Raw genomic sequence first — 288,358 nt, 5'->3', positions numbered from 1 at the left:
ATTAAATCTGTATTTGTCTGAAATCTACAGACAAATACATAACAAACACAATGATTTTAAAGGTGTTTAACAGCACCAAGCTTTCCAGAACTGAACTTCTTCGCCCAGGCCCATCTTCTGGTCCTGGCATCGTCCCGACTCGCTCTTCAAGCTGCAGTTGCCTCTATGAGGAGTCAGGGGGATATTAAACCTGTAGCTGGCAGAGGAACAATTTGAAAATTCCTGACAGTACACTCTTTTGCCTCTCAGAGTGCATTTGCACTGCTCAGTTAACGAGCTAGTAACATTTCAAAGCCTAAGGAGAAGAGAGGGTGAAGGTAGAACTATAGCCCTTGCCAACCACAGGTGCAGGAACCAACATCACTTCCATCTTTAACACGGTTTTTTTTTTTCATTACTTGTGTTAGCCTTGAAAAAAAACATGGTTCTTTAACACTCACCCTCAGTTTCCACGGCTTTAAGGCCTGGAGGTGGCCAGGTAGTGGGCAGGTCCATGCTGAGATGGGTCTTCATTGACAAGGGTCTTCATTTTATAGCTGCCATCTCTTAAGAGGATAGCACATGATCCTGCCACTGGTCTCTTAAGTGGGTAGTCATAGTGGTCGTAACACAAAAATGATGTCTCTGATGGAGCTGTGTTTTCTATTAGCACCCCTGTTGTCTGTGGCAGTGAATCTGAAGGGGTATTTCTATTGAGCTCTTCTATGGGCTTGGCAAAACTGTAAGAGAAATGAATGCATCTGGGGCTGTGATCTGCATCTAGAACTGGATTCTCCTTCAGGTCCCATTCCAGCATACAGCAGTCAGGAGGAAATTATATTATCTACTTGATAATTTATTCTAGGAAAATGTTTTGAGTGGAAACAATCAGCAAGAGACTTGTCTTCCTTATTCAGCAGTTACGTATTCTCTGTTCTCTGCAGAACATGGTAATATTTTGGGGTGATTTCCTCACTGTCAGCTTATAAAAATACCACACTAATTTGTTGTAGTTGGAGTGGCTCTGCTGGGAACCCTTCCAAAGCAGTCAAATACCTACATGGACTGACTTGGCTGCCTGGCTTACTACATGCACTCTAAATATGGCAGGGTGAGATGCATTAGAACATACCAGCCTAGTCACCATCTCCCTGCTCTTGTACTCTTCATAGTAAAATCCATGCACATTGTGCTCTCAGGCTGGGGCTATTTTTAGGTGCTATTTTTCCACTCAGTCTGCAGCTGCTTTCAGTCACAAGCTTCTTTAACTAAAACAAATACACAGTCCTTGGCAAAGAAGAGGTTGTAAAGAGGACAGAAGTGTGCACATGAATCTTGTGCCTGCCTCACCAAGTTTTACGTAGGGAGGGTCAGAGGGGAGCAAAGAGGACCCTGATGTCCTGGGAAGCCAGGGCAAACATTCACCATCGTGATTAGCCCTACCTTCAGCCCTCTTCCAGAATGACTGATGAAGGGCAGGCTTCTCAGAACAGAAGAATGTGGGAGGAGGAGAGCTGGAAGGCTACCAGACACGGCATTATCTGCAGTACCTCCCCGAGAGACACACACAGTCACACTCGTTGCTGAGCCTTTTGCCTTCAGTATATGCACAAGCTCCTTCAGCAGAATATGTCATCCCATCAGCCCTGCTGCACTGTTGTTGTTTCCTCCCTCCCTCTCCACCTTGGGGAATGGAGAGAATGGAAAGAATGGGAAGAGTTATCACATGGGATGCCTCAGAAATAGTTGGTCTCTGAGCAGAAGCGCTGACTTTTGGAGCATTTCCTAAGCTCTGCAAAGCATGAGGGCTGAGCTTCCCTTCAATTACAGAAAGGAAATTCTGCTTTATTCTTTCTTCCCCACTGCTTCCAGTTGTCCCCAAGGCAGCGGTGGACATCCATAAGGCCAGAGCTGCAGGTCTGTGTCTTTGCTGTAGGAATAGCTTGCTGAATTTCGTGATAACTAAAGCAGGAGCAAGCAGATTAGTCCAATTCTATCTTGTTCAGTAAGCTGAGGTTAATGTAATATCAGGACATATTTGAAGTCAAAAGGGCATAACAGTAGCCAGCCAACTGCTTTTAGTGTTATGTATAAGACTCAAGTGATAAAGAGAAGTGAAATTGAGTGATTTGTATATTGTTTGAAGCCACTCCCATTCATCTCAGCGGATATTTTCACTGTCCACTGTGTAAACAGATATGGTACTGAGAAGACATAGGTCTTGAGATTTTTCTTAACCTTCAGTTCTGCATATAAGCCATGAACACTGGAAGGCCATATTCCCTCGCAATTTCTCATGTCATAAAATACCATGGTTGTGCTGGTGAACACAAGGAGATGGGCAAGCAATATCTTCATTTCTCCATCATCCCATTCAGTCCATCTGAGAAACTTTACTGACATAATGGCAATACTTTGGTGGATAGTACATGCTATGCTTGATAGCAAATGTTGGAGGGATTGGAAGCTCAGATTATAAAATCTCAGATGACTTCCTTGATCCAGCACAAGACACACTTCTGAATAAGGATGTCTTGCAGATATCACACTATCGTAAAAGCTTTATTCTGTGATACAAGCCCTTGACTCTAAGGCTGATGCGAGTAAAACAAGTATAATTTTAGCTTTCTCTGTTTTCACTACGCAGTGTACTTACTTTATGTAGTGTCACTACATAAAAAGCTAACTAGCTGTGGTGGTAATAAAAAAAAAGCTGCGTCATGACAGTCATTTATGCTCATCTTTTGACTCACATTGTTGAAAAATCAGCTTTTGGTAGAGTTTACTTTTTTGTTGTTTAATATGGAAACTGTCTTACACTATTCTCACACTGTCCATTAGGAGAATGCTGCCAGCCTCCATGTGGACTGCCTAAACCACAGGTGTGAAGTACCTTGTTGTGCCATACTATCAGGTTTCTCACTAGGTATTGTATGAAAAGCAAACAAAGACACTTCTTCATGAAATCAGAAGTGCCCAGATTATATTTCACGTGTGAGTTTCCTTGTTTTTATTAAAATTAAGTTTGCTCATTTGCCATTTGCCAAGCTAGTTTGAAATGAGGATCACCATGTATCCTAGGAAACACTGCGAGAATTTTATATGTGATCACATTTTTATCCATGTTATGAAAAAAGCAGATGGTAATTAGGTGCATTATTCATAGGAAAGCTTGTTGAGCGCAATGTCTGTATGGTTCCAGCTTCGATTAGAACTTGTTTGGAAGAACTACTTCATACCTTTCAATTGCCCCTCATTACCTGTAATCATTACTCTTCTGTGGCCCCAGTGTGCTTTAATTTGTGCAAAAGAGCATACACGATATTATTAAAAAAAAAAAAAGGCAAATTTCTGGGGTGTCTTTCATTCTGCTTGATATCAGTGTGACCTTTCTGTCCATCTGAATTCGTTATTGTCTATTGGAGCTGTGAATGTGCCTTGTAAGAGACCACTCGGCAGGGGAAGAGGTGCAGAGCTCTCAGGTTTCAGGGACTGCACCCGAGCCATTAGAATCAAAGAATCATAGAATAATTTGGTTGGAAGAGACACTCAGGATCATGAAGTCCAACCACTAACCTGACACTGGCCCTAAACCAGGTCCCTAAGAACCTCATCTATGCATCTTTATAATACCTCCATGGACAGTGACTCAATTCACCCACTCAGGTAGTGCGAAGGATGCTGAGGGCACACTTAGAGGCTGGGCCAGTTTGCAGAAGAAAGGCAAGTGTCAGGATTCCTGTATCTCCAAGCCTTCCACCACAGACAGAGTGACAGAGCTGAAAAGGCACAGCCATGCTGCAACAACATTCCTGCACCTGGGTTTATGTTAGCTCGATGTTACCTACCTATCTGCCTGTTTAAGTGAGTTCTAAATCATGCCCAGCAGGGTGACTAGAAATTGCCAGATAGCCACCTGGCTAGCCAGGGATTTCTTCCTCCCCTCCAGTGATCTTCATCTCCTGCTGTAGGAGTCTGAGTCAGGACATCTTCTTGGGACCCAGGGAATCCAGGGCAGTAAAATCCTTTTGTGAAGGCTATAATAGTGTAATTCTCCATTTCTGGGTCTGACTTCCTCACAAACTGGGCAGTCCCTTAAGTGCTAGGACAAAAGCTGTGTTATCCACAGACACTAGTACCTGTGCCTTTGGCTAAGAGAAAGCCTCAGTGCCTCTTTAAACACATTTGCTGCACACCTTACAGCAGGATGCATTCTAGGCCCCATCTGAACAACACGTTGCCCAGTAAACAAGACTTGATGTCCTGCCTTCTAGTTTTCCGTCTCCTACTCCCAAGAAACTGCTTCCCCTTCCACCTTTGACGTTTTCTTGACTTGTTCACAAGTAAGCTTTCTGTTTGGACAGGACACACAGCCAGGTGGTGGCAGCTTCTCTTAACATCTGCGGGAAGGACAGTGGCCTTGCTTGTACTGCCAGATCTCTGAAGCATCCAGCACAGCTGAGGTTCTGCTGTCTCAAAAAGCTTTTGAAACAAATCAGATTGATATAATCCCAGGAGATCACACTGAGGATGTCCAGATCTCTGCTGGCAGTTCTGCTAAAAGCTCACTAGAGTTCCCTCCTTCTCTTGCTTTTGGCTTTTCACATGCCACAAAATGTAGCCATGGACTTTTTGTCTCAACATTCAGAGCTTATTGTATCCTGATGATATTAATGACTCCATATGAATGAGCTGATGTACCACCAGCTAATGAAACACACCACACCACATTTCTTTGGGAATGCACATGCTTCCCAGTCTCTTTCCAAAACATGAATACAATATTCAGTTTTTGCTTCTCAAAAGTTTTCAGCAAGTTATCCCTCTCAAAAAAAAAACTCAAAAAACCCACCCCAAAGGAGGTGTCTCCACCTGTGTAGCTTTGTCACTAAGAAGGTAGAAATGTATACAAGAAAATACAGTTGGATGATCAATAGATCTGTGTTACACCAAGGTGACTGGATGGGACACCCACTTCAAAGCCTGATGGCCATTCTAAAACATCCATCCTGGAGACCCCAGGGCAACCGCATGGCTACATATATTCTTACAGAAGCACAAGATCCATCTGCAGCACAGCATTTCCGGTGAGCCATACAGCCATGACTAAGGAAATTCCCCAAACTGAATGATTGGGAAGTAGGACCCACCACACTCAAGTGCCCTTGTTTCTCACTGAAAAAATCTTGTCAGCCTAACCCAGTCTTGCACTTGGGCTTCCTCCAGAGACTTCTCTGTAAGAGAAACCCAAGAAGTCCTCACAGATGGCACTCAGACTTGGAGATCTCCATATGGAAAATATTTTTGGAAAGACAAATAACTGTAACTGGGTCAGACAAGGAGATTTTTTTTTCATACTGCCCCTGAAAACTGAGAGGGGTAAGGCTATTGTTTGTCTGCTTAGGCTACACAGAGACTTCTGTAACCCTCCACAACATGCTAAAGGGGACAAATCAGTATATTCAAGTGCGTATTACTATTTGTATCATGTAAGAAAGTGCGTGTGCATGTGTTCAAGAGAGAGGCTACTTAATCTTATAAGTACTGTAGCTGTCCATTTAATTTATTTTGTGGTTAGGATATTCGCAACTTCTACTATGTCATCTGTATTTGCTTCTGAAGAAATTAATTTCAGCGTTTTCCTTAATGACAAATTAATGCTCTTAACAACTACTCTCTCCTTTGCAGCAGACAACAGTCTTAGTGCCAACTGTGCCCTGCAGAAATAGATTTCTTTGAAGTAGCCATCAATAAACAGATGTGTGGGTCCAAATAAACCTGGTAAAATATACACTTGACTAAACAATGCAACAACACATTTGAGGCTTCTTCTTTTCTGCATTTGAAATGTTTGCCAAGTCCCTGACTGAAACAGTAAAGATTCAACATAGCCATCTTCAACATTGGTCTCCCAGAAGCAACATAAACCTGCCATAAAATAAAAATAATTCAGATTCAGTGCTTTGCTGTTCATAAAATCCAATAAAAAATTGTTTTTTCTGTTCTTTACTTAGAATTCCTTGTGCTTTGAGTAGGCTATCGATTAAAGTCTCACTGTGATTTCTAGTGTAGATTTTTATCATTCATTTTCAGGCTTTCGCCGTCAGAAAAGCTGCTCTCCTCTCTAGTAATTCAGCTCAGGAATCACCTAAAGGCTTGTGACAAGATTGTTTTTGGCTCACCTTCTGGTACCTCTGCTAATGAGGGTCTGTATTGCAGTGACCTATTGGACAGCTAAAGGCACAGAAAGGCTGAGTTCATTGTGTTCTTCCTCCTATGGCTTCTACCTACACATTAGCTCTGAGTTCCCAGCTCAACAGAAGCACAAGGGAAATAAATTCCTTCCTTCCTTCCTTCCTTCCTTCCTTCCTTCCTTCCTTCCTTCCTTCCTTCCTTCCTTCCTTCCTTCCTTCCTTCCTTCCTTCCTTCCTTCCTTCCTTCCTTCCCTCCCTCCCTCCCTCCCTCCCTCCCTCCCTCCTTCCCTCCTTCCCTCCTTCCCTCCTTCCCTCCTTCCTTCCCTCCTTCCTTCCCTCCTTCCCTCCTTCCTTCCCTCCTTCCCTCCTTCCCTCCCTCCTTCCCTCCCTCCTTCCCTCCCTCCTTCCCTCCTTCCTTCCCTCCTTCCTTCCCTCCTTCCCACCATTTCCCTGACCTCTCCAGCCTCTCCAGGTTCTGGTTCTAGCCAGTACCACATACTGACACCTCACACCAAAGCAGGACAGCACCCCAGACCAGCCTCCATTACTACAGGGTCACTGATGACCAAGTGCACATCTGGGATAAAATATTACATTGTCCTTAATCACGCAGCCAAGCCTGGTATAGGTGTGTGTTGTCTCAAGCATCTAGTGAAGCTAAGTCCACCTCTTCCCCATTTGCCAACAAAACAGAAGGTATAAATAGCCGTTATTTGTGGATGTACCTGTCCCCTTGCACAGGCAGCAGCTTGCTGTCACTACGGAGAGCCTGGATAAGAGAAATCTATAAATGGTGTGAAGGAGAGAACAGCATCCTGTGACCAGGTCTCCTGTCCCGAGGGTGCAGTCCTGTGTAGCTGCTGGCCATGCCTCACAGCACAGCTCTGCTTTTCAAGCACATGTTCTCATTTAGAAAAAAGTCAATTTCTGAGCCCATCTTGCTGTGAAAAAAACAAAAAAATCCAATCTACAACTGATTCTAATCATACTGATGCTGCCTAAGTTAGACAAGTACCTGAAACAGTTGGTCTGGTGAACACACAGGTTGCCATTCATTTGCCCCAGTATCAGTATTCATATCTAAATGCCTAACCTCAGGTGTCTGTCTCAGTATAGGACCTTTTAGCATACTACTAATGGCCTTTTCCTAGGAAAAAAAGCACTAGCCATCCCAATCATCCCATGCTCCACCCACCCAGCTACCAAATCCTCTAGACCTCCTCACTGCTTTTCCAGAACGGGCATGTGTCCCTGCTATAAGTTTTATCAGCCGAGTTGAAAATACGAAGTGAAGCAAAACAGATGGAATTTCATAACCAATTAAATACTACAGAGGAAACTGTAATGCGTAGGCTCCTCGTTTCCATACTGAAGTCAGTCATCTCACTAAGCCTCCTTGAAGCTGTGACAGATCTTCTATGTTCTCTTCTGCAGCCCCAGAGCTCAGGGGGGATCCTGCATGATGGGAGCCTGCTGAGATCCTGCTGGGGGACTAAGACCTTCCTCCAGAGACCTCTAACCAGTGGCTGCACCTTCCCTTGATCTAACTGCTCAACATGTCTTGTCTGCAGTGACTCTCTGTTTATTTTCATATAACTGAGCCATCATGGTCTGATTTTATGCGTGTGCCTGGTAGTGCTCTCTTGCTTCACAGCTCGGTGAAAAAAAACAGAGTATCTATTAGAGAAGGCTCTTGGATCAGCTAGGAGATGTTCGGTTCATGGACAATAAGTGTTACGGGCTTGTACAAGATAAATCCATACCAAATATGAGTGAGGAAATTCTCTGGTAGAAAGGCATAATTAATGGGAAGAGGAACTCCCTTGGTCCAGGCTTTCACTCCTTTCACTGCTGAGCTTGTGGAAATTGAAGTTTATAGTAGTCTTAAGTGAGAGGAGGCCATGGCCCAAGTGAATTACAAGGGAATAAGATCAGCACATACAAAGTGAGAATTAGGCTAAAAGTACTAAGGGCCTGGGTATTTTTTAGTAAAGCATCTGATACCTGGGTCTCACAAAATCTTACCCAGTAAATTAATTCAAATGGGCTTGTGCAGATTGGTCATGTGGATATAAATGTGCTGATGATGCAGAGAACCTGTGAGGACCTGCACAGACCATCACTTTTGACATCATTTATCAGAGAACTGGAGAAGGGCCAGAAAGAAAGCTTGATGCTGTAGAGTGAACACTGCCTGAGGAGACCCACAGGTGCCACCAGCATGGACTACTCAAACACGAACATGAGATCTGCAGCATCAACAGATACTGAATGGGTGAGAAAAAAAGCTATTAATAAATATACTATCTTACCACAGGACTGAAGTATTGGCAGGTGTCTCACTGAGGACTTGAAAAGCAAGTAACTACTGCAGATGAGTGCAAAAGGTTTAAAAGTGAGCTAGGAGGGTCTTTCAAGAGGGATAAGTTCCCCACTGAGGAGCTGATCTTTGGTTCTGTTCACACACTCCACCTGGAGCCGCTGTGCAGCACAAGGGAAAGAAGGGGGGCACTGAAAGATGGTGAGGTTAGAGAGGGATGGATCAACACCATTCATTTCTGAGCTACACCAGCTTCCTATGTGTGTATGTGTGTATTTGTAAGAGAAAGGGAGAGCGAAAACACCACGCTGCTTGTTGTGAAAGGTTACAGAAGCAAAAAGAAACAGAGAGGTAATGTAAGAAAGATGTTTCCAGTTAGTATTGGTACAGCAGTCAATTGAATGTGTGTCAATTCCCCTTCTTCCTCTCTGCGCTCAATATATATATTTAGATGTGAGCAGAGACATTGTTAATCTCAGATCCCAAATGCCACTTTGATAACTGCCAAGATTTTGGGGGGGGTTGCTGTAGCAGCAATAATATGACGTTATGTTTTCTGTCCTGATGGACGAATTGTATGTGAAGTGCTCTTGTCTCCAATATGTACAATATTTCAAACTTTCCTGCCAAACATAAAAATGGAAAAAATCAAGAAAGCCTTGAGGCAACAATAACTTATTTGACATCAAGTTACATGGGTTTTACATGTTTATTTCCTCAAATATTCAATTAAAAGCTTACTTACTGTGGCAGATGTCATATCACATGGTGCATATGCTCCCTCTCCAATACAGAGCAGCTTTTTAGAAATGACTGCCAAAATGTTGTAAGAACTTTTATAATGGTTTCAGGATGAAGCATAAAATGTAATAAGTCACACATTTTTGTGTGTATTTTATTGATCATTTGGTACTAGCTTTCTTTTTGGGGGTGGAGGTTTTTTTGATTGTATTTCGGGGTAAGGAGGAATTGTTTCCATGCAAAGAGGAAGAAAAGGAAACTGTTGGGTATTGGGAAACTGGGCAGAGGCACTTTTTTGTGAAAAGACAGCTGGAGTGACCTGAGTGAGACAGGTTTCTTTTGGTCTGCTCTTGTTCCTGCATATGAAAAGCAAAAGGATGTGTAACTACTAATAAGAGATACTTCAGTAAGCTCAGTTCCACTGAAAGCATTTTACTTCTCTGAAAAGATCTCTGAAAACTCTATTGTTGGCCATTTGGTTAGCTACTATGTGGGTAAAACCAGGCTGTTTTCCAAAATCCTTGTCTGATTTCCATTCATAAATTAGTGCATGTGTTAACCCAACTTAGGTTAAATATTAAATACATGTAATGCACCTGCATTTATCCAAAACTGGTATACCCACCTGGTATATATCACAGTGTAAAGCCAGTCATTAGTGACTTCCAAGAAAGAAGATGTTTTCTGGTTGACACAGTCATTCACACTGGAGATACTCCACGCTTTGCCGTAGTATTTAAAATCAAGCCCTGGTTCACGGATGCTAGACTAGTAAAACAGCTCTGAGCAAACTCCAAAGTGCTTCACAAAAAAAGAGCTGTGAAAAAGAAGACCGAATGTAACAACACCCGTATTTGTTTGCGCCCGCAGAAACCTTGTATAATTCCAAGGAGTAAGGTGCCTGGAAAGATATTACTGTCTTGTTCAGCAAAGGAGCATCAGACCTAGGAAAGAGGGTGAGTTTTTACACCATGACCATAACACATGCCAGCTGACATGCTACACACAGGACAAGAGTGAGGCAGTAATATGGATCTGTCTTCGCTAGCATCAGTGCCTGCTCCAGTCTCTAAAAACAACACATGTCAGCGCTGGATCAATATACTTGAAATGACAGAGCTTTATGGATTTTGAGGAGCTTTTAGAACAACAACAACTAAAACAATTCTAAAGTGTCTTCACTGCAGAGGAGATCCTGTGAACATGGCACTTAGCTCTTTGTGGTTGCCCACAGAGAGTTTTTAACTCTAACTTCACAGTGCTTTCAACGCAGGACAGGTAGCGTTTGAATTTAAGCTTTTGTTTCACTTCAGCGTGGGCTTATGATCCACTTTCTTTGCTGTAAGAAGACAGGCTAATCAAAGTCCATGGCTATGAGGCTCCCAAAACATTTCTTTCCTCTTCTGGAAGTGACTCAGAGTTGAAATTCCATGTTTGACTCCTTTCTGCAAAACTTCATGTATGCAAGCGGAGATGCCATGCACAAAAAAAGCCTGGGCAAAGCCACTTGTTCAAGATGAACAGGACAAACTCTGTTTCAGGGGTTGCCCAAGATCTAGTAGCCCAACAGAGGTGACACTGCTGCAGCTCCATGTCTCCAGATCCTGACAGTAATGAGGCTGAGTATGTATTCCCAAGAGGCCCATACAGACATATACACAATCACAGAACCACAGAATCATTTAGGTGTGAAAAGGACTTTAAGATCATCAAGTCCAACTGTTAACCTAATATTGCCAAATCCACCACTAAACCATGTCCATAAATGCCACATCTATATGTCTTTTAAACACCTCCAGGGATGGTGACTCCACCACTTCTCTGGGCAGCCTCTTCCAGTGTTTCAGAACTCTTTCTGTGAAGAATTTTTTTCTCATATCTGACCAACACCCTCCATGCTACAACCTCCTTTCAGGTAGCTGTAGAAAGTGATAATGTCTCCTCTCAGCCTCTTTTTCTCCAGGCTAAACAGCCCCAGTTCCCTCAGCCACTCCTCATCAGACCTGTTCACTGGATGCTTCACCAGCTTAGTTGCCCTTCTCTGAACTCTCTGCAGGACCTCAATGTCTTTCCTATTGTGAGGGACCCACAACTGAACACAGGATTCGAGGTGCAGCCTGACCAGTGCCGAGTACAGGGGGATGATCACTTCCCTAATCCTGCTGGCCACACTATTCCTGATACAAGCCAGGATGCTGTTGGCCTTTTTGGCCACCTGGGCACACTGCTGGCTCATGTTCAGCCATCTGTCAATCAACACCCCAGATCCCTCTCTGTCAGGCAGCTTTCCAACTGCTCTTCCCGAGCATGTAGCTCTGCCTGGGGTTGTTGTGATCCAAGTGCAGGACCCAGCACTTGGTCTTGTTGAATCTCATACAACTGGCCTCAGCTCAACGATCCAGCTGGTCCAGATCCCTCTGTATGGCATTCCTACCCTCCAGCAGATCAACACTCCCACCCAGTTTCGTGTCATCTGCAAAATTACTAAGGGTGTACTCGATCCCCTTGTCCCAATCATTGATAATGAAATTAAACAGAACTGATGCAAATACTGAGCCCTGAGGAACATCATTTTTGACCAGCTGCCAACTGGATTAACCCCATTCACCACAACTCTTTGGGCCTGGCCATCCAGACAGTTTTTTACCCAGCAAAGAGTACGCCCATCCAGGCCACAAGCAGTCAGTTTCTCCAGAAGAATGCTGTGGGAAATGGTCTCAATGTTCATATATATATACACCACTGGCCACACAGACCAACATACACAGGAAACGCCCACACACACCAAAAAAAAGCGTTAACAAACAGCCTGATCTTGTTTCCTTCTCTGAGTGACCAAGATGAAAGTCCATTAGTAGAAAACATATGCATATATACAGAAATATACAATATAGATCCCTCCTTAGATACTCAATCTGTCATTAGCTGGCACCTACAACCCTGGTCTGCCCAGCTGCCAGCACCTTCACATACAGGCACCTGACACCCACAGCTGGGTCTGTTCAGCCTGGAGAGGAGAAGGCTGAGAGGGGATCTCATCAATGTTTATCAATATCTCAAGGGTGGATGTCAAGAGGATGGGACCAGACTCCTTTCAGTGGTGTCCAACAATAGGATGAGGGGCAACGGGCACAGAATGAAGCACAGGAGGTTCCATCTGAATATGAGGAGAAACCTCGTTACTTTGAGGGTGCCAGAGCATCGGAACAGGCTGCCCAGAGAGGTTGTGGAGTCTCCTTCTCTGGAGACATTCAAGACCTGTCTGGACACATTTCTGTGTGATCTGCTCTAGGTGAACCTGCTTTAGCAGGTAGGTTGGACTAGATGATCTCCAGAGGTCCCTTCCAACCCCAACCATTCTGTGATTCTGTGATTCTGTGAGCTGCCGGTACTCAAACCTCCTCTTTGACAGATACCCATACACACACATATACGCTGACTATAGATCCCCCACAAGCGGCCTTGGACACTCAATATATCCAACACTGGCCCCTGAATCCTCCTACCTCCCTGGTGCCTCATGCACAGGCACACACACAAAAGCAAACAGGTCTCTCTGGTAGCAAGTCCAGATCTATTATCTCTCCAGTGCCTGACTCTCAGACTCCTTGGTCTCTCCAACAGCCGGCTTGCACCTTCCAGTCCCTCCACCAGCCAGCTCTTAGTTCCTCTTGTCTCTCTAGCATCCATCCCACAGCATCCAGCCTCCCTCACACCTGACTCCCATGGTCAGACAAGTGTCCTGACCAGCAACCTCCCTACACGCACGTGAGTCCCTTCCAGCACATAAGGCAGAGGAACACCATGGCAGGCAGGCAGCACTTGCAATTTGGTTAAAACCAGATCAACCACTTAATCTGGGCAAGTGCAAGACTTTTCACTGACCATTCTTTGGAGAGTATGTTCCTGGGATTCCACAACGTGGTATGCATTTTTCACTGCATGCCATAGGCAGGCGCTGCATTGAAAATTACTTTGTAAAGTAAGGATTTGTTTTGTAAAACACACAAGATAGATTCATGCACCTTTCAGAGGAACTGCCTATGCTAGGATCTGGAAAATGTAAATAAAAGCTGAAAAATGGTATCCTGTCATGTAATTTCAAATGGTGGTAGAAATTTCAGAAATGAATGGGAATTCTCATCTTAGATACTGTAGCTTATAACTTGTTTCATTCAGATCTGCTGGTAAAATTCCATAAGGGACTACAACTAGATGAATAAGGACCCTTGCAAGTGCAGGAGTGATGTTCACTTTGTAGAACCCAGCCTGCAAGAACACGTTACTCATCCCAGGTCTGACACAGCAATGAGACAAACTGAACGAAGTATTTAAAGTTGAATGCTACTTTGAGCATAAGGAAATAGACTGGAACAAAAGCATGAACACCACGTTTTACATATATACCAATCCCACTACTACTGATGGTTTTTTAATGCATTCCAAACTTGCAACTACTATTCCTTGGAGACAAATGGTCCTTTGTCATTTTGATAGAGAAACATACAAAAGAAACATGGGAAGCCTTTTCCATCTGCCCACATTTCCCCATTATTGTTGGACTGCTCCCTTCAGCAAGTTTTGAAATACAGTTTCTGGTTCAGCTTCATAAGAGTCCAGCATTTCTAGTTCCGTTTTTGATTTTTACATCATCATCTAAGGTGCTTCAGGGTTTGGAAATTCTTCCCTGACCCTATGCTATGGGGTTTTTTTATATATATTTTTCACAGTCCACTTCTACCACTACTGTATTTGTACGGGCTGCATTGCTCTAACCCACTGATATTAAGCCATACTCAGACGACTGGCTGGTTGTCAAAAGTTATTCCATAGTGACCAGTGCCTTTAATTAAAAAGCTGATGAGATCAATGTCAGCTACCTCACAAGGAACTCTAAGTGCTGATAGCAGTTGCATTAGCACAGTAACTTTGGGAATTGCTCTTCTGGGCCATCCGTATCTCCAGAAGGCTGGGCTGGCATTCAAAACGTGCATTTCTGTCAGACCTTGTGAGGGATAAGAAGGTTACACAGAATATGACCCAGAAAAGTAAAGCCTTTGAAAAAGTGCTGCTCCACAGATGCAGTTACCTAGAGTTACTGCGAAACCTAACTTGCAGAGCAGAGCTGGGAAGGAAAGAAAGTGCTGGAATTTAATTTCTTGCTCAAGACCAAAAAGCAGGACCCCTTTGAAAGGCTTAATCTGACAGCAAAGCTTCCACAAAAATAAACGGTGGTTTAGGGTCTCTGTTGACAGCAAAAAGCATAGACCAAGTATCAACACAGTTGTACTCTAAAATGCGTGCTTACAAGCTTTGTTTGCTGGGGAAACAAGAGCAGCATCTGTAGCAATAGCAATTCCCCCCAGGTCTTTTGGAAAAGAACCCTACCTACATCTCTACTTCCTTTTATCAAGTAATGGCTACTCCAGGCTCTCTCCAAAGACATGCTGGTCAAGGAGAAGAGGCACGAAGGTCCCCCTTGATCTTGATATCTCTAGTCTTAGGGAAACACCGTGGTTGCAGCTACTGAGTAGCTCAGCCCAGCCACAGTAGAAAACTACATTTCAGTCTCACGTGGAAAAATTCTTGCCCACTCACAACTACGGCATGAACTTAATGAATCTGGAAGATAAATAAATAACTAAAATAGAGCTGAAACATTGGCTGGGTTCCTTCAGGCATGAGGAACCTGGATGCCAAGTCTTCTGTTATCACAAGCATTTGTGGAAGCCAAAAGATAGTTTCCATCTTCTGTCCATATTGACACGGAAAGATAGGAGATAGATGTAATGTCAGCACCAGCAATTGCTCAAAATTATTCTGAGGTTGGTGAGAACTAGTCTTGTGAGGTACTGCATGCACCTTTGAACTAAAAAAGCAAGGAGCATGCAGGCAATTTTTCTTTGTACAAATCCCAATCCAGTATCCAAAGAGAAATTCCGATCCACATTAAGACACCTCAACTTAGGTTTCTGCATGTGAGTCAGGTGCCTAAGATACCATTGCAGTCACTGGAAACTGGAGGGCTATTCTAAAACACCTAAAACTCAATTTCTACATCTGATGAGGTGAATAGCTGCAACGCTACATTGAAGTCTAAACCTGCAAGCTAAATCCCACCCCCATGTCACTCTGTGGCAAACAACTGGAACTGTACAGCAAGAAATTATTGCAGCAACGACCAGACTTATTACTGGCTTTACCCTGAACAAAGAATTTGGTCACAAAAAGGCTGAACATGTGCTTATGCACTAATGAAACAGGTGATTCCTGCCAAAAAAGATAAAATTAACAAATAATTCTTCCCTTGATTTGACAGGTCAGGTTTAAGATCATGTTACAAATATACTTTTTGATCGGGTTTATTGCATCATGCTCAGTGTGTGAATAACTATGAAGGTGTTGCTACCAGCCATCCAGAAGTAGGAGACTGAATTACATTAGAGCTTTTTGGGATTTGTTTTTAATCAATCAGTGTCAAGGGATATCACTTTCTGCATATATCTCTTGGAGGGTATGTAGTAGTTCTACTCTTTGAACTTGTGACTTAGTCACTGCTAAGTCCAGCTTATCTGTGGAATATTGGGATGTTCAGGTATGCCCATATTGCAAACAGGATTGATCAGAAGTTTAATTTTTCCAAAACTTGTACACAATCCATTTGAGGGAGAAAACCACAGTATGGTCCCGTGGGCTGGAGGTAGAAAAGCAGACACTGACCAGAAAATATCACTGGTTGGAAACAGTGGAAATTAGGAATAATAATTTTAGTAATTTAAAAATTTGAATTCTAATTAAAATGCCTAAATACATTGTAACAGATTATTGGAAAGGAAAAGTAACTTTCATATATTCTTGTATGTTGTTAAAACACCACAGAGCTAATTCGTTTTACATGTGAAGCAGCTACCTGTTCCTGCTGTTTCAACCAATTTTATTACTAAAGGTTTTTCTGAGGTGAATGTACCTGATAACAAAGACAAAGCCTCTAGGAACTGGGATAGTTAAATGAATTGTTCAGAGCTTTTAGCTGAATTCTATCATATTACGATGGAGAAATTTAGTCATAATATATGACATTGATTTCATTATTGCAAGCAAGCTCTAGGAGACAGCACGTCTGGGCCTGTGATATTGGCCCACAATGGTACACAACCAAAGGGAAAAGATTTTTTTCCTAAAGATGATATTTTTTAGAAAAATTTGCTTGCTTATCTGATCAATAATTGAAGAGGATGTGTTCTGACCTGTCAAAGAATATTAAAAGAGTGACCTGAAACAACCTTGCAAAGTATTTTGAATGTCTGCAGTAACAGAAATTATTTGGCCTGCTCAGATCTTGAAGTCAAATACTCATTTACTGGAGTCCCTAGTGAAAGACAGGTACTTCCAGGCCTTGATTCCTCTCAGCTGTGGGACAGTTAACTGCAAATGGGATGACCTGTCTCCTGCTTCTTGCATTAACTAAAGAGGAAGACGAGATCACTAATATAGACTAAACTCCAGTTTTGGATGGTCACAGCTGGATGAGTTCTTCCCTTACACTTTTCTGATTTGGAAACCAAACATTCTCTTCAGAGGCAAATTTTTCCAGATATATACTGTAGGTACGTGCACCTATATGTGAGACTGCACTGTCCTATTCACTGATGCTGGGTTAGAGTAGCTTTATCACAAGGTATAGGAAACAACTGTGCTTTCTTTTGGTATCTGAGACATCAACTGAGAGTGAAACTGGCCCCATGAGAGCCCTCGCACACAGCACATGGTTGTCACACGTGTGAGTTACCACTATGAGTGCAGGTCTCAGTAGATGGTAAACATGCTCATAACAGAGTTGCGCATGGACACTACTACTGAGACAGTAATGTATCAGGCAGATCCTTTCCTTTTTCCCAGGTTTTGGGCCACATTTGTTATTTTGGAAAAAATAAGTATTTCCAAATACTACCAATATTTATGTTAGTATGAAAATATTCAGAATTAGCGCTGTTTTGATTCAAAGACATTTTCCTTTTAGAAACATTTTACTGTCTAAAAGTTAGAGCTGACATTATTACCACTCTGCCCCCTGGATAAAACTGCTTTTGCAAATGTAAAGGCTGGGCACTTACATCAGGAAGGAAAGAAAAGCCCTTGGAAACACAGCATGGGATCTCAGCTCTATTGAAATCAATGGTAAAACTTTGACCTCAGCAGGGCCAGGATTCCAGGCACTGCTGATGAATTTGTGCAGGCAGCTGCTAAAGCAACTGTGAGCACCTCTGGTGTGATTTCTGAATGTGAGAGAGAGACTTCTACAGGTTAATTGGTACATGCCTTCACTAAATCTGGTGTCTTTGCTTTTGTGCCCCTTTAAAAATATGTTCCTTTTAGAGGAATGTACCACAAAGGAAAATTTGCTGTTCTTTGCAACACTGGACGTGAATTACATGTACTGAGTGGATGATCCACTCTGTAGGAAGCACAAGACAACAGGGAATATTTACCTGTCATTGCAAAGTGAATAGAGCTAAGAATTAAAGACAAAGTGGTCAGAACAGGGAAGTATGCACATTGAAAGAATAACCTGAGCACCAAATCTATTTGCCCCATAACTGTGATTAAAGCTATCTTTAATTTGCCTTGGATTTACATTTACCTTGTTTGATTTCTGCCTGCGTATTTGGGAAATTATAAAACCTGCTGTTTTCAGACTCACCAAAATGTGAAAAAAATAGGCCGGTTAAAACCAGATGAAATATGTGATAATGGAACACAAAGATATATTGGGAAAACACAAATAGTCAAGTACGTGGCACAGATCAGAGGTGTTAAATTGACACACAGTGAATATGCACAGTTATTCTGGAGAAACTAAAAATGATCAGCAGATCCACCCAAATAAATGGAAAAAAAATTGACTCTGACCTGGTGCATCTCTAACAAAAACAGGTGAAAGCCCATCCTTCTCCCTAGGAGAAGATGCTCTAAACTTCCTAGAGACAGACACTATAGAAGTGATTAACAACAGCATCAGTTGATCTTTGTGCAGTGTTTCAGCAACTAAGTCTTCTCACTAAAGAGAGAGGTTAATAGATGCATCCAGATTACTCATTTTCAGCTGTTTCTAGTTTAACTAACATGTAAAATGCTATGTACAACAGCCATGGTTTGGAGGCATTGTTTCTACATTCCTTTTTTAATTTTAGCAGCTATATTTTTTCCTCTTAATCCCTATAATAATACTGTTTCGAGGCATGCTTAATTATTTAACTTTGCCATTCTCTCAGGGAAATTACGGACTCAATCGCATGCATGTTATTAATACAAAGCACCATTTTGTTAGCTAATTTAGAATTTCACACCCACATCAAACAGGCAGATGTCTATAATCTATTATTTGTGATCCCGCTCAACTGCGCCGAGCGGGCAGAGCCCGCGCTCCTCTCCTCCCTCCCCGCTGCGAGGGCAGCATCCCGCCGACAGGTCCCCTCGGAAACCCAGCCCTGCACACACTGCTACACCGCCGCTTCACTCTCCCAATTTCACAGCCTTTCTCACTTAATGCCATGTTCAGTGGACACAGCTGGCTCCTCTTTTTTTTTTTTTTTTTTTTTTTAAATTTATTTTATTTAATTCCTTTACTACTGCTTGATTGCCGTTGGATACACTCTGGCTCGGCATATACTTCTCAGCTTAATCGTTGCCATTTCTAGCGCAGCTTTGGGCCCCACCAAACCAGCTATCAGAATTTCTCCCAGAAAGGGTGAAAAGGCAATTTTAAACTCTCCTCCCAGTTGGTTTTGCTTTTAATTTAGAAATGAAGAGCGTATATTTATTTCAAAAGGTTACATGTCCCTTTTCGTCAATTCTTGGCTCTCACATTCATTTTGTATTGCGGCGACTTCATTTTAAGCCTTGTGCAGCACAATGTTGTTTCTTCTGTAATGCTGTTTAATGTAGCAACACAAACCTGGCAAGTGACCTGAATTTCACAGATCAAGTGCAACCACACGGGAGACGTGGGGACCTGCAACAAGAATGTTTTGTTTCTTCTCTTGATGTTCTAATTGCTGCCCATGATCCAACTGCTCCCCCATCTGACCTTGCATGCAACTGTCGTCGCTTACTCTTTGAAGGGTGTCTAGATGGGCGACATATCTGCAGTTCCTCTTGGTATACTGCATATTCAGCACCTGATCAGCTGCATGTCTCTGGGTGTGAGACAGTCTAAATGGAGTCATATCAATTGAATTATGTGATGTAGAGAGTGTCTCCAAGTATGTCATAAGCATAGTGCATAAGCCAGATTCAAAAGGCAAAGCCCTACCCTCTGTTGAATATTTTGCATGGACCATCTGAGAACTCACATGTCTTAATAGAGGGTTTTTTTAAAGCAAACAAGACTCTTTAAACAGCCTGAGTGGCTGGAATATTGGTACAGGCTTGTAAAACCTGATGATGCTTTGAGTGTGTCATGTGTCTTTCCCGTGATAGTCTTTTATCTAGCACTTTTCTTCAGACAACACCTCAATTCACTCAGAGACATGGAAAGAGTGAAGATGAGTGTAGAGGATGCAACTGAGAAACTGAGATAGTATCAGCTTCTTTTGCCAGTACTTTTACAGTTCTATATTTGTTCATTGTATTCTGCATCCACCAGCCACTTTCTCTCAGGACCAGAGCAGACTGCTACCCACAAAACTTGTGTGCACCCTTGTTCAAATACATGACGTTTCTCCTTTCATTTCCTGTGGTTTTTGTTAGCTAGAGGACTAGATCATTATGGACTAGAGCATTCATTTTTATTAAAAGTTGAAGATCACCCCATGAGTATGGATCAGTCTAGTGGTAAGACTTGAAACTCTTGGTGACAGCTTTATTTACTCATGTTTCATGCACAGTATGTTCCTTATATCCCATACGCCTTCTCCCTTAGAAACAGCAGCCTTACATTCACAAGAAGTCAAGCTTTACCAATATATTTTTAGTACACACGTATACATTACTAAATGTAGGTCTGACCTGGAAACCCTGCTGCACAGTTAACTTCAGAAATGAACAAAGAAATTTAATTTGACTCTTTTGGAGGGGGTCTATTTCTAATTTGTGATGGTGTTCTTTTTTTATAACAGAGGAACACCATAAAGTAACTCGGTCAAGAGGACCTGAGCTGTCTGGGAGTGCTTTCTTCAAGATCACCAAAAGAAAAGTGGGGACCCCTCAGTTGCACTTTCTTGAATTTTGCCCTAAGTCCAGCTAGACAAACCTCCAGGAGGGGTGATACTCTCAGCATCTCAGTGTCTTCTTTCTTTTTACAGCCACCCGACAGAATCCCTGCAGGGAAGATCTCTTCTTTTGTTAACTTCCCCATCTGCTGCTGCTGGCCTGGGGAACCTAGAAAGCCACCTTTGGCTGGTACCCTGCTTGATGGAACCCATGTCCAGTGTGAAGGGGCTGTGAAAGATTTATAGATGCTCCAGAAAAGGGCTGGAGAGATCTAAATGTACTAGATGTCAGGCCATGCTTTTTCAAAGTTAGATGCTCATATTCACTTCCACCAACTGAAAACTGATAGCAGTTAGTTGCTAAAATGTCTTTTCTTACCCCGCCCTGGTATGTGTCACAGACTCAGCTTTAGATATGCCCTCTCTCATTCAAACATGGGAAGACATGCTGAATCAGAGACAACGCTGACCTGAAGGAGTTTTCTGTTGGTTCTATAGCAGGCCATATCTTAACCTTAAATTAGAAAGCCAGAAAGAGGACTGACTTGTCTCTTTCCCCAAAGTCTCCTATTGTAGAACTGCCAATAGACAGACCCAGTATAACCCTAAAATCACATCTCTGTCCGTGGAGCATGCTTTCAAGGCACACACATGTCCCCTGATAGAACCTCAAGCTGAAACATGCAAATGCACCTGCTGTCAGTGGCAAATCCTATTATTATTAATGCTAACACTAGAAGAACTTAACTAATGGAGTAACACATCTGGATTTGCAGCAGAAAAACATCAGGACTAAGGAAGTGAAATTATATTCTCAGGAATGAATTATTCACTGCATGTGTACAACCAGCAGGAAGGGAACCGCAGGCTGAAGAAAATATGTTCAAACTTACTAACAAAAATAAATACATGAAAGTATGATGTGAACATCAGCTACATTTCCTAGGCAAAAGCTCCACATGGGGGCTTGAAATCCTACTATATTTGCATTTTGACATATTATCACCAGAAAAGACACAGCAATGCAGCCCCTGAGGCATGGGAGTTCAACATTGCCAGGCCATCTGGGCTTTCTTCTTATGGGTGGAAAATTCTTCTGCTCCCAAATGTCCTACAGGACTGTACAGAGGGAACTAAAGAGTGTAAATGGGGGATGTCCTGCCTTAGAAGCAACAAAGCTACTGCAAGGAATCATCCAGACAAAAAGCCTGTACTCTTGAAGAAAGTGGAAATGTTTCTGCACTGCCTCCCTGAACCTAAGTCATCTACTTGCTTCTCTTCCCAGCCTTGAAGAGCTCGCTGTTACCTGTTGTGACTCTTCACGAAGGTCTTCCCTTTCCTCTCTTTCTTGTCTTCCCTCTGAGGAGATCCCCTCTCTTTGATCTGCCATTACACCTTATTCCAGGTGCATCACTTGTCCTCACACACACACAGGTCCTGAAGAGAGATTAAAATGATGCACATGAATTTGTCTTCTTGAAGGCTGCAAAGATTGGAAGGGTGTTAAAACTCTGTGGCTCTAGTTTGCTAAAGGAACTGAGGGCTGTACAATGTTTGCCATTAAGGGGGATAAAGGAAAGAGTTACTGTGCTGCTCACAGAAGCCTCAGAATGTGGAAAAAAAAAAGGAAAGTGCTTTGAAATGCTGTCATGGGAGGGCCCACTTTGAAGTTGTGCTAGGAAACCCATCCTGGAGTCTTTATGCTTCTGGGAAAATACAGCCCAGATGTGAAAGAAAAAACTGTGATGCTCAAGCCACAGTTACAAGACCTTGCCATGAGGGAGCACCACATGAGTGGGAATGAATGGAACCAAAGTACATTTCAATCAATGAACCTATGCTGATATGCTTTGAATCAAACAAAGAAACTTGGGTCTCTACTGATGCCTCCAAGGATGGCCCTGGGGCGATGCTGTTCCAGATGAACAGAAGAGACGCGCTTGGATTTCTATGGCATCTGTTACAAGACTGATGGCTGGGCCTGAAAAAAACATGCCTGGCTCTACATAAAGTTTAGGCATGGCCCGCAAATGTATGAAATTTTCCAGGCACGTGTAAGCTCTCTAACTGAACAGAAACTGGCCTTCAGAATTACTTTTTGCTTATATGCATTATAATTTGTATATATGTGTGTATATATACACTCACATGTTAAGGAATCTGAATCATATGTTTGTATAATCAAGCCTAGCGGTGAAACTACAAAGTTAGTTATTTGACTTTCAGACAATGAATGGTAAGTGGTCGGTGAATGCAAAAGTATTTGGCGGATACAAGGGCATTCTCTTATTTTGACTTCATTTCAGAAAAGTGCACGTGATCTTGTGTGTTCATGCAGCTCACCAAAGACACAAGGGAGCTGAAAAGCCTGTGCTCCTCACTAGCTCACTGAAGGTCCTCAGAGAACAGGTAAGGCCAAGTTCAGCCAGGCTTTGAAGAGACCATCATTAAGGTGGTTTCTATTTCCACAAATGAGGGAGCGGCTGTGAGGCAATGGGTGGGCAGGCTAGAAAGAGACATCTTCAGTCAGACATTACCCAAGGTAAATAAGAAGAAACATCACTTCACAGATTTGCCAGCACTCTGAGCTGGTGGTCAGTGAGTTTTATTTCATGCTGTTAAACGGGATTTCCTGAAAGGGAACTATGATGAGTTTCCTTTCCCACTGCAACTCTGCAGTTTAAAGCAGGTCTTCTGACAAGAGCATTCTGCCAGTCGTGAAGCGTGATGGACCACAGACAACCTCAGGCATCTCAAGCCATCTGGCTGTTTTGATTTTAATGCTGCAAAAGATGTTTCTATCACCTCAACAGCATCTAACATAGCCATTTCTATCCTTACCCTATTATTACCTACAAGTACAAGAGTCTACAGTAAAGACCAGATGGCTAAAGAAACCATTTCAAGTTCTAACCACCGTGACTGCCTTAGTTTTACACATCTAGCAGACATAAATTCTTGTCATCTTGTTTTATGCGAATGGCAGGATTTATTAGATCAGACAAGTCATTAAGTAATTTTTTTCTTTAACAGTGCCTTTGATTCAGTGAACTCAAATTTATGCTCTGTTATAGTATGCTAACAGCTATTTTTTGGCTAGGAAAGTCAGCAGTAAATCTGAATTTAATAAACTGACAATAGAGCTCAATGTGAAAGAGATTCAAGGCACTCATTTTTCCAGTTATTTTAAAGCAGTGAATCCTTGCATAACTGCAAGACTAATTCCAAACTAAAAGCATATTCTTGCTAAAAATATCTCATTTGACACGACACACGATTCTGCTTAAAGTGGAGATTATTTTAAAAGTTGTCTAGCAATTGCCCTGGTCACCAGCAGCAGCATGTGCTTTTCTCCTGCCAAAGAGGAAACAGAATTTCGGATTGTTGTTTCGGGAACACAGCTCTGTGTACAAGCTCATACACACCTCTACGTGCACTCCTTCCTTCTCCTGCTGCCTCCATTCTCTGCACATGTGCACCCACGAACACAAGCAGACAGAAAAAAAAGACTTGGAGCTGGAGAAGAATGATGGAACAGGTTGCACAGAGGAATTGTGGAATCTCCATCCGTCAAGATTTTGAAAACCTAAATGGACAATGGCTCTGAGCAACCTCGTCTTGCTCAGAAACCTGCCCAGAAACCTGCCCAGTTTTGAGTAAGGGGTTGGACCTGTGTCTACCAAAAGTCACATACAACCTGAATTATTCAATGATTCCATAAGCTCATCAGCCACTTGCTCTGTTCCTTTCTAATGAAATTTTTCAGGAGCTCCATACACACACTCACAGCTTGTGTACAAAGGGAAAATCACTGGCAAAACTACACAGACATAATTTTATCTACATATATGTCGTGAAATATATATTGTATGTACATATGCAAATGCATGTGTGCATGGACCTTTGTAGTTGTGTCTGTGTGCACATGTGTTTGTGTAAATGTACATATGTATACAAATACATCCTTCGCTAGTGTATTGCTCCACTGGGATACCAGTGCATTGGGTACTGAATAGCTCATCCCAAACTGTCTTGTTTTTAAAGAACTTTAAAAGGCATTATGTGACAGATATTCATGCTGCAATCACTTGCACTTAGGTGTTTTAATGATATTTTTCTAATTTCTGAAATTTCCTCTAGCTACATGCTTATCATGAGTACTTGGGCTTTGTGTTTCCCAGGCCAGCCTTGAGCAGATCTTTTAGGCCATAGACAAATTAAATACTTTATGTGCATCAGAGGACTGCATGTAGCTCCAGAAAGCCTTGGTTGGTAGAATGCCTTTGTAAGCTTATTTTATTAAAGCCTGACACTTCGTTCACCATCTTCTGTGGTATTGCATCTGCCACTTATGTAAGTTTGAAGTGAGGGGGCATATGTTGAGCTCTTCCAGAGCACTATAAAACAGATGCACCATGACAAAAAAACAAGACAGCAATCTTTTCCTGTGTGCCTGGCCTAGATTAGATGCCTGTGCAACAAGGGTGAGGGAGGCAGAAGAACTGCAGTCATGAGGGAATAGTCTTGTACCTACGGTGGAGCAGAAGATGACATATTCATAGCAATGAATGGGACCTACTCTTCTGGAGACAGTCATAAGGACAGGAATATCACCTTTCGATATCTGAGGTCTATACTTGAATTTTCTTTTCATACCTCTCCAGTTTCAAGAAGAACCCCAGTGAATCACGCTGTCTGGCTATAAAAAGGGAAACTGAAAGAAATGTCAAATGTCGCTGTGGCTTTTTCACGTTATCTCTCTGTTGTTCAGACGGGAAGTGGGAGTGCATCCCACTCGCGGTGCAGAGAGGGGAGACAGCTGCCTCCAGAGTCTCTTTATCAGGAGGGACTGCCCCTTTTGGAGAACCACAGGGCTGTTTCTTTTCTTCTCAACACAGTTTTGTCTTCTGACCTCATAACTAACTAACTCCTGCCATCTTAACTCGTCCTCTGGGCCCCTCAGAGATCCCATAGATGAGGGGCAATGTTTCAGGTTGTCCTGTCTATTAAAATATGGTGTCATTTCCATTTTATTTCAGGTTTTGAGGCATATCCATCTACTCTCAAATCATACAAAGCAGTTGAGATGAAAAATATTTCATTTTAAGTTTGAAAGCCTGATTGTCATCTCACTTAATGCAGTAGGTTAGGAACTGGTTGAAATCCATGCCACACCAGGTAAGAGAGCTCAGAATGCATTGATGCTTGAAGAGAAGGAGTAAAACAGCTTCTCTCAAGCTAGGCTCAGACTTCTTCTTAGATAAGGTCAGGTAAAATGTCTTGCAGCCACATTTTCACACCACTCAGAATAAGCATCAGTTGCAGACCCTCCATGAATACTTACTGCCCCAACTACACAACAGGTAGGCATTTTACACATCTCAAAGGGGAGATGGCTTGTCAGTTGCTTTCTGGCTAAATCTCTTCATTCTGTTCACAAATACATTCCATCTTGGTAAGGTTCAAAAGCTGTATGCAGTCCAAAAGCTAAAGTACCTGGCAACTATAGTGCATATGTCATAGTCTACGTGCTAATAAGAGTTGCAACGAGCTGGAGCAGCCCATGTAGATATAATAGTTGCAGGATCATCCTCTCATACGTATGACTGGCATGTAGAAAACTATCAAGTATCCTCAGACAGGCAAAGTTATTTCTTCCCTTCAGGAAGACTGACAGTTGCCACCCAATCCAAATCATCCTCTTCCCAGAGCCTACAATTAATAACATGAGGAGACAAGTCAGGGATTAGACCAATGGTGTCCAGAGCAGATTCCCTCCTTGGTTTTGCCCTTTCTTTAAAGCAGAGGTTGAATTTCTCAGGGCTGTAAATAAGCTCCTACAGATTCGAAAGCAGCGTTTGCAGCCCAATTAGCTTGTGATGGCTCTTCAAGCAGTTGTTGATGATAGTAATCTTGGTTTAAAGTCTTGGCATGTAAGGGATGCGTGTGATCGAAGCTCACGTTGTCTCGCATTGGCTGAAGGCATCTGGAGAGGACAAGGGTCACTTGGTGCTATCACAAACTGAAGCCTCTGACATAAGGCATCCCTCGGATATGTACCCTATTGCCATGTGCTCAGCGTTGTTAGTGACATCATGCCAAAGCTCAGGCTGAAGAATTATCAGGTTTCTGAAAGAACAGCATTATAACACTGCAGACAAAGCACTCTTATGTGCTTTGTGCTACGCAAACTGAGACCAAGTGGTAAATGTGTCAGTTTAGGAGTGGTTTGGACTCAAGAAGCAATGGAATGTCCTTTATATCTTTCGTAATGAGAGTCTGTTTGGATTAAAATGATCTCCATGTAAGCAAAAAAATTACCAGCCTTCCCATTTCAAAGCTGGCAGGGCTTCTTACACAGGCCTCTATTCAAACAGTGTAGGGGAATAGGAATAGGGGACATTTTTGTTTAACTCAAATGACGTGGTGTGTATTTCTAATATAAAACACAAGACAGAAAATGAACTCTGAGGCAAAAGATTTAGAAGAAAAAGGAAAGTATGAATGTAGGAAGCTGCCTGAACACAAAGGAAAGGAAAATGAACACTTTCAGTCATTGACAGAAAATGCATTTTTATGAGCGTTAACAGAATTTTGGTGTGATGATTCCTATAATGGCATTCTAGCCAGTACAGCTGGTCTAAAGGCGGAAAGGGAAGAAGCTGCATGAACACTGGGATCTATGAAAAGTCTCTAGAGCATGTTTTAAGAATGATTTCAAGCATTTTGGGAAGATCTGAGATTGACAACCTAGCAAGGTTAAAAACCATGGATGAAAAAAACGAGGAAATTCCAGCTGAAGAAATGCAAATCTATACATCACCTAAAAATAACTGCAGACAGCTATCGTACCAAAAACAGAGCACAGGAAAGCACTCAGGAATGGCCCACCTAAGCCAGGATCCTTTTCTCCAAAATCTGGAAAAGCACAGTGCTGGAGAAGAGATTGCAGAAAAAGTCATTAAGTACAATTTTGCCACAAAGATGGATGTAAAGAAAACATACGTTTAAGATAAAATGATCAAAACCAGTTTACTACCTCAGGCTTAATTCTCATGTACCCCGCTAAGAAATCTCAACTACCCCTTTTTCTCTATGCAATTTCCATTCTCCTCACAAAGAAAATAACACCTCTGGCTATGTGAGGAGGCACCAGAATAACGTTCACAGAGGCTCCCTTTCCCCTGAGATGGAACTCAGCTTTCTAGTTTTTATATTACTCCCCAAAATCTCTCCCCATGTACTCAACAGCGCTTGCCTACCTGCTCTGCTTAGGCCCTTTTCTTTAGTTTCCATTCCACTCACACTTCTGTCTGCTGCTCTTCCCACCCCTCGCCTCAATCAGTCACACAAACCTCAACACTACCTTGGCCTTTCTCCATCACACCTCTGATGACATTTGACCCAACCTGGCTGCCTGTCCATCTCCACACTCTTCTTTGCTGCCCTCACAAGCTCCTCCTGCGATAACCTCTCACGGCAACACACCCAACCTGAAGGCTTCTCCACTCAGCTTTTCTTTCTTTCCCCTGGTAGTCTTTTGCATGACCATACTATTTCTAAACCTTCTGCAGACAGACAAACTATTTTCACCATCATCTCCCAGCCCTGATGGACCTGTGGTTTTTTCTACTGTCACTGTCACTGAAGCCACTTTTTCACTAAGATGCCTCTTCTCTTATGATCCCTTCCCTTTCTCCTTCTTCTCCTCCTATTTTCTGCTCTTTTGTATAAACCTGTACCACAGCCCTTTCTCTGCTCTCTGACTGCTCTCTGACTGCTCTCAGCCATGACTCTCCTCAGATTGCATCAACTGAGAAATCTGGGAGAGCTCCTCATCCTGTTTCCACCCTCATCCATCCCTGGATGTGAAGACTTGTGTGCCGATGACAAGCTGATCCTATAGGTGTAGGTTTCTTCACACTTGTGTCTCATGCTGTCTTCAGCCAGGCCTCAACTCTCCTTCCCGCCTGAAAGACTCCTCACCAGGCCATGCTCTCTCTTTTTGTTCCTTCCATTGTTAAATTCCCCTTTCTATCGTGGCCAATTATCTTTTATCATTACCCATTGCTCCTGGATACAACCCCTCACCAGGCATTCATGCGTCTTCCAGTCCATCAGCATATGCGTTCACCCTTTTGTCCCTGCTTCTCCCTACTGATAGCTTGGCTGATGCTCTCTCGATGCTGTGATTCTTCCCCCCCTTTTTCCTGCTGCAAGTTTTATACTGGCACTGGCTCAACTTCAACAACTGTTCCTCCAAGAGCAGGCTGACAACTGCCACTACGAGCTTGTTCTCTCCTTTTTTCCATTCATCCATTTCATGCAGCACTTAGCACAGTGGGCTTCTGGCCCACGAGTGAGGCACCTTAAACACTGCACTGAAGGCAAATAAAATCACATGGCTGTGGAAGTTGTTCCCGCCATTCATGTGAACAGTTAACTGCTTTTTGTTAACTAAATTTTTGCCGCCATGAAGTTTTGTAGCAATCTTTATGGCACTCAAGACCGACCCCCTCCTGCAGAAATGGTTGAATAATAGCACCAGCTGGATGCGTCATAATTATCACAGCCTCGGCACTGTGGAAATATAAGACTTCTGGTGGGTGGAAGCCATTGCCTCTTTCTTTTCCTGTGTGCCTGGGCTTATCAGAGGATGTCATTCAAGGTTAAAAAGCTTAGCATCCCTGCTGCTCATGCCTTTCCCCCTGGAAAAAACATGTGATGGATATGATCAAAAAGGGTTGTATTTCAGCTATGCAGTCTGTTCAGGCTTGTCCTTCTTTACCTTACTCATGGTGTCCCAAAAACAACATGTGACCCTGTGCACATGAGGGATTAATAACTCGGATTCCATCTTAGTGACACTGAGAGCTTCGGATCATTATTGTGGGCCGCTTGTTCAGAAAGCTGCAAGCAGACGAGCAGAAACACAGCAATAGTGCTTGCCTCACACCAGACAGAGGGAGGCTGACTGCGGGTTTGCCTCTTCAGTGTTTAAATCATTAGGGAACACTGACTGTAGTCACGTTTGAGAACTCCTTGCCCTTCAGTTGCCCGTGCCCCTTTCTCTTGCCTGTCAGTGACATCTTCACAGTATGTTATAGAAAACAGTGTGTATATATTTCTTCTTCTTAGATGCTAACCCATGGAATTTCCATTCCTGTGTCTTCCTCTCTATTTATAAAAAGACGCCTCTACGCATTTCTGTTTGAATGCTACATTTTCCAACACGAACACAGCTGCCCCTATGTTTATACTTCCTTAACATCCCTTTATATTCTATGTCTGCTGTAAAATTCAGCCAAGACCAGGTAGAGAGAGGAAATGGTTTAAACTTCTAACCCAGATTGTTAATAGCATTAATGTTTTGGGCAAAGATAATGTATTGCAATTCCCATTGACCATCCTATACCAAGTATATGCCTGGAAAGTCTGTCTTGTCCTCTTTCTTGAGGATATGGTTATGCCTCGGTTTAGCCAGATTTGGGATTGAGGCCTCACATAGTACACAGCCAACTCCAATGTAATTGTACCAGCAAAGCTCCTAGATTCTGCAACAATTTGGTGGAGGCAAAAGCCAATTCTGCCACTGCTTCTTTTCTACTGTAACAAAGGGTATGTTTAATCAAATAAATATCAATATTAATAATGAAGACAATGCAATGGTATCTCTGTCACTGCCTCAAATATCACTTTTCCTTTATTTAGTAACCTGGGTTTCAGTACACCACAGTGTTGGGTTTTTTTTTACATTAGCAGATTTGCCTGAGTCTTTGCATTTGTAAGATGGACTCTCCCCCAGGCAAAATCAACAGGATACTTTATAAAAAGGACATTGCTCTTTAAAACAATGATGAAGTGCTTATAACAAAAACTGTTGTAATAATGTGTAGTTATTCCTAGGTTTGATTATGAGATCTCTATGCTGCGTCTTTTCTTACTTAATGAGGATCGTTGTGTCCTCTAATAGAATATGGCAGTGTTCTTGATCATAGAATGTCCTGAGTTGGAAGGGACTCACAAGGATCATCAAATCCAACTCCTGTCCCTGCATATGACAACCCCACAGTTCACACCATGTGTCTGAGGACATTGTCCAAATGCTTCTTGAACACTGTCAGGCTTGGGGCTCTGACACCTCCCTGGGGAGCCTGTTCCAGTGCTCCACCACCCTCTGGGGGAAGAACCTTTTCCTAATGTCCAACCTAAACCTCCCCTGGCACATCTTCCTGATATTCCCTCGGGTTCTGTCATTGGTCACTAAAGAGAAGAGTTTGGTGCCTACCCTTCCTTCTACCTTCTACATTTTACCTTTTACCCTTCTACTTACATATCCCCTATTTACTTCTTCTTTCTTCGCAAATAAAAGCAAAAATAGATTTTTGTTAGATAGCTACAATGCTGTTTTGGTATAAGGTAAAAAAAAAAAATGGCAAATTTTTTTCTGACCTTCTGAATGCAGAGCATAGTCTCAGATTTGCTGATCATTAAAAATGCAGAAAATTTTAATGTAAATTCCTTGGACAAAGTAACTAAATGAACTGCATGATTCCTTTACCTGGACTGACCTTATAACTAAAACACTGCCAAAATTTACATGTTTTCCTGTGGTCTGTTCTCCAGACAATGAGATCCAAGCTGCCAGGTTTTTCATTAATTAGTTCTTCAGTGGATGGTAGAAGAATGTAAGCTCAAATGTGTTTGTTTACTTAAAATCTGTTGGCCCTTAACCTCCAGGTTCCACATTTCTCTACTAAATAACTTTTCCTCCATTGTCTCAAAACTACAGCGTATCTAGCACTTTTCTTTCCTTTCCTTGTATGCTTTTGCCCCTTTGCCTACTCTCTCATTACTGTTCTCCTAGTGTTGACATTAGGACACATGAATCCAGTGACTGACCCCTGCTCCTTTCCTCTGGACTGCCCTTTGGTGGGGTGAGGAGCAGCTGAGGGAACTGGGGCTGTTTAGCCTGGAGAAAAGGAGGCTGAGGGGAGACCTGATCGCTGTCTACAACTACCTGAAAGGAGGTTGTAGCATGGAGGGGATTTGTCTCTTCTCCCAAGAAGCAAGTGATAGGACAAGAGGAAATGGCCTCAAGTTGCACAAGGGGAGGTTTAGACTGGATATTAAGAAAAAATTCTTCACGGAAAGGGTTGTCAGGCATTGGAACAGGCTGACCAGGGAAGTGGTGGAGTCACCATCCCTGGAGGTGTTCAAAAGGCATTTAGACGAGATTCTTAGGGACATGGTTCAGTGCTAGAGTTAGGTTATGGTTGGACTCAATGATTTTGAGGGTGTCTTCCAACCAAAACTATTCTGTGATTCTATGAAAAAAAGCTGACCTTTTGTCAAGACAAAATGTGACTGAAGGTTCCTCTGTTATACGTGTCAGCTCTGGAAAGACAGAAGAGCTTCTGCCAATATGGTAAAGAAAACTGAGCCATTCTGATGACTCTATTAAGAAAAGAAAACTGCCTGAATCTGTCTCCTCTGCCTCATTCTCCTGGCTAACTCCTTAATAGTCACTGCTGCTGTTCATGTCCCTGGGGAAGAAGGAAAGTGAGAGCCGCCAGGACCAGTTTAACAACCAAAAAAAAAAGAAGTGAGGGATGGGAGGAGAACTGTCTGAGGCATAAAGAAGGTACATAGAGAAAGTGGGAAAGTAGGACTTGTACCTCCTTTGGAGAATGTGGTGGGGCATAAAAGCGGCCAGGGGAATGCGTGGGGGCAGAGCAGCAAGGAGGCTCATTGACACCCATGTGAAACCCTTCTCAGCAGGGTAAAAACCTCATTCCTCACACCGCAGCACCCCCCGGCTCGGAGGGCAAAGCTTCTCTCCGTGGCTCTTCTACAGCAGGCCATGTCCTGACCCCCCTCTAACCAAGGGCACTGTCTGGTGTCAAACAGGGTGAGAGCGCAGAGTTCGGACTTGCCTCTGACTTGCTCAGGAAGGATCTTTCATCCCTCTGCCCAGCCACCAGTTCTGCAAAGTGTGTGGAAACTTCACCTCTTCGAAATTTCCACCTCTCTGTCCAGCTTGGTTAGCACTGATCAGTAAGGGCAGACACACATGCATTCATCACCGAGGTGATCACAGGCACCCCCCTTCCTCTAACAAGGCCAGAACAAAATTCAGGACAAAATTCACCAAAGGTTTCTGTGTGTTTTGCCATCTCTGCTGTGGGACCAGCCACTTCATCATCACAAATGCCCTGCATCCAAAAATGCTCTGGCGAGCTGGTCGCACCTTGCACTCAGGGGACCACTTGTGGGTGCTGAAAACAAGTGATAAGGGTAAAGGCAGATCAAGGTGAGAGATGAATCACAGGAAGATTTGCATATCCTGATTTACGCTGTGTACTTATGATTAGGTTTGGTAGGCAGTGCATCACTAAGACAGACCTTATGCATAAGTCAAGAGGAATGAAAATTTGAGCTGCCTGAGTTCATCTGGCTCAAGCCTCTGCACAGATCTTGACCAGCAAAACTGATACTACCGCCCTGCTGTGCTACTAACTACATGTTGCCAACTTTTTCACCTTCCCTGCTGTGTAGTGGTTTTCCTTCTTCCCAAATACCACTCTTCTTCCAGGCTTTGCAGGCCTTCCTTTTTCCTTACACTACTTTTCATTTGTAGGCTTCTTGTCTCATCCTTCCTACTCTGACAAAGGAAGTTTATGGTGGAAGACCAAAGGAGGAGAAAGCAGTTCTCAAGAATCAAATGGAGAACATGCAGAATGAGAAGAGGGGCTAAGAAGATGGTCATCTTGGGAAGGTCAGGTTGAAAGGAAGAATTTCCTACAGTTTGTTTCCTTTAAGCTGTCATGGAAGCTGCAAAATGAGCAATCCAGTTCATGTAAGTCCTTTTTCTGGGCAAAATGTTATGTACTTGGTTAACAGCCCATAAAGTAAACATAAATGCCTAAGCCTAAGAATGTCATTTCACCTAGAAGCATCTGTAGCAACATCACAATAACTTTGCTTGTCTCCTGTTGCTGTGTCCTTGAGGTAAATACATGTATTATTTTTTATTCATCCTCATGAGTTTGGACAAGCACTGTACCCAACCCTCAAAAGTCACCGCAGTTCCAGCTTTACAGCAGGGAAAGTATGTGAGATCAAACAAGGTAAGATCTGAGCTTGTAACAATTAATTTTTTAGCTTTATTCAAAAGTAGAATAAGCAACATTAACCCGGGACAGCTAGTTATCATGCAATAATACCTACAGGGCCCACAACTGTTGAATAATTTAGAGTAAACTTTGCATTGAGTGCCATGAACTATACTCTAAAAAAAAAAAAAAAAAAAAGAACATATTCAAAGCAGTTAGTTCAGCTTGAAATATGTGGGTCCTGATCCAGGATTTATGCCTGTATTCCAATCATACTACCCTCAGCCTACATTTCCACCTCCAGCAAGAAGTGCCCATATGCCTCGATGCACGCAGAGCAAAGTCCAGTAAAGCCTGAGCTGTGCATTCTAGTGAGGGACTCAGGTTTCCTCTGTCATGTGCATGTGTCTCCTCCATACACATCAGTCCTGTCCAAATAATACTGGAACCCTGACTGACCTTTCAATATTAATGACAACATACGCTAGAAAGCAATAGGAGAGAGGTTTTCAAAGCTGCTGAAAGACATACATAGGTATCTTGAGGGATTTTTGAATGTCAATTGGCTGACTCCCACTGCTTTCATGAAGTCAGTAAGAGCTGGGTACCCAGCTTCTTCAGTCAGGTTTGGAAGCCTTTGCACAAGCATCTTTGAATAACTATGAATTTAGGGACATTTGGCCTTACAGGTGGGGTATGCCCAGGCACACAGTAAAACAAACAAAAATACTGGTTAGAGTCTAGCACCTAGTACATGAGAGTGCTCAGAATAGCTGGGTTGCTCCAGACAAGGAATACTGACTTAGCTTTGGTTCCACTCACTTTGTATACCAGAATCAGACCCAGCAGAAACCAGGCGTGCACTACTTGACTGAAGCCTGAGCACCCTCAAGGCGTCTACATACTAACAGCAACAAGAATGTGAAGCAGGAGGGATGAGTGGAGAGCACCTGCAATTGGAACAGCTGCTTCATGTACTTGGTTTCTGAAAGAAAAAGAAAAAAAAGAAAGGCTCTGCATGTCCGCAGCTTGTTCCTCCTCCCTCTTGGAGTATTTCTGGCAAGGACTGTGTGGCAACCTGCAACCTGAAGCTGTGCTCCTCTAACTGGGGAATGCTAACCAGATTTTGGGTTTTTTGGGCCCAAATGCTCACCACCATTTTGCCTGTCACCCCACATGCAACGCAGGAGACCACATTTCATCAACAACCTCTTCAGCAAAGATTTTCACCTCTGCCACAGTAGATAAACAAAGACTTGCAAGAAGTTTTTTGTAAAGTCAGTTCTGGTTTGAGAACACGGTACAGCTGTCTTCATTGGGAAACTTTCATTTATTTTAATTGTTATATTAAAAAAAAAAAAAAAATGGTGTTTCTGAATTTCAGTCTGCTGTAAAAATCACAGTTCACCACTGAACTCATCACTAGCATGTGAAAAATATTTTGGAAAGTCACACTACACAGGTCATCCCCCCAAAAAAATGTATATCATGTATATTGCACATCACTTCTGCACAGATCTGGGTTCTTCAAATCTGAGCTTTGATTCATTTTAGACACATAGTCAAAATGATCCATATGAATCTGCCCAAAATTGTCTGCCTTTCTGTTTCAAGCTCACGCCTGTATTCAGAACCAGACGCAAACACGCACCAGCACTGATATTCATCTTCTGGTCACTCAGAGCCAAGCCCCCACCTCCAGCAGTATTTGCATTCAGGCTGGAACAGGAGGCACCACCCTGTCGGGGAGCTTGATGTGAAGCTCCACGTTTACAGCCCTGTCACCAGACTAAATCAAGCGGTATGTGCTCCATAACACTGTCAGGAAGGTAGGGTATGCTGTTCTGCATCTGATTAAGAGTGATATATTCAGTCAACCCACATAATAATGTTGCTTTAGGACTAAAATGAGAAACTATTGGCAAACGCAATAATCTTTTTCAAATGATGAAGAGGATGTGCAAATACACCCAGAGTATAAAACCCTTGCCATCCTAACGATGCAGGGATATCGGGATCAGGACTGGGATGCTTTACAGCCTATGTGCTCTGCCTTTTGCCTCCTATTTGTTGTTTACGCATCGGAATAGAGCTGTGGGGGCCGGGATATTTAGGAACTGTCACCGCACGAATGACATATGGGTGCTGCCTGGCTCATGGCATCTTTTATGATGGTGTGACTTCTAATCCAGACATATGCAGATTAGCAGCGGGTTCAGTCAGGCTGCAAGCATCCAGGGCTTCCTTTTAAGCACCGATCCCCTTTCTGGTTGGCAGTGATGTGACTGTCAGCTACAGTTCCCTGATGTCTCTCTCACATGACTCCCGAGTGCCGTGATACCCCGCGCTGGGACAGCGATCCGATTTCTAACCAGCGTACCGCGGCAGCAGACAGTAACAGGGGTTTCTGTTCCTGGCCGGGTGCCACAGTGTACTTGGAGACATTTGCTGCTTGCATGTGAGTTTTGGAATCCCCTTTTACAATCAGGAGGTCTATGGAAAAAGAAATCCCTACCACAGCATGAACATAATACTGGCTCTGTGTGGTGCCAGAAGCATTAATCTCCTTCGGCCTTAAGGCCGTGTGCCTATGGGCTTCAAATGTCCCGGTTCACTCAGCACATTTCTCTCGACCTTATGCGTGATTTTTTGATAATTACAATGCCACATGATAGCACACAGCACTTTCTTTGAGTTATGAAACTGAGGCTCCACATGGGTAGAAAAATGCAGGCAATTTTTTTAAATCACATATAGGAGAATGGAGAAGTCGGTGTTGTGGACTGCAAAACTGATGGTACAGTAGCTTCCAGCCTTGGGGATGAGCAGTCTTTTTCTTGCTTAAGTGATGCTGCAGTTTAAATAAAAATTTCTCATTTTAATCGAAAGACCATAGATCTCTATCTGTAAGTCTCACTGGCAATAAAGCACGCAGCCCCACTTAAGCCAGGAAATGTTTTTACAGGAGCAACCGGTGACTAAATGCTATGCACATCGGAAATGCTTTTGACAGATAAAAATTTGGGCTTTGTCTTTTGTATGAAGTGAATAGGTTTTGAACACAAGGAGGTGTTCATAAAAATGAAGATAAAGAAGCCATTGCTCTTACTGTCCCTCACAACTGATCGGTTTTCAGTTTTGAACTCCTCATTCTCACTGTCCAGGGGGAGGGCAGCCCTCCCATAGCAGGGGAGCTTCAGAGCACCCACAAAGACATCTCATCTCCCCACTCATAAACTACCATCAGAAATTTTCCTTTCTTCCACATTACATGGTAAACAACGCGTGTTTGGTGCTTCTGGCTTTACAAAATGTTAGTTAATGTGTACAACCCTTGTCAAGGTGGGGAGTTTGTTCAGCCCTGCCGCTGTTGCTGTCCTCTCTCTCAAATGCTGCTTGGGCTGCTGTAAGAGATGGTGCAGCACACAGCTGGAGGGGATGACCAGTTAGCCCACCAGAAATCATGACCAGTGATGAAGAACGCTGCTGTTGCTGTGCGTGAAGAGCTGCTCACGGCAAAGATGAGGTTCTGCTTCCAGGACAGAATCCCCGTACAGCAGCAGTGCATGCTCCAGGCACTCCCAAAATTAAGACACTCCCTTCCAATGGACAACACATCCACCTACGCATCAGCCTGTCCACCAGTCCATCCTGTGGCCAGCACAACTTTCATACCTATAAGAGGACAGGACTATTGCCAAGGCTCCTTAGACGACAGGAAGGAGGGCGGAAAACAGAGATGCTTCCCAAACTGCTGAAACAATTTTCTTCCCTTTACCATCTCCTACTGGGTTTTTGTTGTTGTTGTTTAATCCTTTTTTATATAAGTCACAGCATGTGAATAGGTCAGTGTCACTGTCCCCTGGTTGTCCATCAGGCACAATTTAGACACACAGATTGCTGCAAGAGGAGTGTGATTTGAGCTGGATGCCATGAAAACATGTTGAAAAAGACCACTAGAAACTGAACCATGATTTGTTGCCTCCTATTTGGGTACAGCAGAATGGCTGAGGCTGTTTGGCAGGTCATGGAGGCCCAGCAAACTTACTTTTATAAGACTTGCGGAATGTAGTAGGGATGAGATCAACATGATCACTAGAGACTTGTGAAAAGTCAGTAGAATTTATTTTTTGATACAGAAAGATCTTCTTGTTGAACTTCCAAATTAATTGGTCTATAACAACATGTGAATTAAATCACAAGGTTTATAAATGCTGCAGGAAAATTACCGTTTGCTGCACGTTCCTGTAGGGCTGACAGAGAGGAAGCCTCAGGTTTCTCACTTTCCTTGGTGTTACCAAGTGGGGACCACGCGCCTAGGTCAGCTGAGTGTGGATCACGAGAGCAGCGACACTGAGGTTCACCACAGATCCTCCTGCCTGCTCCTCCGGTCTGCCAGCCCTCGTCAGTGTGGGCACAGGACCACAGAGACACTTCAGCTGGGAGGGACCTCTCAGGGGGGTCTTCCACTCTGAAGGGTCACCTAGTCCAACCTCCTGCTCAAGCAGAGCAACTTCAAAGTTAGAGCATTTCTAATTAACAACAAAACGAAACTCAACAGAAACACCAGGGGTGTGCATGTATGTTGGATGCACAGCAGCAAATGGAGAGTTCAGAAGAATTTAATGTGTGCTCTCAATTAACCACTACTGTAACTTTACAGGTATGTTTTAATGTGACACTGATTCATCATTAGCTTTCCCAGACAAATGCAACATAGCCAGAAGCCAGTAATTGTAAACTGTTCAAATTTGCTAACAAATTGACCAAAGGAAACTTAATGCTTTAATCCAAAAAACAAGCAGCAGATAAAAGTCCTGATATGATTGTCAAATGTAGCATAATCTTAGCTTTTACTTTATTTCAGATTATTAATTTTTTTTAGGAACTGTAATTTAACCTTGTCAAATAGGAGTTTCTTTGGTTTTGGTGTTTGTTTTTTTTTGGGTGGGGGGGAAGCTCTCTCCAGATCAAAGCAGAGGCATACGAGCAGAGAACTGAGAGCAAGCATGTGCTCTTGCAGTTGGTGACGGACAGCTGAGGGTGACCGTATCTGCGCCTCATTTACTTCTGTACAGTTGGAGATCCCTAACAGTACTCCTGTTTGCTCTGCTCATGTTTCCTTTTTACAGGGGAGAGCCTTTCGTCAGAAAGCTGGAACAAATTGCACCTTTGGTTAAGCCATCATGCATTCTAACCATTGCTTCCTCTTTCCCGGTATCTGACATCAGAGCCATGCTGCTTGAGGAAGTCACAGTCACAGTGATTCTTTCTAACCGCAGCTCCCTTCTATTTTAGTTTGTCCCATCACTTCATAGTCTGCTTCTGGCTAAATACACTCCTATCTGTAGCGTGTACATCCAGAAACATTGCCTGAGAAGAGCAGAGGACAACAGACGTTTCTGTGCAGAACAAAGGAGCAGAAAAGGAAAGCGTGGCTCTATTTATTTATTTATTTATTTTGCATCGATTTTAAATTCTTTAACAACAACAGCACTTTGATTGATGCGAAGTCACAATGAAGTCACAGTAGTCGTGGCGGTGTGATGAATGCTCCTTTGACCTTTAGAGATGGTTGGCCTCATTCCCCCACCGCTGTGCACCTAGGGTTGTAATTTATACCTGTGGCAAAGTGGTTACCAAACCAGCATGGTAGCAGTTTATAGCGACTTGCGCAAATCGCAACACAAGGAACAAGGCAGGGGGAAATCAGGCCCGGTGCCTTCTCCCACAAGGCATCAAAGAGAGGATCTTTTATAATTTACTACAATACTGCCTAAGTACCAACCCAAAGCGAGGCCCTGCCAGGCACCCTTCAAACACAGAATAGCGGACAGCCGCTTGCCACAGCCCGAGGGCTTGTCTACGGGAGGAAGCTACTGCTCATTAAATGAAGGTTTGTGCAGGGAAAGCAGCTCTTTGTGCGCCGGGAGGAGATGGTGCAGTCTGCGAGCCCCCGGCTCATCGTTTTTTATGATGGGGGTGGTGAAACACTGGAATATGTTGCCCAGAGAGGTGTTAGATGCCCCATCCCTGGAAACATTCCAGGCCAGGATGGACAGGGCTCTGAGCAACCTGATCTAGTTGAAGATGTCCCTGCTCATTGCAGGGGGTTGGACTAGATGACCTTTGAAGGTCCCTTCCAATTCAAACTGTTCTATGATTCTATGATCCCAGTGACCGCAGGCGCTGTGTAAGCCTGCAGGGCTCCACAGAAGCAAGGCAGAAGGGCTGGAGCTCCATTAGTACCCTTTCTCAACCTACCCTGCCTCCCAAGCAGACTAACCCTGTGCGGAGAAACCTCTTTAACTCATAGCAAGTTGCAAAAGTCTGGGAAACACACAAAAGAATTATGTGGGGGAAGAGGTTTCCAGAGCTGTGCATATAACCCTGAAAGGACAGTGGTGGCCACATCTACAGGGCCTTGCTAGATCACTCCTAAGACCATCTGACTCAGGGTGCCCCAAAGTGGAGGAACCTACCAGTGTCCAAACTGAAGGCCTTCAGGCATCCCAAATCCCTCCTGCGGCACAAACCAGCTCTGTGCTCTCCGGAATACAGTCATTCTCCAAAGCCTACCAGGAGGGAAGATGTACATCACTGAGGTCCTTTAGTCATCATACTCTCAAGGCAGATGCACTATGGCTGCCCTATAACCTAACTAACCATGAAGCCCTACAAAGGGGTCTTGCCTTACTGAGTACTAGCTAAGATCACCCAAAAGCAGGTCTAGCTGATCACACACAGGTGTGTCAGGGATGGCAGAACTCAATCCATCATCTCTTTGTCACCGGCTGAGGACGAAAATGTTCTTTTTCTGAAAGGAGCATGCAGGCTTAAACAGAAATAAGAGATCTTACACAGCAGCAGTTTTGAACACGTGAGTTCCCGGAATGGCTTTTCAGGTTAGTCAAGGCAGGTTTGCAAATGTGTCCCAGGAAATGTGCCTGCACTAAATACAGCGATCACCCAGTTTCAGGCTCTAGGAAAAAAACAAAAACAAAAACAAAAACAAAAAACAAACAAAGAACAACAAAAACACACACACACACAAACCCCACAAAAAATCAAACAAACACACAAAAAAACCCCAACAAACAAAAACCAAAACCAACCAGTTGCCAACAGAAGAAACACGTGCAGAGGTCCAGGGCACCTCTCAGGACTATGTTATTCCCTTTTCTTTAGAGGCATACATTTGGAGCCAGTGAAATACAGCAGTTTCTGACTCCAAAAGAGCAGCCCAAGCAAGTATCCCAGGACAGGGCAATTTGGGCTGGGAGTCGTGGCCTGTGACACCATAGGAGATGGCTTGTCTTCCATTTTGTGAGAAAAGTAGGAGAAGCTGGACAGCAAGGTCTGACCAGGGCCTACAAAATGAATACACAATTGTGCAGCCCTTTCTCTGTCTTTTAAAAGTCCTTCGATTCCCCCATGCATACCTAACATACTTATTCTGAAAGCGCCCAAGAGGAACTGGGATTTGGCTTACTTACAGTGTTGTGATGGGCAAGTTCGTAGGAAAACTCTGTACAATATTGCTCTGGACACCAGTGGCACTAGGACTAGCCAAGCTGTATATCAGTCCAGGAATGTCTGCACTTCATACATTCCCTTGCAAAAGACGGGGTATGTTAAAATGGCCAATGCACCATCGTTTTGCACATACATATCCACAGCAACACAGAAAATACAGCAGACAGTGGATACGCTGGGGGAACCAGCATCAAAAGTTCACCCTTCTCTGATATGTGTGATAAAATGGCCTCCATGGAGCAGAGAAAATGCCATTCCCTGTCTAAGACTGTGTCTAATGCCACCCCACTCCACTACTCAGTCTGGAGTAACTGCCTGGAGTAACTCCACCAACAATTTCACAGAGTTCCCCGAGACACATATCCACAACTGCACCTCTGTCCCTCAAGTCTTGCCTCTTATGTGGCCGAGGAAACTTCCCCTGGGTCCTTCCCTGGGGAGGTTCCCCATTGCACGGCAACTCCTGGCCAAAGACAGGAGCTGCAGGTAAGGAAATGGAGGGGACAGCTAACCTCTGCTTCCACAGGCTCTGCCTACTTCTGAGATGCCTTCTTGCGTACCCAAGGGACAAGTGTTGTTCATTTAGCAAAAACTCTGGATTTCCTTAACTTAAAGCAAACGGTGTTTTTGAGCCTGTTATGAGATGCCTTCTTGTGTACCCAAGGGACAAGTGGTGTTTATTTAGCAAAAACTCTGGATTTCCTTAACTTAAAGCAAACGGTGTTTTTGAGCCTGTTATTTGTTTGCAGTCCCTATTGAATATCCAGATACGATGAAGCCTTTGAGGAGTTTTGAGTGTAACTCAGTGCAGAGTTTGTCCTGTGTGGTCCTTACAAATGATGGCACATGAGTCAGCTGGCTAACCACTAGAAAGCAAAATCATATTCTTTGTAAGCTTTCAATTAGAAACAGTAAATTTACAAAGACACAATCACTTCTTAAAAGCTCCTTTTTCAAGGCAAGGCTTTTCCACTGTCCTTTCTGATTTCTTTCAGGGTCTCGAGGTGAGGACAAGCTCCATCTCCTGAAAGAACAGAGGGGAGAGAGAAGGACAGGCAGCCAGGTGCAACCTAGATCAGCAATGCAGAACATCAGGAAGATTTCAGCTGGAAGGGGTCTCAGGAGGTCTTCACTTCCACCACCTACTCAAGGCAGGGAGAGCTTCAAGTTGCCTTGCAGGCTTCCAATGTCTCCACAGACAGAGACTGTGCAATGTCAGAGAGATCTGTTCCAGCGTTTGACTAAGTCTCCTGGTGAAGAATTTCTTTCCTACAGCCAGAACTTCACTTGCTGCATTTTATGACCATTGTGTCTTGTCCTTTCACTCAGTAAAACGGACAGGAGTCTGGCTCTGTCTTCTCTGTAACCCTCCTTAGATGACTGAGGACAGCAATGAGATCTCCTCTTACTCTTCCCTTCCCTAGGCCAAACACCCCCAGTTGCCTCACCCCACCCCCGCTATGTTACACACTCCAGCCCACAGCCCAGGAGCATTTTACTCAGAATTAATATCACTATTCCATTACTGCAGATGTCAAAACCAATGACCTCAGGATGTCACCTGTGTATTTTAATGATAAAATGCTGACATTTTCAAATCATTTGAGGATTTTTTTCCTCATTTGATACAGGTTAAATGCTCCTATAAAAACATAATAAATTAAAAATTATATGGGGTTATATTTTATTACAAGTTGCATAAAATACAGCAACAAATCACATCCTAGCAGGTGACCATGCCTCTCTGCTGGGTATTAAGCCTGTCGCTTGGCCAGCTGAGCTACACTAAGCATCAGATAAAACCTGCAGATTGATTAGACCCAACTGGCACCTGCAGAATTAACACCTGCAGTTTTGGTCAGCTAGCTAAACTAATTGAACTGAGCAGCACAATGCTATCAGATTTCACTCCTTCTCTTTTCACACGTAACTCTTGACGTCCTTTGCAAGTGGCTGTGAGAAACTGCATATTTGATTTAGTTTGAAATGGGATCATTTGTGCAGGTGACTGCAGTTTTGTAATGCAAACATGGAGATATGTCTTTATTCTTGCTTTAGAACAGAGCGGGTTTGGTTTTTTGTTCTGCTTTAGGGAACTGCCATTGGATATTCAGTGACAAGCATTTTGAATAGATAGATTTAATTTTTGCTGCAGCCTGGGTTACAATAACAATCCTTACATCTTTTGTAATTACCACCCAGCATTTCACCCACAACTACATAACAGACTCTCAGTATATTTAATCACCCTCTCCTAACCTTCAACTCAACTAGTGGAGCTGCTGATGATTAGCAAACAAATAATCACCTGAATGCCAGACACAGACAGCTGTGTCGTGTGCATGTCACTCACGACCCACCTGCAGAATACAGCAAATGCCAGATGCTGGTCTTGGAGCAAACTTGGCAGCAGGGCGCTGGACACAGAGAGCGGCACAGACATGCACGCCTGTGCCTGTATGGATGCATGCAGGGAAATTAGAGCAAGGAAAGCTCCGAAAATGTTACCGAGAGGAAACATTTTTATCTTCTCTTCTGCCTAATTTATTTCTTGGTGTTTCCTCAGTGTCATGACTACCATACCATCTGCTAAAGAGAAAAGTTTGGTGCAATCCCAGGTAGTCAAAAAATGAGCTGGTTGCTCAGACTGTGCAGTGAGAGTGGATTTCGTAAGCAGTCCTGACTAATGTGGGGTGTGTGTGTCTCACTAGTTTTATAGTTTCTAAACATTACAAGATGGCAAGCAGTTACCACTAATACAATGTTTGGCAAAATCTCCTGACTAAGCCCCAATTTTACATTTGATTCACAAAGTGACTGCGCAGTTCAACAAAAGTTGGGCTCGTAATAATTGTTGGCATTATTCACACAAATATATTATTTTGATATTGCACACGTCACCTTGAAAAGAAGCTAGAGATTCAATGCCAGTGTCAGCATATACACACCAGAAATACTTCTGAAGTACACCTGAGAATTCTGATTTAATGATGTAGCATTGTGTTTTAAAATATACATTCAGGTGTGTGGTGATTATTCAGGACAGATATAAAGTTCGCTCAAATCCATTGCTTCTCTAAGGCTGGATCTCGCTTTATTGTTTTATTTTCTTGACAAAAAATGGCATTAGTACTTGCAAACTGGGACTATGTCCCAGTTTATATTGAGCGCTGCAAAAATAAAAGAGAGACCGAATTTTAGAAAGTAAAGATTTATTTGGCATCCTTTTATTTGGAAGACATGGTGATTAGGTTAGACGTAACCCATCTTTTTTAAGTAATCCTGAACAAAACTCAAACTTGTACCCAGTGGAGATGCACACTAACACCTTATTGACGCATTTACTTAATTTTGTCAATAAAGGCAGAGGGAGGTCCCAGTTTACTGGAAGTTGGCAAATGAGATGCCCATTTATTAATACAAAAAGGGCTAGAAGGAGGATCCAGGGAATACAGACCTGTCAGTCTGACCTCAGTGCCAGGGAAGATCGTGAAAAATATCATCTGGAGTGCTATCACTTGGCACATACAAGACAACCAAGAGATCAGGCCCAGTCAGCATGAGTTTATGAAAGGCAGGTCCTGTGTGACTAACCTGATCTCCTCCTATGACAAGGTGACCCAACTGCTGGATGAGGGAAAGGCTGTGGGTGTTGTGTACTTAGACTTCAGTAAAGCTTTTGACATCATATTCCACAGCATTCTGTTGGAGAAACTGGCTGCTCATGGCTTGGATGGGTGTACTCTGCAATGGATATAGAACTGGCGGGATGGCCAGTCCCGAAAAGTTGTGGTGAACAGAGACAAATCCAGTTGGTGATTGGTCATGAGTGGTGTTCCACAGGGCTCAGTATTGCGGCCAGTTCTGTTTAATCTCTTTACCAACGATCTGGACAAGGGGATTGAGTGCACCCTCAGTAAGTTTGCAGATGACACCAAGTTGGGCGGGAGTGTTGATTTGCTGGAGGGTAGGAAGGCCATACAGAGGGATCTGGGTTGGCTGGATCATTGAGCTGAGGCCAATCGTATAGAGTTCACCAAGGCCAAGTGCCGAGTCCTGCACTTGGGTCACAACAACCCCAGGCAGCGCTACAGGCTCGGGGAAGCGTGGCTGGAAAGCTGCCTGGCACTGGTAAGGCCCCACCCTGAGTCCTGTGTTCAGTTTTGGGCCCCTCACTGCAAGAAAGACATTGAGGTGTTGGAGAGAGTTCAGAGAAGGGCAACGCAACTGGTGAGGGGTCTGGAGCACAAGTCTGATGAGGAGCAGCTGAGGGAACTGGGGCTGTTTAGCCTGGAGAAAATGAGGCTGAGGGGAGATCTTATCGCTGTCTACAACTACCTGAAAGGAGGTTATAGCGTGGAGGCTGTTGGTCTCTTCTCCAAAGTCGCAAGTTGTAGGATGAGAGCAAATGGCCCCAAGTTGCACCAGGGAAGGTTCAGATTGGATATTAGGAAAAATTTCTTCATGGAAAGGTCTGTAAAGCACTGGAACAGGCTGTCCAGGGAAGTGGTGGGGTCACCATCCCTGGAGGTGTTTAAAAGGCATTTAGATGAGGTTCTTCGGGATGTAGTTCAGTGCTGGAGTTAGGTTATGGTTGGACTCAATCATCTTAATGGTGCCTTCCAACCAAAATGATTCTATGATTCTATGATTAGCAAAGACACAAACTGAGCTAAAGAGATATTAAACTTTTCCCTTGCATGGGTGTAACTCTGAATGTAAGACTGGATGTTGCAAGTAGAGAAAATGGGCAAATGGATGGGAGCAGCAATATGAAAGCAGCAATGTTTCCCCTGACATATTAGGGAATGTCTGACTGATTACAATGAAGGAAGGAAAAGAGGAAAGGGAAGGGGAAGGTGATGGGCCCTCTCTTCACTACACTTATCTCTTCCATCCTTCTAAGTCTTTAAATTCCCATCCATTTGTTTATTATACTTTTCCTTCAGAGCAAGCCATCGTCTTTTGCATTTGCCAAAGAAGACACAAACTCCCTTGAAGATCTCCTTGTAGCTGAAATTGCCCACCAGACTAGAGAATCCCCTAGGTGTAAGCCAATGAGAGGAAATGCAAGAATTCTATGCAGAGATCATTTGAATATGTCCCTGGTAGGATAACACCACTGTGCCACCGGCAATCTCTGCTTGTGCAAACAAAACTTGACAGCAAACACAACTGAACCTTCTGAAAGTTCTGATCTTATAAAAAGTACTAAGCTGCTTGATTCACATGATAAGTGCTTCATGGGCTATATCTATACTGCTGGATCAAAACTTCATTCCTTCTACATTTTTCCATCCATTTACTATTAATTTACTTACGTGGAATCAGCCATAATCACATTTGCCATAGGTGAGCTCTTACCAGAACTAGAGGTTATTAATTACTAGGAAGAAACTGAACTAAAACCACACTTGTCTGTGTGTGTTATAATACGTAAGAGAAAGAAGAGAGCGTGAACAGCATCCTGCCCTTCTGCTCTGATGCGTACTGTTGCAACACTGACTCCATGTAGAATTGCATGTGTCTGTGTGCATGTGTATTGATAAATCACAGCAATATTAGTTTTCTCAAAGTAGGGATGGGTGGGCCCACAACCACACCTCTATTGACTGCATACCAGTGCCCACTGGCACCTGTGGAGGGTGAGCTTCTGTTACGTACAATCTGTTAGATGTCACAAAATGAACCCAACCCTTTCCTTCATAAAATAGCACTATATAGAAGCAACATCCAGGAGAACAGTATAGATGGACAGCGAAATGCCAAACTATGTATTTCATCATTTGCACTTAAAAGAGTGGTATGAGAAGTGGTTTGAACAACCCCCTTCCTCTGAGCAAAACATACTCATCTCAGTGCCTGAAGGTCTTAAATGCTCGTATCCCCTTACTGGGTCACAATTTACATCATCTGCGTCTATGTGACAATTATACATTTCCTTCCAAATTGTTGATAAAAGTATTGAGCAATGCTGAACCAAGAATAGCTCCTTATGCAACTTCAGCTCAAAATTTACAGCACTCCTCTGCCAGCTCTTCTAAACCAGGGATTTCCAATCTGTGGTGTGCAAAGCCCACTGACGGTCTGCACGCAACCTCAAAGCAGCAGCCAAACACAATTAAAACCCTGCCCTGCTGCTTTATTCTGGAGGCAATGAGAGACTGCTTGAGTGAATAAAAACTTACTGTCACGTTAGGGCTCAGTCTCACACAGGGAAGAGTGCTACTACCGTGTAGCTGCTGTCTATCAGCCTCTTCTCCTTCCACCACTTAACCTACCACAGGACATAGACGCAGAAACTGCCAGCTCGTTTTCCTCTGAATACACCCGTATGGTTGCTTTCGGTTTCACTGACAGGATTATTTGTTCTGTAGCTGAACTGCAGAAGTCACTAGGGGATCACACTGGTTTGGGATATTAGTGGAAAGTGGAGAAGTAGTATCAAAGTAAAACCAAAATGCACAGCTGAAAATGCTGAATGTGATAGTAACATCTCAAAACATTAACAGAAACTAATTCATGAGAGCAATAATCCAGCTAACAGCCAATCAAAAGCAGGCAAAGTTGGATAAATACATGAAAATAAAAAGACCAGAGAGGACAGAATCAGATAGCAGCTCACAGAGGAGTAGATGCTGAGGTACAAAATAGCACATAACAAAAGAAAAAAAAACAGGAAGATAATGTAACAATGATACAAAGGTATGGAAACCACCCAATATAACAGAAAAAATATAGGTAATAATATATATATTGCCAGCAAACACCCAAGTCAGTCCCAGAAAACTGTATACAACTCTTGGAAGTTGAATTCAAAGGAAGTGTTGTTTATTAACAAAGGCACCCTGGGGAAAGTGGGACAGGTGGAAAGACAGGTGACAAGGTAAAACAACTTTTTCAGCCTTTTATATTCATTTCACCATTGCATCAACACCTTCCTCTTGTCAAGTGCACACATGCACATGTACCATTTCTTTCCTGCTTCAGCCTATTGAATTATATTGCTTATCAGCTGCCTGGGGTCTCCTACAGTCTTTGTTTCTTTCGTGTACAAATAACTAGCCCAAGGAAGCTGCGAGGATTCCTAGTTGTTTGGCTACAGTAAAATGTACTTACAAAGACCTAGATACAGGTAAATTCCAGCAAACTCTAAAAGACGTTTGAGAAGTCAGTGTATCTCAAGAAGCTATCGTCAAATTAAGAGCCAAAGTGCACAATCTTTGGATCTCTTGAAGGGGATGCCCTACATTGCAGTTTCTTAGTTGTCTTCAGAGGTTGATGGGAAATTATCTGCTGAATATTTTTGTTATTGTTAGAAAACACTAACTAGTCAAACACAAACTTTTTGGGAAAACAGAGTGTTATCAACAAGGAGATCCACAAACTTTGGTCAAAGCTAGAAAGAAAGGAATGCCAAGATAGCCAGTAATCTTCTTGTGAGGGAAATTCGCATGGCAAGTGAGAGAACCAGACACAAGTACCAGCTCTGCCTGATTCACAACAAGAATACGAAGGAAGCCAAGTCAGTCTTTCTGTGGTTCAGTGACTATTAATACAAGACAGAACAGACGCAACTGGAAAGCCTGAGAAAGTCCCCACAAACACTCCCTTGCAAAAGGCACTGTCTGGAGACTAAGGAGGCCACAGCCTAGTTTCAGCAGAGCAGGCACTTGCAACTACATTGAACCATCTCAGGTTTATATCGAAATATGGAAGAAGTATTTATAAAATCTCAATGAGTGTGATGGGCTATTCTGCACCTACCTCCATGCTCCTCCTCTTTCACATCCCTCAAAAAGGTACAGTTCTGATGTCTCCACTACACCCTGCTTTCTTCTGGGAGCTCAGAAGACCAACAAGTTGGCTCAAGCAAGTTCTTTTTGCTTAAAAAATCCTGGGACTTTCAGGGATGACCGATATTTCCAAGAGCAGTTATTCAATCTCTGTCACCTCCCATAAGCCTCTGCAGGTGTTGTACGCAGCAAGTGCTTTTTATTTTGTGCTGCAAGGAGCCAAGTATACTACAAATTCTCTGGCTTCTCATTGTTTTAGCCTGCATCTGACCTCTCCTCTCCTCTCCTCTCCTCTCCTCTCCTCTCCTCTCCTCTCCTCTCCTCTTTTTTTGGAGGGACAGGAACTGTGTACTCCCTAATACAAAGGAAACTGAAGCAGAGTAAATGAGAAGACCACAAATTGAACTTTCATAAAGGTTATGCTCATTGCAGTTTTATGATCTAGCATAAAGTTTGTTAAAACCAATAACAGCAACAAACCCCAACCAAAACCAATGAAGACACCTGAGAATAAAAATCAAGAGAAAGTTTCAGGAGTCATGACTCAGTTACCAAATGATTTTTCAAGTGCCCAACAAAGAAAGGTTCAGCAGAAGTGACTTCAAACTCCCTGAAGAAGTATGAAGAACCTGTAGACAGATGAGATACATAGACTAATACTTGGAAACAGAATTAACTCTTTGCACAGTGGCTATCAGGAACAGAGCAGTGTTTCAGGAAACATTTCCTGGAGGCAGAAAAACATGACCATTCCTTTGTCAGGACAGAGGTAAAAGAAAAATGCAACATCATTAAAAGAATTCCTAGAGATTTTTGCTCTTGCCCTGACCCAGAAGGCCATCTTATCTTGGCAATACTTCTTTTTGCATATGTGCAATCACATAGGTATCTCCTATTAATTACAGAAGATGTTTATCAAAGAATCATAGAAAAGTTGTTTGAAAGGAACTTGTGGAGATCATTTAGTCCATGCTCCTACTTCATACTGTGGGTATCAGCCACACCACTTCCCATCAGCTGTGGTTTGTCTGGCCACCTCTTGAGAATTTCCCAGGGCGGAGATTTGCACAGTCTCTCTCAGTAACATGTTCCTCTCATGGGTTTTTCCAGCTGTCCAACCTGAACCTCCCAACTGCAGTTCTTGGCTGTTGCTCCTTGTCATACTGTCTGCTACTAGAGGTTGGCTCCCTTGTTTTTGCTGTTCCCCCTCCAGTTTCTGTTGGCTGTTGCTAAGATGACCCTATAGCTCCTTCTCCACCATACTAGTCCCTCAGCCTTTGCTTGTGCTCTTGGTCCTTCACTGTCCTCTGCTGGACTCCCCTCACCTTCTTTACAGCCTCCTTCGAACTGGGGGGGGGAGCAAAGAGTGTCAGTACTGGACCTGTGATTCCAGGTATGTCCTCACCAGTACCAAGAAAAGGCGGATAAGAACAAGAACTTTGCTTGATCTGCTGGGTATGCTCCTTCTAGCCCAGCGTGTGGTTTACCTTACAACGACTTTTGACTCAGCCACACATGGTTCAAACAGTCCACCATAACCCTGAGGTCCTCTCCAGCCAGGCTGCTGCTTAGCCAGTTACCACTTTGTACCAATGCTGGAGTTAACTCTGCCCTCAGTGCAGAATCTTGTATTTCTTCTTGCTTAATCCCATAGAATTTCTGTTGTCCCAGTCTTCATCTTTATGAAGATTCCTCTGGACTAAAGCTCTGCCATTCTGTGTGTCAATCACTCCCCCCCACTTAACACAGTCTGCAAATTTGCTAACGGTGCCATCTGCCTCCTCATACAGGCCACTGCCTTCTTGTCTTTGCTGTGTTTGAAAATGAATTCCAAGAAGATGTTCTTTTTCAGTGACTGAGGTGACAATAACTGGCATATTGTTTCCTCAATCCTCCTTTTTGCCTTTACGAAAGACAGGGCTTGAGCCTTCTTCCAGTCTTCATAGACCTCTGCAGATCACCCTGATTTTTCACAGATGATAGGCAGCAGGTGCCTCTTTCAGCACTATCAGATGCTTCTCATCAAGCCCTGTGGATCTCAAGCCCTGTGGATCTGAATACATCCAGCTGTAGTTGTCTCTAACTCATTACTCCTTCCCTGTAGTGTGTTCTCCCTAATAATTAGTGCTGGTCCATGTAAAGCTGGGAATATGCTTTGTCTGTAAAAGCTGATGTAAAAATTACAGTGGGGACCCTGTTTTGTAATGTTTGCCACTATGTTGTTCTCTCCTATTCACCGGTAACCCCACATGCTCTTTGAACTTCTTTTGTAACTAGTGTTCATGTATAACAGAATCCATTCTTGTTACCCTTGGTGTCTTCTCCTCATCTTAGCTCCAGCTGAGCTTTCACCTTACTCATTTTTGTCAAAAAGTGCTGAAACACTGGTTTTATAGCAATCCTTTGTTTCACACCAATCTTTTAAATTCTTTCATGCTATTTGGTTGCATTGCTGGTTCACCATGCAGCTCCCTGCTCAGTCATGTGAACCTTCTGCTGAAAGCCCGTCCTGCACAATGAGGGAGCTTGTTTCTAACCTCTCGATCAGATCTTTTTGGCTTGCCCTTTTTTTTTTTAAATCAGCCAGCCCACCTGGGCCCCTTTCCATTTGGCAGTTTCCCCAGGAATATTGCATATAAACTCCCTAAGTAAGCCAAAGTCTGCTCTATAAAGTCCAGGGTCATAATACGGCTGCTTCTTTTCCCAGACTTCCTCTGTACCTCAAACTCAAATCATCTCATGAACACTGCAGTCCAAGTTGCCATTTCTGCCATACTTTCTGCCAGTTCTTCCCACTTTGTGAGCAGCAGGTCAAGTACAACCCCTCTACCATTTGCATCATGAAATTGTCTACAACATAGTCTAGGGACTTTTTGGATTGCTTACATGGTGAAAGCCCAGCAATACCTAGCTGGATAGCTGACATCTCCCATGAAGACAAAGTCTTGCAATTAAGAGACTTCTGTAATTGCCTGTAAAGCGTCACCCTCTACACCTTGTTCGGGGGGTCTTGGTCAGACCCCATCACAGCATCGTCAGTGTCACTTGGCCCTTAGACCTTGATTCTTGACAGACACATCCTTGGATTTCTACCAGATGTCTGCAGAGTCAAGGAGCACCTTTACAGAGAGCACAGCCTGTGCTCGGTCCTGAGAGCGTTCCAGACAGAATCTAACACATAGTTCGTGTATGCTTCAGAAGACCTCCTCATGTCATGCATGCATTTTGCGTAAGACAGTGTTACACAAAATATCAGTGCTCTGTTTTCATTTTTTCTCCATCTTTTCTATATCAACTCTTCCTATCATCCTATTAAGCAGTATTTTAGTCCTTCAGGGCTAAGCTTTCCTTCTACATGTGTATTTCACAGACTTGAGTTCTTATCCTCACTGGCATTAGTGTAACAATCATCTTTTTAGAAGTGTAACATAATACAACTGGGGTGAGTGTTGGGGCTGAGGGTCAGGAAAAAAGGAGTAACAGGTTTCCAGTACTCATTATTGGCAATTCATCAAACTCAAAAAAGATGAACACTCAAAACAATTTAGCATCATTTACAAATGTAAGCAAAACTCTATGATCTAGTTATGGTCATTTATCATTATTACGAATAAGAAAAACAGTTAATTTTGTATCCATTCAAATGAATGGGAGACAGACCTGTAGGTGATCAAGAAGAGTGAATAGACTGTAATTATACTGCTTTTACTCGAAAATTCATTGCAAAATTATGTGCAATAATTATGCCACTGTTGTACTGAAGCCAAAATTGAATTAAAAAATATCCGTTACTTACACTGATTACATTCTACTATGAGACCTAAGAGGCCAAAACCTGATAAAGACACCAAAGTTTCTGTGTTAATCTTCCAACAGAATACCCTAGTAGTTACGAATAGCAATTAATGCCTCCTAAAGAACATTCAAAGGAATTAACAACTCTATGGTCTCCAGACAGTGAAAGAAGATGCCATGTACTGACTTCTCTATCCTGTATCACTTGCAAGGCATGCTTTTCAAGATTTAGGAGGCCAAAGATCATAAGCGTGCCCTCCAGAACCCTGCAGGTTCACAAACTGGTGGCTCTTCTTGAACCCATCCCGCCATGCTCACCTTTGCCTTCTACTTCAAGTCTTTCTCCCTGCCAATAGTGCCTGAGTCACGCACAGGAGAGGGCATTTGCCAGTGTCCAGAAGAGGGCCATATAGCTGGTGAAGGGTTTGGAGGGAAGCCCTATGAGGAGCGGCTAAAGTCCCTTGGTTGTTCAGCCTGGAGAAGAGGAGACTGCGGGGAGACCTTATGGGGCTACAGCTTCTTCACAAGAGGAGGAGGAGGGGCAGGCACTGAGCTCTTCTCTCTGGTGACTGGTGACAGAACCCAAAGGAATGTCAGGAAGATGTGCCAGGGGAGGTTCAGGTTGGACATTAGGAAAAGGTTCTTCCCTCAGAGGGTGGTGGAACACTGGAACAGGCTCCCCAGGGAGGTGTCACGGCCCCAAGCCTGACAGTGTTCAAGAAGAGACTGGACAACACCCTCAGACACATGGTGTGAACTGTGGGGTTGTCACATGCAGGGACAGGAGTTGGACTCCATTATCCTTGTGGGTCTCTCCCAACTCAGGACATTCTATGACTCTATGACCCACCGTGCCCAGAAACAGCCTGTCACGACAGAGTGCCTGCGTTATGGGAGGGTGTATGTGACTCCTGACTGCACGTGTTCTCCAGCCGCTCTACTCACGTATACTGGTGCCTGCTTACGACAGCAGCCACGTCTGCTTGCCCAGCTGTCTGCTGTGCTGGATTCAGGTCGTAAGGAAGGCATTAACCCCATCTAGCTGAACCACCACATCCCGGGTCATTATTTTTATGAAGGGCATTTCTCAGACCCAATAAGCAATAAAACAATAGTGAGATTTTAATTCACTTCTTGCAAGCTTCCGCTGTAAATATGGCACAGTTCAGATTTTATCTCAAGTTGCAACTGGTATCCCCACTGTAAAATATCTATTAAAATGTGGTTCTTCAAGGAGCAACATTAAAGCAAACCTGGTGATTGAATTCACTGCCACACCCATGACTGACTCTTATCTGTCTCTTAAGCTCTCCTTCCTCCCTTTGTTGCCTAAAAGAAACATCTTTTCACCTCAGTTTTTCTCCTTAGTCTTTATCGTGAAGAATAATCATGATGGACACAATTCTGGTAATAAATAGGTGGCTTCTGTGCAGCGCTCTTCTTCATTGCCCCTGCCAAGAAGAACAGTGCTGCCCCACTCTTTCCTGCCCAGCAATTTACAGGTGGGGCACCAGCGGCCCCAAAAGGTTTATTTATTGAGCTGGCAAACGACAGAGCCAAATGCCACATAGATCCTGCTGGTGCCATCCAGCACTCTAGCTAGAAGTTTTGTTCTCTAGTCTAATCTCAACAATCGCTGCCGACGTGAGTCATGTTTCCCACGCTGTCACTGATTCCTCGCCTGTGCGATGCTGCTAAACAGGGGTCTGAAAGGGGATTTTAGACACCAGCTCCTGCCCCAATTACTCACACAGAGCTCACACGGTTATGCAGAGATAGAGACAGTAATTAGACCTATGACACACCTCAGTGTTTAAATATTGTTCCACGCTCCTTATATGCAGGATTTCATCAAACAACCCTGGATTTTCTGAAAGTGCAGCACAACTGTGGCACATTTTGGTTTGATGCACTTGAACACCTTGAGAGCAATTTTTATTTATTTAGGTTTTGGGGTCTTTTCCAAGTAGAGCTTCTTTTTGGCAAGCACACGTAAAAGCAGGAAAGCAACAGACAGTGCCAGCCTGACTCTCAGAGAGAGACAAGATCTTTAAAACAGTATTTCCGCTCCTTTTGAGGCTACAGCCTGTGGTTTCATCTGATGTACCTGTGTGGCAACCTATTCAAATGAGCCCACAGAGAGTCTCATATGTTCAAAGACATGCGAAGGAAAGAGGAATTTCCAGTGGAAAATGTGATTGAATGGAGAAACGTTCACTTGGACAATCTCTTTACCAAAGCACAGCAAACGACTAGAGGTATCTGCCAGTCTTTTTTTTTCCATGCCATGAGGCACTCTCTCTACTACTTACATCAATTAGAACTCATAGTGTAATTACTGGGCACATCAAAGCATCATGTCTCCCTTCAGAATGGCTCACAACCCTGCCCACTCACATTGTGGTCTGCAAGTAACTGAATCCCCCAGCACTTAGTGATGTGTTTCACACCTCAGCTCTGGGCTCTGAGTGATGCTTTTAGGCTCTTCTAGCCCTGACAATTACACGCATTATTCCTCAGGAACCCTCAGGCTTAGTCAAACACCCTCTTTCGTTATATTTCATATCAATAAGAACTACTTTTAGAACACGATGCTCACAATTTAGTGTATAGTTAAGAAAAGAACCCATCTATTAACTGAATATTTCAAAACTGTGGAAATAGTACAGACAGTGTAAGTACATACGTGTTTACAGACTTAGACTGTTCTCAAAATTTGCAAGTGGGGTTTTCATAGTTTTAGGGAATTTGTATGTGCATGTTTATTTGTCAGAATCATAAGGATTTATTTACATATATCAAGCTCTTTTCTGGCTATAGGTACTAATTATATTGATCACTGAATTTGTCAATATGCCTGGGTGATTTTTTGTTGTTGTTTAGGTTTTTTGTTGTTGGTTTGTGTGTGTGTTTGTTTTGTTTTGGTTTGTTGGTTGGTTTTGGTTTGCTTGTGTGGTGGTTTTTTTTGTTGTTGGTTTTGGTTTTTGGTTTGGTTTGGTTTGATTTTTTAACTGGAATGATCTCCAAAGCTGATGCTTAAGGGAAATGTCATGGGAGACAAGGTCAATTTGAAAAGGGCAAAGGGAATGGAAAAGTTATGGTTTGATCGTTTGGGGTTTTTTTTTGTGTTGTTTGGGGTTTTGTTGTTTGGTTGGTTTTCTTCAGAGGAGTGTCATACCATTGCTCTTCATCACAAATAACCCTTTTTGTTTCAGTGACAATAACTACAAATGTGTATGTTCTATAATTACAGTAGTCTGATTTGGAAATGAAAGATTCTCTACCAGAAATAATCCCTGTTGTACCCAAAACCTCCAAAGCAAAGCGAGGTCCTGACCCTGAAAAGAGCTGCCTGAACAGAAGTTAGTAAACAAAATATTCTTGCTGACCTGAGCCTGCTGTTCCGCACCACAGTCCCACCTGGTCTCACTCCAGCTGTACATCCCCATCTCCCCCCTGGCATTAGCAGTCATGCTCCTCTGCGTTACTGGTGACCCAAAAGGGTTCACATCTGCTACGTGGTCAGTTTTCTGACCTACTCACTGAGTAGGGGTGCCAGAGACACCATAAGAGATGTGACATGAATCATAGAATTACATAATAGTTTAGGTTGGAAGGGACCTTCAAAGGTCATCTAGTCCAGCCCCCTGCAATGAGCAGGGACATCTTCAACCACATGAGGTTGCTCAGAACCCCATCCAGCCTGGCACTGAATGTGTAACTGGGGAGACACATTTAGCAGTGGTCCCAACTTAAATGTTGTTTATCTGCAGTTTGTAAAATTACCCAGAAAATGCAGTGAAGGGACAGAATGAGAAGTCAGGGCTCAGTGGCCTTCACATTTCTTGCCTTTGTGGACTAGAGCACCTCTGCATGCTTGCCTTCCAACTTCATGCACAGTAGGGATGCAGCTGCCTTGGCCAGCAGGTTGACAAATGACCACAGCCGACACAGCTGCTCCAAATACACCAGAGCTGCAGAAAGGCAGGTGCTGACACCAACGAGTGTATGGAGACACTTCACCCTCACTCATCCCATTGAACAATAGCAACAAGTTGCACTCCCCAGGCTCTCACCTCTCTCTCTGAGCTACCTCCTTTCACTCCCTTCTCCTCACTCACAACATGGATCCTACCCCAGCATCTCACTTGGGGGTAGCACGCAACTGCACAGCTGCGACCACAACAGCTGTTGGCACTTGGGATTCATACAATGCACAGATCTGCAAAGGCCAGGAGGTAAAGGGATCCTTACCCTACCTTAAATGTTCAGCTAGGACAACCCGCAATTACTTAAATGCCTTTGGAGATATGGGGGTCATCAGCAGTCAGGTCCCTAGAACTATGGCTATCTGCTGCATGTGGCCATGGACGTACTGGTTATTACGGTTCAGCAGCCACAAGGTTATCATGGTTGGTCATCAATCCAAACAGACAAAATGAGAATGTCAGAGAGATGAAGGATGATACTGGTATCCAGCCAAATGAACCTGACGTGATCTACATGACCCTTCCACAGCAAGCAAAGGAAACTGTCACAAGGCCACCATCGTGGAAGAGGCTGCCCATGGAAGTGGTGCAGTCATCATCCCTGGAGGTGTTTAAAAGGTGTTTAGACGAGGTTCTTATGGACATGGTTTAGTGCTAGAGTTAGGTTATGGTTGGACTTGATGATCCTGAGGGTCTCTTGCAACTGAAATGATTCCATGATCGTATGATTCTATCTTCTTAGCAATGGTTTCTGCAGATCTTGAAACAGCTGAATGGCTCCAGATAACACCAGCACAACTCTCTGTGCTGTTCTGCATCTCAGTATTGGGATCATCACAAAGAGCTGCTTGTGGAGCTCATAATAATGGTGTGACAGGAAAGTTTTGTGGGCTTTGTTTAAAGGTCAAAATAGCTGAAAACTGCAAAACCAAATTTGTTTCCAAACGAAGTTTTGCAAAAATGAAGGCAAATGCCGTCCTTTGCCCACTTTAGTACAGAACTGTAGTCTCCTCCCATGTCCTAGCACAGACACATCTGAACTGGTAGCAGGAGTGATCTTAATAAATGGTGTTAAACTGCACATTTTTCATTAAACTGGAGGGGATGGAAGCAAGGAACAGAAAGTTAAGACACCTGTTGCAAGCCTCCTTCAAAAGAAACTATATAATACTAATTGTAGGCTGTCATAAAAAGCTTTATAATGCCTCAAAGGCATTGGGTCAATATGTTAACAATTTGATTCATACACTTAGTGGAAAATAAAGAGAAAAGAACTTCAAGGCATGCTTGTACCCTGCAAACTAAAATCTTCAGCTCTATAGTTTGATGAGTGGCTTTATGTTGGAAATTCCTTTATAGTTATAGAAAGAGTAAAAAAGCCAACATCATTGCAGACCTAATATTGAAATGTAACAGTGAAGGAACAAAAGAAAGAGAAGTTCCCCAGGAATGGAGGAATTATTGCCATGTAATCAAAGGACTATTTTTTCTTCCCTGCTTTCTCAAGACAAAACTTTGGTTCTAGTGTCTCTAACAGGAACATCTTTGCTTTTCAGGTGATGTCTGCTTCACTCACTGAGCAAAGAAATGTGAGGAAAGACAGCGTCTGGGGAGAAACAAAGCCAGGAGCATTTATTGGAAGGTATTAACTATATCAAAAAGAGTACTTCAGACTCTGATTTAATTGAAATCGGAAATGTAGCTGGAGAAAAGAAACATCGACAGCGTACCCTGGAGAGCAGTTCTGAAATCTGTGCTATATTGACCACTGACGATCCATAGAGAGCTGGCAGGTCACACAGTGCTGGCTCTTCTCCTTGTTTCCAGCTGCTAAATTACATTAAAATCAGCTTAAAAGTCATTAAACGCCTTCCTATTATTACTTTTCCATATACACAGTTGTTATAGCTGCTGCAGAGTCATTGTGTGACAGTGACAGTGAAGGGAGAGCCCTGAGTAAATATGAATGGGGAACGAGAGGGGATTTTGACCAGAAAAACGCTTGGGACCCTTTGCTTCAGAATTTAACCGCTCTTCAAAGGATGAAAGTGGCTACACAGTAGATTGTGAATTCAGATGCTTAAATGCTCCAGAGATACCTTAATAATGACTGTGGAGGTCATGTTTTGTTTTGCAGTTTTGTATAAATTCTGAACCAGTGAGAGCCACCACTGTGTGAGGCTGTCATTGCAATGATGCTGACCCAGTGTCACTGATAATTACAGGTAATTTCAAGTGCTGTCATTAATTTGCCTTTTTCAATCACTCAGCAAAGCCTTACAGGCTTTGTCTTGTATATAATGGTGTTGAAGGTAATAAGATTTCTTCCATCAGGGATTTAAGGAATTGGATTTAACTGAGATTTTTTTCCAGGCTTTGCATTACTTCTTGCAGGTTTTGGAAAAAATAGTTTTTTAGCAGTTTTCACCAACTTCTGTGTGAAGCTTTTTCAGATCAGGATACAGAGAACTGAAATCCAGGTGTTACCAGAAATATACAGTTAGAATCATAGAATAGAATGATAGAATAGTTTGGGTTGGAAGGGTTCTTCAAAGGTCATCTAGTCCACCCCCCCCGCAATGAGCAGGGACATCTTCAGCTAGATCAGGTTGCTCAGAGCCCCGTCCAGCCTGGCCTTGAATGTCTCCAAGGATGGGGCATCTACCACCTCTCTGGGCAACCTGGGCCAGTGTTTTACCACCCTCATTGTAAAAAAATGTCTCCCTCACGTCTAGCCTGGATCTCCCCTCCTTTAGTTTAAAACCATTACACCTTGTCCTATTGTAACAGGCCCTGCTAAAAGTCTGTCCCCATCACAGAACCACAGAATCACAGAATGTTAGGGATTAAAAGGGACCTTGAAGGATCATCTAGTCCAATCCCCCTGCCAGAGCAGGAACACCTAGATGAGGTTACACAGGAAAGTGTCCAGGCAGGTTTGAATGTCTCCAGAGCAGGAGACTCCACAACCTCCCTGGGCAGCCTGTTCCAGTGTTCTGGCACCCTCACTGTGAAGAAGTTTCCTCTCATTTCCTCTGTTACCCAGTTCAGAAGGCAAGCTCTTTTATAGGTGGAAGTGGAGGGACAAGCAGGGGTCCTCACCTCCACCCCCATATAAGCCTTTTTGCTTGTACATTCATTTTTTATATAAAATAAAAAAAAAATAAAGATTCTTTGCTTGAATTCTGGCCTTTAATGGCGTGTCCCATGCAACAGAGAAGAATGAAGTGGCATGAAATAAGTGTGGTTTTGTCAGCAGGACAGAAATGACAGTCCAAGCCTAGTATTAAATGGTATTCTGAAGGCAAACATCAGTCACAGTGCTGTCCTTTCATCACCTGCATCTTATGTACATGAGAAAAACCTATCAAAGGGACTTCAACAACACCTTTTAGCCTGACTGAAAAACAAACCCATTAGTTTTTCTGGGAGAGAAAAGCAAGATTCTACTAGAGAAATAAACTCTTTTTAAATCTAAAAAGGAAGATATAAATCCTTTTTAGTGACTCATATGACTTAGAGCCGTAGAGACTTTTTAAAATAGTATTTGCAGTTTCTGCAGGGAAGACTTTCAGAATAGCAATGCTAAAAATACCCCAATGTCTTTGAAGATTTACTGTCCATGTCCAGAATTCTTGAAAAAAAGTAGAATATTAAAATAATATAGATCCTACCGGAAAGCCATACATCTACAAATCTTAGAACTGGAGTGTACATGGGAGATGCAGAGGTCCATACACAGGAGACCCCTTCTGCATGCCATGCAGTTCCTCTGCCTATGCAATTCCCACTGGTGTCACACTTGACCCAGGCTACACAATGATGCTCCCAGCACACAGTGGGTATGTGAACTGTCAGCTCGTCTGGGTCTTCACTAAATATCTGGAGCTGAATTTTGTTTGTTTGGCAATTCAGGCGCAGCAGAATACATGAAATTTCTCATGAATGTGGGCTTCCTATGTCTTGGGGCTATAGCAAGAGCAGTCGAATCAGCTATCGCAAGTGTGCGGAAGGACAACACGAGCCTGATGAGATTCTCCTGAAGCCAAGGGCCTTCTAGGGAACTCAGTTTATCCTACGGGTTTCCTCAGTGGAATATCTGCTCTTGTGGAGACATGAGTTGCAGAGCTACTGTCTCTCTCTGGGAGAAGAAACTCATTTTATATTCCTAGGTGGAGCTGTTCTGCCCCCGCATGGCAGGTCACTAGCAAAACATGGAACCAGACCTCTGCTTCACACAGACAGGCCCATCATCTCGTCGCAAAGCACATCAAAGATTTTATGCTGCATGGAAGGGACCTGTGCTGGTGTTCAGAGCACCGTATTCTGTTATAATTGTACATGCCAGAACATTGCCAGGAGCAAAGCAGCTGAAACGGAGACTATAAAAAATTAATGGCTGACATAAATACCAACCTCTGAATAAAGAATGGTCAGAAGTGAAGATGCAACAAAAGTGAAAGTTGTGACTTATTACAGGTGACAGGTTCTTGTGATAGGTTCTCATGAAGATTACCGATTTTAAAAGATGAGGAATTAAAGGCAGTTTTTAGACAGGATGCAGAGGCCAAAGCTGCGTATGGGAAGCAACTGGGAAGGAAGTCCCTGATCATGTTAACTGCTCCACAGATATAAAGAATGAAATACAGAGCCAGATGCTGGAGAGGAATAAAATATTATAGAAAGTTTCTGTGGAACCCAGACAGCCTTTGAGGGGAAGAGGAAGACTAGGCCAGCAGAAAGAATTAACAGACAAAGCATGGGAAGTTCAGAGGAGCGTGAAGAAATGTTCCCGTGAGATGAGACAGTCCAGCCCATTGTACCACCAGGAGAGCCCAGGCAACACCAGCAGTCACTGAGAGCTGAACAGGGGCTCGGCTGCATTCAGCTGACTCCTCTGAGAGTGGGAAGAAGATCGTGACTGCTTCTTGACTACATTCAAGCAAATGTATAGCGCTTTTATGTGGGCAGGGGTGTCTGGTTTTCACACCATATGCTACTCCTTTCGCAGTGTAAGTATGTAGCTGAGTAAATGCAAGGGGATGTTTATATGAGGAGCATGAAACAGTCTGAAATGACACCAGAAGCCAGTAATAATAAATAAATTTTGCTTTCCACCATGGGATTCCAAATTCTCTTGGTAAACTTTATGTTAACCCACTTGATCTTAAATGAGATGGCACTTGGGCATGGATGGGGAGAAAATACAGTTATTTTTCAAGGCTGGCCTGGAGTACACTTGTTACTTCCCAAACGTCCAAAATGACACAAATGAAACAAACAGAGAAACAAAACCAAAGTAAAACAACAAAACCACACAAAATTCCATCATGTTCCAGTCAGCGTTCTCTCCCTGCAGTGCTGAGCACCAAAGATGCCATACTCACTGATACTCATTGGCAAGGTGGCCTCTTGCCATTGGATGTAGGGAAGCTGTGACCAAGCAACTATTCTTTAAAAAAAAAAAAGAAAAAATAAATATTGTAAGTGGTGCAGAAGTGCAGAATTTAAGAGGGTACCACAGGCCTCATTAACCTCCAGTGCTGTGGGATCCTTTCTGTCTTGAAAAGGTTTCCATCAAAACCCTTCTTACAGGTAACAGATTAAGGAACAGCACAGACTGTTAGTAAGCAAAAGGATAAAGAATAAAGAAGAAACAATTTCACTACCCCTCGTGACTGACTTTATTAATTGTAGGCTGGTAGGAAAGATAGTCAAAAATAGACTACTGAAGACAAAGGGAGAGCATCTGTCAGAAAGAGGTTGCATGTTTCAGACTGAAATCTCTGTATGTTGGTGCATACATATTATTTCCTACCAGTTTCTGCTGTTTTCACTGAATTTCATACTAACTTTACCTCCCAAGGAACAAAAGAATTGTTAAAAAATGAATGTTTTCCTGGAAGAAGCTTGAGGAAAGAGCTTGAGGTGTATTGGCGCACATCCAAACTAGTCCTTATCCATTGTTAAGAGTATAAATAGTGCCAAATAACACTGCCAGTGCAGGGAAAAGGCACACGTACAACTAGCATGATTAATTTTCTTGACATGAGATCTTTGAAGAAAGTTGTCCAGCAGAGAAAGACTGAAAAGGTGCCAAACATGATGTAAGCGTAAGGGCAGGACACAGTGCAACCATGTAAAGGAAGTGATACAAGGGTCTGTTTCTAGCCGGGGGAGATGTCTGGGATTGATTAAATAGTAGTTGGTGGATGTTTGCTGTTCCAAGCCATGCTAACAACTTCCTATCAGACCTAAGTTTCAGAGTTGCCACAGAGAAACCTGTCAGTATTTATGCCTAATGGATTTAGGAAGTACACATAAATGCCTGATGTATCATGTATGCACATATATATATGTATATATGTATTTCTGTGAACACACATCCATATACTTAAGAGTACACATTCAGAGCCACTGATACACATTTCTGTGATTATACATGGATGTAGTTATATGGTGGTTTTATATTTGCATCTGAAACCATAGATAAAATTTGGCACAGTATAAAAACACTGATATATACTGGAGATTTCTTTCTATATCCAGAAGCAATAGGAAATACGTACATGAGATAAAGCTATGCATAAAGATCTGGCAGCCTGACACACTGAGTAGGCCTGTGCTCTCACTGAAGGCTGGGGCTGCATTAATGTTAGTTTCCTTTCAACCATGACAGTGAAGGAGGAGGGAGGTCTGGAAAGCACCATCTGCTTTTCCAGATTGCTGTTAATCTGCCAATAATTCATATTGGATATAAAGAATTAATGCTATGGGAGAATGTTAAAAATATACAAAGCCTTCATCTTCAGCATATGGAGTAAAGACCGGCAAAGAACAGGCATCAGGTTGTCCTCGTGGGCCACGAGGGTGGAGAACCCTCAGAAATTTATCTTGTGGGTAAAAGAGAATGAAAACGCAGACAGGTGTAGAAGAGGAAGGGGACATTCCTTTGATAATTAAAGACAGAAACATGCAAGTCAACACAAAAAGCTTTGCAAATAACATTTTAAGGCTGGACAAGCAACAGCAGAGAAACAGGGCCCAGGTCCAGGCATGCATAGGAATGAATGAAATCCTGCCTTTGGGGAATGTGCAGGCTACAGCTTCATGGTCCTACGATGCCTTCTCTGAGAACACATACTGGAAACATCCACCAGCAAAAAGTCAGGCGAGGGGAGCCTGGAGTCACTTAGAAAAGATGGCAGGGTGGCATCTGTGAGAAAGCAAAGCGTGGGGTGATACATCCGAGGTGAGATACTAATCCCGTAACAGCTGATTGTGGTTTTTATATTGACCATTAAAGGTCAACATTTGATGTGCTGTGAAAACTGCCAGCAGAAGTACTGCTATTTTTTGAATGTTTTTAATATAAATTTCAACCTTTTACTTAACCATGTAGCTCTGTCAGAGAAAAGAGTTCCGGTTACTCCAAGGAATGACCTCTGCTTCTTATGGGTCTTCTGAAGGTTGAGTAGGAATGAACTGCACAGGTGTCAATTCACTGAAATATGACTGTTTCCACAGAATCACAGAATGTTAGGGATTGGAAGGGACCTCGAAAGATCATCTAGTCCAATCCCCCTGACAGAGCAGGAACACCTAGATGAGGTTACACAGGAATGTGTCCACGTGGGTTGGAACGTCTCCAGAGCAGGAGACTCCACAACCGCCCTGGGCAGCCTGTTCCAGTGCTCTGTCACCCTCACCGTGAAGAAGTTTCTTCTTATATTTAAGTGGAACCTCCTGTGTTCCAGTTTGTACCCGTTGCCCCTTGTCTTACCATTGGTTGTCACCGAGAAGAGCCTGGATCCATCCTCGTGACACTCATCCTTTACATATTTATAAACATTAATGAGGTCACCCCTCAGTCTCCTCCAAACTAAAGAGACCCAGCTCCCTCAGCCTTTCCTCATAAGGGAGATGCTCCACTCCCTTAATCATCTTTGTTGCCCTGCGCTGGACTCTCTCCAGCAGTTCCCTGTCCTCCTTGAACTGAGGGGCCCAGAACTGGACACAATATTCCAGATGTGGTCTCACCAGGGCAGAGTAGAGGAGAAGGGGAACCTCTACTAACCACCCCTCTTCTAATACACCCCAGGATGCCATTTGCCTTCCTGGCCACAAGGGCACAGTGCTGCCTCATGGTCATCCTGCTGTCCACCAGGATCCCCAGGTCCCTTTCCCCTACACTGCTCTCTAACAGGTCATTCCCCAACTTTTGTCCCACACCTGGTATTCCAGCATGACATGGGCATGGGAACTGTACCCCTCCAAGTAAACTCACAGGGTGTGGGCACAGGCCTGGGCACTGACAAGCAATCAGCCTTACCATGAAAGCATCAGCATAGTTTCCAGCATAGCTTTGGCCCAGGCAAAATGTCATTGCTGATCTCTAGTAATGCTTCAAGAGCCAATGTGGGCCAACAGTCATGCTGGATGCAGCCAGCATCTCTGATGGGGAGGATGGGTTAAGAGAGTCTGGCTTTATGAACACGACCTCAGTCATGCCTGTTGGAGCCAGGATCAGAGATCAGCCCCCAGCCCACTTTGTTTAGCAATGCAGATACAGCCTTTGAGTCTTGACTCCATCTATTCGTATGTGCCTCTATAACTGGCTCCTATAGTCTTCACACAATGACACACTGAGCTCTTTGGAGCAACCCACCAGTTCCAGCACTTGAATCCAACCAATACAACCAAGTATGAAGGATTTTGCATCGGCAAACATGGTATTTTGGATCCATCATTTTGATTTTCCCTATCCAAAGTGGCAGAGGAGCTTTATAGAGGTGAATAAATAAAGTTTCAAAGCTATTACCTTTGCATTCCTACAAAGGTCCCAGGTGTCCTGTGCAGTGTGAAATTCTCTTATAACAACAACATTTAAGTTTCACACCAGAAGTGAAAGGACTTACCTATTCTGACACTAGGAAAAGAAAATCACCCGCCTCTCTGAGGACAGAAAGCTGGTGCAGCAACATAAGTGATCTGGCAGTTCTTGCATAAACAGGAAGGGAAGAATTCCACAAATTTGATGACATGTGGTCTTTATTTTCAGAGTTGTTTGATTGATGAGTGACTGTGAAGGGGTGCTGTGCACAGAGAGCTCTGCTGATGGGCCTCGTGATCCAAAGCTGGAAGGAGCTCTAGGCTGATAACATTGCTACCTGATGACAATTTTCTGGCTCTGGGGGGTATTTCTTCTGTCAGACATACTGAATGCTGAGTGCCATCGCTCCTTCATTTCATATGTCTTTTTTTTTCTTTTTTTTTTTTTTTCCTTCTCCTCTGAGCTTTCTTACAGTACAAAATGTGTGAATGGGTATGAGTTGTAGTCTGAAATCATGAATGTGGTGTCTCTGTTTCACTCTGATTTTTACAATCCTTGCTTTACACACAATAAAAACTACCAGTAAAACAACTTGTTTCATTCTCCTCTCCAGTAAGCTTAAGCTGCAGGTTGAGAACTTCCCAAAAGTTCAGCCTTTGTGAAAATGCCACAAAAGGAGTAGGGGCCATAGTCTAATGCCACAACACCCTAAGACTGTCCATCAGTAAAAGCACCATTCAACGACTCACTTTTCAGAAGCAGGACAGGGGTAGCAAATAATACAATTTTTGGACCGAATAACTTAGCTGGAAATAAAACCCAGAAAAGATTTTGGACACACAAGCCGTTTAGGGGGTCCTTTACCATACGGTATTCACGGTTTAAATCTTTAGTGTACCTGTGACATGCAAAGCACAAATTCCAGAAATTACACAACTGCCTATATGAAATGCACTTACACTCCATGTGTCCAAAGTATATGTTGTTTAACGTAGTGGTTTGTTTTATGAAAAGAAAATGAAAGACATCATTTGTAGATTTGATTAATGTTTTATTCCTGGCCGGGTATTTGGACTAGGAAAACAACAGCTTTCCTTTTGGCTGTTAGTAATTATTCAATGTTAACAGCCAAGAAGTAAGCTGTTAGCCCTCCTCCTCTTCTTCACAGCTTTTCTTTCCCTAGTGGGTCTAAATCTGTCCTTCACACATATGAAGAGCAATTTGAATTGTAGGGATTACATTTTGGCCTCACAGGAAAGAGCCTATGGCTTACAGTATTTCCTTTTAACATCAGCGTGGTTTGTTCTCTATTCTTTTAAAACAACACAGTAGCAGCTTAATTTCCTCTACCTCCATTAAACACCATAGCAAACCCTTCTCCTTCACAGATCTGCTGCCAAGCTAAGCTCTATCAGTACAATTTCTGAAATGTAGTAACTATTCTACCCAAATCACTTTACTCGCTGCTAGACTAAGTAAATAAGCTCCAAAGGTGGTGGGTTTCCTCCTGCTTCCTGAGAAGTCTCAGCAGTGCTCACAAGGTCTAACCAGGTAGCTCCAGAAGCATTTAAAAGTTTCCTTGAAGGATGGCAGATTTTGGTATTAGAGGATGATGACCACTTGAGTCATGCTGAAATAATAGCTTACAAAGTAAACCATGTATTCACTATATTTGAGTCCAGTGTGAGGGCCAAATCCAGTAGTGTCATCTTCAGCAGCGTGCAAGCTCTCTTTTCCTAAAGACTCAAAAAAGTCACTCATCTTGCCTCTCTAGGATGAGAGCAACTCATGACAGAATCATACATCTTCACTGAACAGATCTTTCCCCTTTACTCTTTTCTGCAAAAATGTCTGGACACTGATTCAGCAGCTTCAGCTAAGCATGACAAAAAGACAGGTCATCCCAAGACACTTTTGCTCTTGCAGTTAGGGATACACAGCCATTCATGACTGTTTCTTAATCCTTGCTACCAAATCATTGCATTCAGGTTACCTTATAGACAGCTGGAATTCCCTCAGTCTGATACACTTGACATGTTAAGGGCAAAAGGAACACACCATATATGCAAAGCCATGTGAGTCTATCTGGAGTTTTAACAGCCTAATGAAAGAACTACCCACCCAGTGACAATGATGCTAACACTTCACAGTTCAAATTATATTCAGTCAAAATTGTATATACACAAACATTTTAATATCTCCCTTTATTTTGGTTGGTTGGTTGGTTGGTTTGGTTTGTTTGTGGTGTGCCTTTCTTTCCACTGCCCCTCTGGGTGTTAATGATGACAGCTTCAGCACAGGGGAGGGGAACAGTGAGCTATCAGTATTCAAGTCTTTTGCCAATACGATGTTGATGGTTTCTTCCTCCTTAACTTAGGACCTGGTTGGACTCCTTTTTATTTCTTCAGTTATCTCCAACTCTATGTTACACGTGTACTTACTACATATGGTATGTATTACATATGTTGGGTATTTAATATTTGCGCTCTTTGTTATCCCTAACTGTTTTTACCAGCTTTGAAGGTCGCCTTCCTTTGACCACTAGTAAGTGATCTCTCTGAGCTGTTCATAGCCCTGGGGCCTCTGGTATCATCCTGTCCCTGTACTCTCAAGGTATTTTACTCTAAGATCAGTCATACACAGCTCATTATACATAGATAAGTACTTGTTATTAATATCTTCTAGGTACAAAAAAAAAGAAAAAAGTAAGAATAGGTGTTACACCACACAGCTGTATAAAGCTGATCAAAAGCTAAAACTAAGTAATAGTTACCTGGTCATGAGATAATCACTATCACAGGTAAACAAGCTAAAAGAAATCTGCAGGCAGGCCAAGACAAGCCCATACAAAGCCTGACAGGTCCAGGGACATTCCTTGTTAACTTCAGGCAAAGCCTGTTGCCTCTTAGAATAAATGGCAACACCACGCCTACTGGGTTTCAAGACTACGGCTTATGATAGAGATCTGAAAGTCTAGAGCAGAAATGTCTCTAGTACAATTCTGAGTTTGAAAAAACCTCTCAACACGTTTAAGTTTTCAGATCAGAAGTGGACCTCTGGCAAGTGGTGGGGACTGCGATGCAAACCCTTTCTCTTCGAGATCAGGTATTTAGTTCAGACTAGATTAGAAGTGACTAGTTTTCATTACTCATCACCCTGTCTCTAATACACGTGTCTGAATTACAAATTTGTGATCATTCGGGAGACAAACTGGCATTTTTATTCATTGCAAAAGAAGAGCAAAACTGAAGATTTCATGGATGTGAAGTGCATTGTAACACCTTCTTTGGTTCAAACGAAAGCTTACGTCTTACCAAAATGAAGCAATTGTACTCCTGAAAGGCGCTCACTGCTCTCTCTGTAGCTCAAAATACAGCAATAAACAGCGTAGGTGAGTCTCCAGGAGAGTCAACATAATCCTCAGTCTCTGCCTGCATATCCAAACACAAATGCAGATTTAGACCGAGGCTCACTGTCTCTGACCTCTCTCTCCATTTCAATGTGTGTATTACTTCGAAAAAAATGGTTGTAACTGATTATGTAATGACAATAAAAGCACACGTATGAAATCCATATAACTCTTAGCTTAGCCTTTACTCTTTCATGTGTTATTCTTGTGAGGCTCTCTTATTTCAAGAGAGAAAGTACTACCAGACAAGGAATCTCAGAATTCACGGAAGAGGTAACGTGCTGTTTACTCCTATTATCTTCCAAAATTATATGAGATTCTAATTCCATCCTAACACGCCTCGTGTTATTTCCAGGTACCATTAACACCGTCATTCTCATTTACCTCTATGCAGAGCCATTCCAGAACTTGGTGAAGAAACTTTCAGCTGACGATGTTGTGTAGAGAAGCATTAATCAGGGATCACTGAGCTAAGCCTTCTACAGACAGACCAAACACAATTGTGGACCACAAAGACTGAGTTCCAAGATCTGCTCTGGATATTTTAGCAAACATTGTCATGTTCTGAGTCTACAACATGTAGAAGAGATGGTTTGCAACCCATCAACTACATCAATTTGGGCCACTCATCTTGAAATAAAGGGAACAGGACAAAAAACAGTCATTATACCTGCAGAATTTTTCAAAAACCAATATCCCCAAACAATTTAACACTTCCTGTCTGTCCTGTGTAGTGTAAGTATTGCAAAAGCAAGGACATTTGCATACAGATACAACACTAATTGAAAAATCCTGCCTCTGTGATTGAAGAATGTCTCCACCTTTCAAACACTGTAAGTTGTTATTGATTTCCCCACCAGATGGAGTAGCATGTACAGTTTTGATGATTCCCACAAACGTGATTTATTTATCAGCAATGCATACTGCATTCTTAGCTAATATCATGGAACTCTCTCTATTTGGTTCAGTAAATCAAAAATTCAAGCTCCGAAGACTGAATAAAACCACAGATAAAACTAAGAATCTTTTTTCTTTCCACAGCTCTTCAAGACTTTTGATAACCTGAAGCAGGCCTTCATTGAGGTTCTGCTCACCCTCAGCTCTTTACTGCAACTGCTGTTCAGCAGAAACATCCCACACTTCAGAGAATGCAGACATTCAAGTCAGTGTCAGAAAGGCTCCACAAGAAGCATCAGATAATTTAGGCTGGAAGAGACCTTGAAGGGTCATCTAGTCTACAACTCAAAGGTGAGTCACCTGTAAGGTCATACCAGGCTTCCACCGGGTCTCAAAAACATCCAAGACTGCACAATCTCTCTGGGCTTGACCGTCCTCATGGTGGAAAGTTTTCCACCATGCCTCTCTCATTTCAGCTTGTGCTCACTGTCTGTCATCCTGCCATGTACTGCTGTGAAAAGTCTGCCTTCAACTTCTTCATGACTTCTGTGTGGGTATAGGGAGGCTGCAATTAAGCCTCCCCTTCTCCAGGCTACATAGGTCCAGTTCCCTCAGCGCCCCCTTGCAGAGCAAGACCTCCAGCCCCTGAACCCCTCTGCTAGATCTGCTCCAGTTGATCACTGCCTTTCCCGTGTTGAGGCTGCTCAAAACCAGGCACAGCCAATCGCTGCTGTAAACTGACACGTTGTGCTGCTGCTCTCCTGTATTTCCTGGTATTGACAGCTCATGCACAGGCTAACTCATATTAGATGGACTTTATACTTTTATGTCAAGGGCACAGCATTACATAGAGGAATATTTGTAACTTAAAGACCTGGGAAATCCTGAATTCCAGCCTGGCCTGTGTCACAGAATTCCTGTGATGAGAGGATTAAGTTCTTCAATTTCCAAACTGCTTCCGTGCAAGTACAACATACATCTCACAGGAAACATATACACAAAGTTCACCCCAAATCAGCAAGTCTGACCTGAGACAAACACAATTCTTTCTTCCTTAATGCGACAAAGAACACATCCCCTAATGCCCTGGGATTCATTTCAGAAGCAGATGTGATAGTGTGGGACCTACCCAATGCTTTCATCTCAAGATGTATTTTTCCTGGAAAAGGCAGGATGACGCTGAATCCCCTCAGCAGAAACCCACGTAGTGCTTTCTGGCAACGAGCAAAGGTTGGCACAAAGAAACTGGGAATGGCAATGATGCAGTGCAGGAATTATAGTAGGGGCAAAGCACTGGCTTTGCTCAGACATAAATGGCTTTATCCCACACACAGCAACAAAGAACAGGACCAGTGATTACTGTCCTTCTCAGCAGGCAAAAGGAGAAACTGCAAGACCAACCACAACCAAGACCAAGTCAGTTCTTCAATGAGCTATATCCCATATACAAACTTGAGCTACATATGAATGATATATTTCCACAAAGTAGCAACTGCAACTAGTCAGGATATCAATGGGGTGAGCAGAAGCCGTACGTATGATTGTTTAAAGCAGAAAAGAAGTTGAGGGATTAGTCTGGCCAAAACTTGAAGGCAGCAAACTGGGAGAATAAAGAAATGAGGGTGGCATTTCTTGTTACTAATAGCTAATAAGTATAAGCGGTTCTGAGGAACTAATATTATGTGGTTTTTACTATCTTATTTCAAGACAAAATGTAGGTCTCATTTCAGATTTACTTCCAGTTCTGAATGAGAGAGTGTTGTCTTCTGATGCACCTTAACAGTCTTCCAGGGAGACTGTGCTACAGGGGTTTTACCCGGCACCAAGAAAGGGTGACAGTGAAAAGGAGGGAAGCACTGCATGAAAGCTCTTCTGTCATGGCAGGTGCTAGCAATATTTAGCAAGGGCAAGCTAATTAGGCATTACAGTAACACTCTCAAGTCAGGGATCTGACGGTGTTAAATGCACATTGAAAAAAAATAGACTTTGTATGTCAAAGTATTGCTTTGAATCCGTGCATTTGCGGGTTTACAACGAAACAATCAAGTTACACCTGCTGTGCCATCACTCTACCACTTTAATCTGCCTTTGCAGCTTTTTCACAGCCAGGTACTTCACAAAGACACAGTAAGATAGGAAGCTGTGTTGGGAACATATGCCAGTTTTTATGACAAGGTTGCTTGTCATCTTATCCATGAATTATCAACAGCAGTATTGTTCACAACCTTAGCACTACCCGAAAGCCACTGTCTTGTAGTAGATGGTGAGGGAACAGCTTCTGGAGAATTAATACAACTGTCTCACACTGCTTTTCTACTAAACATGGTGATTAGATGGCTTTTTAAGCTATCAGCTTTTCATTACCTGATGCTCATCCATTGTAGGTGTAAGGCAATGCATTCCTTACACGAATATCATCTTCCTAAAATAAGATGGTATACACAGCCTGTGAATAAGCTACAGATTTTACTAAGCTTGGCATGACTATGCCTACAACCTCACTGGTAAAATGTGTCATTTTACATAGGGAAATCACTAACTGCTGCACTTAGCCAGTGTAACTTCTCAGACAAGACACAGGAAGTTCATATCTCTTAAAATATGGAGCTTGATCAGTTTATAAAATGTTCCTATGTTGCATTGCCTGCAAGAGTGGTGAAAGTCAACTTTGTGGTATCAGTGTTATTTTCTCGCTCTAGGCTTTGATGTCTGTGTGGTAAAGATGAGCAAGGTGTAAACAGGCAGACATCTGTACCCAAACTCTCTGGAAAACATCCATACTTACACCACTACATGGGACCTGGCTGGTCAGCACTGCAGTTACCTGGGATTACATGAACAGGGTTTTTCCTCAAACCTTTTAGCACCTTCTCTACTTGAGAAAGGGGAGAAGACCACCCAGCCCTGAGACTCTGGATGGACAAATGTTCTCAAGGTAAAGAACCAGGATCTTCATCCCAACAAACATGAGCCTGCAGATGCTCTTAAGCCAGAGCAGGCAAGAGGAATAAATATATATATCTATATGAGACAGGGCCACACTGGTAAAGTTATCTAAAAATCTGTCTCTGGAGACAAAAGGAAGAGGAGCTGTCCCCCAAACACAGAGATATCAGCTTGTAGTGGCTTTAATTCATTCTATATAGACATCCTAGAGACTGAACCCTGAACCCTTTTTTATTGGCAAAGAAATGTCTGGCAGAGTGGTTACAGTTTTATTCCTAAAGCCCCTTATTTCAAGGAAGGAAGAATAAAGGGTGATTATATATATAGAAGTTTTCTTCCTTCTACTAGGTTCACTGGGAATGCTGAGAGGAAATTCAGAAAAGCACACTTTTTAATTGAAATCATACCAGAAATTAACTTCTATGTGTTGCTCTGGCCACCTTGTGCATGTTGTATGCATCCTCTAGGATAGTCTGTGTGAGACCGACACATACAGAAATGGTGTAGAGAGAAGCAAGAACTTTATATAAACCAGTTTATGAGGCAGCAGATAGATTTGAATGCACAGGTAGTGAGTGAGAAATGAACAAGCAGAAGGCCTGGGAACAGTGCCTAGTAAATTTTGGGATGGCACTCTCAAGTACGTCTGAGTTTTCACTTGCATCTTCCAGTCATCCTTTTGGACAGAACTGCTCCATTTTCCCTTAACACTATGATTCATAATTTCTCTACTTCTTCAGTGAAAAGGCCTACAACTTCAATCAAATATATCCTTCTTCCTTGTCCCTGTTATGCTCCAAATATTAAAAAAAAAAAAAAAAAATTAAAAAGGCAGTCTTTTGGAGGAAGCACACTGTTTCACAGATCATTAACTACCTTAAGTACAAGGAGAGTATATTTTTCTAAACAAATTTAACTTAATCATCAGTATAGCTCCTGGGTATTCATTTCAGGTTGACAGTAAAGAGCAAGCTTAGAAAGTGAACAGTAAAAGTATTAAATTTCCACTTTGACACAAACCTACAACTGCCTCATCCTCATCACACAGATGCTTAGCAACTTTCCCATTCACTTCACTATGAGACAGTCAAGCCCATCACACACAGACAATTTGCTAACATTTCTCTAAGAGGTTTTCTTTTTATTCTTCATTGGTTACACAATTATTTTGAAAAAAAAAAGACTAAAACTAGTCAAAATTTATATCCTTTCAGTTTGCTCTTTTCCCACTGCATAGGGGTGACTCTGTTGCTGTACACAGCACAAAACGCTGCCTAGCAATGGCAAGGCTCTAGCAGATAGACTCTGTGTTCAGACAACCAACGTGAAGCAAGTTAAAATAAAAGCATCCCGTGATACCCACATGGAAAAAACCACACTCCAGCAGCATTTACTGACTTATTTTCCTTGTTAAGTGTTTTCCTGACTTGCCAGTTATTTTTTCTTCAGGGATCATGGTGCTGCTAAATGTTTTGCTCTTTGGAAAGTCTTTGTTGATGACTGTGACCCGTCAAGTATGACTTCATGAGGCTTTAGGGTTTCATCACTGTTGTACACTCTCAGATTATTTCATCACCAAAATGAAGTTCAAGATCCGTAGCTCTGTCAGCAGCAGCTGGGAGGTAGGGTTGGATTTCACCTCAAGCTGGCACCTACGATGTTGACAAATGTTCCAGCTACTCTTGAGTTGCTGTCCACAGTTCTTCAACTGCCTGGAGCAACAGGCACCTACACAGCACCTTTTCACCCCACACTGAAACAGGTTAGCAGAACTACACCCTAGAAACACAGGTTTGTCAGCAGTGACTACAAAAGGCACACAGCTGTTAGGAGCCACACTGCAAAAGTTAACTGAGATAAATCTCACCTTAAGAGTCATTCACAGAGATAAAAGGAGTTCATTTAGTTACCCATCCTCAAGAAAAGCTAGAAAAATCGGGGAGAAAGGGCTATCACTGGGTGAAGTAGAGATGCTCCTTAAATATCAGGAACAAACAGCTGCAGGTGAATTACCTTGCTTGGACACCAGGACAAATAAAAGACCTCCATGCTTTCTGCAGAATACAGATGCTTTTTCAGAGCAGCTATGCTGCCATAGCCACAGCAGCCTAAGCAATTGAGATACATGGTTTGCTGCAAGAAGTAATTTTAATGAAAAAAATTCCCCTCAAAGTGGTTATTCTTCATGCAATGGTCCAAGATAAGAGCCTCTATCTGATGCTCTTCTTTCCTTGAGTTTGCCATGAGGCAGCAAGTGGTTAGAAATAATTTCAGCCTGGAGGTGGAACATATTATTGGAAGCCGAACTAGCAAAATATTTTTTCTTCTTCCCACAAGCGTTGTGAAGTGATTTATCTGTTCAAAACCAGGAAGATAATCACATTCCACAAACTCTTTCATTCGGTCAAGGCAAGTCTATCATTAGGTAATTTTGCATACAGACAGCAAGGAGATCATTATTATTTAATTCCACCTGGAACAGAGAAGGGCTCTGATTTACTATCCACCACTAAGAGTGCCTTCATGCACAAGTTCTCAACTTTCTGTAAAGTTTTTATTGACATAAAAGGCAATAAAAAAGGCTTTTCAGCAAGGAGTGTGGAAGCAACAGCGGAGCAAAATTAGAAACCTAGGTCTACCAAGCCCCACAACTGCATGAAGTTCAGATTCACACCCAGTTACAACAGTTTGGTCTTTCTCAACTTCCTATCACGCTGCTATGTTTTTTCCCTTGCAGATATCTTCCTGAGGTAAGGAACACATACGTTCTCCCTCACTGATTGCAGTATATACTGTACACTAACTGCATGGTACTTTTATGTCAGAAAGGATTAATACTCCTTACCAGCTAATCCTGGGAAAATAAGGCAACATTGCTTTAGGTTCTTTTCATCTTATCAGAAAAACAACTGGATTAGTAGCCAATAAACTTGGAAAAAAAAGGGCTCACAGAACTGTATTTGATAATTAATAGATGTTGGGGATGCAGCCCCTCTGGAAATGGAGCATACAGACTGTAAATTTAGTTCTGATTTTATTTTGGAGGCATTTCACTGAGATGATATCTTACCTCTGTAGCATTTGTAAATACATTTGATATATCTCTGTAGTATCAGAGGAGGAAAACAGGTCAGTATATTTACTCAGTGATAAACACTTGAGCTAAAAAAAATAATAAAATAAAATCACAGTAAACTAGGTAAAATTTCATTTTGTTAATATTAAGACAAACAGCTCTTTGGAGGAGGCAGTGCATGAAAAGTTTTGCTTAGTTCTGTTTTATGAAATGATAGCATAATTTCAAATGATTATGCCATTTTTGGTTGGTCAAAAAATTGCACACATTATTCTGGAAGGCAGCTGCGTTAAACATGCTCCAAAATAAGAAACAATAATAATTATTTGCAACTTGCAGCTGAATTTGAGAGAAAGGTGTCAAATCTCTGATGATCTACATCTGAACTTGGATTTTGTCATACGCAAAATGGGTCTGTTCTATTCACTCTTGTTACTACCTGCCATGAGCCTGCATCTGAGACACTATCCTGCTCCATGGCACAATTCAGTATAATTGGCAGTCTCCAGAGAAAAAGACAACCAGGATATAGAAAGAAAAAGAGGTCACAATACATGTCAAGGTTGAGGTGCTCTCAGTAACTTCCCACCTGCTCTTTCTTTGTCTGCCTTTCTTTTCACCAACTTCTGAAATCAAAGCAAAAATCACAAATGCTATACAATTTTCCCCCCAATTAAAAAAAAAAAAAAAAGCCAAAAGGCAGACAGTCCCCTCCTATAGCTCACATCCCAAGCTAAGAATCTTTAGTACTATTAATATATTACTAACAATGCCAAGTCTACAAAACACAGCTTTCTATGAAACATATTTATATAAACGGCTAATATGACGATGTCAATACCGCCTTATTATCAAAGCTGGAAGTATGTAATGTGTTAGCCTTTGAAGAAACAAGAGACACCTCTGTCCAGGCAAAAAAAAAATAAAAATAAAAATAAATTTTTCTACCAAGTGCCTCACAGAATCCACTACTATATGTATAGAATCATTTAGCCCTCACCACATGATCTCAGTATAGCATCCACTCATCCCCAGCCAACACAGCTGAGGAAGAGAACACAAGCTGTTCTGTTTGCTTCTTTGCACTGCTGTCACGGTGCAGTCTAATAAGGGCATACCAGCTTACATTTTCAGACACATCCTTTTGCATTTCTAAACTGATAAAGTGACCATGTAAAAGTGCATGCATTTATCTTCACATATATACACCTGCAGTAAAGGCATTATAACTTACTGTGAACAGCACGGAAGAGAGCTTACACTAGTTTATGTTATGTCTGATAGATTCAGAGAGCATATGAAACAGCTGGAGATAGATGAGACATTGGGAAGAGCTGACAGTTTATTCTTGGAGGGTAAATTCAGAATCTGATGTGATAAAAGAAAAAATCCTTCTGCTGCAAAAGAGCTGTGTATGTATTGGACAGTAATGAATTACGCACTTGAACAACTGCCATCCCCCTTGGTCCCTTCAAGAATGAGAAACATTGTGAGTGATTATTAGAGGCACAGCATTTGTCGTAATGTAATGGCAAAAGATGGGAGGGGTTCACACACTATACACACAAGAAAGGTTGGCCTGGAGGTAACCAGCTGTATACCAGTAAAGAACAAACCCTAAAGAGAAAAGAACAAAAAAAGAAGAAAAAAAAATAGAAAAAAAAAAAAGGAGGAAGATGGCTTTTGTTGTAGAGCTGACTTCTACTCAGACAGCAAAAATAAAAGGTAGTTCTAAAACAGCAGAACTAACGAAGCCCCCATCTCTACTGATTCACAGCTTGTGGGTGATTGACTTCAGCATGCAAAAAGGTGCAAGGGCAAAGATTAAGCCCTCCAGAATAGTGTTTTCCAGCTTCTGCTCCTCTGTCAAATTGGACTGAAGTTGGCTCACATACTCAGAGCTGTTGCTAGGGAGGGAGGGAAAGCTTACGCGACACACACATCCAAGTACAACAGAACCATTTCCCTATAAAATCCCTTCTTCACTTGACAAATAATAGAGTCTGAGGTTCTATATTTTTTTTTGGGGGGGGGGAGAGTAAGTTAAGAATACAATATTCCAAAACTTCAGCGTATCTCCTATGGATATGTAAGTTCCTCCAGATTTCCTAAACCTTTGTTATTAAGAAAAAGATCTTTGTGGACCTAAAGCCTTTTGTAGCACTTAAGTAGACCAAAAAGATATTTACAATTTCAAAGTCAGCTCAGACAAGCTTGTATTTCAATCACATACAACTAAGCATAAAAACCCCAAATCTCAGTAATTTCTAGTTGCCTGATACGAAGCTCTGGAAATGACCATCCTTTCTTCTTTTCCACCTGAAACAGACTAGTTTCTGTACTACAGATTAGCTACCGTTTATCAGCATGGCCATAATTCATTCACCCAGGCCAAACAGGATTTCACATTGATGGCTGGCCAAACTTCTGGTAAATCTTTACAACCTGTATTTCTTTAGCTGTACTTCTGTGAAGCTGAAGTCTTGATGTAAAACACCAATTACAATAATCCACTACAGCTCACATACACGAAATGCTAAAAGTATGAGCATGAATTTATAACACTTTTATCATAATCATTCAAATATTCACAAATTGAAAACATACGACAGAGAAATCTGTCTTTTTATCCTGTACAAGAAACATCAAACAAAGCTATGGATGTTTCAGTTAACTATGTCCAACTAAAGTATCACTTATGTCATGAATTAGAGCAGTAAGGTTTTTCAAAGCATTGGAAAGATCACACTTCCAAAATGCAAAGCCAAGAAGGGGTGGGAAGTAGTTTGTGCAGAACTAGAGACATTAGACTCAGTGTATGCAAAAAACAGTAATATATGCCATTCTAGAAAATAAAATATTTAATCAAGAACAGCACTGTCAAAATACTCAACATTTTTATACCCAGTGAAATTAAATGTATGCCATACAGTGGTAAGCCTTTCCCCCATCCCGTTTCTTTTTCTGAGTTCATAGCTGACTTCAGCCTTTAGAAGCAGCAAGATACCAGACAAGCAAAAATATGGAATTATTTGGTGTGGAAAGACAGCCTTTAGGGACTGGAAGTGTTTAGAAAGATATTCTTTCCTGCTGCGTTAGACAACTGTACCATCAAGAGGAGAGTAAAGCAGAGGTTACCTACATAGATATTAATGCTATCCACTATTCCTTTCCCTTTACACTACTCTAGAGTACATCATTCTCTTTCCTTTGAGTACCACAATTTAAGTCTGCAGCACGGTCTGTCCACATGGTCAGTAGAATGACTGAGTTGCATTTGGTGTTTTCTTAGCACTTTCTTGACTTAAAATGAAAGCACTGACTGTACAGATTTTATTCTCTTGCTAGGCAAAGTATTTAAATAACAGATCCTCACCTCTGCCATTTGTAGTAGTGAGCTAATCCCCCCGTTTGTTCAATTTTCCCTTGCATTTTTGCTTCCCTGCCATATGCAGACGGGTGCTTTGTGGATCCTTTACCTTTTGATACACAATTTATTTGGCTCAGTTTCCATCCCTTTAGTGTATTCTGCTACCCCACGGCCTCTGAGTCACTAGAATACCTCGTTCTTCAACTTTAACTCCTCTGAAAATGAAACCCTCCTACCATAACATTTTGTAAGACAATGTTCAGCTTCTGCCCCATGTCTTCTTTCTGTCTTCTCCTGTACATTTACACTAGGTATCATGGCACAACATCTCAAAGCAGCTATATCCTTACAGCCCAGAGTCTATAATCATTCTTGTTTTTTGTTCTGAACAGTTTCTTCTTTTCAGAAGTAATGGTACTTTGAGAATTGCTTTAAAGGAAGGTGTGGGCTAAGACAGGCTGCTTCTACAACATCAGCAGTCAACAGTTGTATCAAGACTGCATAACCAAGAATATTGTTTTCCTATTACAAGCTGATATTCAAAGAGGAATCATCACATGAACAACAGGCTGAAATAATTCTATCCAGCTGTATGGAAAGGCCTGATTTGGTTATCTGAACCAAGACCGTATTAGCAGTGAAAAACAACTAAAACTTCAATGTACCAACACGTATGCACCTTTAAAAACAGAAGGAAGGGCTGCCTGACTGTTCAAAATGAAAATAAAGACCAACATCCAGAAGGAAACTGGAGTGATTACCTGAAGAGCCACTTCGCTTTACATGCTGTTTGCATGTCCTCTTATTTAAAATACCGCCACTGCTCTTCCGGTCCTCCCATCGCACTTTCCTCCCTAAGCCTCCTTGAAAGTGTCTTGAGCTGCAGAATGAATGTGTCTTCGACAGCCATGCAATTATTCTTTTTAAAGTCAGTTAAGGTACAAGTTCACGTTGTTCCTCAAGTGCAGTTTTAGAAAAAAGCATACTTACATACTTCCATGTATAACGAGCACTGAGTAAAGTTTAACTTGCATTTAGGAAGTAAATAAATACAGCTATTCTTCTGCAGTTAACAGAACATGACCAGCTCAGGTAATGTACCTCAGTTGTATTTCAACAAATAAGTTTGTTACCTTTGCACTTGATTTTGCCTCTCCCATTCACAGAAAAAGATCTTCCAGCATAAAATCGTATAGCAATGTAGAGTATAGAAGGACTTGGTTTGAACTATCAAATGGCATTTACTCAGAAATATGGTTATATATGAAAACCACAAGTATAATGTTTTAGTTGTCGTATGTTGGAATAGAAGGAAAAATACATTTAAAACTATTTCCATATACAATTTTTATTGCAATACCTGTATTTTAAGTGTACAGATGCAAATATAAAATTACTCATGACAGATTTTAAAGCTGCCCAAATAGTAAACTGAGAAATTAATTCAATATTAGAGCCAAAGTTGACAGGACTTCAACAGGTGATAGGAAGCTTCCCAGTCTCTCTCCAAGAACAACCAGGATCCACCATATTTTTGGTCCAAGATGTATGCTTTAGGTTGGCAGTTGAGTCTATGAACGAGTGTATTTACCCCAAATGTGCAGCATAAACACAGAAGCAATAAAAAGAAGACTCATGACCAAAACTGGAACAGGCCCACTAAAAATAAAGAAAAAAAAAAGAATTAACATAAAAAAGCCTCATTGGTCCAAAAGCCAGTCATTATCAGCCAAGTGAACTCATCAGTTTGTAAGCAACTGTATGAGACAACCCTTGTTCCATTCCCATAGAAATACCTTAAAGTACACAGAACCGAGACAGCCATCTCTGTCAAAAACTGCTGCTGCCCCTGTATTTTTAAAGATACAGTTTCACACACTGTAACTGTTACATAACTATAAATCACAATATAACAACAACAAAAAACCCCACACTTATTTGGAAAGTAATTAATGGTTCACTATTACTCATAATTGTGAAAACAATCTCCAGAAAACTAGAATTGGTATTTACTACTAGGATAGCCACCTGAGCAGAGATGTAGTCAGATACAAAAAACAACAGAGTCCTCTAGCGGCTAGTAAAATTTTGGCATAAAATTCATGTTAGCTATGTTTTTTCAGAGTTTTTATTTAATTTGAAAACAATGGCAGCAGTAGGTGACAGACGGGGACTTCTGTTTTCTTGAAAAAGATACACAGAATGTCAAAGTTAACTCCGCCATTAAATCATGACCCAAAATGTATCAGTTAACACATTTCTCAACTTTTTTTTCTTTCCCACTCTTATACATTCTTTAGAAATTATATAGTGACGTTTTTATGAAACAGTTTAACCTTAGGGTGCATGTTGAAAGATGAAATCAGCTGCTTCCTGCTGTTCGGAGACACAACAATTACACGCACTATTACACAATTACACGCACTCAACACCGCTTCATACCACCCACTTCATATGATCTGATTTCTGATTTTCAATCTGCTACTGGGAGGAACACCATGAATTCTATTATCCAGCCTGGATTACCCTCCAGGTTACTGTTTATAAGTAGGTAAATGTTACTTGAATACCAAGTAAAAAAGAAACTAAAAATGGATTGAAAGAATTTACTAACGTACTTTTCTATGAGATCATGGTCCATGTTCTTCAAATGTTCATAACTGTAATCTTACATTGAGTTTTAAGACTCTATTATTATCTACCATACTTAGGACTTTTTTGGGTACAGAGAACCCTCAGCACAGACATAAAGCATTTGGCAAATAAACCAAAGACAAAACATGCTAAATGAAAAAAGTCCACACACACAGTGACTACATAAGCAACCTCTGCCAAGAGGTGTCTTTCACTAAACAAACAAATGCACTCCTCAATCCCCAGTGCTTTATACATGCTTGAAGTTTATGTCACTCATAATATATATTGTAATGATATGAGGTGCACAAAGTCCTTACAGTGTATCTGAATTACTATTTAATTCATTTAAGCCTTTAGTAGTATTATAGTAATATATAAGCTACTCTTTGCCAAAGGCACACAGGAATAGAGGAGCACCACTAACCACAACAGAGCAACATGGAAATGAACAGGTGGAATTATTTGCGTGTTTGGTGGGGTGTTTTTTAAACATGCAGATGACATTGATCCTCCTACAGAATAATCAGCTTTCCAATACTGACATAAGTATCTCATTTCATCTACTTCCAAAGACAACCTGCTGAAACCCTGCAATCCTCCTCCATACACCTGAAACTTCCCAGCCCACCACACAGTTTAAACAAGTGAATAAAAAACCCTATTCAGGCACCACTAATATTTGGTATTGTGCATTCTCAGAATGTGTTTCATAAAGCTGCATATTATACCACAAGCCAAATTTGATTCTCTGTCATGGCTCCAGAAGAAACATCACCTATAGCTCCTTGAGCAAGAAAGCTCAAGACAAGACACAGGAACCACAGGTACCACGTGCCACAGAAAGAGCGGTAAGTTTGTGTTTAGTCCTCTTTTCAAAGTACATTATATTAGATCTGAGTTTTAAATAGAAAAATACCACATCCCACTCTCAAACAGATCCCCCAGAGCTCCCTTTGGCTAATATTGTTTTTAAAGACATATATATCTTGTAGCCTCCTGTACTGCACATAAATGTACTTTCCTGAGGTAAACCAAACTTGCTTATTCAACATATTTATTATTTCTTATGTTGAATACAGATACTAAATACTTGAAGCAGAGGTACAATTACGCATAATATAAAACTTTTGATCTAGAGTGGAATTCTCCTGATCACAGCTAGCATGAAATAACCTGTTCTCAGGTGTTTTTATGTATTTTTTCATAGTAATTTTGAAAGCTCATATCACAGTATCACAGTATGTTTGGGATTGGAAGTGACCTCAAAAGATCATCTGTCCAATCCCCCTGCTGGAGCAGGAACGCCTAGGTGAGGTCACACAGGAATACATCCAGGCGGGTTTTGAATGTGCCCAGAGAAGGAGACTCCACAACCTCCCTGGGCAGCCTGTTCCAGTGCTCTGTCACCCTTACTGAGAAGAAGTTTTTTCTCAAATTTAAACAACATGAGAAAACACAAAAAACAATCCCCACCACGGTGCTAAGCTTTTACCTTCCTTTATGCAGCAACAATCACAACCATTTTTAGAAAAAACTTAGGCTGAAACACTTTACTGAAGCAACCACAACCTCTCTATAACCCATTTTCATTTTAAAGCCTACTGAATAGGACACAGATCATAACAGTCAGTGGCTATAGAAAAAACATACATGGAAAGCTGTAAACAAGAAAGTTGCTCCCAAGTCATGGTTCAGAAAATGTTATGTCTAGTACGCAGGTAATTTGTAAAACAAACTCACTTTTGCAGATTTCCTTCTTCCATTAAAAGTCTGACCATAAAGCTACCCACAGTAGCTTGCAAAACAAACAAACAAACAAACCAAAACCAAAGTTTTTGGTTTTTCATGTGTGATGCACATATGAAAACAAAAACACACATGACAACTTCAGAGAACAGATTACTTGTTGAACAATCACAAACTAGACTACCACCAGCTCCTCCTCAACCATTCCTTTTCCACAGCCAGCAGCACCTCTCTTAAAAGTTTCCAAAATAAAATACTAATGGATTCTAGAAAAAAAGGAGCAAAAGGGACTTCCCTCAGTGTCTTGAGTCAATTCAGCCCTGTAAGAACAAGAGGCCATGAAGTTCAACTCTGCAAGACGCACAAACTCCCATTCAGGGTATGACTTAGTACGCACCCATCATCTGAAATACACTTTCCATTTTTGCTACGTAAGTATTAGGCTGCAGAGCTTGTGTGGGAAACAGATCTGAATTACTCAAATTGGGCAAAAGGTAAAGACTTAGGCTCTTTTTACAGGTTATGGGACACTATCAACAGATATTTGACAATAGTCTTGGCATATTCACCCTGTAAAAACAGAAATATACAAAGCATCAGAATGTTTATGTGCTTTTCAAACTTAGCTGAAATCATTGATCTTCAGCTTTTTTATAAAAACACCTAAGATTCTGCAAGTATATGGCATATAGGTTGCATCATGTTTTCAAGGGGGGACACAGGATCACAACATATCTAGTAATAATAAAAAAAAATTGAATAAAGAGAACAAAAACAGGCAGGTATTTGCCTAAATTCACTGTGAAAAGTAAGCTTTCCCAACCTCAATGGGACTGCTTGCAGTCTTCAGAGACTACAGAAGATAAGTCTAGGCAATTACAAAATATAACTTGTACCTACCTTTTTAAAACCCATATAACTTTGAAAACTAACTCTCAAGGTTCACAGGTTAAATATTTAATCTCAAATCTATCTAAGCAGCCAACAACTCTGCATGTTCTCCCACACACACCAGAACACTGATCTCCAAATTCAAGGGTTGAGAGATTACATATGTAGGTGAAATATACAGCCCTCATGCTTGCCACTGCCCATACACCCAACTTACACTTTGAGCCCTGGAGAGTCCTCAGTGTAGAATCGCCACATCCCACCAGTGCCTGTGGAAGTGGCACGGCCTGCGCTTCTTGTCCCACAGCTGGCATTCTTCCTTCAGAGGACAACAGAACGAAACAAAAGACCAAAACATGTTAGCAGCCTGACAGCTTCTCGCACCAAGTGCCCCAAGGGACCGTGGAAGCCAGACACCTGCACCAGCCTACACAGCAGGGCAAGCAGACAGCACAACGCTGGGCCTGGCATGGCCGGGTGGAATCACAGAATGTTTGGGATTGGAAGGGATCTCAAAAGATCATCTAGTCCAATCCCCCAGCCTGAGCAGGAACACCTAGATGAGGTTACACAGGAAGGTGTCCAGGTGGGTTTTGAATGTCTCCAGAGAAGGAGACTTCACAACCCCAATAGGCAGGCTATTCCAGTGTTCTGCTACCCTCACCGTGAAGAAGTTTCTTCTCATATTACAGAATCACAGAATCACAGAATCGACTGGGTTGGAAAAGACCTCAGAGATCATCAAGTCCAACCCTTGGTCCAACTCTAGTCCGTTTATTAGATCATGGCACTAAGTGCCATGTCCAATCTCAGTTTAAAAACCTCCAGGGACGGCAAGTCCACCACCTCCCTGGGCAGGCCATTCCAATGCCTGACCACTCTCTCTGTAAAGAATTTCTTTCTAATATCCAGCCTAAATTTCCCCTGGCAGAGTTTAAGCCCATGCCCCCTTGTCCTATTGCTAACTGCCTGGGAGAAGAGACCAATCCCCACCTGGCTATAACTTCCCTTCAGGTAGTTATAGAGAGTGATGAGGTCACCTCTAAGCCTCCTCTTCTCTAGACTAAACAAGCCCAGCTCCCTCAGCCTCTCCCCATAGGTCTTATGCTCAAGTCCCTTCACCAGTCTTGTTGCTCTTCTCTGGACTCGCTCCAGCACTTCAATGTCTTTCCTGAACTGAGGGGCCCAGAACTGAACACAATACTCCAGGTGTGGCCTCACCAATGCAGAGTACAGGGGAAGGATCACTTCCCTTGTCCTGCTGACCACGCTATTTTTGATACAGGACAGGATACCATTGGCCTTCTTGGCCACCTGGGCACACTGATGGCTCATGTTGAGCTTCCTGTCAATTAGTACCCCCAGGTCCCTTTCTGTCTGACTGCTCTCCAGCCACTCTGCGCCCAGCCTGTAGTGCTGCAGGGGGTTGTTGTGACCAAAGTGCAGCACCCGGCACTTGGCCTTATTGAACTTCATCCCATTGGAATCAGCCCATTTTTCCAGTCTGTCCAGATCCCTCTGCAGAGCCCTCCTGCCTTCCAGCAGGTCGACACTCCCTCCCACCTTGGTGTCATCAGCAAATTTGCTGATGATGGTCTCAATCCCTTCATCTAAATCGTCAATAAAGATGTTAAATAGGATTGGACCCAACACTGACCCCTGGGGAACACCACTAGTGACTGGCCGCCAGCTAGATGCAGCCCCATTCACCAGCACTCTCTGGGCCCGGCCCTCCAGCCAGTTCTTAACCCAGCGTAGAGTACACTTGTCCAAGCCATGGGCTACCAGCTTTTGCAGGAGTATATTATGGGAGACAGTGTCAAAGGGCTTGCTGAAGTCCAGATAGACCACATCCACAGCTTTCCCCTCATCCACCAGGTGAGTTACCTGATCATAAAAGGAGATCAGGTTGGTCAGACAGGACCTGCCTCTCCTAAACCCATGCTGGCTGGGTCTGATCCCTTGTCCATCCTGAAGGTGCTGTGTGATTCCATTCAGGATGATCTGCTCCATAACCCTGCCAGGCACTGAGGTCAGGCTGACAGGCCTGTAGTTGCCAGGGTCAGCTTTGCAGCCCTTTTTGTGGACTGGGGTAACATTGGCCAATTTCCAATCATATGGGACCTCCCCAGTGAGCCAGGACTGTTGGAAGATGATGGAGAGAGGCTTGGCAAGTTCTTCTGCTAGCTCCCTCATCACCCTAGGATGGATCCCATCTGGTCCCATTGACTTGTGAGGATCCAGATGGCTCAGTAAATCACCAACTATTTCCTCCCGGAATACAAGGGCCCTATTTGGCTTGCTATCTCTGTCAACCACCTCCAGACATGAGTTGTCCTGAGGGCCACCTGTCTTACTGGTAAAAACTGAGGCAAAGTAGGTATTAAGTACCTCAGCTTTCTCCTCATCTTTGTTAACTATATTTCCCTCAGAGTCCAACAGAGAATGGAGATTTTCCTTGCCCCTCCTTTTGTTGTTAACATATTTGAAGAAGGACTTTTTATTATCCCTGACAGAATTGGCCAAATTAACTACAAATTGCACTTTTGTTTCCCTGATTTTTTTTCTGCATGATCTAGCTATTTCCATAAATTCTTCATAAGTAGCCAGCCCTTTTTTCCACAGTCGGTAAAGTCTCTTTTTATTTCTGATTTCATTCAGAATCTCCCTGTTTAGCCAAGCCGGTTGTCTTCCCCGCCGGCTAGCCTTTCGGCACACTGGTATAGCCTGTTCCTGCGCACTCAAAACCTCCTGCTTGAAGCATGTCCAACCCTCCTGGGCCCCCTTGTTTTTAAGCATTGTTTCCCAGGGTATGCTCTGAACTAGACTTCTGAATAGGCAAAAATCTGCCCTCCGGAAGTCCAGCATAGAGGTTTTGTTAATGGTTTTCCTTGCATCTCTGAGTATTGAGAATTCTATTATTTCATGGTCACTATGCCCCAGGCGGCCTCCAACCACTACATCTCCCACCAGCCCTTCTCTGTTTGTAAACAGTAGGTCTAGCGGGGTCTTGCCCCTGGTAGGCTCATTTACCAGCTGATGAAGGAAATTGTCCTCTATACACTCTAGGAACTTCCTAGACTGCCTCTTCTGTGCAGTATTGAGCTCCCAGCAGATATCCGGCAGGTTAAAGTCCCCCACAAGAACAAGGGCCGTCGATTTTGAGACATCTGCCAGCTGCTTGTAGAATAATTCATCTCCTTCATCATCCTGGTTGGGTGGTCTATAACAGACACCCACGAGGATGTCAGCCTTGTTGGACTTCCCTCTGATTCTGGTCCACAGGCACTCAACCTTGTCACTGCTGACCTCAAGTTTAACAGAGTCAAGTGACTCTCTAACATACAAAGCCACCCCTCCACCTCTCCTACCCTGCCTATCTTTTCTGAAGAGCTTGTAGCCACACATAGCAGCACTCCAGTCATGAGAGTCATCCCACCATGTTTCTGTGATGGCAATCATGTCATAGCTTTCCTGCTGCACGATGGCTTCCAGCTCCTCTTGTTTGTTGCCCATACTGCGTGCATTAGTGTACATGCACTTCAAGTGGGCTGCTGGTTTCACTCTTAATTCGGGCTTTCCATCTTTCATCTCGTCTTTGGAGAGCCCAGTTTCGATCCCTTCCCCCTTCAAACCTAGTTTAAAGCCCTCCTGATCAGCCCTGCCAACTTATGGGCTATAGTCCTCTTGCTCTCCCTAGAAGGATGAAGCCCATCTGATTTGAGGAGAGTAGGTACCATGGAGCTTGCCCCATGGTCAAAAAACCCAAAATTTTGACGGCGACACCAATCCTTAAGCCATCTGTTGATGAGATGAGCTTTTCTACTCCTCTCTCTATTTAGTTCCTCATCCATCCCAGCTAACACAGGAACTGAGGCGAATATCACTTGTGCTCCCGTCCCATGAACTGATCGACCCAGTGCTTTAAAGTCTTTTTTAATTATCTTGGTACCTCTTCTGTTGATGTCTTCGCTGCCAACTTGGACTACTAACAGGGGATAGTAGTCTGAGTGCTGAATTAGCTCTGGAAGTCTTCTTTTAACGTCCCTCACCCTGGCCCCAGGAAGGCAGCAGACCTCCCTGTGGGATGGGTCTGGGCGACATATAGGGCCCTCTGTTCCCCTCAGAAGGGAGTCACCAACTACTACCACTCTTCTTTTGTTTTTTCTTCTTACAGCTGCAGTTGTGATCCTTTTTGCAGGTGAGGTCGATCCAGGGGGCTCTCCAGGTGGATCCTCTTGTCTATCCTCTGCCTGATTTTCAGGGTCCAGGGCCTCATATCTATTTGTTAAGGGCACCGAGGGAGGTGATGGAGTTCGAGAGAGGGTTCTTTCACCTCTCCGGTCAGGGACCTGTTTCCATTCCCCCCCATCAATTAGATCTGTTCTATCAGCCTTCTGGCAGGAGGGACAAGGCTTTGCCATCTCCTGTTGCACACCCTTAGGATTCAAAAGAGTTTGACCTCACCAGTCAATTTCTTCCTCACTCTCCCTAATGCTCCTTAGTCTCTCCACCTCTTCCTTAAGCTCTGCCACTAGGCACAGTAAGTCATTGACCTGGTCACATTGTACACAGGTGCCTCCCATACCATTCTCTGGTGCTAATGCCAGGCACAGACACTCTGCACAGCCAGAAGCCTGGGTGGCTGCATCCTTCTTGGCAGGTAGTGTCTGTGTAGACACACTCTTTGTATTAATGGTAGCAACAGCTTTCCTTTTTCTAGAAACCATTGCTACCCTTAGTTAGATTGGGGACAAGAAAAGAAAAGAAAATGAAGCCCCGGACAAACGCACCTACAAGAGCTAGTTGTGTCCAGTCTACTTGCCCTGCCACACCCCAGTCTGTGTCACCAGCAACAAGTGGGAGTGTGTTCCAGTTTGTACCCCTTGCCCCTTGTCTTACCATTGGTTGTCACCAAGAATAGCCTGGCTTCATCCTCATGACACTCACCCTTTACATATTTATAAACATTAATGAGGTCACCCCTCAGTCTCCTCTTCTCCAAGCTAAAGAGCCCCAGCTCCCTCAGCCTTTCCTCATAAAGGAGAACCTCCACTCCCTTAATCATCTTTGTTGCTCTGCGCTGGACTCTGTCCAGCAGTCAATTCTCTGTCCGTCTTGAACCGAGGGGAACAGCCAGGTGCGCCGAGAGGCCAGACCCGCCGCCGCCCCGCCCGCACTTACCTCTGTCGGACGGTGGAGCCCGCGGCGCGGGGAGCTACGGCCTTGCTGGGGGAGCGGCCGGAGGAGCCGACGCTCGTAGCGCTGGGATTAGGCCCGGGCTGCGGAGAGAGGGGAGAACTGAGAGGGGGCCAGTGAGAGGCGGCGGGCACAGCCGGGGGAGAGTGGCCGCCCCAGCCAGCCCCGGCCCGGGGCAGGTACCCACCATGACGGCGCTGGCTCGACACTCGTCACGGCCTCACACACGTTCCCGCACCGCCGCTCCGGACACGTCGCTGTCGGCAGCAAGCTCCGCCCCGCGCCGCGCCTCCTGGGACCTCGCGGCTGCCCGGGATGATGCCTGAGCAGCGCCGGCCGCTTTTCCCTACCCCGTCCGTCAGCGGCCACTTTCCGGGCGTACTGACTCTGCGCCACGTCTCGGTCGCCTCCGCTCCTTCACCAGCGGCCGAGCCGGAGCGGCCGAGCAGGAAACGTGCGGAACGAGGCGTCGGGCAGCGCTCTCGCCGCCCAGAGGGTGGGGCGAAGCGGAAGGTCCCGGAGCGAAGCTGACGTGTCCTGCGGTGGCAGTCAGGCTGCGCATGCGCGCTGCTCTCCGGTCCGTGGCCGCCGGGCGGGCCCGTGGTTCCCCCGCAGCAGCCATGGCGGCGGAGACGGAGGCGGCTGCGGAGGGCCCGTCCGTGCTGTTCCTGCACCCGGACCTGGGGCTGGGCGGGGCGGAGCGGCTGGTGGTGGACGCGGCGCTGGCGCTGCAGGCGCGGGGCTGCCGGGTGCAGATCTGGACGGCGCACTACGATGCCGCGCGCTGCTTCGCGGAGACGCGGGGCCTGGCGGTGCGGCAGGCGGGCGGGTGGCTGCCGCGCAGCCTGTGGGGCCGCGGGCACGCCCTGTGCGCCGCCCTGCGCATGGCCTTCGTGGCGCTGTACGTCCTGCTGCTCAGCGGAGAGCACGCCGACGCCTTCGTCTGCGACCAGGTGCGGGGCCGGGCGGGCGGGGGGCGCCGCCGCGGTTTGCGGTCCCGCTGCTGCGGTGGCGGGAGGCTCGAGTTAGTCGGGAATGCTGGCGGGCTCCGGGGCAGCTGGAGGAAAGAGGAGGCGCTGGTGCGGCCTCACCTGGAGCACTTTGTGCAGTTCTGGGAATCACGTTGTAGAAGCGGCATAAAGCTACTGGAGAGTGTCCAGAAGAGGGCTATGAAGTTGGTGAAGGGTTTGGAGGGGAAGTCGTGTGAGGAAAGGCTAAAATCACTTGGTTTGTTCAGCCTGGAGGAGACTGAGGGTAGGCCTCATGGTGGCTACAGGTTCCTCACAAGGGGAGGAGTAGGGACAGACGCTGAGCTCTCCTCTCTGGTGATCAATGACAGAACTCGAGGGAATGTCAGGAAGATGTGCCAGGGGAGATTTAGGTTGGACGTTAGGAAAAGGTTCTTCCCCCAGAGGGTGGTGGAGCACTGGAACAGGCTCCCCAGGGAGGTCTCACGGCCCCAAGCCTGACAGTGTTCAAGAAGAGACTGGACAACACCCTCAGACATATGGTGTGAACTGTGGGGTTGTCACATGCAGGGACAGGAGTTGGACTCCTTGATCCTTGTGGGTCCCTTCCAACTCGGGATATTTTATGGTTCTAAGGTGCTGCCGCTTGGGCTCCCTTCCCAGCTTTCCCCTTAGTGGGAGAAGGTGCGTGGGGAAGTCTTAGGGCTTGATGGGACTTTAGTGGGGAAAGAGTCTTGGTGGGGAAGGGGACATAGTGGCCTTACAGGCCAAGGTAAGAGAGGAGGCCCAGAGTCACAGCTGGATGTGCTTGTGGGAGTGAGAGGGAGAAAGCACTTGTCTTGCAAAGGACTGTCTCCGACGGCATGGCTTTGAAATTGCACATACATGCAAGGGGCATCAAAACAAATAACTTATCTCTCCTCTTGTCCTGTCTCTCCTGGCTGCACTAGGTGTCTGCTTGCATTCCTGTGCTTAGACTGGCCAGAATTCGTAAGAAGGTTTTGTTCTACTGTCATTTTCCTGATCAGCTTCTGACCAAGAGAGAATCTTTCCTGAAGCGCATTTACAGATTACCACTTGACTGGCTGGAAGAGTTCACGACTGGCATGGCAGACTGTATTGTTGTGAATAGCAAGTTCACTGCCAGTGTGTTCAAGGACACGTTTAAGTCCTTATCTCACATAAGCCCAGACGTCCTCTACCCATCACTCAACATCAGTAGCTTTGAAACAATAGTTCCTGCGGACATAGCTGACCTCATACCCAAAAAGAAAAAGTTCTTGTTTCTTTCCATTAATAGATATGAGAGAAAAAAGAACCTGTCATTGGCGCTGGAAGCTTTGCATGAGCTTCGAGGAAGACTTGATTCTCATGAGTGGAATGAAGTTCACCTGGTTATGGCAGGTGGTTATGATAAACGGGTTCTGGAAAACGTGGAGCACTACGAAGAGCTGAGGAGCCTTGCAACCAAGCTTAAAGTTAATGACCACGTCACTTTTCTGAGATCGTTCTCAGATGAACAGAAAATCTCTCTTTTTAGTAACTCTGTATGTGTACTTTATACACCGAGCAATGAACATTTTGGCATTGTTCCTCTGGAGGCAATGTATATGAGATGCCCAGTTATAGCAGTTAATTCAGGTGGTCCTTTAGAATCAGTCTTGCATAACGTTACAGGATTTTTGTGTGATCCTCTGCCAACACAATTCTCTGAGGCCATGGAAAAAATTGTGAGAGATCCTCTCTTAAAGGACACAATGGGAGCAGCTGGGAGAGACAGAGTTATGGAAAAATTTTCTTCAGAAGCATTTGCAGAACAGCTGTACCAATATATATGCAGATTAACACAATAAAATTGTATTCCTGTGTTATATTTTACAGCTTTGTTTCTCTCATTTGTAGAGGGGATCAGTATTCAGTGTGACTGTGATGCAGAAATAGGGACATCTGAATTTCCTCATTTTGCTTCTTTTGCTGCCTTGTTTCATTCGATACAAAAAATGAGCAAAAAGTGTCCCACTGTCTTATTAGAAGGGTAAAATTTTCATGCGGTAGGCTGATCTGCCATTGTCAGAGTTCTGTTGTGTACTGTGCCTTGGAAAAATGCATAATTAAATGGCAGTAACTCACAAGGACATAATTGCACATTTTCCTTTAATTCTGTATGATATAGCTAACTCAGTTTACAAAATGCAGTTTTGTACAGACAAGGACAGCTTTATTTTTTATTTGAAATCATCAGTAATGTGTAGAGTTATCTCAGCTGTGGTATGGAGAGAGTTGCACAATCCAACCAACTGCATGTTTAAAAAAATCATCAGGGATATGAATGGCATGGTTTTAAAATAAATGACCTTTTTCTGTAGTGCTGTGCTAAAATTGCATCATCTCATCACACTGGGTGTTATAAACAAGTGTACAGGTGTGTGAGTAGGAGGAGGATGAGACTAGAATAAAACCAAGGACATCAGACTACCTCAGGCAAAAATGTTAGTGCTGAAATTACACATCTATGCAGATAACTGCTCTGATTAAGGATGTAATTTTAAAAGTTTCTTCTTTGTAGAGACTTGAATGATACTCCCTTTACTTAAAATTTCATTGTATTCTAAATTACAGGAAGTACACTTTTTAAAAAGGTGCTAATCTGGAGCAGGCAATAAAGATAGGTTTTATTTGCCTGTTTCAATGTTAACTTTTTGGTATAATTTTTCTGAATAGTTTAGCTGGGGAGGGGGGTCCCCACACACTTTTGTCCTAATATGGTGGCTTAACATGACAGTAATTTGTGGTTGGTTCGTTTGATTGTTTTCAAGTGTAATACCTGGTTTGGGACAAGGAATATCTGAATTTTTTTTCTACTTTTTTATGTAGTGCATCATTATTAGTTGGCTGTTCTGTTTAGTTACCAAAAACACACACAGTTGAATTTTAAGTCTGAAAATGGGTTGAGTAAATGTACAATTTCCTCATTCTTTTAAATCCATTTTTAATTATGCAGTTTTTTAGACTGAACTCTGCAATTTGTGTTTAAGATAACGTTTCAGGCATTTTGACATTCAGCACTTCACAACCAAGAGACCAGGCTTTCTGTTGCTTGGGCTGGCAACCTAGGTCTCAGTGTAAGGCTTATTTCACAGAATCACAGAATATCTCAAGTTGGAAGGGACCCATAAGGATCATCAAGTGTAACTCTTGTTTGAAGTAAAATTAAAAAAAAAAATCCACAAACAAATTCTGCCCTTCCATCAGAAAGTGGGGATACTATAATGTTTATTCATTATGGATTGGGAGCAGGTGATCTCAGGCCCCATTTCCAGCATTTCTTTTCATGTCAGAACTGGCCAGCCTGAATCGATCATCTCTCTTGGCTGTTCCTGAATTTCTGGTCCTTCACCACCCCTTCATCCACTTGCAACAGATAGAAGTTTTCCTGAATCTTTGCATCACTTTTTCAGGATGGGTGTAGCAATGAGCAACCGAAGCGCCTGGAGAGAGTGTGAAAACAGTCTGTGGTCATTGGCATTGACACTTTCAAGATGTTTTTGGTCTGCGTTAGAAGGTGCAGGAGGTTGGAGCCAAGTCCCATGGCTGCTTAGTCTATGTTACATTGGTCTCTCCAGATTGCCCTGGAGATAACCTGAAGCTTTAAGTATGCATTGGTGCACACTTGTCAGCATAGCTGTGGGGTAGCTCCATCTGTGCTCAAACCTCGGCCTCCAGCCCTTTCCCAAGCCCCGATGCTGCAGACCTGGGCCCAGCCCAGTCCTCTGCAGCTCCTGTTGACTGCATTTGATGAATTGTACTTGGATTTGACCTGCCATCTCGCATTTACCTGGTGATCACTTGGACTGGCAACAGAATCTGTTGCTGTCACCAAGCTGCCCGGCTTCTGTACTGTGCCCTGGTTGGTGGGATTGCTGTCTCCCTGTGGTGTGGTCTTCCTCAGCTTTCAACTGACATCCCTTGTGAAGCAGCCCTGGTCTTGCTGCTTCCTGACTGGTAACACAGGCCATCTGGAGCCCTGAGTTGACTATCATGGAACCTTGTCTTCAGGTTGCCCATCAGCTGCAGGTTAAACTTGAAATCCTGCAGGAAGCTATGGTCAGCATGGAGAGGCATGGCACAGCCCTTCAGACTGCTTCAAGACCTCTTGCTCCCGATCTTGAGCAACCTGATCTAGTGAAAGGTGTCCCTACCCATGGCAGTAGGGTTTGACTAGATGATCTTTCAAGGTCCCTTCCAACCCAAACCATTCTATGATCTTCCAGAACTGTTCAGTGGAAACTGGGCAATAGTATTGGTATTTGACAAAAATGGGTCAGATGTGACCCATTTTTCAGCCTATCCAGGGGCTGTATGTCCCAAGAGCCATTAGGTGCTCAGCAGTAATAACCTCCCAGCTCTCAGGGCAACTCTAGAGTGTATTGTGACCATGTGGAGGACAATGGCCCTGTGCTTCAAAACCCTGATGACTTATTGATTTGGAGCAGTTTTTTGGGGCCCACAACTGTGCGATGGCCAAGGCCATCTTGCTGGACCTCTGGCAGGGGAAGTATAATAGTCATGCACTAACTATACAATTCAAATCGTAGAGTTGACTGTGGAAACTGAAGAAGCGCTTAGGGTTCTCTCCAGTCTAGGGCTGTCTGTGGCCCTCAAGATGGGATGGTTAGGACTGGCTTACCCTAAAGCTTGGGACAGAGAGAGGGAAGTCTGGCAAAAAAGGTGGGAGGAGAAGCAACTCATCCCTCAGTTGTATTCCAGGCTCTGGTGCTAGGTCAGCACCGCTGCTGGTTCTTGTGCTTCCTCAAGAATGTGCTGCCACTCCTCAGAGGCAGCTCTGATTTTCAGGTGCTGCTTGTCCCAGATGTCATAATTCCTCTCAGTGGGAGTGAGCTGCCTAGAGAAAAAGACACAATCATGGCTTCTGGTTTGGGCTAGAGGCATGTGCTTCCACAATGAAATGCCTGGACAGGACTGTGAGGGAGGCTGTGGTCAATGCCTCTTTCAGTTCCTCAGAAGCTGCATGTGCTTCTTATGCCCATAGAAAGTGAGGCCCCTTCCAAGTAGGCACTGTTACAGGAACCATGATACTGGAAAACCCTGTTATGAATCATCAAAGAAGCTGACAAATTCTAAGAAACTCTGCACTCCCTGCCTTCTAAGAAGGGAATGAGTGAAAAAATTCTTTTTGAACCAGTTACAGACACTATGAGGATCTTGTGATACCATTTAGTCTCTTCTGTGCTCTGTTTTGTAAATTATGTGCTGCACAGCCTGTTTCATAACTGTGTAGGGTGGTCTTGACATCTTCATGTTCTCCAGTGCTCAACAGGCACACAGACTATGCCAGGAATGTCCCGAGTCACTTTCAGCAGTAGTGATACCATGTTGAATCCCAGCGATTTGCTCTGGTGCTGTAAGACCCACACATGAAAATTTTAGGTTTTAGGTTTACAGAACAAATAAACTTTTTTTTTTCAGAAGTGTAAGTGCTTAGTCAGTTCCTTATTTTATGCAGGTGTAACTTTGTTTCCTCTCTACTTCCTCTCCCCTTTTTGGAAATCTGACAAAAATCTTGATTATGCAAGTAGAATGAACGACGTCCTTGTCGGTGACGAGCTACCTATCAATTAAATAGAAGCAGCTTCATCATGAGAGGACAATAAGTGCCCCATATTTTACAAGTTAGCATGCTTTACAGAATGTCAATTATATTTTGTTGTGCTGTCTCTAGAGCAGCACAGTACAGCAAAACAAGGCTGACCAGTGTTGGGTTTCCAAAATGGCAGATTTTTAACGCAGTAAGTATTTATACCTGTGTTGAACCTGTTTTAGAAATCCATACTCTTTGTGTACATATCTTTCACCCTTTCTCCTTTATTTAAATAAAAGTTTATTTAAGAGAGTTGTATTTAAATCGGATAGCAAATTTCTAGTGCAATCTGCCATCAGAAGAAATATCAAGTATTACACTAGTAAAATCAAATAAGTTATCATTAGACAACAAGAAAATGAAGCTTTTAATTTCTTAGCCCACTAGTATGGTGCGATGGATGAGACAACTGGAAGAAAATGGTTGCAAGGAGAAACTCATGTTCTGTCCTCTCCTTCCCATATTTGCACATCCTTTTACCTTCACTTAGAGCCCAAATGTATAAAAAGAAGCCAAATAAAGAAAGAGAATAGTTGGAAAAATATGGGCAGATGACATACAAGTTTGAACAAAGATGCGAACAAAGGAAGTTGAGAAGAGAGATAGTTAGGCTTTAGAGTTTCTTCACCAATACTGTGGGCTGGAAAGTGGAAGCCCAGTTTTCTTTCTTCACTTTTAATACCTATAGTAAATAAGATAAGTCATGAACAAATAATGTCACATGCATAATTTTAATCATCTTTTTCAGATTGTAAAAAGCAATCAGAACAACAGCAATCTCAGGATTAAACGAGCCTGCTTTTTTTTCCTCTCCCCACCCCCTTTCATTATTATTTCATTATTTTTTACAATTTTACACAATATAAAAAATTTATAGATTTTAACATTTACATGGAGTCTATAAAAACCTCATGCTACATTATCATATTCCTAAACTTTATTCCCTTTTATTATGGCTTTATTATTCTCTCTCATGGATGAAATCGCTGATATTTTATTTTGAATTGTAATTTATTATGTAGTTAATATCACAGAGGTGTTTTTAATGAAACAATAACTGTAGAATACTGAAAAATATACTATTATGAAAGGGGTATATTCAATAGCATGAATGTTAACACAAATAGTGGAGGAGGAAATATACGTTTTAATTATAGTTACCTTTACATGCTTTTATGGTAAAAGTAGAACATGTGACCCAAAAAGAAATAAATCAGAGATTAGTTTGTATTGATTTATGGCTGTGCAGTTCTTCAGTTCTAGTTATTTTATGCCTGAGATTAACTGAGTTGATTCCAGACTTTTGCACTGTTAGTCATACGGGAAGACCAACAAGTTTGACCTCATGAACTCTGAGACAAATCTATTAACATTGCGGTATCTTTATGACTCCAATTCCTGTGCACTGAAAGGGAAGAAAAATATAACGATTGAGAAAATGAAAATAGAAATTATTTGGAGTTGTTTTACATGGAGAAAGGGAACAAGACTTGCCAAGTTTTAAATAGGTAATGAATCACTGGGAAATTAGCTTTCAAACAACCTACACTACTACTACTGGCACATACCATATTTTAATTTAATGAACTTTCCCCCTCATGGCTCTACACAATTCCTGCACTGTATAGCAATGTTTGTAAAAGACAAAATAATTGAGAATCTCTTGTCAGTTATTCCCAGGCAAAAGTAAAAAAACAAAGCATAATTCTTGCTTGTGTCTCTTAAGTACTTACAAGCGTGTAAAACAAATAACATGAGCATCACACCTTGTGTGTTTTATTCTTTTTTAATCTTGATTGTGGCCTAGGATTAACCCTGTAAACAAACCTGCAGCTGAACCAGATGCTACATGTATTAATAAACATTAAACCTTGTAATGATTGGTTTCAGAAAGAGATCCTGACCATCACCTCCTCTAGGTACACAAAATGACAGGGAAACTATGGAAGTATAAAACCTAGTAGGACTGTATCTCTCATTGGCCACTCTCTTCTAGCACCTGGCACATGGTACAGACCATTTGCCTCCTTCATCTTCCTTTTAAAAAGCCTTTTCTCAACAAACCAAAACCCAAGAAGACTAACATGGCAAGGGACTGCTCAGGGGGACTTAGTGACTGGAGCCTAGCAGGGCATTTGACCCTCCACCAAGGTGAGAGAGGTCCAGGCAGAGCTGCTGCAGGAGCAGCACAGGTAATGCAGCAGATGAAAATGAAAATGCCTGATGTGCTAGTGGGGGCTCATTAGTGGTCAAGAAGAATGAAGCCATCTTTGGTCCTAATGAAGGAAACGGCACTCAGACCAGGAAGAAACCCAGGACCACCTCGGTCCCCAGCTGTCTTAGTTTCCCTCTGGTCGATCCTTTCTCTTACCTCACATCAGCTGTCCAGATCCAGACAAGACAGAGTTAGACTGTCAGGCAGCAGCAAGGGCCATTTGGTCACTAAAGGGTGAGGGTCCAGGAGCAGCACATAATAACAAGGTGGGCATCCCATGGTATGTACGCAAGGTGAGCGGGGCAGGCCTGGGGATGGCAGGATGTGTGAGTTACTGAGCATAGCTGTTGCACAGCTGTGAGCTCACCTCAACAGAAGGGAAACCACAAGCTAGCCTTTGCTCTAGGGGAACAGTTGTGTCAGCTGGGGGAATGAGCTGGCTGTGTAGCTGTTGGTCCCTGAGTTAATCAAAAGAATGCAAATATACCAGCACGGCTCAGCCCAGTGTATAGTTTAAAATACAAACAACAGGAAGAACTGTGAAGAGAGCTATGGGCTTGAGCGGATTTCAACCCACATATTCCTTCCAGGAGGCTGGGAACACCTACCATCATGATGGTGAATATATTATAGAGATTAGTAATGGAAATCACATCTGTATTGTGAGTCAACTGCATATTAGAGTTGCGATACTCTCCTGAGTATGACTTGTGCCTGTGTTGTGGTTAAATACATTGCTGTACCACTCTGATGGATCAAAATCCCATGCAACATAAGACAACTTATTAAAAAAAAAAAAAAACAACAACAAAAAAAATACCCAAACAGTAGTAGTGTTAAACATTAGGTCCTTCATGCATGGAATATGTAAGAGACCCTGGTCAGCGAGTAGCACGTGCCCTGTGAGGAGGGGCTGAGGGAAGTGAGCTTGCTAATAGCAGCCTTCCAGTTCTTGTAAGAGGTTACTGGAAAGAAGGAGCAAGGCTCTTCTCCTTGGTACCTAGTGGGATGACAAGAGACGAGGTGTTAAGGAAGTTTACACAAGGAAATATATCAAATCAAGGAAGGTTCCAATTGCATATAAGGAAAAACTTCTGGTCACCATGAGACCAGACAAGCTATGAAACTGGCTGTCCATACAGAGGAGCACAGTCTCCATCTTTGGAGATTTTCATTACCTGACTCAATAAAGTCTAAGTCTTGAGAAGCCTGGTCTGATCTCACAGCTGACCTTGCTTTGAGCAGGAGGTTGGACTCTGGCCACAAAACATGAGTAAAGTACCTTGGAAGTCACTACTGAGTCCAGTAGCATTCAAAATCTTTGTGAACAATCTGGACAATGGTATTAAAAGCGCCATTGCCAAGTTTGCATGTGACACCAGGCTAGGAGGAGAGATACGTATGCTGGGAAGTAAAGCCATCATACACAGAAGTCTGGACAGTCTGGAAGATTGAGCCAAGAAGAGCTGAAGATAACAAAGGCAAATGTAAAGCCCCACATTTGGGGCCCAGTTAGAAATACAGGCTTGGTTCTGACTGGTTTGGGAGGACCTCTCTAGAGAATTTTGAAAGAAAACCTAAACAGCCTCTTCCATGCCTGCTGTTCTCAGCTATTGAGCAATCCTCACATTTATCTGTGAGGGCTATATTCTGACACTGCGAAAAGTCACAGTGGTCTGCAACTGTGGTCTGAAAGAGATACTAACAGGTCCATGTATTCCTGCTTGAAGAACGAGAACAAAATGTGAAGAAAGCCACTGGAAGGACCCACTGGATGTCACCGCATGAATGGGAGTTATTTGCTACTGCTTCCCAGGTTTCAATCTGTTCCTTAGCTGTAGTTGTAGCAAACCCAGTGTTATGCTTCTGTGTGAAAATTGTGCTTGTGCACATACCTAGCAACAAAAAAAGAAACACTAAATAGAAAAACACAAAATATTTTTTCTGGTTCTGTTGATTATGCTGCTTTCTCCACTAGTTTAACATTAGCACTAGGCTGCATGTTCTACATGCAGGGTAGAACTAGAAACATGAAGTCTTTTTCCTCACAGCACAGTTACATTGTGGAAATTCCTTTCCTTATTGTAAAACAACACTAAAAGTCACAAAGAGCTTAAAAAAAAAGATTAGGCAAATAGGTTGATTTTAAAAGTGATGATCCAAATACAGTCATTGTTTAGAAAGTCAATCAATAACTGGTCATTAGGAGCAGGAAGCTAGTTTAGATAACACACAAGTAGCACTAGACAGAAGAACCTGCTTTCAGATGTTGCTGAAAACAGAATATAAATCAAATCTGATCTTTGATCCGTATTTATACCTCTTCTGTTCTCAGGCAGAACCTCTCTATCCCTAAATATCCCAAACCATTGGAAGACTGGATAAAGAAGGCAGCCAAAGAGCACACACACAGGGCTTAAAGGACATGAAAACAGACAACTGCTTTCCTGAAATGGTTCCTGTCCCAGGAAAAATCTATGTATCATCATAAACAGAAACACACCAAGAGAATTCTGCTGAGAGGGGACGTTTAATTCATCCAGTGCTAGAGTTTACTTTAATAATACTTAAAGGAGAGGGTGCTTTGTCGCCTATTCCAGCAACATCTTATTTTCCGCATAGAAGTATTCTTCCAACACTTCAGCATGAATTCAAAACAACGAATTGGCACTTTTGAATTAAGCTTCCAATCTGTGACTTAAAGTGAATAATATTGCAAAACATCATCTACAAATTATGGATCACTAAAGCTGTAAGAAAGTTCATGATAGGTAACCGGGTGAAATTCTCCAACTTGTGTTCCTGGTATATTTCATAAATAATCTGGGATGCAAAAGACTCAGAATACTTTGTATGTATACAACCCACCATGGAGATCTGACCTTTTTAGTGTGAGTAGCCCAGTCCAGGCTGTGCCTCATAGTGATAAAAATGCTCTCATAAGTTTTCTTTCTGCCTAGAACTTGGGAGTTTTGGGGTTAATGGTGAGACTACATTTCTAGGGGCTGAAGCAGATATTAATGAGAATTAAATCTAAAATGTTCTCTGCAGTAAGGGCGCTTGCCATTTATCTGACATGGTAGTCTGACCCTGCAGCTCTAACAAACTACTATATTTGACAAAGAAGAGAGACTTTGTTCATGTACTCATTTAACTAAAATTAGGCAAAACAAACTCTGACTGATGCAGGTGGACAAGAACCCTAAAATATAATTTAAAAAAATATCAGCTCTGGTCATCTCAAACAAAGCAGCTCAACAAGGATTGTAGAGACAGATTTTTAAAAGATTAGTAGACAGCAGTCCCGAAGGATTCGAGAGCATGCATCGATCTGATAAGAAAGTATTAACATTCCTTCCTTTAAGATACAAATAAGCCGGTACCTACATTTGTAGAAAATTCCTTGATTTTTATTTGATTCCAAGCATGAATATTGTCCCCAGAAGTAACTTAAAGCAAAATTCTGTAGCTGAACAAAGGAGTCTGTTTTGTATGCTCCAGACATTGCAATTACCAAGAAATGATTCATTGTTCTGGTGATCCTCGTAAAACATCAAGAGAAAGTGAATCCTGATATGACTATACACGTAAGAGCAGCAACTTTCAAAGAAGAAATATCCATTCAGGACAATCAGGGGATCAGGCCCAGTCAGCGTGGGTTTTTCACCTACTGGACCAACCTGATCTTCTTCCATGGCAGGGAGACCCACGTAGTGGATGGGGGAAAGGCTGTGAATGTTGTGTACCTGGATTTTAGTAAAGCTGTTTACACTGTTTCCCACAGCATTCTCCTAGAAAAACTGGCTGCTCATGGCTTGGATGGGTTAAACATTGGTTAAATAACTGCCTTGATGGCTGGGCCCAAGGAGTTGTGGTGAATGGGGTTAATCCAGTTGGCAACTGCTCACGAGTGGTGTTCCCCGGGGCTCAGTATTGGGGCCAGTTCTGTTTAATCTCTTCATCAACGATCCAGACAAGGGAATTGAATGCACTTTCAGTAAGTTCACAGACAACACCAAATTGGGCGGGAGTGTTGATCTGCTTGAGGGTAGGAAAGCTCTACAGAGGGATCTGAACTGGCTGGATTGTTGGGCTGAGGTCAATTGTATGAGGTTCAACAAGGCCAAGTGCTGGGTCCTGCACTTGGGTCACAACAACCCCAGGCAGCGCTACAGGCTCAGGGAAGAGTGGCTAGAAAGCTGCCTGGCAGAGAGGGATCTGGGGTGTTGATTGACAGCCAGCTGAACATGAGCCAGCAGTGTGCCCAGGTGGCCAAGAACGCCAACAGCATCCTGGCTTGTATCAGGAATAGTGTGGCCAGCAGGACTAGAGAAGTGATCGTCCCTCTGTACTTGGCGCTGGTGAGGCTGCACCTTGAATCCTGTGTTCAGTTTTGGGCATCTCAATGACAAGAAAGACATTGAGGTGCTGGAGAGAGTGCAGAGAAGGGCAACAAAACTGGTGAGGAGTCTGGAGCACAAGTCCGACGAGGAGCAACTGAGGAAACTGGGGCTGTTTATCCTGGAGAAAAGGAGGCTGAGGGGAGACCTGATTCCTGTCTGCAACTACCTGAAAGGAGGTTGTAGCATGGAGGGTGTTGGTCTCTTCTCCTGGGTAACAAGTGATAGGATGAGAGGAAATGGCCTTAGGTTGCTCCAAGGGAGGTTTAGATCAGCTACTAGGAAAAACTTCTTCACGGAAAGGGTTGTCAGGCATTGGAACAGGCTGCCCAGGGAAGTGATTGAATCATCATCCCTGGAGGTGTTTAAAAGATGTATAGATGAGGTTCTTAGGGACATGGTTTAGTGGTGGACTTGGCAGTGTGGCAGTGTTAGCTTAACAGTTGGAGTCGATGATCTTAAAGGTCTTTTCGCACATGAATGATTCTATCATTCTACAGTTTTGAAGAAGCAGATCCACTGAGCACAAAGTGATCACAAAAAGTATTAAAATAAGGAGTTAATAAAAAGGGTTGGAAAGATATAGAATGGCCTGAGACAAAATACTCTGCCAGGATACTCTTCAGCTGAGACTCAGGAGAACTCGAGACCTCCACAGGCAATCATAACAATGGCATATTTTTCAGTAAGAAATGTACTTTTCACCAGAGTAAGTAGCTTCCTTCTTGAAACAGTCTCCAAAAGGGTCTTTTTGTCAGTCAGGTATAAAATAGGCCCTAACTACATCCATTTCTTAAAGAACAAACTTGGAATAACAGCAATGGGTTTATATATATAAGAAATTACATATCATTTTCCTCACAGGAATAGGAATCAGAATTTATATATAGGTGCACATACATTTTATTTATTTTAATGAACTGGAGGAAGGCACAACCTCTTCACCTGAATTCCAAGTGGATACATATGTTCTGATTTAAGAAAATATTTAATATAAAATCTTCTTATGAACTCACATGGATACAGTAATAGTCATTGTATCTTAGTCTAGAACCTGATTTCATTTCAGATAGGCAACCATGAAATCATTTGTATGTATGAGTACATTATAGGTGCTGAAGAGTAGACCAGAAGAGAGGAAGAGACACACTGAAAACAAGGTGTATGCTGCTGCAAGCAGCCACACCTCAAGTCCAGAGTCACACTGTAATGAGCAGTGGTTATATTGGCATCAATACCTTGTGTTGGCACCCTCTTGCTCATTCCCTTCCTGTGCAATAAATACACTCACTATTTGCTTTTATTTGGTTTCATTTCCTCCTCTTTCTCTCTTTATTATTGTGATACAAGAGGCATATTCTTGTTACAAAATACTCAGGAAGCTGTTCTCTTCATCTCAGACAGTTCCATCCTGGAATGGCCTGCATGGTCACCGCTTGAAAGGAGAAAGGAGCAGAAGATGCTGCCTATTGTGACTAATGCTTCATGTAATTGTATGTAGCACAGAGATGCTATCCTCTCAGGAGCATGTGAAAGCTGTAAAGAAGGGTGAAAGAAAGATTGAATCTATGACACACTGGGATCTGAGAGACTTCTTCCAATGACCATGGTATGAATGTGGAAAAAAAGATCTTTGTTGTTCAGATAGCAGTACACAGTCACTGCTTGGATGGAAACTCCTCTTGATAATAAGCAGATGATAAAAAAGGCAAGGACATCAACTCCTTTTACAACTTAATTCAAATCTCCTTTCTGTTGCCTGCAGGACTTCTTCTAGTTTTCACCGTCTGTCTTTAGAACCCTTTTTTATCAGATTCTCTCACCTAGGCAAAGAGCAAGGTCGTTTACAATGACAGTAGAAAGTTGATTAGAACAAATAACAAAGGCTGTAGTTTCAGTGTGTTAAAAAACTTTAAGAGCATGAAACAGACAAAACTCAGGCAGGGTCTACTTATGTCAATAGACTCCCATAGTGTGTTTCAAGACAAGTGTTTCCTTTTCGTAGGACTCTATGAGCTCCCTCCGCCATAGTGATTCTAGGCTCAAAGTTCATCCTAGAACCATGCTGTTAAGCATTAATGCACAAAAGGCCAACCAGTCGATTCCTAAGGTGCTTGCAAAATGACAGGCTACACTGCACTCACTCCAGGGCTACAAGCTGAACAAAGTAACTAAGCTCAGATTTGAAACTACCACCTCCCCAAAATATTTAAATTGCCCATTAGATTGGTCTTGGTGCTGGTCTTGGACAGGGACAGGAAGGATAAAAATATTTTTTCCCCTTTGCAATGCTGTTTGCCTCCTCCCAGTAGCAGATTCCCTTTGCTAACTGCAAAGAATATTTCAACCCCTCAGAGGGAAAGAGCAGGAGAAATGGATGGAGGTTGGCCCACAGCCAGAGAGTTATCCATAGACTTTTAAACGACATCTCATTTAAGCTGATGAAACTCACTTTCACATGAGTTGTGACATAACCATGGCAGGAATTGACAAGTGCCAAAATCTTGCTGAACAAATAAGATTTCAGTCCTATCCCTCTATACCAAAGAAGAGCCAGCAAATATTACACGTTTATCCTGCCTTTTCCCATTGCACTAACTCCTCTCAGCAGCTTCATTGGCACTTTATAAGCATGTCCAATTCATGCTTTCACTTTGAATTTCACTTCAAATAGCTACTGATACTTAAATTGTTCATGGCTTTCCATTTGGGGTGGGACACCTTTCTAAATATCACCGTGCTGTGGGGAATGCTCTGCCATCAGGACTGGCATCAGGTTATCACCAAATCTGGTGAGTTTCCCCAAGGCTTTGCAGAAACTGCAGGGGGCACAACAGTTTGCACACATAAGGATGTTTTAAGGCTTGTCGGCATTCAGCTTGCTCTTGCAGTAAACAAGTTGAAGTTAAGTCTTATGTTCTGCCAGGCAGAAGTTCAGGGCCTCACTGAGACCCCATGAACACCCCATGGCTGTGGCTACATATCCCAGGGTGTCAGGCGGACTCAGCACCTTGATGCAGAAGGGTAACCAAATATTGAAAGTGTTAGTGTCCCTCAGGAGACAGAATAGCAGTTAGTTTCTGTGGTAAGACATCATGGACACTGTGAATGGATAACAGCACTCTCTGTATATCATCTTATATCCCCTCTCTGTCTGCTAATACCCTTCTGGATCATGGACCAGCATCCTTTCCTACTAGACATACTGCAAAAAGCACGTCCATCTCCAGAGCATGCTGTCACCACCACAGCTTGCACTTGGTGTAAGCAAGTAGGGAAGGTTAGTACACTAGACAGGTCTATGTTGCATGAGCAAAAGAAATGAGAGAAAATTGATGTAGAAGTTTTGGTATGTTCCTGACTGTTTTACAGGTACAGACAGGACTCAGGATCATAATGGCCCTGAGATGCGGGCAGCACAGGTTCATACCAGTCTGTTCTCTCATCCAAATAACAAAACAAATAGATGATCCATCTAGGACAGAATGATCCATGTAGGACTGCACAACCTACCTGCAGTAAATAGTTTATCCAGTGGCTTATCTGCAGCCACCAAAGGCAATAGAAATCTCTCCATTATTTATTGTTAGTACCTCATGAGTTGACATTTAATTTAAGTCTTCCACTGTGTCTCTCCCAGCAGCTTAAGCATTATAAATAGAGAAGCACTTTCTTTTCCATTTAGGAACTAGCCACAAGGATTCAGATCTGCTTGGTGAATCTTTTTGCAGGTCTTGCATTCTGTTGTCATAAACGTGTGATGTTTAGAAGTTTACAGGCACCTCTGTTTTGAGGGAAGTTACCTAATTGCTGAAGGCACTGTTGCTTCAAGGCGTCTACCAATGTCCAGCCTCCACGGACAGACGTGTTTCCCTAAATACTGGAGAGGTGAGGAAGTGATTTTTTCTGTTTGCAGTTGCAAACTTCTTTACAAACAGCCTTTTCTGAGATATTTTATTTTCTTTCTGTTATGAAGGCTTCCACAGCACTTGGGATACCAGGCATTTTGACACAGAGGGCAGTCAGGTTGGCCATACATGATATGCCCGTGGTGAACCCGTGCTGAGTACTGCTGATTGCTCTCTTGTCTTTCACATGCTCAGGTATGCATGCCAAGAGGACATGCTCCGTGGTCTTTCCAGGGAGGGTTTTCACTCTGTGCTTGTCTCATTATACTTCACTCTTACTCATGCTGCTATAATTGTCTACCCTTTACAATATCTCAGGTGCTGTATTGCATTTATTTGTAACAATGAGAGTAAGCAGACTCACCACCTTCAGACAGCACTCAGTCTCCAGCATAACAGTGTAAGTCATATAAACACATAGCCTGCATTCTCAAGACAGAAAAAAAGTAATGCCAAATCCTTCAGATGCGAAAACCTACCAAGAAACATAAAATAAGAGATTTCTCCTCATTGCAACAGGCTGTTGGGGCTGGGAAGATTCTAAAAGAACCAGACACTCTTGCTGTTCTTCCAAGGAAACCTCTCAATCCTATGTAAGCATGGCCTGAAACCTATTCACACATCTTGCAGCTGAAGCTGAGAAGTAAATCAGGCCATCTGGTCTTCAGACCCCTTGCTCATGTAACACATAAGCCACTTCATCATTAGTAGCTTTTCAAAGCACTTATAAAGGCACTTCCAGCACTTATGTTTTCATAGGTACTAACCTGTGTTAGCATTTGAAACATCTTTATCTACATTAAATGTTTATACTATGTTTATTACCATAGTACCTGAGTAGCATAATATATGTGGCCTAAATAATGTCCTGCGAGTAGGAAAATAATATCACCTTCAACTTACAGTCAAGGAGAGGTCCATATGTTTTGAGATTGCTGTGCTCAGCTTTCATCTTCTCACAAGATTTGCCCTTTCATTTCTGAAAACAGGTCTTGATTTCAGTCTTTTGGACCCTGCAACACTGATCACAGACACACATGATTAGAGTGCACCCCTTGGACACAGAAGCTGCACTACGGGAGATGAGGAAAAGAGCTGAAAAGCCACAGAGCCACAAGTGAACTTGTGTCCTCTGACTCCGGTTGCAGATGGGAGGCATCACAGCCTCATTTTCTGCCAGCTGCTTCCATGTGGAACTGCACCCACCAGGCCTGCCTAAGGAGAATCTGCTGGGTCAGGTTCCCTGGCTCAGGGAGCAGCTGACCTGAGGGACCTGAACTGTTTTGAACTGCTCAGCACTTACCCTGGAGCACACACTGTGCAATGGGCTTATGCATGTGACACTCATGAACTAGAAAAGGTTCCTATGCTTATATATCCTTACTTATGTTTCTGGATAGTGTATTTTGAAATGGCTTTATTAAGTCAGCAATTGCTACTAGATTTGAATAGCAGTGGTGTTAAAAATAGCACTTTGACCATTAATTCCATTTCTTCACCTTTTGTCTTTGTTTTCACAATATTTCTTCCAGAAAAACAAAACAAACGAACAAACAAACAAAAAAACAGAACTCATTTTCTTAAGGGAGAGGTAGAGCCAATTAGTGACTTATATATTCAGTCTATTGTTTTTACGAATCTGCTTCCTAGGTTCTCGAAAGACTTAAAATTTTCCGTCATATCTATACATCCGTTCTTGAAGACTGTGAACTGATTAATACTCGTTTCCTTCCAACAGTCTGGAATAGTCTGTGTTCCTGTATTCTGGGGTTTTGTTAATGTAACTGTATATGGGAAGAGTGCAACCTCAAGATCATATGGAACTTTTACTCAGCAGGTGACACAGTTTTACCACTTATCTATGTGTTTCTTAACAGAATAATGTATAAGAAAACAATTCTTTACCTTCACCTCTATTTTCAGGCTCAAAAAGTAAAAGACCATGTCGCTGACATTTATTTGTCAGCTGAAGTAACTTTCCATACCTTGGAAAACAAGACTTTTAGCCCTAAGGAAAGAATCCTTCAGTGCAGGAATAATGGCTTGTGTTAAATGTCTTGGGATAAAAAATTACTTCACTAAGAACATTAAGAACCAGCTATTCCATGACATCTTTCAAGTATCACTCTCTTTGCAGCAGAAACTAGCAGCCTTGAGAATGATGCCCAGGCTTTCATTTCAGTTCCTTAAAAGATCAGGATGGGAAATTAAAGAATCAGCAGAAAGCCAAATGAAATAAGGAAGATTCCCTTGGAGACAGAGAGCAAATGGGAACATGACTCCATGTCTGAGGGGTTGTTCTAGTCCTGGTTCCTATGGTGTTGCTCTCGAAGGGCTGAGTCTGACCTGGGTGAATCCTTTGAGCCTGAGATACTGCATTCAAGGCAGGACTGTTCCCTCTTTTGCAGAGTCTGTTTCAAACAGGGCCTCATCTGATGTGCTTGGATTATAGAGCAAAGTCCTGGCATAAACCATTAATACCGCATCAAGACTGACTACAGCCACAAACATAAGATGAAGGTCAAAAGCAGAAGTGCCAGTGAGGGGTAGGGTCCACCTGGGGGAAGCTCTGAGGAGTACAGGCTGGAAGTCAAATGTGTGAAGTTCACATCTAGTAAGATTTTGCCACCTAACTCCATTTGAGATCTAAACTTGGTCTTTTCAGGCCACTTGTTCAAAGGCGCTTTTTTTTTCTGGATTTCTAGCTGGAAAATCAATGGAATTTCATATGTTATTATGAGTATGCAGTGTGTACAGGGGTTACACATGTCTACAGTTCTCTTTTTAACAGCACACAAAATTAAAGCATTCAACATTGGAATTTTCTTCCTCCAAAATACCACCAGTGTGATCTATTTCTTCTGTAATGCAGGGATAAGAATGTATTGCTTTTGAAGATTGAAAATGGTGATAAAAAGCCAAATGAAAGCCACTTAGCCTAACCCTGAATAAGGGTGACATATGGAAAAATCATACTTACCTGTAAACTCCTTTCAGACTTTGATTGTAAAACTTCTCACTCAATCACTTCCCACTCTTTTCCTAGCTATAGTAAATTTCACTAGTGGGAAGATGGGCAAGTTAAAGAAAGTGATTCTTCCCTTTACCACACACTCATGAGTACTCATCTTCGCCTTAGAAAGACAGATAACAAACCTGCATTAATTAATGTATATTCTAAAAAGAGCTCTAGAAGTTCTTGAGAAGCATTATTTTTTATTTCTAGGGGAAAGTGTTTCACTATGTGATTACAGATAGACTAGAGACATACCTAAATAAAGTTAGAATGTAAATTTTTTAAGGTATCGTAGGTGTCCCCCGTGAGCTCTTGATTTTCTAAGCTATCAGTAGCTCTTCAGCTACTTGTGTCCTAAAGGTAGGGTTTTAGCTGTGCTTTTTAGATCTGAAATAATGAGGTGTATAAAGAAGGCAGAGAATCTCCTCAGAGGTGCACAGAGAAAGGACAACAGATGACAGACATAAGTTGCAGAATTCTGAATAGATATACAAAGAAAAAAATCACTATAATAGTGGTTAAATACTGGAGCAAGTTGTCCAGAGAGGATGTGGAATATCCATCCTTGGAGATACTCAGAGCTCAACCAAGTGAGTCTCTGAGCAAGTAACAGGGTAAGTCCCTGTCTGGATCAGATGATCTCCAACCTAAACTTTGTATGGTTCTGTGATTATGACTCCACAAAGACGTCTTTCACATCCACATGAATCATGGGTTGTCACTGTGTGAGCTCATATCAGTCCCTTGATGTCATAATATCAGTCTTGTGGGGTTCATTTCTGTTCTTATTTTATGCTAAGTCAATCCTGACAGAGACTGACAATATTTCAACCTGAACATTGCGTTTGCTGACCTTCTCTAAGCATGACCACGGTTGTATGTTAAGTGGTTATTACATTAATTGCTCTTTTGGAGAGCTTACCTAACACAGCTTGATAACAAGGTCTCTAATTTTTCACAGCAAATGTAGCTTTATAACTAATAAAACTAGTGCCACCTGTATTGTGGAGACTTTCAACGTTTTTTACTTATCTAGATGGCCTCTTATTCAAGTAGAGTTGCTGTGAAAGTGTCTTGGAATATGCATACCAGTTACATGCTGCTTGTATGCATTTCTTCTTGGGTGAAATGAAAAATTTAATTATATGAAAAAAATGCAGATTGCTGCCAACTGTGTTAACTGTGAGAGAGTTGCATTATCTTCTAACATAAATTGTCAGTGAATTGAAGAAAAGACGTTTTGGAAGCTGATCTGATTACTGTCAGAGAAAGTGCTCAAACTCAATTGTTGGCAAATGTCCAGTACCCATCACTGAATGATCATCACCTCATCATTCAGCCTTCTCAACTGACATGCAAAACAACATCCAAATATTCATTGCACATCTGTGCTGGACAGATTATGCATTAGCAATTCAAATCGATTCAATGTACAGGCAGTTTCTGTAAAGGCGTCTGTTTGGGTGAGATGCCGTGTTGTCTGGGATGGATAATAAGGCAACTCTGTCTAATCTTGGAGAACAATCAACACATCTTGAGAAGGTGACTGACTACGTATGCTCTTGCCCTGACAGCACTAGAACAATGGCCCCATAATGCACTTGACTCAGCTGGTAATAAAATCTACTTTTGATTAGCAGCCATGGCTTGTGTCAATCACTGCATGATGTACCATTGTCCTCTGGTCCTGAACACAGTTTATTTACAGGGAAACAAAAGCTTTTTGGATATGGCTGCTGCCCAGAGATTGCAAAATAGATTGAGCTGTCAGCCTCACACACTAGATGAAGATTAATGAGTTGTGCAGACAATAAATATGAAGCAATGACCATAAATATGCTAATAGGTATTATCCATATACAGTATAATTGCTACAAAAATTAAAAAGTAGTGTGAAGGAAATAGGTCACAGGGTGACAGATAGATAATCTTGGATGCTGAAGATCTTTGGTTCAGTCAGATTCTCTACAGGTTTATTTCCTTCAATTAGACCCTTCAAAAGAGTAATTGTTTAAAAGCTGTTTGAATAATCTCTTTTGAAACAGAGGTTTATGGGAAAATGTTTATGAAAAAGTGACTTCAATGAATGTGTTATTGGAATGAGAAAGGTGACTACCAAAAGCAGGCTACACAGAGATTTGTGTCTGTGATCAGCTGCCTAGCTGCACTATGAGGAAAATATCTCTACGTGGCACACTAGTGAGGAGTTCAAGGAGAACATACCAAAGAGACACAGTAGTTTATATCAACAGACACAAGTGATTACGGTCATTCCCGAGTGAAAATACAAGAGTTGCATGCACATGTGGTTGTGTTGGTTCATTTGGTGTTTTCAGCTTAGCATACTTGTTTTTCTGCCTTTTTTTTTTCTTTTTTTTTCCCTTTTTTTTTCCTTTCTTCCCCCCCTTCCCCCATAGAAAATGAACAAACAAACAAGCAAACAAACAAAAAAAACCCTGAAGAAGGGAGGGGTGCCCATAGCTCAAATTTTCAGAGCACTTCCAATCAGGCCTCTGGTTTTCCAGTTCCTTTCAAAGAGCACACAGTCCAGACAGCACATGATTTTTGACACTTAAGGATTTAATTTGAACCTGAAACTCAGAGAGTTAAACATCGAACTATGTTAGATACACGTATAAATGCTTCAGCACCTAAGACTACTGAAATCGTAGTGACACTGAAAATAAAGGCAGTTGTACTCTGGGTATTCATGACTTTGTTCTTCGAGGCTTAGAAGTGCCACTGGGTGCTTTTCGGGTCAGCTCACACCACCCATCTCCTCAGCCTTCGAGCTTCTGGAGTGGGGAAATTACACAGATAGTCTCTCAGATCCAATTTATTGTTATAATGTCAGGCTTGGTGTTACAAATGAGTTATTTTTCTCTTTCCTTCCATACTTTAACCAGAAGTTGCATCAGTTTGGCTCTTAAACTATCATTGTTTTGATTTTTGGCAGTTCACAGACTAACAACTGCCTTAGTGCTTCTGTGCCAGCCTCCCTGCAAACTCAGCTGGACATCAACAACACTTGCCCAGCATCTTGGAAGTAACACATTCTAACCAGAAATACCAGTAAAACAAAGCAAAAAAGAGGTAAAGGACTGCGAGTTCGCGGCTGAGGAAAACATGCAGGCCGACTCACCATGAGTGATAAAGCATGATTCAAATTTATTGCCCAGGATAGCGCATATATATATACCAAATACAATAATTATGCATACTTCTCTCTATCTAATAGGATTAGCACTAAAAGGTTACATTTACTTACTCCACCTACTTGGGTTTAGCTAACTATGCATATCCTGCATTCCTTCTTCTGACTCTTATCTCTTCACAGACATCCCCCAGTCTTCTGGCTCTTCAAAGACATTCCCCAGTCTTCTGGTTCTTATCTCTTCAAAGACATGCAGGCCCTGCCTTAGTCAGTACTTTTCCATTTCCCCTTCCCCACGGCCTAATAGTCAAGCTAACTAAGGCCTACTTATGTCAACTAAAAATGGACTCTGCTCGTACAGTGGACTCATGGACTCATGTCCATGCTCCTTGAGCCAATCCCTGACAGAGGACCATGTAGGAAAATGTCTCACACAGAGCTGGCAGGTAAGAGGAGAAGCATGTCTTTTTGGATGAGCCATTAGAGGGACAGGACCTCTGAAAACTGCTGACTCAGGGACTGAGTTCTTGTTCGCAATCCCACTTCAGCAGTGACATTGGGTCTTTTTAAACTGGAGGCTGTGGTGTCAGTCATGTCACATGTTACCAGGGCACAGAAAGGCCAGGTCCCACCATCTCAAGCAAGGCGAGCACAGCAGATCCAGAGATGCTAGGCAGGTTGAACCAAGAGACCAAATCATCAGGGAAGTTTGTAGGGATGAGGCAAGTCCAATGTCAAGCCAGAAACATGAGTCACCAAATCAGGTTCAGGCCAGATCATGATAGCCAGGGTCAGTCACATTCTAGTGATTGCTGGGCAAGTCAATCCTTGCTAATCAGGTGGGTCCAAAGTCAAGCCATACAGACAGGCTGAAGCTCAGTCTGAATCAGTGAGGTACAACTGTGGTGGAGCTGCCGACAGGTGCAGCTACAGCATTTCTTAGCCAGAGACTGAAGGCCCAAGCAAGACTGGCCAGGGCTGTTAAGACCTACTACTGAACTCAGCCCTGACACAGGTACAAGAAATTGACATTGTTTTCATTCATTGTCATACAAGAGATTGTTCCAGGTTTTCATAACAGGCTGAAAACAAGTAAAAGCAGATCCTTTCCAGGTCAGAACTTCTCCATAACTAACATTCGCCACACCACTACAGAAACAAGAGCATGAAGGGAAGCAGAGCTCAGCTGTTTTTAGCACCGTGTCATCTGTGCTTCCTCACACATTCCTCATCTAATTCATTGCAACCATACAGCAGATTTCAGAGCCATGTCCTTGCTGACTAGGTCCATGGCACATTCATAAATAGAAGCTTCCCTTGAATCCCTTCAGTGACTTCTGTCTCCTTATTAGACTGGGTTTCTTCACCTTGCTGTTAAATAAATATTCTTGACTCCAGGTTTCCCGTAGGGTAGTCTGAGATGTATGTGCTTAAAATATAATTAAGGTGTTTGGATGGTACAGTATAAAAACAGCTTGAGCAGTGTGCCTCTAGAGGGAGGGACTCAGGACAAAGAAAGCCTGGGCCTTTATACCCTTACAGTCCAAGTTCCCATCACCCCCACATGCACTCTTCATGTGCTATCAATGCGACACTTGGCACGACAGTCATTTCTAGTCTTGGGACTTCTTGTTCCCCATTGGGTTCCTTCTCTGTCTTCCAGGTGGGCTGCTAGTTGTTCTTCTCAGGATGGTTTGCAGCTTCTGCTGGCAGCTGTAGCCTCCTCGTCTTCCAGTTTGCACAGGTCTCAGGGCCTCCTTTCACATGACTATGCAGCAGTTCAAGATAAGTTCAGCTTTTCTAGGTGAAAGTTCACAGCTCGTGGCTTACAGTTCCAGCATGCCAGGCTACCCATGCCAAGTTTGGCTACTCATGCTAAGTAGGTTATTCAAACAAAAATACAGCTAAAAGAATAGAATACAATTAAAATACTTTAGTCGATTAAACTTATTCTGCAACACTGTTTTTATGAGAGCGCTATTAATTTCTCCTTTCCATGCTTATTCACTGATGTCTCTGCCAATCATGAATTCCCTTGAGGCACTTTGCTTACAATAAAACTTTTATTTTATCTAATTTTAACTCTTTTTAGTTAAACAACTTTGTGTGTATCCATTATAACTTGTAGTTTAGGATTGAGTAAAAAGTTATTACATATAGAGTCTCTGCCACTTTGTGAAGCCTTCATTTCTTGTGGCTTTACCAGACTTCACCATCATTTCCTGATGAGCTGTTTGGAATATTAAATTAATTATATTAACAAAACACCAAAAAATTTTAGAAGTTTTGAAGGAAGGCTCTGTAGCAACATGTACAAAGAAAGTGGCTCCTTTCATTTTATTGTCACATTGAAGAGGGCTTATAGCATTAATTGTCCTATTATTACATGAAGTTTTACTTGCATTTGTTGCAACTTAAGATATTTTATAACATTAAGTAATTCAGAATGATAAATGAGAGACTTCAGAAATTATGGGGATAAAGATGCGTAGTAATTACAGAAGCCCTAATTCAAGGAGAGTAGAAAATAAAAATTAAAAACATTAGAATTCAAGAAAACTAACTTACGTGAATTAAAGAAAAAATGAATGAAAGGGTTAAAAGAGCAGTACTGCTCAGGGATACATGGGACAGATATCCTACTGCTCAGATAAGTAAGCACATATACAAAGAGAGGAACAGACTTTGTATCCTTTGTTCTGTAACCCACCATGTACAAGATATAGATATTATACAACTGTGAAAATGCTATATTTTTATTCTGTGTATTTCCACTTTGAGATCCATCCCTGTGATATTGTGACCTAATCAGATACTCCTCTTTTCCTCAGGGAGGAGGTCCATGGATTTTTAAACAGCCTTATTTAAACTACTGGCTAAGAAAAACTGCAATAAAAGAGTGTGTGCCATTTGCAAGGGCCTGTTCATTAAAGATGGAGGCTCTGCTTTAGCAGGATTTGCATGAGGAAGAACAAAGCAGCTGTGCCAATCTGCTCGTATGACGCAAGGTCCCCTAACAGTTCCTTCCATAAAGAAATTAATTTCAACCATCCGTTGTTAATTGAGTTCTGATTTCCAGCTCTCTGTACATCATTTTTTTCAGGAGTAGCTGTACCACAGCTGAACTCTGGGTGCTATAACCAGCCCGAGTTGCAGTTTCTGCATGACCACCACTTTGCTGCCTTTTTGTCTATTGACTTCACTCAGAGTTATATTGATTCTTAAAATGAGGAGCTATCTTCTACAGGTGCACTTCTTTACCATAGGGTGCAATGCAAAAGAATGAAGAAGCGAAGTTCTTAGCCATATTAGTTGCCAATCAGTGATTCATACAGTAATAATTTGGTTTAGTATCATAAGAGGAAATTAGTCAGTTTGCCTAAACTTCACCCTGAAAACAGCAATAAAAAGGCATGTTCATAAAGTCTAGTTTCATTTCCCAGATGAGGATCAGTTTTGGTTTCTTTTCTTTCTGATCGTGGTAGCAGTTTCATTTCTCTGCTGTTAGCTAGACAGTGTATAAAAAGATTGGCTGAGCCTCGCAGTGCTTCAGTGGACTCCACACCACCAGAAAGAGAAATGTCTGACCAAAACGTCCACAAGGCCGGTTTCACTTCCTCCGGGATCACAGGAGGATCGCTTGCTTCATCGATGATGTCCCGGGAAGCGAGGGAGTCTGGGGGAGGTGTGCATTCCGGAGGCCCTACCTCTACTCTCCAGGAAATGGGTATGAGCAACTTTGTGTGTGTGGTGTTTTGTGGTTTACTGCATAGGGCTAAACAACTTTTTTGTTTTTCTCCTTGAAAATAAGCTTGCCAAGCAATCTCTTCTCCCCCACATTCCTGTATTGCACCGAAGAGAAAGGATTCCTACATTTAACTGCATGTTAAGAGTCAGATGGTGTTAAGGGTGTTTTCTGCATATGTACATATACAGGAATGTACACATACATATGTGGTATTCATGAGATTCAGGACAGTGTTTATTTGAAGTTTGTGCTATCTCTCCACTCTTCTAGGAATCATCAATTATATGGAAAGTCAGGGTAGCAATAAGCGACAATACACTTATGCAAGAACATGATCTGTGTACCTACATTTCATATAAAGCATCAGATTTCCCTTGCTCTTTACTTGCACACATCCATACAGGAAGAAGCCATAAAATGTTACACAAATGCTATAGCAGAGGGAAATTAGTTGCAGTCCAAGAGCTGAATTCATGAAGGGAATATATACACATCCTTGACAGCACATATCTTAGTAGTAAAACTAGGCATAGCTGGTTTTCACACGAGCTAACCCTGCAGGTGCTTGCTTTTCTGATGCGTACGCAGAGCAACCCCTGACCTGACGACTCTAAGCAGCTTGGGTCTTGTTTAGCCCCAGATCCTGTGAGATTCACACGCAAAGTTTTCTTCCTGCCAATCCTGCCTGTGGGACCTGATTCAGCAGACACCCTCTAAACAGGTGCAACCCCGCAGAAAAGAATGCCCCATGTAATCCTGCTTTACCCAACAGCTGTTAGCAAGCTGACCTTGTATAAAGGCTTCAAAACCCTTAGGGGTCTTGGACTCACATCTCCCATGTGTCAGGAGTGTGCTGAGCTGCAGGCTGGTTACAAGTGGGCTTCTCTGCCATATTGGTCAACTGCTGGTCAGCTACAAATCTACTAAAGGATGGAGATGAACCTGGCTCTTCCAGCCATAAGATGAGTGGTTGGCCAGGTGAGCTGACCAGTGTCTAGATTTGGGACACCTTTTAATACTAAAAAATGTTATAAGCTTGATCGAGAAGAAGTTATCTTTTTTTAAGATACTATTTATGTTGATGCCAATATTACGTATAATGTGAGGCTCTCTAAATGTTGAGGGAATAAGTGACGTAAGGGTCATTTAGAGTCATACTGCATGTGACTCCTGTGAGGCATTTTTTACTATTCACTCTGGATGGTTTGATCAGTGAGTTTAGGTTGCTGTTTATTGAATATTCAATAGCAAAGAGCTTAAGGAACGGTAGCAGCAGAGAGAAAGAATATGTGAGACAGAAGAGGAGGAGGACCGAGAGTGAAGGGCAGAAAGGCGCCACGCTGCATCATCAGCAGAGATCCTGGTACACAGAGGATGACAGTTACTTTATCTAATCATACGCTAGAGCAGAGTCTGCTGCACAATCTTGCCTTCTGTTACACGTAAGGGTGGTAGAGCAGTACACAGCACATCCATAACCAGTGGCAAACTCTTCAGTGGTGATGCCCTATAGAGAGCATGGAGTTGCAGTTCCTAAATAAAAGGCTGAAAACTTGTATTCCTTCATGTGCTGAGGATCTTTAGAAAAGAGAGAAGCAAAGTGATCTTTTAACAATGGCTAGTTTTATTCTTTCCATGTCTGTATGAACCATGGATTTTTATGAAAACCCATGGTTTTGGTGAAATCTGCACAACTTAAGGAAACCTTAGCCATGCCTACAGGAGATACTCCAAAAGTGCTTTTATCCATGTGAAAAATGCTCACTCTGTAACATTGCCAAGACAGGTGTGAGCTTTGGCTCCCTGCAGCAGGAGAGCTTGCCACGTTCTCTGCCTGATTGAGAGCTAAAAGGGTCTGATTTCATTTCCGAAGGTGCTCACTGAAATCTCTCACTCTTCAAACACATCTTCTTAACCTTTTCATTCAGCCTGTAACCCTTCCTCTCCCCAGAACAAACATGCTCGAAGGAGCATCTGATTCTGCAGCAGAGCATGAGTATTGTTCAGTATCACTTTACAGAAGATGTTATAACAAGCTCATCACCAAAATATTTGAGCATCCTCCAGGAATGCTTTAAGCATTATTACTAACATTTGTTGTTGCTAATGCTTTACTCCTCTCCCAGAAGGAGAAGTTTGCCATAGAACACATTGCTTGGGGCTTATTTCTAATGAGATGGAGACATACATAGAAATAGGCCACTGGCTACCACAGCTTGCTGCGTTTAAATTCTACAGGTATCTATTATGCATAGGTTTATGCTATGGAAAGTGAAGTGAAAGGACCATATTCATCACCTGGAACCGTAAGTGGTGAGGTCTGCAACAGTCCGTAGTTCCTCCAGGGGTTTATTCCACAGTCCTCAAGCAACTCCTCAGAAAATTAGGATTTCAGCAGAGACAAACTGTGCTGAAACTGTTTGGGAGATCCAAATTTATCAAAAACAGTCCGTGCAAGTGTTACAGGTTTTCTTTGTGTTCTGGGAACATGCACAAAACACTGCAAATGTCCTTTCCCTGAGGTGACAGATAAAAAGCAGTATACTGATGGAACAAGCCAAGTAATCACCAGTCTCCTCGTCTTTTGATACATTTGCTAGCCTTGACTTTTTTAAAAAAATACATATATATATATATATATATATGGTTTATAATTATCCTGTAAGGTTCCTTTCAGCCAGTAACATCTCCCTTGTAACTGTTGTAGGTGCCAAAGGCTCAACCCATTCATCAGGTTTTACCAGCAGCGGAATCTCCAGTGGATCCCGTGCCTCTGACATGATGTCCCGGGAGGCCAGATCCCATGGAGGTGGAACTCCCAGGGGCGGTACAACTGCCACTGTCCAGTCCATCTGTAAGTGAGAATGCTCCTAATAAAGATGAAATAACAAATGACTTCCGAGAAGTCAGCAGTATTTCAGTTCAAGTACACATTTACTAGATGAAGGGATGTAAATAAGAGAAGTGGCTACACTGTCCTTAAGCAACATTTCTCCTGTTTGTTGCTCTGTGCTTCGTGAGAAGCTGCAACTAGGGAATTAGTGGAAATAACTATGCCATAAATTTGCAAAGATACTGGTGGATAGCAGAGACAGATACCCAAAACACATAGTGACAGAAAAAAAGGCCAGTGGAAGTTTAGGTTATGCTTTCATCAACACTACAGTGGAGGTTCATTAATTTTTTTTCAAATGCAAATTCAGGACCAAACCAAAAGCTTCACATTTGAACATACATAACAGTTTAAGTGCGAGGAAAGAATGAAACATGAGAATGGAGTTACCAGGCTGACAGACAGGAATAATTCATCCACTTCTTGTGGTCTTTTAGAAAGAGCTTATTTTTCTTTCCTTTAAAGGAAATTTGTTGGATCAGAAGCAGAGGGATCTACCTGCACTTACCAGCTCAAAGCAGGGATCAGCACAAGTTTTTGTCATCACCCTGCCAAGTTAATGGGGCCCACACCTAGATAAATCAAACCAAGGGATGAAGAAGCCTAGTCTATACCTGAATGCATTAGCAAGGAAGCTCATTATGGTAGTACTGGTAAATGGTAGACAACTGGAGGCAGGATTTAAGTTCTTAATTTCAAACAGTGTATTTCAAAGTGTAAAACAGACCTTTGGTCTCTGACCTGGGGATGTTTGTAACCAATGCTCATATAATCTGTATGTTTCCCTGTACTGCAACATTGCTTTAAGTTGTTCTCACACATTTCTTTGTATTTGTCCTTAGCAATGGGTGGTAAAGGAGGAAGACACTGAATAGAAGAAAAGCATCAGAAGTAAACTCTGCAAGCAGTTCATCCTTCACGGTCATTTGACAGCTTCTCCTCTTCTTTGCTCTCCCTGTCACTGACATGAAAAGTAACGCATTTTTCACATGCACAAATAAAGTTTCCATTAAAACAATGGATTCTTGCATGAAATTAGTGGGGATGGGAATGCAAGGCAATTTCTTCCTCAGTTAAACATCCTCTGAAGTGCAGGCATGTACGAACACAAGCCAATAAATGGAAGCTGAAGTACTCTGGACTGCAAGAGTGTCTAACAAAAGTCTGGGGTTTAGCAATGCTAGACTTTCCAATTACATGTAGCTTACTTGGTTTATTTTACAAAAAGTGATCATCACAGTACTGTGGAGAAGGACCTGGGCAATCAGTGGACAAGTTAACCCTGAGTCAACAACGTGCCCTCGTGGACAAAAAGGCCAACTGTATCCTGGGGTGCATTAGGAAAAGTGTGACCAGCAGGTCAAGGGAGGTTATCCTGCCCCTCTACTCTGCCCCGGTGGGGCCGCACCTGGAGCACTGAGTCCAGTTCTGGGCTCCCCAGTTCCAGAAAGACAAGGAATTACTGGAGGGAGACCAGCAGTGGGCTACAAAGATAGTTAGGGGACTGGAGCATCTTATGAGGAGAGACTGAGTGAGCTGGTTCTCTTCAGCCTGGAGAAGAGAAGGCTGAGAGGAGATCTCATCAATGTTTATCAATATCTCAAGGGTGAGTGTCAAGAGGATGGGACCAGACTACTTTCAGTGGTGCCCAACAACAAGATAGGGAGCAATAGGCACAGACTGCAACACAGGAAGTTCCATCTAAATATGAGAAGAAATTTCTTTGAGGGTGCCAGAGCACTGGAAAAGGCTGCCTGGATGTGATCCTATGCAACCCGCCTTAGGTCTACATGCTTTAGCAGGTGGGTTGTACTAGATGATCTCCAGAGGTCCCTTCCAACCCCAACCATTCTGTGATTCTGTATGAAACGTCACCCAGTTGTGAGAGAGAAGCATAGAAACATTTGATAAGGGGCATCTAGCAGTTCACTTTGGGTGTACTTCTAATGGGCTATCAAATTAAATTCTACTTATTTAAAAATACACATAAGCAAATGAGAACAGGCCGAAAGAAATTTCATTCCTCAGAGAAGCAGCTGATATTTGTATCCATCTACTGTTTCTAAGATCCCCTTCACAATCATTTAAAGTCCCTGTTTGGACATGAGAAATCAGTGTTTGCCTCCAGTTGCAGCAAAGTTAAACTGAATTATTTGATGAGGGGAGGAGTACTAGCATGGAGGATGATGAAGAGGGGAAGAAAGGTACACAAAGTATTAAGAGGCAATTGAAAAACAGTCTCCATTTCATGGGAACGAGCTGTTCTCCTAGCAAGGCACTAACTCAGGCAAATGCCTAAATGTAAGCAGGAGCTGAAGTAATAAAATCATAGAAAAGTTTTAGTTTCAAACTGATCTTGGAGTGAGGAGAATGGGGACAGTTCTCTAGTGCAACCTCCTGCTCGAAGCAAGGTCAACCTTGATGTTAGACTTGTTTGCTCAGGGCTTTGTCCAGTCAGCTTTTGAAAATCTTCAAGCAGGGAGATGTCACAGCTTCTCTGGGGGACCAGCTCAAAAGTTTCACCGCTCCCACAGTTTGAGATTTTTTTCATACGTTGAAACAGAATTTCCTTTGTTGCAAAGTTGCACTTACTCCAATGGGTTCTTGAGAGCATACCTAATAACAATGTATTTTAGAGTTTTCCACTTTAGAGACTGACCAATCAATAGGCTTTCCTGAACTGACACCTGGGTGTAAAAGTGGTGATGATGGGGCTAGAAACACCCTTTGCAGAGCTCAGTGCCTCCCAGTGCCACTGCTGAGAACAGACACACTATCTGCAAATCATGCACTGTCACATCAGCAGGAATGGATGTTTTCTCTCTCCCCAGACATTCTGTACAATTACAGATTTAGAGATTTCTTTGCACAATATTAGTAGCTTGTATATTTATGTTATCTTTCATATTTAAGGATCCCAAACTGTTTTGTTCACTGCAAAGGAAATGCAGCAACATAATCACATGTGGGTTTGTTTGCATTTTTTTTTTAAGGTCAGACACCATCTAATTAGACTTGAGTAGTAGTTTATATATTGATATGCATGTGAAAGCTTCCCTGCTCATTGCCTGCATGCTGGCTATCTACTACTAAATTGTTACCACAGCCATAAATATGCAATATTGCTGTATTCTGTAACAAATGAAGACCAGGAATGAAGAACACCGTGACCATGTGAAATGAAAAAGAAAAAAAAAAAGCTGTTACGGAGGAAAAAAAATAAGTGTTCATGACTAACAGACAGCACCCAGCCTGCAAATCTGTCTGAGAAATGTGAGCTATCCTGTATGAAATGGTGTTTTATATGTAATTTTCAGCCTTTCTCTCAGCTTGTCTCTAGTGTCCTCTAGCACCTCCACAGATCTCAGACACCTCTTTGCAACAATGATTTTCACACATGCCCCGGGCACCATTATGCACAAGGCAAAAAGTTTGGCCAGACATAAACAACAGGATTTGTCAAACAGTGCCACCAGCCCCTGAAGAGGTAAGGGAGGGGGAGGCTGCTGGTTTTACTCTGACAAAATTTTTGTCTGGTTCTTCTGTTCTGCTTGTCCCTGCTTATAACAGGCCTGGCTTTCCCACTGGCTTTCCCACAGCCTCCAATTAAGCAATCCCCTATCCCTCTCACTTTCAAAACTGTTTCATGGTCATCCTCAGTTCAGTTTATGGCAGCAATCTCACAACTGTCAGAGTAAATTTTGGAGTTGTCGTACACAGGGTCAAGAGTTGGACTTGATGATCTTCATGGGTGCCTTCTGACTCAAGACATTCTGTGATTCCATGACACTTTCCCACCTTGGCTCACCTTCTGCAAGAGCTGTGTTGGAGGACTTTGATGGCTCGGGTTCTGCTCCCTGACCTCATGTTACCTCTCAAAAAAAAAGCCACAACAGCTTTGTCAAACAGCTACGGGGTACAGGTAGAGAAAGCTGACTACATGGCCAAGACCACAGCTACATTTTTCTAAGGCAATTAATGTTCTCCACTCTTGGCTGCTTCATCACAGTTCTGCCATCTCTTTACACGGGAGGGAGGGAGCACAAGGTCCGTGTAGGGCAATATGGTTTTGACTGAACGGCATTTTATGTCTGTTTACAACTGATTAAAGGATGTGGGCAAGTGAAAGGCAAAGTAGAAGCTGCATCCTGTCTTTATTTTTAGAGATCACTAATGATTCCGCTTTTGCAGCCTTGACCATTCAGCATAATAAAAATAGAAGCAATGAAACTCCAGATATTTGACATAGCCACAGTGCATGTGTGCAAAGATGGACTCAGCAGTTTGCTCGTTGCCAGGTCTGGGCTAGTACCTGGTTCTAGTTAAGCCATCCTATGCTTTCCTCCCAAGGTCTAATGCAGCAGCCTGTGACTACTAAAATGTAGCTGTGATCTACCAGCAGATCTTTATTTCCTTCTGTGCACTTAGCACTGGCATGAGGTACAGCAAGAAGGTCTATCCTGGCTGTCCCCCATTTGGAGGGTGCCTGCCCTGCAAATGGCAAGGTGCACTGCCAGAGAGCAGCAAGGACCTAAATTCCTGCAAACAGAAGTTCAAACACTTGCTTTAGCTATAATGGTGTTAAAGTTGCTTCTTATTTTCCTGCAGAAGGAAAAGATTTAAACCTGGGTTTCAACTTTGATGTCGGCATTTCTTGACCTCAAGTGGTTTTGTCTTGTTAAAAAATGACTGTCATTAGTGAGAGCTGACAAAAGGTATTATACCCAAAAGAAGGAAAACCAATCCAAACCAAAGCAAGGATCCTTAATCATGTATCACTTCACTTTTCAGCGTTTATGTGATTCTGGTGTTCTGCATTATTTTTCCCATATTTAAATCTTGCTGTATTGAGAACTATCCTAGATATCTTTACTGTGGCAGGGACCATTCTCAGCTGCATTTGAATTCATTTCACTGAGGCAGCTCCAATAGGTCTACAGGAGAACAAAGGTAAATGCTTCCTGCGGAAAGCCTCACTCGCAGACCACTTAAGTAAATTCATATGCACATTATTGCAAATGAAGTATTTACATTTTTAACAGAATATAATTGAAAAGGTCAAATAACAACAAATAGGGCAATCTAAATCCCTCATGTCTCTCAATCAATGTTTCCACAACAAACAGACAGAGAGAGAGAGAAAGGAAAAGATGCAGCCGTGTGTGATTACCAGAGCAATAGCACTGAAGCACTATGCTGCAGAAAGCACAGAGCTCTCTGCTCAGAAATCGATTTCTCCCATGGGATGAGGTCGATAGTTGTCTGACAGGACAGTATACAGGCAATTTAATAGCGTTTTATCTAAATGAATCTATTCCTCCCCCACACTGGCCTCGTAGTTCATAAGAAGGCTCTCTTAGTAAAATAGATCTATTTATTTTTTATCGTAACAGGGAAGAATTTATCATTCTGAAGACACTACCATTATCTATTAAAAAACATTTATCCCTGCTATTTGCTCATTACGTGCAACTCTTTCCCAACATTATTATTCTAATTAGTTAACTCATGCACGCAGCCCATAAAAATCACTTTCAGTTACTCCAGAAATATTTTTCTTATCCCAGAACATTTTAAACTGTAGGTCACCCTTTCAGGAAAAATAACATTGCAAAGCAAGCAAACTCAGTTGACTCGAAGGAGTATTGCTATCTGAAATTACATTTTCATGCAAGAAAAAGTGTATTTTTTGAGGAATGTGTTACACACAGAGGTTTGTTGTGCAGTGTATCCATTTAAATAGTACCTATTAAGTAATAAATAATAAAGCTGACCTGATGTTATTAGTGCATATCTGTGTGAAGTAAATGGTAATGAATGAGAACCCCTAATAAGCATAATTCCAAGGATGGATCTTTGGTGCTCTGGGAGTTTGGTATTGTGCCCCAAAGGTTCTTGTAAATCCAGCTGCAGTTCTTGCTCATCATTTAGAAGATTAGGGGCTGATAAGTGACAGTCAAGCCTTATTAGAACAGGCTAAGGCAACAGGAAACATTAATTGGGTAATTTAATGCACAAGGAGACAATAAATGCCTGCATTGTGGTTCAGATGCTGTTTCCTCTATTGATTTGTTCATGTCTTATTTTGTGAAATTCTCACGAATTCTTGGAGAGACTCTAAGGGAAAATCTAAGTTTAAAAACACAATAATACTTCTATTTTCTATGGCTCCTCTCTACCTCTTGTGTTACTAAGGGACCCATCAGTAGCCCTGTCCTTGGAAACCAAAGAATGAAGACTGCTCCCTTGGCCCGGGACTCCTCCAACAAAACAGAGGAGAGACCCAAGGTATAGCAGCAGTGAAATGGTGTCTCACCATCTAATGTGTTATGGTTTCATCACAGCAGGAGTGTTGCGACTCTGGGAGGAAGCCCAGCCTCTCTTTTCCTCTAGAAAGCCTGGAGCCCTTAACAACGCCCTCTTCTCTTTCACCTTTCTGAAGGAGATGTAGAAATAGTTGCTGGACTGATCTTCCTCTGAAAGTAAGGAAGATGAGAGGAAACTCATGACATAGGTGTATATTCTTTGCCTAATGCCAGAACTAATCCACTCATGGTGGGTATTCATGTAGAGAGCACCAAATATCTCAGTCACATACCAGCTCCTGATTTGGATCCCATTCGAAGGTTTCCTTCCTTGAGATATCTTTCCAACAGCTGAGCAGGAGGAAAAAGAGGTTCTCAACATGAGAAGGGGAGAGTCTTTACTTAGATACTAGGCACTGTATCCCTCTAATTTTCAAGCACTGTAACTTGGAAAATTTGGGGTGATAATTCATGGACAGTTTTTTTTAATAATTTACATTTGCAGCAGTTTAAATATTAAAATCCAGTTTGAAGGCATGCAAGCACCATTAATTTCAAATAAACATTGGACACTATGCTCTGTTTAACAGGATCCAGTCTCACTTTCTGTGGTTTTTGAATCATTTCTTTCAAAGATTTCCAGCCACAGCCTCTCTCTTCCACCCAGCAGCCTGGCACCATTCCTGCCATGAGCAGGGTTCGCCGTGCCTGTGGCACTGGCTGGAAGGGTCACTCCTCCTCACCTGCTGCAGCAAAATGCACTGTGAGCAGAACAACCCTACGTTTCAAGCTTCTTCAGGACCGTCACGTTTGAATTTGGCATCTTCTTCACACCTTCCCATATTTAAGGAAGTAGGTAGCCTCTCTGGCTCCATTTAGCATACGATGTGGTGCTGCAGGGCACCTCTTAACAGATTCCTGGAGTGAAGGAAGGCTTAGTAGAAGTGGCAGGGTCCACCAACAGCCCAGGACATCCTCTCCACCACCATTTTAACCAGTGCTCTAGCTACACTCTGCGTCTCCCCAAGGACTGACTGAATCACAACAACCTGAGAGTGTCCAATGGGCCAGAAATAGGAAATGTGCATTTCGCCTTGTTGATACAGTGCTTATTTGTGGTTTCACTGAATACTGTGAAGGATAGCCGGTGGCTGACCCATTCTGCTGGACACAGTGCAAGGGTAAGTAAGGCAGACATGCACATCTCAGAAGGTCTGACAGTCTACCTGGAACAAGACCAACACATTCCTTTCAGACCAGCAACTAGGTACCCGGTGTCTGGGTTGAGCAGGTTAGCTCATTTCCTCTTCTCTGCAGAAGACACCCCAATGGTCCTTCTCTGTGCTGTCATTCCACTGAAGTTCTGAGTGTTGCAACCATGCCAAAAAAACAATAAAAATGACCAGGCTGCCCACAATGGTCCATGTCCTTAGGGTGTGGTATGTTAAAGAGACACAATTAATAATACACACTCAAATACACAAATACAAATGATTGTAAGTGCATTCCCTTGTAATAATATTAATCATTAATCATTACAGTAATTAACTTTAAAAAAATCCTCCTCCTCCTTTGTATCACTTTGGGGAGAAAGGTGAGCATTAACATGTATTCTGGTTTAGTGCTCACCTAGTACAAGTAATATTTATCTAAGCTATCTTGTTCTTACTTTTTTTTGGGGGGGAGGGTTTTTTTTTGTTGGGTTTTGGTTTTTTTTTTTTGGTTTGTGGGTTTGGTTTTTTGTTTTTTTCTTTAAAAGAATGCCTGAATGTGGAAATAAATAAATAAATAAATAGACTTCCCTTGCTGTCATAAAATTTCATAGGAAATATTGTCCCTAAGGAAAAAAGTGTATGCTACAAAAACAGTTTTTAAAATTCAGATGTTGTTTTTTTTGTAGTCTTTTGCAATTGGAATTTCCACCCAGCCAAGATTTTTACTGGCCAGTTTTAAGCTATCTCTGCAATTTATGTTTATACATAAACAGCTCTGATTTTAATTGCTATCAACTTCTTATACTTGATAGATGGTCTTAAACATTTTTTACCTCCAGAGACTATTTACTTTGCCAAGTATTGACACACTTTCAAGATTTATACTTCTCTAAGGAACAAAGTTTACAATAAAATATAATGTATTCCGTGGCTGTGAATGGTAATGTTACTAAACAATCCAAAGATATTTCACAACTGATAGTTATTTCCCTTTCACACACAGCACGGCACTGTCTTAATCCTAATAGAGACTTAGGTTTTTAAAGAAAAACAAAATGCCTAATTTGCCTAATATAATGTTTCAGAGATCCAAGAGCGGCCCCTTACAGAGCTCAACTATTACACCGCAGTCAGAAACAGGAATTGCTACAGAAAAGTAAAATACATTGTCAAATGTACATGTAGTTACCAATTATTAGGCAGACATAACTTGCTAGATGATTGAAGTCACATCTAGATCTAAATATTTGGATTGGATGCCATTTGTTGGTGGCAGCCATGGGTCATGTTGCTTAGAGGAACCCCAGAGGACAAGAAAGGATCCTTAGAGAAAATATATCAAATCATACCATCTGAATGCAACTTCTGTTGCATTGCTGCAGAAGTAGCATCATCGAACTCTACCAGCAGCTCTTCTAAAATCAGCTGAAAAGATCTTCAGCATTGAAACAATCCGTGGACCTTAGTTTAGTGACAAAGTACAGCTCCCAGCCCTCTAAGCATCCACTTTCAAGGGAGAAACTTTAATTTTTGTGATGTTTTTTCAACCATTTGAGCTCTTTAGTAGAACTTTCTATCTTAATCTATTTTGTAAATAGGTAATTTAATGTCACACAGCTCCAAGGAAAAGGAAAGACAGCTGCGGGTTGCTCTCTTTTTATCTTATTGTTACCAGTTCTCAAAGATGAGCAGGTGACGCGACTGGGAGACGGGGACGCGACTTGATGCAAGCAAAGTGTCCACTTTATTGCTCAAAATGTCCACATTTATACAGAAGAAGACAAGCGTGTCTTATGCTGATTGGTTAATCACTTTGACAGACAGAAGGCTGGCTATCTCTGGCGGGAACACTGGTCAGGCAGTGTTCGCATGGCAACAAGACTGCCACTTCGTGGTCACAGGCTGTTTCCCGCCTCAGCGTGCAGGCACCACCCCTGTACTTTGTAACTATGGCAACACTTAACCTTATACATACGGCAAACATACAACAAACCAACTTATTAACTCCAAACACAGAAACTCAACTTATCAACTCTAAATTTAGATAATCCACATCTCCCCCTTTTCTGTTTTAATTAACGGGTACCTCCCAAGGTCGGCGACCGACCAACTCGAGGACATCCTGTTTTACCAACACCTCTGTACTGGGGGCTTTTGTAATCCCTTTCTGATTTTGGTCCGCTCCTTGCTGCACAAGGAAAATTTTGTTCATTGAAGCAGTTATTGACCTTTGCAAACATTGCAACACACACGGGATTAATATTAATAATGTGCAAATCATTAAGAAAACAGAGACTCCTTGTTTAAGCACATCTTTCACCCATCCAGAAATACCATTGTTTGTCACTATATGATCTGCTTGTTTCTTAGTAACTGGCCAAGCTTCTTGGGGTATTACTGACCCATTAACCGAGAGAACTTGGGGTCTAAGCCTACTTGTGCCAAGGATAAACAAAAATCTGTAGTTCCGGTACGATTTGCCCAGGTAAGCCATACATTAGTGCGAGGGTCAACATGATGCAAATCAAAGCAAAAGCCTATACCTATGATAAATGACAAAGAGACTAACACTTTGCCCATGTTTGCAAATTCTTATTCTTCCTTCTGTTTCTCTTTTTTAAACACTTCTTTTTTGTTTCTTCCCACTTATCGGGGCTTACTTCCCAAATTTGAGGTACCGGAACAAATTTGGCACACTCAATAGTTCTCCAAAGGATATTGTCTGATCGTTTAGCGATATATCTGTGCCATTCTTCCGACTTTGTCTGGTAAGAATGAGACCTTTCACCCTCAATTCCCGTATCTACCAACAAATTTTGCAAAATCCTAAAGTGAGCAAGTAAACAATCATTACACCATCGCCCTACACGACGTCTATTAACCCACTGTAGCTTTTCACAGTCCGCACAAATTCTAAGGATCCAGGGGTTGCACAGTCCACAGTGAGGGCATTGAAGATCGCACTTGTCCACGTCCTGAAGTGACGTCATCAGTAGGAGCCGTTGGCATCACTTCCCAGCTCTAGGGCCAGATCATTGTCATCAGGAGACTGTTGCAGCGCCTCTCAGTAAGGTCTCACGTTTTTCGCCGGGATCCAACGAGGACCTCTCTCTGTGGAGATACAAGCATAGCCTCTTCCCCAAGTGACAAGGGGATAGGGTCCCATTATTTTACCTGTTTCTGGGTCCCGGATCAACACTGGCGGCTTAACTGTGGGCTCCAAGAGGGTGTTCGTGCTAAAATGTCGAACTACTGGAGGATTATAATCTACTAGAGAACAATTCAAAAAGTTAAAAACATACAAGGCTTTCTGTATTCGCTCCTCTGGCGTGGCGGCACCTATTCCCCCTTTTTGTTTTTGTAATAAACGTTTTAGGCCCCCAGCATTTTGGTGGAAAAAGGAATGGCTGAGTCTGGCTTGTGCTAACCAATCTGGTAATACCTGCACCAGTAGCGTAAGCAGATCCGCTTGTCGGTTCCCTTCTGCAATGAAACCTGGTAGAGAAGTATGAGATCTAACATGCATAATGAAATAAGGGTGAAGACGAGAGTCCAATAGAAAGATAAGTTCCTGTAACAAGTCAAATAATGCAACATGAGAAACATCACGTAACACGGAAGCCTCAGCACGACTAACAATTCCTGCAACATAAGCAGAATCAGTAATTATATTAAGAGGAACAGACCATTTGCGAAAAACTCGAACAACTGCAGATAATTCCACTATCTGAGGAGAACCTTGCACAGTTTCTATATCTGAGTTCCACTGTTGGCATTGGTCATTCCACCAAAGGACGACTGATTTGTGAGATCTTCCAGTAATGGTCTAACCCAGTTGATTGTTCCTAACAGTTTCTGCACATCATGTAGAGTTTTTACATTTGCTTGTATCTGCAGGAGCTGAGGGACAATAGTCTGATTTCTTATACGCCATCCTAAATATTTCCAAGGTGGTACCTTTTGAATTTTTTCTGGCGCAATACAAAGGTCTGCTGATTTTACAGCAGCCACGACAAGGGCTACGGCTTTCTCCATGACTTCATGGTATTGTGCTGCCACTAGGATGTCATCCATATAATGATATAGCAAGATAGTAGGCAGAGCAGCTCGAACAGGGCTAAGTATTTTTGCCACATACCACTGACATATTGTGGGACTATTTTTCATCCCTTGTGGCAGTACAACCCAATGATATCTTTGTAAAGGGGCTTGCATATTGACGCTAGGGACTGAAAAGGCAAATTTGGGAGCATCGTCCCGATGCAGTGGAATGTTGAAAAAGCAATCTTTGAGGTCTATGATAGTTAAGTGCCAATTGCGAGGGATCATAGTGGGTGAGGGGAGCCTGGGTTGCAGGGCCCCCATATTTTCCATAGCGTCATTAATTTTTCGGAGGTCATGGAGCAAGCGCCACTTGCCAGTTGGTTTTTTAATTACAAAAATATAGGCGAGTGTTTTTGTTAGGGTACAATATGTCCCATAGATAGCTGTTAATCTCTTGCAGTAACTGCTCTGCTACTTGGGGTGAGCGCAATGATGTAGAAGGCGGCTCACAAGAAACTTCCACAGATGTTTGTGGAGGCTCGTCGTGGGGCGGTCCCGGCCCCGACGGCCTGGCCGGGCCGGGCCCGGCTGACGCGATGGTCTTAGAGAGGGGCGTGTCTGGCTCGGGGCAGGGCAGAGGTGGAGCCGTAGGTGGAGGGCGGCACTCAGGGCCTGCCTCATCCGGACAGTCCCCTAGTTGCATTTCCGGTTTTTTGTCACATTTCCCCAGAGACTCAGAGCGGGAAACTTCCGGCTCCCTGCCCACGGACGGCAAAACCGCCAGCCCCCGCCGCAGATCGGACCGAGAGAGCACGGGCCGAGCCCGAGCCTCCCCCCATCCCCGGCACACAACGAGGGCCACTATAGTTTTGGCTATTTCCAATTCGCCCTCGTTTATCACTTGGCACTTAATTTTTTCCCATGAGGTTTGGGGAAAAAGATCAGGCCCCTTTTCGGAGTATATAGGACTCGGGTCCGAGGGACCGTGTTCAAGGGGAAACCCTGTGCTGCGGGGTGCAGCCTGTGTGGCACATGCTAACGGTAGCGAAACGGCGGCGCCACAAGATGGCGGCAGTGCAGAGGGTGGTGAGGCGGCGGCAGCACAAAATGGCGACCGCACCGAGGCGGCGGCAGCACGAGGTGGCGACCGCGCCGAGGATCCCGCCCCACCAGCGATGTTAGGAGGGCAGGGAAGGGGTAGCTGAGCTGTCTCCTCCTGCTCCGAGGAGGGAGCTCGCTGATGTTGCTCCTGTGCCAATACGGCTTCTTTTCTCCAACTAGGGAGCATACACTGCGCAATTTTTCTCCAACTAGGGAGCATACGCTGCGCTTCCTCATTTCCTGAGGTGGCTATATCAGTCACTGTGGGGATCTTAACCTGCACCCATATAAGGATTATCTTAAGATCTTGTCCCGAACGAACTTTTCTTCCCTGCTTTTTAAGCAGAGTCACGAGTTCATAAACGTCTCTCTCAGGGGAACTCTCCTGACCCCCCATCTTTAAGTTTCCCGCAGCAGCTCACCTCTCGTTCCAGAGGGAGTGATTCGCCGGCCGGCTTATCCTTCCTGCAGCTTACTCCACGTTCTGCGGGACGTCGCGCCCTGCCACCTCGCCCTGGGCTGCCTCCAGGCAGGCGGATATCTGACCTGCGTTCCTGTCACGGACGATCACGTCGGGGTCACCAATTTGACGCGACTGGGAGACGGGGACGCGACTTGATGCAAGCAAAGTGTCCACTTTATTGCTCAAAATGTCCACATTTATACAGAAGAAGACAAGCGTGTCTTATGCTGATTGGTTAATCACTTTGACAGACAGAAGGCTGGCTATCTCTGGCGGGAACACTGGTCAGGCAGTGTTCGCATGGCAACAAGACTGCCACTTCGTGGTCACAGGCTGTTTCCCGCCTCAGCGTGCAGGCACCACCCCTGTACTTTGTAACTATGGCAACACTTAACCTTATACATACGGCAAACATACAACAAACCAACTTATTAACTCCAAACACAGAAACTCAACTTATCAACTCTAAATTTAGATAATCCACAAGCAGGCACCCCAGCAATAAAAGGAAACACATTCCACATGTACCACAACCCATCTTGCTCACTGATGGGGAATGGAAAAGACATGATCCATGAGAACCTGTAATTTCCCTGGGAAAGGTGATGATGCAGCCTGTACAAGAGTAATTGTTGTGAAGTTTTGAATTTAAACATCCCAGCACCTGCTCTTGGTGAGGCTACAATTCCAGGTTATTTGGCTTTTGCCCTGAAGAGGAGACGTTCCCCTACAATTTCTATAAGAGATGCTAAAAATTCTAGGAATAAATGATTTTGTCAAGTAATAATTTCTATAATTAGTAATTGTGAGGACTTGCCCTCGCCATTCTACCTCTCCCACCCATCTTAAAAGGATTTTTCTACAGCAAATAATAGTTTGAGCTGAGACAGAATAAAAATTGAAGCACAAGAATAGAACTGCAAAGAGAAAAAAAATAACAGTTACTTAAATCTGTTCTTAAGCAGATACAGAAATAAATGAGAATGATCAGAACAATGAAGAGAGATGAAAAAGGAAAATATTATTGCAGATTTCTTTCCTGTAGGAGAAAGCAATAGAAATAGAGACCTAATTCAGATTATGGTTCAAAAAGCGTGCAAATTCTTGCTTAAGCAGTTATACTCAGATGTTTAAGAAGTTCTTCATGTTCCACCATCATGAAGTTGTTTTTTAACATGTGCCTGGTAGTTGCAAAGATTTTTTGCAATATCGCCAATAAAATTCCAACAAAAATTTATTAGGATGTAAATTAACTCTGGAAATCTGTTTCAAGGTATAAAACTAATAATTCTTCTGTAGTGCATATTATTTATTCCTTTTGATGCAAGCAGATAAATCTGACAGTAATTTTGTACCAGTCCAACAGAGGACTTATAAAAGACAGTGGATGAGATAATTCATTTCTCATTATTCATGTTTACTTTATCTTTAGCACAAATAGATTATGAAAACAATATTTTCCATGGCTGGTGTGTTTCTGACAAATTTTAAATTACATGTGGAATATTCCTTAGAAAAGAGATGCTGAAAATATAAATTTATTATCATTTTGGCTCCTGTGCTTAAAAATGGTATGCATAGAAAGAGGTTAATGGCATTATGATTTTCAGATAATCTGTTTTTAAACTGCTGACTTGGAAACTGTGAGATTAATAGCACTGAGAACATCTAAAGGTAATAGGATTACAATTTAATATTAACTAAGTGCTTCTTGGGGGTCCGCTGTAGCGGTGCCTCATCTCTGGGATACACTAGAGTAATTAGTCTGTAGTGGCATACAGTGGTGATGCATGATAACTGCAGCTTTTTCCTGCTACAGTTAGGGTTTTTCATTCTCCCATAGCTGGTTTTTAGTTGTAATACGTGTCATGAACAGGCACAGAGCAAGCTTGCAACGCTCTTGGCATAAGCTGATGCTGATCGGGAGAGACCAGTTCTCAAAGGGTCCCATACTGAGCCAAATGCACAAGGAAAGGTTTGCTTGCTTTTGTCCCAGATAGCAGAATCACAAAAATTATCTGCTCCCACCTCTACTCTACTGCAGGATGGGTGATACTGCACAGTGTCCTTAGAAGAACCTGTTGTAGCCCAAGGTGGCCAGAGGTGACAGCTGTTCTGGCTGCAGGACAGAAGGACAAAGTGAGTCCTGCTGTACTATCATCTCAAGCTCTATTTTTTTTCCTCCTCACTTTGCTAATTAAATGTATCCCCATGAAAGGAGCTGGCCTTCTCTATCCCATGTTGCCATTCGATCTGGGATAACAGGGTAGTTGGGTTCTGCTGTCACGTAGGATTGCCTGACCAAGCCACACCTGAAACACCAGTCGCACCTCTTCAGGGCAGTGAAATGAGGGTTGTGGAGACTTTCCTCCTGTGGTAGGAATTGGTCACAGAAGCATTAAGACAGCGTGGCTGAAGCGCCACAAGGACTTAGCAGAGCAAAGGCTACAGGACCAGTTTGTATTTGTAAACAAGGGCACAGACAACAACAGCCAAGCTTGTAAACGTCAAAGAAAGGGTTGACATCAAGATCAAAAGGCCTGAGCTTCAAGAAGGCCGAAGTACTAGGTCAGCAGAGGACCCAGATGGGAGGATGGCAAAAAAAGGCACCTTGTACCTGGCATTGCTCCTCCTGCACACACAACATTACTAAAAAGATGCTCAAATCAAGAGATGGAAACAATGCATAGTAAATGATGCTTAATATTTACTGGGTCAGAGGGTTAAATAAGAAATATTCAGAAGCAAAGGATTACCTCATACTAAATATCGATTCTTCGAAGGTCAAACAGATGCATCCAACAGATCACTTCATGATGACCAGTCCCTGCCAGCCCCAGGAGTGCAGGGAGGACTCTGCAGGCAGAACCTCTCATCCTCCAGGTCACGCAGAGGGACTTCTACCCACACCTTGTGGACACCTGCATCTTGCTGCTTATATGCAGGCTTCAGTTACTGAAAACGAGGAGAGCATTGTATATTTGGGAGCAAAATAAAAGCATTTAGGTTAGAAAAGCAGGCTAGCCAAAAACGAACAAACAACAACAAAACCCCCATAAAACCTATACATCGTCATAACTACTTGAGGGGGGATATTTCAATAGTCTCAGTTTGGAGAAGGTACTCACAAAACACAAAACTTGAGACTGATGTACTTCAAGAACTGCTTTCCACAGAACATTAGTGGGATCTAAATACTGTTATTCATGCATTTAAAACTTGCCTTTCAGGTAATGTGGAGTTTTGAACTAAAAACTTTTGCATTTCACCTAGAGACTGCTTTTTGAACCCATCATAATTAAATTTATGTCAGCTGTGTTATAGGGGTATCAGCATATCTTGTACAGCTTAGCTTACTTCTTCTTCCCTATGTGAGCTACAGAAGCTTCTGTGGGTGCACACATGCATCTGTCTTACCCATGGTGAGCAGTACAAGAATAGTGACAGGACAGCATCCATTGCAGGATGGTAACAGTGTATCTGTAGTGCATAAAGAAGTGTTTAAATTGATTCCTTCATGTGATAATTGCAAAAGCAGGCAAGCAGAGGTTCACTTCATATGGAGACCAGTTTAGACCATTCAGGAGCTGTTTTTGACCACCTAGCAAAAGTATTAAATATTAATATATTTCAGTTGTGCCTATTGACTATGCATTTTAAATAGACTCTGCTATTCTCTCCCTGTGGAAAGATTTATTTTACTTTAAGTATACACGGAATTGTGCTTTCAGTACTTTTTCTTTGTTTAACAAGAAGCTCTCTTACTGAAAACCCAGTAGACCACAAAACCAGTCAGGGGCTTTTATCCAGGATGTCTGACCCATCGCCTGACAATAATTAGTTCAGGTTAATTACAGTAAATCTGTAGATTTGCAGCCTGAAATCATCTCATCCCCTAAGCTGAACCCTCCAGAGGTTTCTTTTATGAGCTCTGCATCCTAAGGGTGGACTTAAAGTAATGAATTTGTCTCTAATAAGATTCATAGGTTTGTTCCCTAAGCAATGGTGTCAATTATAGAATCTAACACTGATGGCTTATTTTGGTGAAAACAGAGAAACTGAGAGTTTTTAATGAAGCATGCAGGATTTTTAACATTTTTGCCTAACTCTTTGCATTGTCGCAAAGTATAAAAATACAATTATGTAAAATATTGTACCCCTTTCTATGTGTTTCTGTGTGTGCCAATAGCTAATTTCCTCCTGCTCCATAATGGAAAAGGTTAATGTAATGACTCTGAGATTTCATTTGGAAATGTTCCAGAAGAGTGTCTGAGTATTTGCTGCACTTAATGGCAGGAAGTAATAAGTGAGGTTATGTATTGGTGAAAAATGTTTCATGTACTGAGAAGATTAATACTGGAGAGAGGCACAGGGGACACAAGCCTGAGGCTTCCTCCTCAATTCTGACACAATATAATATGTCCATACTTGATACGTGCCCTTCTGTAGTTAGCTCTTAATCACTGACAAAGCAGACAGTGAGTCTCTGGGGGACGTGGTATCGGGAGAAGAGAAGGAACCAGGCGCAGGATTCTCCTCCCTCCTACAAATGAGTGGCAGGCACCTCCAACTGGGAACACTGGGCCAGATGGTACCAGTACCAGCACACTATTAACATAGCAAGGTAATGCTATAACACCCTTCAAGGGTTTGACTCTGTCCTGTGTATTTCAATATCTGTACTAATTTTTGTCCATAGTTATTGTATTTAGGGTTCCTGGAAGATGAACAACCATGTGACAGCTTTATTTCATCTTTTTATTTCACATCACATTTATTACTTGTTAAAAATTTGGCATTATTGCATATGAAAGATGTAGCCCTTTCCTTTAATTCAAACTTTTCAAATATACTTTTAATTCAGATCCCATTCCTGTTCTCTGAGTCAGTCCAAGTCACAAAACTATGGTTTCAAGCTTATGAGAAATATATCAAGTCATTTATTTTACTATTTTAATAATTAAAGTATTCTTTTGCTTTTAATTGCATCGAAAGAAGAGACAATGCTCCAGGACTCTTGACTCCACTGGAAAGAAATTCTGGAGATTGGACCTGGAAGGGGGTAAATGTGATGGTCGATGTCACTGGAAGGGTGGATGCAGCTAAGATGAACAGCACTTGTACACATACAACAACTCCTAGTATTTAAAACACAACTTACCTGAGCAAGGTAAACCACTCACCCTCCACAAGAGCATGTCCTGCTCCCTGTCCAGGGCTTGCACAGGCAGGTGAATGCAGGCCACATGTTTGTCGTGGTTGAGATGAACAAACGACATAGACCAAGTTCTTCCAGGATGAAAGTAGTAGATGCCATTTATTGCCACAAGTGCATTTTTATACAGTTTTACCAATTCATGTGTCTCTTCACTATTGTTTACAAGTTACAGCAGTAACATCTCATTGGCTAATTTTGCTGTCATCAGTGTTACTCTTCTACTCCCTTCTCTCTCACAGGTACATCCTTAACATCTCCAGATACTCCTTTACTCCCATCTTTCTCACAGGTAGGCCTTAATATCTTCAAGGCTAATTTCTGTTCCCATGCCCTCCATCAGGGAATCCACGGACCCACTGTAGTCCCCCACACATGTTCAGAAAGACACTTCAATCAGCTGTGGTCTGTCTGCACCCTCAGCTGAGGGGAGAAGGGAGCCCCCGTGCTCCTTTGGTTCTTGAGTGCTCAGCTGAGCATAGAAATCACTGTCCCGAAAGGGGACTTGGGGTCAATGTGGGCACAGACTGTTGGGTTGGACCTAAGAGACTCATGTTGGGTACACAAGACAGGTGTCAGACTGGACAGGCTGCTGCATTCACTGGTGGTCTAGGTCACACTGGGAGTGAGGCTGTAAATCACCTCGCCCACCCCAAGCTGATGGGTTCACCAAATTCTAACTTTTTGTTTACTGTCATGCATAATCTTCTGCTGATCTCTGCTCTGAAGGCTGCTTATCTAACAAAGTCTATTTCGATGCACATTGGAAGCAATAAAGGCATCCATTAGGAAGAATAATATTTAGGAGAGGGAGAAAAAATGCATCAGAGATGCAAGATTAAAGAGAACACTCTCTTCTCTAGGTTGAGCACTGATCAGATCCTTGCAGTGACACAATTTAAGCTGGAAGGCACTGGAGTACTGTATTGGGTTTACACAGCAAGGTTTTGGTAGAAGCAGGGGCTTCAGAGTGGCTTCTGTGAGAAGACACCAGGAGCTGCCCCCACGTCAGAGAGCGCCCATTTCAGCCGCCTTCAAGACAGACCCAGTGCTGGACAAAGCTGAGCCTATCAGTGATGCTGATGGTGCCTCTGTGGTAATGTATTTAAGAAAGGGTAAAAAAGGCTGGACAGCAGCTGTGAGAGAGGAGTAAGGATATGTGAGCCCTGAGAGAGAGCAGAAGGAGCATTAGGAGATGCTTCAGGTGCCAGAGCAGAGATTCCCCTGCAGCCCATGGCGCAGACCATAGTGAGGCCGGCTGTTCTCCTTCAACCCATGAATGTTCACACTGGAGCAGAGATACACCTGCAGCCCATGGAGGACCCCACATTCGAGCAGGTGGATGTGCTGCCAAGTCGGAGCAGGCCCCTGTCAGGACCTGTGGCCCATAGAGAGGAGCCATCATAGGGGCAGCTTTTCTGGCAGGACCTGTGACCCCACTGGGGACCCACACTGGAGTAGTCTGTGCCTGCAGGACTATGCCCCATGGGAAGGACCCATGCCGGAGCTGTTCATGAAAATCTGCAGCCTGGGGAAATGGCCCATGCAGGGGTAGGGAAAGAGTGTGATGAGGAAGAAGTGGCAGACCCCCTGTGTCACTTGTGGGTAGGAGGTGGAGGAATCAGGAGTGAAGTTGAGCCCAGGAAGAAGAGGGGAGAGGAAGCAAGGTGTTTTTATTTTTGTTTTTGTTTCTCACTATCCTTCTGTGGTATTAACTGGCAATAAATTATATTAATTTCCCCAAGTCAAGTCTGTTTCACCTGTGACACTAATTGCTGAGTGATCTCCCTGTCCCTACCTTGACCCATGAGCTTTTCATTCTGTTTTCTCCCCTTGTCTGCTGAGGAAGGTGAGTGAGAAAGCAGCTGGGTGATCATCTGGTGACTATGCAAGGTCAACCCCCCACAAGCTCCAAGACCTAAACCTTTAATGGAAAAAATACTTGATTTCGTATTTTCCTGACAAGGTCCAGGATCATATTTCTGGAGAAGGAAACCTGTACCCAAAAAAAGCAAATAGATTGATTACTTATCTCAGATGGCAAATGCTTCAATATCAGCTGCTATTTTTTCCATTTCAGGGCAGAGATCTGCAACTACAAACTGGATGTTGTGAGTATCCACTCTGCTTGAGAGAAGAAAGTATCTACACCAGCCTGCCTATAAGTCCAGCTGCCCTCTCACTCATTCATGCAAACAAAAACTGTTTCAAGAGAAGCAATGGAAGTCTGTTTCTACAGCCTGGCAGCTGGAGCACATCTTAAACAAAGCCTGGACCTGAGACTCACATTACTGGGCGGAGGTGAGGATAGGAGGATCATATTAGAAAAGGCTCAATTTTCTTCCGATGTTGAATCAAATTAAAACACTACAATCTCTCATTTATCTCATAAAACTAAAAAAAAAAAAAGTTTTGCAGGTGGCCCTAGGGACTGACAAGTGGTATTAATTACTTAGAAAACTATTTTGGCCACCTCTCTGAAAACATTTCCATTACAAAGTTATCAAGCAGTGGTTTAGTTAGGAAAGGCATATACTGTGCTTGGTTCTGCTAACCCTGCTAACTCAGTGTTGCAACATATTTTTCCACGTAACCACCTCTCCCCCTAGAAAGACCATGGGAAAGCTGAGGTGTGCAGGATATCTGTCTTCTAATCCTGTATTGCAGCCAGAACTCTCCTCACTTGGAACCTGTAACCTGTTAATTGCCTTATCCTCATTTATATGATAAGTGGTTCATTTCCTTTATTGTGATTGAATCGCCCCCGATATTACAAGAAAACTGGAGCTGCAGAGAGTGCTTGATTGGATTTCATTGCTGTAGGCCATTTCTTAAACAGGTTACAGGTTGACAAACATAGAAGGAGGATCAATATCCATCCTTTGCCTCATTGACAAGCTAATCTTTTCAGTAAACATTTCATCAGTACCTGCCATTTGTATACATACCTGCCTCATGAGGATGGAGAAAGCTCTGCTTTATAAGGTTTAGGTAACTAATAAATGAAAAGACAAGAATATAAATGTGGTAAATCATCAAGATAGCATTTTTAGGAAAATAGCCTTTCATTGCCTGCAGAATATGACCGAACACGTTTCCAACCATTCTTAATGTTAATTAGGCTGCATTACACTCAGACCTGGTGTCAGCTTCTGTTTCTGTAACTCACCTTGTAGCACTCTCTCGGAAAGGTCTGCCCATCAGCCCAAAATCTCCAGCTGTGTTACAAATTCTTTATAAGATCACACTCACCAGAATTAGAGATATTAAATGAGCTCAGCAAATCTAACAGGGATGCCAAAATGCCCTGCATGGGGCCTGCTTTTCCACTCCAGACTAGATGAGAAGGGCCACCACGCTCAAGAAAGTGACATCCTCCTGTCTCATCAGAGGTAACAGGACTATTTCGAGTGAGGGGTTAACGAAGCTGGGGCTCTACTAATCACTTAAAACTCATGAGTCATACTCCAGAAGAAAGCTAGAGAGTTATAAGTGTGTTTGGCGACATCTTCTTTTGTTTGCTTCTGTGTCACACATTGAAATCTCCTTCCCCCACAACTACGTGGGCTGGAAACTGGCATTGTCTCTGACATAAATGAAGGCCAAGATGATCACTATATTTAGGCTTCTCTTGCAGTCCTGCCTATTAGAATTGCATGGCTGAATGGCAAATGCTACAAAAACTGGCAATGTTGAAATTTGGTCTAATCCGAGACAGAGCATGAAGACATTCCCTACAGGGTTTGGGGTGAAAGAAAATGGACAGCAAACATAAAACTCTGCATTCATAACAAAAGTGAATAATTCTGCTGTTGACACTTTAGCAATTATTACTATCTTCAGTATCAGAAAAGTAGATATTAGTGATGCAAACAGGCTGCAAAGCATGGCAGGTAATCAATTCATTTTACAAGCCCTTCCTCTGCTTCTAGGATCCAAAGCTACTACTAGCCGTACTAGAGATCTGCACTATTTCCTCTTGCGGACCTGAAATCCAGCCAGCAGATGGATGTAACATGAAAACAGCTTCTTTCCACACAGATGAGTCTCCCTTCGTTGGTCCAGCCTCAGTCTTTTCACTAAGGCTAATAGCAGCTGCCGTGCTGGTGCAAACTGGCTGTTGGTTCACATGCTACTTTATCTAAGCTGCTTCTGGTCACACTCACAGGACCTGGCATTTCCCTAGATTTAGGCAACTTTAAGGGTTCTAGACCATTTTTGTATACAACTTCCAGTGGATGCTAGGATGGGAGACATCACTCCTATGCTGTCATATCAACACATCATATCACATATGATACTGTACCAATGCTGCTTACAGTATATGTTCGTTCCTTTTGACATTCTAAATTTGCTATCTTACCAAGTCCTATAAGTCAAGAAATTTCCCTGCAAAAATTTAGGAGGCAAACTGCTTCTTCAATTTCTCACTATCTTTCATGTTTCCATTCTTCTATGACCTAAAGAGGCTCTTTTAAACCACACAGTATTATTTACCAGTCAGATAAACTTTGTACACAGTAAAAAATATTAGAGGTGAAGATTATCCCAGATGTAACTTCATTGACACCACTGAAGTAACATTAGAAATATTCTGGTCCTGCATTTTGCTGGTAAAAATGGCGGTGATACAACTCTTCAGTGCTTGAAAATGAGAACAGAGAAAAAGTGGGGCAGTGTAAAGGTCAGGAGAATGCATACACATTTCCTTTTCTTCCCAAGGGAGTCTTTCAGTGTCTTTTAAAATAAATATTAACTCACCGCAACACTTCTCAGATGTCTGTTCTATCATCTATATAGTTTTAGGAAAAGCAAGTGGAAAGAAAGGGCTCATTTAATGTTGAGCAGTCTGGGAGAGGATTTAACATATTTCCAGCACATTGGATACCCTCTCTTCTCATATCAAGCTGTTCCATGTAGGTCTGAGAACTTTTGTTTTCCAGCCTTTCCAATTAGCAGAAGCAGTGTTAGGATACATCTTTTATTTGATGTGCACACTAGAACAGAAATATAATAGGGAGAATATATTCCCGTAACCATAGGTTAATTGCTAGTAAATGTTGATCAAGCAGTCTTGGGTATGTTGATTAATGGCCTCAGTGAGCAGCTGAAAAATAGCTGGGCTGTTGGAAGGATCATTAGCAATTTTAACTCTTCAGCTATTGTGATGGGCATAGAGAAACAATTACTAACATTTATAATACATTTCACTGAGTACAGAGGCATACTGAAATGCAAGTTACAGTGAGGCAAAAACAATCACCGAGGTTTTATTGTGTTCATTTTTATAGAAGTTTACAAGACAGAGAGAGGCAAGAATTTTTTTTTCTTCTTTTGGACACATTCTTGATAAATGCATGGGAGATTTTTTACATAAACATAAATACTCAGTTTTGCTCATTAGCCGTATTCTTGGAAAATGGAGAGGGACAGAGATGGTGTGTGAAAGGTAACATGCCAGTAAACAGACCCCATTTTAGTTTGTAGTGTCACAGCAATATTAAGCTCTGGCTTGCAACAGCACAAAGCCTGTGGTCCAGGGACTGAAGAAAAGAATGATGAGCTTTCAATCTGCCTCTGATCTTTCAAAGCTCTGAATACCATAGCCTCCCTCAGAGCATCCAGGAGACCATGGTGCTTGTGGGAATTCATGACAATACCTCTTCTTACCCAGACTGACTGCAGACTCTGGTGGTGCTACAGTGTCTATTGCTGTTCCGGGGAGGGGATCTCTCACCAGTCAGAAGAAAGGATTTCAAAGCTCTTATAGATCACTGCAGGATATTTACACCACATAAAACCAAGGCAACAATCTCATCGTCAGGCTTCGGATAGCCACCCAGCTCCACAAATGTGGTCATAAATTGCCTTATTCTAACTTAGTCCTCAGAAAAGAAGGAAAGCATCACCTTCAGCCTGACTCTTCATGAAGCTTCTACAGTCTAGAGCACAGCTCCATGAATATCTAAAGGACTGCACCCTGAAGGGTGGGAGCTGAGCTGAGCTAAGAAAAAAGTTCATAGAAACACACCTACATATACAGCAGTGAACACTGCTTCGTTCAGGTGTAAAGCAGCCTCAAGAAATTACGGTCACATTCCCCAAAACTATGTACCTTTCAGCTGTGTGGTAGGAAGGGCATATTGGTACACAGGTCCGCCAAAATCAACTCTGCATTGTTGAATGCTCTTTCTGGCTCTAACTTGGTTCAGGTGCAGTTGGGGCACCTCCTCAGTCTGCTCCACTGCATGAACCAAATGTGCACAGAATGATCCTTTCCAGTCTTGCTGATACTTTTTTCAATCCAGACATGTTCTTTGGGCCCCCACCCACCTTCAGCCCCAGGAATTTTTCAATAACTTCTGTCTATGAAATCATCTCTTTACTGAGAGTAGTGTAAGGGTGATACACACAAACAGTCATTGCTGCCTCCTAGACCATCACTTGGTAGCCCCTGGTTTAGGATAGAAGCACCATATAAAACCTTTACGAAGCATTTCTAGTGCTCAGAGCCCTCTCTTCCTGCCCACTCTTCTGTGCTAGCTCAGATGAACTCGTGTCACCTACCTTCAGAGACTCCATCACCCATATTAGCATTCAAATCCCAGGAGAGGAAAATAAAACAATCCTGAGCTGCAGGAGAAAAAAGATGGTAAGGAGCTGAAGGCTATAACTGGCTGGTAATGAGACAAGCTCAATTGTAGCAGGCTCCTGGAAAGCTCATCAAAAACAATCCCTCACATGGTTTCAGAAAATATGCAACAGGAAATTACAGCCTGAAGGCACTGTGTTCACTAGCAATTCCCTACCAAGAAAGGGAGAGAGACAACAAACCAAAATAATTGAATAAGACTCTTTGGGCTTTATATGCAAGCTCTGCACTTGCCAAGGGAAGTGGGCAAGCAGCCAAAAGGGACACGATATATCACTAATTATAAAATATAGGAGAGAAATAGCCTGCTTGTTGGAGAAACAATTCATGTAAAGCTTTCTCTGTACCTTCTAATGCAGACGCTGTTAACATTGGCAGCATTCAGTAAAAGCACACTTTCCACAATGTAACTCTGGAGTGAGGCATTTGGTAATGTACCTGTGACAGAAGGACAGGGGGGAAAAAAACCCTCCCATTGTTCCTAAACTGGCACAGCTTTTGTATTGACACTTCTAAGAGACAGCCTGTGCACGAAGAATGCAAGACACTGTAAGCTATTTGTTTCTTGAAAAAAACGTGTGGGATAGAGAGCTGTATGCAGTGATTTGCCACAGTCATGAGGCACATGAACCCCTTCTCTGCAACACCCCACTAATAGCCACCACACTGTTGCAGGGGATTTCTTCTCTGCTTTGCAGAAAGCCTAAGTAAATGTGGAGGGATGAATAAAAGTGGAGGCAGCAGGAGAGGGGAAGCCCTCTACATCCCTTGTGTGGCCAGGCAGGACATGACCTCTTCTTAGATGGCAGAAAGCGCTACGGATCCAGAGGGGACATGGCCAAGCCCCTCTGAAGCAGACTTCCAGCCCCAGTTCCCCCTGGAACTGTGGCCACAGATCTCCTCTTCTGTCTTTTTCCACTCCCGACACCTTTACAGACACCAATCAGTACAGTTACAGGCATCCAGCACCTTCTCTCTGTGACCAAGGCCAGTGAGGATATTTAACTACTGTACTATGAAACAACATTGACAACTGTATCAGACAGGACAATTTCATAAATGCAAGTTTTGCAGATCATAAAATTCCTCGTTATTGCTTTGTTTTCTGGAGCCGATGTTTAATATGAACTCTGGATGTATGTGTGGATAGAGCAGCAGCCCCAAAGCTGCAGAGTTTGAGGCAGCTCCTGGTGTAAACACTGGGCTTGCCAGAACAGAACAGCATAGAATATAAATCACAGAATCACAGAATGTTAGGGACTGGAAGGGACCATGAAAGATCATCTAGTCCAATCCCCCTGCTGGAACAGGAACACCTAGATGAGGTTACACAGGAAGGTGTCCAGGCGGGTTTTGAATGTCTCCAGTGAAGGAGACTCCACAACCCCCCTGGGCAGCCTGTTCCACTGCTCTGGCACCCTCACTGTGAAGAAGTTTCTTCTCATATTTAAATGGAACCTCCTGTGTTCCAGTTTATACCCATTACCCCTTGTCCTATCGTTGGTTGTCACCGAGAAGAGCCTGGCTCCATCCTCGTGACACTCACCCTTTACATATTTATAAATATTGATGAGGTCACCCCTCAGTCTCCTCCAAGCTAAAGAGCCCCAGCTCCCTCAGCCTTTCCTCATAAGGGAGATGCTCCACTCCATCAGTCATCTTTGTTGCTCTGCACTGGACTCTCTCAAGCAGTTCTCTGTCCTTCTTGAACCACTTGTTCCCATCACTTTACCTCACTTTTTACAGGCTCAGCTAAAAACCTTCTAAATTACATTTGCAGATGAATTAATGCAGCAAAAAGAATCCAAACCCAGCCCGTGTTTATTCTGCTCAGCTCTGGGATAATTTTTTTGAATACATTCAATAACACAGCCGCGGGATTAAGGACATTTAAAATTATTCTTAGAGCCAAAGCTAAGGGGACACAGACGTCAGGGCACGGCAGAGCCCGGGGGTCGGTGGGCGCACGGAGGTCGGTGCCGGCTGCGGGCGGGAACCGCGGAGCGACGCTGCCACCTGCCGCCCGCTGCCGCCGCTGGGCCCGGGCTGGCGGGCATCGGCCTCCCGGGGAACTGCCGGCCCTCCGCGGGGATTTCCAGGCCACCCTCGGGAAGGGCAAAGCCTGCTCAAGGTTGGCATTCAAGCCCAAAGGTTTTGGCAGGCGATCAGCAAATAAAGGAAAAAAAAAAAAAAAAGAAAAACATGAAGCTGGGAGGAGTGGCTGACACACCAGAAGACTCTGCTGCCATCCAGCGAGACCTGGACAGGCTGGAGAGTTGGGCGGGGAAAAATTTAATGAAATATAACAAGGGCAAGTGTAGAGTCTTGCATCTGGGCAGGAACAACCCCAGGTTCCAGTATAGGTTGGGAAATTACATATTAGAGAGCAGTGTAGGGGAAAGGGACCTGGGGGTCCTGGTGGACAACAGGATGACCATGAGCCAGCACTGTGCCCTTGTGGCCAGGAAGGCCAATGGCATCCTGGGGTGTATTAGAAGGGGGGTGGTTAGTAGGGCAAGAGAGGTTCTCCTGCCCCTCTACTCTGCCCTGGTGAGACCCCACCTGGAATATTATGTCCAGTTCTGGGCCCCTCAGTTCATGAAGAGCAGGGAACTGCTGGAGAGAGTCCAGCGCAGAGCCACAAAGATGATTAAGGGAGTGGAGCAACTCCCTTATGAGGAAAGGCTGAGGGAGCTGGATCTCTTTAGCTTGGAGAAGACGTGACTGAGGGGTGACCGCATTAATGTTTATAAATATATAAAGGGTGAGTGTCACGAGGATGGATCCAGGCTCTTCTCGGTGACAACCAATGATAAGACAAGGGGCAATGAGTATAAACTGGAACACAGGAGGTTCCATTTAAATATGAGATGAAACTTCTTCACAGTGAGAGTGCCAGAGCACTGGAACTGGCACAGGCTCCCCAAGGGTGTTGTGGAGTCTCCTTCTCTGGAGATATTCAAAACCTGCCTGGATGCCTTCCTGTGTAACCTCATCTAGGTGTTCCTGCTCTGGTGGGGGGTTTTGACTAGATGATCTTTCATGGTCCCTTCCAATACCTAACATGCAGTGATTCCGTGAAGTCTCTGATGAAACCTCTGGGATGAAGCAGAAGTGGCGGAAAGACCCTGATGAAAACTTGTCAGAGACCCCGCGTGTGTGACAGCAGAACAGTCGCCACTGTTTCTTCTCCTTCTAGCACACACCACATTGGTCATATTTTACAGCTGTGCCTGCCTTAAGGGAGAGAGGGGATATTTAATGTCTTGGCATTTGTTGTTTTGAGCCTGCAATATCCTGCCCCTGGGCTTTACAGACTCCATGATCCTTGCAGCAGGAGTATCAGGTGTGGGATCAAAGACTGGGTTTCCCAAATGCTCCACCTCTCCCCGCAGCTACCCTGCTAACCTGGCACTAAAGTGTGAGGAAGAGAGGGGAGACCACAGCCCTGCAGAGACAACTGAGGGCAAAGGGTTCTTCATTATTATCTCCAAAACAATGGACACCCAGCTAGACTTCCCTCTTGACACATCAGTGAGCACCCTAGGCTTGATGGATAGGGAAGAAGTTGTTCTGAAAGCTCACAGCCTTTTGCCCTATGAACCCTGATTATGAATTGTGATGACCTCTGAGCACAGCTTTGCCCAGATAGGCTGACCCCAGCCATTGCAGATTAGCAGGCTCTGCATCCTGGCCATGTTTTAATGGACTCTTGCTCTCCACAGGCCTCTTTACAGCTTTTCCTAGGTTGCTGTCATAAATAAGGTCTCAGATTCTAGTCTATGTGTTGTCCATACAACCTGTGTCTGCCTTTTCTGTGTTATCTCTTTACAGTTCACCTGATATAACTAAAAGCCAACTGCAATTCATTGCATCGGTGACAAGATTCTTGCAATCCTGTGTCTTGCTCAGTATCCTCCTGGAGAGGAGAGACACAGGGATTAATTTTTGAGCAAAAGGGGACAACTTAAAACTTCTTGTTAGAGGATGTGCAGAACCCTGACAGCACTGCTCACGAAAGTCAACCAGCTCAGAAAAGGAACCTTGTCAGGTAGATTTACAGTGGCTGCTACCTTGTGCAAGAGTAAACTCAGCTGGAAGACCCTACTCTCTGTGAAGGAGCAGAGGAGCTAGGGGGAGGAGTGCAGCAAAGAGGGGGTCACTCAGTCCCTAGACCACTGTTTTGGGCACACAGGAGCACAGGGATGGCTCTCCTTCCAGACAGGTGGCCAGGGCACCCACTGCCAGAGCATGTCTCCCGAAACACGGAAGGGAAAGCTAAACCCAGGCACTGCTGGAGACTCTCAGGCCCTCCTTGGCTTTCAGCATTTATTCAGAAAGGGCTTCCTTAGCAGCTTGAAGCAGCAGATTATTTTCTGGCTTGTCACTTGCTTCGTGCTGGTCATATAGGAAAGCCCAAGCCTAGTGCAACTCCTGTGTTCCTGCCACAAGAAATGGCCACAGTCTGGTGTGCAGAGCTCAGGGGAGCAGCAATTAAGCCATGATAACCCCCAGAGTGCTAAAGAGAGAGCTGAAAAAGACTAAAACTCAGTCCCACCATCTGCTTCTGCTATGGTTTGGGAAAGGTTGTACAAGGATGCAACAGCTCACTGTGAGCCAGAGGACAGGATTTTTGGTCTTTAGGTTGTTTAAAGTAGACAGAAATGATGATGTAATTTTCAAATTTTACTTTCCTACCATGTAATAACTGAAAGCAGCTTACCCCTGACTTTTTCCTGTCTTATCTTTAGAAATGCAGTTTTCTGAGGCTTCTAGTGCCAGGTTCAAGAAGGAGGGAGGTGGCTTTGGCTCACTGGATTTCTTTGTGCCATCTCAAGTCCCTTTTCCACCCTGCTTGGGGTCAAAGAGCCTCCAGTTGCTGTGTTACACACAGTCCTTCCATCACAAAGCCTCTGGAGAAGATGTGGCACTGCCATGTACCACGACCACAAGGCCAGCAGCATTGGTGTTTGTAGTCAACAGATCAGGAGAGTCTGTGGCTTTGCTCACTTTACCTGTATTCTGGGCTTTCTCATATAGATCAAAACAACCATCACACACAGGGGCAAACGAAATGCCAGTGAGCACTTTGCTTTCTTAAGCTGTTACCTCAGTTGAAGTCATACCTGGCTGTTTTGCAACTGGCTGCTCGGACATTACAGGAACTTAAGAAAAGAGATGCTGAAAAAACAGCTCAAATTAGCATTAAAATGAGTCACGTGGTAAAGTGTCTTTAAATACTGAATTAGATAGAGAAAAGAAAAAAAGACTATCGAAGTCAGAGATAAGCACAAAAGCTAAAAACATTATTAGGGCATGTGTGACACTGCAAAAGCTTGCATGTCAGCAGTCCACCAGCCTAACATGACCCCTCTGCAGGCCGCCCAGTCAAGTCAACCACTTCATTGGAGACAAATCCTCCAAGTTAAAGCTGGAGACAAATAGAGTGGCTGAGCTCCCCAGAAGCGAAGCATCTCCATGTACAGCTTGCAAGACTTCCTTGTCGCCCACGGATTTCTTCTTATTATTGTTCATATGATGTGGCTTTCTCTCTGATCTGTGGTTTTCTAACAGTTCTTCTACCAGTTCTCAATGTCATCTTCCACTTTTTGGAGGACTTATTGCCTAGGTTTTGTCCTTTGGGGAAGATGGAGGGAAGCTGGCAAATTAAAATCTGTTCATGCAGGTTTCCCTTTTTAGAACTTTTAAAAATTCTTCCCTAAATGCTTTGTTATTATTTAACCCAGAAGACTGGAAATGAAGCCTCAGACCAGCTAGAATTCCTCATCTTCCTCCTGCTGCAAAAAGACCTTAGAAACCATCTGCAGGCCTCTCAAGATTTTTCTCTGGTATCAGAGCTGTCAGATCAGCCTTTTCTTTATTACCAGGGCAAATGTGACTTCTTTGTATACAACCCTGGCTGAGAAAGCTCTTAAACATCTTGTTCTGCTCTAACATGACTCAAAATAACCTTTCTTTGCCACCTCCCAAACTCCACAGCTCTCCAAGATGTGCTGGAGAGTACAGCAATACACCTACACAGTCTTTTAATAAAGATGTTTGGTAAGTCAGGTTTCAGTGTACATTTCCCAAAAATCATATGGCTTCTGAGTCACATCAGCAGCATTTCCCTTCTCTTTGCATTTGGACTCCTACACACACTGGTTCACTACGCAGCCAGAGTTCATTTGTAGAAGGCATCAACATCATGATCTTGGGTCATGAAACATTAAATTAACAGGGTTTTTTTCATTGTTACAATCATACTTACCTGCATGGACTCTCTGTGGAGTGCCTGAAGTGTGCATTGGGTCTATCTGAGTGTCTTTGTACTTCTTCCATGTCTCATTACTTCTAATGCTCCCTCAAAATGCTCTGTCTAAAAAGCTGTGGAAGTTCACTTTGCCACTATCATTTTAAACAAAGGTAACCACTAGCATTTTTGTGTGTTCCCAGGTGTTTCTGAGATTAAGAAGAACTAAGTGGCAGCAGAGAAAAAAGTCTGACTTAACTCGAGTAGGATATATACAGTTTTACATCAAACACTCAACGTATTATAGGGCCAACAGCAGCAATGTCATAATGAAAAAATACGAGTATATTAATACCATTGGTTCATTTAACATCAGCTTTTACCTTTCTATTGGTTGCAGCAAGCCTGTGTTGCTTTTTATCTTTAGAAAGGCCTGTTTTAATTCTTGGGGATGATAATGCGCTGCACATAAAACATCAGCCTGTTTGGAGATGTAACATTTGCCAGCTGAGGGTTGAAGAGAGGAAGGTCCTGAGGCTGCAGTTGCTGGAACACACACGTCTGAGTGGGGGTTGAGTGGATTGTCTTTACCAAGAACATGTCAACCGAGAGAGGGAGCAGCAGAAACAAAACGAGATACAAAGCAGGAGTTCAACAGAAGAAGAGAAAACGCCTCTTCAGCTCCAGCTTCGAGTGTTACCTCAATCTTTATATAAAAGGATGATGTACGATCTGCTGTATGATTTATCATTTCTTAGAAAATCTTTCTTTCCTGGGCTAGAATGCTCCATTTTGCAAAAGTAATAACGTCATATGTTAATGCCCTGGAAATAAAATTTGAAGATTATTCAACAAAGACTCAGGTAACAGCAAAGGCTTGAGTAATTAATATTAAAAAATATTTAATTTTCAGATGTTCATTATATGTGTTAAATTCTTGGTTGCAGCAAATAGATTGTAATGTACGGCATCACAGTGACATATAATCAAGCCATAACAGTGCAGTTTATTACAACCGTGTAAACAAAAGGAAGTATTTCTGTAATGGCACCCTTCATGAACCAAATTCTGACATACAGAATCTCAGCAGAAGACAAAATAAACATTTACAAACAAAGAAAACCCCAAATTAACGCACAGTATAGGAACGTGGCCAAAATGGCCCAATCCACATTTCATAAGAGAAAACAAGTGTCATCAGAATTTTTGCTTGCTTGCTTTTAAGGAAATTTAGTCAGAAATTTTCATCATCATCAGTCCAGTATGTGAAGTATTTTTATTGTTATTGAATGATATGAACAAAGAGTAACCATCTCTGAATTATGACCATGTGAATAACTACCCCTGTGACACTATTAAAGGAGACAAAAGATTACTTGGGAATGTCATTGGCTGCATAATATGACACCTGCAGAAGATATTCCCTAGGAAATGAAAAAAAGTTATTGAGAAGTAAAATCTAACATGCTCCAACAAAGAAACTTTTTTTTTTTTGCTTAAGTCTGTAAGAGAAAAAGTAGTTATCTTGCTTTCCTGTAACAGAAGTAAACTTTTTGACTATACAATAATGTACATAATGTAAACTGTAACATGGGTTTGAACTTGAAACAGCACTCATCTCAAATAGCTTTTAAATATTAGCACCTAAACTGTAACACTGGGATTTAAACAATTTTAGTAGCTCTTGGGTCACGCATTAGTTATGGCTTGCTTGACGGATACAATTTTGCCAGAAACGTTTTAGTGTTCCATGAGATGCTTTTAATAAAACCACATTAGGTCTGAATGCCACTACATTCTACATGTGCCCTTTTCATATGGGAAGTTTTGCATATGGTCCATCTGCAGAGAGAAGGCCTCACAGTAGCAGGAGGTATAGATAGAGCATAGAAATCTACAGTTATTAAAAAATACTGGAAAACTGGCAGTACATGATATAATTACAAGCTGGTATCTTCAGTTTACAGAAAGCTATAAATTTGCTTGTCTAAAAAGAGACATCCAACATGTGCTTACTCACATGCTGACACAGAGTTCATGCAAACTACTAAAAAAACCACCTTATACATTTTACCCTTCAGAAATGCTGCATATACTTCATCCTCAAATAAACTGAAACTCCCTCAGAAACAACAGGGACCTAATGTGCAGACCAACTCAAGCAACATATAATTGCTCTGTCTATAATGACAAGTGAACCACAGCATCAAACAAGAAATTTCATTGAATCGTACTTCATTTCAAATCCAGGTTCACTTGTCATTAAACAATAAGACTACCTTTGGGGAAAAAAAAAAAAAAAGTTATTTTCTTGGAGGAAGGACATTTTCTTCATAATAGCCTGGATTTACTACATTTCCAGCTGGATCATATCTAGCCACCACAAACGTTGAGCCATCACTAGCAGATGCTTTTCCAACTCCCATCTTTTTTGTGTTCTTCCAAACCATTGCTGTGAAGTGACCTGAAGAGAGAGAAACGTACGCATTCATCTTAGGTACTAAACCTATGACATATGTTGAGGGGCTGAAAGAAAACAATACAAAACTGCTTATTTCTCCAACAGGTGAACAAGCTAAGGACATGAAAAGTAAACTACATCTGCATTTTGTCTTGAAAAAGTCTTATCTGATCTGGTTCCACACTGCTATTCCCAGCTCCATGTCCTATATCCATATAAGAATACCTACGAAGAGAATCATGAAAGAAGTAGTTTTATGAATATCTGATATGAAATTTGACAAAGGAGTCATGCTCTTCACTCCCTCCAGTGTGAACAGCAGTTCTGACAGAGATGATTGTTCATTTGCTTTGACCATCTCATACTCCCCCATGTGCCTGCATATACAACTATTCAAAATAACACTGTGGCTTCTTCTGCCTAGTTGCAATAGTCACCCCTGCATTGTGCTGCTCGATCAGTTGTGCTCTCTATGCACAGACAGACCCCAGGGGAGAAAAACATTATTTTCTTCATCTGAAACCAGCTTGGGTGTATCTATTGCTTGAGCACTATTCAAGGAACAATGTTCTTATGTTCCTTCAACACCAGATTGTCAATATGCAGTCAATGGACTCTGACTGATCTTCAAATTATATCTGAAGTGATCTCTGTGATTGGAGTGATATAACCTGGTAGAAGACCCATGTCAATGTAGACAACAACATAGTACATTTAGTAAGACACCTATATGATTCCAATGTAGTATTTTCTACAAATGAATTTCCCTTAAAAATAAGCCACCTTTTAAAAATTTTGGAGGCAGAAGAAAAATACAATACTAAAAAGCCCCCACAAATTTTACTTACTTCCTCATTTCTTAGTTTTCTTTTATCCTTTTGTGAGTTTTTTTACATAAAACTTTGAGGAAATTCTGGTATTTTTTCTAATTTTTTTTTCTAACAAATAAAGGTATTTTTTTGAAAAATACCAAAATGAGTTGGCCAGCCAATTTCTTAAAATAAAAGTTGTGTTACTGAAGAAACAGTGCCCAGTCTCAACTCACCTGTCCCAGAAGAAAACCCTGGGTTTTGAAAGCTGTAATTTTTTATTTCACTGTACCATCTGTCAGCTACATCCTTCCCTGAAAGACAAAAGAAAGCTGCTGTGGAATCATGACATAAACACAGAAGTGTAGGTCGCTCACAGCCTGGCCAGCAAGATCTTCTGTTAGCAGCTGACAAGGACTTCTAGGAACACGGAGAAACAGTCTCACCTGGAAGGACAGAGATGATGAAGAGCACTGTACTATCACCAACAGATCAAGAAACAGGACCATACACCAATTCTTGTCTGCGATTAAAACTTTACAAGGTTGAAGTTAGAAAAACCTTTGGACAAGAGAGATCTGTGTGGTGCAGCATTTGGATCAAGATGGGGCAGAAATCCCTTTAGTCCTCAAAGAAACCATCTGGCAATTTAACACGTGGAGTTTATTCTATATTTTTTTCTGCCCACCTTCTGTAACTTTTATCCTGGAAGGCAGTGAAGACACATCACCCTCATCTTGGATGACTGTGCCTGTCATTAGGCTTCTACATATGGCTTTCACCAGCTCCTCCCTCTTGGAACGTGTTTGAAAAGACTTAAGTGAGCCTTGCCAGATTTTCTGAGGGCACAGGGACCTTTTCTACAGAGAGGCCTCTCACCTGTGGATGCAGGTGTGTGAAGATATCCCCTTACAGCTGCAAGCAAACCAAAGAAAAATGACACTTCCGACATCCTCTAGTTTTCTGTGTTCTCATCAGCATGTGGCACTTTAAATCTCTGAGTGCATTTATTTTTAGTAGATCTTACTTAGCACTTGAGCAATTGTTGATGTCCACTTAGAGGCACTCTAACTCAGGGTACTACAGTCAGACACCTCAAATATATGTGTCTTGGCCCTGCCGCTGTGTCCTTCCATCCAGCACCAGCTCATCTCAGCAAAGGCTTTCACTGACCACAGCTTTGTGAGGACGATGACCATGGCCAGTGCTGTTAGCACTACATGTCTGTGCGTCTCTAAGGCTGACGTTTGCCAAATACATAATTAATTGAACAATTAAGGAACCCCATAGAAAGGAGCAGATTCTGATACTCTGCAGTGGACCTGGTGGAGCAGACAGCACAGGGGGCAGGAGCTCAGATCAGAACTTGCAGATGCTATGCACTCAAAAGCCAAATGTTGCTTCTTTTCCACTAGTAGCTGTTAGGAAATTCTTGTGTCAAACATTGCTCGGGGCGGGGGGAAGAAGGCAGGTTTTTCCCTGAGCTAATCAATAATGAAATTTCTGCTTAGCATTCCAGGACGTATAACGCAAGGCCAGTTGATTTCATAGCAAGCTGCCAGTGCTGCCAAGCCTACCGTCATGAAGAACGCTGGTCCCTGATGGAGTGCTGGCTGCAGAACAGAAATGACTCATGTTTTGCTGTTTTGCAGAAAAAAGTCTTGGACTCGCACTGTTTTAGAAGTCAGACACTGCATCGTTAGCTTCTTGAAACTTTGGTTGCTTATGAGTGCAGTCAGCTAAAAGGACAGTGGTGGTAGCCTGGCAAGCTGCCCTGTCAGAGCTGTCACTGAAAAGGAAATATTGAAGGAAATGCCATCTCTTGAGAGGTTGGTTAACTGAAAGTACTATGAACTGATCTATGCCACACTGCTTGTTAGGAATAGTGCTCTCTTAGTAGAGTCAATTTACATTTTTTACATAAAAACACAGCAAAACCTCTCTTGCTTCCCAAAGTAAATGTTTCAGGAGTAACAATAGGTTCCTTCCTTCCCTGCTCTCCTTGTGCCAAACAACAAACCCTGTAGACCTGTTTTACCACTGAAGTGAAAAACTTCATTTGTTACTCACACAAAAGCTAAAATGAAGACTGAAAAAAGTGCAAAGAGCAACCTTCATGCAATACAAGGGGAAAAGAAAAAGCACATAGTTTTAAAAAAAAAAAAAAAAAGGAAAACCCAAGCAGATCATCCCATCCTACCCTAGACTTCAATGCTATGAAGGATGTAGATGTGTTTGTGGCAAGCTGGGTAGAACAGAAATGCGGAATGTGACTGCAAACATGTCAGATATTATGAAGCACATGTATTTTACACGTACAAGCACTTAAGTAACCATACTGTGTAAGTAGCATTTTTACAGATGTAGGACTGCACTCCCACTGCTACCAGCACTTCATTCCCTCAATAAATCAGTGTGACATAGCATAAAGAGTAGCTCAAGACAATGCCAACCCCACTCAGCTTACTGTAGCTCTAAGAAGTGAACCTAGGCTCCATGTGACAAGAACTTAAAATCTCCATGGTGGAAACACTGCAAGACACATGGAAGTTTTGACAAACACAGTATCTCTTTATATTTTTTAAATTTATTTGAAGAATATAATCATGTGAAAATTTGATAACTCTCTAACTCAAGGGAGATGGCAATGCTACCAGGTAAGAATACTTTAGTCCTGTTCATGAAAGACAATGAGCAGAGCTGTGTAGCACAATCTGATGTGTTAATTCCCAGCCTTCGTGGATGAGAGTTTGGAACTTATTGCAGCCAGGCAGTGAAAGCCTAGAAACTGATAGACAAGCTCTGTTTATTCATGTTCAGGATCAGGTTATCATTATATGGCATTGGTGTCATCCTCCTTGAATTAAGAGTCATTGCATCATAGGCTGCGAGAAATTAAAGACTGATTTGTTCCTGGCAAAAGAGAAGGTGACTAAAGGACTGGGCAACTTTTAGACACACTCTGTCTTGAAATCATGTTGAAGTGGCCTGGAAGTGAACAGAATGAATTGCATCTGTCAAATGCCACAGGAGTCAAGGGTGGTCCTATGTATAAGTTATTACCACATGAGAAGACAGGTAGGTACCTGGTGATCAAATGTGCTCTCTTTCTTCTGAAATACTTTTCTTCTGATTCCTTGCCCCTTGGAGAGCAGTAGACAATGCAGTGGTGGGACACAAACCCAACCAGTGTTGAAAGCGACAGCTGATACATGGGGGACTGAGGAAAACCTCTGTTCTGAGCCCCCTGATCCCTGGGCCTGCAGAAAATGAACTGAGAAAGAGCACCAAGGCAAGCTGCTTCAGCAGCAACTTGCATCCTCAAACTTGCTGGTTCAGAGAGCTGACCAGTTTTTCCATGTAAAATAATTACAGAATAAGTGATGCAGTTATATTTAGTGTCTGTTGCCCTTGCATTTCTATGTTTCATTGAAAACAGCTCCCATGCCCCCCATAGCCCCCAGAACAGAGTTTGCTTGCTGTTCAAAGTGTATTTCAGTCAGATGGAAAGAACACAGAAATCTCACTCCCACCCCTTATTCCCAACTATGGCAGAAATTACCATTTACTTCTATCAAAAAGCCTGCAGATCTGTCCTACAGTCAGGGTTGCAGCTTCTCTTCTGTAGCTCCACTTGCAGAACCTATTAGTGTACTGTGTTTTTTTAAAAATATCCTTCCTGTTTGCATTGCTGTAAACCACATTCACAGTTTCAACAGTTTTGCTATGGAAATACAGTTTGACTCCACCCTCTTCCTAGTGATAGCTGACTGAGGACCTGCTCGGTTAGACTTACTAGATGTTCATTTTGGAACAGGCTGAACTTCACACTGAGTTTCACCAGTACCGCAATTCTCTGTACGTATCTACATTGCACAAAAACTTGATGCAACAATCCTTGAATTAGTGCCCAAGTATAGTTCTGCCCAAGACTAGGCTCAGAATCACCATAGTGATTTTATTTTATTTACCCAAGCTATGACCTAGTAGCATGGCCACAATTACTGTGCTTCAAGCTGCCTCATGTGGTCAGAGGACTGACCATAGGACATCAGTCCAAACATAGGACTAACAGAGCTGGTGTAAAGTTCTTCTGCTGATACCACTCTCTGAAATGCCGAGATAAAAGGGGCTGCTGCATGTAAACTGGTGTCAGTACTTTTGCCTGACCGTGCCCTGCATCTGATCAGTTGTCCTGTTGTCTTACTACATTTCATTTCTAATTGTTCTCCTGGGTGAGGAGCTCTATTCTGTATGGATGTGTGGGGGAGTTTAAGTGCCAACAACTGCAATCTGACCAAGGGTTGCAGGGACCTGGGTGCCTGCAGAGCCAGCAACTGGAGCACCAGCACAGGTGCAAGTGTGTGAGCAACAGAATCATGGAACAGTTTAGGTTGGAAGGGACCTCCAAAGGTCATCTAGTCCAACCCCCTGCAATGAGCAGGGACATCTGCAACTAGATCAGGTTGCTCAGAGCCCCATCCAGCCCGGCCTTGAATGTTTCCAGACATGGGGCATCAACCACCTCTCTGGGCAACCTGTGCCAGTGTTTCATCACCCCCATTGCAAAAAATTTCTTCCTCATGTCTAGCCCGAACCTCTGCTCATGTAGTTTAAAACCATTATCCCTTTTCCTGTTGTAACACACTCTTCTAAAAAGTGCAAGCTGGATTAGGAAGAGTCACTACAGGAGTGTATGGCTCACACAGGGAGAAAGAGGTGTCCTGGCTGATGGCCAGAGAGCTGAGTGCAGAAGAGACTCTGTACCAGCAACCGGAGTGCAAATGCAGCCTCAGGGGTTTGTATGTTCAGGTGCCAGCAGACACTGGGATCCACGGGCAGCTACTGGGCAGACTGAGTGTCTGAGCCCAGCTGCTGCAAGGATGCACACTGGAATTTTATTTCCATTACTGAAATACATATATATAAGTATATATATTTGATATTATGAAAATATAAATTTTATACAGATATCTTAAAACCCTTTACTGGAAAAAAATATATTTTTCTATTATTTTATTCATATATATTCATATATATTCCATATTCCAATAATGGAATATATATGAATATTCACTTCATTGTGATCAGCTAGAAAGGGGAACAGGATAAGGGCACTGATGCTGTTCATGTGAATGCTGACTGCCTCAGCTGATCTGTGTGGCCACCTGCATATATATGCACGTACATATTGTACATGTGTATTTGTGTGTGCACACCTGAGAATATACTCTCAGCCTCACTACTGGGAGGCACAAAGCTGTGGCAGCCCTATTACTGTATTCAGCTTCCTCTTCTAACACATAATTTCTCTAGTCCTTGCCTTAGTGTTTCTCTTCACACCAAAGAGTGCTTAAATCCTCAAGTAATCCCACTGAGTAAGTTGCTAAAAACATTCTAATAAAATCACATAGGACATATTTCTGTGCAAGGATGGATAGCACATCTACTTAAAAGCAAGGTACCCTAAACCTCAGAATTCTCCTCGAATGTTTTTCTAGCTTTTGTTATCACAAACTTCCTTCCAGCACTCTGAGGGGAAAGAAGGTAGAGGTAGGTTTAAATTTACCTCAGAAATAAAATATCTACCTAGATTGAAGTAATACTAATGTTTTTATGAAATATCTACCTAGACTGAAATCATACTAATAGTTTTAGGAAGTAATCCTCTACTTCCAGCATTCCTCATGCAGGTCATTATTTTATTTTATTTTGTTTTGTTTAACAGTACTGTGTAAGCCTGATGTCAGACAGCAAGAGATGCATCAAGGCAAGCTCTCAGTCAGAGCATGGTCCTGCAGGGCTGGGGTAGAGGGTGTCTGTGCCGCTTTGCCTGCTAGTCCTGATCTATCTATACGCAGACCCAGGTTCCCCTAATAACACGTGACAACATACATGATAATGTACAGTGAGTTTCTCTTACGAACTCTCTAGAGTTCATTAGCTGCGGTGTTTTCACAGGTGACATGGCACGTTCTTCATGACCACACCAGCCATCCCAAACAGAATTTAGTCATCCAGTGCTTGCCTTCAGCCTCTTGAGAGATGAGGAATGAGACGAGGCATCCTGAGAAGCCTGACAAACTACAGCTGCCAAGGCACGCTGCGGTCTCTCACATTAGCAGCTCACTTATTTGAACACAGACAAAGAGAAATCTGCTGCGGAGCAGTTCCTGCAGGACTGGAGGGAGGAAACAGCTGTCAACTATTTCTTGGATTACAGGGATAAACGTATTTCCAGCGACAGCTTTAGGCTATGTAACTCCAAAATGCTGAATACAATTCCAGGTATTCTTGTACCAGGAAAGGGGTCAAACTAGAAGGGTCTTATAGTTGAAAGCTTAAATCTTCTCTGAAACAAGAAATGCATCTTCTGGCATTATTACAGAATTCAGTAAGAGCCAAAATAAACAATAGCATCACCTTCTTAGAGAGAATACAGAGTATGCTGGAGGTTTATTGAGTTTTGCTTTATCTAGGAAAGAAACCAGAAGACACTGTCTGCCTTTGTTAAGCCCTTGAATGGATGCCTTAATACAAATTTCAACCTGAATGAGCAGGGTACAAATTAACTAACTATATAAGAAAAAAAGAATGAACTAGCTCCACAGAGATAAAGACAAAGCCAAGACGAGAAAATAACTTTCTTTGAGTAACTAGTTTTCTCATTCTGGTACTTTGAATGATCCTGCTAAACAGCAAATGTAGAAGTGTTTTACAGAACAAAAGAGGATGTAGCTTAATTTTCTCAGCAAGACATTCAATCCTGTGGATAAGAAAATAGTAACAAAATTGCTCAAAACTGGCAAGTTATGTATGGAAAGAGTGCATTGAAGAAAACAGATGGGATCCAGAAAAAGACAAGCATTATACAATTTATGGAAGGATCCATGTGTTTTGTTTCCAGCTCTCTAAATGGGAATTCTATGACTTTAACCTCAGGGGAAGGAGCACAGGCTATTAACACAAGCAAGAAGGAAGAAATAAGCTCAGTCAGTGAGTCATAGCTACTACACAAACTTTGCCATACATCTGTGTTTTCCCATGCTGCTCTGAACTCTTGCCTCAGAGTCTTGCAATGGACAGAATGCCAAATATGAGTAGATCAAATTGTATTTTTCCACCCTAGGTTTCTTTTTCACCATGAAAAAGAACCCATTAGGGACTAGAGTTGGCACTTGCAGAGGAACTGAACAGTGTCTCTGGGTCTAAAACTCTCTTACTGAGAAGCCTCCAGCCTGCAGAAATGAGCTTCTGTCTCCCCAAGGCTGTGCTGGAAATTCCAGGGGTAGATGGGAATAAAGCAAGCAAGTGGTCACTTTTAATATATCCCACCTGCTGTCTGAGCAGGCTGAGGCATGAGCCCTGCCCACGGGAGGAGGCAGAAGGGAAGAGCCTGCTGAACATCGATCCAACTGAGGGCTCACCCCAGGCTGCCAGCTTGGCCAAAATTCAAGTCCTTGGGCATCCAAACCAAAGGTTGCCCATTACGTGTTACATTTATGATCAGAAAAATATAGGGAGAGTATTTTTGTCTTCAGAAATGAAGGCATGGAAAAGGGCTCAAAGCCTGTTTGCTGACAGAGCAGAAGAAACTAGATGTCTAACATAAGCTTCTGTCATGTTGGTTTCCCCTTGACTTTTTGCCCCCACAGTCAGGAACTGCTGTGTAGCATGCAATAGCTGTTTTTCCACCTTCCTCACCATAGCTGGCCTGTGGTCAGCCCCCTCCTTGGCTGAGACAAACTAAGGATAAAGGTGATGTAGAGGGCATTGACGGTTTCCTTCTTTCCTCTCCTGGACACCCAACTAGCACTGAAGACATCTCCTCAGCTGGGACATATGAAGCAGCCAAGCTTCCCCTTCCTCCAAAGGCACATAACCCACAGTCCCTTACCCTCTCTGTACCTACATGTGCTCCATGCTCTCAGTACATGTAGGTGATGGCAAACAACCATCTTGTTCCCATGGAGCCTGTGGTGGACGCACTTTCAAAGCAGGGGAAATGCCAGTACTCTTGCAACCAGAGGCTCTGAGCCCAAAGTACACAAGAATGTACTTTATGTGGAGCACTGGGTGCAGTTCTGAGCACCAGAGTATAAAAAGGATATAAAGCTACTGGAGACTGTCCAGAGGAAGACCACAAAGTTGGTGAAGTGTTTGGAGGGGAAGCCGTATGAGGAGCAGCTAAAGTCCCTTGGTTTGTTCAGCCTGGAGAAGAGGAGACTGAGGGGACACCTTATGGGGCTACAGCTTCCTCACAAGTGGAGGAGGAGGGGCAGGCGCTGAGCTCTTCCCTCTGGTGAACAATGACAGAACCCAAGGGAATAGCAGGAAGATGTGTCAGGAGAGGTTTAGGTTGGACATTAGGACATTGGTGGAGCACTGGAACAGGCTCCCCCAGGGAGGTGTCACAGCCCCAAGCCTGACAGTGTTCAAGAAGAGACTGGACAACGCCCTCAGACACATGGTGTGAACTGTGGGGTTGTCACATGCAAGGACAGGAGTTGGACTCGATGATCCTTGTGGGTCCCGTCCAACTTGGGACATTCTAGGATTCTAAGACAAGCCATTTATCCAGTGTCTGTGAGACAATAAGAGAATAAAACTTACCTGGTTGGTCGTAGGATGCCCATGCTAGGTTTTCTCCACATTTTCCATTAGCAGACTCAGAGCTGTGTTTGAGGACCCTTGTGGTAGCTAGTTCTTCTGCATACCTAGCAAAGGAATCCATACATCAAGTCACAGGCCACAGTGAGCAGAGAGGAGAAGGTGCAGGAGTAAGGAGGAGGAGATGCAAGCAAGGAATTGTGCTGGAAGATGACAGTTTAAGCTAAGTTCCTCAGCTGCAAAGCCCTGAAGCCAGGGATACTTTAAGCTTACATAAATCTAGGAGTTAGGCAAAGGGAAGGCCTAGAGGCCATTTTCTTTGTCTTTCACAAGCACCCGTGTCACTGTAGAGAAGGACCTAAACCAGGGCTGTCAAACTCATTTTCACCAGGGGCCACACCAGCCTTGCAGTTGCCTTCAAACAGTCAAATGAAGAAGTAGTTACATTTATACAGTCCTAAAATTACATTCGGCCCTTTGAAGGCAACTGTGAGGCTGATGTGGCCCCCACTGAAAATGAGTTTGACACACCTGGCCTAGAAGAAATCAAAGGGCAGATCTTTCCCCACCCTGTTCTGCCCAGCACCTGGCCATCCACTGGCCATCCTTACCTGCAGCTCTTGGGAGAAAGAGAAGTACCCAGCAGTTGCTATAGGTGTCACCTCCCCACATTTCTAGGCCTCTCATGGAAGTAACTTAAATGCAGCAGAAGTCATCACCAAAAGATGATGCAGACACCAAGACACATACAGGTTTGAAAAAGAGCTAGACGAATTTACTGGGCGGGCTGGGTGTGGGTAGTCTTCAGGGTTTATTAAACAACAGCAACAAGAAAATGAGGATACAATCTACTGCTTAGGAAAAATATATTTTCCAGGAGAAATATGTAACTTTCAGGAGAAGACAATGGGGAAAAGAATCACCACATTTTTGTCCTACTACTCCTTCCACAATCATGAATTACTGGCATCTGCCACAGACAGGCAATTTGTCCAGCTGAACATTTTGGCCCAAGCCAGTACTTCAGTCATGAGGTTCTCATTTCCTTCTATCATATTCCTCTCCCTCAAAAAAAAAAAAAAAAGAAAAAAAAAAACAGCAAAAACAAAACAAAAACAAAACAAAAAACCCCAACCAACCAAAAAAACAACCAAAAAAAAAAACAACCAAACAAAACCTTGTCAGTTGTCAGTCTGCTAGATCCTGAACTAGAGGATTGACCTCATTAATGTTTATAAATATGCAAAGGGTGAGCATCACAAGGATGGAGCCAGGCTCTTCTCGGTGACAACCAATGGTAAGGCAAAGGGTAATGGGCTCAAACTGAAACACAAGAGGTTCCACTTACATTTGAGAAGAAACCTCTTCTCAGTGAGGGTGCCAGAGCACTGGAACAGGCTGCCCAGGGAGGTTGTGGAGTCTCCTACTCTGGAGACATTCAAAACCTGCCTGGACACATTCCTGTGTAACCTCATCTAGGTGTTCCTGCTCCAGCAGGGGTATTGGACTAGATGATCTTTTGAGGTCCCTTCCAATCCCTAACATTCTGTGATTCTGTGATCTGTAGTTGCTCCTTCATGCCCAACATCATTACAGTCCTCTAATTTTTCTCTTTGAGGATTCCCACAACCCAAGCAAGAGACAAGAATGGAACAAAGTACACATTGCACATGGACAAAGTTGCCAGGGATTTGAGACAAAGGCTGATTAATTCGCTCTAGCTCAGTCAGTTGAAAGTGGAGATTTGTGTCTGACATCATCACCCTATGCTTCATTACAGTCAGAGATAAACAGACACCTGCTGAGAGTGACTCATCTCATGCTAAGGCAGGGATCCAATAGTCAGTTCCTCTAACCTGTTGCAATTATTGGAACTGAAAAATAGTAGGAAACAGACCCTTTTCAACACAGATAGAGAAGCATGGAAAAGTACCCCGAGATAACACCAGTCATACATCAACAAAAACCTCAGATATATCTAAAGAAAACGTGAAGTTCTTTGAATTTAAGATTATGCAAAATCTGTCTTGTCAAATAAGAGATTTCTTATAATTCACGTCTTTTATTCAGGTCAAACCATTTCTGGTTCTTGCTGTCAACCAGTTTCACCAGACTCTGAACAAGTCTCTTTTAATTCTTACAAGTTAAGTTACAGACCACAACCAAAAAAAAAAGGCTTCCTATTGTTATTCATCATAGTGGGGAAAGTCAGCTGAGACCAGAGAGGACTGTTAGGAATTCCAGAAGGACCTAAAAATACTCAGCAAGGGCTGAGTGATAAATGTGGAGCAATGCATATTTGACAGAATAATCTGAACTATTCATACAAGTTGACTTGTTCAAACCAGCTGTAGCACTTTGGAGACACAAGTGTTATTGACAAGTTAATGTAATTTCTTCCTCATTGTGAGGCACCATGTAAAACGGAAACAAAACGAGCTTTTGAAGAACAGAAGGAAAACCCCAGAAGATTACAAAGGTATGTGGCTGAGTCACTGACATTCCATCTCTTAGAAATACCATATCCAGTTACAATGATGTCTCAAGAAAAAAAAAAAGTTAAAATTAAATACAGAATCAGATTTTGCCTGATGCCAGAGGGCATGTCCACGCACCATGTGCATGGTGCATTGTACATCACAACATGTGGTGGAGATCTCTGGTCTGGGAGAGCAGGAGCTGAAGCATCCATGTGGCAGCACAGCACCAAGCTGGGACAGTAAATCAGGTTCTGGAAAGCCCACAGTCTTTCTGGCTCCCAGTCAGAGGGCACAGAGAAGTCTGAAAGGAGATGAGATCTCACTTCTGCACTGATCAAACTGGCCACTATTTAGCTATTATGGAAAGACATTTATTTTCTGAACAGTTTAATCAGCATTTACTCCTTCGGGTATCTCGTCGTACTGTGAAGATCAGCCTGAAAAAAACTGAAGCTTTTCAAATCTACTTTGAAAAAGGTTGCTGTAAAGGGAAAGGAAATAATCTGCTTGTCATGTCTACAGCAAAGAGGACAAGCAGTAACAGACTCACATTTCTGTAGGGAAGACCTAAGACAGCAGGAAGATGGATCCACTGTACATTGAACATACAGCACTGGATAAGAGGTAAGATGTGTCCCTCCTGACGGACTAGAGAACAACATATACTGATTTTGCTTTTGAGCCAGGGAGATAGACAATTTGATCTGAAATGACTTCCCTCTGATTCCATAGATCTTAGACCACTCTTCAATTCCTACCATGAAAAAGGTTATTTTCTCCACTATTTCAGCAGCAATGGATATTCTCCTGTAGATGAGAACACACCATCTGACAGAGGTGGTGGTGAAGCATGTTTTAGACAACTACCCTCTGCAGAGGATACACACCAGTGTAGACAGATGCATTCCCTGTCTGGAAAAGGGCACAAGAAAGATTTATACAGCTGTGACCACAGAAGTGCCCACGTGAGCAGCTGGTGCTATGTGATGGAGAAAGACAGAATGACAAGAGTTGGGTAGGGAGACACAGAGTAGAGTCCCTCACTTTCCACCCAGTAAGTCTTCATTGAATATCAGCATGTCAAAAGGCAAATATTTTTTACAGTATGCACAGCCAAACCTAACAGAAAAAAGTGTCACAAATCTCATCAGAGAAAAGAAAGGACTGAACTCACTGTTGAGCTCCTCTGTTTAACTTCTTGCAGAGTTTAAGTGGGGGGACTCCGTGTTTCTTCCTGTAGTCATTGTGTGCTTTCAAAACTTCTTCAGCAAATTGTTTGGAAGCTGAAATCACATAAAAAAATTGGAAAGGTCTGTCAAACACAGACATCAGTGAAGACAGAAAAAGCATACCCTGTAGCTAAGATGCTGGTGCAGGCTGGACTGAAGAACAGACACACACCACCCTCATGACCTGGGAGCAAGACGAAACAAACCATTAATGCTTTCTGTCCAGGAACTAACTCTAAGAGACATTCCCAGTGGGATGGTACAGACACACTAAAGGCTGTAGAAAAATGCAAACCGTATTCCCATCCTCAACAGCAAGGTGATTTAAGGTTAATTTGGCTGGCTTTCATTTTAGGATTTCAGCATGTTGCATCACCATTGCAAAGTCTCAGAGTAAGCAACAAGTAGGTCCTTTGAGGCAATGCACTAAAAATGCAAATTATTGTCTCCATATGCAAGAATTTTCTGTATTAGTCAAGACACCCCCTGAAGAAAACAAAGATAGTAAAATGTTTAGAACTATGCAAATACTTTGAACCATGCACCATTCTTTTTATTCATTATATACTACAAATTAATAGAAAAAGAATTGTTAACAAACAGCAAGTGGTTAGGAAAGAAATGACTGCTGGGGATGATTCTTTCCCCTGTGCTAGAGTGTATTTGGTAAATATCTAAATTCCAAAGTTACTGCAAAGCTTTAAAAGAGCCCACGTTGTTACCCTGGTAAACTTCACACTTTCAGCAGTGCAAGGCAGAGGACAAGCAACAAGCCACAGTGCAATTCACTTTGACAGCAATTTCATGTCACCTCCTTTTACAACTTTGCTGATTTTTGCCAAGCTTCAGAGGAAAAAAAAAAAAACAAACCCAAACCTCTGTCATTGGTCACCCTGTGGAATTTGCTGCTATAAGAGAAATTTGGAGCCTGAAACAGGGTATTGGGACAGTTAGAGAGGTATGGATAGCATCTTCAAAACAGAAGGACAGTTTTCACTTTATCTTGCTGAAGCTTTTGAAGAGGTTGAGACATCTTTGAGTATTTACCCTGCTTTCACTGTGACACAGGTTTCTACATTTATTAATGAGTCACCAGCTTCATTTCTGAATATCCTATTAGCACGACTACCACAATTTTCCTTGTAAGATACTTTGAAAGCCCAAATGTACCTCATGACTGGAAAGTGTTTCCTGTTATTACCTTAGATTTCTCAGCTTCCTCTCCCTACTTGATCCTAACAACTACAATCAATCATTCTCTCTGTTATTAGTGTGTACACTATTCTGCTGTTTGCAATGATGCATTTTCCCACAGTATAGCTGTCAGTTTGCACACACTGCTCTCATAATGTCTTCCTAAGGTGACTACCCAAGCCATGCTCACGCTTTAGGCTGCTCTCAGAGTTCTCTCCAGTTTCCACAACAGCTCGAGGATAATATGGTAGCCTAAGGTAATCTCAATATCCAATGTAGACAGAAAGGCATTACTGTTTCTTGCAGTACCTTAAGCCTTTCAAACACAGTCCAAAGTTGGGCTGACCTTTTCCAGACTAAAGTGTCACAGTGGACATATATCTAATATATTCTTCATCCACATGCTTTCAGCTTAGAGTTTTTGGTATCAAGTTGTTGGCATTAGACTGTTAACAATTCAGCAACAGGAACCCTTTTTGGTGAAATGAGATCTGCCCACCACCATTCTCCTCCTTTTAGGTTTTCCTTCAATTTTGTGTGTCACTGGTTGCACACCGTCAGACCAATAAGGCATTTCCATCTCTGGTGTTTAAGCAACACACACCCTTTTGCCTGTCTCATCACTCTTATTACCATCACTCACAGCTCACCGATTCCATCAAACCAGTGTCCTAAACCTCTCATCAGCTGCATGGCCTATTTGAAGGCATCTATCATAAGGTTACTGAGGAAAGCAGGGGTCTGTGCTTCCAGAACTTTAAGATAGCCTGCAGATCAAACAAATGGAAATACTCAGCTTTGAAAGTTTCATCACATACTCCAGGCTGCACTTTTCTACACAAGACCAGGTTGTGGCTGTTATCATCTAGACTTAATATCTCATCCGCTTAGCATTAAATGGTAGATAAACAACCTGACTGGAAAGTGTGAAAGTGTCTATTCAAATAAGTTGCCACCAATGACAATAGCAAACTAAAATTCTAAAAAAAGTTAAGTCAACTGAAATATAGGTTTTGTCAACTGTCAGTCTATCCATTATCAGAAGCACTGCATAATCCAGCTCTGTACTAACATTTTGCATTACAAAGACAAACAAGATGAGGACAAAACAGAGTTTCTTCTAGCCATGGCAGGCACTGTTCTGCTGTCCCTAGAGAACCTCCATCCTGCCCTTCCCTCAAAGGTGGCTGCTATAGAAACACTTATCTACTGTGACTCAAGCTCACGTGTCAACCTCCCTCTCTGCACAGCTTCCCCTATGCATGCTGATGTGTGGAGAGGGACACTGAACTGCTAAAAGTATTTCAGATTTGTTTTGGAGGATATGTTAAGTTTTTCCATTTTACCAATGTTCCATACACTAGGAAGCCAGAAGTGAGAGTTAACAGGACCTTTCAGGCTCCCACCCAAATGGGGAAAGCTTCCCAAACAGCTTTGGAGACGTACTTTTTTCCCTTCATGTACACTGCTTAAGCTGCTAGGAAAAATTATTTCCCACTGCCAGGAAGTTAGGTTTGGTCATGAATCATTGCACAGCTTAACAAGTAAAACAACTAAAGTTATTAGATACAGTTGCTTGCTTCTCATTATTCAATTATTTACCTCTGTTTTGGATTCTTCTGGAACATTGGCTATGATAATTGCAGCATGAGACCATGAATTTCCAGGGTATGATGTGGTAAAGAAAACACCTTATAGGATTTTCAGTTTCACTGATTAACTTTGTGTGACCACACAAAACTAAGCAGAGGCATCTACATTAATTTTCCCCATTTTTTTCTGAGTATTCTGTTTCTCCGTTCTCTTATTGTTTCTAAACAGTGCCAATCTACTCACTCCTTCTCAGGTGAAGAGCTCTTTATATCTGAATCCTTCCCACTTCTTATCTGAACCCTGTCTTCTCCTGCTCTGTTCTTCCCTTAGCTTGGACATAAGAAGAGAAGCGAGTTATCTGAAGACATCTTCCACACCACTAGCTGCTCTGCACCACATTTGAAGCTGTCACTGCTCTTGCAGAGCTGCAAGATGATGTGGGGAAAAGGTAACAGTAAAATATTCCACGAAACACAAACATAAAACCTAACCACCCAATACCTACACAGGATAAATGCTGTGGGTAGCCCTCGTGTCACCACTCAGGGTGCACAACATTATACCAGGCATGCGCTTGACTAGCGAAAAAGGTATACTTCTTTCTGGCTAAGTGAGTCATGAAAGAGCACAGCATCAATTTCTACAAGTACCATTGTCTTCTCAGTGCTCTCTGTCCTACTGTTTATGGATTAATCTTCACTGGCAACTTTGTACTTTCTATACATACTATTTTTTTCTGTTTAGCCTTTGGATAATTAACATATAATGCAGTCAACAACAAATGGACCTCATGGAGAATCGTACACAAAAAAGTGTACCATTATGTCTGTATCAATCCCTCTTTGAACACAGGCCTCAACTCTTCACCCAATGTGTACATTACAGGTAAATGGAGATAATGATCCCACCTTTCTATTCTGCCTCAAAATAAAGAATTAGAAATGTCCTCATATAATATCTTGAGCAATGTATCTGAAGAAAGCTGCAAAATATACTTCAAAGGACCCACCCCTTTGGAAAGAGGTAAATGCAAAAACCTGATATCAACAACCTTCACAATGTGACTCATATTACCCAGGATTTGCATGTTACTTTCACACTCTTTCCTCCCCAGAACACAGGGAGAAACATCAGTTATCCAGGCACAAAGTAGCCAAGTGCCAGAATACATGGAGAAGACACAAATGCAAAGTGGACAGAAAGCACATGAAAAGCTAACAATTTAAACACCAAGTATACCTCTGCTTTGATACTGAAATCCCTTCAGTCTCCCTTGACACTGCAGAATTACTCTATCCTACTCTGACAGCAACAATGGGGTGTGGAATGAGAATAGAGCAAATACAACTTTTAATAAGCCCAACAGTTTAACGAAAAACGTCACTGGAGGCTTTAGGGAACTGCAAAGTAATTACATCAAAGTCCTTTGTTACTGTCCCAGACAGCTGAAGATGCCTCTACTTCCACAAACTCCTCCAAGTACATTAACAGACTGGAAACAAACAAAATTCCTGAGTACAAGCTATGTCAGCTTTTAATTATCACATTTTCATCTAGACTTTACTAAGAGACCTGACATATTTATTATTAGTAATAATTAGTGATAATCTTTATTCTTACTTGAAATGTAATTATGTGGCAACTTGCCCTAGCTGAATCTTTTCCACTCTAAGAATGTTTCTTCAATGGAGAAGTGATAGATATTCAGTTGATGTCAGAAATATTAAGAGGACGATTATGCCTCTACTGCATTTTGTCTCAGGACTTTGGTTTAAAGTCACAAACACTCCAGGATGGTCTTATACTGGGTGACCTCTGCAGTGCCACAAGGAGTGAATATTCCACGTTTCTTTCTCCATATATTTGACTACACTTTCTTTCTTCCCATTTGGGACAGTAATGTCTTCAAATACTGGCCCTTAATGCTATTCCCAAATATGTCATTTGGAAGCATGGATCTGACACTCCAATTCATGCATCACTTCCAGCCATAAAATCTGACTTCTTTCAGTGCTAAACTCCCCTGTTCTCTCACAAAACTGGCTGATTGCTTGGAAACATACACAAGAAATGAAATCATCTATACATCCTGGTGGGAAGGAAAGAAAAAAATATACTATATTCAGAAAGCATTATATCCTGGGTGGAGTTTCTTAGATGTCTTTTACATCTCTCAACAAAGAGCTCAATATAGGGGCAACATCTCCATCTCATACAATAGGCATTTATGGGAGATATCATAATTGTTGGTAGACTATTTCCCTTCCAACCTGAATTATCCTATCACCCTACTAAAAGCTAGAAGAGAAAGTACGTCTTAAAGGCATGAAAGGAATTGGGGTTTATAATTAGACGTGAGTTTGAACGGGAATAGTTTCCTGGAACTTACTTGTGTTTATTGGACTGCTCAAAATAGTTTTCCTTTCAGCTCAGGAGATCCCTTTTCAGGGAGGAGATTCTCTGATGTCCTACAGCATTTAGTTTTGCCTGAACTGTTCTTACACACCTGCAAAAAGCTGGGATAAGCTTCAGGACAACAGTAAGATGTCTGAGTTAATTGAATGTGATGGACAAACTCCACACTCATTATCTGGGTCTCATCTACAGCAAACTGGCAACTTAATAACCTTGCATTACCTGTGCCATATGACGTAACTCACTATTTTTCCCCATTTGAGGCATATTGCCGGAGAATATGAAGCTGTCGGTGTAATAAAACGTTTCAATGACATTAGTCATGTCACTATTTGATTGCAAATCCTATTCTTGCTCTAATAGACAGTGCTGATTACTTCCTCACTTAAGGCCTTTTATAAACTGTTAGGCAATTGACTGCCCTGATTAAAAAGGAACACCTGGTAAACTGGAAACTGCACAGCTCTGAGAGGCAGCAGAGCCTTCTGTGATTTAAGCCTTTAAAAAATAAAAGCAACACTCATCAGCAGTCTTGAGCACTGACAGAAGCAAGTTCTCACTTTCATTGGAGGCAAGGGTTGGGGGAGAAGTCATCTGCTTGCAGCCTCTCCTCCAAACATTCAGACCAACAAGCATGTCAATAAGGAGTCACTACCATGAAGTGGTCATCTTGCATAAGGCTGGAACTGATTGACCATCATATCTAGGGAAGTCAGTGTTGGCTTTGCACAAGAGACAATCAAAAGCATTCTTTTTATTACTATTCTGCCATGGAGAACAACTAAATATTGTAATCATGGCACACACCCCCGCAGACAACCCTTGTAGGCAGTTACTGTGTAAACTGTTAACCCTTTTAAAAAGGCTAAGGAGACCCTCCCATTAGTAAGGCCTTGTATTACTGAACCTAATTGCCACACAATATCCAGGGTAAATTCACTTCAAAATACAAAGCCACAAGTGAGCTGCGTGTGTCAGAACTGACCACACTATGTAGCAGGAGAAGATTAATCTTCTCCATTTCTTCTCCTCCTCCCTCCCCAATATAATATTTTCTTAGAGTTTCTAATTACAGTAATTTCTGAAGAAAATAAGGTGCAATTGTATTCACTAAAGAATAACACCAGAAATCACAAACTTCCCTACTATCAAATCTGAGCTTCAGCCATTAGGTTGTGATTCCACCTTATAACGTCTGCAAGACAGCAGCATGATACTACAATCTTCAGCAAGTACCCTGTTTCCCCAAAAATAAGACCTATCCTGAAAGCAAGCCCTAGCATGACTTTCCAGGATTTTTGGGGATGCTTGAAATATAAGGCCTACTGCAAAAATAAGCCCTAGTTACAGTTCATAAAAAGTCAATTTAAATAGTGTCCAGGCAACTACACATGTAAAAAAGTAAAATTAATTGGCAATAGAATGCAGCAGGACAGATGTGACAAATGTGACAGAATGTGATGACACGACTATATTTGAATCAATGTTGATTTATTTTTTTTTTTTCAAGAATAAATGTAGATTGTTGTTAATGGAAAAATAAGACATCTCCTGAAAATAAGCCCTAACACACCTTTTGGAGCACAAATTCATATAAGACCCTGTCTTATTTTCAGAGAAACAGAATAACAACTCTTTTAAGTCTTCTGTGAGTCACTTGCCTGTCTAACTTGAGCAATTTTTGCTGGTCACTTATTCATATTTTGGATCCTGCACATTCTTGTGCTCTGTGGATGGGCAGCAATAAAGGCAACCTTGTTGGTAGCCGGTGCCAAGTTCATTTTGCATAGGACTGTTAGCTGTCTGGTGCCAACTGAAGTCTTTGCCAAGTGAAGAAATTTGCTAAGAAGAACCATCCCACTTCTCCTGGGATACTATCTGCCATTTGATACCTCTACCATTTATGTTCTATCATTGCTTGTGGTAACCATACCTGAACCAGTTTTTACCTCATTAGCTCAAACACCCTCCCATCTTGATTTTCTGCCAAGGACATCCAGGCTAACTGGGGCAATGATCAAAATATGTTTATTTATGCACTTCCCTGGGGCATGGAAATACAGCCATGCACATTTCTTCTGATCACTGAGGTGTAAACTCACCTATCCAGTACTTCAGACCAGGCAGGGAGACACAGGAAGCTTTCTTTGCCCATATTTATTATCAGTTACATAATCTCATTCTCATCCCCCTGCCAAACAGGTTAAACCCCAGTTTTCATACCTCAAAACTTTGATAAACATGGTCTTTATTTCATAGAATGGTTTGGGTTGGAAAGGACCTTCAAAGGTCATCTAGTCCAACCCCCTGCAATCAGCAGGGACATCTGCAAATAGATCAGTTTGCTCAGAGCCCTGTCCAGCCTGGCCTGGAATGTCTCCAAGGATGGGGCATCTACCACCTCCCTGGGCAACCTGGGCCAGTGTTTTATCACCCTCATCATAAAATATTTCTTCCTTATACCTCGTCTGAATTTAATATATTTAAAGAATCAAATAGGCATACTGCCCCCACACTACCCCCTGGAAGGTAAAACTCCACCTAAACCCCAAAATCTTTAAACCTCTCTATTTCAATGTTCCTTCTGCAGCTCCTGTTGGTTACTCACTGGCCCAGCGCTTGGGAGCCAAAGAATAAAAGAGACCGCAGTGTACACTTATAGCTGGGGACTGCAGTTCCAAAGGGGAGCCCTTTGCATCTCTCCAGAAAGCCAGTGCTACAACATTGTCATGGACAACTCCTCCTGTGACCTGCCATAGGGGCAGTCCAGGGGAACATACTCCTCACAGTCATAAGTCCTCATACAGTGGAGCTGCAGGTGACCAAACACTGGCACAGGTTGCCCAGAGAGGTTGCGGAGTCTCTATCCTTGGAGATATTTCAAAGCCATCTGAACACAGTCCTGGGCAAACAGTTTAGGTGGCCCTGCTTAAGCAGAGGAGTTGGACCAATACCTCTGGAGGCCTCTTCCCACCTCAGCCATTCTGTGATTCTAAGCTGAGAGATCTATTTTAGTAATAGGTCTTCATAAGGGAAAAATCAAGAACGGGTTACACCCTGCCACAGTTCACCCCAAGTAACTTTTTGAGGATCACTTACTAAGTGACCAACATGTTACAATGGCCCACAAAATTTACAAGTGTGACAAACAAACACAGAGGGTAAAATTAAGCACTTATTGAGCAACTTCTTCCCACCTCCCTGTCACAAACTATCATCGGAGCTGTCTCATGGAAAACAGTCACCCTGCCTCCCATATTTACATTTACAACAGGGTATGGAGACTTCAGCAACACGTGCAACCCCATTTCAGCTTTGTGACACACAGGTGTCACAGAATCACAGAATGTTAGGGATTGGAAGGGACCTCAAAAGATCATCTAGTCCAATCCCCCTGTCGGAGCAGGAACACCTAGATGAGATCACACAGGAAGGCGTCCAGGCGGGTTTTGAATGTCTCCAGAGTAGAAGACTCCACAACCTCCCTGGGCAGCCTGTTCCAGTGCTCTGGCACCCTCACTGAGAAGAAGTTTCATCTCATATTTAAGTGGAACCTCTTGTGTTCCAGTTTCAACCCGTTACCCCTTGTCCTATCATTGGTTGTCACTGAGAAGAGCCTGGCTCCATCCTCATGACACTCACCCTTTACATATTTGTAGACATTAATGAGATCACCCCTCAGTCTCATCTTCTCCAAGCTAAAGAGCCCCAGCTCCCTCAGCCTTTCCTCATAAAGGAGATGCTCCACTCCCTTAATCATCTTTGTTGCCCTGTGCTGGACTCTCTCCAGCAGTTCCGTCCTTCTTGAACTGAGGGACAGCCTTTATGATCTGAGTTAGAAGACTGCTCCCAAACACCGCACCCGCAATGGTGGCATAGCAAAGCTCCAGAAGGACGGTTAACTAACCATTTCATGCAGCTCTGCAACAATCACGCTTAAAGCTGAGACCAGGCGAAGCCCACATTACTTCTGTTCAAAGCCGAGATTTGCTCAGTCCAGTCAACTTTAAATTATACTAAAAATGTTTGTGCTGGCCTTAAACAGGCCCATATTGTCTTTCTCCACAACACCCCAGACTAGTATGGTCTTCTCACACCCACTGGCCCAGGAGCCAGTTCTGAACCCAAGCTGCTGGCCGCTCGTCTGGCCTCACCTCGCCCCCCTCTGCAGGGCCACCCAGCCCAGCTCTGGCAGAGCTGCTGGTCAGACCTTCAAAGACTGGGCAGAACTTGCTCACATCTGCCTGTAAAAACATAACACAGATATGCTCCAGCTAATCTTTCGGAGAACAGCGTGCCCTCAACCAAAATACTGATCTGAAATAGCCTTCCGGCCTGTTGAGATATGCGATGCACACAAAGCAGTTAGGATCAAGAGACTCATTTTCTCATACTTTTTGTTCTTGCACATAGTGCAGCATCTAAGGCAAATTCAAACCTAGACAAGATGGATACTACCACCTGCAGTAATAGAAAACCAAGGGGTTTAATGTTTCCACTGAATTCCATTAAAAAGAGCTCTCTTCCTGCTTAATTTGGAGATTTGTTTTTTGTCTATTTGTTTGAGAAAGATTTCTTGGAAGGTTCAGAATGAAGAGCTGATGCTTTTTGATGTGCAGCTCTGTGTCATGGGAAACCTTAGTAGGTATCTCAGTTACTACAGACCACCACATTCCATCCTGTTCTTTGTGAACCCTGATTCTTGTTTTGGCATTTATCTGCTTTGACCATGAGGCGCTAAGACTACTTATCTACTAGTCAACAGGAGTAGCTACTGTTGCGCAGGATGGTCCCTGCATTCTATTCCTCTCTCTCCCACTGAAACACCAATGGTTCAACAGACAGGTAAAAACTGGGCCCAGAACGCTGCTTGCCAAAGACTGACGCCTTCCTGGCAGATTTTTCTCTATTTGCCATTTACTGAACTTGAACCAAGTAGTCAGTGCGTTCTGTAGGCAAAAACTGGAGAAATGTGGGCGTTTTAACTGAATTAACTTGATTTCTGAAAGGCCCTTTTCCCACCACACCGCCATTTCAGTTCTGGTGTAAAGAGAAACAGCCAGAAACTTGTTTTAACAACAAGTTCTGCAAATACCCTGCTGTTACCAAACACGAATGCTCGGTTGCTAGCAGTTCAGACCCATTCATTTCCTCTCTCCCCACTGGCCCCGTAAAACCAGTCAACACGAAACACCTTGTCATTTTGGCAGCTTGTATCACATTCCTCAAAAAGCAAACAGGTCACTTCTCCAGTATGCTTGTACTTTTTTGTTATGACCTGCTACAGCTGCCTCCTATCAAGATGCTAAAGTACAAGTTTGCACTTCAGATCAGCTGAAGCTGCAGTTCACTCTGCAAAAAAAAAAAACACAACAGTCCTTCTAATTGTGCTGCAAAGGTGCACCGCAAGGGTTAAAAACCAGCACATGCTTCTAAGGAAGATTAACACCTGCATGGAAAACTGCACTGAGTTTAGTTCCTGTCTCTCTTCTTTTTGTCAAACCCCCTTATTTTTGTACTGACTCAACAAGCGGCACAGCGGGTAACTCCCAGCCTTTTTTCTGGAGTCCCACCCACATTTGCAGAAGAGGGGAGGGGGGGGAAGGGGAAGAACATAAAAGAAAAACAAAACCAAACGCTGTAAAAAGATAGCTGGTATTTACTGAGCATGTCCTCGTCTTTGTCTGATAGCGCCTGCACCCATCAGCCAGAAGAAACAAGGCGATTCCCCAGCCTGGTTTTTAGGGAGTGAGCGGGGCAAGCTCCCTTCCCCCGCCAGGCAGGGCTGGAGGAGAAGCGGAAGAAATGAGACTTTTGGCAGTCTTTTTTCTCCCCTCATCCCAGCCTTTTTTGGAGACTCCCACACCGCAGCAGAACCACCTGCTCTCCAGAACGGAGAAGTGGAGGCAGCAGCCAGCTGCTTCCCCCAGCATCGCCCGCAGCTGCTGGCATGGAGGGAGGGAGGGAGAGAGAGATGGAGGGAGGGATATCCCCTCTGGGGCCAGGGCTGCCCGCAGGACCCCAGCTTCTGACCCGACACAGCTGTGAGGGGGTCAGAGACCACCCGATGCAGCAACCTGAGCAACAGCTCACCATCACCTCATTTCCTGCAGAAAATACCCAGGTCTTTTAGTTTTGGGATCTGCAGGGAAGGGAGCCTGCACCACCTAATGCTAATCCTAATAATCCTAATGCTGCTCAAAAAGAGAAGACTAAGGGGAGGGAAGAAAGGGTCCCTGTGTTTGGCTTAGGTATTTGCAGGAGTTGTCACCATGGGAGGTGTCTGTCTGAACCTGATGAGGGAGTTTCAGTATGAATTTAGATTCAGCAGCCTGCAGTTTCCAAGGAAGAAAGCTGAGTCAGAGGTACCTGTGTCTTCCAATGCTCAGCTCTGTTTGACAAAGCAAAACCAATGCTCAGTCTCTGGCTCTGGTAATTGCAAAGAACATCGCTTCAAATATAATCCAACAGCTAGTAACAACACATTGTTAGAGAGCTTTTGTCAAAGAACTGAGATTTTCAAGAGCAGGATTTCTTTGCCTGGGAATACTTGGGCCTCAAGATAGATTAACCAAAGATAGAAAGTTAAAGAAACTGAAGACATTTTTTCTAAAACAGTGGCCCCACTTTATATGAAATAGAGCATCCTTAAATTTATACTTGCATGTAATCTCCACCTTCATCTTTCTGATCCAGAAGATGAGCAAGCGCTCTATTTGGAAGTCAGACAAATCCCAACCTGTTACATTTCCATACATCCTAGTACAGAGAAACCTGCCTCAAGAGTGTCCTCAAGAGTCCTACAGCGGGAATATGAGGTATTTTACACAAAACAGAGGAAGTGATACTCTTAAAAAATAGCTGCTCTCCCCCATTCAAAAGCAAACCACACTGAATGATCTCAGACAGGAATTTAAAGACTCCATTGCTCTGGAAAGGGCAGATGGGATTTAGTCAATAAACCAATTGTCAGGACAGGATCTCCATTTTATGATTCATCTAAAAATACCACATGCAGCTCAAAGACAGTAACTGGGACCCAGTTTACCATTGATTTGAAAAGCGTGACACAAGTGACAAAACATTTTTAACATGTACTTAGATCTCGAGCTCTATTTGTATAACTACTTAGGGATGCAAACAATACCCAAGCTTTGGCAAAAGCACTTTCTGGTCTGTCATTGCTCCTAAGAGTGGAACAACCAACTAATGCGCAGTAATAAATGTGCAGGAAATAACAAAGACGGTAATTGCCTTCTGGCTGTATTAGCAATTTGCAAACAGAGACAGTGCAGATAGTAAAACAAGAGGAGATTTTAACACTTTTGGGGTTGGGAGGTGCACACTGGAATATCTCTACTGCTTTTTTCCAATTACCTTTGCTAATGTAATATACAGCCACTACACTTTTCTGGTATTTGTACTTTTTTATGCTATTAGCAAGGAAGTGCTGAATTTGATACTTTTAAGTGACTACAGTTACTTAAATTGTGGTAAGGTTATTTACTAAATCCCAGTCCACATGCAGCTTCCAGGACACAGGGCCAAAACCACACACTGGCAGCTATATGGTGCTTCTCCTGGACTGGGTTTCACACCAGTAAACCATTTACAGTCACACTTGCAGACAGCTCTGATCTCATCTACAATGCTGACCTCTAAAAAATAAAAAGGCAAAAAACTCAACACATCTGTGCTGAGGCCCCTTAAATCGTTACCCACATGAGTATCTTCCTCAAGTTTCTCTGGAAGAGACCTGTGGTTTTGAGTGAATTAAGTACTAGGTTTTGCTGAGTCTGTCCCACACATGCTGTTTACCCACAGGACAAACAGACAATATGCTGCCAAGCTCTGATTTGTCACAGAAATAACATCCTAACCACAAGAACAAAAATAAACCATCCAGTTTCGCAGCCGTTTCAGCAGATCAGCACAGGTTTTCACTCAAACAGGACAAAGATGGACAGAGTCCCAGACATGAGCTCTCTCTTCATAAGGTCTCCAGTCCTTGGCAGCTTCGGAGGAGCCTCCTCCAGCCGAGACTGTCAGGGCAGGACACACAGACAGCTGGCAACGGTGGGGAAAGGACCAACAACACAGCCAGGAGCAGGGAGAAGCTTCACAGATTTCTGCACAGCTGGGGAGAGGCTTAGGACCCCAGCAAGGCTGGCCTTGGTTAAACAGTAAACACATCTGAAATCTGAACCCTCCCAACAGGAAGGCTGAGGAAAAGCTTCCCCCCGCTACCCTCTCAAAGCATCCTGCTGCCTGTCTACGAGGCAGGTAAGTTTTGTCAGACAGCTAGACAAAAGATAATTTTAAAGCTATAAGGATTACAATTATTCCATACAGCAAAGCTACTGTAAGTTACAAAATGTAAGTTGTATGTAAAATACAACTACTCGTGCCGGTTAGGGAGGGGGTACTGTTTTCATAGCTTTTTTAATCTAACCCTGTGTCAGGGAGAAAGCTCCTCCCAGGCTGTACCATGCACAAATGAAAGAAGCTTTCTCGGAGGAAACCCACTAACACTCCAGCAATGCTTTCCGAGCACAAAACCAGGCACGGACATTGTAAGAATACACAGCCAACTGCACGGAGGCATTTGCTCACCTGATTTTCCCATGATCAAGTAGTGGTGGTGGTGTTTGGTTTTTTGTTGTTTTGTTTTGTGTTTTTTTCCCCAGATTTCACCTGATGCCTCCTCTCTTGATGCAGTTTCGCTGTTAAGTGCCGGGGACGAAGCGTTCGCAATTTCAGCCCAACTTCTTCAGTCGCCTGTGACCGCTGCTCGAGAACACTCAGCAGCATGAACCCGTTACCGCCCCTTCTTCAGCACTGGAGTCAGCCTGCCCACGCCTTATAAGGCATAGGGACACCGCTTTTTTTTTTCTTAAAAAGATCCCGTTTAGGGTCAGGAGCTATTTATCCACAGTAACCAAGCAGCTCCAAAACACCATATGGTTTTACATACCAATTAAGCTTAGTAATCGCGGCTGTTTTCTGATAAGAGGAGGCTGCGAAAATAAATTCTGCTGACAAATAATTCTGCTTCTGCAGCAGGCATGATCCACGAGGTTAATTCATACAGCTAAAGCCTGTTTAAGTTTTACCCAGTTACTGTATGTAAAGTTGAAACAGGCAAGTGATAAGACATGTCAAAGTATAACTATGTCTTATGTCTAAAATAAAAAACTTTCTGGACTGTTATGCATAATCTGTAGAAGTTCTTAGGAAAATGCAGTGTAAGATTTTGCAGGTTAAAGAGGAACTGTGCTGCTGGTGTATTTCTGTGAAACGAGCTGGATGGGCGTGTGCCTTGTTTAATCTGTTCAACCACACTGTACCACTGTTATCTTCACACTACATCAAAATACCTCAAGCTAATCTGGCAAATATTAACTACTTCAACTACGCTGAACAAGGTGCTTTGATTTAACTTCAGAAGTGCTGCGTCTCTCCAAACAATAATTCAGTGACGTGCTTCCAACTTTCATCTTTTCATCATCACACAAAATCATCTGAGGTTAACGCTTCCCATTTTTTTTACAACGCCTTTCAAAATGTCGAGGTTCTGCTTGGTTTTGTGCCAAGACTGCTGGCTCAGCAGGTTTTAACGATTCTTTACCTACCGCTGAAGGCTGAGTTCCATGAAAAGAACAGAAAACTCAGAAATAAAGTGGGGTTTTTTCTTTTCTTTTTAAACACGTAGCAGCAGCAGATGGGGAAGACAACATCCCTTCACTGACACACTGCTCTTCCTGAGACTGCTTCACTGGCGAAGCTAAAACACCAGCCAGGGGGGTGTCACCATCTAATCATCGATGGGATCACTAAGAAGAGGGATGGGGGAAATCGATCACCATCCGGCAGAGGAAACCACAGGGTGTGAGATCACACTCACCCTCCCTTAGCTGGTCACAGGGCAGGCAGCAGGGCAGGAGGAAGAAGCCAAAGAAGGTGCAGAAGGAAATGCCCTCCTGCTCCCTCTGCCATGAATGGCAGCAGTTGGTAGAGGATCAGGGTGGGGAGCTGGAGCTGGTACTATCAGAGCCCTTTATCTGGAGGCAAAAGCTGCTGTTTTGTTTGCTTGCAGGAGTGAGCAAACCACGGGCCAGTCCTTGAACCCTCGCCTTTAAAAATGCTCTGCTAAACTTGAAATACTGGGCTGTACTACTCCTAGGACACACATCAATGCTCAGCAGTACCCCGTGCCACCCTATGTCTGTGACAAGAAGGGAATTTACATTTGCGTGACTTGGACTCTCTAGTACTTGAAATGTTCATTTATATACTCACAAGTGATTGTTATATTTTGTACTGTTTGTGCTTTAGATCTTTATAACATCCAGCTGCATTACAAAATGACATCCCCTCAGGACTTGAACTGCTACTAAGAAAACAGCATCAAGATCTTCAAAAATGACCAGAGACACCTGCATGTGATTTTCACTGTGTAACTTGAGAAAGAGGTTTCTCTGATCTGGCAAAAGTCCAGTGTTACCTACAGGGGAAAAAAAATGGTGCTTTTTCTGATCAGAAAACAAGGAAATCAAAATTACTGCTCAGGCATGAAATGTGAAAAGTATCACTATGAAGTAAATGCAAGGACTCATCAGAAACTGGAAAGCAATGAAAGCTGAGATACACAAAAACAAAAAAGAAGGGGGGAGCTGGGCTTTTTTAGCATTTTATCATTACCTGCCAAAATTTCCACACTTATCAGATGGAAATTTGGAGGAAATATTTGCACTAATAATTAAGAATGTAATCAAGCCTTTGAAAATAATGAAAGCCATTAAATAGAAGCCAGTTTACAAACTGTAAATCATTAATGTGCTTTAACCAGTTTCAGGTAGTATCAAACATGCTGACACCTGAGTGAAACAAATACAATTTCCTATTTGCCTGATCAGAGCACCCCCAAATGTGTGCTTGTTTAACTACTGCATGATTCCTTTACACAAAGAAAATACAAGGAGGACACTGTTATCCAGTAGTAGGCACTGGAAACTGTCTTATAGAGACAGAAACCCCCTGACACAATCAGATCTGAGTCCAGCATTCTGCCTCCTATAGCAACAGCTACTAAACATTTATGGAAAAGATACAAAAAAAGTACAATGTGGATTGACTCATGTTTAATTGTTCCATCTTTATGCTAAAATGGAAACAACAAAACCAGCTGGCTAGAAAAAGTAACGCTTAACTAGTAAAGACTGGTGTAATAAATATTATTTCTGGAAATCAGTTATTAGAGCACATAAGAAGGAAAAATGCAGTTTGAAAGGAAGTGCTTGAATTGGAACAATCAGGGAGTCAGAGATAATTCATCTGCAGCAGAGCTATTGCCTCTGCATTCTGAAAACCTGTGGCTAAAATTTTGGTGTCAAATTGGACACTAAGGGGTTTCTCTGCAAGTCAAACTACGCATACAAAATGCTTGTGAGCAAAACTAAATATAACAAATCTGTTCTCTCCAAGGACTCTAAACAAGCCACCCTAAGGAGCAACAGCATTCGTATGAATATTAATAAATCATATATGAATAACATCGTATATGTTGGCAAGAACCATGAGTGAACAATAAAATGATGCATCAGACTTTCAACAAAACTAGGAAACTGCATGTCTCGTAAAAGGAAATGGGGTGAAAATACGGGTAGAGTATTTGAGAATAATACTTCTGTTTTGGTTTTGCCATGCTTTATTTGTGGTACCCCAACAGGTATTGCCATTTCACCCAAATTAAACAAAATTATACAGACTGTGTAGCAGGTCACAAAAAATTAACCTTAACACAGTTGGAGATGTTAATTTTTTCTTGCAAGAGGAGATATCCATAACTCAGAATCTGAAGAGAGTGAAAAGAACCAAACTGAAAACAGTAACAGTACAAAAGCAAAGCTATTCCTCTTTTGTCAGCACTGTGCTGTTATCAGGTGGCCACATCCACAAAACCCTCACAGAAAACAGGAGACTGTCACTGTAGTCATTAACTTCTTCCTACACATTGCAAGATAAAAGTAGCATGTGATCAATCACCAACAACAGTCTCAAGGGCTAGATTCAAAGCAAAGGTTTTGGGGACAAAAAGTGGGAATACTGTTGTCCAACGGAGAGTGTGACATAGGCACTGCCTTTCTCTAGAGAGGTCCAGCATCCTCCCCGGCTGACATTCTTCAGGCTCAGTCCTTGACCATCTAAATGTCTCAGAGCACAAGCACACAAATCCCACCAGAGCAGGGCAGTGAAATACCCACTTCAGCCTCAAGATTTTTCTCAACATGGGCCAAACTACTGGGGTTCCATCTTCAGAAAAGACCCAGAGGAAAACCCTCAGTGTAGTTGTTCGCAAGGAGCTCCAAGCTGGAGCCTCCATAAGAAGTGTCACTTCCCACCTCTGCAGATGCTCAGGGTGCTTCCCCTGCACCCTGCCATGGAGAAAGACATGGAGCCTCTCTTGCTCCCTAAGAAACAAGTGCAAGCTCAGCCTCGGGGTACAGAGGAGCTACGGTAAATGGGAGGAGGAGGGGGTACCCTGGAAGAACTTCTGGCACACAAAAATAAAGGATTTGAGGGTGTTCAAAAGGAAGAGGATTCCTGTCAGTGCTACCAAGTGTTACCTCTCTCCTCCAAGGCTGCAGTGGGCTGAACAGTACCTGGTGCATGGTATTGGGACATTTCACAGGCACTCTGCTTCAGCACAGTACCTCAGGCTGAGGTTAAGCACCATTTTTCCACGACCACTGCTCTGTGACAATGACGAGAAAAGTCCATTGACAGCCCAGGTGAGCACAAATACAAAGAGGAGTCAGATGATCAGGCCAGCTGCTGACCTGGGGTTACATCCGTACATAAACACACAGACTCCGCAGCATCCGTGGTTTTGTGCATAACCCCGCAATCTGCTACTTTTTATATCAGTTCCACATACGCAGTAACCTTTGTTTTAGCAAACCCATCATCCTACTAACTGGGAGCACCTCCTGCTTAACAGCCACATATTTAGCCATTACATTAAAATATCCTTGTATATGAACCACTTTATGAGTCAGAAGGTAAATTTGAGCAGTTACTCATGAATGAGATCACACAATTATGATAAGTCCTGAAAACATCAGTTTAAATATTCAGAAGAAGACATGAAAGCACATCTGATATTGGGAATAGCTAGAGAAGAAACAAAGGCAGCAGCAGATGATGTGGCTGTGGTACTGTTTAAACCTCTCTTTTGCTTGTGCCTTGAATTAGACAGGTAGTTCTGGTTTCTTGATCTCAAAAAAGATATAGCAGAAGAGGAAAAAGATCAGAGAAAGGCAACAAGGGTGTGGAAGCTTCGTACACAAGACAACAGGGCTTTGAGAAACCTGATCTAGTGAAAGGTGTCCCTGCCCATGGCAGGGGGGTTGGAACTGGATGATCTTTAAGGCGTCTTCCAACCCAAACCACTCTATGACTCTGTGATTCTTCAGCCAAGGGAAGAGATCATGGAAAGAGAAATTAGAGACACTACTACAAGATGATGAGCAACCAGATGGCTAATGACTGTTGATTGTGTCCTCCAATACAAAAGTTAGAGGATAGTAAAGGAAGCTTGTGGGAACAAGGTTAAAAAAAAAAAAAAGGATGTGGGATGCAGCATAGAAGGTTCTTTGGCAAGATTTTATTTTTGTGCACATTGCCTCTTGTCCTACCAGCAGGTATTGCTGAGAAGCATCTCTCTCCATCTCCTTCACTCCCTCCCTTTAGGTACTTATTATGCACATTGATGAGATCCCCCCTGAGCCTGCTCTTCTCCAGGCTGAACAGTCCCAGCTCTCTCAGCCTCTCCTCAGTGGACAGATGCTCCAATTCTGTAATCACCCTTTTTGGCTCTGCACTGGGCTCATTCCAGTATGTTCCTATCTTTCTTCTCAGTAAAGTGAGATGCAAAAAGCATCGGTTACCTCAGCATTTCTGTGTCCTGCATCACGAGGTCCCCACTGCATTCAGCCATGGGCCACATTTTCCCTGATCTTCCTTGTGCTGTTTAGATACTTGTAGAAGCCTTTCCTGCTGCCCTTCATATCCCTCACCAGATTCAAGTCCAGGTCAGCATTGGCTTTCCTAACCCCGTCCCTGCAAGATCAGATGTCGCGGTTGAGACGGACAAACGACATGGACCAAATTCTTTCAAGATGAAAGTAATAGGGTGCCATTTATTGCTACAAGTGCATTTTTATACAATTCTACCTCTTCATGTGTCTTTTCACTATTGGTTACAAGTTACAGCACTAACACCTCATTGGTTAATTTTGCTATCATCCATGTTATTCTTCTATCCCCTTCTCTCTCATGGGTACATCTCTCCTCTCTCACGGGTACAACTCCATACCTCCAGATACTCCTATACTCCCATCCTTCTCAAGGGTAAATCTTAATATCTTCAAGGCTGATCTCTACTCCCATATTTTCTGTCAAGGATTCCACAGACCCGCTGCAGTTTCCCACAATCAAACAGCAGCTCCATCATCCCGCTGGGTCACCTGCCCCTGCTTCCAACTCCTCTACACTTCTTTATTATGTCTGAGCTCAGTTAGAAGATCCATGGCTGTTCCTCAATGTCACTCCTCCATCATCTCCTCTCCAGCAGCTTTCCTACCTGATCTTTACATCAGGCTTTTCCCTGCAAAATTCCCCTGAATGAAGTTCATTTCCATATTAATGACTCATTCAATTCCTCAAATATAAACTCCAACACCATCACATCTGCGTTCATTACACAACTTTGGTTTGGTCTTCATACTCCTGAAGAGTGCTGTTCATCACCCTGGGGCTATGCCTGTCTTAGCAAGTAGTTCAGCACAGCAGGGGCAGATTTGTGAAGAGAAACCTGATGTTCATACTAAATGTTTCATTGAGTTTCATCTTAACTTAAGTCTAGCTCAAGGCCAGCAGCATGGAATGAATACCCAACAGCAGCTGTAGCATGTCAGCAGAACTCCCAGTGCAAGTCTCTGGCTAAAGCAGGTCAAAAAAAATCAATTTCACACTCAGCCACAGTTCCACAGTGCAAACTAATGAGTGCCAGAATGCTAGCTGAGATGGGCACTGGGATATCATCTAGCCCTGCTTTCGCTGATCTCTTTCTATTGTTGATTCTGTGTCTTTCTCATATTTTCACCCAACTCATGTGGCAGAGTCTTGACTTATCTCACGGGTTCATGCAGCCAGTTTGCAAGAGCACTGCTCATCAACCTTGCTGCCTAACAACATTGTAAGGTTTTCCTTAGGCAAGATTTGTCTGGCATTACTGCTTTGTGTTTTCCTTCCTTTGACTACAGAAACAAGGAAAAGTCAAGCTAATAAATCCAGAAAACATGATTTTTGTTCAACGATATTGTTTAGTATTTATCCCTCACTAAATAATTTTTCCCTTAACAGTCTTCCAATACACTGGTTTTTAGATGCGCCACTGCTGAAAAAAATTCCAGCAATCACTGATACCAAGAACAAGACCACTGCTCATCCTTAGCAGCTGAACCATTGTGTTGGAGGTGATAAAACGTTGCTGGATGCAGCCATCTGAGCAGGACACGCAGCCCACAGACATCTCTGCAATGACAACGAAAAGGCTATTCCCAACACCTAATCTTTTGTTCTTCTTTCTCGCTACACTTCCAAACAAACTGCGAAGCCCACCCTATGGAGGAGAGGGCTAATCAAAGAAGTGTGAACAAATAACAAAATTGCATGTGTATATCAGGTCTATCGTGGATCTTCATTCCTACCTCCCAGTTCAGGAATCTTGCCCTCATCTGTTCACGCTGCTCAAAGCTCTGTCACCACAATTTTAGGCCTTAACATTTGCCCTGGCTTATCTCCTGGCTATGCTATTTTCTGCCTCTTCCATTCCTGCACAAGGCTCTTGCCATTCCCTTTTTTTTTAAAAAAATGAATGAATCTGAACCAACTTTTCTGGCGTTTTGTAGTTCTCTGCAAACCTTTTTTACTGACCCACATTCAGAGAAACATTTCAGATGCTCCTGTCATACTTACTGCCAGCTCCCAGTTTTTAAGCCCTAGGATTGTGGGAATTTCAGCTATTGTTTTTGTTTGCTTGCTTGTTTTTAAAAGGTTGCTTCCTGGACCTCTTGCTTGTAAAGAAAATCCTGACAGTGTCACCTGTGAGAAACAGATGGCAACGTAGGCATCAAGCTATTCTAAAGAAACCTACAGTTTCTGAACAGTGGGAGATGATAACTCAGAGTGGAAACTCTTTTTTCTTCATTGATGCTCAGTGGGTTGTTTTGTTTCTTTGGTGTTTTTTTAATTATTATTATTTTGGTTTTGTTTGTTTGTTTGTTTGTTTTTTCCTCTATGAATTCTGTTGCTTTGTCTCTTCCCTCAGAACCCTCTAACAGATTCCTTGCTAACATTCAGTTTGATTTCTTAGCTCTGTCGGCTCATTTATATACCTGTATTTTCAATATGCTTTTTTTAAAGACTAGTCAAGATCCTGTACAGTTAGCACATTTGACTGAAAACATTATATGTTATGACTATTTATCTAATTTTAATGTCTTTTTTCTATTACTTAAAATAGTAGTCCATCAAATAAGGTACACCCTATACTAAAGTTGACAAAAATGAAATGATGTTTTGAGTCTTTCACGCGGATTTTAGACAGGATAATTTGGTTTTCCTCTCTTTCCTTTCTGTCTGATATAATTACAGAAGCATTATTTCAATTTTTTCTTTTTCAAACTATGTATGTACAGGTGACTGCATCCTGTCTCACCAGTGTTGTTCAGTACGGCCCATGAGCAGCAGTACCTTATTTCCACTTTTTGTTCTTTCCAGGTTACTTAGCACTTCTAAGACATTGATCATCACAGAATCACAGAATGTCAGGAACTGGAAGGGACCTCAAAAGATCATCCAGTCCAATCCCCCTGCCAGAGCAGGAACACCTAGATGAGGTTACACAGGACGGAATCCAGGAGGGTTTTGAATGTCTCCAGAGAAAGAGACTCCACAACACCCTTGGGCAGCCTGTGCCAGTGCTCTGGCACCCTCACTGAGAAGAAGTTTCTTCTCAAATTTAAATGGAACCTCCTGTGTTCCAGTTTATACACATTACCCCTTGTCTTACCATTGGTTGTCACTGAGAAGAGCCTGGATCCATCCTCGTGACACTCACCCTTTACATATTTGTAAACATTAATGCGGTCACCCCTCAGTCTCCTCTTCTCCAAGCTAAATAGCCCCAGCTCCCTCAGCCTTTCCTCATAAGGGAGATGCTCCACTCCCTTCATCATCTTTGTTGCCCTACGCTGGACCCTCTCCAGCAGTTCCCTGTCCTTCTTGAACTGAGGGGCCAGAACTGGACACAATATTCCAGATGTGGTCTCACCAGGGCAGAGCAGAGGAGAAGGAGAACCTCTACTAACCACCCCCCTTCTAATACACCCCAGGATGCCATTGGCCTTCCTGGCCACAAGGGCACAGTGCTGGCTCATGGTCATCCTGCTGTCCAACAGGACCCCAGGTCCCTTTCCCCTGTGCTGCTAAAACAGGTCATTCCCCAACTTATACTGGAACCTGGGGTTGTTCCTGCCCAGATGCAAGACTTTACACTTGCCCTTGTTATATTTCATTAATTTTTTCCCCACCCAACTCTCCAGCCTGTCCAGGTCCCGCTGGATGGCAGCACAGCCTTCTGGCGTGTCAGCCACTCCTCCCAGCTTCGTGTCATCGGCAAACTTGCTGACAGTGCGCTCTAATCCCTCATCCAAATAATTGATGAATATATTGAATAGTACTGTTATCATTGCACATAACTTGAATATTACTTACACCGCTTTGCAAACTCATAAAAATTACCAGCAGTAAAAGTTTGTGAGTAGATAACTTCAAGCAACAAAGAAAATTCCCTAAGTCTCCGAGATCAGCCGGAGTCTGTGCCACCACTTTAGGCTGTACTACCACCCACTGGCTTAAAGTAGAACCAACACAAGGGGTGGACAGGACAAAGCCTGACACAGTCACCCCACCTCCTGTAAGGCTGTGGATCCCAACAGCTGAACACTCCTCACTCCTGAGGGATTTAGCTGCAGTGGCCAGAGAGATACAGATATTGCCAACCCCTGCTATGGAGACAGTGTCCTCTCTGACCATAGCTAAACCTAACAGGGATTTTGGCTTTTTAAGGCAGGGCTTCTGTGTGGGTATATGGGATTGGCTTGCTAGAGGGATTAAAATATTTTTTCTATGAAAACTGAGAGAGTTTTAAAGTGTCATCACTGAAAAATTTCCTTTTTTTTTTTTTTTTTTGGTAAGGGAATCTGAAAATATTTACCATTTTCAAATTTAAAGTTCTCTTTGTTGATGTAGATGCAAGATACCTTCCCCTTCCTTCTAATTCTGGAATGCACTCAGGATCACTCTCTACAGCTCAGGAACTTGGTATTTGGAAACAGTTCCTGTGCAGGACAGAATCCAAATGAAGCTTGCTACTAATTTCTTAGTATTGCACGTAAAACTACTTAACCTTGAAGGTTATTGTCTCTAGAAATAATGAACTGCTGTGGATTTTGGAAACGTCAATTAATCCAGTGCATCTTTAATTCTTTAAACACAACTTATTATTTTATTTTGCCAGATAAATAATTTCATCTGTTTCTTTTCATGCCGGTAACGCGCATCCTTCTGCAATATCCTCAGGCTTTATAGCACTTGCAGTAGTATTGCTCAAGAGTGGAACAAAATGTGTAGGTCCAAAAATAATGAAAAGCAAACATCAGTCTTTTTGTGCCCACTTCAGGCATAGTTTACCATATAACTAAATATTTAGGTAAGACAGATGGCATGGATTTTTGTCCAAGAGCTATGAAGAATGTGGATCTCTAACATTCAGACCATCCTGCATATTTTGTGAATAGAGCTTTTGTTATATGTATATACATACATCTTAGGTATCTTTTAGTAAGCTGCAGCATTAGTCTCAATTAGATACTTGACTAAAATGTACCATAACAATAAAAAACTTTTAGAATTAGCTCTGCTAGGATAACTTTAAAATTTTTACTTCATGTCATAGAAGAAAAGTCAGATTTGTGTGTAGACTCTTTTGTTGATATTCAGCTTGTTTCATACATGTGATAATCTACTTTTAGTAGCTCAGCTCGTTAAACATAATGTCTTGCTTTACATCAGTTCTATCTAAAGAGCTCTGCATGTTAAAAGCAGGTAACTTAGCGCTATTGTTACTGGTTTCATAGCTTGGAACCCGAGCAAGAGGAGAAACATCGTACAGAGAAAAACAGAAGTACAGCTTGTTGGGTAGATTAATATCAGTATCAGTAGATTTTGACATTTAGTTTTTATTTGCAGCTGGCAAAAATAATCATTAATATTGAACCTAATTCACAGTATTACTGGTTTTACACTAACATAAGGTAACAACAGCAGACAGGGTAAAGGAATATTGTATGAATCTTTACTGAGTATGAACACTTTTTATGCTGTTCCTGCTTGATGAGGCTCACCATGGTCAAGGAGACAACTGAGGCCGTACAAATTCACCAAAAGCACGTGTGGATCTTGTCAGTATTCTGAGAAAGCCTTTATTTTGTAACTTTTCTAGACTAGAGTTCACAGATAAACTGCGACATTGCTATTCTATATCATGTATTTTAATAAGCCACAATTTATTGTCTGTACTTCTATAGCATTTCATTAATAAATCTTCTGTGTATTGTCCATCATTTCCAGTAATAAAAATATTTTGAAGCATTTACAACATAGAACTATATTAGTTATAGGAATTCTATTATTTTTGTGATGTGCTTTGAAGACATAACTTAAATTTTCCAGGCAGCTTTTCAACATAAATGCCCACACTTCAGAATACATGATTTTTTTTTCTCTTATTAATATTTTATTATTTTTTCTAAATATTTTATTTATTTATTTATTATATTTTATTAATATGAAGAATAGACAACTACGTAAGCTTGCTGAGATTATTATTAATATTTTAAATTATATAATCTGTTTAACAATAACTGCATTTCAGTCCCATTCAACAGAGGGCAAAGTTGCTATTTGAGCAGTTGATTCATTTAATTAGAGCGCTGTTCTGAAGTTACTTTAATATTTTTTTGTAATGTCAGTATTTGTGTGTTTAAGACCATTTGGCTGTAGACTTGTGTTGTTATGCTAAATTATAGTTATGTCACTTCACTAGATTTCACTGAGGAGTGATAAGCCTTCAAGGATTATTTATGCAGAATCTGAAAGGCACCACACGTTTCACATTTTGCAAATGCAACTGTTGCTGCTGAGGAACATCTAATAGTGAAACATTTAGATACTGATGAAGACAAGGAGTGGGTGAGGGGGAGCCCTTCTTCAAAGTTAAATGTTTGTTCCTTTCTGCATGCTTGCATGCAATTATTTTTCCAGAATCTTTATTTAAAATTCAGGTAAGTTTTACATTAGAACTGCTTCTGAAGCCTACTAATTTTGACTTTACAGTCTTCATTTTAATTTTTAGTAAATGTTGCTTCAGATACTGTTCAGAAGCCAATCCCTGCTATTGTGAGGAGACAAGACCATATGGTTATCAAAGCTTTATCTATTACTGGCACAGGTTGCCCAGAGAGGTGGTAGATGCCCCATCCCTGGAGACATTCCAGGCCAGGCTGGACGGGGCTCTGAGCAACCTGATCTAGTTGCAGATGTCCCTGCTCATGGCAGGGGCTTGGACTAGATGACCTTTGAAGGTCCTTCCAACCCAAACTATTCTATGATTCTGTGATCCTTGCTCTACAACCACATACCATTTTCTGTGCTTGCAACACAAAATCAGTAGACATGCTGTTGTTTCCCTAGTGCATTCCTCAGAAATCTGAATTTTAGATATTTATATTAAGTTGTATTAGCAGCAAAACAGCAGTGGTAAAATTGTTGTCCAGAGGAATGCAACAAATCTGATGAATGCCCACTAGGTATTATATGAGGCTGTATGAAAAAATGTTCTCAGAAACGATGGTGCAGCTCAACGCTGTCAGGTGAAAGCAAGACCACAACAGGGGTTGGATGGCCATTAGTTTATTGATAAAATATGCTGCAATCAGCATGGAGAGCCCCAGTAGCTGCACAGAGGCTTGTGAGGGAAAAGTGGAGTTTAGTCAGGCATCTGATCGAGGCTCAGTCTAGGGACATCCCTGCCTCAACTTAGATGCTTTTTCTTTTTGACAGCAGGTTTTATATATATATGTGTATATATATATATATATATAATGCCACTTGGGTACACCTCAAACAGTACAATATTGCAATAATGAGAAGCTCAGGTCACTGTGACATGATGATCTTTGTTGTGACCTGGGACTAGATCAGGTGACTGAGCCATGTCCTTGACTCCGTGACAGTCTCTCAAGTCCTCCCCTTGCAACTTATACATCCAATATGGTGTGTTTCTCTGTACAAACTGCAGTGAGCGGGTTCCAAAACTCGGAGCAAATGATTTTATGCATAGTTTTTCTTTCACCTCAATCAGTACATTAGGAAAACAAACAAACAAAAATACAAGACACCATCTTTGTGGTATAGCTATTTACATTGATATTTATGTGTTAAAATATTTATATATAAAAGTTCGCTTCCTATTATTGCCCTATTAAAAAAAAATCTAAATGCAGAAGTATTTTTAAGTTCCTTCCCCGATATAATCTGAAAATGTATACTGTGTTTTAGGAAGACCTTTGGAATAGTGTACACAAAAAAAAAAAATTACCTGAAAATACCGCCTGAAGGAAGACAATGAGAATCACAATGGCAATATGCCATCAATAATGCTCAGAAATGCAGGTATTCTGAGGTTAGCATTTCTTTTGCTCACTTGGCTGTCTCTATTCTGGCTGATTCATATCAATCCCAAAGCAAAAATCATCAATAAGGTGCTTCATCAACACATGGAAAATAGTCTTCAGTCTTGAAGAGGACTGGAGGTTCATAGAGGGTCTGTTGTTGTCTTGAGGAAGACGATTTCTGCAAATTAGATAAGTTTATTTTTCACCTTCTTAAAAAAGTAAGTTTTAAAACAAAGCCTACAGAGCTAAAATGCATAATGAAAGTTTTAAAGGCATATCTCCTTAATCAGGCTCAGCTCAGATGGGTCTGGCATATTCTTAATGTTAGTGAAGAAAAGTAGCCTTCGACTTTTGCCATTCCAGCACCTGAACAGACACAGCCCTGGCCCGTGTACGACATGCCAGCTTTGCAGAAGCCACACGGGTCATCTTCTCCAGCTGATGGTGCTGTCATTGCAACCTTCACGCTTCCAAAGCCAGGTACCTTTACCCTTCCTGCTCCAGCCTGCAGTCTCCCCAGTTGCTTCCTTTGAGTTAATCTCAGTCTGTGTTCTCATTTGCTTAGTTTAAAAAGTCTTCATATGGAAACACACTCAGCAACGTTTATTTTGATAAGGAGCTTCTTAATCAAGGATATGCCAGAATATATGTACCATGACATGCTGTTAAAAATAATATGGTAGCAGACTGGAAAAGAGCTGTTAATCGTGTTTTTCAGGAAAAGTGTATGCACTTCTTTTAAATATTAACTGGGCACTGTTTTGCTGTACCAAATGGCTCATTTAAGGAGACAGCAACAAGGACCACAACTATCGTGTCAGCCTTCCTGCATGTAAATAACGCTGCACTGCAACACAGGCTCAGTGTTTGTTTTCGATAGATGGTCTTAAACAGAAGGCTTGAACAAAAGGTTTCATTCATTCAAAATTCTTTTGGACTCATGAAATTATTTTGATGAACTACTTTGCAGAGCTCTCAGTCAGGTTGTCTGCAGAGTTCTTCAGGTATTTTTTTGCCTGTCTGGACTGAGGAAATTAAGTCTTCAAAAATAATAAAGTTAAAAGCATACCAAATATCATTACTATACCTGGAGTCCAGAATGCTGCTGCAGTACCAAAATGATTAAGTGCACCTACAAAAAAGCTAAGTGGAGTTTTTCCAATATTCAGTTGAGCTGTATACTTGTAATCCACATGAAATAAGTACATATTCTCCTGTTATATACAAAAGTGCTGATTTATGATATTTAAATTATATTTGTCTTTACAATACTATTAATTTACCTGAAATAAGTTTGTTTTGCCATTCACGTTGTAATGAAGAAAAATATAAACAAAGATTAGATCCATAAATAGTGGATATTATCAATGTTCTCTGTATCAGAAATTTTGCCAAATGTAAAGTCAATCTTTGAAATCAAAGTTCTGATTTTAAAAACTATTTCCTATTCTGCGTTGCCCTATGAGAAAACACCTTGCAAGCAAGGGAAACTAAGGTCACAGGTATCCTGCAACTCGTGACACTGATTTAAGAGGCACTATATCTGCCTATGCGCAAGAAGGGGATAATTTCAATCCAGTAAAGAAATCTGTAGGCAGACACAGTACCCACAGTTGCCTAAGTACACATTTACAACTAGTTATTTTTGCAGCTGCTTAGCAGACATTTTTACCTCTCGAGAGAGTCTACATACTTAGTGATAACAGAAATCCTACAGTACTGTACTTTACTCTGCCTGGTATTCACAAGGGAAGAACTTGGGGCAAAATCTGAAAGTGAGATTACAAATACACAGCTTAAGAAATATGAAATATATCCTTTGTGTAAAGAAACACATCCATTTATACTGGAAGAACATTGAGAGGACTTGGCTAAAGTGAAATTGTAGCAGGAAAATGTGAACTACAACTATAGCAAAAATAATGATACTGATATAGCCTTCTTTTCTAAAGGGTTGATGTATCAAGTGAAATAATTAAGCGTTAAGCATGAGGAGAAGTTTCTGCAGGCATTTTCATTCGGAAATGCTTGTGTTTAGTAGTGAAAATGGACATTTTACTATGCAATACCCAGTACCACTGCGGACCAGTGACCTGTGTTTTAGTTAATCAATTAATACCAGTAAGTTTTGAGGGTTGATTTTATTGTTATCCATACTCAAACCAAGGAACTACTGGACATACCAGGTTCAGCTTGCTGACGCTTTCCAAGACTTCCCACCTTATTAATTGTGGAAAAACTCCTAACCTGACAAAGTGTTTCATGCAACACTAAAAAAAAGCACTTTATTAGAACTTTCAGCCTCTTCAATTGAAGGATATAGTTCTGTGGTTGACAAATGTTTCTAGCAACAAAATGGAAAATACTGCTGAATATTCAAGACAACTTCTGCACTTGTTTGTTTTTGCAGTTGGCCCACAAACAGCAGCTTTGTCATGTTTTTTGTGGGTTTTTTTTAAACAAAAAATGGCATCACTCTGAACTTCAACACCAAAGAAAATGACAGAATGAGAAGTTAACTGACATAAAGACTACACAGGAAATATTACAGCAGCATAGAACAGGCTGCCTGAACTGAGGCTTACCAAGGCAATAAATATTCTTTTTTACAACTATTTTTCTCTGCTGCCCCATGTGTTTGCAATATGTAGAAACATGAATACTTCAACAGTCACGACCATCCTCCTCTCCCTCTCTGCAAACCCACTTTACTTCAGCATTCTCACCAGTATGTAATACAGAAATGTTCAGGATGAGTAAAGGAAAAAAATAAAGAAATTAATCTGGGAGCAGATAAGATGAAGAATGAATGGTAAATGGTGAATTGGCAGGAGATGCTAAGAAGCATCAGGTGGTTCAGAAGACTCTCCTTTTTTTAACCAGAAGGTTATTTTTACAACTGGGGCATAGCGCCAGTATTTAAGGCTAGGTATGGCATCTCTTTGAAACATACTGGAGGGAGCACTTAAAGTCCTCTGTAATGAAACAGTCCACACGCAGGAATGAGGAAAGGCAGAGAAAACCGCACCTTTAGAAAGTTTAACAAGGTGCTTACAAGATTACTGAACTGCGTGGACTGTGTATAAATAGAACCTTTATTCTAAAAATGTTGTGCAGCGTTGCTTTCATTTCCTTTTTTTGGTAGCATTTCTGCTGTGATATTCTCAATGCAGTGTGACCCTTTAACACGCTTACTATTGTTTTAACCATCATCTCTGGCAAGCAGAGGAACTGAGCTGGTCATATGATAACAGCAACTTACTTACATTAAGGAAGGACGGTATGCTGATTGTGTGCAAGATTTTCTTGAATGTGTTTGGAAAAGCTCCAAGGTCTGTTTCTGCCTTTATGACCCGTTCTTCCAGTCCAGCTACGCTATTTCCAATCATCTTCACAAAAGCCTAGTGTGGAAAAAAAAAATAATCAACTTTTTCACTGACAAATTAAAACAGGATTGTATATTGCATATCAGTGGTGAAAGTTCCTACATGAGAAGGAGTCTAAAACTCCATGCTTTATTTTCCTTCCTCCTACAAGTCCATTTTATTGCTAAAAATTACTTGAGATACCTAAAAGGCTGAAAAAAAACCCAGGTTAAATCTAACAAAATAATCAGCCTTCCTTTCCTATTTGCCTTCCAAATAACTCATGCAGACTTCTTAGAATTTAGACTTCTATCTGCCTTTCAACTAAAAGTGGGACTGAGGATCTGAATCAGTTTTGAAGCTTTACCAGGGATCAATGGACCTCTCATTCCACTAGTCTCTGAATAGTTCCCAAGACAATAATTTTGAAAGATATTATAAAAAATAGTGGACTATTGCTTCCCCAAAAAGATGGCTGCCTTGTTTTAGAGCAGTAAATTTAAAACTTTAAATATATATATATATATATATATATGTGTGTGTTTTAGAATGCCCATAGTCTCCAGAAATTCTTAATAAATTGTGTTATCTTCATTAACCCTTAGGTATTGAACCCAGATTGGACAGAGAGAGCAAAAATGGAAGGATTGCACTAGATGACCTTTAAAGGTCCCTTCCAACCCAAACTATTCTATAACTCTAGGAAAACAGACCTGAATCCACTCCACGTGCATGCACGTGCACAAGACATGCAAATACAGCATATCACTGCTTCTTCCCCTTATTGAGAAACAGAATATATCTAGAAGATATCAAGTACATACCTCTAGTTTGTCAATCTTCCTGTATATATGTCTCATTTCTGTAGCTTTTGTGTAAATTTGAGGTAGACTTTCATTGACAACTTGGGAGGAATCAGTTCGAATCTAAAATGATTCAAAGAAATGATACAAAAGTCAATGAATAAAACAAAATGTTAAGCAGCAGATTCTACTCTGGAAACAAGAACTGTGCTCCAATTAATACATCAAAACTTATTTACTAGATTAGTATTAGTATAAAAATACTAGATTAAAACTAATAAGCTAGACTTTTTGCACAGCTCAGTGATTTCAGCAAAACTTATTTTGCATAGACAAATATTTACCTTTACAGTTATATTAAAAACAGGCTGCCTCAGCCTTATCAGAACTAAGAGATGGAACATTTCCCAAGACATGGTCAAGAATTGAATATATTAAACTAAAACTTTTACTTAAATTTTACTACCTGTACATCACCTCAACCTTACCAAAAAAAAAAAAGCCAGGCCACATTTTTTTTTTGTAATCTGTTAAAAAAACATACAGTAAAGCTCCCCTTAGAGTAGTGCAGGAGAACCACACGTGTTATGCTTTCAAACATAGTCGTATAACAGTGTCAGCTTTTAGAAACTTTCCATTCAGTTCCCATGTCTCTTCCCATGTGAAAGTGAAAACAAAACTGCCTTTCTGATGAAATGGTGAGAAACAGTCCCCTAAAGACAAATCTAGCTTTGGAGTTTTGGCAACTCTGATTAGATACTGTGATTATAAAACCTAGAGATTTTATTAAAACAGAAGCAAAATGTTGTATTGTCCTTTTAAGTATCTAGCATTACGCCATTCACAAAGTGATTTCATGTATGTAAAGGATAAATAATATACAAACGGGATCATGTAAATCTGCAGTTATATAGCTATACGGTCATATTTTGTTCCACCATGAAAGTTTAGTAGTTTTTATCCATGAGTTATCTAATTATCAAGTGTGTTTTCATGCTGGAACTTGTCTGCCTACACCAAAAGCCACTTCCCATCTCATGTTTTCAAATGAGACAGAGAATGTATTAAACAGCATTCCGACTTCAAAAAAACCCACACCTACGTGCAAGTTATACATACAATGTCCAGCATGCCCACGAATTCATCCACTCTGGTCAGCAAATCTTCTAGGTTCTTGTCTAAGCTTTCTATCTGCAAAACAGAAATAAAATCATAGAATCATTTCAGTTGGAAGAGACCCCCAGGATCATCGAGTCCAACCATATCCTAACTGCAGCACTAAACCATGTCCCTAAGAACCTCATCTAAACACCTTTTGAACACCTCCAGGGATGGTGACTCCACCACTTCCCTGGGCAGCCTGTTCCAATGCCTGACAACCCCTTCTGTGAAGAATTTTTTCCCCAATATCCAATCTAAACCTCCCCTGGTGCAACTTGAGGCCATTTCCTCTTGTCCTATGACTTGATACTTGGGAGAAGTGACCAACCCCCTCCATGCTACAACCTCCTTTCAGGTAGTTGCAGACAGCGATCAGGTCTCCCCTCAGCCTCCTTTTCTCCAGGCTAAACAGCCCCAGTTCCCTCAGCTGCTCCTCATCAGACTTGTGCTCCAAACCCCTCACCAGCTTCGTTGCCCTTCTCTGAACTCTCTCCAGCACCTCAATGTCTTTCTTGCAGTGAGGGGCCCAAAACTGAACAAAGGATTTGAGGTGCAGCCTCACCAGTGCTGAGTACAGGGGGACGATTACTTCTCTAGTCCTGCTGGCCACAGCATTCCTGATACAAGCCAGGATGCTGTTGGCCTTTTTGGCCACCTGGGCACACTGCTGGCTCATGTTCACTTGGCTGTCTCTTGAACACACATACACACATATACATAAAACCCCTAAACAAACAAACACCCCCCCACCCAAAAAAAAAAAACCAAAACAAAACACACCACCAAGCAAAACCCCCAAAACCAACAAAAACCACAGACTCTTCCAAACGAACCTGAGCACAGACATCAGCCAGACTCACAGCAGCTCAGCAGAAATCCCACAGCTTTCCCAGCTCTTGGCTGCGCTGAGCGCAGGTGCGATCAGACACACGGGTGTACCGGCACAAACCCGCAGCGCCGCCCGCCCCGACACCTCCCTCCCCGTCGCACCCGCCCCCCCGGGGCAGCCTCGCTCCCTGCGCCGCACACCCGCCGCCGGGGCCGAGGCCGGGCCGCTCCGGGGGACGGGACGGGCCCGTCCTCGCTCCCTGTCCCCGGGGCGCCCGGCAGGCGGAGGCCGCCCCTCCCCTCACCTCCTCGCTGAAGAGGCTGCGGTCGGCGAGCAGGTAGGCGGAATAGGCGGCGGCGGTGGCGCTGAGCGACGCCTCCAAGGCGTCCTCACCCTCCGGCTCCCCGAGGCCGGAGGCGCTGCTGTGGCTCTGGGACACGTTCCCGCTGTCCGCGCCGCGACAGCCGCCCGGCAGGTCGGCTCCGCTCACCTCACCCGCGGCCGCCGCCATCCTGCCGCCGCCCCCAGAGCGCAGCCGCACGGCGGCGGGGCGGGGCCGGCGCAGGCGCAGACGCCACAGCGGCGCGGGGAGCGGCCTGGCCCTGCGGCCTGTGCGGGCCCCCGCGCAGCGGGAGCGGGGAAGCGGCCGCGCCGGGAACGAGAGCACGAATCGGCGGTGTCTGTTCGAGCCTCAGGCTCCGCAGGATCCGCGGGGGCCGCTGCCTCTCACTGGCCGCCGAGCTGCCTCCCCATGGACAGAAACGCGGCTCCCGCAGGAGGATTTGTTCTCTACAGGGGGCTAATGGGCTCCCTCAGCCACCCGCGTTTAAAGCCCCGTTCGACAACTTAAATCTCAGACCCCAAAGGGCTCAGGCGCCTTTCTACACAGAGGTTTGGGCCGGTAATGGTCTGGATTGGGAAAGGAGCTCATCTTAAAAAAGACAACTAGGATAAGATGACTTCAGTTATCAATATGGTGCATACAAAAATATAAGTTACTGTGTTTTGGTTTTCTTAGTTGATGCAAATGAGCACAAAATGTTTGCAAGCCTTGTAAGTTCTTTTGCAAAACATCAGCTCTGAAGCTGATACATCAATACTTGGCTAATTCATCTTGGATACAATATTTTCACACCGGTGTGTGAGATGCAGCTTATGTTTCCTGCCTCCTGACATCTCAGAGTAGCTGGAAGAGTTTGTGTATTTTGTATAGCACCCTTTATTTGGACAGTCACACAGAGCAGCCTCTGGGCACATGTGTGCACTAAGCCAGAGAACAGAACTGCCCCAAGGCCTCAAAGCCGTGAGGTTTGAAACAAACCATGCCATGAGGAACACAGCGAGGTTCTCAGTTCCCATGGGAATCAGTGTACCAGCAGCACCCTTCAGCAAAAGAGCACTGGGAAAAAACAACACGGAAAGAAACTTGGTATCACTAACAACCACCAGAGGAATCAAGGTCTGCACTGGTACAGGTAAAAGCAATTACTGAAATGGTTACGTATTTGAGGAATCATCAAAACCAGGTATCTTGTTTCCACGAGGAAAGATGTGCTTGAGGATAGGGGAAAGGATATATAGCAGTAGAAGTAAGACAGTGCACTTTTTATTGCAGACAGGTCACATTTTCATCAGTTAAATACGGTAAAGTGAGTAACTTCAGACAGACAAATCAATTGTTCATAAAAGTAGTCTTATTTAAGGTGTAACAAAGTTTTCCTGATGAGATGGTCTGATTGCCCGAAGCACCTCCAGCTATTAATTTTTTTACTGCACCAGTATTATATTTTTTTAAAAAAGAAAACCTTTGGCAAAGTACAAACACAGTTTCAAGATGAACAAGATCAATGTTCTATTCTTACTGTGCTGAGAAAAATAAGTACAGCTCTAACTGCTGTGATACCTAGAAGAGGTTTAATTAAAGTGAAAGAATTTTAAAATAAAACTTTAAAAGCAAATCTAAAAGAAATAAACTAAGTTCAATGTCCCAAATATATTTAACAATGAGCAGAAGACTGGTTGTTCCACAGGTATTCTAAATTAGTGACAATGAATTAGTCCAGGCATCCTTTGTCCAGCCATTACAGATTCCAAAATGGAATGTAAATTTTCCAAACCAAGACTTCTGAATTTTCATATCCATACAATATATTTAAGAAATGTCTATTCCACCATATAAAAAAAATCTTTAATGTACTACAAAGTTAAAAACAAAAAGAAAATGACACAAGCTAAAAGTAGAAAAATACATTGTAAAACATTTATATTTTGTTCCTTACACTGATCCAGATGTAACAAAATACTTTAGATTAGACTGCTTTCGTATATTCATGGCATTTTCAGAAGCAGACAGTTACAGACAGTTATCGACTCAGTCACTGGTTACCCACTAGCCAGCATCCAGTAAAGACGCCTGACCACGGCAAACATCCAGTTTACTTTAAAGTTTCTAGAAATCCTGTGTAGACATTAAGCTTTATTACTAGAAGAGTCCAAAAATAACAGAACTATTCTAAGTTAGGTTTGACAGTCAGCATCCCTCCTCTGTACAGGAATCAGCCGATCTTTTGTGAGGGAAGACCTTGCAGATTTAGGTTGCCCCGAAGGTACAGCATGGACTTGTGTCAGCTCTGAGGTGAAGGGGACAGTCCTAGAACCCTCTTCCACTTTGGTTGCCTTCCTGCTTGCATCCCTAAAATTCACATGATCCATGATATTGAAAAAAAAAAATCAAAACAAAAAACAAACAAACAAAAAATCAAACCCCAGAGATGATAGGAAGAGACAATTTGAAAGAGAGGTATAATCTAATAAATATTGAAAAAGAATACATTTACACGTAACGGTGCTGAACGCAGTTTTAAGCCCTTATTATCAAGTTTTCTGTTCCTTGCTGCAGGCAGGCCTGTCTCTGACCAGGAGGTGGTGCTCATCTCACAGCAATAACAGCAACAGCCTCAAACAGCACCGCCTTGGGCTTTTAAAAATAGATATACACACAATTTAGAATATGTATTGGCAGCATCTCCCTGACGTTGTTACCACTGGAGTAGGAAACCGCTACATTTATAGAGCTTGTCTGAATTAGACATAAGGTTGCAAATATGGTGTAAACAAGTTAGTGGAAGGTCTGTATGTAAGAGCAGAAGATCAGATGGCTATTAAGCTCTTTAAACTGGTATTAGAAGAAAGCCAGATTCCACTTGAAATAGACGTGTCTGTTACTATTAAAACCTAATTCATATACGTGCATGTATAAATACATCCACCCATGCATTCAAACCCGAGTATGAAGCACTGCCATTGGTAGCCTATAAGACTGCTTAGATTTGTACCAACTAAAACCAATCTGTATTCTCACTTTAGGGCTGGGACATAAACCAGGTTGTACACTCTGGCTTTCTCCTGACAAATTCTGCAGTGCATGACAGTTTTATGTCTTAACTCCAGATGCCATGTTCCCTAGAAAGCCAGGATTTTCTGCACCCGTGAGGTCTATGAGAATATCAGCTCTCAGTTCTGTGCATAACACGTTGCAAGAGTCAATCGTCCCAATTGGCACTTAAGACTGAAAGGACAGTTGCAGGAATCACTACTAAAGTGTAATGACTGTCCCATCCTCCTCAATACCTCCTCTGGGGATAACCAGACTGTGTCGGGGATCAGTTTTTAAGGAACTGAGCAATTTGTGGATGTTGCCATTGCTTTCTCGGCCAGAGTTGTTGTTGAGCACCAGGTCCCTTTGCAGTCTGTGGCTGAGGCTGCTGCCATTGATTCGAGAGAGGCTACTGGAAGTAAGGCTGTGCAGTTTAGGAATGTGCTGTGGCTCCAGACCGCCCTCGATGACAATGTCAGCCTCTTCATCACTCTCCATTTCATCAGGGTGGAAGTTCTGCAGCACATGAGAAGTAGGCAAGCTATGGTGACTAGCAGTGCTGTCTGTCGACTGGCCAGAGCTACCAGACATCCTACTGCTTCGAATAATATTGTTCCTCTGGTTTGCTGGCTTGACCGTGATAATAAGGTTATGGCTGTTGGCAATCATCATGTCTGTGACTTGGTCGAGAGTCTTTCCTGCTACTTCAATGCCATTCACTTCCAGAACTTCATCGTTCACAGCCAGCAAGCCTGTGCTCTCTGCTAAGCCTCCAGGAACCATACGAGAGATGAAGATACCAGGTACTTTCTCTAGTCCATGAGGAGTAACCCTTACGCTGGTGCCATCACGAATGTAAAATCCTAAGGGCTTCTCACACCCATGTCGATACAGCCTCACTCTCCTGTGTGTTTCAGGAAGAATGTCCACATCGATTATGGAAGACACCGGCCTAAAATCATGAGGCATGCTGATGTTTATGTGAGGACGCCGGCGGAGGTTGTCATTGCGGAGTGTCACCAGGGCCTTCTTCTTCCTTGAGAGTGTGTTGGTCCCAAAATTACTGTAGTCCACTTCATCTGAAAGAGAAACAGTACCAGTGTATCAATAAACCAGAGAATAATTCCGTCTACAGGTTATTTTCCTCTTAAATCTGGTTCAGTGAAGCCATGCTCCTAAAAATATGGAAAAAAATCAAATAGATTCTTCTGCTTACTCTAACCATTGTTCCATTTTATATCCATCAGCACCACATTCAGAATTAATTAGTTGTTTTCAATAATCACACATATTTCTTCCGTATTTTGAGAGAGAAAGACTTCTGATTCTCAGCTCCTGTTATCCGTGCAGAATGCAATTACTTGAAGCTGCAGGCCTGACATACAATCTTAGATATGAAACAGTATTTTCAGAGTTGGATTGTAATTTTACACATCTCAAGTGGGCAGAGAGTATATACACATTCCTAACCCAAAAGTCTGAATCGGGAAGTATTTTAATATCCAATACACAGCCTTAACTGATAGCAGACCTTAGGCACAAGCATGAAAGCAGGGTGTGAGAGAGTAGTTGGATATGTTTTCAGCCTAGCCTTTTTCAGTAGGGAATCTATGTTAATATGCATCGCTCACTACAGCACTTTTCTCTTTGGAGTATTTTACTTCATTTCAGCTGGATTGGACAGCAATAGAAAGTGCTAAAAGCACCAAGTACCAAATAAGTTCTGTGTAAGCACACGGCCTGGTAGAAAGAGAAGCCAGGAGAAAGAAACAGCTCTGCTGCCTGAGTCCATGCGCTAAGGATCACAGAACAGACATGGATTCAACGCACACAACTCCTGCCCTTGAAGGGAAGATCTATAGGGAATCAGCCTTTGTAGGGTCTACTGTTTAAGGAATTGTTTAAATATTTCTGTCTCTGTAGTGGTATTTCAAGGGCATGTGCAAAGTGATCAATTTTAAACCAGCCAAGTAATATGACAAGTTATTCCATATAAGCAGCCTATGGCCCTGGCTGGAAAATTATTTCACCATCAGTTTAAGCATGCTCACACTTTTCGGATAAACAAACAGTTTCAGTTTATTCTACTGTAAAATACAAAACTACAATTATCGAACTGCCACTAAGAAACTTTTCACTTCGGCATGTTAAGCCTGCACAGCAATGTTTGAAAAAGTAAGACAATACCTCTACCTGATAAAGGCTGGGGAAAAAAAAAAAAGTGTTAGTAAAAACAAGCTTTTAATTACATTTTTATTTCTTGCAAGGTCTCAGCTTCAAGTCAGCCTTCAAGGCACATTATTAGCAGACTTCAATTAAGTGACATTAAGTCACCAAACTCAATGGATGCTAAAAAAAGTGCTAAGCAGCAACCTGATCTAACTGAGCAGGGTGTTGGATTAGCTGGCCTCCAGAGGTCCCTTCCAGCCTAAATTATTCTATGATCCTACATAGTCTGTTGGGCTGGAAAAAATAGTTTGAAGACTTCAAAAAGACTCCTGTAACTTAAGTACACTAGCTATAATAACACTGGGGATATCACAAGGCATCTAGAAGGCCATCCTGAAGAAAAAGGTTCTGTGAAAGATAGATATTTCTTGGACACGTGGGTTGTATTTAACTTCACACTCTCTTCTTGTCTCTCTTCCCAGGCTGCTCAGAGCTGTATCAACTGCAAGGCCCTACTGTGTTACTTAGACTGGTGAGGTACAGGACTGGAAGTCCTTAAAAATCACCCAAACACAAGAAGCTCCCAGCTGGTTCCTGAGAACGTATCCACAGCCAAGACAGTGTCTGTGTGGAGATGGCCCCTTCTCAAGTCCACCTGGTGAGCAGAGTCAGTGCAGGGTCTACTCTTGAATGCACAAACCATCTGCAGCAGCCAAAGCCAGGTGTTATTCCCTTTCTTTCATGAACAGGATCACCTTCATCTACATTCACCTAGACTTTAAGTTTTGACAGATGATTCTGAAGGTTGGCAACGAATAGTTTTTCCTTGTAAAGACAAGAGATGTTTTTCATCACCACAGTCTCAAACACTGCACCTTACTCCCAAAATTGACTGATACATTTCTGTGACAGTGCTATGAAAACAACTTGAGGATTCAGATTTAGAATAGATCTTCTTTCTCAGTTGAAACATAAGCACTGTAGAATAGTAACACTGTAACTTAAAGTCCAAGGCTACCTCTAGCCCAAAATTTCAGTTTAAGATGGAAATTAAAATTAAGTGTGGGTTTGTGTGTTTAAAACTGTCTTTTAGTACTGGCAAACCAAACTCAGAATAAAAGCTGCATCCCTTTAAGACTCAGAAAACTAGACTAGTGACTGCAGTTTATTGCACTGCATGTAAAGTGAACCACATGCCCTAGTTATCTATCTGTTCCCTGATAGCACCCAGGTAACTGCGCTCTCTCTCTGTGTCCTAGAATATTAATACTGAATGACTTTGTGGCAGACTTGCAAAAGCTTTACCAAATAGTTCACATGAGAAGATTTGTTGACAGCACTGTTTTGTCCCTGTTAAATTAACAACCACCCAGAGAGTGATCTCTCACAACATTCAAGTTTGTGGTGATCGAGCAGTAATTTCACTGGTGATCAAGAGAAGTACAATGATCCTCCTGGCACACATAGGTGGGACATTTCTGAAGCATCTTCCTTTGGCTGAACCATCACCACTGCAATGGCACAAAATAAGTGGTTGTTTTGTGCCTGTGACCTCCTCACCTGTGCTCAGCCCACTAATCTCTCTCCCCAGATGATTGCCAGCATTCCTAACCTCTGAGCAGCTTCAGAAAAAACACCTCCTTCAATAACAGAAAGCCTAGCTTACCACAAAAATGCTATTTTTTTTTTCCTCCAAACATGTACCAGACAGACACAGGGATTACAAGTTACATAGGCTACTTTCAGTGTCGGACTACTGACCATTTCTGGATTTAGTATTTCAGGGCTGGAACAGGTTAAATGAAGTCCACGTCCTGATGATAACTGGATTTTTTTGTTTTTAGAACAGTGTCAGGCATTAGTTTCCAACCCTGACCCTAAACAAGATTACATATGAGAAAGATGAATCCCAATTTTAACAGGTAAAACTGTTAAAACCTATTATAGGTTGGAGAAATGAGGGCTAATTTGGAGAGCTTCTACAAAAAAATCAACTCTATTTTCTAGAAATTGTTGAAGTACAAAATACATGCTCCTTGACAATACAAGGATTATCACATAACTTGTATTCAAGATGACTGGCTCACTAGCAGTTACACTTGCTCGGGACTTCACCTTAAAAAAACCCCAACAAAATTAAAACCAAGCCCAGAATAAAACACACACACACACACACACACACACCCCTGCTATGCAGAACCGCTACTCCTGCTGCAGGAATAAAGCAAAGTATCTCTACTGAAGTTTAACATCAGCTGTTGCTGTAGCAGCAAAAAGTCATAAATCCCCAGCATAATAATAATAAAAAATATTTTCCTTCCTCACAAAGGAACTGGGAGTAGTTGGCCCACATCACTCCCTTTTATCAACTATGGGGTGGCCAATCCCCATAGTGGTGTATTGCCTATTTCCAGTAATATACTGTTCAGTGGCACATGTCAGGACTCAAATGAAAACTGTATCATTGCATAATTTACAATGATACACTTTTCATGAAGGTCAGGAACTCGTTCTTAGGTTTTGAGTTTCTTCACCATATAGGATTGCCAGCAGGAATGCCACTTTAGCTAATGGAACAGATCCTGCTTGATTCCAGGTCTCAGTGAAAACCAGTATATACCATATGGAACCAGAGAGAGCTCGTTTTTCGTCTTTCTTTTTTTGCAATATCAAATTCTCCTTTTGCAGAACAAAAAGTCGACAGAACGCTGCATGCATATTGTCAGGAGAAGTGTCATCAGGTGACATCTAAACAGTGCTTAAAATCTCGTATTTTACAGGGTGTCATGCTTTTCTGTGTCTTGAATGAGGCTGAAGTGGTACGTTAACATGTAGGTGACAGGGAGAATTAGTCTCTTTTAGATGCTGAATGACCCCCATTTCTTAGAATGGGGCAGAATATGTGGAACATTTTCACGTACAAGATTCAGTGCTTTTGGACAAAGATGTACTATGAGCTGGATGGATAATCCGGGATAACCACTAAACTTTGGAAGACTTGGACCTGAATTTTACTTGTGCCCATCATTTGCTTTCTACTGAAAAGACTGGTCCTGTAAAAAGAGGTGACCAATAACATTTACCACAACCAAAGCTACAAAAAGAAAAAACGCACCTGAAACCCCTCTGTAGGCACTGAATATTATTGGAATTCTTTTCCACAATAGCTTCAGTTTTCGATAGATTTTACAAAACATTTTGTTATCTGGAAATGCGTCACATAAAACCTTAAGTATTTCGCTGCATCCTTTCTGTTAATATGTGCTTTTTTTCTTTTTTCTTTTTATTATTTTTTTTTAAACAGTTGTCATTACCTACGTACTCATGAGGACCTTTCTTTTAGAGAAGATACATGCTACAGATCTCTTCATGCAGTGATATACCTGGGCTCACTTTCTTGACAACAGTGCCGCTGGTGATTCTTTTTTTTAACTGTTGGAACTACCTCCACCTGTCCAGCAACAGTAAAACCCATTAAAGGAGGTTTTCACTTCCAAGCATGGATATTTTACTATCATTTTAAAAAAAAGCCCACATATCTAGAAAGCTACAGATTGTAACATCTTTGAGGTACTCTTCTAAAAACTGTGTAGTCTGTCTGTGACTTTACAAAATACATTATACCTTCCTGGTGGGCATCGTGAATCCTGTCATTAAGTCACACAGTATGTAACAGCAGAGCACACTTAAAGGGCTATTTACAAGGGAAAGAAAACTGCTTAGAGCATCTGGTTGTAGCCAAAAGAGTATTGCATTTCTTTAATTTACATGAAACAAGAAATTATAGACATTCTGAAAAAAAAAACACCAGGAGCACCACTCCCACTGCTTGGACAGCTGCTTTTCATAGGAACTGCCTGCCAGATGAAATACCAAAGCTTAGCCAGATAAGATTGTATAAACAAGCTGAATTCCACAGAGAAGCAGACTGCCAGGCTCCTATAGAACAGTTCACTTCAGACTCTGCATTTTCAGTGTACATGCGCTCATGGCTTATTATTTCCTCTGGGAACTGTGGAACATTAGTTGACAGCTCTGGAAAGTACTTCAAAGACAAAATTACTTCCACTAGGGAGAGCAGCACTTCAGGCAGCTTGGGAAGGAGGCCAGTGAGTCATTAATAGTGAAGGGTAACCCCTCCATCCAATAGATCTCCATTACTGAGCATTCAAATTATCAGCAGTCATAAAAACTTTTCAAGGGAAAGTGTCGTGTTGAACCCTTCTACCTTTCTGCGTCCCAGTTACAAAACACCTCCTCTGTTTGACACAAGTTGCTTTCAGTGTCCGTTTCCTCAGAAAGATCAAAACCAGAAGCATTTGTGAAAGCAATCAGACAGCAAATAAGCTGGCAGTCTCTCATCTGTGACCTGTAAGACTGACGACATGCAAAGGGATTTAAGAGGAAACAGATACTAAGTGAACTATGGCTGGGGGGAGATCCAGTGCCAATATCACTCATCAAGGAGTATTTAATGGGGGGAAAAATAAGGTTATCGGAATGCTAACGTTGCATTCTGCATGTTACAGGAATATTAAAAAAAAAAAAAATGCAGCTATTGCTCCTGCCAGCAACCGCTGGGTGAACCAATCTGAAAAACACACAGTAGGCAAAGTAGATGTAGCTGTTATTCCACCGAAAGTCAAGTAATATATCCCACACATGCACAGACACACTCTTGTCTCCCTTCATATCACTGTGTCACAAGGAACTGGACACAATATCATTTACATTTAGAAGACTACCTAAACATTATAGTTTATCTGTGGCCTTCGACAGGGCTTTTAAAGCACAAACAAGATCAAAAAGAACAAATTCAAATTAACAAGAGAGCACATTATCCTTGACATCCTTCATCTCGATCCTTTAGTTTCTAAAACAAAGCTTTCCAAACACTTGTTTGTAGACTGCAAAGTCAATAATGTATTTTGGGAAAAAAAGAAAAAAAAAAAAAAAGAAAAAATCACCAAATAACTGCACTAGAAAGAAAATTAAGAGCAACATCCTACTCTAGTCTAGCCCCTACTAAACCTCATAAACTGCCGTTTTGCAAAAGGCAATGTTCATTCTATAGTGATTCAGTATTAAAAAATAAATTTAGCTTCCTACTTAGGAAGTGTTCATTAGTAGATTAGGATTAAAACCTGAGGAAAAGAAATGTGTCTCTCTACTCCCAACATGTTTATAAGCTTAAAATATCCTACCCTCTTTCAAGAAAGCGAACACTACTTAGTTCCTTGGTCTAGCGCGTTACAGCCAGCAAAACTGTAATTGCATTAGGCTCAAGCTCTCTTTATGGTGTCAGACATGCACAGGAAACATTTTCAGGCTGCTTGCCTTGAGGATGGGGAGAACCTCTTGAGGAATTCAGCCTGTGCTGCTGGTGTGGCCTCCTGCACTTCTCGCTGCTTGTCATCAGAGGCCACTGTTCCCTTACTGAACCTCTTCCCTTCTCAGCAAAAGGCCCTTTACTTTTGACTTGCTGCATGAAGCTGTTGCTCAGCCTGCAAGTTTGCCCCAAGAAACAAGTGAGGCCTTTGGAGGAGAGGGGTGCTACCAAATGCAAGCAAGCACCTAGGCCTGTACCTCTCAGAGCTACCCTCACCTTCGGAAACATCCAAACCCAGCTGCCCAAACAAGCCCAAAAGCCAGCTATACCACTCCAGATTTTACAGGTGAAGTCATGGATCGTGTTTACTAGGACTGCATTGGACTGTCTTCCTGTAAGTTTAATGTGTGACTTCTACTCTAAAACATGACTCAAACAGCCCTTCTTCCCTTTGTTTCCTTGCACAAACCACATTATGCCAAGGTTACGTTATCACAGCATTAGAAATTGTTGGTTTTGAGCTTTGGCTTCGTTGGGTGATTTTTTTTTTTTTAATTAGTTAATATTTTCCTTTTCCTGCAGGGGGTGGGAAGTTGGGGAAGTCATGTTTCCCTTGCATATCTCAGCCATCAATTATCATGTTCATCCTAAGGTTTCAGGTACTGCTATGGAGGTTTTATTGGTGAGATGGTTTCCTAGGCTGACCAGTGCTGAAGAGCAGACACCCAGCAGCAGTAATGGGTGGGTGATGCATACAGATAGTAATAGCATCACCTGTAAGCAGCTTTATTGCTGGCCAGAACCTGAGAAATGAAACCTCCTATCACCATGCCCCCAACAATTCGTAGCAGCCACCAAAAATTGTATTAACTCAGCTGATGGGGGTGCTATCAATCTTATTTAAAGATACCTAGGAAGGAAAAAAAAAAATAAAATCTCCCTTCCCGCCCCAATCCCAACAACCACCATTCTCCAGCCTATAATTACCTGCAATCTCTTCAGCAAGTTATCATTATAACCTTCACAGTTTAAAGTTATTAAAAAGCAACCCTGTAATTATTTTATTTCACCCACTCCATTTTTGACCTGCAACAAACACACAGTATCTCTTCTATTCACGCAGAACATCAGGCAATTGATGGGAGCACCTTGGGCTCCCCATACAGGTACTAAGGGAGTTCTCTTCTTTCCAAAAGAAAACGTGTACATGTAATGCAAAGTGAAACAAAACAAAGCAAAACGAGAGATCTAACTATAAAACCTCTTACTATACACTGCAGATACAGTAAAAATCTTATGAATGACAAAAAGGTGGTGGATTTTATTTGGCATTCTGTATTGAATGCAACTCTTTCCCAGCTGGTAGTAGAAAAATAGTTACTTTTTTGCACAAGGCTAAAGTTTGGAAGGTAAGAAAGATAAATATAGTTGACAGATTGAACCGAAGAGCAAATATGGGAAAACACCATTCCATTTTTCACAGCTGCAATATTTGAAAAAATCTCCACAAATAATGAAAAAACCCAGATGCACTTTAGGATCATTTTCATTCAGTATACAAATTTTATACTAAGAAACAAATTTTTTTAATTCATGGTAGTCTCAGAAGAAGCTGCAAAGAAAGCTTGGAAAGGCAGCACAAAGTAAAGCTAACTTATCTGTACTAGGCTATTCACACAGCCATACGTGAAAGGAGAAGGTTTTAAAGGACTGCAGTATTGAACCTGATCAGAACCATTATCCTATAGATCCCGATATTAAAACGAAGCCTTTTCCTCCTTTCAGAAGTAACTTCCTCAGCATCAAAGGCCATTTCAGGGCTCTGCTCAACAGCCAGCAGAGGTGAGCCACGCCAGGAAGGCAGGACACGTATTACCCAGGTAACACAGCCTGTAGCTCACCCAAGGGAAACTGAATCTAACCTTGTATTTCACGCTCTCTCCTGATGCTTTCTGCTGCATAACCTCTGCTGGCTGCTCTCCTCCTCTCAAGTCCAGAGTGATCCTCCCTCCCCAGCCAAAAGCAAAACCGATCATAATCAAGAATTGTCTGTTGTCCCACGTTCAGGTAACTGCTAATCACATTTCTGTAGCACGCAAGTAGTTTTTCTACTTGGAAAACATATCCCAGAGCTGGGAGCACCAGGAGCTTTGCATGAGGTATATCTGCAGACCTCCTTGATGACTGTGGCTGGGCTACCAAATTTGGTTGGCTTCATCCCCTGCATCTCCTTACGATTCTTTCCTACTTTCAAGAAAAATGCAGTGTTGCCAGGACATGCACGTTAAAGACTGAGATTATCTCACAACCACAGCAGTGGCCACATTTGAATGTCGCAAGCATTAAATATGTGAGATACAAGGGTACTACCAAGACAGACTGTTTTTTGTTCTTAAGAAATTCTCCCATGCATTCTTTTGCTGAGTAACACCTTATTCATCCCAAGCTAGTTCAGACAGGCAAACTAGAAAGCACCTTTTCACTTGCATTTCTAAATTCCCAGTAAAAATAACTAAAAAAAGAGAAATCCCCAAATTGTGAAGTTCATAGTTAATGAAGATTTACATCTCAAAGAAATAAATGATAGTCTCTTCCACACTCTTTATTCTGGATTGTTCTAAAAGGTTGCTACCACAGCTTCTTAGAGAAAATTGTGTTTTACAAAGTTAAAATTCTTCTAGGATGCATTTTCTCTCTTCAAAAAAAGAGGATGCAATCATGTTTTTATAGCTTCACTGTCGTGGTGTGATAATACCACATACATCCTGGAATCGAGGGGGAGGGAGAGAAAAACATTTAGAGTGCTTTACAAAGCACTTTTCTGGTTCCCACCTCCAAGCCAGCAGATTGTAAACAAAGTCCAGATTCTGCCTCTTATCACAGAATTTTAAAAGTTTCAAAACAAGTGTGGCATAAGAAACTAATTACAACACTTGTCTTTCAAGTCGCGATCTCTGGGAGTCTCCCAAATGTTGCAGGCTGGAGTCAGATGAGTCACCACAAGACAAAACGCCTCTCCTGGGCCAGCCCTGTGCAGGGCTCCCCACAGCTGCACCCTGTCTCCCCAGCCCCATGCAGCCACTGCCACAGACACCTTATGGCACTGGTGGGCTCTCCACTCCACCTGCATCCTCCTGGGTGCACCGGGATGCCCTCCCGGCTGGTGGGACAGGGACCTGAAGGAGTCATAGGATCATAGAATCATTTTGGTTGGAAAAGACCCTCAAGATCACAGAGTCTAACTGCTAACCTAGCACTGGTACTAAAGCATGTCCCTAACAACCTTGTCTATGTGTCTTTTAACCACCTCCAGGGATGGTGACTCAACCACTTGCCCGTGCAGCCTGTTCCAATGCCTGACAACCTTTTCCGTGAAGAATTTTTTCCTAATATGCAATGTGAACCTCCCCTGGTGCAACTTGAGGCCATTTCCTCTTGTCCTATCGCTTGCTACTTGGGAAAATAGACTGACACCCACCTCGCTACAACCTCCCTTCAGGTAGACTCCCACCCTGCATCCTGGTGGAACAGATACAGGCGGGACTGCCCCAGCGCAGACACATTCTCCAGTCCCCTGATCCCCAGACTGCAGCAGGCCAGGGCAGGCAGGAGCAAGCCCGCAGCGGGGAGGAGAAGGAACAGCACCCAGTCATTGAAGAAGCGAGATGGAGCTGGTCATCCTCCACACCAAAGAGAGCATGGCCAGCACAGCCCTGTGCGTTAGGCCTGGGAATGACAGGATGGAAAAGGCGTGCTGAGAAGTAAAGCAAAAATGAGGGCCCCTCGGGTGGCAGAGGACAAGGGAGGACCAACTTCAAAGTGCTGCAGAAGAGTTTCAAACACATTTTATATAAATCTATTTAATGGTCTGTTTTTTAATGTGGAGGAGAAGCAAGGTCAAAATCCCAATCTAGCTATTACAATTCAAAGAGCAACTTCCCCAAACTGCCCCTCTGGCACCCTTCAGAGGGCAATGCTGCTCCTCTCACAAATGGAAGCCAGTGCTTACTCTAGATTAAAAAAAAAAAAGCCAGCCAGGCAGCTGTCTTTATGGATGAAGTTGTCTGCAGAGGGCAAAATAAAGTTATTCCTGATTAAGCAAAATGGCACAAGCAAATGCTACTTTTCTTGAGAGGTCAGTTGCTCCTGTGGAAGCCCAGCCCTCTGCCAGGTAGTGCAGAGGGGATCTACTCTCCGGAGAGGGGCTGGGAGGAATGCCCCACTTGAAGAACAAAGTGCCAACCCCATCCCTAGTGCCAGGTACCCCCCAGCCCCTGGCTAAGGAATGTGTGGAAAAAAGGCACTCTGAGAGGGGATGCCTGTCTGGGATTTGCCCCATGCACATCCTCCCTGCACAGCCAAGCACATGCTGGTCATCTCCACATCATAGGGAGAAGCTCCTTAATATACCTTTTTCCTTTTTTTTTTTACTCCCAGCATAACTGGACATTTAGAGAGTAAAACCGTATTGCACAAGTTCTCAACATGAAGTTTATCATTGTCCCTGTGGTCTTCACCCCTGCTGTGTGGCACGTTACCACGTGGTACCCATAATCTCTGCTGTGATAGCACCATTTATCTGGGCTACAATGGCATGTTACCACCTCATTTCCTTAGCAGCCATAAAAGCATGAAGTAAGAGGGTCAAAGCAATGTCCTCATCCCCTTTCCTCAAAACAGAAACGAAGCCTTGCCTAATGTACAACTACTACAGCTTATCCAGCTGAGAACAAAATAAATTTGTTTCTTTTAATGTTAGACTAGCAATACCCTTTCCTGGCCATCACTAGAAAGCAAGAAGCACTTAACTCTCATCCCTCCTCAGTCACTAAAAACAGCATGTTTTACTTAAAAGCAGCTTAAAGTATCATTACGATTCTGGCAGAAGGATCAACTGTTAGAGTTATTGGCTAAGTGATTTCCCCAAAATTATTTTTATAATGTTGTATTTCTTTCTCCATCACTGGCTAAGGCTCTATGCCCAACTGAGTAGACAAACCAATTAAAAGCTGCAGCCTGGGCAAACTTTGCATCTGAGGGGACTTTCCAACAGCTGCGGACATTATGCAGAACCTGTGTACTTGAGAGGTCCAGCCCTCAGATGACCACTAAGAGGACTGTGAAGCTTCTATTTTCCTAGACTATCAAGCACTGATCTGCAAGACTGAAAAAAACATGCAAGAAAAATGAACAGACAAACAAGCGAACAAAATAACACCAAACAACACCCCAAAATACACCACCAATGTTTACACCGCTTAAAAAAAACCCCTCACTTTTTTCTTCAAACAATTTTTGACACACCGCATCATTATTTAAGTGTAGTAAACTAGTCGCTGGTGTACTTTTTCTTTAAAAAAGTGTTTCTTCATATGACCACATGATACAAACAAGGGAGTGGCAGACAGGAAGTGATTATTCAGAAATTAATGAATTAGATCAGGTTCCATGATATCAGAACAAAACATGACACATGGCAAGTGAAGCTGACATTTACTGGCTCAAATGTTAAGAAAACTCTATTTACTAAACATAATTCAGGGTTCATATAAGCATTTTGTCTCCTTAATGGACATCAGTGTTGGCAGCTGGGAGCATCGATATCCCTCCTGGGGAACACAAGTTTCTCCATGTATTTCACCAGCAAAATTATAGCGAACATTGCAATACAAACCTCCAGCTTCTACCCAAACAAGATTTTTGAATGGAAGCATAGCTCTGCCAGTAGCAGCAGCCAGTCTAAACGCGGACACTGCTCAAGTTCAGCCCTCATCTCTGCTACCAGTAATCTCCTGCCACTAGGAACAGAGCGGAGGTTCCCAGTGCCATGCTCAGGCACGCCCGCCCGGTATTCCTGCCACTGGGAATTCCCTTCATGATCTCAGTTTTCCTGTTACACAGGAGATAACACTGAGTCATCACCACACTTGCTTGTTAAGTGACATTGTTGTAGGGTAGGGGCAGACATATACCCAAAAGAACATAGAGTATTCACAGCCTGATCCCTGCTCTGAGTGAAGTTCTTGGACTACGCTGGGATGTGGCTTTTCCTGTGCCTGGGAAAATTAAGTTGTGGCCAAGCTACAGCTGTGCAACTCCTTAGTGTGCACTTACTGATTTACTACCATTATAAGTACCAGGAAAGTCACCTTAAAGAAATGCATCCCACACAAGACGGCTAATTACATAAAGCACTTTTCATCTGTGGATCCTGAAGTGCTAAAAATAAAAACTCACTATTCATGAGGGACTAAGCTCCCCTTAGAATGGTTAAGCTAAAAACCTGCAGAATACATCAGAGGTTATGCAAAGCCCAGCAGCTTTGAAGGAAGGAGGAGGGATTTGTGCGGTTCAAAGGCAGGAAAGAATAGATGCAGTACGTTGGGACTTACTTTCATTACACAGCATAGCTTATTTCCAAGAATGCTTTCAAGAGTGGCATCCTCCCAGTACAAAAGGCAAGCACTTGCTAAGCTGACTCGGACAAGCTTTGGTACAAGCTGCATCCCAGCCCAGAGACAGTGAACCGCTACCAGCAACCTCAGCTTATCACTTACTTTTTGCCTCTATTTGTGAGACCTTCGTCCACCTTCAGTCAGCCCCTCCTGGGCTACTACTATGAGCAGCCAGTTCATGTCTTAACCCCCGTATGGAACAACAATGAATTAAAAAAAACCTCTGCTTTCTTTACACAAAAGCCCAGTGTTCCTTTTCCATGTCTTTCCTCACCTCACTCTTTAATTGCTAGACAGCATCAGGAATTGGCGAGATCTTTAATTAGAAGATCAGGCAGTATTACTAAATCTGTACTAAATTCCCACAACAGGAGCCAAATGATGACCAAGAATTTTTATTTGATGATGCATTCTATCTTCAGAAAAAAACTGTAACTATTCCCAGGACATGAAAAGTGAAGTCTAGTAGTTATATGCAAGAAAAAGAGTTTCACAGGTCAATGTGTTCAATGTGTCTTCTTGCTAAGATGCTCTTCGGGGAGATATGAACACTCAGCATTAAGCTGTGCTGTATTTTAACATGTACTCATTAACACAATAGCTAATGAAACAGCTTATTTAAAGTCTACTAACTCCACAAAGTTTTGCGACTGCAATGTAGAGATCCACATTGAGAACCAATAAGTCTCAGGGTTAAAAAAAGAAATTTGCATTGTGCTTACGTTAAGCCTGACAGACACGTTTAAAGGTGGCCAAGAACAGAAGCACAGAGCCTTTGTGTTGGATACAGCACTTGGAGGCATGGCATCAATACGGGCCACCTCCTGCAGAAACTGAAAAGATCCAAGCGCTTCCTCCCATGCTGAGGGACAGATAGAGCAGCAAGGAGACAGGTTATACAGGTTTCAAAGTTAATGACACCTGCCCTTGGCTTAGCAGCTAACACCACATTAATCCAGGGAGCTGCCGTGAGAAAAAAAAAATAAAATAGAGAGGTATAAAATTTTTTTCTGTTCTCCTTTTCCTATCCAGATGGTATTTATCTACTCAGCTCCAGTTCCTCCTCTGGGTGGATGCAACTTAATATCCAGATCACTACGCTAAAACTCTACACAAGCCAACTCGTATTGCATTTGTCTGTACCAATTAATTTCACACAAGTCAAGCCTTTGGCCGCTGCAAGTCCAATTATAGGTTAGCTGAAAGGTATCACCTCGAACCCTTAGTCTCCATCTTTTAATACACACATATAGTACTGAAAGTTTAAGAAAGAAAATGAGTAAAAAGGCTGTGTCTATGAATCACCTGCTTATCTGGACCACAGAGAAATCTGAAAAATCCTGATTCTAAGAGTACCTGAAGTATAGCAAAAGAGTAGTGAGGCATTCAAGACCAGATGGGCTTCACAGATACCGAAAAGCTAGTCAGCGGAAGGGAGAGTCACATCTGTAACACCTGGAAAAGCACTACCGTCCTGTTTGGGTTTATGCCTCTCGTGTCAGATTAGTCAAAGGCCAACATAAAGTTAACATGCCAGATTTCGCATCACCTGCTTGCCCAAACAGCTGGGGAAACAGTGTTAGCTGAGCTTTTCTCTTTTGCTTGCTTCAGATTTTGTGCTAATTAAGAAGTCTTGCTCTTGTGTTACACAGCCCACAGGAAGCGAGGAGGAGATTCCCAGCTTCATAATCACGTTGGTCAATAGCTCCCAGCACTCTCACCACCTCTACACGCAGAGCCAGCGCTACGCTGTCAGTGTGACAGGCTGTGGGAGGATGCTGCGTGGGAGACTCGTCACGTTGTGCAGAGTCAGCCCGGGTGCCTTCACAATGGGAGCTTTCTGCAGAAGCACAACTGAAAAACATCCCTAAAACTACAGGGCCGTCTGAGCAAACTTCCCAAACAGAGAGCCAGCCCCATAAAAATTCACTCAATAAACAAAATGCAGTTGCTAGCTGGCAAGTTTCTGGATATAGGATGCATCATCTTTCAGTTCACCCAACCCCTAACCTCACAAGTAAGTAAAAAATATTACTATTGTCACCTCCAAGCTTAGACTTAAGAATTTCCATCTTGGAAGCACTACAAGAAGTGAGTCACTCTATATACCTTGGCAGTAATTTGCAAGCCAACAGGGAATATCCAGAAGGAAATAATGTCACCAATTGGTGAGGCAGCAGCTATGTTTACCAGCTTAAACAAGTTTGTGTCTCAGTACCTCTAGTTAAATACAGCCAAAAGAGAATCTCCAATCCACAATTTGTAAAACTTGCATTCCGGAGTTATTTACAACTTAATATGCCTGAAAATTAGAGATCTTTAAAAGTTATCCCAATTGCTGAAGAAAAACACTAGATATTAGGATCACACAAAGTTCTGAGTTATTTTGAACACCTGTATTGCCCTTGCCTGATCTCTTCAAGGTCTCTAGCAGAGCAGCAGGTTTGGACACTGAAGATGCATTTGGCGGTGAGGCCAAAGCAGCTGCCCACTCCGGGCAGCAGGAGGAACGTGGGGAAGAGTTGGCCAAAGGGAACTGTCGCAAACAGGTGCCAGGTGCGGTGGCACAGGGCACCCATGGGGACAGTAACCAGAGACACTCAACACAGACAGGAACAGAGCAGGGAGCCGCCAGGCTGAGGCACTTCGACAGCCTGAGGAAGATTTAGCTGTCTGAAGCTAAGGCTGACTATCATCAAGAAAGTGCAAGATGTAAACAAGCTAAAGCGAGTTAGAAGGAAAAGCAATCAAACACAAAATAATAATAGTTAAAATAAAAAAAAAATAAAAATAAAAACAAAGAACAAAAAAACCCAAACCAAAAAACAACTAACAGAAACCTTACCCAAACCCATTCTGTACTGGTCAAACCAAGTTTTGAGGGAGATACCAATAAATGAGTCACTGAATAATTAAGAGGACTGCTTATGTGTCAAATTAAATGCTTGATGCTGTACAAGATGACAATTACTCGCTAGCTAAATCTGAGAATAAATGGAGAAATTAAGGGCTCTCAATACATCTGTTTACTACATAACCTCTAGCAGTTTACATATTTGTTACATGTCTGATGAGCAGTGCTAAAAGTGCACAACAATGCAATTAAGGAACTCTTCCTTACTTCACTGCAAAGAGACTCCATGTGGCTTACTCACATTTTGAGCTAAAAGTTTACTTTTGAGGAGGATTAATGGAGATGCATCAGCTTCACCTTTGAAACAGATAATAAGGAGACCAGCACAGAGCCAGACTTATGGCATGGTAAAGCTAAGACAAATGTCAGACCTAAGGCTGCTGTAAGAATACCACAAAGCAGTCACTTGAGAGAAAGTATATTAATTGAGAGGGTCCTTAAGCTGGTTTTCCTCTGTCTACTCCTAACAGCTCTATTATCCTCAGAGGATTTATTGTTTCCAGAGTATGCCAGCTGCCTTCATTACCAGAAGCACTGTATAAACAGTAAGAGCTTGGCATTTGCAAGGATCACACACAACTGCATGTTTTTAAACAAGTGACTTGCAAAAAAAATGAGGATGCAAATCCCTTCCACTGTATTGATTCAGAAAGCAGGAGACATATCTTGTCACCTTCTTCCCATCTCAAGAAGTTCATCATCAGATAGTTTTTACACTGCACAAATATCCCTTCTAGCCTTTTTATTTGTGCATATTATTCCAAGTCTTTAAGATGCTTTCATTGAGGCCTCAAAGGAGGAAAGTACCTGTGAGCACATACTCTTCCCTTTTTGCCTCTGGAATTTATAGATGCCTTAAGTAGGCAACAAAATAAGGTAGAACAGTTTGATTAAGATGCTTCAATCATTAGATTTTATCTCCTTCACATGGTAGAGTCTTATGCCCTATCAGCTTCCAGTGGTTAAGAGGCAGAAGCAAAGGTGGCATGTTTTCAACACGGCAACCCCAAAACCACAAAATAAGTCTTGCAAGAGCCTCATTTTCTTTTAATAAAATACTAGGTCTCTGCTGCCCACTTGGTAGGGCACTTCAAACATCCTTACTTTCTAAGCAGACAGAAACTGTGTCTTTGCAAACACAAGGCATCATTAAGAGACCTGTGTTCATTTGTTCTCATGAGGAGACAGCTTTCTGAAATTTGCTTTAAAATTCCAATTTTTGAGGTATCAGTGCATAGGGCGGCACACAGAAAATGTCCCTAACTGGCATTTACAGTTATTGCGGATTTTACTAGTTGCTCATGCAGATATTACGGCTGTCAGCACACACATATCAACAACCACAATTATTTGCAGACTCTTCAAAAAAGCATGCCCTTGTACAATAGTGTTCTCACTATACCCATTTCAAGATATCACTTGCATTACAATAGAAATAAATTAAGTGACCATCTTGCTAAAGCATTTACACTGGAAGTAACTTGTAAAGCTTAAAAATCTGGTGTAGGCAAAACGTTTGCACAGTGAGTTCCCTTTAGATGATTAAGCTGCCACTGAAACCAGCTGAAACTCTGAACCACAATTCCTCTCACAGGGGGCTTTGCCAGCTTTGCTGCCTACTTCCCATTTTCACCAACTCAGCAGCAGCCACCAGCACCACCTGATGAACCACTTCCAAATTCAACATCTGTATCAAACCTCACAGTTTAGGGGCAAAGTAAAGCAGCCAAACAGCAAGAAAGTTCACACTTCTTGCACAGTGGAGCACAATGATGTGGAATGAAGGAGGAGATGTTCTTTTCTTTCTGTTAATTTACCCAAGATCAACACAGATAATTTCTCGCAGGGAAGGCCATGTTGAAAAAATAAAAAAGAAGAAAGAACACTACCAAACTCTATCAGGCTTCTTTCCTCCTCCAACGTTTTTATATTCCCGTCTTCACATATCTAATGGAGCATGAAAGCTGTTGCCCTGTCCTATCTACTATCACTTTCTGTGCCAGCAGCAGCACAGCCAAGAGATTCTAGCTCGAAAATTTACAGACTGTGTTATAACCTGTCAGCACCTCTGATGTAAAAAATATGCTGGATTGCACTCTTCAAAATAATTTCCATCAGAGGAAGTCATGCTGTCAGTGGGGTGGAGAAAATGAAGGAATTCCTGTTTACTGTTAGACTTGAAAACTTACTTGGGAGGGGTCTTTCAGTGAAAAGCTAACACCTGAAATACCACACCAATTTGTGTGTCATTAACACTATGTTTGTTCATGAAGAATCATTGCAGAAGGTGAGCAGCGACTAATGTCAGAGGAATGGAACATGCAGGAAAACATTGCTCAATGCTTGTTTGGGATAGGAGGTGATAGCAGAGGAGAGACATGGTCCTGTCCTCTCAGAGGACACCTGTGCAGAAAGGTGTATATTATGTCATGCTATTGCACTCCCAAATGCCACTGTCAGGGCTCAAACTGCTAAAAAGATTCTGATACCAAGCTGCCAGAAGCACATAGACTTCAGCTTACAAAAGCCACGAGCTGTCATTTTATTTTAGGGCATGCTTAATTTTGTGATGTTCTATGTTTTAGTCGTGCTGTATTAGTCTCACAGGTCCCCTGTCCTTCCAGTTAAATCATGAGCTGTTAGCTGGATGTTGGCTCACTTAGAGGTACCTTGGACTTGCAACGCAAACCTGACCACATACAAATGCAGGCAATGAGTCACTACAGTTTCCAAGTGTGAGAGTCAAATAACGTTGGCAAAGCTGGGACTGCCACTGCGAGGAGAACATACCTCACATCCTGCAGGATGCATGAGTGGCTTCCACATGCTCCAGCCAGGGCTGAGCACAGCTCTGTCCTACTCTCAGCCAATTAATCACTGTGGAGTGGGGAGAGGGGAAGCAGACACACTGTGGGTCCTCTCATGAGCACTCCCGCCCCCAAATAAAAGCCAGATTCCTATCCAGTGTTGGGAGAGATGAACACACCTGCTCAGACCATCACCACGCCTCTCACAAGCAAGGGAAATGAGACCCCCGGAACAGTAACTGGCTCATTACAGAGCTGTTATACAAATACAGATTTCAGTTCTGGTTATTGACGGATGGTAGACTCATACTGATAGCACAGCTCTGCCAAACCCACCCAACAGGCTCTGTTCAAACCCTCCAACACTGCCAGCTTCCCAGGGACATACCTGATCTTTGGTAACTAACTGCACCCTCCACTCCTGCAACCAGAGACTCGGTTGTCCAGGATGCTCTAAGCTGATGAGCAAACTCCTTTTGATTACTGCTGATTTTATTAATCCAAGCAGTACTTCAGCAGCTGGCTCCATGCAACACAGAAAGTTGAGGGGAAAAAAAAAATAATGCACCAATAAAAAACAGGGCCATTGACAGGTGAACCACCTTGGAGAAGCAAATAATTTGCCACTTATTGGCCTAATTCACTCTGCTCATGCAGCAACCTTTTCCATCTAGTCTCTCCTGACAGACATTTTCATAGTCTCCATCCACATTTTTGGTACATTGAGTCTTCATATTCTAAACACAACACAGGTCATTTAAGCTTGTGGAAGAGAGAATACTTGCAAAGAAAGCACTGGTTTGTAAACAATCTTCCAAATTTTCCTATAAAAGAATGCATTATTTTTCATATATATATTATATATACATATTTTCATGTTCATATATATATATGAACATGCATTTCACAATATTCAATCACGCCTTTTCATTTGCTTTGGCTCACTGCTGTCTGGAAGACAGCCACACTATATTGAACATCCCATAGTTTCCAAATCTAGGCAGAACATGCCTAAAGACAATCTGGACTTACTTCAAAAAGCCACTTTGCCTCGACTGAACTTTATTGGTGATTCTGCTTGCGAAGAGGCAACCTAAGAGAAGGGAAGGCCCACTTAGCTTTATGTTCCACTTTGGTTGGCAAGAGCCTTTCAGCATGAAAGCTTTGCTTTTTCTGTGCTTGATGGTGGAAAGGGAGCAGTATGGAAAACACGCTTGAGAGGCAGTAGGAAAGCAGTACTGATACTGTCAAGTTCTGAAGAATGGCTAAAACCAGACATGTGAATTACGAGGTCACATCCAGCCTGTCAGTAGTTTTGCTGGAAGGACAGATTATACCCATGAGCAATTCCAGCATCCATCTCCATGCCTCCTGCTACAAGTTCAGATCTCAGACTGAAAACTTCACCCACCTGCTGTACCCAAGCTTGAATTTGGACAGACTTCTTGTCCATCCTTCCCTCCAGCTTTTGTGGCTACCTCAATCAGTCCCTGACTCTACCTTCCCATGTTGCAGCAGGCTGTGCCATGGCATGACCCTAGCTTGATCTCAGGATCGCTACAGCAAGCCAAACCCCCTGCAGTATCTTTCTCCAGTTAGGACAGTAGGTTTTGTGGCCAAGTTCTTCCTCCTTGACAGCCTCTGAGCAATTGGGAAAAAGTCACTGCTGGTTCCTGCAGGTCACTGACCACAGCTTTTAGCCTCTTCCTGTGGGAGTCCAGAGGTCTGGGATTCATCAGGTTAGTGAAACAGCAGTAATGCTGCCCCACAGTTCCACAGACCAATATTAACCAAACTTTTTTCATCTCAACCTCTTCTTGACTTTGGGATATCAAATGCATGAACTGGTTCTTCTTTTCAGTTTTCGTCGCTAAACAAGGAGACGTTTCCAGGCCAAGTCAATTCAGCCAGCCCTCTCTCAAAATTACTGCCATAAAGTCCCCACCTCATTGTCTTTCTGCTCCCAAGATGGGAAAAAAAAAAAAAAAGTCATATAAGTATTCCAGGAGTATAGGATTACTTCATGCAGTTTATATGAAAGTTTGTAGCAGAAGGCTACCAATTCAGGATCAACAAGTCATAGCGCACATTGAAAATATTGGTCCTTAGAGGTAAATATTTCCTATGTAGTCCTAGCTCAAAAGCCTGCTCCAAGTCTAATTTTGCCAACTTTGCTTTGGAAAGGATTCTTTTCAAATCAAGAGAGGCCTGTTAAATATGTACAATAGCTCTATATCAACTATTTCTGTATGCCTTTACAGTAATCAGCAATATTATGGATGTTATCGCCTGACTATACAGACACGACCTCTAAAGCAGTTACTGAGGAAAGCAGGCAGGAAACAAAGTCATGTTTTTTGCTTTGGAGATAAGGGACTTGAAGGATCATTAACAAAAATCCCAATGATAGTGAGCTAGTAATTGGCTGTCCATCTGTCCTGGCTTCAGAATACATCTTTGAAACTTCTCTACCAATCCCCAAGGAGACTCAGATCAAAAGGACAGTGAAGAACCTCTGCCCTCATCAAGCTCCTCCTGGGAAAAGAACTGTACGTGTACACACACACGCTGGGGCACAGATAATGAAAAGCTCTGCAGAACACTCCCTGAAGCCAGGCCATGTGGCTAACATCAGAGGGATGGTAAACCCTGCATGAATATATCTGCATGGAAAAAGGACTTTAAAAGTGAAATTTCTGACCACTTGACATGTTCTGCTCCTACTACTACTGGCCAGCAACTTGCTCCAAAAGGATGACTGCTGTCTGTATGGCTGCTCAGAGACTCCTAGCATGAAAGGGAAGCCAGCCTGTGGATTTACCACTTGTGGATGTCATTCCCAAGTACCCAATTACCAGATACTGCACTAAATGGGGTAGATACTCCCAGTCCAATATGCAGAGAACTGACAGCAAGTTATTTCAGGAAGAGCAGAAGGGCCTGGAGAAGGGACAGTGCCACAGCTTACTTTGACAATCTGATCAAATTTTTAAGTGACATCTTCTAAAGAGAAGAAAGGTTTGCATCTGACATCAAGTGAGATCTGGAGTGAGACCAGATAAAAGACAGGGCTGTTTGTCCTAGGAGGTTCTGACAGGAGCTTGAAGCAATGCTTATGTTCTGGCCAGCGTCACTGATGGTGGCCAGCAGAGCCACAGTGATGTGCCAGCAGATGAAAGCTGTGTTAAGTGCTACTGTGGAAGGAGCAGAAAGCATCTGAGCATCTGCTGACCTCACTAAAACAGTGGCTACTTAAGTAAAAGAGAAGTGTTCCAAAAAAACAGAGGCAAGAACAGCTTGTTCTTCAGACTGTCAAGCTAACAGATATCCACTCAAAGAATCTGGATTTCACAGCAGCGGCGTACAAGGCAGTGGTCCAGTGTACACACAGAGAGCCAAAGGCTGTCATGGACACTCAGGCATAGAGATATTTAAAGCAGTATAGGGAGAATAAAAAAAAAAAAAAGAGAAAGAATAAAAATTAGCAGGAATAGGAGAGAAAAAAAGGGTTACTGCTGAGCTAGCTGATGACTATGTTATAAGGAGCACTGACTACCGAAAAGAAACATTACAGGAGAATCAAAATCTGTATGGTCCTAGGAGGCTGGCCACAGGGGAGGACAAGAAAACAAGTGAGTCAGGCTTCAGATCATGAGTTAGAAAGAGCACTGTGGCCAGCACTAAAGGAAAGCTGAAATTCATTATTTGGTAGAGGAAGGAACTGAAACCATTGCTAAAAACTGTGAGGACCTCAGTAAATAGAACTAAGTTTCCTCAGTCAGCTCACTTCAGTCTGAGATATGCTTTTCTTGATATAGATTCCAGGATGCAGATGAACTGACAGCAAGTTATTTCAGGAAGAGCACAGTCCACATTATCTAGATCAGTGGTGTCAAATTCATTTTCACTGGGGCCACATCAGCCTCGTGGTTGCCTTCAAAGGGCCAAATGTAATTTTAGGACTGTATAAATTTAACTGCTCCTACATTTATACAGTCCTAAAGTCACACTCGGCCCTTTGAAGGCAACCATGAGGCTGATGTGGCCCCCAGTGAAAATGAGTTTGACAACCCTGGTCTAGACACAAATTGCTTATGTATTTTTATCTACTTTATTTCGCCCAAAGACAATATTTAGACAGAGAACCTCATTCAAACCTATTTGACAACAAAATCTTTTACTTTCTCCCCTAGAAAAAGGAATATTTAGCTTTTATATTCAAATGATTTATCAAGAACGCTAGTTTGCAAGGCATCTATCTGTCTGCTGTGAGTAGAGTTACAGGATCACATCATCAGCTGCCACATATTGTTGTCACTCCACTGAAGCCAGCGAAGCTGCAGCTTTATAAGCTTAATGGCTTAAGCATCACAGTCCAATGTGCCATCAAGTTGCATAAAAGATTATCTCTCAGAGATTTATCTATTGTCTATCAAGACAGCATACCCTAACTTTTGTTTGTTGTCGAGTCTTCAGTGTCTGAGCCCAGCCTTTTATGATCCTTTTGCTGCACTGTCATGCATCAAGGAAGTTGTAGGTCTTTCACTAAACCAAGTTTGAAATATAGCACTTGGATTCACCATGAAAATCCACTCATTTGGGCCCACGTCGTGAAGCTCAATGGACTTCACAATCCCAAGCCATCAGCTTCCTAAACAGCAGAGACAATTACTTCCAAGTAGCAGTTTCTTCAAGCTTCCCCACTCCATGAAGATAGTTTGCTTGATGTAGCAAGGATGGCCAAAAATACTTCCCGCTTGAGACACCTTTCTTCTCACCTTTCAGCAAAGTAACTCAGAGCATCACAATGCTGCTGCTTGCAGCCGATCTGGAAGCCTTCAAAGGTAGCACCCACATCAACTGTTCAGAATTTAGCACCATCCACCCCTTGCAACCTTACAGTGTTTTACCCTTTGCAGAAGCAAGTGCTGAGATGTCCTCTCTGACCAATCTCCAGCATAACTTTGGCAGCAGTCCCCACAATGAAGATTTACTCCTGGCAACTCCCTGGGGTCCAGAGAACAGTGCTTTGTCAGCTCTTCAGCCTACAGGGATAGATCTACTGCATCATGTCTGGGTGACTTTTCTGTGAAGTCTAAGTATAACTTACAAAGGCACAAGAGGTACACCAAGGTCAGTGCTGGTGAAAGATGCATTGCTTAAAACCAGCAAAAGACATGCCATCTCCAACCCAGAAACCCATTATGCAGAATAATTTTTGATCCTACACTAAAGCCATTTCATGTCTATTGCTCATGCTTCTCCCCGCTTCTCACCCGCTTTAGTCATGGAGTTGTACAGCTCCACTTCTACAGCAGAGCACAAAACCAGTATTAAAGGCAGAGGAGACAGAGGGTTGGACCAGCAGTCATGCTGCACCCAGCAGAGAATCCTTATTTCCTGCAAAGATGAGACCACAGGGAAAAATTTCTAAGGTTGCAAAGTAATGTTAGGTGTTGGGAGGAGTGTGGTGGGGGTGGTGGTAAAATATGATCTCATGCAGCTATCAAGAAAAACAGGAGGGAGAGGAAAGAAAGCACACCTGACAGACATGTTAAGAGATGTCTGAACAAGAACAGGGCTGGCCCAAACCACACTGCAGTCTTGGGAGCAGTGGAAGTAAAAGCAGTTCTGCAACTAAAGGCTTATCAATTGCTTGTGTGTGTGCTTTATTGAACTCCTGAAGAAAGGGATTTAAAAGACAGAAATCAAAGGATGACTCTAACAGACAAGAAGAGGAAAGCAGATGTGGGCACAGGCGACAGCTTAGGGAGAGGTGTGAACACTATGGTTGGGAAAAGCCAGGATGTACAAAATGCCCATATGCCAAACCACTGCCTGAAATTATTCTTATCTCCCTTTTGTTTAAGTAACCAGTACCACGTTGCTGACTCGTTTCATATTCCCACTGACATCAGACTCTCCCAACCATCCTTCCTTCTTCAGGAGCGGCGAGTGCTAAGCTACAACCTATGAACCAAGCTGCTGCTGAAGGAAGGATACACTGAATCTTTGGTTGACTTACAAGTCATGCAACTCAGTCAAAAGAGAATAATTCACAGGGCCATTCCGTGGACCAACAGAATGAGAAGCTGAACTATCACCATCAGTTTACTATACACATTTGGTCTGCTTTGTCCACAACTCCAGCAATTCAGAAGAGGTGGTCAATGTCCTAGGGAAGAAAGTAAGCCAGCTAACACTAGGTTAGGTTACAGACTTAATCCTGCGAAAAATGACACCGCCTTGCAAAAACATATTCTAGCCTAAGCTTGTTTAGGTAATTAAGACAGAAGATCTTCCACCCTACCTTTGCTATAAGGTATTCCAGTACAACTGTACCTGACACTTAGCCTCAAAACATGCCCGTTCAAGTCTGGATACTGGATTCAACCCACTTAAAAATTCTTCTGCATAATTTGAAAAACTGAGCATATAGTTCATTAACAGCTGGTTGATTAGCATTAATCAGCCATTTCACTCCTCTCCCACTGTTCCTGTAGCCAGGGGCTGAAAGCATTCACTATAAAAGTCACTCAATATATAAAATTTTGTCACATGATAAACATGGTCATGACTCAAGATTCCCAACAGGCCTTTCCCAAATCAGCACCGCAAGACCAATACACCTCCTGCAGTGAGTGTCTGCCCAAGCCCACCCATGTTACTTCAAGAATACACACTCCAACTCTTCCATCTGGTAGAACTGCTCTATCCTCACCAGAGGAGGATTTCTCATGTGTTATAACTTCAACACCATGGCATAGAAGAACATAGCATTAAAAATGTAGCTATAACTGTATGTCAGTATTCAGTGCTGCAGAAGTTAAAGTATACAAGCTACTAAACTGATTTAGTCCTTGCTACAGTTAATTCCTGTTTGCATATATAATTCTCTAACAACTCTCCAGACAAGCACAGCACATCCAGAAGCAGCCTCTCTCCTACAGCTCCTCCCCAACTCAAGAAGCAGCAGCACAAGTACGGCATAAGGCATTTGTAAGCTTTCAGGTTTGGAAGGAATGTCACTGAGTACATGTGTCCAATCTCCCACTACCACAGCCAATATCACAGGGTGGTCCCCTGAAACCAGTTAGATCCCTTTCTCTAGTTTGCATCCTAGGAGGCACCAACACTCCACTGATAGAGACCATCTGAACTACAGCATGGGTATAGTTCAGGTCAGTTCATAGGAATTAATTCTTATGCCAAAACAAGCCTTCAGCTTGCTCACCTCCTTTCCCTTCCACAGTCTTACCCATTAGTGCTTCATATATTGTCATCTGCACAGCCCCTCTTTACATGACTCTCTCACCAGAAGCAGTCACTTTTGGACAGCCAGGCCTTTGCCATCTAACAAGCACCCGGTTTCTATCTTTCAGTCTCTGGGTGAGAACACCCTAAAGAAGAGCTGATTTCAAGGCATCCACCTGCAAGGGCTTGGACTGCAAAGAGATGCATTTCTGAGCTGCCACTCCATTATTTCACCTAGGACAAAGGCAGGAGTTCACAGGAACAGAATAAGAATGGGCATACTTGTTTTGACAAGTTGGGGCTTGAAAATATAAGCGGAGTGCAATGGCAATTAAAAAAAGTGTAATTCTCTGATTTTTACCAGCTCCATCCTCTCCCATCTTAGGCAATTTCAAATGTTGGGGGCAAGAGGAAGCAATATGCTCTTCTTTCTTCCACTCTCCTAAAAAACATTCATGTTTTCTGGCTATATTTAAAACTTCACGCTTCACTTTCACAGAAGTTCACAAAAGACAATCAAGTCCTTTGTTTATTGTATTTGCTTATGTTGCCCTTTTCTTGGAGGGAGAAAACAAAAAAAAAACAACAAAAAAACAAAACAGGCTTTGGCATCTGTTCCTCTCCCCTTAGGTCCCCCAATATTCCCTGGCATACCAGACCTGATCATGAAAGATTCCAACAAACTGCTTGAGCAGTTTGAAGTATGTCAAATAAGCATCACCCAGTTTGCCCTCCCACACACCAAATAAAGCTATTCATTGTATAAGCACCACCTGCTGAAAAGAGTAGAGCTCACACAACTGACATATTTTCATAAGAAACCTCCAGCCATTCACTTTCCCGTGGATCTCCAGCAAGGATGGTCTGCTGAGACTGCAGGCATGAGAAGAAGGAAAAAAAAAAAACCCAAACCAACAACAAAAAAACCCACCAAACAAGCAAAAAAACCCTTGAAACAAACAAACAAAAAAAAACACACACACAAACAAGCCACAGGCTTCACATCAGCAGAATGCACTGCTGCTTCTGCCACAGGTAGCAGGTAGAAGACATTTCACAACATCTCCCACTGGCCTCCTCCACACCCCAACAACCACAGCCTTTCTAGTCTCAAGAAGCCCCTTACTTCACGGGACCAAAGGGACAAGAATTCAGCAGTCCCACCCAGTTGTGGTCCTGTGAGACCCCTGCAATGGTCAGTTTGAATCTTGCCAGCACAGACATATTTGTGAAGAAATTAAAACAGCTTGAGAAACCCACTGCGTGGCCACCTACGCATCTGTGGAAATCACAGCTTGGCTGAATATGCCGAGGAAACCTACGTAAACGCTGGCAAGCAGGAACAGTGGCCAAAACCAGCAAACCAAAGTGGTATAAGCATCAGAGGGAAACCAGTGGTTAACACCTGCTGCTTCACGTCCAAGCTGCAAGTGAATGAGGCTCCAGTGAACAGCTTTTCAAAGGCACATACAGGATTTAACCAAGGAAAGGAAACCATTCATTTTGGATGTTTCCAGCACAAAAACCTGTTCATTTCTGCTCCACCAGACAGCAAAGGAGTTTCCAGTAAAGCCAGAAATAAGATAAAAACAACGAATTCTTCCCTCCTCATACATAGGACAGGGGAAAGTTGCCTTCCTAGTTCAGCAGAGGCAGCTGCTGAAGGAAGGCAGAAGGTTTTCTGGGGCAGAAGGAGCAGTATTGCCGAAATCAGCAACACAAACATCAGAACAGCTTCAGCATCTCATCCCCTGCCTGCTGGCAAAGCAGCTGCCCTTCTGCCAAGGCACAGGGGAAGGTGAGCCATCCTACAAGTAATTGAAGAGGTGAACACTGGGGATAGATTTCCTCGAAGAGTCTCATTAGCAGAGCAACTGAAGCCTAATCTCCTCCCTCTTTACTATAAAAACATACTCTTTATTAAACTCCACTTGTAAGTGATTTCAGAGAGACTGGGAGAAGGGCACACTTAATAACAGAACATGACTCAAAGGCTAGACCTGATTTTAAAAGACAATAAAGAGTGTGTTTTCATTTAAGAAACAAAACTTAGTCATGGTTTTAATAAAAATCCAACCCTTATTTATTTTGGAGGAGAAGGGAGATCAGTGTGCTGCTCCCCTTGCCTCCCCAATTTTGACTCCATCTCATTGCTCCTGGCAATGACAAACAAAATTCAGCTCATCCCTAAGAGAGGTTTGCTCCTAAAGAGAGCGGGAAACCCAGGCACATGCTGGGTGTAGAGAGGAGATTCTTGCATTGATTCAAAGATTAATCTAACATTTTAATTTTAGACCAGAAGCAGCACAGCAAGATAGGGATTTTGTTTTTAAAGGGCAATTAGAGCCTTCCTCCTCCATGTGTTCTTTCTTTAGAAGAAATGTTTCTATTGTCTTGACATTTTGGAAAGGAAAAGCCCCACTGTGATTGTTTTACAGCAGTTATGAAATCCAGCAACCACACAATATGCAGCCCTAGGTTTGTGTTTTTGGTTCTCTTTTAGGTGCCCAGCCCCGGCTGTGCAGGCATGAAATCATTTGCCTGACAGTTCAGCTGCTGGTCAGTTATCTAAGAAGAAAATCACTGATGACTGCAAACCAAGATAAACACCCCTACATTCACAATGGCAGAACTTTGCAAAACAATATGCTCTTTAAAGAGAACCCACACACTAATGACCCATTGCTTCTCCTCCACCTTAGTCACTGCCTCTACCATAGTCCTATCTTGGTAATCAGCCTATCCAAGCTCATTTTACTCCTGTGGAGGATATAAAAATATTTGGCTTACAGAGCACACACAGACGAAGAACAAGTTACCCTGGAAAGCACGCTGCCAGATTTATAGTCTAAAAACACCAGGACAAACGACCATTACCCACTCTACTGAAATGGCGTTTGAAGAGCCATCTTTAAAGTGTTTTAACCTCATATTTTGAACACACTTGCCAGTACCAAATGAATCGCAGTCATGTTGTCTGCTAGCGAAGGTCAAGAGTTCTGCAACACATCGCTGAACAATTTTATCGGGCATGAGAAATGCAGAATTCCTCACATGTGCCAGCAGCCACCCCACAACACTTGCAGTGAAAACTGGCATATACCAAGTGAATAAACAAGGAAGATGAATTTTCTAGCCGTTGATGGTTCCCCGAGGATTTCTCAGATTCCTGAAAATCTTGCTGCCCATGAGGTGCTTGATTTTTATGCAGCAAGACTGCAACTTTATTTCAGAGTTTGAAGGAGAAAATTTTGGGCAGTCCCAGTCAAGACACACCAGGACAGAAGCCCACTGCACTTTTTAAGGCAGGATCCTTATTTATCCCATACAGCAGTCAGTAAAAACAAAACCAAGAATCCCCTGGATTTTACCCTCAGTCTAGAAAAAAAAAAAAAGTAAGTATTTGATTCCAGATTTCCCACAGTGATTAACACGGTTTAAAAAAGTTCCCTAGTCAGATGCAAGAGCTGTACTTATCCAATTGGTTTCACACCATGACACAGACAGTAATACGCCTTCCTGCCAACAGCTGGCTCCTACTAATCCTTCCATTCAACCTGCTGAAACACGATTTTGCACCCAAGGCTACATGCAAAAGCATCTGGCTCAGGAGCAGAAAGAGAGATGCTGTTGAGCAGGACGAGCTCCACACCTTTCCTTCTGTCCCCACAAATGAACACAAACAATGTTCAATGCCAGATCCCACAAGCCCTGAGATGGAGGGGATAGCCAGGAAATGCTTCTTTATAAGTGGAGGTAGGAGCATTTGCTATAAATTAGGTACAGCCCAGTGCAGGTGGCCACAAGGTGGTAACACAAAGCAACCTTAATTTCGGATTAGATTAATTCTAAACCCAGAGATCCATAGTAAGTAAGCAGAAGAGAGCTCAGCAACAAAGTAGAAGAGACAACCATGTCCCGGGGTGCATCCAGCACAGCATTGCCAGCCAGGCGAGGGAGGTGATTGTCCCGCTCTGCTCTGCACTGGTGCGGCCTCACCTGGAGCACTGTGTGCAGTTCTGGTGCCACAGGATAAAAAGGATATAAAGCTACTGGAGAGTGTCCAGAAGAGGGCAATGAAGATGGTAAAGGGTTTGGAGGGGAAGCCGTATGAAGAGCAGCTAACATCACTGGGTTTGCTCAGCCTGAAGAAGAGGAGACTGAGGGGAGACCTCATGGGGCTACAGCTTCCTCACAAGGGGAGGAGAAGCGGCAGGCACTGAGCTCTTCTCTCTGGTGACCAATGACAGAACCCAAGGGAATAGCAGGAAGATGTGCCACGGGAGGTTCAGGTTGGACATGAGGAAAAGGTTCTTCCCCCAGAGGGTGGTGAAGCACTGGAACAGGCTCCCCAGGGAGGTCTCACGGCCCCAAGCCTGACAGTGTTCAAGAAGAAACTAGACAATGCCCTCAGACACATGGTGTGAACTGTGGGGTTGTCACATGCAGGGACAGGAGTTGGACTCGATGATCCTTGTGGGTCCCTTCCAACCCAGAACATACTGTGATTCTATAAGTGAGAAGCGCTAAGCAGTCAAGAGCCTGCTGTGAATTCCTTATACCTTATGACTGCTGACTTAGATATGAATATCAAGGAGGTGAACAGCAGCTTCCAACATAAGTGAACTCCTGCAGAGAGCATTTTAAGAAGTTAACAGAAACTGGGCTGGACAACAAAAAGTCTAAACCCAAGCAGGTTCAAGGCACTCCAGCCCTTTCCTGCTCTAACACGCCACGTTTAAATGGAATCAAGTTTTTATGCCTTGATCCAAGGAGGATTTCCTTTTCTAGGACAGAGTAGCATATTATTTCCTTCCCTCAAATAAAGGCAGCAGAAGTAGGTCTTCTGAACTTAACTTGATCAAGCAATGCCAGCATTGAGTGCTGGTCAAACAACAAGGGAGAAATAAAAAAAAAAAAAAAGTACCATAATAGTTCACTCCAAGGCTACCTTTACGCTAAGACTCAGGAAATGGATGTCAGAAGTTTTATTATAACTAGAGGGGGAGCATTTTTCTTTAATAATCTGCACAACTAAAGTTACTCAGGTGTGTCTCCAGCAGACCTAGTCTCAGACACATTGCATAGTCAAAAGATGAAGTCATCATCAGTGCAAAAACCAGTCTAGCCACCAAAGACAGAGGCTTTTCTCCCACTCAGCTACTTCACAGCAAACATCTGATGTCCCTGAACAAAGGAGAGCATAGCCAACCACCACTGCAAGCAGCAGGCTCCTCAAGAAGAGGCGAGACAAGGACCACAAACTACACACACAGTAATGGAGATCCCTGCAAAAGACTGAGGCGCTGAGCTGTGTAACTGCATCATGTCACCAACACCCCCAAGGGTTTAAGGAACACTAACACACGTCTGCCTCAGAGCTTCAAAACAGGACACGTTGCTCTCTCCTGTGTCAGAAGTGCATCCCAGCCACACAGACTCACAATTAATGGCTGGTTAATGGTCAGAATTGCTTCCTAAAACCAAATGCATAGCAAAATGAGTTTACACGAGGCGTGTGCCATCGAGGACACGGCATCCTTAGTTCAGACTAGGTTTTACTTATCGACTATTCACCTCAGTCAATAATGCTCCATCCTCTCCCATCTTAGGCAATTTCAAATGTTGGGGGGAAGAGGAAGCAATATGTTGTTCTTTCTTCCATTCTCCTAAAAAAATGACTTACAGCTTTGGGGTTTCAGTTTTAACAGTAAGCAGTAGTCATACAGATGGTGTCAGGAATTGCAGTGGTGAGATCATAATCCAAGGACAACAGCATTGCACAAGTTTATTCACATTTTCCAGTCTGCCAGGCATTTGTTACTTGAGGCAAATGGTAGACTTGGACTTCAGAGGGTCAGAATAGCACACCTCTTTAGATCAAGCATGTTTGACAGCAAAGTCACCAGACACATGGAGGGCAAAGGGTGAGGAGATCCACCTCCAAGAAAACAGCAGACTGCACCATGAGATCTCTATTATAGCAAATATCTAAACTGTGTTGTTTTGGAACAAAAATTACCAGTGGGATTTAGAAGATGAGAGAGAAGCTAACATGTTCTTCTCTCCATACACTTAGACACAGCTAAGAAATTTGCTCAGCCAGAAACTGGCTGCAGGTGAATTGTAGCACACACAGGACATAACAACACCAATTCCTCCTGCACCTTGCCAACCTAACATAAGCAGCACCCACGAGGAAAGCGAGCACTTCACTTCTAGTGGGCCAAATCTTTCTCACCCTACCCTTTTATACCCTGTTCTAGAGAAAAGCACACTTCTTCTTCTCCCACTTTTTGTTTGAATTTCTCTTGTTCATCTTACTAACCATTTGAATCTGGGCAAAGTACTCTAAAACTGAAAAAAAAAACCAAAACATACACTTATGGCAAAAGTTACATGTACATTCCTAAATAGCTCTGTGGGAGCACACAGCAGCAGAGGAAGACTCCTACCATGTACCACTTGTACAGGAGTTTGATATGCAGGGGCTGGGAAAGCACCTCAAGAGACCATTTAATGCGATTCTCTACAGCAGGACAAAAATCAATTATCTTCCAGGAAGGGAGAGCCAGCAAGATGACGAGAAAAGGGCTCCTGGCAACTTTCAATGACAGTGTGAAAGGCTGTTATAAAAAATATCAATAAAACCCCCACCAAATCCACTGGAATGGAACATAGAAGCACCACCACACATCTCTACTGCCATGTGGGGGGTCTGCAGCCACAAAAGGATGAAATTCAGTGTGTCCTGCTATACCACCACACTAAAGCTAGCTCTGCATGACCAAGTAGTTTGGCCCACTTGAAGCAATACATAACGCAATGATATAGAAGGTCCCAGACTAAAGGTTTACAAGGCTTCTACTTCAGACCAGGTATCCTGCCACAGACCAAACACCCAGAACATCATAAGCGGGGCAGGCTTTGGTAATGCAGCATCTGGTTTTGTTTTAGGTAGAAGGAACCCAGCTTGCACACCTTGACGCTGCTCTGCAATGCCAGCCAGCACACAGGGCAGGAAGGGGGGCAAAAATTAGGAGGTTTACTTCAAAGTGCCCCCCTGATCCAAATCAAAACATGAAAAGCAGACATAGCTTTCTTCCAATGCCTTTAACCTACACCAGTGTCAGGCCTATTTTATCCTTCCTCAATTAATTTGTTTAATTTGGGGCGGGGGGAATGGAGGGGAAGTTTCCTAAGCCTCTTTGCCTTCCCACTGCTCACACCTCTGGACTTTTCTTTACTGAGATGAAGGTTTAATGGCCAAAAAAGGACACAGCACATTAAATAGATGCTCCACCGGGGCCAAATTGCTTCTCAGGTGCCAGTTGTGCTAGTTCTATTGATGAATACACCTTGCTACATTTGTCATTGCAGCATGTTTTTCTGAGGTGTTTTCTAGTTTGCCATTGACCACACGGGACAAAACTATTGACTTAAAGAGCAGCTTTTACAGCTACATTTGAAGTGGTCTCCTCTACTTGCAGCATTGCTTATGAAGTGGCTCAGGGCTGGGAGTGGTGAGGGAGGAGGAAGATGCTGCAGGGAGATGTCCATGACTCAGGCTAGGTGCTGCTGGAACAGGAGGGAATCAGTGGCTGGGAAGCAACAGCCAGGGCAAGGACACTGGCACAGAGCGTCCAGATGAGATTTCTTACTCTGCCAACTCAGTTCCCCAGCTGAGGAAACTCCCCCCCAAAAATGAGCATTACCACTGGCTTGCACCAGGCTTCTGGGATGCTGCTGTGCAGAGCTGTAGGACAAGAAAAGCTGCATGCTTTGCTAGGCTGCAGAGTCTGAAAGCACGATTTGGCCCTATACAATAAGCTCTCTTTTAAAGAGAGATTGTAACTTGTGGGAAGCTTTGGCAGAGAATATAAATTCCTCCCCCACTTTTACATGCCTCTAAAAAGCTTCAAGCAATAGTCAAAACACTCCCAAGACTTTCAGTTGCTGTCTCAGCTTAATACAGGACCATATACTTTTTTCCCCTCCCACATGCATGTCCTCCTCAGTTTTCCAAAGATCCACCTTTGCCAGTACGAAGACAAGCATGGGTTACGCTTCTGGCAACTGGGGGAAAAGGCTGCACAAACTGCACAGCGGATCTGCAGCAACTCCTCGCAGCACAAAAGAACGCTTGGGAAAGGGGAGAGGAAGGCACAAGGGGAACAGTGTGCTTCCCTCCACATTGAAGATACTGAGTGGGAGTGTTTTTGTTCATTTCAAGGGCAAAACCCAATAAATTCTTATTAGCATGCATACTATAATTCAAAGTCTTATGAGCCTCAGTGCAATAGCAATGTGAATAACATTGCCAAGCAAAGAACTGCTGTACTGTAGAAAACTAGGTATAAGTGGAAAAACAAATAAGTTTTCCTCGTCTTCAGAAGCAGTTTTACCTCAACACACTGACATTTCATTTCCTTCATCGCCCCAGTCACTGATGCTCTGAAGGCTGATGGCAACTGCCTGTATCACTCTCCCCAGCTGCTTCAGGAAGCCATGGCAAGGGTAACCTGCTACATGCAAAAGGGGGATTAAAATCAAGCTAGGAAAACACTGTGAATAACAAAGCCAAACCCCTGTGCTTTCAGGAGGGTTTGCTTGTCTGCCCTCAAACTGCAGCCTTCTTCAGTCCTGCTCCTCACAGAGCCACTCAGATTTCAGTGAGGCCACCTTTCCTTTTAGTCCTCATGGCTGTGAGTCACCATTGAAGGACTGAGGTTAGCCTCTGGAAACCACCGATTTTCTTCCTTCTGTAATGCTTGGTGATAGAGCCCATAGAAAGTTTCAAAGAAAAATCTGACCCCGGAGGGCATGCATTTGTTGGCTGTCTCCTAGCAACCCTTTTTGGTGCAGAGATACCTGTATTAACACTACCAAAAAAACTGTTCACACTACATATCCTAGAAAAAATGAGGTGCAGTAGAGCAAATGCTTACAGTATAGTGAATACCTGGTGCTAGCCACACACTTTAATTCCCATCCTCCACTCCTTCTCCCTGAAAGAGGGAATAGCACAGGGGAAGAAAAAACAAAACAAAGGAAAACACACACCTAGTTCTGTTAGTTTACCCTGGTGCACCAAGGCCAAGGGCACTGCTCTCCTGTCAACGGTGGACAGCTGCTCTTCCAGCCTGCTCTGGACACCGGGCATAGGAATCCAAGCTTGGCACTGTGCAAACCCAACTATGTGTCTTCTGGAGCAAAACCAGTTCATGTCCTGCCAACAGAGCACAGAGGCAGCCAAAACGCAACTGCCTGTACCAGTGTCCATGCAAGCCAGCCCTTAGATACTCAGTCTGCTTGTATTTTCAGGTTGAAGTTTTTTTCCTGGGTAACTATGAAAACTAGACAACTTGCAGGAGCACCTCAGAAGTTGACCACAGGCTCTAGAAACCAGGGCTTTGTAAATAAAAATGTCCAGCATTGCCAAAGCTAAATAAAGCACCTGAAGTTTACCTAACCAGGAGTATGTTAACTATAACATACTTTTCTCAGAAATCACTGTTTTGTTCTTTGAAGCTACAAGCAACAGCATGCGCCACAGTGCTGTCTCCCCAGCCTGGATGAAAGATTTATCCTCTGCTACTTTAATTTTCTACTTCTTGAGTTTTTCCTTGAAAGTCTCCACCCCCAGTGATGCATTCCCATCTATCCACCCCCAAGCACTTGGACTAAATTAAGGCAAAAATCAAAGCCAGCTGATTATTTATTAAACAAACAGGATACATTTTGCCTTTGGTAGAATCGAGCACTCCTGGTAGCTGTAGACTTTAAACTTTACTTTGGGGGGACTAGAGGGAAGGAAGGAAGGAAGCTGTGTTTCACTTTAGAAGAGCACACTGAGAAGCAGTTATTTTACTTAAAAGCCGTCTGCCTGTAAAATGAAACTGTACACACATCTAAGACTTAACAAGCTATAAACAAGCATCAATAGCAACACTCATATTTCAGTGATAATAGCCAGCTTTGATCACATTTCTTTAGACTACCCTCCCCTTCAAACCATTTTCAACTCTCTCAACTCCTGTCAAACCCATCTCCCACATCTGCAAATTAAAGGAAGAGCAGAAATTGCAATTAATGCGGGTGCAGGGAGGGAGGCTAGTCTGCTTTGTTTCTGTGCCAAAAGCTTTACCAGAATGCAGAGAAGTCCCTAGCAAACAGGGGACAGCAACACAGGCAAATGAAAAAAAACCTCAATTATGTACATGGAAAGGCATTCCTAAACTTTTCCAGAGAAATTCTGAATATTTTGTTTCCTGTGAGAAAATGAACATTTGCCTAGAGGTCTCCTAATCAGGAAACAGAGACATCAGGTATCTCTAGAATGCTAATGAATGTATAGAAAAGAGCAGGGATTATCTGCTGCCTGCCTCAGCTGACACCATTGACTCCCAGCATCTGAACTCCCTCTTGCTTTTATTCAAGTCACATTTTGCAGAAAAATCTTTTGCATGAAAACAAAACAATACACCAAGTCAGTTCCCAAATGGATACAGAGAGCAACATGTGGAGCTACAGGAAGACAAAGCTTAGAAGCCACTAGCATCAGGGATTGTTTTCTTCTTCTGGTTTGGGAAAAAAGAAAACATATCCAAGACAAGAATGTGCAATAAAATCAGATTAAGGAATGTTAGTCACTCCTGGCTTCCCCTCAAAACAGAAGTCAAAGACTTTCCGCCATTCATTCACAAGATGTCTAAACAATGAGTCCCGCTGAAAGAGAAAAAAAATTAAAAGAGAGAAAAGTGAAAGGAGGCAAAGAAGGTTGCTCTTCTTAACCTATGAATCAGCTCCCAAAAGTTCTTTTCCTTCATTCGTGTGCTAGAAGCCAAAGCAATCCCTGCAGCATCAGCAGGCCCTGTGGTCAGGGCTGGGTCCCAGCCAGCCAAGAGTGCAAATACAGTATTAAATACATTCATACTTTCCCACTGAGGCAAACCCTGAAAAGCCTAACCACCGCTCCATCCTCTGTGCTACCTCTTTGCAGTTAAACCTCCTGATATTGCTCCTAAACGAAAATGTCCTGACTCTTCCATCCAGGTTTACACAAGGAAGAAGCTGAGGGTCACAGGCTGGAACAGCAGAGAAGAGCAGGCACATTGCTGCAAACGTGTCCACTCTTCTCATTTGGCTTCGGTACTCAGTGGCTTTGCCATTGCGATTTGGCATCCACTTACACAAACACCAGTGCGGTTCTCGGAGAAAGGATGGTTGTAATTGAAACCACCAAAAATAACCATTGGCATACAACACTTGTTATTTAGCACAGACCCCCTTCAGCAGTTCTCATAGTCACGATTCAGCACAGTGGCAACACTCCAAAATAAGGTCTCTTTCTCCACGTTCTGCAAAGGGACCATGGAACTGCACAGAGCAGTCTAAGAGAGGACCTCATGCCCCAGAAGCTTCACGAGTTTACCACCACACTGCATCCCAACCACAAGAGAAAATACAGACCAATGCAGCTGCAGACAGAGTTTTGCTAAGCCTTCACAAAGGCTCTCCAAGGGACCCCCTTCCCCAAAGCAAAATGGACCTGGGCTGCTATTCCCAGCAGCTGATGTGTCAAATAACTTCACTATGAAACACTTGCTTAAGACTGGGGTTGTTATTTAAGAAGCCAGTATCTCACCTGCCTCACAAAGATAATGCAGGTACATGAGACAACACACCCAGAACATAGCTCGTCTCTTCACTTACAGAAGTGATGTGCTCTGAAGCAGCTTTTCCTTGACTGTTTCACATGTCACACTAGCGAAGGAACTTTTACCCTACTTCTGCTGAGATAATCAAGCCAGACACATAACATCTCCCAAGAGTTGCAGAGGCTAGTGAATGTACAAAAGAAAAGCTGGAGTTTTTTTGTTCATTTGTTTTAATTAAGATAATTTCAAATGAAAATGCTTTATCTCAAAAAGGGTCTGTCTGAAAAAGTTACTGAATGACTATATGAGCTGATGTTTCTCTCCAAATTTTGACATGCAGAGAACAGCATGGAATAGCATATGCCCTAGACTTCTCATAAACATATCTCAATTTAAAAAGATTGTAAGCCACACCGTTTCAAAATGGCTGAAATGAAAATCCCTTCCTTCCTATAAGTCTGTGCTTAAACTTCAGGTACAAGTTACCATATTTAGCATTTCTAGAGGGATGCAAACAGAGATGACCACGAGGAAGATGGCTGTGGTTGCAGACTTCCCTTTAAATACCTTCTTTTGAAACAGAAAAGCACACTATGCCTGAAGAAGTTGTTTACCAGTTGCCCATTTACACATCCATTGGGCAAGTGAGCTCCCACAGACATGAGGGTTTGTGTCCTGCATGGGTTGTGTCAGATCCTCTGAGTGTCAGACACAACCACTCTCATATATGAGGACTAAATCTTCTAAACCCATTTGGAGGAACAACTCTGCTCCTTGGAGTCTTAATAGAGTTTGAATTGAATCTGGCACCTCAGCTTTGAATCTCATGGTCCTCCAAAGGTCCTGGGATGCTGCCTTTTCAGACTGTTACTGGTCATTGCCCCCTTGGGAGGGCTAGGAAATCATGGTACAAATAATAAGCAGCAGAGCATAGCAGCTGTATCATGCTGATGTATGGACAAATAAGGAGAGAAAACGACAGAGAGGAAAGAACTTTTTTAAAAATGGTGGAACTATGCATCTGACAGTTTTTCTTTAATCAAAGTAAACCACTCAGAAATGTATATGTGTGCTCTGAGCAGACTGCTCATCATAACTATTTTAAAGCCATTAGCTGGCAACTATTTCCCAGCTGATTTAGATGTCCAGTTGAAGGTGCACTAGACAACACACCCAAATTCTTTAGTTCTTTTATCCCTCACTTTATAATTAAAAATAAGTGGCATGGGATCTAATTTTCTTAAAAGCACTGGATTTTTTTCATCAAGAAAAGCTCATCAGGCCAGTGCAAAGGCTGTTCACCTAGCTCTTAGTGGGATCATAAAGAGCTATACATATAACTTGATCATCACAAAAGTAAAAAAAATGAAAGCTTACCCACCTTCAGCTATTGAGAAAGCAGAATTATTGCAAACGCTCACATGGCTTTATCATGGAAACAATTACATTATTCACGAGAGGCTAGCAGCAGTGACTGTGCCACCACACTGGCAGATGCACACACACTTGTGTGAACTAGTAGCTTGGTAATCATCAACCTCCTGCTCTTGTTCTGAAAGAAACACCACTCAGAACAGTGAAAAGCTCCCCACAGAAGCAGTACAATGCAAGAAAATTCAGGGGCTGTGTTTCAGTAGCTCAGTTCTTCCACACCTTACAGCAGAACTTGTCTTATTGTACTGACATCCAAGCTGCCAAGAATTGATGTTGAGATTTAGATGAACATATCAAGTATAGATAAGTATTACATGTAGCTACTCTGTTTCTTCCAAGGGCCAATATTCTCAGTGCCATTGAGAGCTACTGTTTTTGCACAAGTGTTTTCAGGCCAGCTGGCTGCAAACACTAAGTGCTATAAATCGTTAAATTGATTATTTGTTTTAAAATTATTTATGTTTTAACTACATTTTAAAAGTCTTGAGGCAAAAGATCTAGGAAGTGAGATTTTGCAGACAGAGTGTGTGAATTTGGAACCCAAGTCCTTTTTAAAATCAGCGAGATTTTGTCCTCTCCCTTCCCCCTGCCATTTCTTTCACCATCTTTCCTATAGATGTTTATGGTTTCCTGTGTGTTCTCTCTTCCTCTGCTTTTTGAATTGTACAAAAACTTTCTGTTTGTGAGTTGGTAAGTTCTGGAAGAAAACTCATCAATATGAAGATGGCAATCTCAGAACCATAAGATCCCCCTCTTGCAAGCTAGTGAAGCAGACAAGCGCACAGTTGCAAGTTGTGTGCCATGTGAGCCCAAAGAGGCATAGATTGCATCTGCACAGAGACAAGACTTCCCCTTCAGTCCTGGCATCTGCGCTACGCTCTGCACCAAAGCACGCTGCTCCGGCTATTCACACGTGGGATCAGCTTGCAAATCCCACCTGCATACACTGTAGCCAAGCACCGCATTCAAGAGGAGAGGGATTCATCCACTGCATTGAATAACAAGCATTCCTGATTTATTTTAGGCTGCGTGAAAGCTAATAACATAAGCAAATATTATGTTTTCTTTGAAACAGTACAAACACTAAGAGTCAGGAACCACGTCTCAGCAAGACAGCAGGAAGCAAATCTGAGCAAGGGATTCCATGGCTGCATGGCATGGAGTGCGAGCATGTCCTGCTCTGTAAGCCACGCCAGTCCACATGAGCTCACACAGCCCCATCACGCAAGAGGGATGTGAGGCTGTGCCAGTCTTTGTGCGCCTCACAGGCACAGGACCGTAGCAAGCTGCCTTTACAAACCTTCGGACCCCAGAAACACCTCTAGCAGCGTTCCCTCCTCAGCAAGGTTGCAACTTCTCCTTGTTATTTCTACATGCAAGCAAGTCTCCAGCCATACATGTTGCTGACACTAACTTGCTTTGTAGTGCCAGGAGGTCTTTAAGGCACAGAGAGCTGGTTTGCTGGAATTGCTCAGTTCATGCCAGTTGCAAAAGAGCTGCCATGGGAGGGTACCATTTGGCAAGTGCTAGTAAGCAGCCTAGCTAACCAGCTTACACTAGCAGGGAAACAATTTCCTCTCATGGTTGCTGCTAATGCACATACAGAAGTTATCTTCTTCACACCTCTCTCCTTCAGCTCTCTTGGGACATTCACATGGAACTGAAGTGTTCTGAGACAGAGACAATAACATTTCTGAAGACAGATGGAACTAGTGGATCTGATTTTCCAAGATAAGCACAACACACCCATAAACCAGACCAACAAGACTCAAGAGCATGCTACCCACACACTGTATGACACTCATCAGGGTAGAAAGGCACCCGCACCATAGCGCGGCTTCAATACTTCCTCGTGATGCAATATGGCTCTGGGAACTCAGGATGCAGCTGGTGAAAGGAAGGGTGTGGAACACAGCCACCACTTACCAAATTAACTGGGACCAACTGAGGTACAGTGCTAGGGGAAAAAAAAAAAAAAAAAAAAAGCTCAGGGAAATATTCCTGTCCAGATTTACTCCAGGCATCCAGAGGTAAGACAAGTTAGTTCCAGGGATGCTCTCTACATGGTCTTGGGTCCAACACTGGTGAAGCTCACTGTAAGACAGGCCTTTGTGTATATCTCCAACAACACCCTACCCTCTTGCTCGCCACCACTGTGCACTTCCCAGACCTGATGCAGATAACACGTACCCTCACTGAGGGTCATCTGAGCAGAGGAAGCCAAGTTTATTGTAGCAAGTTGCTTCCTGTGATCTACAACCCATGGGCTGGCTCCTGTGGCCAAGCTGCTTCTGGGAACGTTTCAGGGAGGGGAGATGGGTTTTGAGGTACTGCCAAGCCACTTCACCCACAGCAGCACATGTTAAATCACAGTGTATATCCACTCTGCAGCTTCTCCCAGTGCTCCTTCTCTTGTCTCTGTCCCTTCTAGACGATATGGCATGCCTGAGATGAGCTTAAATACCTCCCCCTACCCCACCGTGCTCGTACAACAGAGACTGGCATACAGCAATGAATGATCTCCAGCACAGAGCCTGTATTACAAATCCACAGGTACCACACTTCTTCATTAAGCTGTATGTGCCCTATAAGGGGACTGAAAAATTGTGCGTGTGGCAGGTGGAGGTGTGCTATGGTATGGTAGCCAAATACATCAAGGAAGGAGAAATTAAACCCTGCTTAAAGCAAAATACTTCACAGGCCAGTGCTCTTCCTGGGTGCAGGATGGGACCCTTCAGGGCAGCCTGCTGCTATTCAATCTCTCTCTTTCAGTGCAAGAAATGTTAACACACCAAACTCTAGACTGTGACAAGAGCTGCCAGGTAATGCTGTCACACAGCCTTTGAAGTCAGCCAAAAACAGAGGGAAGGGGAAATTGCACAACACTTTCACCAGCACCTTTGCATCCACAAGCAAAACACAAGAGACTCAAACAGAAGACTGAAGTTAAACAAAAAAGTTTCCTGTTTTTCATTGTCATGGCCCAGTGCAGGCACAGATACCTTGTAGAGGTCAGAAAAGCACCAGTCACACAATTAACTGAAAGCAACTTAAAAAAAAAAAAAAACAAAAAACTAATCTGATCTGCCTCTGGGCTTGGCCTATTTACACAAGAAGAGGTGTTAGCCGCATCTAGTGAAAATCATGACCAGAACTAGCATTTTCAGTCGCCCTTGCAAATGTAAAGCTCACTAGCAAATACAACAGTAGCACTGTCTGTCCCTCAATTATTGTCTGTCCAGGGGAAACCCTCAGGATACAACCTTTCAGGTACTAGAAGCTGATAAATGGAGACATCATGTGGTTACCCACATGGAAAACTCCCTCATGAGGCAACCTAATGGATGAAGCAGCAGCTTTTCAACCATAGCATAGGATCCAAGTTCAGTTTAACACTGGAAACAAGAACCTCACATTTTGTGAGATGTACAGGTAAAACCCACCATGAAGAGGTCATGCCTTAGAGGCAAATTCAGGCTTGAGGAGTGATCCTGTACCAGGACTTGATGCATAAACGTTAAGTTAGCTCCCTGTACACTACTCTCCCCCCTCTCTAAGGCATAAGTTTTAAAAGTAACAAGCACATTGCACAAGTGTCCAGGGCACTTTTAAGTGACTGAGGAGTCACTCCTCCTGCTATTGATACAATTTGTCTCAGCCAAGAACTGCTCTGAAACAAAATTTTTAAAACAACTTGTTGCATACTATACTTCAAATGTGCTCTACTTTTATTTTTCCTCTCTACAAAGGATTAGACATGCTAGAATTATGCAGCTTTAAGGAATGCAAGCTTAGGGAACTCTATTTTTTCTCGTTGCTAGCCGCAAAACCACTACCCCTGGACTTACTTAAGGACTCTATTACAAAGCATTCATTTATTCATTCAGATCTTTTACAGTTTGGGGGGAATTCTTTCTGAAACATTATGGTTTTCTGGGTAGTACTGTGTTTCTTCCTGCCCTTTACTCACGCCAGCTGCACTTAAAACTGGACCTTAGTAAGTACACAAAAGCAAAAATGTAAAGATTACATTATTTTGTAAACAAGATCACTGCATCTGCTGCATACATACTACTAAAATTGCCAAATTGTTTGGCAGAATGAAAACTAAGCAGCAGTAAAGCAGGCTAATAGAGTGAACAAACCGGTTGCCATTGGCGTCCAAGCAGAGGTCATAACTGACAGACCTCCTCTTATCACACCTCGGTGGTATTCATGGATGAGGAAAGCAGCTTTAGGCCTTTTCAAATCCTCAGCTAGTAGCTCAGCGTTAAAAGAAAAAGTTGTGTTCACCTACAGCGGCTGCGGAGGCAGAAATGCCGTGTCGGAGCTCGCCGCTGCCAGCAGCTGGGTATCCTCAGAGTGCCCTCCACCAACTCTGCTGGATTCCAGCTCCCCAGCTTCCAGGCACCAGGAAGTACATGACTCCTTATTCACATGTAAATACAAATTAAACAAACATTCTCTTTCAAAAATTTCACAATGTTTATTTTTTAAAAAATTCTCAACTCCTCCATTGTTTCTAATGCAAAGGGATAACCAGAGGAGAAAACAAATTGGTCTAAGACCCGTGGTAACAGGCTAGTTTTCCTCACTAATTGCTGTTTCCATATCTGCTGTGTCACTGCTGCTCCACCCCACAGGTGCCAATGTTCTTCCAAGCCTTCTTCTAGCCCTTGCAGTAAAACAGGCACCAGCACCTGCGTGCTTCTACCCAACACACACTCTCCTGCCCCACAAGCAACAGCCTTGAAGGGCAATTAAAAAACTAAGGCAAAGAGTAAAAGCTGAGAGCTGAGTGGAAGAAAAAACAATAAATGAAAGACACAGAACAGGAAAAATAAAAGAAAATTAAGAGAGGGGAGGATATGAGTGGTGTAGAAGCTGTTCATATGAAGTTTTTAGAGGTCACTTAATGTCAGCATATGGCAGGGGACTGAAAAGCATGAACAGCAGTGTTCTAGGTTAATAGTTTCCTTAATATTCCCACAGGATTCTTTGCTAATCTAAACATAGCGCAGAGGAAAAAATAAGATCCAAGCAGATCATCATCAGGGGCAGGTTCAAGAATGAGTTCTTTCAGCCTTCCCCAAACTGCTTTCTCTCTTGGAGTTGAAAAATATCCAGAGTTCTTACGCAGTACTAATGCTGACACTCACATTTAAATTTGGAGCATACAATCCCAACAACACAGGGAGTCTGAAAACAAAAGAAGAGTTTTCAGTCACTTAGAAAAATATGGTTTGAGTTGAGTTATATTTGTCGAGTTATATTTAAGTTAATTTTTCAATGCCTACTACAAACAACTAGCAGAAACATCCTTCACTGCATGCTTGCCTTCAGTGTGAGAGTCTGATTTAGTTGTCATAAACCCTTTACTGTACTTAAGTAGTTTAGAATACTTCATACATTTAGCAGAAAGCCTATTCCTGAAGGCCTGAATCTTGAGTTAATATTTGTATTTGCATTATGCTATCTACCCTCCCTCACTACATGGAAGCTTACTTTGAGCTTTGTGAGGTCTCTTCAGGTAAAATCTGATGTCAAAGAAGAGACTGTCAAGTGCAATTCATTATTATCTGCACATTGTACTTGTTTCCATCACTTACAGAAGGGAAATGACAGCTTAGCACAACAGGAAAAAACCTGAGCCATGAGCAGGAAACAGAATCTCTTGTTTTGACTACTAAGGTAAGGAAAGATAAATAGTGGAAAATTCCCTCATAGGGACCTTAACAGATGTGGATAATTCAACAATTCACCACTGTTTTTATACAGTCAAGCCACCTGTTAAGAGTAGCTTCACTATCTTAAACAAAAAGAGTCAGATCAAGGAGGAAAATATGAATAGTTTTACTTGAGACTATATTTTAGCAGACTTAATTGGGGGGTGTTCTTTATTTTTCTAAGTACCAACAGAGCAGCAATCTGCAACTGTAAGACAATGAACAGGAGTTTGGAGGGAGAGAAGAGTGGTTATTTGCTTGTTTTTATGTGGGTTACCAGCTAAAGCAAAGCATGGAGTTGAGCAGAGGTTCCTATTAAAGGCTACAAGAGTGTCACTGTAAACAAGTCTCTTTCATCTAAATTCAGCAGAACATGTGGTGCTGGTACCAGCTTGATACAATTTTTAAGAAGCATCAACTGTTAAAGTCTGGTTTTTATTATTAATATATTTGATTATTTGTTTTTATTGTTAAGTTATTAAACTTTGAAACTGAAACCAAATCCCACGCACGTTTAACACAGAAGTGCAACAAGCGTTTGTTGCCAATGACAGAACAACAGTGGCAGCATTTTTGCCAGGCTTCTGTTCCACATTTACTGTGTACTGCAACTATTAATATTTATGCAGCGCATATTTCTGCAACAGTTCTTACTACCATATATTGACCAGCTCTACAAAGCCCATCTATAGGCTATGCTGTTTCCAAACGCTCTCCTCTCCTTTTCACTGAAAATTCTTCCTTACCAGGTGTTCTGGCTGCAAGTAAAGTACTGGTGATGAAAATCAAATAGCCTCATACTCTACAAATGGAGTTTCCAAGCAGAAGGAGAGAAGCAGCCTCGTGTTAGCTCTGCTCAGCCACCAGGTATCACTAATGGTGCCAGCAACAAAATCCAAGGCTGCTTTGTGTTTATGTTTTATCTGTCTTGTCAGACATAATGTTTTTAAAGATGTTTAATAAAGTAGTTGAAAGATAACGATTACCCAGTCTCATCATTTGCACATGAAAGGTGGAGTGGAGAAGTTACAGTAATTTGTTGCCAGACTTCAGTGGAACAAACAGCTGCATTTTATTTATCTTCAGATATCAAAGGACTTGAGTAGGACAAAGATTACTTGGCTTGACAAGCATTCAAAGACCCCTCCAGCTCAAAAACAGAGATGTTTCTGAGGAAAATCATGAAAGGATTAAATTTAAGCCTAGCAGCAATTCCTATTACACCGGCATGAATTCTACCGCCATCCCCTAATCTTGTCAAAGCTAAGACAAGATGCTTTGCCACCTTTTCAAGTACTGTGGTGTTGGACATTTGCAAAGGCCACAAGCAGACAAGTTCTTCCTCCTAAGAAGCAGAGGCTTCATGGCAGTGTTAAGACACTTTAAATCTGCTGTGCTCCTGCCCTTCCTGTGCTAGCTCCTCACTCAAATGACTAGTTTTCTGCCAAAGAGCTGGCTCAGAGATCAGCCACCCATACATGAGCAGATAAACTGACAACTTCAAGTTACCTTCTCTGCACCCTTTATTTTATTCCCTCAGTCTTATACAAGACCATTGTGAAAATCTGCACAGCTCAACCAAGACTAAGACCAGAAGCAGCCCAGTATTCTCCCTCAACACATGCTGCAACCTGCTTTATTATTTAATGTATCAGATGTCTTTAACAAGAACAGTAAAAAAAAAAAAAAAGTCACATCGTTCTTGTTTGGAAATAAATTTTGAGAAGGTGAAGTCGATGCTTGTGCTGTAAAATAAACAGGATGGTTACTGAAGAATCAAAAAGAAAATGTGAAAGACTTCAATTCTAACTTTTCCAACTGCGCCCACTCTAGAGGGCTGAGCAGACAGTTAAAGATTTTATGAAGCTGGAAATGGGTTTCATTTTAGTTGCTGCCTCAAAGCCAGTTTTTGTGTTTAACACACATGATTATACAGCCAACCAGCACTCCTGGGGATTATCTGCTTAGAGTATGAAAGACAATAAAACAACCCACCATCAGTTTTTCTGTCAGACTTGGGCATGATTCCCATTAGCACATTTTTATTTTAAAACTGTGTGATTGCTATGATTTTATAACACAAGAAGGCTAAGCACAGATATTAGTACTTTGAGCAGAACAGAACTTTGCCAGTTAAATAACAAATTGCAGAGTTATGAACTACTTCTTAACATACTGAAATATGATGCATGGCACAGCAGTTTATATACATTAGCTGCTGCATGCAGTTGAGGAAAAACAGCATTTTCTAATCTTTAATTTAATGTAAATTAAAACAAGCCAAATCCAAAACCCAACCAGGTAAATGCACATTTTCCTTGTTGATTTTGGATCAACTTTAAGTGAGAAGTAATGGTAGGACAGCAGCTCTAAGCACTCAAGGAGAAAAGAAACAACTGGTGTTCAGTATTGGTTTACTGTTACAGTAATGGACTATTAAAATCCAACTACAAAAGATTAGATGCTTATAACAAGTTTTTGAAGGTAACACTTAATGGCTTTTTACTCACTATCAGTTTTCCAGACCCCAAAATGCAAGACAATACAGGTATCACAGGACAGCAGCCTTCTCCAACTTCAGGCCACCTCAGTTAACAGCTGCAGTTCATTCGTGGCATTTACTAAATGATGAAAGTCCCTGTTCCAGTTAGCTGTAGAGAGTGGTTTAGGGTTATTTGCTGTTAGAATGTTTTTCCACTTCTTCAGGTTTTTTGCCTTTTACGTTCCTGCAAGCAGCGTGATATTTGACAAGGATATGTTGAAATATAGATTCAGCATCTGGCACTCCAGCATTTCAGCTGTCTCCTACACTTACCATGAAACTATTTAAACATTGAGAAAGCTTTCAAATTAATTTTATTAAGGGAAAGATTGTGAATTTTATCTAGAATCTGCTTTAGGATTGACAAAGTGGCCCCACATTCATTAATTAAATTTTATGGAAGTTGCTTAGGAGCAACAGTAATACAACTGCTGATTCACAGGAGCAGCAGCTATACTCACACAACAGCAACAAGCACAATCACAGTCCCTACTGACACCCTATGTATTGTCAAGACTGTCTGAATATTTGAGTAAATTTTTTATTTCTCCAAACTCCAGCTCCTTCTCCTTGAGAATCATTCTGCTGAGGGACACATTTTCATCAACACAACAGATTTACAGGAACAAAGCCACTTGCTGAAACTCAGGCAAAACAAACAGAGGCCCAAAACCTCAAACGACCATCAGGACACACCTCCAGTTGTGATGGGGACAAAATGAAAAGGCTTCCCAGAAGTATAGTTCATTTGACCGCAGTTTGTGGTCAAGACAAGGCCTGACAGGCTGCTCACCACATCTCTCATCTCCTTTACTACTTGAGCTGCAGCAGATTTTCTGTTACTGTCCATTACTATGGAAACTCTAAACAGTGGTAGGAAGTGAAGCTCAGGTCATCAGCAGCTTCCATCACTTCTCCCAGAATCAGAATCATTACTCTGGATTTACAGTGGTGTGCTCAGTTAGCATTAGAGCCAAATATCACTCCACTCCCTATGCTTGCTGTACTTCAGCATCTTGGTACTGGATATACCTCTTTTCCTTAGGAAAAAAAAAAAAAGTGCTGCACAGAGTACTTACAGGGTTATCAGCATGTTCATTTTGCAACACTTCCTGAGTTTCTGAACTTCCCAGGTTAAACACACTGTAGCAGGTAACCCAAGCAAAAGACGATAGATCTTGAAATATCTGTTACCTGGTAGACCTCCACTTACATACTTATGCCGCAGTCGCAAAGTTCAAGGAGTCATTTCAGGCACATTGACAATGCAAAAGTCATTATAATTCTGCTATTTATTCCATTCTATTTAAGAGTCTCCAATACCCCCTGGCTGGAACAGACAGGCATTAAAGCAAGATCTGATAACATCATTTCATTTAATTGTACAAGGAAAAATGTAACGCATTCACAGTATGTAATACCAACTTATTTCAGTTTTTCTGTTCTTTGTTTCTGCCTGAATTCATGGCTTACACTTTAACATTTTTGCAGTATTCAAAAGACTGTCTCAAGCGCTGTAGTTTAAATCAGACACAGAATAAATGAAGTCTTGAAAAAACAACGACAAACTGCATCATCAGCTAAGCCCCTCCTTTATGCAGGTCTTGGCTGCAGTACAAGAGTTCAGTTATTATGGAGCAACTCAAACACATCCATAATTCCTTGCATTGTTCTAAGGTCTTTGGGACATCCATTCCTTCCCCAGCAGCAGGCACCTTCCATAGAGTTCTGGATATGTCTGATATCAGTTAAAGCCAAGTGAGTAAATTCTTGGGCTCAAAGCATCAACCGATATAAGTCACTACTGTGCTAATGAAGTCAAAAGAGCCACATCAGTTTACAACACAGGACATGACCCAAACTGGCACCCTGGGAAAACAAGCCAAAGCAAAACCGATGTTTCTTTTTCTAGCCTGGTTCTCCAATTAGGATACATACTGTCAGCAGATGGATCACTATGAGCCATAATAATTTGTCATAGCTGAGTTTACTCAAACATAACCTGAAAACGTCCCAGAGCCTTCAGGACCCCAAAAAGTATGAACAGTAATTGTTGCAAGCACACTGGGAATGGCAATTCAGGTCCTTAGTAAAAAGCCTGGCTAACAAGCATTGACATCTCCCACCTGAGCAGCTAACTGCAATCCTGAAAAATCTAGGGCTCTGGAGACTTGAACAAAAAGTAGGAAGCAGAATAAGGCATCCATCCAATACCTGGATACCAACCTGGCATGTGAGAGCCCAAACGGCATGCACAAGGCTTACCTCTGGGGACAAGCAAGGGATGTGCTTTCAAACTGAGAAAGTGCAAGATTAAGTTCAGATAAAAAACAACTAGGCAAACAAACAAACAAACAAAAAGAATCAGACTAGCAAATTGTTGCTTGATTATTGTGCAAAAAGTTACCTGTTTTGCCACTCTGGGAACAAATATTTAAGCTGTTTTAACATGACTGTATAATTCACTTGATGAGAGAAAGGATAACCCAGATACAAACTGGGAGAACAGATGACTAATCATGCAGTTGATAAACAGTTTGTTGTGATAGAAAAAGACCTGAACTTCAGCTATCCAGTCTTTCCATGCCTGCACACTTCTGCTCAGTTCTCTCAAACCAAACCTACTCTATAACACTCAGAGAACAACCTTTGGCAGCCACCTCCCAGGACTTCTCCCACTGAAGGCCAGTGATCCCTGACCCAAGAGGCTAGAGAGCCCATGCTCTGCAGTGTCCTTCAAAGTCACAGAAGAGGACTGACCTCATACTTGTATCCCTGTCAGCATAATTTCCTGCCTCTGAAGTCAGAGTTTAGGGTATGAGCTGAAGCACTGCAGGCACACAAGATTCCCCTGGATGGCACAACGATTTCTTTGTGCTAGTCACCATGTTCTCTGGTGCAGGTCTCCAGCAGAAGGATCAGCATTGCTCCATCACCCCACTCTGAAGACAGGGAAAACAGCCGAGGTATGATGAAGCAAAAGAAGAAGAGACAAAAAAATATTTCAATAACTCCTCTTTAGAGTTGAGGGGAACGATTTCCAAAGGCTTCTTCTCAGAAAAGGAAATGCACATGATTGTTTAGGACTGTCCACAAGTATGAACCTCAAACATTAACCCCAGGAGTCTCTTATTAAAGGTGTCATTAATCAAAGGGATGGTCCAGGATTTACTGTTTCTTTCAGCTTTATAGAAGGAGCGCACAAGAATGTGTGTTGGGAAAACTTTCAAGCTTTGCCACATGTGAGGAGGCATGGGCCTGTCTTCCCTCTTGTATAAGCTTTGTTACTTGTCAGCAGGATTCTTTCCACTGTGCAACAGGTAATAGAAAAGCATTTTAAAATACTGAACTTTTCCATTAAGGTTACAAGTTATTAACCTCCACAACTAGCATACTTGTCCTACTGAAGAAGAGGGAGCATTTTTTTCCACCCACAGCCAACAGTTCTCTCTCATTTGCCTTTTTCTGTGGTCATCATTTCAGTGGCAACCCCAAATCCCAACACAAAGTTAGGGATACTCAGTGACTTCAGCAGTCTGCCCAAGCAGAGCCAGGACAGCTGCATTTGGAACAAGACTGATCCAGAGACACGAATAAACTCGAACTGATGCAGGCATGACAAAGTCATGAAAGCGATTTCTTATGACCTGACCCACCATCAACATTCACAAGCCCCAACAAGCATTACAGGAAGGTGACTTAATAGGAGGAGACTTAATAGGACTTGTCATCCACCTTCACCTTTTCTGCACAAGAAGGGAGAGCTAGCAACCAAAGTTCTCTCCCACAGATACTTCCACTCATCTGACAGACACACAAAGAAAATAAACTGCTCTAGACCCTTTTCTCCATTGCCTCCTTGAGCACTTAGTTCCATGTAAAAGAAGTTGGCAGATAACGTTCTCTGAATGGCGAGGGCCACACAGCCCTGGATGTATCTGACAACACCAAATCAAACTACACACACTGTACCAGCTCATACCAATGTACAGGTTGAAGCCTCCTCCTAAATCCTCATCAGTGCAAATGCCCCCACACAGCAGAGAGTCCAGACCAAAAAGAAGCTACATGACTGCTCAAAGTTTCAGATCAAGTCTCATGTCTGACTCTGCTATTGACAAGCCCTGTGCTATAAATCCCTACATGACTGAAAGAACTGTGGAGGTGTGTTAACAGAGTGTTAGGTTCACCTGGGATTTAAGGAGCTCTGTGGCAAAGACACCCTGTTATAAAAACCAGTCTTCATCTGAGGCAACTGCCAAACATAGTCTTTAAGAAGGTGGTTTCAGATATCTGCAATAAGAGCTTGATGGCCATTTAAACCTGACATCATCCTGACATTTGGGAAATTCTGCCTTACATTTGTTTGATGATTCAAAATGGGAAAATTCAACACTCCTTAGAGTAAGGACAGAGAGTAGAATCATCATTTGTCTGTCTGCCAGGTCAGCATAGTCAAATAAGACCTAATTTGTGACAGAGGTTTGTTGGGTTTTTTTTTTACCTACGTATCTGTGCACATTCACACGCTATACAGGCATGAATCATTTGGGTATGACACTGACTTACCAAGATGGATAGATAAGATTTCTAAATGTGAAGTAGTAGTACAACACTAGGATCCCCTCCCTCCTCACGGTTCCCTCAAAAAAAATGGAGTGGTGCAGCTGACATGCGCAAGTGATAACACAGTACAAGCAGCACAAGGTACCTTCCCCTGGGAAAAGAAGTGGCTCATGGTGATTCTCAGCATGTTATCCTTCAAACACCTCACAGGTAAGGATGCAGGGCCTCTGCCTGCCCTGAAGTCATGACATTCCTGCAAGTTGTAATGAAGTGCCTGAGAGGAGGAGCAAAAGGGCTCCTAGGTCCCTCTTACAGCATTTCGGCCTTTAAATGGGGACCACAAATCCACTCTTCATCTTGCCCCAGCACACTTGAAGGCACCAAAATGAAATTGTACCTTACCTTGTCTTTGTATAAAAACCCTGAGCAGTGGATGAGCACTTGAAACAGCCTTGAAGAAGTTGTCATCATTGTTAATAGGGAGAAGGTCTCCATGCATGTCAGCATATCCAATCATCACTTCCAGATTGGCTATATGATGAATGTGAAGAATTAGTTTGTAGAAGTCTTCAAACTTTCCTGGCTTGTAGCGATCCAGGGAGAACCTTCTGAACTCTGCCCCAAACTGCAAGAGAAAACAAAGAGAGCGTCTGCTGTCAAACATCAACACAGCCCAATGCTCCTGCTCGGCATTTGAACATAGTGTGAGTCACCTCTCTTTCTATGATCAATATAGTCACATATCGGTGCTTTCAAGTCTACAAATTACTTTTTAGGTCTTTACATTAGAATATAACCATGGCTACCAAGACACCACCCTAGCTGACAATAGATATGCTGAAGAGGAAAGACCCATCACATCAGGAGAAATGCAGGAGCTGAATAAAGCAGCCCAATCTGCTCCCCATGTAATAACCAGTGCAACTGAGAAAAGGTGACAGGTGACAGTCATAGGTGACTGTGTTCCCAGAGGTCCAGAGGCACCCATTTGCTGACCTGACACATCCTCTACAGAGGTGTTCTGGTTATTAGGGGCTCACATCAGGGATGTCACTGAGAGACTACCAAGCCTTATACAGTCAACTGACTGTTATCCATTGCTGTTGTTTCACACGGGCACCAGTGATACAGCCAGGAGCAGTCTGAGGAGTATCAAGAGGGATTACAGAGCCCTGGGAGCAGCTGTGAGGGAGTGTGGAGTGCAGGTAGTTTTGTCATCAATCCTCCCGGTCAAAGGGAAGGGACTTGAAAGGGCCAGTCATATCCGGACTATCAACAAATGGTTATGGGACTGGTGCCACAGCCAGGGGTTTGGCTGCATAGACCATGGGACTTGCCTTGAAAAACCTGGTCTACTGAGGGCTGATGGGGTCCATCTGTCAGAGAAGGAGAAGATCATCTTCAGTCATAGGCTTGCCAAGCTGATGAAGAGGGCTTTAAACTAAAGTTGCTAGGAGGCCGGGCAGGGGGAAGGAAGGGAACCTCTGTCCATCCCACTCCTACCAGTTTATTGCCAGTGACAGCAAGAGATGCCCAGAGCCTGGAGATGCATCACAGGTCAGCAGGAAAGCACCTGAAGAGCAGCACAAAGAAATTCCAGCCAGGAAGTCAGCTTCATCAGGAGCCCAACTCAAACATCTCTGTGCAAACACATGTAGCATGGGGAGTAAACAAGAAGAGTTAGAGACGTCCACATGCCTGCATGGCTGTTACTGGCATCATGGAGATGTGGCAGGATGGCTCCTGTGACTGAAGTGCTGGAATGGAAGGATATAGGCTCTTTAGGAGGGACAGGTAGGGAAAATGAAGTTGAGGGGGTCATCCTTTACATCAGTGACTGACTGGAGTACATGGATGAGGAGCTGACCAAGAGCTATGGGTCAGGATTAAAGGGAGGGCAGAGAGAGTGACATTATAGTGTGGGTTTGCTACAGGCCATCCAACAAGGAAGATCAAGCAGACGAGGCCCTCTATAAACAGACAGGAGCAGCCTTATGTCCACAAGCCCTGGTCCTCATGGGGGAAGGGATGCCATCCAGAAGGACCTTGACAGGCTTAAGAGGTGGGCCCATGCAAACCTCATGAAGTTCAACAAGGCCAAGTGCAAGGTCCTGCACCTGGGTCAGGGCAATTCCAAGCACAAATACAAGCTGAGTGGAGAATGGATTAAGAACAGACCTCAGGAGGAGGACTTCAGGGTATTGGTTGACGAGAAGCTCAACATGACCCAGCAATGCACGCTTGCAGGCCAAAAAGCCAACCATGTCCTGTGCTTCATCAAAAGAAGCGTGACCAGCAAGTTGAGGGAGGTGAGTCTCCCCCTTCACTCTGCTCTGGTGAGGCCCCACCTGCAGTACTGTGTTCAGCTCTGGGGCACCAGACATAAGAAGAACATGGACCTGTTGGAGCAATTCCAGAGGAGGCCACAAAGATGATCAGAGGGCTGGAGAACATCTCTCATTAAGACAGGCTGAGAAAGTTGCGGTTGTTCAGCCTGAGGAAGAGAGGCAACAGGGAGACCTTGTAGCCACCTTCCAGTACCTAAAGGGGGCCTACAGGAAGGGTGGAGAGAGACTTTTTACAAGGACGTGTAGTGATAGGAGAAGGGGTAATGGCTTTAAACTGAAAGACAGTAGATTTACATTAGATAAAAGGAAGAAATTATTCACCATGAGGGTGGTGAGGCACTGGAACAGGCTGCCCAGAGAAGCTGTGGATGCCCCATCCTTGGAAGCATTCAAGAACAGGCTGGATGAAGCTTTGAGCAACCTGGTCTAGTAGAAGATGTCCCTGCACATGGCAGGGGAGTTTGCCCTTTAAGGTCCCTTCCAACCCAAACCATTATATAATTCTATGATGATTCTAAGTGTGTCACCTTAATATTAAAAAAAATGCACTTTCTTTTAAGTTTTCATTAAATCCTCCAGAGGATAAATGCATTTGTAGGATTTAACTTCAAAGCTGCATCATTCATTATTATAATCTCAAGCATCTACAGAACCATTCTTCTCCAAAGCAGAAGTGTTCACTCTACTGCTTTAAAAAGAAGTTACTCAGCTATTCAAATAACCTTATAAAAATTCTTTGCATGTTTCCCATCAATACCACTGGGATTCCAACCACAAGACCTGTAAAGAAGTGTGGTATGTAAGCGCACAGCTTGTCATTAGGAAATACATTCACTCTACATGCCCCCTGAATTTCCTGGTATACATACAGAAGGAGGAAAATTCTTATTCTGAGTTAGTTTTCATGGGTTTAATTTTTCTGTCACTCCACTGGTTTTTACTTTAAGTTTTACAGCCCAGTAAGTGGCTGTTTTAAAAAAAAGAAAAGAAAGTGTGTGATTTGGTATAAGACAATTGAAGATGTTATAAATCCATTAAGTTACTTAAAGTAAGTCAAAGTGATTGACTAAAAGATTTAAATGGACCTTATTTGCAATATTAGAAACCAAATATGCTATGAAGAACTGGAGGAAAAAATTAGATTCTCTAATGAAGGAAATGAAGAGTCAAACCCCAGGCTTCTGGTTAAGTAGATTAAATGATCCTTCTGGTATATTTAACTTCATAACTCAGATTTTGTAGTACTAGTAAACTACTGTTCATAAACTGAACCTTTAAATCATGGAAACTCATTCCCGAAAGCATGGAACCACATCCATAAATCCAAGAACAAAGGGGGCTCTGACTAGGATCTCATGGAAGTTCTCATTTGCAAAGCCAGTCAATACCAGAGCAAGAAACCAAAGACAAAAAGAAAAAAAAAGAAAACAAAACAAACAAAAAAAAATGAACAACTAGCAAGCAAACAAAGGGAGGAAAAAAAAAACCAAAACACAACAACAGAACAGCTTGAGAATTTTTTGTAGACAAATTCTTCCTCAAAATGGAGAATGAGATGCTTAGAAGTCCTCAGATGTTAACTTATACATGCAAGCCACTCTTTTGCTGAGACTAACAAAAGTATGAATCATCACCATAATCATCTTCACGAAAAAAAAAAAAAGGAAACCAACCACCCTACTGGCTTTGGGTGCAATGACGTTCACAAATTACTTCCACGGTTATGAAAATCCCACTCTTCAGCATCAAAGTCTAGTTGTGATCATCTGTAAGCTTGTTTGGTCAAATTATGCTGCTTGTTTGCAATATTAACTGCTAGTTCCTGTCCTGTTTGGATTTCAATTCAGAGTGCCCATCCAAATGCACAAGAACCGAACAAACCACAGCTGGTTCCAATGGAGGGAAAACAGTCCTCCTTTGTCCTCCATCCCCTGATCCTCTCCAGAAAAATTCAAGTGGCAACTTACTCCTATTGACACATTTCAAACTGGAAAAAAGCTTAAGTCTTTTTATTTGAAAAGTATCTTAAAGTTTTATTTTTCCTAGATTCAAACAAGAAGTAACCATCTTAAAGTGAAAAGTTTAACATCTACGTGATAAACAAACCAGGCAGGAACAAGATTTTTGTAGGCTTTGTTTAGGGCTGCATCTCCTGCTCCACACACCTGAACAGGAACACAGGTTTCCTTCAGCCAAAACAGCACTGCACCAGGCCAGGGCACCTGGGTGCCAATCCCAGTAACCACTGGTTTACTGGACTGACAACTCTTTCAGGACCATTAGCACACAGGGTACTTGCAAGGAAGCAGACACTGGTCTCAGCCCAGCCAGTATGACAACCACCCTACACAACTGCCCGGATATCTGCTGGGGGAGCCCATTGCTCCTGCTCGGCCCAACAGAGGTGCCCAGGCACAAATGCTCCTGGTGCTGGGGCAGTGAGGTCAGTAGGAAAGAGACATGGGAAAGGAGGGAGGAAAGAGGCAAGGATTGTTATTTACACCTTGGTGTGACCCACAGTTCAGCTTAAGCTGCCACATGAGAGGAGGACAAGTGAAAAGGCCAGGCCTCCCAGCTGAACCCCCACGGGCTGTATCAGCCGAGCGTGAGGGGTGGGTAGCAACCCACCTACGGGGATGAAACTGCAGACTTGGGGCACCGAGGTCTGATGCGAACACTGTATAGTCAAATGAACTCATTCACACGTTCAGCCTCAGGAAAGCCCAAGAGACAATTTCCTTCGCCCAGTAACGGGACAACCATAAACAAAGGCCAGCAATTTTATTTATGCTTTTTGCATGGCGCAGTGCTTGAAGGCAAGAGAGCTGGAAGGCGATTCTGCAGAGGAGAAGAAAACCAGAGTCTCCTCAAGAGAAACTTAAGCAGATAATGCAGATAATGTTTTGTTGTTTAAATGTTAGTATTACTGTAGTAGTAGTTTAGCTGATTAACTCACCCTGTGCACATACACAGGCAGCAACCATTGTCAGCGGGTCTTTTCAGAAGAGGGGAAAAAAATGCTTCAGCAGTGACTGTTCATTCATCATCCCTAATGAGGCTGATAGGGACTATTGCAGTAATAATAGCTTTTGCAGTACCACACAGCTTGGAGACTGGGTGCTCTGCATTGTATTCAGCCAGGATTTCAAGATAACATCCACAACGTATCCTCCAGAAACTACAAATTCCAAGGGCTTTGCACAGATAGCCAAGATGACTATCTGCTTTTCCAAGCTACAAAGTTCACCTTTAGTATATCGCTCCACAGAAAGAGACACATGGACTGGTGTCTGCCAGCAGACTCTCTGCTGGAACGATACTGTGATACACTGTTTGATAAACTAACAGTTTTAACAAGCAGATTAGTTTGTCATAATGAAGTAAATGATTCTGACCTGTTTATCTAATACAAATACAGCATCTACTATTGCATAAGTCCTAGGACAGGATGATCCAAGGGAATTAAAAAATTTACTCTGACAGACTAATTATGACTGAAAAAATAAATAGGAAAAACTGTACAGTTTGTTTCACAAAGAACAAGCTCTGTCCCAAGACCCTCTGAAGTATCAGCTGTACTTGCTGTCTGCAGCTAGATGACAAAAAGCACCCTACGAAACGCTATACATCAAGCAGGAACCTTAAGCAAAAACAGATGCCAAGAAAAACTGGCAAAAGAAAATAAGTTTTCTGATAAGAGTTGTGCTAAGGAATTAGAAAGTCACAGCTAACTGACCAAAACTTGCACAGGCTGACAAAGAGCAATCAACTTTTTTTTTTTTTTTTCTGGCTAGAGGGGAATAAAGGTCAGAGGAGAGAACAGGATTTTGAGGTTTGTTTATTTGGAGGGCTGCTATTTTCTGAAATTAAATGGAAGAGTTATTTGCAAACAAAAGAGACCAACTTTTTTTTCTTTAAATTTTAAGTTTCCAAAAGTTTACAGGGTCAAAAATGAAGCCCTGTGTTTATGAGGTGCCATCCCTCTAGTTTATTGCTGGCTTTGAGTTCAGGCTATTGTAATAAGAAAACATCAAAGAGCAGCATTTAGCAATAAACATGAATTACGTTAGCCACCTACTTCTCCCATGAAGCCAATATCAGGAACAGAAAGAAAAACAAACACTTTCATCCTTGTATAGATTCTAGTTTCTGCTTACCTGCGAGATTTTAAAAATAGGGAAGACCTGATCAGGGCAGCCTTATCAGTGAGAGGAAGCAGAGGCCAAGAAAGAGGAGGAGGGAGGGCTGAAAGTAAATGGTTTTGTGCTGGCTGACTTCATATCTGGGACTTCAGAGCTCTGCTGTCACATTTGTGTTTGTGTTTCTCTGTTGCCTCTTCCTCCCCCAGCTCACTCAGCACTCTCTTGCTGTGCTCCCAGTCTCATAGCGGTTGTCACTAGTGACAAGATGCCACCAACCAAGCAGATGTTCTCTGCAACAAGTTCTCTCTTCTCCCCTTCAACCACCTGCCCCAAAGCACCTCTCCTTCATCTCAATTATCAAGCTGATGGGAAATGTGGGATTTTGTATTCTGCTCAGTCCCCTACTTGCCTCTTGCTGTTTCTTCCAAGAGAAAGTCACAAGAGCACGACAGCCTCTTTTCTATTTGCCCTTCATAGGAACTCCATCACAGACAATTTCACTATCTTTCCCCCCCAACTTCTTCCTGATTGGCATCATACCATACTCCTACCCTTCACTCTTGTATTCTCCCCATTCATTCCCCCCCTAAAAATACAGCCATGCTTTAATATCTTCAATTCTTAGAACAGTTTCTCCCCCCAAAGAAACACAGCTGTTCCCCTACTTTTCATGCTTCTTGGACAAAATGCTTCATGTTTCTGCTTTTCATTTGAAGAACTGTCCTTTGCAACCCCTCTAACCCTCTCCAACAGCCGGTGGGGCTCAGTTCATGGCAACACTTTTCTCTCTTCTTCATCTATTCAGAAGACAAATTCAGCTTCTTTCTCTGTCCCTGTCACTCTCAGATCAACTTCTGTTCATGAGCCATGCTTCCCATGCAATCTTTTACTGAACTCTTCAGATGCTCAGCTGCCAGCTCAAGGGTAACTGAATGCTGAGCTTACCATTCTCCCTGCTTCACCTACCTTCTTTCATTTTTATTGGGCACAAGACCATTACACTGCCTTCCACCGCTTTAGCACAAATACAGCACAGGATGCATACATCCATGGCATGTCACCATCAGCACGAGGGCAAAAGGAACATTTGGCACCCTGCCCCCAGCAGGACAAAGGAGCGATGGATCAGGAGGTCTGGACAACACTGCCAAGAGCAGACAAATCCATGAGCCCAGCTTCCTGCACATAGGAAGCCCTGCACTAGTACAGGTCTGCAGCAAGAGCAAATCACTTTTTGAACATTCACTGTGAGAGACATCTGCACGGTTACCAGACACCTGTATCCATTAAGGGCTCTGGCTGGTTGCAAACTTAAGACCCTTTCAGTTTCTACTAGAGGTTTCTCCATGAGCTCAGGGACAACAACAGCTGCAGAGAAGTAATAATTTGATGTGCACACACACATGCACACACCTAGCCAGACCTGACAGGGGCCTGGGAACAGCTGTGCAGGGCGGAAGCAGGAGGGATGGCCCCAGGCTGGGTAGCTGTGGGGCTGGTGCACCACACCCTGCCCCAGACATTTCTGCCTCAATTAACTTCAGGAATTTCCAATGGGAACGGGACTACCTCTGTACTGGGACATTTTGCCTTCACTTAGAGGGAGGGAATGTCTCCAAAGCTACATTTCATCTTTAACTTCTGGCCTGAATTGTAAAGGTAATTAGGGGCAGGCAATCAATCCTTGGAAGAGCATTTCTTGGTTGCTAAAAGCTCAGATTAAGCGCGTGCAAAGTCTCTCACAAAGGGAATGATAAAGCACTACTAAGGAAAGCACTATTAATTGCATCCCTGAAGACCTCCTTGGAGGTGGCTAGTCCTGCAGCCTGCCAGAGCCTCCACAGGTATTTTAACCTCACAAGGAAGACATTCCTTTCTGACTTGGCTGTAAACAACTTTCAAACTTTAAAGAACACCTCAGCAAATTAAAGGTTCATTGTTCAGAGTCCTTTAGGACTGTTTCAGTGTGGCGAGACTAAAATTTACAAGATTACTCACATAAAATAGACTGGCTGGCTGAAGTTTTACGCAGATCTGGAATTCCCAAACTGCTAGGCTAAAAATGATTTCAAGAGCAAAACTGCTAACAATCAAGACACAATCAAGAATAGGAGAGTATGGAAGGTGCTGAAAGTAGCAGCCTGAGCCTTCTGGTCAATGCAGTGTAGGGGTATTGATAGCCATCCAGTTAGCACAGCGAGCACCCAAGCCTGTAACAGCAGTATAATAATTTCAGGAACATAGTCAGATAAACTGCCATGTTTCAGTAACTACATTTTTTTGGTTGATTGGGTTTTTTTTGTTGTTATTACACAGGACCCAAGGCTATAACCCCAGCACCAGAGCATATCCTCCCCTCTGTCCCATGCTCTGTGAAGGCAGGCAGCACAAAGCACATTTCCCAGCCTTCCCTATATCTCCTACAAGTATTACTGCTCACATAATGCCAGAGCACAGGTCAGAGAAGATAAGTTACACTGTGCTGGTGCTTATTGTAGCTGTCACTTCAACAGAACTATCACAAAAATTACTTGTCTGTGCAACACCTTTTTGGCTGAAAAGTTTGGCCTCTCATCTGTGAAGGGGCAGCAGGTTTGCACAGGATCAGCTGTAGTAGCTCAGCTGCTGCATGGTAACTTGCTGTGGTCACTTTCTCTCAAGTTACCCAACCGTTTAAAGACAGGCTTAGATTTACTAGGTATAACCACTTCAGAAAGTCAACCTACTAAGAAAAGATTTCTAATAACAGAGGAACCAGGAGTTTAGTGCATGCTATTTAGCACATCAAAATAAATACCTGTTGCCAGAACCTCAGCAAAAGGAAAACAGAAAGGAAAGAAACAGAGGTAAGATTTAAGAGATTAATGCTTGCAGTCTCTTTTTCTTGACACATTTTGCAACAATCCAGACCATCTCAAGTTGCTATTGCTGTGGCATACTGTCTTCATTTGAGAGGGGGAAGCACTGCGGTTTTCTGAGTCTGTGCCACATTTGGTTTGCATATAATTAAATATGTTTTGAAACTTAAAACCAGAAGTTAAATCAGCTGGTTACAGGGCTTTTCACTGCACTTAGTTTTATTCTAGGTATGACAAGTATGACCTTAACTTGGAAGAATCTAAAGTACTGCTTAAAAACTTAAAGCAGACAAAGTCTGTTTTAACATCCTGTAGGTTTAAAAAAAGTTATGCTTTTTGATCAATCTTGAAGTGTGCTACACATGGAAAACATTTCTTAAAACTTCAGAAGGCCTGTAAGGCTTCAGGCTTAGAGCAAAATCAAAGTACAAAATGCTGGAAAATACAATTTGTACACCTCTCTCATTTAGTTAACAGCAGACAGAGAAGAACCAGACCTTTGAAATCTCTTTACAGGAGACTGGTAAAAGCAAGTTTTCTCTTACTGCTAGTTGCTACAGCTACAACACTGGTGGATGTTAAACTCTGTACCTTTCTAATACATAATGTGCATACGTATACCATAATACCTAAACAGTCATGCGGACTTAAAATACTGGTAAGGCGTCCGAGCAGTATCAGCAACTTTGGGAGGGGTACAGGGGGGTGGAGAGTGGAATAGAGCATGTAAAAGGTTTAAAACAGCTATCTTAATGTAACAAGCACAAGTACACTCCTCCTGAGAAGCTGACACATGAGCAGGACAAACCACCCACAAGCTGTTTGGATATCACATCAATCTAGCAGCTGGGCAGGCTTGCTGAAGCCCAGACTTCTACACTTGCCCAGGACCAAAACAGATAATTTTATCTGCTAATGACTTCATAAGAGCACAGCTGATCTTTGAAGGCCATAACAGTATCCCGTCTATACTCTGGATACATCAAAATATGATTTAAAATGTATTAAAAATCTATTTGCGGCATCCATCTGAACACCAGCGTTTACTGGAACAAATTCAAAAGGGGATGGGAGAAGAGGAAAAAAATATGGTTATAGTCAAATGGATATATTTATCTTAGTGGGTTTGTTTATAGTAGCAGGATGTTAGTCATATTGTTAATTTGTAAATCAGTTTGTAATGTAAGAAAACATGACACTTAATAAGGCAGAAATGTCACAGTCAGCACCTGAGTCAGGTAGCTGCATTTCTATAATCCTCAGCCACCATCAAAAGTTCCAGCAACAAAAAGGGTTGGGTTTTTTTTTGTGTGTGTTTGTTTGTTTGGGGGTTTTTGTTGTTTTTTGCTTTAAAGGACTATTTTTCAAGGAACCATGAGTGCATTTACCTACTTTTAAAAACATGAAAATGAATTCTTACAGGTACATATAGCTTGCAGGAAATAACATAGAAGTAGTAGATAAATACTTTTCTGCTGCTTTTAAGCCAAAAACAAAACTGTCAGTTTCAAAGTGCACAAAACCCCACACTTTCACAAACAATTCAAAGGGCTACCATTTAAATGCCTGAGGCAATCTTATACCTCTACTATTCTAGAATATCCAAGTGACTTTAAAAGAAATATACACTTGACCTGATAGCTACCCTCCTCTTTGAAAAGCTGTATGTTCAATTCAAGGAGAAAAAAAAAAAAAATAATAAAAAAAAATCTCTTTTCACTCAGAGCAGGATGACAGAAGATTGGCTACATGGAGCTATAATTAAAGAGAAGTATCACCGTTAATAGAGGAATTTCTATTTTAAAAGTATTTCTTCTTCTGTACACTTACACTAATGGGGAAAGAAGCCTGAAACCTCTCTTGTAAAATTTAGGAGAGAAAATGAAAAATAGGTTTGGGATCTCGTGGTCACAGGCAGGATGCTTAACAAAACAAACAGAAAAAAAGCCCCACACATCACATGTGCTGTGGCTGTTGGTAAAAGGGAGGAGAGAGAGAGAAAGAGTCATCTGGAAACCTTTTGCAGAGATAGAGGCAATTTCTTCAGAGGGGACAGATAATTCACTTGTCACCTGACGGGGGAAAAGAGTCAGTGAGTACTAGACACATGAGAATACACAGTTGTTTTTGGCCAGCAAGATAATGTGTTTTCAGATACTGTCTAAAAGGGCTGAAATATTAATCCTGAGCTACGCAGACAACACCTAGATAAGAACTAAGCTTCTAATGTATTCTATCATGAAAGATGGCAGAAGAGGGATAAGGTATAATTACAATTCTATTCATATTTTCCTACAATATGTGCCAATTTCTAAGCAGGTTTCTCTTTATCCTGCCACCTTTCTATCTAGCAATAAGCTTTTAAGTATTTTGATTATAAGGCCAGCTCCCAGGGGAGGACGCAGAGGAAGGGAGGAAGCACTGAGCCCAAACGAAGAGGACTTCTTAAAGGAGATGACTATAGCGATTCCCATCACTGCCGTGTCTCAAAACAGAGGTCTGCTGATGCTGTTTTCTCCTTCTGTATTTGCTGAAGCACAGTGATCCAAGAGGCTTCTGCAGCACCTTACAGACGCTCAGAGAAAAAATGAGCTGATGCACACCAAGAGGCTTTACACAGTGCCACAAAGCTCATCCTCCTGCAAAGACATGTAGCCAAAGAACACATCACTGCAAATGTTCCCCCCAGGTAGTCACAAGGCACTGAAATATCCACAGACACAAGTGCTGAAGGCTGAAGCATACTCCTGGTCCATGTTCCTAGTGGGGGTGATGGGTCAGGCTAGGTCCAGGGAAGGTCCAGGCTGGTTTAGATCAGCTGAAATCCAATCATCCCCAAAGCTCACACATCTACTGAGCAAAGAAAGAATATCATGTGCAGGTTTTGACCCTTCAGCACAAGAAGGATGCTGAAAAGCTGGAGTGAGTTCAGCCACCAAGAAAGACTCCACCAAGACTCCCTCTTTCTCCTGCCCCACCCTTTTTTTTTTTTTTTTAAATAATCCTCTGGCCCACATCAGGAATCTTAAAACTTAAGGATACTTGGGGATTGCCAGAAAAGTGTCTTACCCAGTGTGGTACTGAGGATTTGACAAACTCTCCCCTTCCAATAATCAAGGGCACAAACCAATTTCCAATAACTTTACTTTGGAGAAAACAACAGAAACTCAGGAAATACAGGAAAACGTTGGTCAGTTTTCACAGGAGCCACTTCTGAATCATGACTAATGCAACACACCAGCTGGATGGTGGTTTATCCTTAAGGAAGGAACCACCTGGTTATCATAACAGAGGCAGGGCTATCAAAAACCCAACGGCTGCAGCCTATCACCCATTGGACTCCCCACAGCTATTTTTTTCCAGAGCTCCTTCACGCCCAACCCAATCTGCAGAGAAGGAGAAAAGCCATTTCACTTCGTTGTGTAAAAGCGGCACTCTGTCACACCCAGCTCCTTCGCTAAAAGGGATTCCACCTGCCCACGGCCTGCCACGTCCCCAGCCTTTGAAAAGCCACCTGAGAATCCCTTGATCCCCGGCCAGCAGCATGCCCCGGCGCAGAGGCTGAGCTGCACCCACCTCTGCTCAACTGGCAGCCTGCGCTCTCAGGCGATAGCTGCAAAATCATGAGTTCTCAGACTCAACTTTCGAGTTCCCAGGCAGGTCCAGACAGGCCTCCTACTTACAAAACACAGGCAACTAAATGTTTAAAAGACTGACTGCATACGGCTACCAAAAGCAGCATTATTGAATCTTTTTGTTTCCCCAGTCTTAGATAGTTCACCCAATAAAAAATTTTTTAAAAAATTAAAAAAAGGTATTTTTAGATGATTGCAGCAGGACAACCCAGTGGTCCACAAGGACAAGACAAACAGCATCATAACCAACCCTACAAGATTACCATGTTTTAACAAGAGGTATAAGGTCCCTTGCCAGGTACTATTGGCCAGAGCTTTTGACTGGATCTACTTCTAACCACTGAATGGTAACCCTGTGAGAGGGAACCTATAAGCTTTACAAACAAACCATCTCGCAATGTCAGTACCACCCTCTGTTCACCAACAACCTGCAACAGCCTGCTACATAAACACTTTAGATGTTATTGTGCACAAGTCACACTAACAGTAAAACCCCACCAACACCAGGAAATTCAACAGCACAGCCTCCACCGACCCACGCTGCATGTTAATGGATCATCGCTGGGTGTAGGCCCTCACCAGGATATTTTCTATTTAGCCTTTATTTTAAGGTTCCTTCCAATGCAGTACAGTTCTCTACAGTAACTTCAGGGACATCAGGAGTGAAAAACCTGAGTTCCAGAAGACTTCCAGTAAACCCCTCCCACCCGCAGAAGTTTATTTTTCATTCTCTCCAGAAGCTCATAGTCATTCGTACACTTACAACCACCGTACATCACCCTGTGCCTATACAACTATGTAGGATTCACTTACAGGATTTCTGCAGCTTGTAAAGGAAGCTATGAGGTGTTCTTCACAGGGTTGTTTTTTAATTGTTAATAGAACAAACTCAAGCTATGGCAAATTTAATTAGAATAGAGAGAATGAACTTAGAAAGAAAAAAACAAGGTCAAGGTTTTAGTTTGAAGCTCATACAATGCACAGTGTTTAACTCAGTAACTAGAAAACAGGATCAGGATGGAGCATTTAGGGACCACAATTAGTGTTGTGCATGGGTTACAACTTGGAACCAGTGCAAACTGAAAGAAAACTTCCCAGATATGGGAGCAGAGTGTAACTTTCCATGCCAGCTGAGACCCTTCAAGTGGTAACAGAAGGTTAGGAAATAAGGGCCTCAACCTACATCTCAGGTGCCACATTTAGAAATGACTGGAGAGTCCCTTGGACATAAGGTAGTTCTCCCAGAGAAGGCATCCCACCATCCTCAGGTCTACGTGTTGCTCAAGGCTGTTTGATCTGAATGCAAACACTAACAGCAGAAAGGAGCAAAAATGGGGAGCATCAAGTGCAAAGCCCCAAAAACATTGTCTCCAATACCATCTAAACAGGAGATCAGGCCTGTGCACAATTCCAGGATGTGCTAATGTTACTCTGTACTCTTCTTGACCTATGCATTGCCTACACCTTTTCTGTTACATGTATATAAAACATGGGAGATTTTGGGAGATTTCTCATTCTCAGTTTTGCTTAAATGCTCCTTATTTTTGCATACAGAGGTGGCAGGCAAGATTTAGATGTGCTGGTTCAACAAAGAGTGACCAGAACCTCTTTAAGCCAGCTCAGCAAGACCAACCATAGACACAACCATATCATGTTAAGAAGGCGAGGTCCAGCATGCAGCTGTTTCTGCACAGCTCCTTTCCTAACAATACGAGCGTGCAAAACCTGGCTGGCTTATGGCGGGTGCCGGCACCCCCCAGGTAACACCTGGTAAAACAGACGCGGGTGGGTGAAGCTTCCCACAGGCCTCGCTCCGGCTTCTCCCACTCGAATCTCTAACAGTATTTCGGCGCCACCAGCACCGGCCGGGGGGACCGGGCAGTTCTCCCTTCCAGCCCTCCGCTCCTCTTGCCCCACCACGCCAGGAGACTCGACCCGCCACCCGGGAGCTGGCCGTAGCACCAGTACAGCGTGCTCCCGCGGCTGCGGGGGGCAGGAGCACCCGGGGGGCGGCACCGCCTGCCTCCGCGCTCCCACTGGCGTCCCCGGCCGGAGCCCCGGGCCTCCCGCCAGGCGACGCGACCGGCGCTTTCCGAGCTGCCCCAGAAAAGTTAGAGCCGAAGTCCCCGCGGCGAAACAAAAGATCGAGCGCGAGGCTCCCGGCGCCCGCCCGCTCCGGCCCCGTCGCCGCCCCGGGGGCGGGCGGGGAAGGGTCGCGCCGCCGCCGCCACACGCCGGGCAGGGGCGGCTCGCCGGGGGCGAGGCTGGGAGCTGCGCCAGGAGCAGGGATCCCCGCCTCCCGCAGGCTGCCGCCAACCCGTCACCGCTCTCCGGGCTGCGGCTCAGGCACGGCTCCGGCACCACCGGGCGGGGAGGCGGCGGGGGACAGTGAGGGGTGCCGGGCGCGGGGGGGCTCCATTCATTTTCGGGAGAGCCGACGGGAGCGGGTCGGGAAGGGGCGCACCGGGCCGCCGCCGGTCGAGGCCGCGCCGCGCTCTCCTCACCTTACTCTTCACTTCCACCGCGCTGCACTCCAGATACCGCAGACTCTGAGATTTGTTGAAACTCCGGTTCATCTTCCCGGCCCCGCTGCCTTCCCCTCCTCAGCCACCGCCTCCCGCCCGCCGCGGGCCGCGCGCCCCCGGGACGCCCCCGCGAGCCGATCGCCCCGCGCGCGGCAGGCGGCACGCGGCGCCCCGCTAACCGCTCCGCCGCTCACGGGCACTTTGTCCCGGGCGCGCCAATGAGAGCAGCCGCTCCGCCGAGGCTCGCGCTCCGGCTCCCAGCAGCCGCGCGCCCGCGGCTCCCGGCGGGCGGGCGCCTGGGCCGACAGGCCACGCCCATGGTCACGCCCACCCTCGGGGCTTGGCCCCGCCCCCGCCCGCCGGAGCCCCGCCCCTCGGCGGCCGCTGGTCTTCGGGTCCCACGCGTGTGCGCGGTACGGGGGAGGCTCGGAGACACCCCGGCCGAGCTGCCGTGCCGCAGGAATTACTAGGAGAGTTGGCCCTGGTGCAATCCGGTCCGGCCGATGCGGGACCGGCCTGCCGAGGACGGGCGGCAGCCGGGGCTGGAGGGGCTGTTCCAGCGCTGCTTTAAACCATTGCCCTGGAAGGTTGGCGGTGGTGCAGCTGCAAAATAAAATAGCTTTATATTGGGGTGGTGTTAGGCCTCTGGTGCTTCTTGGCAGGTGTGTGCACCTGCCTAGTTTTACAGTGGTCCCGCTGCCAAAGTCACTTAGCATACAGAAAGTACACACAAAGTAGAATCATAGAATAGTTTGGGTTAGAAAGGACCTTCAAAGGTCATCTAGTCCAACCCCCCCTGCCATGAGCAGGAACATCTTCAACTACATCAGGTCGCTCAGAGCCCCGTCCAGCCTGGTCTTGAATGCCTCCAGGGATGGGGCATCTACCACCTGTCTGGGCAACCTGGGCCAGTGTTTCACCACCCTTACTGTAAAAAAATTTCTTCCTCACATCTAGCCTGAATCTCCCCTCCTTCTGTTTAAAACTGTTACCCCTTGTCCTATCACAACAGGCCCTGCTAAAAAGTCTGTCTCCATGTTTTAAGTACTGAAAAGCCACAATAACCTCACCCAGAGCTTTCTCTTCTCCAGGATGAACAGTTTCAACTCTCTCAGCCTGTCCTCACAGGAGAGGTGTTCCATCCTTCTGATCATCTTGGTGACCCTCCTCTGGAACCTCTCCAACAGGTTTGTGTCTTTCCTGTGCTGAGAGCTCCAGAGCTGGATGCAGTACTCCAGGTGGGGTCTCAAAGTAGCTGCCAGATCATGATGTCCCCAAGACCAGGCATGCTCAGAGGTGCTTGCTATGTGCCACAGAGCCCCACGTGAACTTTCCAGACAGCTCTGATTACTTGTAAAGAGCATTGGGATCTGGAAAGTGCTGCAAGTCATTAATTTGAGACCACAGACCATCAGCTTTGGGAGGAAAGTTTGCACTACTCCCTCCTTGGAATAAATCAGTGGACTGCTTCCCTCCGCTAGCAGCTCTTAATGATTAGGTAGGTTATTCGTTTGAAAATCTCGAAGGAACTAATTTTTTTCCATCTTCTACCTTTATAGTTCTAACAGACTTTTTCCCTTCAGTCAATTTCTTTTAGTCACTGAGAGTCTCTGACAATGGTATTTTTTCCTACACAGTCGTGATGTGAAGAAGCTGAGGACAAAGCACAGACCTGTGAAACCAGTTTTCTACTGCCCGACATCTCTTAGGATTGTCTGCCCATCTAAAGAAGGAGCATAAAGTCCTGGCAGACACGATCACCCATTTTCCCTTCTCCAGACCCGCTGGGCAGGTGTCAATGGCAGTGACGGGGAATAACCATGAATTTAGGGGCAAAAAAAGATGAGTTGACTTTTTATGTGACTCCAAGTGGGAGGATCAAAGCATATGCCCCAGCTACAAACCAACTCCAGCTTACTGGAAAATGGACCTGAAATGAACCTTTGCATCATGTTCAGGGCTTGCACTGTTTTTGAGAGGCTTGCTGTAAGTTAAACTGGAAAAATAAAGTATAGAGAGTTGAGAAAGGAAATGTTTGTATGAACTTGATCTTTCCCTCTTTTTATCTTAGCATGAGCAATGCAGCGGCTTTGCTTCCCTGCTGTGATGGGCTGAGGCCGAGCTGTGGAGATAGAGCATCCCTGGGGTGCTCAGGGGCTGAACATCCCTTTTGGGAAGTTTCCATTTAAAGACAGACCTTGAAATCCAACAGCTGGATCCATATGGCTTAGTGGTTCAATGTCTGGAGCAACAAGGCCAGTTCACTGGAGTGAAGTTAATCAGTAGCTAAAGGACCAGTCTGGTCATGTAATCTCCAATGGGGGAAATACTGGTATTACTTGTGTCACTGGGAGCATTGGCAGGGACTTGAGGTGGGATATTATTCCAGCCCACCTGTCCTCCAGCTGACCCTTGGAAGGGGACCCTGCTGTTTGCTTTACCTCCTGGGTCATGAAAGAGCCATGGGAGTTCTCTTACACATTGCAGGCACATGGCGACATGGTTGAATTCAGAACCACAGCCACAGAGAAGGAAAGATCTGTACTGATTTTTGTTTAAAATTTTTAGTTTGTTTATTTTTTTTTCTAAGAAGGAGTAGGTTCTCAACAGTTTGCAACTAATAAGCAATTTAATTTTAGCCTTAACTTTAAATTTGGTACTTCTTGTATTTGTGATGTTCATTTGAGAAGTACAGATTAAACTAATTTGTCTTTTTTTTTAATGTTATGCTTCCTTCAGGGAGTGCATATACTTCATTACCATCTCTTTTATATTAATAAAGAGTCTTCAAACTAATAATGCCTACCAAGCTATGCCTAACTGGAATGGGAATTCAATGAAAATGAACAAAAATTATGTATTTTTGGATGAGATAAATGCTGGTAAACCATGCTGGATTAGTAAAGAATAAATTTACATTTTTTCAAAGCATAAGACAGGAGTTGATTTACCAGCAGGGCTAAGGGGACTTCCATGCTCCCTTCCCTATCAGCAGCAGCCATTGAAGATCCTGTTCATATTTCTGCCACCACATGAATACACAATCCTCTTCTTCTCATCTACCCTGTCTTTGAAGCTAATAGGTGCACTGAGGACACAAATTACTGTATTTGGGGAGTGGAGCTAATTTTTTTTCCATTTCTTCCATCCTACAAGAATTTAGAAGTGGTAGATCACTGCCTCTCCTTTAATTTCTTTGTTTTTATTTGTCATAAGAAGAACTGCTTTTCTGGTGTTCCATTCCTGGCCACTTTTTCAACCTTGCATTAAGCACTTATTTCAGTAAACAAGGTGAATGCAGTAATATGAATAAATATGCTCTTTATGCCTTCGAAGAGGCTATTGCTATCAAAAGTTCTTTTCAAACAACGTCAACAAAATTTGGTTTCTGCTGCTTTTTCTCAGTTGATCCGTTTGCCTCTTTAAAAAATTCTATTGGTAAACCTGAAAAAGATATTTTATTTCCATTATTTTTGTTCAGGTTTTAATATATGTTGCCATGATTTCAAGCATAACGATGAACACATTTTTAAAATAAAATGTTTTACTTACAATAAATCCAATTTGAGTTAAATATACATTATTTTGTAAATTAATATAAATAATTTTTAGCCACCCTGATCTGGGGAATGACCTGTTTCTGAATATCATTGGTTAGGCTAAAAATTGCATGGGTAGAGAGTCACAGTATGAAAAAGTAGCTGTATTCTTAAATCAGTAGAAATAGAATCATAGAATCATAGGATCATTTCAGTTGGAAAAGGCCCTCAGGATCATCAAGTCCAACCATAACCTAACTCTAGCACTAAACCATGTCCCTAAGAACCTCGTCTAAACGTCTTTTAAACCCCTCCAGGGATGGTGACTCCACCACTTCCTGGGCAGCCTGTTCCAATGTCTGACAACCCTTTCTGTGAAGATTTTTTTCCTTATATCCAATGTGAACCTTCCCTGGCACAGCTTGAGGCCATTTCCTCTCATCCTATCACTTGCTACTTGGGAGAAGAGACCAGCCTCCTCCATGCTACAACCTCCTTTCAGGTAAATACAATAATATTATATGTGTTTATGAAATAATATATTATATTACTTATTAATATTATTTATTAATATTTAATAATTTATTAAAGTGAATGGTTTGCCGTCAAGCTTCACTGCAATCCAGTTCAGTCCATTTTTGTAAATTCACAGTTGTTTGTTTTTTGTTTTTTGTTTTTTTTTGTGGGTGTGGGTTTTTTTATTTGTTTTGGGGTTTGGTTTTGTTTTTATTTTTTTTTTTCCCATTTCCAGATTACTTGCAGGTTTAACCCCTTTCCTCCAGAGAAGAGCTGAGGCACAATTAAGACAGCCTGAGAAAACTCCTTCTCTTGCCTCTCCTCCCCATGCCCGCGCTGTGCTGTAATGAGCAGTGGCTTCAGCTCCATGTACCAGCAGGAACCAAAACACCGCGTGTGCTCCCAGGCCATCCCAGCTTCAGGCTGCACCAGGCACTGCAGCTCCTACCAGCTGTTTTCCTCCTCAAACTCGGTTGCAAAGATGGTTTTAATTTAGCTGCTTTTGCTCAGGCACCTTTCAAGGATTCTTTTTTTTCTCAATGCTTGCCAAGGGCACCGCATTCCGTTGACAATTTCTTATAAATCTTCATCTGTTTTAGTAATCCATAGTTAGTTTACCCTGTTTCTGACCTGCAGAGCTTTTAAATCACGGCTTCTTCCCAGGTGCCCATCTCTCAGCCCTTGCTTGCAGCCTTGTCCCCAGATGCATCCAGAGCACAGGGGCACATTTGCTCTCACCCAGCCATGTTGCCCCTTTGTGCGTGCAGCACTGTACCAAATACCCTCATTTCTTGCCCTAAACTGGGCAGGGATGCCACAACCCTGGGATCCTGACAGGCCATTAAAAAAAAAATAAAATCAGATACTCCTGCTTTCAGAACGTTTTATTTATCAGATCAATGAAAGGTGCTGCAATGTGTGATTGACTCACACTCCTGCAATGCTCTTTTTCAGCATGCAGGGGGCTTCTCTCCGACTGGCTGCATGCCTTATTAGTATTAACAAGTCGTCAGCATACTCTGAGAGGTGAAAAAATACCCCAGACTCATATACAAGGATTTATTTTTCTCCTTTCCCCCCCTGTGCTGAATTTGCAAGAGTTATGAATAGTAAGTCCTAAGGGCTTGGGGGAGCTGCTGCAATGACAGGCTGGTTTTGATTTCTTGAAATGTAAACCAAAGTGAAGCATAGGACAAGGGACAGAAGAGTGGGGATGACAACTATTGTTTTGCTTGTAGCGAGCAGCGTTCCTGTCACAGTGAGGGTGGTTTCTACTTCATCAGCTGTGGGGGACAATGCCAGGGAACATTGGCTGCCCCAGTGAAGGAGCCTACCTGGAGGGGAGCAGGATGAATAATGCCACCAGCCACAGCAGTAATGGATGCTCCAGGACAGAAGACCAGCTGCTTCAGTGGTTTTCCATTGTCCCATCCCTCACGGTGGTGAAATGTCTCCTTTTTCTTTCCTCTTAAGAGCTTTCGCCTTCAGGCCTTCAACAGATGCATGTGCATTTAATAGCAAAAAGAGCGAAGAGGGGCGGGTGTTTTTTGTCAAGGGGTGGGGAAATCCGATGCTTCTTTTCTACCAGATGGTGAAGTATCAAGGAAACCTCTTGCACGACTTTACTACAAAATACTCCAAGAAGAGAGACCAAAGCTGTAGCTGAGGGAACGGGACCTGCTGAATTGCACTGCAGAGCTCATGAGCAAGCAGGGAGCAAACAGGCGTTTGCTCTCGCAGCTCCCAGAATTTCTCCAGAGAACTACTCCATGCTATTGACACCCTTTCTCTTTTTTGTTTCTGCAGAATTCTGCTCCCCTCCCCATCACTGGGCTTTGCCATCACTGTTTGGTGGCTGGCCGTGCCCCGAGAGGTCTCAGGATGGTGTTCATGATGGCTCTGCCCAAAAGCAAGTGGAAAAGTCACACTCACCTTCCCGCTTCAAGCAGGCATGTATGCTCAAAAAGTCCAGTCATAGCACTGGGAGTAGGAACTTGGCCTCAAAAGGGTGCCAGGAGGACTGTATTTTAGAGCTCAGTTTACTTCTGTTTTTGAAACAACACTGGGAAGGGAGCAGCATGAGTGCTGTCGATGTGCCGCAGGGAGCAGCATGAGTGCTGTTGATGTGCCGCAGGGAGCAGGTAGAGCTCCCCAGACTGTCCGCACGCAGGTGCTCTGGTTTCAGCGAGTCAGATACGTGCTCTTGGTGACGTATTGACACATGTCAGCGTGCAAATAATTCGGGAACCAAAGCTGCTGGGATGCCACAATCCCAGCAGCCAAACTCTGAGCATCACCAGCAAGTGGGTTGTCAGACTGATTATCCTCTTTCCAAATTACACCGAAACTGGAGTTATAAGTGACAGTGCTTTACAAGGATGGCAAAAGTGAGTTCGCTTTGCAGAGGTGAGTTTGGGGGTGGGAGGAGGGAGGAGAGAAGATTGTGGTCCTTGTTCTGCCTTCAAAGTATGCTCTGGCTGTATCAATTGCCAGGATAAGTTATTTCCCAGAAAAATATTCAAACTATATTTGTTCTGCCCATGTATTTGTTGAATTGTATGATTTTTTCTCCCTTTCAATTGCTTCGATTCTTGGTTTTCCTTTCTTAACTAAGGAAAAAAAATATGAAAAAACAATATAAACTCCCAGATGTCATTAATTTCAGCAGAAGAATAGATCTTATCCTCCACAAGTTGTCCAGAATCAAGCCCTTCTCCTTCCACATGGGGTAAAATTGTTGTTTACAATGTGATTTCTTGCCATGGAACATTGGAATCAGCACAAATTTTATGTGTGGTAGCTTATAAAAATCACATAAACCAGCAAGGTTTCAGTATCCACTGCATGCTTTTATAACTTGATAGTAGGTGTAACAAAAACTAATTAAAAAAAGAGAAGAGAAAGGGAGAAAGCAGAGGTTTTGGCAAAGAAGGTGATTTCATTGGTTGGTAGTATGGGTTTGGGACATTCAATGGCTGTTCAAGAAGCACTGAGTTAATTTTTAGAAAGCTCTTTAAGTCTCTAGATGAAAGCTGTTGTGCAGATAGCAGTTACTTATGATATTAGAATGATGAATGGAAATACTTTTAGAATATAATTGATTTAAAGGCAGCACTGCTGATCACAGGCCTGGGAATGTCTGCCCAGTTCTCTTCCCTGGAGAGAAAGCTGTGCTTCACTTTGTCAATTTAATTGTTGGTCCTATATATACAATAAATTGAAGCATAATTGTAAGTTGGCAAGTGCAGGATACATCTTCTAAATAGTCCAGTACTATCAAATAATTTATGCAGTTAGCATTATCTTTATCTTCCCAAGCACCTTTTGTGTGTGAAACTATTGAAGCACGCACTATGACACTGCAGTAATTCTTCTGCAGTAGCTACCACATTTTCTAATGGAGTTAAGCTGACCACATCTTCCTTAAATTAATAAATGGAAAGAAAAGTAGTACTGTTAATTTTCAGAGTTAATGTCTATACAAGAAAGCTGCTATCATGAAGGTACAATCATGCCTTCCTTCTGCTTATGGCCCAACTGCTTATCCAACTAGCTTAGTGAACAGAGAAACCTGCCTGTGGCACCCATCTGCAATTCTTAATCAAAAATGGGGTTTAATCTCTTTTGTGTAACCATTTAACTCATATGAATGCCATTGGCCATTTTTATTAGCCCTGGCAGCTGAAGCATGGAGTTTGGTAACAAAGTAGGAGAATATGACTTTTGCCTAGCCTAACTCAGTCCCTTGCCAAAAACACAGAGAGCTTTTTAGGCTGGCATGGGATGCAATTAACTGGAAGAAGCAACTAGAATCTTAATTAAAGTATAATTTATTAAGAACTTCCACTTTGGAAGTGACTAAAGGTCACTTTAACTAAATTAACTAAATACTCCTGACTTCCAGCTTTATGCAATTTGTAAGGTACTGTGTCTAGCTATTAAGTCAAGCACTCTCAGTAGTGGTTAGTGGTGTCACCTGCTAATAAGAGAAAAAAATAAGAAACTGTCCTAACCATGTGAGTCGTACAACATACGATTCTTGACTCTTTGCTTACTGACTTGAATCCCTAAAAAATGTAACACACTGCAGCTGAAAGCTTCTTAGCTGAAAAAAAAAGGTCAGATGACTTTCTAAGTCTGCTCTTTGCAAGGTTGGAGGTTTTTTTGGCAGATCCGCTAGACCAGTGGCAGTGTTAAGATAAAGATAGATTCAAAGATGTAATTCCTGATTAATAGTAATAATTTTAAAAAAGATTAGAGGGAAAGGTCACATATATTCACATAGCAAAATCCATCCAATGTTTGCCAAACCCCTGCACATAGCTGTGCCAGGTTGAAATCACCTGATCTTGTCAGGATTACCGAAGAAAACTCCTGTATGGAAAGACACTGTGAAGCTCTTAATTGTCTGGGACTGGACATAATCTCTTGCTTACCCACCTGATTTGCAGAGAGATTTGCCAAGAAGCGGCTTACTACATTTGGGATGTCTTTCAACATGCCTTTGTGCCCTGCAAACACTAAAGTTTTAAATTGTTTGTGCACAATTAATCCTCTCCAGAGCTTCCAGCAAGGGCAAACAGTCTCATGTGAGGCTGGAAGGAGTCCTTCAAGGCAGCTGTTCAGAAATACATGAAGCATGAGGCACATTATATCTCTTCCCACAGGCTGAGGGCCAGATGTTCAGTGGGTGTAGAGCAGCAGAGCCTCAGTGTGACTTTTTTGGGGGGGCCACAGTGGTTCATATCAGCCAAGAATGTGGCCTTAAGTTTTTCAGTCAAGAGACTCCTCCTGACCTCTGTGGCTGAAGGACCCAGTTTTGTGATCTCTGGTCTAACCTCCATCCCACACTGACAACCTCCATGAGGTGTGAAGGGATGAGAAGTGTTGAGGATTACTGGCTCAAGGTGCTGAAAGGAGGAATCTCTCAGAAGATTCCCGACACTCTTTCTTCGGGCCAATTTGCTGAAGTCATCACAGGTTTTTAGTTGTAGTGCATTTACATATTTTCCTGCCCGTGTTTCTGCTGCTAGCGATGTACGTAGGTTCTTTATCTGTGTTTCCTCCCAAAGCAAGTTCGCTTTTGCACTCTCTTAAGTTCAGGAAATGAGAATATTTCTATGCAAGGGTGATGTTTCTCTACTTTTTTTTTGGTTCCTTCATAACTTGCGCCTTCCTGAAGCATGAACGAGGATTACTTGTGGGAGTATGGATTTCAGAATCAGGCCTTTTGGCCATTTTGATAGTGACATGGGAGGAAAAACTGTTTCCCAGAACCAAACAATTTTATTGCATTCCAGGATCATGTGTAAAACAGGGAACCATCTGTTCAACAGCATTGCCGCTAAGTATGGTTCTGCCTGTAGCTCACCAGTATAAGCAGTTAAACAAAGGAGCCTCAGTTTTCAATGACAAGTTTGTCTTCAAAATACAAGACACCAGTAAAAAGGGCTTCATCATAATTTGCACATTTGTCAAGGTGTATTTTCTTAAATACTCTTTTGAGTGGTAAGGCCTCCGCAGAGTAGTATAGTGCTACAGCAGTCACTCCTAAATTGAGCCTTCTCTGAGATCAGTTTTGCCAATTCCTCTAAATCTGCAATAATGAATAAATAATAGAAACATTAACCTCAAAACTGATGGATTAAAATTGGGCTGAAATAGACTTCCTTATTTTTCCTCTGACAGCTTGAAGAGTTTTGTACAAAGGGTGCTTGAATGCAGCACTCTAGGTTTAGGCCAGTTTATCACAGTGATTCTGCAATAAAATGATTATTAAATAGAAGAGAGACAATTTAACTTATGAGAGTCATCTAACTATGGGCTAGTGCCTGGGATTTTTATCGTCACCATGAACATCAGCAAGTTTTGCTTAGCAAGTACAATTAAGGCCTTCTGGAAACTCTAGGTAGGGGTTTTATAGTTGCTTAATTCTGTAGATCTCAGTTTCTAAGGGTCTGCTTTGAGTAACCTTAAAATTTTTTTAATGATCTCTCCATCTGAATGCTCGAGACTCCCCTAACATCTCAGAAACTGATATGAAAGAGTAAAATGCCATTTCAGGGGCTGCTTGCCTGTGGAAAGGGATCACTGGCTGGCTGGGAAGTCAGCCTTGCCAGTGCACATGGTTTGCCTGCAGGCAGGCAGTGATGCCCACAAAGCCCCGTTTGCCCCAGCTGCCTTGTGTCCAGCCCTTTCCCTGTGGCTAGAGGAGCAAGGGAATATTTGTGTGGCTCTCCAAGTACCCAGCTTCTGGATAGTGGCAAGAGGGCTGGAAGGGAGATGTCTCCTGAGACAGGGTCTGAAGTTGTTTTTTCCTTTCCTATGAAGGTTCAGAGGCAGGGCAGGTTATCTAGGGAGCCTCATTCTACCCTTTCCTGCCTGAAGTTCACCTGGGCACCTCATGTGTCCCAGCACAGCTCTGCAGCCATGCCAGCTCTTTCCTATGGTTTTTCTATACACATGGCTCTAGGATGGTTGTCAGCTCTAGGATGGTTGTCTGGAGGTTGTCAGCAGCTTCCCTGATATCCTATGATGTCTGGGATCTATCACAATGGGTGGCCTGTAGGGCACAAGGGAGACGGGTCTGACTTTCCTTGGGTTCATCCATAGCTGTAAGCATCATGAGGGCCAAGTGATAGGCAACAACAGAGAGATATAACTCCTGGGCAATTAAGAGTCATCCCTCGCCTGATTAATGACTCATATATGTATGGGTGCCCTTGGGAATGCATCTATGGCAAGGCCATGGCTGGCTCTCTGGTTTTTGAAAGGGGGCAGCCCAGGCTGGCGGTGCTTCCAGAGCACCGAGGTAGGGAGAAGTAATGAATGTTGAAACTCTCAATGATTTTCTTCACTGTAAGAAAACTTAGGATTTTGCAGGGGCAGGATACATGAACCATTAATTTTATCAGCAACAAGTCAAAATGTGTTGATCTTCTGGCAGGTAGGAAGGTACCTAGCAGCTGAAGAGGAGAGGCCAGGGGAGGGCTTGGGCTTCAGAACCAAGTAGCACATATAAACTGGTCCCTCAGCTTCTTCATTTGTAAATCAGAATGAAAAAAAGAATAGATGTATCTCTGCATCACAGGATGAGCATGAGGCTTAATTAACTTGTGTTTATGACACCCTGCCATAAAAGTGTTAAGATAATTAGAAACTTCATTCTTACATCTGTTCAGGCCTACTCCGGTGGGGCCACAACCCACGATTAAGTTTTCTAGCAGATGTCACAATGCAAATGGTGACAACTAGTAAGCGGGAGTACAATAACGAGGAGCACGAGCGTCACTTCTCCCTCTGAGAACAGGCACACTCAAGTCATCACTGCTGTCCACACACCCTCATGTTGGGTGAGGTCCCTTTGAGGGACCTGACCCTGCACCTCGGTGCCACTTGGCTCCATGTCCAGGGGGAAAGGGAGTCTATACTGAAATGTGGTTTTTGTAATAAGCATCTAGCCTCTAAAAGCAGGCTAATCCGTTCCATGCCTTCTACCCTCACTGCAGGCAACTGCAGAGAGAGGCACTTGCCATTGGAAAGGGTGTTTTATTGATGCCGTTAAGGAGCGGAGTGACATCATTTGAATTTTTTGGAACAATGGCCTTTTTCCCACAACTGCCTTGGCTTCTGTTCCCATTGCGCTGGCGCCATGCGACTGGCTGGGATCTGACGTTACTGGTGATGCTGGGTGCCAGGAGAAAAGCAGTCTCTGAGGAGTGGGTGATCGAGAGGAGTCAGAAAACGCTGACAGGCCCTGATTAGTTTTTTTGTGTGTTACGGGGAGTGATGGCATTTGGTTTTGTCCTGCTCTGTATTTCAAACTTGTAATTTGTTAGGAAAATGCCTGCCTGCAGAGCACGGATCCAGCTTGTTGGTATTGAAGGTGCTGGAGGTAGAGACACACATGGACCGAAGGGAGCCAAGCTTGAGTACTCCAGGCAAGGGCTGGAAGCTCATTGGACTGGAGTCAGGTACTGATGAGCTCAGGACACACTACAGGATGGAAATAAAACAGGATCCTATAAATAATGACTTCCCTCATCACTTTCTTTCCTCTCCAAAGCAGGTCAGTTCTTTGCATTAAGGTGAATCTTGGTTCTCCTGCTCTTCCCCTGCTGCTTCCCTAAATTTCTTCAGGTTCCTTTGTTTCATCTTATTCTTCCCTCTCAGCCCAGCCTGATGCTTGTTTCTTCTGGTGCAACTTGGAGATGTTTCCCATCAAGCCTGAGGTTCCTGCTGTTCACAGGAGTGAGTGATGGCCCTCCTACACCGTTTGGGTGTCTGGACCCAGCATGACCTGCAAGAGGTAAGTGTGCCTAACCTGGGGAGGGTTTTCACAGGCTAAGGGTTTGGAAAAAATTAGATGCATGTCAGTGGTGATGCTAGAAGTCTCCTACTCAACAAAACACTGTGCAAATATCTTCTATGTGAATACGATCTTTTTCTCAAATCCTGCTAACATTAGTAATTTCCAAATGAAAGATCACACAATTTACTTCTTTTAAGTATGGATAAGAGGTACATTCCCTAGCCTGTTCCTTGGCAGTGGTGGAGCTGTTTTGCCTGAGACAAACAATACAAAATAATCCCAGACAACCCCCTCCAAACCACAAAAATCCCAAACCAAAATCAACTCCCGACAAGACTAAACTAGCCTGAAGTAGGCACTCAGGGAAGATTTCAGCTCACCCACTTTTGGCAGTGCCATAAGAAAGAGAAGGCAGGATCTTGTGCCAGGAAACACCAAGCAACTTGAATGTGAGGAGGGCTGTCCGTCTTGCCCGCTGTGGCTGACCTGGACACTCAACACCCCATCTTGACTGTGTTGGCTCGTGAAGCAGGTAGTCTCTATTAGGAATTCCTGCTGGCAAGCTCACACCTGAAAAGCAGCTCCAGCAACCTTTTTTTTTTTTTTTTTTTTTAATGCAAAGCAGTATGAAGTATGTGAAGCAGTAAGGACTACGTGAGGCCGCTTGGGTAATCATTGTGCAGAGACATAGTACCTGCTTTCTAAAACAACAGTCTCCTGGGACATTGATTCACTGCTAGTTGAAAAGATAAATTGACTCTTGGGTTTATTAGGAAATGAAGGCTAAAGCTTCAGCAATGCTATTATAGAAACCCACAGTGAGCATCTCTCTTGAATACCTGGTGTGTGGTTCTCGTCCTGTCTCTCAAAGATGGCATAGCAGAATTTGAAAAAGTGCTGAAAGGGCCAACGAAGCTGGCAGGATGTGTGATACAGCTTCTCTACTGCAGAAGATGACCTAAAGCTCCACAGTCTGGAAGGAAAGAGGACTGAGAGGAGAAACTGGAGAGGTTCTAAAATCATTAAGTGAATGAAAAAGGTAAATAAGGAGTAATTAATGACACTGTGTCATAACACAAGGATTAGAAAACTTCAGGTAGAGTTATCAGATACCAAGTTTAAAGCACAGAAGAGAAAGTATTTTTCTCCCATAGCACACCATTAAAGAGTGGGATGCCGTAGAATGATGTGAAGGCTAAAAGACTGAATTAGTTCGAAAACAATTCAACTCATGGAAGAAAGGCTATCAAGGCTAATAAACACAGAGCTGCAGATACATTCTTTGACTAGAAACCTCTGTGCTGCCAGCTGCTAGAAGCCAGAAGAGCACACCAGGAGAAGCAATACCATATGTTCGGTCTAGTCTTTGATTTTTTTCTGTTTGTTTGTTCTTTTTCTGTTAACTCCTAACCTTCCTCAGAACCTAAAGGCTGAGTGACATTACATATGTGGTTGTTCTTCTACTAACAGTGCAGCAACTGTGGAAATGCACCATCTATCATTTGAGGCAACTGGGAAAGCAATGTGGCCAAGATGAGGTTCTCTGGGCTGGAAGTTCATGAACACAGCACCAGCAGAGCTACAGCAGGGATCAGTTTTTACTGTTCATTTTCAACAGCAAATAACTGCTCGGAACACTAGTCTTTTCCAGCTAGGTTTGGTGGATTGTGCTTTCTTAGAAAGTTTGCAGTCTATAAAATAGCCATAAGAATGACAAGTACAAAGTATGTTTTTGCTGAATGCTAGCCTTCTCTTTTCATAAAATGTATGAAATTTGGAGTAATATGCAGCATATTTAAAGTTATATTATAAAGTTGCCTCAAAACCACTTCTTAGGGAAACAATAATTCTTTGGGAAAAGTGCCAGCTGAGAATTAATACTGATAAAATCCACATTTTTCTTCCTGGGGATTCTCATGGGAAATGTCTAGTTTGTTATTTCAAATTATTTTCAGAAAATTTGCTACCAGTTTTAAGTGTTTCGGAAAAAGATTAAGTGAAGGGGTAGGTGACAGCAATAAATACAAAACAAGAGTCGGGAACTCTGTGTCACTGAGCTTGTCACATATGGTTTGAATGCTCCTGAGAAGTTATCTTGTGATCTATTAGTTTTTAAGCCAGCTACCAGGTTGCAGGAGTAGGTCTCCCAGTTCAAATCAGCTTCAAGGTGGATGAGTTAAGAATGTTCCTGGAAAATAAAAGAGAGAAACAAAAGTATCTTTTTTCCTTTTAATACATTGCCAACAGGAAGAGTTAGTTAACAGGGACTGGAAAGCCAGGACTTGGGCCTCAGACATAGCAGCAGGAAAGTTAAAATGTGAAATTCTGCCACTAATGAACCTAAGACAATTGGCAAGTCATTATCTCCTGACAGAGAAGCCGGAAAAGTGGTGTGAGGCAGAAGAGCTTGTGCTGCCTGCAGGACAATTTTGGCTACTAATGAACCTGTATGAATAAAAGAACATCAAATTCAGGCCAAGAGTCCTTCTCATTTGTTTATTTCTTCCTGTAGGAATTGGAAGCTGCTCAGTACACTGCTGTCTGAGGCCTTCAGATTTCATCCAGCACCATGCATCCTTCAAATAAAGGAGCTCAGATTTGTTGCTGATAGAAATGGGTAGCTTGAGACAACTGCATTTTTCAGATCCCCCATGTTGTGCCTCCTCTGCTGCCCACCACTGCTTCATTGTGAGGTTGCTGATGATGCTGAAATGATGCCTATGGCTGGGCACAGCTCCTTGCTTTTACCTCAGTGTTCTCCACAGTCATTCTTCTCGACATGGCAGCCTGGGCAATTTCAATCCACTTCCTTGTTTCCCCAGCTGGGGGTAACCTCATGACTTTGTGATACAAGTATGCTTCCTGCTAGAAAAGAAAGTCATATGGATTTTTTTTCCCTTTTCACTGACGATATGGATTCACAGCATCTTCCAGTTTAGAGCTAAGCTTTTCTGTTATTAGTAGCAGGTCTGTGTTGGCATTTTATTCATAACTGACTGCAATCTGTCATTCAGCTCTTTCATGTCTTCCTCAGCATCAGTGGTAGGACATCAGACTGGACTCAGATTTCAGACTGAGCTTTTGATACCAGGCCCCACACCATGATAAGGTTTTCCTCTGGCCTTTAAGAACACACCACCCCAAACTTCATCATCCCCTCTCCATCTATATTTACACATCATCTTGTCATTGCCTGATACAAGATTTTCCTTCCATCAGGCCACAGACCACTTACTCTCCAAATGCCCTCTGTTCATTTCACCAAGTCCTCGTAATTTCTGACTGTTTTTCACATTTCTCTAGCTATTATGGGCAGCCTGGTATAAAGCATTCCCAGTTCTATTTTTAAGAGGAAGGCAAAGTTCTTTTGTGGTTAATGTGTTGCCTTGGTTTAGCACTTTTACATTAACCTACATTTGGTCCACCATGGAGTGATGAACTGTCACTCCAGCTTCCCTAAATGTTACAAGATGGCTAGCCTGTATTGCCCAGTGGAAAGCAGCAGAGACAGTGAAGCCTGTCCTGGAATTAGGCTGGATTTTATATATAATAAGATTAAAGTTTTTACTGACCTTCGTCAGGCATTTCAGCATTGGTTCCATCCTTGACAGTGCAGAGAATGTACGCTTACACCCAAGAGATGCAACATTCAATATTCAGTGTGTAGGGGAATAGTGGTTTCAGCTTTGCTTCCTGAAGCACAAGCTTGCATGGAACAGCTGTTTATTTCCAGTGATAAAGAGGGAAGAACTCCTCATTTCTCAGAGCTTTTGGAAAGAAAGAAGGTGGTGAGAGAGGGAAGAAATTATGGAGACAAAGTAGTCAGAAAAACTTGTTTCCCACCCAAATAAAACACGCAGGCATAGTATAGTTTTCCTAAAAGAACCTGATATTAAAAATGTTATCATTGCTGGACTATGGGAAAGGAAGCATTTTGCCTTCTCATCTCAGCTTGGTTTCAGCAGATAGGCAGAACTAAAACTGCCTTGCACAGCTCACCGAAGATGAATTTGCTTATCTTAAAACTGATGTTTTCCAACTGGATCTCAAATCCTGACCATATGAAGGCAGCTGCATATGCAGTGAAGGAGAGCATTCACAGAGCTGTGATGTGAGCTGTGGCCGTGAGATGTGTTGAAGCCAATCGAACTTTGGTTCCTGAGTTCAGGAAAAAGTTTCATGGATGGCCTGGGAATTGTGTATGCTTGGTGCTTCATAAAAAGGGCTCATTTATTAAGGACGTTCAAAGTAGAGTCCCATGACGGGCTGTTGATTGAAAGACGGAACAAAGGGGTGAAGTTTATGCAGTTTGTGGATGACACCAAGTTTGTGCTGCCTGGCTACGAACATCCATCTCTGGGAGCGAAGAGCATGAGGCTGGAACTCGTGGTAGGACCCACAAGCCGAGCTCCAGCAAGCAGCAGGAGTCACATGCAGATGTTGGTTTCCCAGCCCAGGCACACCATGTACCATTAACAATGCCAGGGACCATTCCCAGGAGACAAAACTTGCTAATTCTGTTATTAAAAAATTTTATTCAAATTGTTGAACAA

The 288,358-nt window shown here is 42.8% G+C and overlaps 6 protein-coding genes and 1 long non-coding RNA gene across 9 annotated transcripts; 3 read left to right on the top strand and 4 right to left on the bottom strand.

Moving 5' to 3' along the window:
* Positions 1–80,536: 80,536 nt before the first annotated feature.
* SEC61B (SEC61 translocon subunit beta) lies at positions 80,537–89,992 on the bottom strand. Its single transcript, XM_082043926.1, has 4 exons — positions 89,867–89,992; positions 89,665–89,762; positions 84,698–84,799; positions 80,537–80,865 (listed from the first exon to the last, which is right to left on the bottom strand). The coding sequence occupies exons 1-4, from the start codon at positions 89,867–89,869 to the stop codon at positions 80,778–80,780; spliced, it is 291 nt and encodes a 96-aa protein (XP_081900052.1). The 5' UTR covers positions 89,870–89,992; the 3' UTR covers positions 80,537–80,777.
* A 224-nt stretch (positions 89,993–90,216) lies between these two features.
* On the top strand, positions 90,217–93,012 carry ALG2 (ALG2 alpha-1,3/1,6-mannosyltransferase). Its single transcript, XM_082043925.1, has 2 exons — positions 90,217–90,632; positions 91,598–93,012. The coding sequence occupies exons 1-2, from the start codon at positions 90,240–90,242 to the stop codon at positions 92,498–92,500; spliced, it is 1,296 nt and encodes a 431-aa protein (XP_081900051.1). The 5' UTR covers positions 90,217–90,239; the 3' UTR covers positions 92,501–93,012.
* Positions 93,013–116,541: 23,529 nt separating this feature from the next.
* On the top strand, positions 116,542–120,655 carry LOC309436671 (uncharacterized protein). The gene is made up of 3 exons (XM_082046033.1): positions 116,542–116,726; positions 119,455–119,601; positions 120,483–120,655. The coding sequence occupies exons 1-3, from the start codon at positions 116,579–116,581 to the stop codon at positions 120,509–120,511; spliced, it is 324 nt and encodes a 107-aa protein (XP_081902159.1). The 5' UTR covers positions 116,542–116,578; the 3' UTR covers positions 120,512–120,655.
* A 31,109-nt stretch (positions 120,656–151,764) lies between these two features.
* On the bottom strand, positions 151,765–180,523 carry GLIPR2 (GLI pathogenesis related 2; the record flags this gene model as incomplete). Of its 2 annotated transcripts, XM_082044659.1 has the most annotated exons (5): positions 151,765–153,351; positions 154,394–154,471; positions 162,771–162,874; positions 166,422–166,530; positions 180,292–180,523. In XM_082044659.1, the coding sequence occupies 5 exons, from the start codon at positions 180,302–180,304 to the stop codon at positions 153,191–153,193; spliced, it is 465 nt and encodes a 154-aa protein (XP_081900785.1). In that variant the 3' UTR covers positions 151,765–153,190. The 2 variants fall into 2 exon arrangements, with proteins under 2 accessions (XP_081900785.1, XP_081900784.1); XM_082044658.1 differs by lacking the exon at positions 180,292–180,523 and having other exon boundaries at positions 166,422–166,597.
* Positions 180,524–192,761: 12,238 nt separating this feature from the next.
* BLOC1S4 (biogenesis of lysosomal organelles complex 1 subunit 4) lies at positions 192,762–200,220 on the bottom strand. Its single transcript, XM_082044152.1, has 5 exons — positions 200,004–200,220; positions 198,829–198,900; positions 197,731–197,832; positions 196,808–196,942; positions 192,762–193,719 (listed from the first exon to the last, which is right to left on the bottom strand). Exons 1-5 carry the CDS (start codon positions 200,208–200,210, stop codon positions 193,621–193,623), a joined length of 615 nt encoding a protein of 204 aa, XP_081900278.1. The 5' UTR covers positions 200,211–200,220; the 3' UTR covers positions 192,762–193,620.
* Positions 200,221–200,297: 77 nt separating this feature from the next.
* On the top strand, positions 200,298–204,127 carry LOC309436138. The gene is made up of 3 exons (XR_014183290.1): positions 200,298–201,174; positions 203,819–203,878; positions 203,993–204,127. It is a non-coding gene; the product is annotated as an uncharacterized lncRNA (long non-coding RNA).
* PARD6G (par-6 family cell polarity regulator gamma) lies at positions 201,293–287,438 on the bottom strand. Of its 2 annotated transcripts, XM_082045073.1 has the most exons (4): positions 287,378–287,438; positions 286,554–286,670; positions 256,334–256,556; positions 201,293–204,154 (listed from the first exon to the last, which is right to left on the bottom strand). In XM_082045073.1, exons 1-4 carry the CDS (start codon positions 287,405–287,407, stop codon positions 203,295–203,297), a joined length of 1,230 nt encoding a protein of 409 aa, XP_081901199.1. In that variant the 5' UTR covers positions 287,408–287,438; the 3' UTR covers positions 201,293–203,294. The 2 variants fall into 2 exon arrangements, with proteins under 2 accessions (XP_081901199.1, XP_081901200.1); XM_082045074.1 differs by lacking the exons at positions 286,554–286,670; positions 287,378–287,438 and adding an exon at positions 271,419–271,717.
* Positions 287,439–288,358: the final 920 nt, after the last annotated feature.

Source organism: Streptopelia decaocto (assembly GCF_964273445.1).
Source record: "Streptopelia decaocto genome assembly, chromosome: 2".
Taxonomy (NCBI): domain Eukaryota; kingdom Metazoa; phylum Chordata; class Aves; order Columbiformes; family Columbidae; genus Streptopelia; species Streptopelia decaocto.
The sequence above is the reverse complement of the archived record's forward strand: the minus strand, read 5'-3'. Positions and strand labels throughout refer to the sequence as shown.

What these genes read in the sequence shown, in the direction of transcription:
- SEC61B (XM_082043926.1), bottom strand. An exon ending in GGCTCCACCGTCCGACAGAG is followed by an intron (nt 84,800 to 89,664) that starts GTAAGTGCGGGC and finishes TGTCCTCTGAAG; the next exon opens with GAAGAATGCCAGCTGTGGGA. An exon ending in GACTCTCCAGGGCTCAAAGT is followed by an intron (nt 80,866 to 84,697) that starts GTAAGTTGGGTG and finishes CTTTATTTTTAG; the next exon opens with TGGGCCTGTTCCAGTTTTGG.
- ALG2 (XM_082043925.1), top strand. Translation starts at nt 90,240, where the DNA reads ATGCGCGCTGCTCTCCGGTCCGTGGCCGCCGGGCGGGCCCGTGGTTCC. An exon ending in ACGCCTTCGTCTGCGACCAG is followed by an intron (nt 90,633 to 91,597) that starts GTGCGGGGCCGG and finishes TGGCTGCACTAG; the next exon opens with GTGTCTGCTTGCATTCCTGT.
- LOC309436671 (XM_082046033.1), top strand. Translation starts at nt 116,579, where the DNA reads ATGTCTGACCAAAACGTCCACAAGGCCGGTTTCACTTCCTCCGGGATC. An exon ending in CTCTACTCTCCAGGAAATGG is followed by an intron (nt 116,727 to 119,454) that starts GTATGAGCAACT and finishes TAACTGTTGTAG; the next exon opens with GTGCCAAAGGCTCAACCCAT. An exon ending in TGCCACTGTCCAGTCCATCT is followed by an intron (nt 119,602 to 120,482) that starts GTAAGTGAGAAT and finishes ATTTGTCCTTAG; the next exon opens with CAATGGGTGGTAAAGGAGGA.
- BLOC1S4 (XM_082044152.1), bottom strand. Translation starts at nt 200,210, where the DNA reads ATGGCGGCGGCCGCGGGTGAGGTGAGCGGAGCCGACCTGCCGGGCGGC. An exon ending in GCAGCCTCTTCAGCGAGGAG is followed by an intron (nt 198,901 to 200,003) that starts GTGAGGGGAGGG and finishes TCTGTTTTGCAG; the next exon opens with ATAGAAAGCTTAGACAAGAA. An exon ending in GCATACCGTCCTTCCTTAAT is followed by an intron (nt 193,720 to 196,807) that starts GTAAGTAAGTTG and finishes TCTAATTTGCAG; the next exon opens with AAATCGTCTTCCTCAAGACA.
- PARD6G (XM_082045073.1), bottom strand. Translation starts at nt 287,407, where the DNA reads ATGGAACCAATGCTGAAATGCCTGACGAAG. An exon ending in TGCTGAAATGCCTGACGAAG is followed by an intron (nt 286,671 to 287,377) that starts GTCAGTAAAAAC and finishes TTTCTTTTCTAG; the next exon opens with CAGGAAGCATACTTGTATCA. An exon ending in TGACTGTGGAGAACACTGAG is followed by an intron (nt 256,557 to 286,553) that starts GTAAAAGCAAGG and finishes TTTCTCTTGCAG; the next exon opens with TTTGGGGCAGAGTTCAGAAG.